Below are 288358 nucleotides of genomic sequence, written 5' to 3' on the forward strand. Positions count from 1 at the left end.
CATATCTGTCTCCTACACTAGACTCTATACTTTTCGAAGGCAGGATCCCTGTTCCAAAGCCTGAAACTGTAACTGACACGTGATTGTATATACTCAATAAACACTGATCAATAAAGAGATGAAGGAAAAGGAACACAAAAGTGTTATGAACTGGTGGGGAGATGTGTTCTCAGAAACAGCTGCTCTATCTCTGGCCACACTGATTTACCAAGAGCTTGTTGAGTGTCCAGGCACTGGCTTGGCTGTGATAGTCTGGGGAGCATTGTGTGTGTGTGTATGTGTGCGTATGTGCATGTGATGCTCTGATAGACTGAGGCTATGGAGTGTTGGTTGGATCTGTTTTAGTCCTCCACCAGGATGTTCTGGTGGGGGGAACAGAACGTGAACCATACCTCCTTTGCAGCCCCCACTGGGAGAGGCCAGCCACAGAAGAGCTTTTGGGCTGTGGGTACAAAGAAGAGGAAAGGAAAGGAAGGGATGTGGGTCAACAGAGTCAGAGGGGAGGGTGGGACATAGGTTAACAGAGTCAGAGTCAGAGGGGAGGATAGGACATGGGTTAACAGAGTCAGAGGGGAGGATGGGACACAGGTTAACATCAAAGTCAGAGGGGAGGATGGGACATGGGTTAACAGAGTCAGAGTCAGAGGGGAGGATGGGACACAGGTTAACAATTAGAGTCAGAGGAGAGGATGAGACACGGGTTAACAGTCAGAGTCAGAGGGGAGGATGGGACATGGGTTAACAGTCAGAGTCAGAGGGATGTTTGCAGCAAAAGGAAGCCATTGTAAGTTATGGAGCATCTATTCAATGAATTCATGTACATTCCCCCAAACCCATAGATCATTGTAGCTGGAGTGAGAAGACACTCGAAAAGTAGGCAGGGCCAAATCACACAGGCCTTTCCGTGTGGCTGTATAAAGGATTTTGGTCTTCATCAGAACCAACAGCAGTGGAGACCACTGCCAGGTTTTCAGCCAGAAAGAAATGACCAGACTCAAACGGGTAAAGATCAGCCTGGGCGGCAGAGCAGGTGAGGGACAGGTTCAAGACTAGAGGGCAGGAAGCTTCTGTGGAGAGTGCAGGGCAGGGATGGATGGAGAAGCGGGGGACTCTGGGGACATTCGGGAGAGGAAGTCCACAGGAACTGCTCAGAGAGTCATCGTGTGGGGCTGAAGGAGAGGGCAGTGGCCTCCGGGCCTCTGGAATAATGGAGAGGACACTGAAGGAGGACAAGATTCTGGGCGTTGGGGGTGGGGAGGAAGAAGAGTAAAATAAAAGCTATTTTGAAAGGACAGATAACTTTTATGAAAGGCAAAGAAGCAAGTGCAGCATACGACCACATTAATCTTTTAATCAGAGCCGTGTTTGTCATAAGGGCTCTTGGGCTAATTCGAGGGGCCTGTTACGAGAGCCAACTTGACGTCTTGCAGAAACTACTCAGTGAGTTAACTGCTCTGCACGCAGCCCCAGATCCTCAGCCAATTTTTAAAGATCTGCTTGGAAGCAACTTCTCCAGCATCGAGCAGCTACTTGGACCTGACTTGAAGTAAATTGTCCTCATGCCATTAAAACCTGACAGCTTCTTCAGCAGAGGTGGCATCATTTCTTTGGAGTGTAATGTTCTATTCCACTCTGTAGTTCAGGAAATCTAGAAAATAAATCACCAGTGAAAGCAGTAATTTCTGTAGATTTTTTTTTTCTTCGCCCACTTTATGGAGCCTGCTTGATTTGACGAGAAGCCTAATTTTCTATCAAGGGGCACATGCACTTACTATAGCGATAACCATTCATTCACCAAGCCCCCACCGTGTGCCAGGCCATTTATGAACGTGATATTGGTTCATCGACCTCAATGTGTCTGTAAGGCAGGTCAATACTTACAATTAAGGAAACTGAGGCTTATAGAAGTTAAGCCTGTGGTCTTGACTTCTCAGAAATGAAAATACCCTTCAATGATAGAAAAGAAAGAGAAGTTGTCACTTGTTTTTTTGTTTTTAAGGTCTTATTTATTTATTCATGAGAGACACAGAGGGAGAGAGAGAGAGGCAGAGACACAGGCAGAGGGAGAAGTAGGCTCCATGCAGGGAGCACAGTGTGGGACTCGATCCTGGGACTCCAGGACCACACCCTGAGCTGAAGGCAGGCACCTTTAACTGCTGAGCCACCCAGGGATCCCAAGTTGTTGCTTTTTTTTTTTTTTTAAGATTTTATTTATTTATTCATGAGAGACAGAGAGAGAGAGAGAGGCAGAGACAAGGAGAAGGAGAAGAGGCTCCATGCAAGGAGCACAATGTGGGTCTCGATTCCTGGGTCTCCAGGATCACGCCCTGGGCTGAGGGTGGTGCTAAACCACTGGGCCACAGGGGCTTGCCCCCAAGTTGTCGCTTGTTAAAGGAGTTGGCAGGTTGAGCTCCAAGGTCTGCACCCATGGTCTTCCCACCACGCCTCTGAGGTATGAGCCCAAAGCAAAACAGTCAGAGCAAAACCACACAGAGCCTTCGGATCAGAGCAGGCAAGGAGCTCCCCTGCGCAAGGCTTAGTTAAACAAACAAACCCTGCTGTGCGCTTGGCTTCAAATTTGTTCATGCTTGAGTAACTGAGCCTGTCTGTAAAATTCAGTCTCCCAAACTAGTTCTCTCCCAAACTTTTCTCATGGTTTGCAGACTTTCAAAGACAGAAGGTGGAAGGAAACCACTTGCATTCCCTGAGAAACTCCTGTGTGCTTGAAGGGATGTTTGACGCACAAGTTAGCGGCCCCATTTCACAGATGGGGCAATGGAGGCTCAGAGGAAGGCCGCAGATCTTGGCCACGTCACACATCCAAGCTAGTCAGGGAGGAGGTAGGAAGTCATTTCCAGTCCACTAAGTCCTTCGTTGGTGGTTGAGAATATTGGTAGAGCTTTGTTTTGTCCGTAAGACCCAAAAAAACAAACGAACAAACAAAAAACCCAGAAAGCCGAACAGTGGATCTCAGTGACTTTTATGCCAGTGGATGGACCTCTTGATTTTGCTGACTTGATCATTTTTTTTTCTTTTATTCCTGGACAGACAGACACAGTTTTGATTTGCTCTCAGCCCCTGAGGGAGAACAGGGTCTCAGGACCCGTACTGAACCCTGAGATCAATTAACCAAAACTTGTTTACAGAGCTGAGATGATTCTATTTAAAGAACGTTGATGATGTGCATAGTATGTGCCCGGTCCTGTTTTAAGCACATTCAAATATTCGCTAACTCCATCCTCTTAATACTCTGATGAGGTAGGCGCCACGGTAATCCCGTTTCTACGATGGAGAAAACAAGCACAAGACATCAGGCAGCTCAAGGTCACACAGCCAGAGAGAAGCTGGCTCTGTAGACCACGTCTGTAACCGCTACACCCAGCAGCCCTCTGCTTGAACCGAGCCCAAGTATTTCTTGCCAGAAGCGTGGGGCAGTGGCTTCTGTGCCACCCTTCCTTTTCCTCTGCGAGCCTTGCCATATACTTGGTTCACACTCAGATGCTCAAAACATTTGCTTCTACTGCATCCACCCTAAAGGGGTAAAGGAAGAGACATCCCTACCCTCTCTCTTCTTATTTTATTCCTTTAAGGATTCTTTGTGAAGGTTGGTAGTATTAGAGATGATAACGGCAGGTGTCGCCCCTGATGGGGGCCTCTCCAAAGTCCCCTGGTCCCTATTCCTTACTGAGGAACTCCACTTTTGTACGTGGGTAAAACACACTATATTTACCAGCTCGGTCCTGGGCAAATAAGGGCGGCTGTGTGTGAGACAGTTCTGGCCAAGGATACGTAAGCAAGGGCCATGACGTGGGGCTTCTAATGCAACTGAACAGCTAATGATCATATTGCTTTTTCCTCCCTGGAAGGAGGGCAGAAGTCCAGGGAGGGGTGGGGACATCCCATCCTGACACCCTAAGGTGGGTGATGCAGAAAAATGGAAGGGGCCCGGCACACTGATAATAGCTCCCAGCTGTCACATCAGTCTTGGGTGGCCGATCTCAGACTCCACGTGGGGAGAGACCAGGGCACATCTCTTTGGTTGAGCGCTGGCAGCTGGGCCTTCTGTTTTGTGCCCCTTAAACCTCTTCTAATCTGCGTCACCCAGGACCGTAGCCACTACCCACTTGGGGCTGATGAGCCCTTGATTTGGGGCTAGTATTTGTGAAGAACTGGTGCTAATGGTATTCCATTTTAAATGAATTTGAATCTTAAAAATGGAAGCGGCGCAAGGTCTTCTTCCACGAAATGCATCTTTATAGTTTTGGCAGGACGGCATCTTACTTTCACCCTTTTGCATCTGGATTGGGAAGGGCTGGAGGCGCAACGTATACACCAGATTTCAAAAACTTAGGAGAAAGGGATTGTAAAATACCTCGTTAATATTATAAATGTATTGGGGATCCCTGGGTGGCTCAGAGGTTTAGCGCCTGCCTTCGGCCCAAGGCGTGATCCTGGAGTCCCGGGATCGAGTCCCACGTTGGGCTCCCTGCAGGGAGCCTGCTTCTCCTTCTGCCTGTGTCTCTGCCTCTCTCTCTGTGTCTCTCATGAATAAATAAATAAAATCATAAAGGTATCGATAACATGCTGAAATAGTAATCTGGATTTAGGGGGTTAAATAAACTACCTTATGAAAATGAACTTTACAGATCTCCTTTCACCTTGTTAATGTGGCCGCTAGAAAATTTAAAATAGCCCATGTGGCCCTCCTTGTATTTCTGTGTAACTTTACGTCTACACCACCCATTGTCCTCATCAGGTGCCAGACGCTGTGTGGAGCACTTTATATACATTTACCTCACAGTGATCTTAAAGGAACGGTTTGTGGGGAGTGATGCTGTCTTTGTTTTATAAGTGGGTGGATAGAGGTCAAAAGAGGCAGCTTTATACAAAGCCCTCCGTTGTGTTTGCTCCCTCAACTGGTGGCCTCAACCATCACAGGCTCCAGGGCAACTTGCGGTGTAGACCTGTGCACAGGCCACTGTGGTTCGTACCTCTAAGCTGCTGTAGCTTTGCGGGGCTGCTACCAGCGAGTGTGGCTAGGAAACCTCAAGAGAACGGATTCTCAGGCTACGATTTGCCAGAGGAAGCTGGAACGTCCCCCCGGGCCCCCACATACCAGCTGCCATCCCAGGCTGGCTCCAGTGAATCGAGATTGCCCGCGTGTACCTGGCATCCTTCCCTGCTCTCCCATGAGCAGCAAGCAAAGGATTTTGAGGTGTATACCCAGCCGGTTCAAATCCACACGGTAGTGATGAAGGTTGCGTGTGGGGAAGCCAGGACCATGCTAGACAGAACCCAAAGAATAAAGTCCATAGAGCCACTTCGGGGGGAAGCCCACGGGTTCCGGATGACAGTTCACTTCTGTTTTGAGTTGTTTTCTCGTGCAATTCAGCAGACACGAGTACAGAACCTCAACTTCATGTCCCTTCTTCTTCCCACAGCCATTTTTTGTTAAGATCAGCTCTTCATTTTTTAAACTACAGAAAAGCCCAAGCAAATATGGGCATTTTACTTTTTTATTTTATTTTATTTTATTTTATTTTTATTTATTATTATTATTTTTTTTTGATACGGGCATTTTAAAGTGTGGCCTGGATGTGTTCGCTTTGCAGTGGCCTCGACAAATGTCATCACCCCCTTGAGGGGCTGACGGGACACTGACTTGACACTTCCAAAAATGCTTTGTTTGATCCCTGTGCCGAACCCAGACATGTGCGGGTTTATCGTAAAGTCTTCTGCCTAATGTGGCTCGAATTGTTTTGTGGGCAACTCTGTGCACGCTGACAAGAAAGAGTGGGTTAGGAGATGGACATGGATCTTTTTACTGCTGTGGCAATAATATTTTACATTTCAACGGCGGCTTTCAAATCACAGCATCTTACAGAGCACCAGAGGTTGTGATAATTTGATGCATTGTTGAAATATAGCAAGTGCGTTGGCAGCCCAACATCACATATCACCTTTTAGTCCAGAAAGCCTGGGATAGAAGGCTGCTGCCGCACAGAGGGAAACAATAAAACACACTTCTGTGATGGTTATGCCCCAGAACTCAGAGCACTTTTCAGGGTTTTTCTCTGCAAATCTTTATTGTTCTCATCAAATCTCAATAAAACAGGACGAGAACAACAACTAGCAGCTACTCCTTTACAAGCTCAGAAATAGAGACAGAGACAGAGTTGGATTTTTGGAAGGATTACAAAGCCAGGCAGCGATGGGGTCAATCAATTACAAAGCCAACCAGTGGTGGTGACCAGGCCCGTCTGTACCCCCTTGACTGGTCATGACGTGCTGACCCTGGACATGACAAGTCTTATTTTCCATGACTGTTGCCTCAAGTGCTTATCTTTGAAACGGAAGGAGGCCTAGCATAGAGAAACACCCCTCGTGTGAGCTTTCCTATTCCCTTGTGCTCTCCTCCCATATCCTATGTCCTTCCTTCCCCTTCCTTCCATCTTCTCCATTTCTCCCTTCCTTTTCCTCTGTTTCTTTACATTCTCTGTTTCAGTCTCTTTCACCTAAGGAAATGCTTCGCTCTCCTCTTTCCCGGGAAGGAGTTAAATCCTGTGTGTGATTCCCTTTTGGTGCCTCCAGCTCCGACCCCAGGGCTTAGGAGCCTGGTTCAACAGCAACTTTTAGGGGGATGCACTTCCGCACTTGGCCACCAGGGGGCGGGTGCGCGATGCTGTGGTTTTATCAGCGGCTGCAAGGCCCAGCCCGCAGGGCTCGCTGCCTGCGGAGGGGAGAGTGTGGACAAGGCCTGGGGTCTCCATATCCCCAACAGCCAGAGGAGGGAACTGACTTTGGGGGAACATGGGCACAGACACAGATAACTGTCCTCAGGATGCGAGCGACTGAGCTGAAAGGTCCCATTCCATTTATCCTTAGACATGGGTGGAGAGTGAGTGTGCATGGGCGTGTGTGTGCGTGTGCGTGTGTGTGCGTGTGTGTGTGTGTGTGTGTGTGTGTGTCCAGTTCTCCTCTTACTACCTTCGAGTCACTTAAATGTTCTGGGCAACTGTGTCTTCACCTCTAAAACCCTGTGACTGGTGGGCTAGCTGCTCCCTGTGGCTCCTGCCAGCTGAGTATTTCTGCACCCTGAAGGCAGGAGGGGGGCGCGGGTGGAGGGAGTACAGCAGGGGGGAGCCACCAGCGCACTCGCTGGTCCTCCTCCGGGAAGGCATTCCTGATTTATGGCTGGCCTTTGAACTTTGCGAGGCTCCCAACTTTGGGGACCTCCTCCCCCTGTCTTAAGCCTTTTTTAGTCTACTCAGGGTTTGAAAATGCATTTCCCGTCTGGAGCCAGGCATCAGAGCAAACATTCTTGGTGCCTTTCTCCCTGACACATAAATGACTGATTTCTAGGTAAGGCTGTGCCATCTTTTGGTGCTTGTCTTACATGACAAACTCATTTGTCTCAGGTAGCTGGCAAGTGGTGCTGTCAGAGGCTGTGTTTTGGGAGAATGGACTGGAGCAGGTGTCAAAGGCTTGCTGCTCACGGACCGCCCAGCCCGGCGCGAGGGCTGTGGAGGCAGAGGGGTCCGCAGACGACCGGCCCCCAGGGCGTGCTGTGTGCACAGGAGCTGCGACAGGGCTGGTGGGGTGGGGAGGAGGGAGAGTCAAAAGCTGTCAGCGCGGTCACTTAGTAGTCATGATGAGCCTTCTGCTTCTGCTTTGCCATTACGTTGGGAGGTTTGGATTTCTTCTCCCGGTGCCCAGAGACAGCAGGTACCTGACTCAAGATCACACAGCTCGTAAGCAGGAGAAACTGAGGCCTCTCTGGCTCTTGGTCCAGATTTCAACTTCCCCACCCATGGCACTGCAGATTCTTGGGGGATCTGGAATAGGGCTCACCTTTTTTAAACCAAAGGAATAGGATGCTTGCAGTAGGAACAGCCAACTGGTGACAAACATGACACCCCTCCGCTGTTGTGTATCCTCTGATGCATGTGGGTGCTGTGGCAATGTCTGAGAGGCTAGGAGGTACTTGTCTACACCAACAGGAGCGTGGGGGCAGGTGGGAGCTAGCTGGGGGTTCTGAGAGACAGCCATGGTGGTGGGTGGTGGGAACTAGCGGGGCTTGCTGTGGAACCGCAGGCAGGGCAGCTCCTGAGATGACGTGGGGATGGTGACACTTGATGAGGTCGGTTTTAGGAGTGCCCCTCTCTATCTCTGGGGCTGGGAGGTGAATCCCAGATGTACAAGCGCCAGGAGAAAAGGGGACCAGAGTTTCTTAGTACAGCTGAGGGCCTCCACTCCAGGTCAGATGCAAAGTATGCAGATGGAAGAGGTGGCCCCCAGTGCCCCAGCCTGGAGCGGCTTTGTGGAAGTCTGTTTTGTTCACGGCTCGTCCCCCGTACCCAGAGCGGTCCCTGCACTTGACGTGTCCTCAGCAAATACTGGTGTGTGCCTGTAGAGACCCCTGGCCTGAAAGTCAGAAGACCTGAGTTTGAGTACTATCTGCAACTGCTTGCAAAATAATCAGAACCTCTCCCAACATCAGACCCTCTTATCATCAAAGGGATCTGAGGGTTAGTGCCCTCAGGAGTGGCCGTCTCATGAAGGCCTACAGGGTCTGCGGCAAGGTGCAGAGCGGGCCCCACAGCCAGCAGCTCGGCCAGGTTGGTGGGTGGAAACAATTTCCTGAGCATCTCACAGAGACATTCGTCTCCTTCCTCCCTGGAGGAGCCCATGTAGGTACTCATGGTGCTGGGCACCTGCTTTCTTGGAAGGTTCTGAGAGAAGGAGGGTCCGGAGCAGAAGATTCAGTGCCTTGGCTGTCAGCTTCCTGGTGTACAGCCCTCCTCCCCAGCTGCCGGCGAGACTTCTCTGCCAACCCTGCTGCTGGAGGAGGGCTGGAGCCCGTCACCAGTGTCACACACTGATACCTGGGAGGGGAAAACTGGGGAGGGAGGGAGGACGCCCTAGGGTCTATGAGTCTAGGATGCCTTACCGACACCCGTGGGACTTAGGCAAAGTATCCAACTGCTCTGAGCCTCAGTTTCCTCATTTGCAAGTGGTGATTAATAGTATCCCAGCAACCTACAGGTTGCTGGGAAAACTGAAAACAGTGAATGAAAGAGCCTGGCACTTCATGCTTAATGAAAACAGCGATTACTCAAAGGGCGGCCTGTTACTGGGGCGAAGGGGCTGAGTGGAAAGGAGACTGTAAGACCAAGTGGGGAGAGAGCAGTGGAGTGTCCAGTATCTGGTCCCCTCACTCTCCTCCCCTGGGGCTCACTGACATCCCAGAACTCCCCTTCTCCCTTCCTCCTTCACATGTGGCCATCAGGGCCTCACGCCCTGGAATGTAGGCCCTGTGGTGCAGGAACATAAGCTAGAGGTGTGTGCCTTCCATTCCGATGCTATAGGAGAAAACACCGGCCCACGAATCCTTCCAACTGCCCTCCAGGGCTGCAGGCATGTGCCTGGTTTTGGAAATGTGGTCTCCGAAGCTCACATTAGTGAATTAGCCAAGGTCCCACAGAGTCAGAGGTGGGGGGGTAGGGAATGGGGGATGCCGCAATTATCCGTGTCGCTGCCCCAGGAGCCCCACTCTGGGCCCTGGGGGCAGAAACTGAGCCCTGGGGTCCCAGGTCCTTCACTCAGCGTGTCCTGCAGTGAGGATCCCACGGGGTGGTGTTTGCTAAGTGCTCTTGGGAGATGCAGCTGAGGGGAAGGAGAGATTTGGGAAGACCAGGAGAAGAGCCATAAGCACTCACCATGTGCTGGAGATGTTTGTGGGGACTTCATTATGAGCTGCCCTCATGGCTCTGTTATGAAATCGGTTGCATTCTCGTCTCTACTTTACAGACGGGGAGACTGAGGCACAGAAGCGTCATAGCTAGTGAGCAGCAGAGCCATAATTGCAAATCCAGGCCGTGGGGTCCCAGAGGCCACACACTTAACCTATCATTTGACTGCCTCTTGAGAGTTCAGACCGAAGAGAGCCATGAAGAAGATTCTTACTGGGAACTCTGGAATGGCACTTAGCTGGGAGCCTCAGCAGTCTGGGGCGGGGGAGGGAGATGGGGTGCTTGTGCTTGAGGGCAGTGGGTCCTGGGGGCTGGGACTTAGAGCCGGTTGGTGCTCCTTGGTTTCCACTCTCAGCATCTCTGGCTGTGGAGGACTTCCTGCGCTCCAGAGGAAGGGTCTGCTCCAGGCAGTTGGCCTTCCCCCGGTTTGTTCCTTCAAGAAACATCTCTGGTGCCCTCACACTTGTCCCAAAGTCACCAGGTCCCCCCAGCCCCTAGCTCTGCCCCTGAGATGCTCCTGGTGTCATGAACCTACAGAATTACACCTGTGAACCGGGAGGGACCTGGCGCAGGGGTGGGGAGGGGGAGCATGCTGCACTGACCACTGTGCAGGGGAAGTCTTGGAAAGCTGTGGGGGTGCGGTGGGGTGGGGTGGGGAAGGTGACACTGGGGCCAGGACAGCGAGGCAGGACAGGCTCAGAGTCCTTGGCCTGCTGGGGGATGGGGGCGGGGGGCTTGGGGGGCATTTACTCCACGCGCGCAGGGGAAGGGGGGTAAGGGGCAGAGGCTATGGCTCGCACGTGCCCCTGGGGGACTCTCCCCACGGGGGACTCTCCCCACGAGCTCGGGCCAGGCTGTCCTCCTCCCCGGGCGCGGCGGTTATGGGTTGTGGGAGGGGAGGGAGACCAGCAGGTGACGAAGCCGCCCTGAAGGGCACGCGCCGTCGCGCGACGGTCCCGCACCTGGGCGCGCCCCCCAGCTCGGTGCGCACAGCGGGGATGGGTTAGGGGGGTCCCGGGAGCCGCGTGGGGCGAGCCCCGGCCGCCCTCCCCGACCTCTCCCCGGGCACCCCCGCGGCTGACCTTGGGCGGGCCGCGCGCCCGCTCCCCCGGGCCTCAGTTTCCCGATCGCGCCCGGGGGGCCGGAGCGGGGCGCGCGCACCGCGGGAGGCGCCGGGACGCCCTTGCGGGGCCCCCCGAGGCGGGGGCGGGGGCGGGGGCGGGGGCGGGGGCGGGGCGGGGCGCGCAGGCGCAGGCGCGGCGGGCGGGGCGCGGGCCGGGCTCGGGGAGAGCGCGGGGCGGCGCGCGGCGAGCGGGTGGCGGCGGAGCGGGGCTCGCCCGGGAGCGCTGCAGGCTCGCCCAGGGCCCGCGCCGCTGCTGCTCGGCCCGCTGCGGGGCGGCGGGGGCCACCCGGGACCGGCCCCCACCCCTTGCCCGCGCGTCCCCCTGCCGCCGCCTCCGGGCCGACCTCCCGGCTTGGCTCCGCCGCGCCCCGGCCGCCGCGCCGGGCCCGGGTTGCGCGCCGCTGGGGCGCGGGCGGGGTCGGGGGGTGCGGGGGCCCGGCGGCCGGCGAGCATGGAGGAGAAGTACCTGCCGGAGCTGATGGCGGAGAAGGACTCCCTGGACCCCTCCTTCACGCACGCTCTGCGGCTGGTGAACCAAGGTGAGGGCGCACGCCGGCCGGCCCCAACCGTCGCCCGGGGCCGTTGGGGTGCGCGGGGGGCGGGGGCGGGGAGGGAAGCGCGGCGCTCGGGGGGCCGACCTGGGGCGGGCGGGGGCCCCGGGGGCGAGCTGGGGGCGGCTGGGTGGGGACCTGGGGCGACGTGGGGCGCCTGCGGGGGCGGGAGCCCATGCGCCCTTGGGGGGCCGGCGCGGGCGGGGGGCGCACAGGCTGGGGCGCTCGGATGCGGCTTGAAGCCCCCCGGGGACGCGAGGGGACCCGAGGGGCGCTTGCGGGTGCGCGTCGGCCCGCGTCCGAGGGCTTGGCCGGGGCGCGGGGCGCGGGGGGCGGGGGTTGAAGGATCTCATTGGAGGGGAGTTTGTGAGGGACTCGGGGACCCTATAGCGCGCTCGAGTTGTCCAGGGAACTGGAGAGGAAAGAGCTGGAGCAAAATGGAAGGATGTGAGGGGATGAAATGCACACGAGGTGAAGAAGGGAACAGGTGCTTGGATTGTTGGTGAAGTTTGAGGACCTTGTGGGGGAGGTTTGGGGTCAGGGCATCTCGGAGTAGAGGGACCCCGCGGTCCGCGTGGCCGAGCCCGGCTCCTCTGCTCTCCTCCTCCTCCTCCTCCTCCTCCTCCTCCTCCTCCCCCCACGCCGAGGCTGGAGCCACCCTGGCAGGTGGTCCGCCCTCCCCGGGGCCGGGCAGCTCCTGCCGAGGCTGGCAAGCTGGCCCTCGGAGGGGTTGGTGGGAGAGAAGAGGCCCACGCAGTTGCCCCCTTCTTGGCTTGCTTGGCTTCTCTTTGGGAGGCTCCGGGGGAGGGGGGTCGCCCTCCCTGGGGGCTGGCCGCTTAGGGATCGGGAAGACCGGGCAAGGAGTCTTTGCTGCCTGTGCCATTTCAGCGCTGCCCCCGCCGGTTCAGGGTGTGAACAGTCCTGCAAAGTACGGGGCGCCGGGGATCCAGGGACCTATGGAGGCGTGCCTGCCCGGGACAGGATTTCCTGGCTCGTTCTCTTCCTCCAGCCTCCTGAGTAATCTGGGATGGATGGTAAATCAAGCCTCCCTTCCCAGGAGCAGTCCTCACTTCCTTCTGTATCCGTTAATCCGTGTTTCGGATCAAGATGGGTTTGGGGGCCACTGGTCTGTTTTGTGTGTGTGTGTGTGTGTGTGTGTGTGTGTGTGTGTGTGTGTGTTTCCCCTCTCTGGGTGATGGCAGAAACATTATCTGGTCAGATCTGTTACCTTTTGCCTGAATCACTCAGTGCAGTGACAGTTTGTGGTTCCCGAGTTAAATCGGCTCTGCTGATCTCAATGCTGGCTCTGGCTCTTTTATTGTTGGAAGTGAAAGATGAGGCAGACATATTCTATCTGTATATAGATATCTATTTTTTAAAACAGCAGCCTCCAGCATTCGGCTGTTCCAGCCAGTTCTTCGGAGTAGGGTGTGTTGTCCGCTGATGGTGGTAGCGGAGAGGCTCGGTGTCTCCAAGAATTTGAAGCGTGCATGCTGTTTGAATGGTTGAGCAGAAATCTGTTTACAGAGCTTTCCCATTTCAATTGCAGGCTTTTTTTTTTTTTTTAATTTCTTTAATAAAGTGGGCTTGTGAAAAAGTAATGGGCTTACATTCTTAAATCAGAGAAAAAGAATTTTGAGCTTTGTTCCCATGCTCTTCTGAACAGTTCTGCAGTTAGGTTTGTACTCCTTGCTCTTCATGATTTACATATATCTTTTGTTGCCTGCTGGGCTGTCATTTCTGTGAAAGAAATTTCTTTGTACGTTGTGTGAGATCAGTGGCATTAGCAGTATTCTAGATTGTGGAATCAAGTGCGTTGTTTTTTAATAAAGAAGCTGACAAAGTTATGTTGTATTCAGTTAAGGAAACAGCTTAAAAGTGTGATGAGTTATCTTATTTTGAAACTTAGAATTTTTTTTTTTCCTCTGTGCCATATTGCCATAGTACTGTGTTGCTAACACGTTAAACATTCCTTTGGTTTCTATGTTTCTCCTAGCATTAATGGCCTCTAGTTACTTAGAACAGATATTGGACAATGTTGCCATTTAGTATTTTTTTTTTTAGATGTTAAATCTGATTACCTTACTTTTCCATAAAAAATGTGATTTGGGTAAGAAATGCATTTTTCACATTGAACAGTTCTATGAAAGAAGGAAAAGGTGCTAGGTGGATGCTCTCTTTACTGTTAATTTAGATTACTTCAGACTGAAATGTTTTGCCCTTAAATTATAAGCTGATATCCAGAATGCAAAGCCCTATCATTTAAAATACTAATCGTGCTCAATTATGTAACTTCAGAATTACAAGAGCATTTTTAAGTGTCTCAAGTCTGAATTTGAAGGGTTAATTAGAAAGCTTTGATTTTGAATCTGATTACCATCTTGTTATTGGCTATAGTAAAGCATTTTTAGTCTTATTTAGCTACAGTTTTGACTCTTTGCCTTGCAAAGAAACTCTTTTTTTTTCAGAGTTTATTCTGAACTTCAATGCATTAGCGTTCCGGCACTAACTTGTACAGTGGTGATGGTCCGCGGTGAATGCAATACCTTATGTTTTCGTGGAGTGTGTGCAAGTTTCCGAGGCTCCTTACGGTACATGATGCCCAGTTCCTGTCTAACACTTGCACTCTTATCAGATCGACACGATGTCTCCATTTTTCTGGGGAGGCAGCTGAGGAACCCAGCTACTCAGCTACTGGGCAACTGAGATTTAATTGGAACTCAGGTCTTGCAACTCCTAAGGCCAGTGTTCTTGTTACTTAAGCCTTCCTGCAAAGATAGAATAAAACACTTAGCACATGCTAATTTAAAACCCCGCAGAAATCAGTAGCATTAATATGCTTGTTTCTGGTCGACTTGTCTTGATTTTTCTAAAAAAGTTTCTTTCTATACTTGATTAGTGGTCTTTTTGAAGAAACAAGCATTGGTAGCAGATTTATCCTGCAGGATTTTAATGCTCCGGCCAAGAGGCACTTTTGAATTAAAGCCCTCCTGTGACCAGTTTATTACTTTTGTAATCAACACATTATGATAATGAAACAGTTTATAAATGAGGTGTTGCCGTTTTTTTTTTTTTTTTAAATTCAGTAGTTGTAAACATTGATCAACCCCCTAGCTGAATTATTTTGTTTCTAGTAATCTTTAAGTAAGAACTTGAGCTGGGATGACGTCAAGATATATGCTCCTGTGCTAATACAGGTCAGCTTTTATACTTTTTCCAGGCTTGTGTTTCACAACGGGCGTTAGTTGCTGACTTTTTATTTTCTCAGGCTAACCCCCCCCCCCCCCCAGCCTTCCAAATACTAAGTACTTTTGTTTCTCCACCAAATGTAATGATTAATGTTTGCTTGCTGTTAAAACTGAATCAAAGAAGGTAGGCCTTGGTATCAGCCCTTTCTCCCACTCCCATGCCTTCTCCCAGAGTGAATTGACGTTGCCGTTTCTTGCCAAGGAGGTTAATTGGAGATGAAAGTAGCGTCCCATGTTTTGTATTATATTTGCTAGGGGGGGATGTGCTGACTCTTACTAAAAACATCTTTAGAATTGTCTTATGCATTATAATTTAATCCAGCTCTCTGGTACTGCCTTTGGATGGTTTTCAATCCAAGCCAAGTAACCATTAAATAAGATTACATAACCCTGTATTTTTAATTATCTGATATAATATATGGATTGGTGGCTGGTTCACTGCCAAGTTATAGTTAGTGGTTGGTTGCAAGAGGAAGTGGAGCAAAGAGTTCAAGATTAAGGTGGTCTGTTTGTACCCAGATTGATAAAGTTCTCTGTTGGTATTTCAAAATAATAATTTTTCATCTTACATCAGTTTTTCTAATACCAGTACTCAGCATTACTCAGGATATATGTGAGGGGTAAAAATGTATAAAGGGAGCATCGTTACTTAGCCCCATGTGTGCTGCGTCTCTTTGTTCAACAAAACCTGACGGCTTAAAGTTTCATTTTTGGTGACTGCTTTTGGAAAACATTTGTGATTTGCTTGAATGTTGTCAGACGTGTAGAGTAAGAGAGACAAATGAGAATGGAAATTGCAGAATTATATTTAGATGTAGTGTGTGATTCTCTGTTCCATCCAAAGGAGGATGTGGCTTTTCAGTTTTTAATTGTTTTCTTAGGTTTTCCAGAGTTTTTGTTTGTTTTTCATAAGACAGCGGATGGGATGCCTCACATGTTTCGGTAAACCATTTCTGAGTTTCCTGCAGTGTGTTATGATTTGAAGTGATCCAGTGATTGTGGGTTACAGTGTTTTGGTATTTGGTCATCAGTGACATGTTTGTTTATAACCTGCCATGCCAGGTGATGGGGCTGGGTCCTGGAGGTTGTGGGGCCAGAACATAGGCTCTGCTTCTGAGAAGTGAGTGTTCTCATATATGGTCATTGGGGAATGAGTGTCAAGTTTATCAGTGCCCTCTTCTTTCCTAAGAATGTCTTCAACTATCCTTCAGGCTGTCCATTTGAAGTGCTGAGTGGCCAGATGGTTTAACTCAGCCAGCCTGGGTTCTACTCTGTGCTGGGTCTTGTCTGCAATCTGAATACTCTCACAGCCCAGAAATGTAGAGGTTATCGGCCCAATGTTTCAGTTGGAGAAACTGAGACTCCAGTAGCTAAAGTGACTTACCCAGGGTGACGTACTTGCCAAATGTCCCAGTGAAGGAAGGTGCAAGCTTTGCTCCTTCCCGAACCACCCTGGCCCACAGAGGGATCGGGTCCAGCTGGGATGCCAGTTAATGGCTGGAACTGAAAGGCAAGTTATATCACATCCCTTTTTGTACCTTGCCCTTGGAATTTCTGCTGTAAGGGATTTCCTGTGACCACATCATCCCCTCCAAATGGATTTAGATGGCTCATTTTTCCCCAGAGCAGCCAGTGTGAACCTCTCTGATGGTGTGATTGTCCTCACCCTACATTCTTTGGACCTCTGTCTTCCGTGGGAGAGTGTCAGCTTCTGGGCGGGCGCAGCCTGGGCTTCCATGTCTCTGTCTTGAGCACCTCGTGTAACTCTGGCCCGCACGTAGCTCTTGCACCTTCAACTCTGGTCTTCATTTCAGTGTTGTGTTGTAATTTTCACAGAGGTGGAAGACTCAGATAGTGCTGTGGCTGTAGGGCAGCTGACGTGGGCAGTGATGACACAGATGTAAGAGGCACTAAGTGAGATGCAGGGTGAGACCTGGAGCAGAAGGCTGCGGTGATCTTTACATGTGGTAGGACTGCGGGGGCCCTCCTCCGGGAGACAGATGTTAGCAGGTCTGCTTTGAATCAGATGTCTATTTACTTTTCTTCTTCCAAGGAACTGATTAAGCCAGGATGCTCTAATACAATTAGCTCTCCTTCCCTACATTCCTACTGACAGATTAAAACCAGAAATTTGAAGCCCTTGTTCTATGGCAAATAAGCCTTCTTACCCGAAGGAGTTAATCTGCAATCTCAGATGGCAGACAGACACCCAAAGGAGGTGGGTGCAACCAGAGGAGCAACTGGGATTGCAGACTGAATGAATGCCAGCAGAGGCTTTGATATCACAAGAGCCTTTTTTTTGCTTGTTGTCATCATTCTTACTGAGTGAAGATAGGATGGTTTATGTTTTTTTTTTTACCAAAAAATAGAAGTGTTCCTGAGCATTGGGGATAATGATTATGATAAAAGCTGCCAAATTGAGGGCCCCTTTGTGCCAGGTGCTTCCTATGCATTATCTCTAATCCTCACAAAGATCTTGCAAGGTAGGTGGTTTTATACCCTGCCTGCCTCTTTTGTTTTTTCAAATGACTCCTCTGAGACTCAAAAATGTAAAGCAACTTGCCCAGTCAAGGTGCACAACTTTAAATAGGCTGAAATTTTAAATTGAGCCTGTGGTGTTTTGATAGGATACTTTAAGAAAACAGACAAAAGGACAGAAGTCGACAGTGTTTCCGAATAAAAGTTTTATTATAGTAGAAGCCAATTAGGAATTTCCACTGGTGATGATGAAATTTTAAAAGAGGTCCCCCTAAAATGTGTTTTACCAGAAAAGGCAAGTTCACTTTTTTTCCTATGTTCTCCAGTAGCTTTTCAGTCTTCAGTAGGCATTCAAGGTAAAGTGTTTTTAATTATGTGTATTTCAGTGGTTAAGGAGAAAATAGGAAGACTTTGTGGACAGTCACTAAGACAAAAGCTCTGTGTGTCTTGAAGGAACCTCTCAGAGGCAAAGAGCTTTTTATAAATACTGTGTTTGATCATAGAAGCAGTTGGTTGAAAGGATGATATCAGGGATTTTTAGTCCATTTATTGTATGTTTAGAAATTCTCCATTTTCTAAAAATAGGCTCAAAAAGTGGGGGGAAATAGTGCCAAGAACATAAAAGAACATATTCCGAACAGACAATGGTTTTGGCTCTCTGATGGTAGTGGGCTTGGGATGGGGATGGGGGGTTGAATACCCTCACCTTGCATTTGCTAATAGTGATAGTTATCATTTATCAAGAGCTTTTCCTGGGTTAGATGCTTTATGTGCATTATTGCATTTAATTTTTCTCACAGGGTTAAAAGAGTAAATCATTTTACCTTATTTTACATGTGAAAAAAGTGAGGGCGTGAAGGACAAATTATTTGCCTAAGGTCAGCTAAATGGTAAACCAGGATTCAAATCCTCACCTGCCTACTTCCCAGACAGTAGATGCTTTACCTGTGAGCACCAGGTGGAGGTGGAAGCTTTCACTCTGGCTGGATTTTCATCTTTGACTTCGGAGAGAAATTCTCTGCCATGCAGCTCTTAAAGTTAATTGCTCGGTATTGGACAGGTGGTCTATGTAGGGCGGACTGTGCAGAGGTGTAGACAATGGCCCGACCAAAGGAGGGCAGGAACTCTGTGACCAGTGGCAGCATGGAAGGTGTGGTGGTGGCGTGGACATGGGGAATGGTGTTACCTCACAAGGGAAGAGCTGCTACAGGAGGAGCCATGTGATTATGGGAGGCGAAGACTTTGTAGTGTGAGCCTAGATAAATTACTCATTTCTGGGATTCTGGGTTTCCCATCTTTGAAATGGGAACATTTATACCTCCTTTGTAGGGCTGTTGTTTGAGGCATGAGATGAGTACAGTGTCTAACACCTGACGGATGCTTTGTAAACATCACCTGCTCTTTGTACACGATGGCCTCTGACCCGTGTGTGGTGGCATCACTCTCCAGACATAAAATGGACAGTAACTTTAATCCTCTGGCTTCAGTTCTCAGGGTGGGTTTTTTTTTTTTGTTATTAGAATGAGTTTAGTTTTCCATTCCAGGAAATACTTAAAGGGCAGACCCAGTGGTAGGAAGCCTCCGCAGTCAGACCCAGGCAGTGACTGTCACCGTGCTGCTCAAGGCTCAAGGTACCTCTCAGAGCATAGCTGGGCGCTCAGCAGCTCCTCTCCACAAGCACAAGATCTCTTGCTCTGAATTGGTAAGCTGTACATTTCCATAATTTTTCTACATTTCCATAATTTTTCACCAATCAGCCCCTGCTGCTATTTTAAGGACTTGAAAAGGTGTTGGTGGCGACTCACTGATGTTCTTCTTGTTACGATAAGGAGCTGAGGATGTGAGAGCAGCGCGTTTGGTGTCCCTGTTGGGCCGAGCCCCCCCAGATGGGTTGCAGGGAGATGGAGAGCAGGGAGATGGGGAGCAGGCCCCGGGAGGAGCCCGGCGCGTCCCTTGGTGGCCCGTGTGCTCTGCTCTGGCTCCACGAGGTGGCGCTGCGCACAGCTGGTTGCCCTCGGTCGCCGGAGCTGAAACCGCCCGCCTAGCATCTGGTGGAACCGCAGCGGCCTTTGGCATTTCTGATCCTAACAGGTGTAGTCCGTAGCTCTCCCCCGCATCCGCAGAGAGGCCTCACGTCCATCCGCAGGCACCGTCTCAGGGCTTCAGGTATGCCCGGTGCTGCTGCCAGGCGCTTGCTCCCCTTGCTGCCTCCGGCCTGGCGACCGCCGGTGACATTGGTCTGTTCTCACTGCAGAGAAGCCGGTGGAGGTAACAGGGTGGGCAGGCGTGTGCGAGGTCATGGTCTGGGGCTTACTGTCCCTAAAGAAAACATACCCCCAAAGCGTTGAACTGAGAACTGTCCTCAAGGTAAGTGTCAGGATAGTCTGATGGACGGCTGCTGGCCACAGATTTGTTCATTCCGTGGGGGAAAATTCTAGTCCTGTTGTTTGCATTGGAGCATAGGAGTCAAAATCTTGGATTTGTCCGAGGAGGCAAGCGATAGTAACCAGAGCTTTGTAGCTGGTGCAGGAGTTCCTGCTTCCTCCCGGGGCCAGGGGCCCCATCAGTACCACGTCCAAACCTGGGAGGAATTTTGGATAAAGCCACGATTGCATTTTTTAGTAATTTCAGTAGAGCAGGATATGGGATGGAGTCCATACACCTTCCAGGATGCATACCGAGGTTTCTCTCATTTTATTCATTTATCCAGCTCCGATTGGTGAAGTCCCTGCACTGCTCGGTGTAGCTGTGTGTTCTGTGTTTCTTTACCTGCCAAGGCAGTGATGCCTGCCTCAGAGGCCGTTAGGGGGGAATGGCCATGACTTTATATCTAGTTAGTTTTACTTTATGTTTTTAATGTATAAGACATAGTCCATCAAACGTGAGTTCACACTGTACTTATCTCGTGCCTAAAATAGCATCTTTTATTATTTATTTTTTTAAAAGCAAATTTTTTTTAAAGATTTTATTTATTCATGAGAGACACAGAGAGAGAGAGAGAGAGAGAGAGAGAGAGGCAGAGACACAGGCATAGGGAGAAGCAGGCCCCATGCAGGGAACCCGATGTGGGACTTGATCCCAGGTCTCTAGGATCAGGCCCTGGGCTGAAGGCGGGCGCTAAACCGCTGAGCCACCTGGGCTGCCCAAATGGCATCTTTTATATTGGAATTTCCTACCTCAGCCCTTCTTCTCTACCTGCGAGATTATCTGCTGGCAGTTGTTTTAGGGCTGGCTTTCTTCTTCTACCTTGCGCCTCGTCCGCTCCTTGCTCTGAGTTTGGGAGTGCTCAGCAAACGTGGACAAAGTACTTAGAGAAACCCCTTTCACCGTTTGTTTGCCTCCCAACTGCAGGCCACTGCTAACTACAAACGCTGGAATGAGGTGCAGACAGTGTGGTCCAAGGGAGAGCTTAGGGACGGGTTTTTTTTTTTTTTTTTTAAGATTTTATTTATTTATTCATGAGAGACACAGAGAGAGAGAGAGAGAGAGAGGAGAGAGAGAGAGAGAGAGAGGCAGAGACACAGGCAGAGGGAGAAGCAGGCTCAAGGCAGGGAGCCTGATGCGGGAATTGATCCTGGGACTCCAGGATCACACCCTGAGCCAAAGGCAGGTCAGCCACCCAGGGACCCCTTAGGGACGGTTTTTAATGAGACATGTTTAAGTCCCCATCTCAACTCTCCCGTTCCGTGTGGTGACCTTGATACAGGAACCCTGCTCAGCATCAGTTTCCATGACTGTAAAATTGTTATTTAAAAAATTTAAAAAATGAAGCCCAGTTGGAATCTTTGGCTGTGTCGGTCATGGGGGGTGTGTCGTAAGCACAGGCCTAGTGGCTGCTGCCACCCTCATCACTATCTTCATTTCACATTTTTTATCCAGCAACCTGCGATCCAGGGAGGGAGATAAACATGTAGAGGGGATGATTCTGGAGTGTGTGAGCGCTGTGGTGGGAGGAGGAGTGAGGGAGGTTCTGGGGCTCAGAGAGTGGCCAGCTTATGGGTGCTCCTTGGAGAGGACTTGGAGGGACGCAGAACTCCCCCTGCCCCCACAGGAGGGAAGAGGACTTGGGTGGGGACACAGGCTCTCCTGACACCCCGATGATGCCCGACCCCCTGACCCCCGTCGTGCCCCTCGTATCCTCATCCCGTTGTGGTTCTCTGCTTCTCTTTCCTTCCCCTTCCCCCTGTGAGGACCTTTGTTTCTTATTCCTGGGATTAAAAACTTGTATTTGGAGCCGATTTTAAAAGAGTTGAAAGAGTAGTGCTGCGACCCCACAGGCCCATTTGTCTGGACTCACCAGTGGTTCGTATTTTCCCACGCTGGCTTTATCCTCTCTTGTATTTATGTATGTTCCTGACACTTTGGGGGGTAAGGTGCCTGTGTCACCCCCGGGCCTCTCAGAACATAAAACACCGTGCTGTGTATTTTCTCAGAATAAGGACCTTTTCTTACATAACTGCAGTCATAGATAACAGCGATCAAATTTAGGAAGTTAATTGTTGTTTCCTACTGTTATCCCATCTACAGTCCATGAGCTCAGCTTGCCATTTGCTCCCGCTTTGTCTCTTAGAGTCTCCAGCTCAGGATCCCGCAGCGCATGCAGCTTGGGGGCCTTGGGGGTCTTGGGGGCCTTGGAGGCTCAGTCTGGAAGGGCTCCTCTGCCTTCCTCTACCTTTTATGTTGTGCTGTTTCGGTGACCACAGGGACCAGTTGTTTTGGTAGAAGGTCCCTCCATTCGGGTTCTCTGTTTCCTTAATATTGGAGTCACATGTGTGCCCTTTTGGCAGGTGTGCCACAGAGGTGACAGTGTGTCCTCTTCAGGACCTCGGAGGAGGAGGTGCGCCGTATCAGTGTTGCTCTGTCCTGTTCCCGATGAGGTCGAGTTTGGGTGCTTGGTTAAGTCCCGCCGGTGGCTCCACTGCCAAGAGACTCTTCCTCGTGCAAGTCATTTGTACTTTGGTGGGGAGGCTACTACCTTAAGGGCCTTGTAAGTGCTCTGCTCCTCATTATAAACTCTCCCTCACGGACTTTAGCACCCATTAATGTTTCTTAGCTGAATTATTACTGTGTTGGCTGTAAAATGGTGATCTTCTTGTTGACTGCGTCTACACTGATTGCTTGACGTTCTCCTGGAGGGTATGTGTTCATCGTTCTGTCCTTCCTCCTCCCTCTCCCCTCCCTCCAGCTGTCATCTGTCCGTGTAAGTTCTTGATTCAACTGGTGATGATGCTCTACTGTCACAGTATATAAATTGACAAATTGCCTCAGATTTGGCCACTGGGGAGCTCTTTATCCTGACTCCTGGGTCTTGTTGACAGGGCCTCCCATATGTCTTTTGAGTCTTTTTTTTTTTTTTTTTTTTAAACTTCCTAACAGCATTTTGTTTTAGGCACATCTTGTACTTACTCTGTCATGGCTCTGAAACCAGCCATTTCTTCCAAGGCACAGGGTTTCTCACAGTGTGGAATGATCTTTCGGCATCGAGATCTGGGCTGCTGGTTTATCATTGCCCCTGGGCCCTTTCACTGGACAGAGTGGGAGGTGGGTGTGTGTCCGCGGGGTATTACCCTTGTCCTCATGTGCAGCTCCTTGTGGGCCAGCAGACTTCCTTAGGAGGCCAGGAGTGGATATTTTGTGGGCTGTGCATTCTACTCGACTCACCATGGAGCCAAAAAGCAGCCAGAGACCGTGTGGAGACAAACGTATATGGTTGTGTCCTGACAACACTTCAGTTAGAGAAACTAGAGCACCTAGTCTGCTTGCCCTTCCCTGCTGTCAGCTACCAGGGGGCAGGGACCAGGCCTTGTCTCTGTTTTCCGAAGCCATCCACATGAGGGCACAGAGTTGTCCCCTTTGGATGAGTGGATTAATGATAATTGTTAGTTGTTTCTGTTGCAGACCACTCATTCCTCTTATGTGGATCTTTTGGATACCCGTTTCTTATGCCTTGTCGATGTGTTGAGGACCTAATTTGCAAGATGTGAGTCTTTTAAAAGCATAATATGCACAAGATGCAAAGTAGTGGAAAAATAATTTCATAAATGTCTCGAGGGTGCTTATCTCACTGTTGTAAAATGGTTACCTTTTTCTTAATGTAGATGTAGCTCAAGACAGAGCCGTAATGTGCAGGCGTCACGTGGGGCCTGTGCTCTGGTTTAGCGTAGCCCCTGTTCCGTGTAGTCTTCCCTGAAAGCAGAACTCAGCACCAGTCGATTGGGTGAGAAACCTCAAAATTATACTCCTTTCATTGTCTCAAAATAGGTTTGTTTCTTCACAATTTTCTTTATGTAATTTATTGCTCTAATTTATTCGAAAGAGGGACTTCATTATGGCAGTGACGAATGGATTTTATGAGGGAGTGAACCTATTCTCAGGGAAAAGCGTGTCATTAGGAAGGGCTGCCTGTTGTCAATGCACACTGACAGCAATCCAGGTAATGTGCAGCACCAGAGTATTGCAGATAGCAAAAGCGTGAGCATAAAGATGCAAATTAAATCAATTTAGAGTGTCTCTGAAGACTCTAAAATAAATCAGACTTTTAGTTATTGCTTACATTTTTTTTTTAATTCCCCGAATTCAAAAGTCAATTGTCAGCGTGTTGGTAAGCAGTTGTTCTGTTTGTTGGCAAGCTGCTTGTCAGAAAAGCATGAGGTTGCCCTCAGTCCTTTCTCAAGACTTCAGAAAGGTGGCTTTAACCTTCTGTGTCCCAGACACCTCATGGTTCTGTGGAAAGTCCTGGTCTGGTGGGAAAAGGGAAGCTGCGCGGGTCTCCTGCCCCCCACCTGGCTCTTGTCTCCCATGTCCTGAGCTGCCTTCTAAGATTTTGATTTGGTTAATGAGCGTTATTGCTTTTTACTGTTTTGTTGTTTTTACGTAGGGGAAGTACTGTCGTGAGGAAGCTATAACCTCGGTGTCTGTGCGTCTCTCACGCACTCAGACACATAGGAGGAAAGCACTGTCTGTGGACACGTTGCCCATCATGAAGTGTACCATCAGCTCAGAACAGATGGAAACCCAAGCTCCCTGCCCTGCAGCTGTTTGGTCTACAAGGACTTAGAAGACCACAGGGACAAGAAAAAAGTCATGTGTCTTTTAACAGTCAATTGCCTGTATTCTATATTGTACTTTCTTTCAGTTTCCTTTGACCTGCCAGGGTTTTGCTTATCAGTGGTAACTAGGGGGTTTTACTCTTGGTGATAATAAGCTCTGTGAGCCTCAGTTTCTCTATCTGTAAAATGATTATGAGAAACTCTGTAAAGTGCTGGCATCTTGTGACCTCCCCGCACAGCTACCGGGGACAGCCTCGATACCCAGCTCTGGAAGCAGTCAGTTAGAAGGCTGCATGTCAGTTCTTCCCCAGTCTTTGTTAGAGCGCCACGTCACTTCCAGTAAAGGAGTCATAGCAGAAAATAGGGTTTGGGCTTGGACAATCGGTGAGATGTCACAGGAGCAGCAAACTCTGCTAATGAGACTTCAGACTTTTACTCTTTTGGGAAATCTCAATTTTCAGAGACGCTTTGGGAGAGAACTGGCAGCCTGTGTGTTTCTCCGCTGCCTTTCCTCCTGGACTGGAGGGTGATCAGTTCTTACCCTGAAAGGATCGTGCTCCTCAGTGGGGCTAAGTGATGAGACACAGGGCTGGATCATGCTCTTTTCCTGCTGAAGGAATTGTTTCAGCTCAGTGGGGAAGCGGTCAAATTCAAAGACATTTATTTATACTGCAGATGGTAAGCGCTGCAGCAAAGACAAGTGCAGGGTCCTGTGGCACTGACTTGGGGAGGGAAGAGGGACTGACCTGGGCCTGGGGGAGCAGGAGAGACATTCTGGGCTGCAAAGGGTGACATACCTGTGACATGAGTCAGTTGACTTCTCGGAGTCTGTTTCCTCAGCATTGACTGTGGGCATTTATGTGGGTGCAGGACCTCTTACTAGGCATGTGGGGTGCTTGGAGTGGGCTCCTGCTCTCTTCCCCTGGTGTGTCCCCAGCACCTGCTGGAGAGCCCTCCCTCCTCTTTGCAGCCAACCTTGCATTTATGGCACTCTATATGACAATGATTTGTTGGGAGTTATTTCTCCCATGAGAATCCAAGTTCCTTTAGGCGGGAAATGTGACTCATTGTCTTTGATTCCTTCCCTGGTGCCCAGCACGGTGCCTGGGTGATCGTGGGTTCTCTCAGTAATGTTTGTAGAATGAGGAGTCAGTTAGTCTCATATTCTTCTATGCATTAGGGCAATGAATTCATGATCTCTGGTTGGATAGAAGAAACATGGAAAAACAGTGTTTTCATTTTATTTGAGTTTCCAGCTACTGATTTTGAGAGACTCCCCATTTCTCAGGCCATTGTGGGGGGTGTGTGCACCCTGGTAGTATAGGCATGATCCTTGAGTCTGGGACTCAGGCTTTGTCTTTTAAGAATTACCGGACATATACCTTCACCTCTCTAAACCCAGCTCCTTGTACGTTCAAGGAGGCGCAGTACTGCCGACCTCCCAAACTTATTGTGAGGATTTAGTGACTGACCTCCCTTAAGATGGTATAGAACAGACGCTCCAGGCTGTCGAATCTCCAGTGCTCAGAATAGTGCCTCACACGCAGTAGGCGCTCAATTGTTGTTGAATGAACCATACATGTGAAAGCGCCTTCTATTAGCTTGTCTGGAGTATAAAGTGGAAGCAGGAATGTATTGAGAAGTGGGGTTGGGCCATAGGCAGGGACTAGAATGTGCAGGGCCTGTAAACAGCTGGCAGTATGAATGTACTTTAAAATTTGGAGCACAGTTGACAGATAGAAGGCAGGGGAAGGACATGGTCAGTCAACTATGTGTTTCGGTAAAGATCATTTGGGATGTTGCACAATACAGGTTGAAAAGTGAAGTACGTGAGTTCAGAATTATACGTGATATTCCTAGACGTCTGATTGCGCTAGGGCTGCATCGGCGTGTATTTGAAGCCACGGTGGAGGAGGAGATCCCTCGGGGACAGTGCAGATTCAAAGGAGAAAAGGACAAAGAGACCTTGTGGCCGCATGGACCCTGGAGTCCTGGGCAAAGGAGAAGAGCCCTTCCAGTGTTTCCTTTTCTGACTTCGTAAAGGGGGTGTGAGTCCATCAGTATAAATTACACATGAAGCTGTGTGCTTTGAAAGCTTTTTGTGTGTGCATGTCATGCATTTCTTTTCAAGTAGGAATCTTAAAAAGTTTGTCACTGCGAGTAACGCTTAAGCAAAACCGGATCTGGGTAGGCTTCTTGAACCCTGAGCTGGTAATAGTTTGAAGTGGTTGGTGGACCCATCAGGTTAGCCCAGGCTTGTTTGTGTGCAGAGCTGCCTGGCTCCTCGTTGCTCTCTTGTTCACAACCACACGTCTTCCAGATTGACTGGAAGGTCCAGGTTCATGCTTTCCCAGTAGAGCTTAAATTTAAGTGAAATGCTTTGTGGCTTTTAATTCTCACCACCAAACACATGCTGAAATGGCTGCTTTCTTTGTGTATGTTTGATTAGTGTTGGTACAATCCGCAGTAAGGGTGGGTCTGCAGTCCATCCAGAAGATGAATCCTGCTGCGTCCGGGAGAGCTGTGGCTCACAGGTTCCCTGGGGATGTATGTGTGCAGCAGGGGGAGACCCCCTCACTGTTAGAGAACCGGGGCCACAGACCTGTGACACAGGAACTTGCTGCTCCTCCTTTCCTTAGGGCTTAGGGAGGAGCAGACTCGTCATCTGCTTCATGCTACCGCCCCTTACGTTGGACCCTAGTTCTTGTTTGGTCTTCAGAATGGGTTGGCAGGGGCCTCATATCCCGATGAGTAGAGCTGTGTGGTTTTCTTAATGCAATAGGCAGGTGGTAAAAATGGGCAAAAAAGGCAAATTCCAGGAGAAAAGCCTTTTAAGGTCCTCTCATCCAATGCTATATTCTTATCCTCTACCTGTCCTGGAAGTGTCGCCTCCTAGTGCTTGGGCCACTGTGGAGGCCCAGAGGAGTTCATGGACGGTCTTTTTCACTGGTGGTGACATTACAGTTTTTGGGGGGACAGCGAGGATCCTTGGCGTCCTCCAGAGATTTGGGTGTGTCACTGAATCTTTGCATATTAGCTCTTTTGTCTGCAGAACATACTAGGAATTCATGAAGCACCAGGTCTTAATTTACAATCTCAGGTTGTCACTTTCTACTTGAGTGACCCTTGAAAGCCCTTTTCCAGAATGGTTTTGCCATCGGTTTGAAAAATGTCAATAATAAGCTTTTCTAAGTACCTTGATTTGGGGGTCCTTGTTTGGAGTGAAAGAATATTGGCCTCCGCTGTTAGTACATCTAAGTCAGAGAAGCAGTATTTCTTCTGATTAAACAAAACCACAACATGCAAAATAGGTTTCAAACCATAAACTTGCCTTGAAACTTAACATATGGTATACTTGAAGCTAGTATGCCCGAGGGAAATATGTACCATGTCTTGCCTTAGTTTTGAATAATAAAGGCTTCTCTTGAGTTGGCTGCTTCTTTAACACCATACTTCTAGGGAATGGGTTATATCTTAATTATTTTATTAACACCATTGTTCTGAAATTGTAATGAATCCGTTTATATTGATTAATATCTTAAGTTCTTTATGGCAAAGTCCACGAATCAAGCACCGTTTAGATCGCACATCAGTATAGTTCAGAAAGAAGTGATTTTCCTAAGAGATTTAAGATGAGGTTCATCTGTGTAGAGAAAACAAAAACCGTTTGCTTTTTCCTTTTTTAGTTTTCGGATTCAGATGTTGTTTGTGACTTATTTACAATAAAACTGAAAATCTGGAAGGGAGAGAGGCTATCTGTGTTCTAGGGCTACTGTAACAGTTGGCAGGAATTCAGTGGCTTTATTATCTTACGGTTCTGAAAGGCAGGGGTCTGGAATGGTTCTCACTGGGCTGAAGTCAGGCTGTCAGTCAGTAGGGCTGTGCCCCTTTCTGGAGACTCCAGGGGAGAAATGGTTCCCTAACCTTTCCTGCTGCAGGAGGCTGCCCACAGCCCTGGGTGCCTGGCCCCTTCCTCTCACCCCGAAGCCAGTAGCGTCAGGCTGGGTCCTTTCCATGCTGCCGTCCCCTGTAGGCCTTTCTCTCCTGCTTGTCTCATCTGTTTGTGAGATTCCTTGTAGTTATCTTGGGTTTACCTGGACAATCCAGAATAATCTCCCTATTTTACGATTTGATGATTAACAACCTTAGTTCTATCTGCGACTATGTAGTTTACCGTTCCCGTGCAAGTTAACATTCACAGGTTCTGGAGGTGAGGATGTGTGGATGTCTTTGAGGGAGATGTTTCTTTCTGCCACGGAGGGATTCAAGGAGATCTCAGAACACTGATGTTTAACCAGGTACCAAGTACATCTGCAGCCTAGTTTTAGGGATTTTCATGTTTTAGGATAGTATCTCGAATTATACATCAGGGGTTCTGGAGTTATTAAGTAACTTGTCGGTGTCACATAATTGTTAATAATAATGAGCTGTTATTTATTGAGTTCTTGCTATGTGCCAGCAGATTTACAGACAATATTTTTCCTCAATTCTTAGTACAAGTCTCTGAGATAAAAGACATAAATTCACTTTACAGGGAGAAAAAGTACCTGGCTAGCTTGTAACTGAGTGCTTTGGATTTTGTCAGTCTGCTTCCCAGTTACAGTGGATTAAGATGTAAGAATCTTACGGAGCTCATCATCATACTGAAGTTGTTACTGGGTAGTACTCAGAGTACCTGTCAGGGTATTTGTCAAAGATTGTTTGGGTCATGTGTCGGAATGACCAGGTAGTTAATTGACTGACTTGACAACTTCTCTTCCCTCCCCTCTACCCTTCTACTACTTATCTGTCTATGGACCATTCCAGCCTTAGCGAGTGTTTATTAAGCTCCTCCTTAGTCACTGCTTCCCATATGTTTTCCATGTTGTTTCATGCATCACTTTATTTATAATCTCTGCAACAGCCTTTTACAGATAGATATTAACGCCCCCATTTTATAACAAAACTGGGCCTGACAAAGGTGAAGGGCAGGATTGGAACCAAACTCTGTTTTGACTCAAGACCTGTGCTCTTTTTGCTTTGCCATAAAAGGTGTATGTTATTGACAGATTTTTGCTTCAGTCCTGCATTTTCAGCATGATCACTTGAAATAATTCCATAAAATATGAGGAAAATATGGAGAAAAGAAACTAAACATAACTGATGTAGTAATTAAACTGTTAAAGAATGCCCAAAGAACACAAGATTATATATTCAAAGGTGGGGCTAAGAGGTGCTTGGTTTATACTGACCCTGGTGAGCTCAGGGACATGGAGCACACTAGAACTTGATTTAGCAATTTGTTTCAATTAATGTTTGTGTTGAGCTGAACAGTGTTCTCCAAATATGTGTACATCCTAAGCCCCAGAACTTGCAAATGCTTCCTTGTGTGGCAAAAGGGACGTTGCAAATATTATTAAGGATCTTGAGGTAGAGAGATTATTATGGATGTTCTCAGTGGGCCCCAGTGAATCTCACTGGTCCTTATAAAACAGATGTGGAGGAGGACTCAGAGTCCAAGAGGAGGCACGTGGCAGGGGAAGCAGCGATCGTAGTGATGTGGCCACAAGCCATGGAATGCTGGCAGCCTCTAGAAGACAGTGGGACAGAACTCTCCCTTGGAGCCTCTATAAGACGTGCTTCCTTACAGACCCATTTTAGACTTTTAAGTTCCAGAATTATAAGCTAATGTGTTCATGTTGTTTCAAGCAAATAAATTTGTGATAATTTGTTACAGTGACAATAGGAAACTAATAGAATGTTCTTAAATAATTATGATTTCCTTAACAATAATAGCTGGAGACTTCAATACACTTGTACAGTAATGGATACAACTAGATAAAAGATCAGTAAGTAAAGACCTAAACAGCATTATAGGCTGACTGGACTTAGCAGACACCTGTAGAACACGTTCCCTTGACAACCGCAGAAACAATTTTCTTAAGTCAGATGGAACATTCTCCAGGACAGATCATATGTAGGTCCATAAAGCAAGCCTTAGTCAATTCTAAAGGATTGAAATTATGCAAAGGATGCTTTCCTTTTTCTGATGAGAGTAGAAATAACAAAGAAATTTGGAGAATTCACAAATATGTGGAAATTAGTAGACACCCTGTAACGAGCCACACAAAAAATCACAAGAAGAATTAGAAAATACTTTGAGATGAAGGAAGACACAACATAGCAGAATTTATGGGGTACAGTTAAAGCAGCACTTAGAGGCAAATTTATAGCTGTAAATACCTATACTAAAAATGAAGATAAATCTCAAATAAGTTTCCTAACCTTCATCTTAACACTCTGTGGAAAGAAGCAAATTACATCTAAAATAAGGAGAATAGGGGTGCCTGAGTGGCTCAGCTCAGGTCATGATCCTAGAATCCTGTGATCGAGCCCTGGGCCAGGCTCCCTATTCAATGAGGAGTCTACTTCTCCCTTTGCCCTTCCTCTGTTCATGTACATATGCTTTTCTCACTCTCTGTCTCACATGCTTATTCTCTCAAATAATGTCTTTTAAAATTTTTGAAAAAAATAAGTAGGAGGAAGGAAATAATACAGATTGATTTGTACTTGAGATGTTCCATGTGGCTTAAGAAAAATCTAATTTCTGCTACTGTCAAGGGAACGTGTTCTATAGATGTCTGCTAATAATACACATTGGAATGGAAATTATCAAAAAGAAAATAAATAATAGAGAAAATCCACAGACCAGAAGATGATTTTCTGAAAAGTTCACCAAAATCTAACTTTAGCTACATTGTCTAGAAGAAGAGGGAGGAGATTCAAATGACTAAAATCAGGAATGAAAAAGGGGTCATTCTACTGAATTTACAGAAACCATAGGGATTGTAAGGACGCACTGTTAGCAACTGTATGTCCATGAGTTAGAGGACTTGGCTGAAATGGGCAAATTCCTAGAAGCACCTGAACCACCAACACTGACTCAAGAAGAAGTAGAAAATATTAATAGAATGGTGAAGAAATGAATTAGAAAATAAAAATTACTCACTGAAAAAAGCCCAGGTCCAGATGGCTTTACTGGCAAATCCTACTAAACATTTAAAAGATAATTCATACAAATTCCTGACAAACTCTTCCAAAAAAATAGTTACTTTCCAATTCGTTCTGAGACCAGTATTACCTTTATTCTAAAATCAGACCAAAACATCACAAGAAAACTCAGGCAGTATCTGTTATGAATATAGACACAAAAATCCTTAAAATACCAGCAAACCAAATCCAGCAACATATAAAAAGCATAATACACCATAATCAGATAGGATTTCTCCTAGGAATGCAAGGTTGGTTTAGCATTGAAAAATCAGTTAATATACCATCAATGGGATACAGGACAAAAAAACACACAAAATCATCTTAATAGACACAGGAAAAGCATTTGATAAATTCTAACCTTTTCATGATAAAAGCAAACTAGGAATAGAAGGGAACTTCCAACTCTGATAATAAAGAACATGTATGAAAAACCCACAGGTGATATGATACTTGTGAAAGGCTTTTCCCTTAATACTAGGAAGAAGCAAAGCTGTCTGCTTTCACTCCTACTATTCAACCATTATTCTGGAGGTGCTAGCCAGGGTAGCTAGGCAAGAAAATGAAATAAAAGGCATTGGCATCCAGATTGGAAAGGAAGAAGTATGATTAACTATATTTTATAGATGACATTATCTTTTATAGAAGATGATAAGCAATCTACCAAAAGTCTATTAAAACTGATAAATGAGTTCAGGACACTCCGTTCTTCCTCTGCTTTTGCATTTAAATTTAAAATTGAATAATTTTATGTTAATAAATAGGGTCTGTACTGGACTATAAGTTTCATGTTGCCAGGGATCATGTGTGTTTTACAGACCACTGCATACATAACTAGCTCCCGCACATGTGCCTTGTGAATGGAAAGTTCTCTTTACGCGTCTGATAAATGATTGCTTATTTTGGAAAGAATAGTAGAAAGTATAAAAATTTTCTTTAAAAAGTTGCCCTCTGTGGGATGCCCAAGTGGCTTGGGTGTGGAGCATCTGCCTTTGACTCAGGTCATGATCCTGGGGTCCTGGGATCGAGTTCCTCATCAGGCTCCCTGCAGGGAGCCTGCTTCTCCCTCTGCCTGTGTCTCTGCCTCTCTCTGTGTGTGTCTGTCATGAATAAATAAATAAAATCTTAAAAAAAAAATTGTTGCACTCCGTGAAAGCATTTAGTCATTGTCAATATTTTAGATAGCTTCCTTCTCCATTTGGAATTTTAGATTTTAGTCTTTGGTTTGCTGTTCTACCGTAATCATTTTCTTAGGTCGTTGCAGAGTTGGAAACGCTGTTTTTCATGGCTATGTATTCCCTATACTTAGCTGATTCTTCACTAGTGAGCATTTCCAGTTTTGGGAATTATAATTTGGAATTGTCTGTCCTATTGCCTTGTCCGTTTCTCTTGTTGCCTAGATTACCGTGATAGCCCGAATCTGCTTCCTTACCACTAGTGGTGTTCTCTTATTAAGATTTGCATCTTAAAAGGAAGCAGTGAAAAATGCAAATCTTTTTAAACAGTCATTCCTTTGTTTAAAAGTTTTCACTGGTACTTAATATCTTCAGATAAAATCTTAATTTCTTCTTTATCCATTCATCTTTCAATGGGCACCGAGGCTCCTTCCACAGTTTGGCTATTGTGGACATTGCTGCTGTAAACATTGGGGTGTAGGTGTTTCGGCTTTTCACTGCAGAAGATGCGGTCTACTTATACAGTGGAATATTCCTCAGCCATTAGAAACGACAAATGCCCACTATTTGCTTTGACGTGGATGGAACTGAGGGTATTATGCCGAGTGAAATAAGTCAGTCGGGGAAGGACAAACATTATATGGTCTCATTCATTTGGGGAATATAGAAAATAGTGAAAGGGAATAAAGGGGAAAGGAGAGAAAATGAGTGAAAATATCAGTGAGGGAGACAGAACATGAGAAACTCTTAACTCTGGGAAATGAACAAAGCCTGGTGGAAAGGGAGGTGGGCGGGGGGTTGGGGTGACTGGGTGATGGGCACTGAGGAGGGCACTTGACGGGATGAGCACTGGGTGATATGCTATATGTTGGCAAATTGAACTCCAATAAAAAAATTCATAAAGAAAAAAAATCTTAATTTCTCAGGATGGTATTGACCCTCACTTTGGTCTCCAGTCTCCTTTCTTGTTCCGTCCTCCCCTCTTGGGTCCTGAGGTTGCTAGTGCACTGGATTTCTTGTCTGATTCATGAAAGCCACATGCTCTTTTGAAGGCCTTCTTGTGTGCTGTGTTTTATTTAACAGAAATGCCCTTTTCCCTTTTATGTGCTTATTATCAACTCATTTCTATTCTTAGGGATTCAGCTGAGGTGTTCCCACCGAGGGGAAACCTGTTTGCCCCCCACTCTTACCTCTGGCTTGGGTTCTCTGGCTTGGGTTCTCTGGCTGTCCCTTCCTGCCTCCCTCTGCTAGTCTTTCCCAGTGGACTGGGATTTCCTTCCTACGTGTGTAGGATAAGCTCCTTGAAGGCAAGGTCTGTGTACCCACCCTATCTGGAACGTAGTAGGTCTTCAATGAACCCCCTCAGTGCCTTCTCTGCACATAAGTCTGCATTGGCCATTCAGATAATTTCTTGAGGACATTTTCCCAGAAGTTAGATCAGTAGGTCAGACTTTATCAACATTGTAAAGTAAAGGTCTTGACCCACATCATCAAATTGATTCATAGATGAGTTGTACCATTTAAACTTTCTGCCAGTGAGTAGTATGTGTTACATATGTGTAGATGAGGCCCTCTGAATCATATTTTTTAAATCGTTCATTCTTAATAGATTTCTTTTTAAAAAATTAGTTAAGTTTTCAACTCTAGTATAATTAACATACAGTATTGTACAAGTTTCGGGTGTGCAATATAGTGATTCAACTGCCAGGAAAATTTATATGGTCTGCCTTGGTCCTGGTTATATAGGGAAGATGCTAAGTAGAAAGCATTTTTGGAGGCTCCTGGCCTGTTACCTTTTGTGATTACTTGATCTTGGGAGCATACTTTACTAAACTAAAAAGCTGAGTATTGACATTGTATTACATTAACATAGAAGTTCAGGGTGACCTGTTGGGCTGATGAACTTATAGTAGCTAAAGTTGTCCATAGGACGTAGAGAAAGATAGTTAGCAATGGTGTATGTAGTGTTTGGATTTGCATCTGATAAAACCTGCAGTAGAGTTATAAAGAGTGTTAGAGTGTTTCCCTGGGAAATAGGAAATAGTTTGATTTATAAGGCTTAATACTGATGAAGAGGGAAGGCAAAACTGAGCTCTTGCTTCCTGGACCGGTTTCTGGGAGAAACCTCGTATTCCTCTGAGATGTTTCTCTATCCCTTATGTTCCCAGTTGTCCTTACACACCCATGGTGTGCCCCATCCTTCCCCCCACTTTTCTCCGTCTCTCCGTTTTTTTTTTTTTTGTTTTTTTTTTTTTAGTTTGTGTGTGTGTGTGAGTTTGTGTGTGTTGTGCTTTGAGATAGGGGAGGAGCAGCTTTAGAAAGCTTGTTATATAAAAAAAGAAAGCTTGTTATTTGAGATTCTGATTTCATTGTTAGGGCAAGTGCTAGTCTGGGAGAGAAGATATCAAATGTGCTCTGGTCCAGCTGCAGCTCTGAGGGTGCGTGCAAGTTATTTCACCCCTGCAGAGCGGGAAAGCACTGCTCACTAGTGGCGCTGTCGGGAGATGAGAAGGTCAGGGTGGCAAATGAAATATTTATCGAGAGTCTGACTAGTGCCTGGCAGGTAGCAGGTACTTAGCCAGTGTTTATACTTTCTTTCTCATAAAGCTCTTTCCATCCAATCATTTAGAAAAGAAAGTGCATTAAGTCATGGGGTTGCTTTGTTGCTCTTCCTGTGCTTGTTCCTGGGACAAGATCCTTTTTCCTGTTCCCTAGCATGTCTAGATTCTCCATCCTCCCTGCCTCTCTCCCTCCCTCTCTGTACTCCTTTTCCAGTGAAAAGAAAGGTCAGAACCGATGGTCTTCTCTATTAAAATGTTGTATTTACTAATCCAGTCCTCTTCTCACCTGGCTTATGTTTGAAAGTTGCTGATCATATCTTATGGACCCTTTTCGCTCTTTTAAACATGTGGCACGATGGTCAGACCTGTCGGAAAACGTCTTCTCAAACCGGTCGTTACTATAGTTGCATCGCTGTGCGGCAGCGGCCCCGAAGCGTGAGGGACCGTGGCAGGTAAAGGCAGTCAGCTGCCCCAGTGCACTTGCACGGCCTCCGCTGCCCTCTGGCCTGCAGCCGCCGTCGCACTGTGGGCCGCCGAGGAAAGCACTGCCATCGTGGCTGTGCGGCGGGGTGGAGGCCGCTTTCTGTGCTTGAGAATCTTGGAAGCGAATTCTTTTTTGAAACTAAATAGTATGCAGTCTATGAAGCAGATTCATGCTCTGAATTTAAATGATTTCATGAATGCGCTGTGCTGGAAAGGTATGATGTTCAGGTGCCGGGATTCCTGCTGTCTCTCGCAGGAGAGCTTGGCGTGTGTGTCCTGCTCGTTCTCGCTCCCTGTCCAGGGCTGTTAGACTGTGTGTTCGGGGGCCAGGACAAGCCATTTCTAGGTGTGTAGTAGGGCACAAATGCACATTTGCCATTTGTTTTGATGTAAGATGACTTCGCGTGTCCAGTATTTGGGAAGACGGTACTGGATTGTGACTAAGAAGGAGGCCTCTGGGGTCAGATTGCTTCCATTCAAACCTGCCTTGTCGCTCCTGCTTGCTGACTGTGTGTCCTGGGCCAGTACTGTCAGCCCTCACTGCCTGGATGTCCTCCGCTGGGGTATAACGTGGCATATAGCTCCGCGGGTGATGGTGACAAAGAAACCTGCCGACCTGGGAAGCTCTCCTTGCCTGGTAGGTGGTAGCTGCCACTCTTGTGTTACTTTTTCACAATTAGTGTTGGCAGAGGGCTGTGGGCTCGTGGGCTGTAGAACTGTCTACACTGTGGGGAATGCTGCACGGACAGTGACTTCTCCCCCACTCGGTTATCCTCCTTGCTCAGGTCTCCTTTTTTTGAGCACCCCTTTCCCACCTGACTTGTCACCCATTTGTCATCTTTCCCTCTGTGTTGGGATAGAAAGTGCATGTGGACAGTGTGTCTCCTCATTGCTGTGGCTCCAACACCTCCAACAGGGACAGACACATAGTAGGTATTCAGTAAGAGACACTGAATGAATGAATGCCGACCAGAAAACCCCAAATTAGCCTGGATGGGATGAGAAAAACCACAGAGGTGCTGCTTTTTACGTTGGACCTGGAAGAATGAGTAAGAGTTTGCCAGCTGTGTGCTGGGTTGGAGGAGAGCATGCCCGCCAGGAGAGCAGGTTAGGAGGTGTGAATGAGGGGAATGGGTCACAGCTGGGGTCGCCTCACCCGATGGCCAGTTTGTGTGGAGATTGTAGGGGTTTGTTTTCTTTTTTTTTTTTTTTAAGGTATTTATTTATTTGTGATAGTCACAGAGAGAGAGAGAGGCAGAGACACAGGCAGAGGGAGAAGCAGGCTCCATGCACCGGGAGCCCGACGTGGGATTCGATCCCGGGTCTCCAGGATCGCGCCCTGGGCCAAAGGCAGGCGCCAAACCGCTGCGCCATCCAGGGATTTTTTAAATTTTTTTTTTTTTTTTTTTTTTTTAAGGTAGGGGTTTGTTTTCTATTTGGTCACTTGCTTAGTTGCCAGTACCATTTCCATCCAAACTCTTGCTCTGCTTCTTGCAGGAAGTGTTTTCATGTAAGGTTCCATGCGGTAACTTAATCTTTTTGGTAGAAGTTAATTTCTAGAATATTAGCCGTTCCCCAATGATATAATCAAACATAAATTGGACCAGATGATAATGATAAAGATGATGACGATGATGGCATATGAAAGCATTTTACAGGGCTTTTACCAAAGATTTTCATCTGTTACTTCACTTGGGATTCTTAATAGACTGTAAGGTGTACAGGATTGGTGGGCATCCCTGGTTTGTGTATACATTTTTTTCATTTGCCTAGGCACTCAAAATATATAGCTTACAAAGATATGCCAGGATCCTTGCATCACCACCAGAGGCCTGAGCTCCTGAGTTCTTCATGGGATCTTTGTTACTGACCTTTGCCAGGCACTAAACCACCCTGGACCCTGGGCCCAGAGAGTAAAGGGCAGCATCCCTGAGAAATGTGGTTCATGCATTCATTCCACTTAGCCGTCTGTCTCACTGTCCACAGGCTGTCCTGGCTCACGGTCAGCACGTCAACCTCATGGTTTGAGAAGCGAATGAAGAAGTCGGTGAAAGTCAAGTCCCTGTCCAGTACCATGTATGATGCTTTATTTTTCTCTCTAAAGGCATCACCCCTTGCAGGTCATAAGCTCCATGAGGCAGGGCTTTGTGTTATTTGCTGCTGATGCCACATAGTCAAAACAGTGCTTGGCATGCAGAAAATGGTCAGTGAACATTCTGGGTGAAGGACTAGTAAAGGAAGTGGTAGGCTCATTTGTCTACAAGAAGGCCACTTGCCCTAGGTTCTTGTCTGAGCTCCTCTTTGTGGTGATGGGGAGATCAGAGGTGTGGACTCCTCCCAGGAAGCAGAGGTTTGCTCATAGGCAAGGAACATGTCCTTCCTCTGTTTCCTAAGTGAGAAGAGTTAAGTGATCTGTGCACAACTGAATGAGTTTCTCAGCTCCCTCAGAAAGGCATGTTAATAGTTGTTTATAGGTAATCTGTGCATACTTAGGAACGTATGTCTTGTGTTTCATCTACCAGATGTTTTCAGTATATGAAGTTTGAATAGTAACGGTGATGTTTACCTATATGTAGCAAACTCCATTCTTACATGGTATATATTTATTATAAGTTAACATGATTAATTGTGACAGAAAGAGATTTGCAGAAATACTGTTAACCAGATCTGATCTAACCTGAATCATACTGCACACAAATACTTATTTTCAGAAGTATCTCTGATGAAAGAAAAGCAAGTTAGTTCTCTTTTATTCCCTCTTTTTCTAGAAGAGGATGGTTTAAGCTAATTTGTATAAAAAGATTTTTCTTTTCTATCTGGTGTTTTGATCTCAAACTTTTAGATCTTTGTAAAACAGATTTTCTTCCTATATTCTTTTATGTTTTTCTTTAATTTTCTCAACATTTTAAATCATTTAAATACTTTACCATGTAATATCTAAGGATAATTAACATTTGACATCTTTTGTCAGCAGTGGTTAATATATTTAACATTTGAGATTCAAGAAGATAAGTGTGTCTTTCTTTGCTCAGTGTTGATTTCCCAGCACATAGTAGGCTTTAAATGTTTGTGGAATAAGTGAATTTGTTAAATACCTGTTGTATTAGATGCTGCAGGAGCTGGATGGAGGTGGGAAGGTCCTGAAAGGAGTGTGGCCCAGCTGCTGGGGGAGCCCTGGGGGCTGTAACTCACGGGTATGTTTGGAAGGAGACTTCACAGAAATGGCATATTTGGGATTGAACTGACGGGCAAGAGGGGGCAATGGATAACACCATGGACTCAGGGATCCCAGAGAGACCACAGTAGGTCTAGGGTGGTGAGAAATTCTGGGTGGATGGCTGCCCTAAGGAAGGGAGAGAAGGATCAGCGTGCCTGAATTCCATTTTAGTATCTGTACGAACAGATGGAACATGGACAGTGCCCTAAAAGTAACTAGAGGAGTCTTTATAATTTTTAGGTTTAAAGGATTGTTTTAACATTGTTGAACTTTGTCACATAGAAGTGCTTCAAAAATGGTAGCTTTTAAAAAATCAATGCTAAAAAATTGTGCCTTATTTTCAGAAATGGTTACTTTGTGTGCACATGAATAGCTGGCGTGTGTATGTGTGTAAATATGTATTTAATCTTGAGAAGAATACCTATAGTATATAAATACATATATAGAAAATAGCATATGTAGTTCTACAGAAAGTTGTGTATTTAGTTTTACGTATTTAATTTTAACTCATACATTTGTTCATACCGATCATGCTTCGCTAAGGAGAGATTATTACCATATTGATCTCAGAAAAGAACTAAGAGGGAAGTACATTGATGGATCTTTTCATTGTTATTGCCAAACTATTGAATAATCAGCTTTATTAGGTATACATATTGTGTTTCAGGAGACATCATGTTTCTCTCCATGATTAGGCTATGAAAATACTTTTCTTATTGTGACTTGATCCTGAAGCCCGGCAAAGATAAGAAGTCCAGAGACCTATTCCAAATTCAACCTATTAAGGAAGAAAAAAAAAAAAAAACTTAAAAAAAAAACTATTTAATTATGCTCCCCTCTGTCCTTTTTAAACTGCTATTTAGATTCAGCATCTAGAGATTAGAGAAGGTTAAGGATAGCAAGTGTCAGCCTAGTGCTAGGCATCTTTTCAAAAAATTATACCATCCCCAACAATAGAGAGAGTTGAGGGGCACCTGGGTGGCTTAGTCGGTTAAGTGTCTGCCTTCAGCTCAGGGTCCTGGGATCAAGCCTTCCATCGGCCTCCCTGCTCAGCGAGGAGTCTGCTTCTCCCTCTGTCCCTCCCCACCCTGCTCATGTTCTCTCTTTCTCAAATAAATGAAAATCTTAAAAAAATAAAAAGAAAAAGAAAGAAAAGAAAAACAGTAAGGTTGAGAAATAGAGCAAGACGAGGACCAGGACTATTGTTGTTCACGGTGTGAATTTCATATCTGATTGGGAGTCTGGAAGGAGCCCATGTTCAGCGAGAGGCTCCAATCAGCATCGTGACTTGAATTGTGTAGCAGTGTAACTTCTACGGACAGAGGACGTGTCTTGATTATTACTGGGGACTCAGTGTATGGTTAGTTCCTGATCATACCTGGTGCTTAATCAATGTTTCTGAGTGGAAGTTAACTGTGCTCAGCTAACTGTGGGTTCAGGTCCCAGCAATGCTGATTGTTATTGTGCATTAGATAAGGTAACGTTTTTGAGTGTTCTCTATTCTGAAAATGAGAGGAGATGTCATGTGCAGAGGCCGGTCGTGGATGGCCAGCCAGAACACGGAGCAGCTATTCTAACTTGTTATCATCACCACATCACAGCTAGTAATATACTCACAGGACTTCTTCTTTGTTAATTCCATCCAGCCCCTTCTCTCCTGCTTGACGAAGTCCGCCCCCCTTACCAGGCAGTAGTCCCCCACAGGATCAGGGCCTGTTTCTGTTCCATTTCCCTCTGTCTCATGCTGGGCAGAGAGCAGGATTCGGGTCCACTTGGTGACCGAGGGACACGCTGCCTATCTGTCACAGTGACCTGTTGCCCTGCTGTGTGGTCCCGACATGTGTGCCTTTCCTGGCTCTGGACTACCCACTGCTCTCTTTCCCGTGACGTGCTGCCTGTATACAGGTCTCAGCTGTGATCTGAGGTAGATGCAGAAGTAGCTTAACATTTCACGGTTGTAGAGCACTTAGCAAGGCTCCAACCCTTCCCTGTGCATCATGACTTGTATTTGTATCTGGGGAAGATTGGGGTTCTTACTTGGGACGGGAGAAGCTAATGACTTCTTTCTGTGCATGGAGAAGTGCCTTACAGTCCCCGGACAGTGACTTCGGTTTTGATGACCTCTCCAGCTCTGAAAAAACAACATGTCTTGTTATTTTTGACATGTTGGCTATAATTTGGGTTTGTAGCTTTTCACTGTAGGGAATTGGCTAGTCTTTGTTAAGTGCAGTGTTGTGGTTACAGAGATGTTACATGCAAGAAAGTACCTGCCCTCCCTGCCTCCACGCCTGCATACATGTGTGAGTCACCACGGGCTTTGGACGTGGCATATGTAGTTTTTGACCATCCTGTGACTCACTAGCTTTGTGGGCGTAGAGCCCATCTTTGAACCTGTGACTCAGGTAAATTACTTCTCCCCTCTACCCTCTGCTTCCTCACCTCTAAAGTGAAGATAATGGTTGCTAAGATGGAAGAATGAGAAAGACTTTCAGTTTGTAAACTGTAACACAAAGCCAAAGTGCTTCAGCATCACCAAGTACACCAGGGCTATTGATACACAGGTGTGGGATTCCACATATTTTATAATTAGCTTTGAAAAGTTGAATGATATAAAAGTATGTGACTAAGGTATTGTGTAATCAGGTGTTAGGAGGAAAGCCAGGGAGCAGACTGAGGGCACATTATTGAGAAAAGCCAAGTGTCCCTGGGGGTAGAAATTCTGAATTTCCGTGTCTGCCAACATTAATAGTGAATAATGGATAAATGTTCTCTGGTTTTTTGTGTGTTTGTGTTGGAATTTTTAAAACTACTTCTTTGTGAAAAAAAAAAAAAACTACTTCTTTGTGTAATACCTTCAAACACAAATCATTAAAATAGGCGATGACAGTAATGGTATTAGAAACAAATGGCACTTAGCATAGGATTTTATTTGTGTATCTAATATTTATGTAATATATGCTATGTGCACATGGTAGGTATACTTATTTTATTTTATTTTAAATGATCTTTATTTGTTTATTCATGAGAGACACAGAGAGAGAGAGAGAGAGAGAGAGAGAGAGAGGCAGAGACACAGGCAGAGGGAGAAGCAGGCTCCATGCAGGGAGCCCGACATGGGACTCGATCCCGGGTCTCCAGGATCACACTTGGGGTTGGAGGCGGCTGCCCGGTATACTTATTTTAAATGGTATTTTAGAACAAAACAAATATTTTTTAACATTTTATCTTCATCAGTTCTCAAAAAGAACCCATAGTGTACAGTACCGCCACTTTCAAAGTTGAGGAATGCAGGCAGGTGAGGGGGACAGGGAAGTGAGTCAAGGTGAGTGCAGGGCAGACCTCTGGTAGCTGGGCAGGGCAGTACGTATCTATGGGATCAAAGCTCAGCTCAGCTCGGCTGTAGACCCCCTCTTACGGTGGGAATGTCTGGACTTCCCTCTGGGTTGTTGCAAAGATTAAATAATTATGGTTAAGTGTCTTAGGCACAGGAAGTACTCAGTCCATGTTGGGTCTGGTGCCACGAAAGAGGTCTGACCCAGTGAAGATGGTGTGAGGTCACTAGCACTGAAGTGGCAGGTAGTGTTGTGAGAGTAGATGGAATCCAAAACCAAATCATAGAGGCCCAGGTGAGAAAGCACTTATCTGGCAAAAAATCAGAGTGGCCACATTTAAACTTCTAATAGAACAATATAAATATAATTGAGATAAAGTAATTATTGAGAAAATTTAACATAATTTGATAATTTGCAGGAGCCACAATGTCTTCTTATTTTCTCAAGCTTCGTTCAAATTAAGAAAGAATTGTTTAAAAATAAGAATTTTTACTAGGAGCCTGGCTGGTGGCTTGTACAGGAGGTCCTCATGTTGACTACTATGAAAAAGTCCTTAAATATCAAGCTGTAGGACCCTGTGTGTGCCTGTGTAGTATTCAGGGTTTGAAAATGTCAGTGGTTGACGATATTTTGTAATCAAAAAGGAAGACAATTTGGGAATGCCCATTTATTCACTTAACTTCCTGCCTTCCACATACTGGCCTTGTTCTTGGCATGAGGTCCCCTGTAATGTGGCCAAGACCCTCCTCTGGCAGAACTTGACTTACAGCAGGAGGATTGACACAGTGAAGAAAACAAAGGGCAGATATCCAGCGAACGGTCAGTTCCTTGAGGTCCAAACTAGGGCATTTCCGGGTGAGTGGGGTCAAAGGGACTGCCCCCTGTAGCAGGGACCTCAGCAGAGGGCTTCCTTGGAGCACAGAGACACACGGAACCCAGAGCAGATATAAGAGACGGCTTTCCAGGAGCTGGTGATGCCTGAGCTAGGTGTAAGCAGGGTGGGGATGGGGATGAGGAAGGCCTCCCTGCTGTGGGATGGCCTGGTAGCAGGGACAGGAGAGAAAGGATCAACAGCCTAGAAAACCAGGCCTACTTGGAGGATTTTCCCAGCCTCCTCTGATCCTTGGAGCTTGCTCTCCTGCTCCCCCAACCAGAAAGCGAAGGTTGTTCTTGGAGCTTTCTCTGTCCATCACTGGTGCGGAATTCCAAATTTTGGGCTGCCTTTAAGTCCAGGATGGGAGAAATAGGAAAACAAAAAAGGCATTAATCACTGGGTGGATTGTCCTTTGCTTCTGGTTTCTTTCCCCTGTTCTCCTGCCATTTGCTTTGAAAGTCCTTTAGATGACTGCTTTATGCACTCTGTCCAGGTTTTGGTCACATTTCTGGGAGATACCTGGTATAATGTGCTGAGTTCCACTCTAATTGAAGCCAGAATCAGAACCTTCTTTTAAAATGTAAAATTTTGCTTTTTTTCTTAAATTTTTTAAAAGCTCTATAATTCATTTTGTAGATACTTAGTAGTGTACCGAATATTTCATTTCACAGAAATGATTTCCAGTTTTCCCTGTTGTTATAAATAACACTGCAATGAACTTCTTAATGTATCAAAAAAATTGAACCTAGTTCAATTCCTTTAGAATGTTGCCTTTGATTTTGCTGTTTTGTAAGCACAATATCAGATAATATTCATTAAATATATGCTGTGTGCTAGTACTGTCCTTAGTTCATTAACTCATGTTAATTCTTATAATTCTTATAATAACTCAGTGGAGTAAATACTCCTCTTGATTGTTCAAGAGTTTCTGATTGGGAGTTTTTCAATCAAGTGACTAAAAAGTTGGCATCCCAAAACTGAAGAATGGATTGTATGCTTTTGCAAATATTTTAAAACATTTGTTCAATTTCATTTTTTAAAATATAAACATGTAATGTAAGTATTCTTCTGAGCAGAAACTGATCACAATAGTGAATACAGTGAATAGATTTAATACAAAAGTATCTTCTTGTTAAATAAGTCATCGCAACTAGAAATAAAGTTCATTTTTTTTTCTGGCTTCTGATACTTTTATATATCTATCATTAGCTTAAAATATGAGGAAAGCTAAAAAAATGTTTTGAAGACATGAAGAATGTGTAAGTAATATATTTGAATTTTATAAAATACTTAACAGCAGACTCCATCCTGTGAATAGGATATATTCTAAATCAGGATTGGCAGTCTTCAGCCTGTCAGCCAGATCTGGCTTTTTTAAGACTCACTAGCTAAGAATGGTTGAAAAATATATTTCTTAACGTGTAAAAGTTACATGAAATTCAAATTTCAGTGTCCATAAATAGCCTTATTAGAATACAGTCATATTTGTGCATTTATCCATTGCCTATAATTTCACTGTAGGTTTTGTGCTATGATGGAATTGAAGAGGTCTAACAGACTTAATTATGACTTGCAAAACCTAAAATATCTACCTTCTGACCTTTCACAGAAAGTTTTCTAACCCTGTTCTAAATAAAATTATTACTGGGAATTTGACACATCTTTCCATACAAAAATCTTATTTCTAAAAGTGTGAGTCACCATGGGCTTTGGACGTGGCATATGCAGTTGTGTTTGACCGGCCTGTGACTCACTAGCTTTGTGAAATACAGTCATGAGCTTTAAATGCCATCATGAAACCACAATGGGCGAGTCCCAGTAAGTGTTCAGTACATGCTAATGTATTCATATATGTTGAGTTTCTTCCCTACTTTTCCTTAGTTTCCAAGCTGACCTCTGGATTTCTAGTTAACCCAATAATGTAAATGAACTAATGTTATCTGCATGGACTTACCTTACCACCCTCCCCCTTTGGAATGAGCCCCTTTCTTTCCATGTTGCCCTAGGAGTGAGAAGTGCTTTCTCCCCAGCCCTTGGGTAGTTTGAGAGCCTCCCTACCTTCTCCCATGCAGGGACAGGCTCATTACATTGTCTCCAACCACTGTTACTTACCTAGAGAGAATTCTTTGAGTTTTAGAAAAAACGAGAACGTTTCCCTTTCCAAAAAAAAAAAAAAAAAAAAAAAAGGCAAGATGAGGAAAATGAACTGGAATTCATACATTCAGTTAGCTAAGCTTTATTTTCATGCAGGTAAATATTTAGTCTGGGTAAAGGTACATGGGGTGTGTGTGTATGTGTGTGTGTGTATTTCAGTTTCAACTTATAAGAAAATTGATTTGGTTATAAAGCTAAGGACCAGAGAGCCCCAAGAGATAAAAGTCAGTGGTCCTGTTGGCTGGAGACCCTAGGGAGAGTTGATTTAGTTTCATCAGTAGATTAGTATGATAGTTCTCAAAAGTGTGGTCCAGGGAATCCCTGAAAGGGGGTCTGTGAGGTCAAAAGAATTTTTCCCAAGAAAGGGGTATTTTTGCCTTTTTCACTGTTAACATTTTCACTGGTAATGCAAAAGTAATGCAGGTACAGTTCGTGGCCCCTTAGCACAAGTATCAAGACAGTGGCACCAAACTGTACTTAAAGTAATTTTATCTTTCACCACAACCAGGTGCTGGCATGAAAAAAAAAAAAAAAAAGTCAGTTTCACTTAAGAATGCTCTTATTAGAGCAGTAGAAATTGTTAATGCTCTCAAATGTCACCCTTGGGATACATTTATTTTTAATATTCCTTCTCACAAAAAGGGAAGCCCATGTATGATACTTCTTATGGATACTGTAGTAGTAAATAGTTGTCTCGAGGAAAGACACTTGTGTGGTTGTTTGAGTTGTTAGCTGAACTAGCCACTTTTTCATAAAAATCCATTTTTCCTCAGAAGAAAGATTGACATTAACAGGTAAGTAAAGGTTATTCAAATTGGAGTACTTTACAGACTTTTTCTCAAAAATGAATGAAATGAGCCTTTACTTCAAATTAAGTAGCTCATAATATTTGTTGTCAGTGACAAAATTTGAGCTTTCAAATGAAAATTAGATTTTGGACATTTCAAGCACAGGCTTAACTGCTTTCTAATACTTAAAGAATCTGGTGAGAGTAGTGATATAAACAAATGTGCTTCTTAAATATTGTAAATGAAATGTGTTTGCATTTGGAAGATCTACATAAAAAGCCAGTATTTTTCAAATGATCATGTATGATATTACAGAGTCACGCATGAGTAAGGATTTGTTCCAGGACAGGATAGACCAAATGGGTTATAATTTAACAGAGTACAGAAACTTCATTGATACAGTTTCAGATTCCTTATTGCAACTCACCTTTAAGAAATTAGTGCTAATTGAGTTGTAGTGTACAGAGAATATCCACCATTGTCTGGAAAGACATCTCCTTTTTCCAGATGCATGCCTGTGTGGAATTTTTTCAGAAGCTCTCACAACATGTAATAGCTGAAACATAGAAGAGACAAGAGAATTCAGCTGTCTTTTTATGAGATGGACATGAAAGAAATGTTCAGAAGTAAAATGGTGCCATTTTTCTTGCTGATTTTCTCTTTTTCTGGAAACTGCAGTTATTTCCATGAAAATACATTTTTATGTTCAAGTGTAACTTATTTCTGTTATTTTTAAATTAATAAATATTTTAAAGTTTCTCAGTTTTAATTTAGAATAAGGTAGATATTAATAGATTATGACATGTAAACAGAAAGCTCTCTGAGGTTCTTAAATATTTGTATGAGTCTAAGTCTAAAGGGGGCCTTAGACGAAAAAGGTGGGAAACTTGGATTTGTGAGACCTTGTTTCACATCTAGGATAATGCTTAATACATTTGCAGGGACTCTAGAATGTCTTATTCCGTGAATAGATTTAAGTTTCTTCGCCAATAGCTATTCACACATTGCTAGGTGTTGTTCTAGCTGTTTATTTTAGTAATTGTTTACTCTATAAACTACTATCATAATGTAATAAATTGGGCTGTTTTGTAATTAATTCATACATTTAAGAATATTTTGGTAATAGGAAAAGTCACACTAATTTTACAAGGACAGGTTTTAATATTTATATTTTCCCTAAATTATTTGACAAACATATAGATTAGTGATCTGATAAATAAATCTCAAGACTGGAAGTACCAGTGAAGTGCTGATGACCAATTGTTGAAAACCAAGGATGCTATGATACAGTAATATGATGTAGTACATACAAAAACATTTTGAGTAGGGGATTTTGCTGAATAAATATACAGGATTGTTAGCACAAGACCTGTGAGTTGCAGTACTTTGCCCTATATTTTTTTACTACTGAACTTTGTATATGTTAAATTTGTAAAAATACATTTTTCATTTACTTTTTAACCATAATTAAAAGTATTTGTATATCTATTGAATTAATGCACTTAGAGAAAGCTCTGTGTATGGAGAAAGAGTTAAGATGTATCAGTGGAAGTAGAAATAGAATATATAGTTTTCTGTTCTGTATCCAGTTATTTTTTGTATATGGCAAGCATGAGATTAGTTGGTTTGCTTATGTATATCTAAATTGTTCTAGCACAATTTGTTGAAATGACAATCTTTCTCTACTGAACTGCCTTTAAATCTTTGTCAAAAATCATGCCATATACATTTTTAAATGAGCTTATCATTCTACAGAAAAATTACTGGGATTTTGATAGGGAATTGGATTAAATTCATAAATCAAATTTGGGAGAATTGGCATCTTAACAATGTGAGTCTTCTGACCTGTGGATGTAATATATATCTTCATTTATTTGGATCTTTAAAAATTTCTAACAGCGTGTTGTATTTTAAAGATTTTATTTATTTGAGGGGGAGGGAAGGTGAGAGAGGGAGTGGACACAAGTAAGGGGAGGGGCAGAGAGAGAGAGAGAGAAGCAGACTCCCCATTGATCAGGGAACCAGATGTGAGACTGGATCCCAGGAGCGTGAGCTCGTGACATGAGCTGAAGGCAGATGCTTGATCTCTTGAGCTGAAGGCAGATGCTTAACTGACTGAGCCACCCACATACCCCTATTAATGATGTATCAGTCTTCCATACATTTTGTTAAAAATCTTTATTTCATTTTTTTGATGCTATTAAAATGTTATTTTTGTGTGTTTGTGTGTGTCCATGCATGCTTGTACCTAGAATTATAGTTGTTTTATAGTGCCCTATATCCACCAATTTAGCTAAACTTACTTAGTAGTTCTAATTGCTTTGTTGTAGAACCCTTGGGATTTTCTGGATCACTTTGTGAATAAAGGAAGTTTCACTTTTCCCTTTCCAGTCTGAATTATTTTTATTCTTCTTCTTATCTTATTGGACTACCAAGGATTATTTCTTGTCCCCACTACCCCCAAATAAGTGAGCAGATGTGATGAAAGAGGACATTATTTTGTTCCTGATCTTGGGAATAATCAGTCTTGCACCATCAATTGTGATGTTATCTGTAGATTTTTTTTTAAATTTTTATTTATTTATGATAGTCACAGAGAGAGAGAGAGAAAGGCAGAGACATAGGCAGAGGGAGAAGCAGGCTCCATGCACCGGGAGCCTGATGTGGGATTCGATCCCGGGTCTCCAGGATCGCGCCCTGGGCCAAAGGCAGGCGCTAAACTGCTGCGCCACCCAGGGATCCCTCTGTAGATTCTTAATAGATGTTATTTACCAGATTGAGGCAGTTTTCTTCTCATTTTACGTAGAATATTTATCATAATGAAGGTTTAATATTTTAAAATGCTTCTTCTAGGGGCACCTAGGTGGCTTGATTGGTTAAACTCCAGCTCTTGATCTCAGCTCGGCTCTTGATCTCAGGGTTGTGAGTTCAAGCCCCAGGTTGGGTTCCATGTTAGGTGTGCAGCCTACTTAAAAACAAAAAATAAAAATAAAATTAAAAAAATATTTCTTCTAAATCTATTTCGATATTCATATGACTTTTTCTTTTTCCAGTTCGTTGATATAGTGAATAACACTAAATTATTTTCCAGTGTTAAGGCTTTATCTTCTTGAAATGATCCACATTTGGTGATCCTGTATTCTAGTATTTAGCTATTGCTAAATTCAACTTGTCAATATTTTGTTAAGGACTTTTTCATTCTTCATTAGAGAGATCGATACGTAGTTTTCTTCTAAAATCTTTGTCTGATATTTGTTTTAGGCTAATGAAATGAGTTTGGAAGTGTCCACACTTCCTCTATACTTTGGAAGAGTATGTGTACATTTGGTATTATTTTTGCCTTATGTGTTTAGTAGAATTTACCAGTGAAACTATTTGGGCCTAGAATTTTATCTGTGAGACATTTTTAAGCTATGAATTCAGTTTCTTTAATAGGTAGAAATTTATTCATGTTATCTTTTTCTTCTTGAGTGATCTTTGGTATTTATGTCTTAAGGAAATTGTCCATTTCACTGAAATTATAAAATTTATCGATGTAAAACTATTTACAATATTTTCTTATCCTTTTAATGAATATATCATCTTTGGTGATGTCATTCTTATTCCTGATATTGGTACTTAGTCTTCACTTTTTTTTCTTGATCAGTCTGGCTAAAGGCTTACTATTTTTATTATGATAAATAAATTATAACATATCAATATTGAGCTTCTTAAATAATTAGCTTTTGGTTTCATTGATTTAGTTTTGTAATTTCATTGATATTTGCTCTTTATTATTTCCTTCCTTTGCTTGCCTAGGCTTAGTTTGCTCTTCATTTTCTGATTTCTTCAAATGGAAGCTTAGGTCATTGAATTGAGACATTTTTCTTTCAAATACAAGCTTTAGTAGTCTTGTTTCAGTGCACGATCTTCGTCAATCTTGTTTCCTGTCCTTCCTCTGGTAGCAGATGCATATTTGCCTGCTGTCAATATAGTACCTGTGTTGGGGCAGGTTTTGTTTATTTGCATATTTTGTTTTGTTTGTTTTAAAACAGATTTTTAATATCTTCTGCAGTGGGTTCTGCTCACCCCCACCCTCTCTAGTGAGCTATGATCTTGCTTCTAACCCTTCAACTGCATTGTGAGGGTTATTTACCCTGCCTTAGTGGTAGATGACTTTGCCCTTTGTGAGAGAAGGGTCTGGAATACAGCAGGGTTTTTATATTTTCTGCCTCCCACTGGCATGTAGTCATTGCTTGTCCCACCCAGAAACCATCCTTGAAGTCTCCTGCTCTGCCCTGGTCTCGAGCACCCAGTGGAGGCCTGTGGGGGTAGCTGGTGAGTGGGTGTGTTTTCCCATGCATTTTAAACTATCATGCTAGTTCATAGTCAGCCTCTATAATTTGTTGAAATTTCAAGTGTTATCTTAATACTTTTATTTATGGCTGCCACTTATATGCTTTGTCAAGGATAAAGCATTTCTTGGGTCCCATCTCTCCTTGGAGGAGCTTGCCACCGTTTAGAATTCAGTTCACCTAATTTTGTACCTTAGCTTTCTGATTGGCTCAAAAATTATTTTGTGGTCTTCCAACTTTTGTCCATGTTAAGTAGGAAGCCATGTTATCCTAATGCTGTCTACAGCTTGGGTGTCAGCTGTGCCTCAGCCTGCTAGGCTTTGAAATTTAAGCAGGGAATTACCTTTAGCACCCCAGGAAATACTGGAGCTCCAACTGGAGGAAGTACAGTATGAGTTTAGTCTTGGTTAGTGTGTTGTATCAGTCAGAAAGGTGACCTTGCCTCCTTACTGAATTTGTGCCAACAGACAGCAGTTACACCACCATAGTATTTGTTGGTCCTTTGTGATTTCATATATCCCTTATCAGGTTGTATCATGATTTTGTCTTTATCAGTCTGTTCTGACCAAGGCAGAGTGCCTTCAGGTCTAAGGCTTTTCCCAGTGGATGCACAGTCCATGGCACCTGGGCGAGATGAAGATGCTCATAACCGGATGAGTGAGGGTTGGGACAAGAGCAGTGTGTAGACAGCCTATTTTTGCCTCAGAAAGGTGATTAGAGAACTTCAGAATTGAATCACTGCAGTATATAGATGATGCATTTAAGCCTAGATGCCTGGTATTTTAAATATTTTACGAAGCATAGTTTAAGCAAGTAAATATTCCTTTTGAAATGTAAATAGGAGCTGCAGAGACATTCCTTTCCAGGGAAGGCAGGGTAGACCCTGCAGATGAGCTAGGGCCAGGTTGGGGATGGAGCTGAGGGCACGTTAACTGTAGACACCCACAGACGTGAGCGTGGAAGCTGAAATGGGAGGAAGAGAACTGGCTCGAACAGAAAGGTCATGGTAACAGAGAGAAAGCTTATCTAGAAGACAAATCAGAAAACCCTTCACAAGTCATTTTTTCTTTTAAACAAGTACCAGGGTTTTTTGTGGGTTTGTTGTTGTTGTTCTTGTTTTAAATCTGCCAAATTGGACATGGAGGAGGCTGGTTAATACTTAGGCAGGTGGCTCCCTTAGCTTGGAAGCTGCACAGCCTGGCATATTCGTGCTGTTGCCCCCCAGCCTTATGGGGGCTCGAGGGGGTGCGCTGGTAGTGCACATGGTTCTGGGGGGCGACCGGATTCAGCGGGGGTGGCTCTCGCTTAGGAGCTCCCCTGGGGTGGCGGTGAGACGGCGGCCAGGGTGGCAGGAGCAGAGGGCCTGAGCGGGGCGGCGGGGGCCGCTGGGTGCTGGTGGCCGAGCTCGGCCTGGGGTGGGGGTGACCCCCAGCCTACCCACAGCCTGGTCCCAGCAGGGCTGCTTAGCCCCCGCAGCGGGGTTCCCAGAGGGAGTGTCCCTGAGCGGTGCCTCCTGCCCAGGCCCCTGTGACCCAGCCCTGGAAGTCCCAGAGGGCCACCTCTGCCACCTGCTTTTGGTTAAGTCCCTAAGATGAGCACTGGTGGAAGGGGGATTTAGCCTAAGCCCAGGAAATGCCACCGTCTGTATGAGCCAGAAGTGCTCCGGGAGTCCTAAAGGGAGCTTTCTCAGGGTATTTCTGAAAAGGGTGGGTGGGGCTCTCAGGATCCCAGCGGAGCACCCCCCCCCCCCCCCCCCCCCCCCCCGTGCCCTTCTTTCCTCTTTATGCTTCATCTGAATGGCTGTTTTGCAGGCTTCCAACATGTGTACATGTTTCCTTTCTGCGTGAAGTCAGCCCCGTTACCCCTAACGTCAGCATCTCTGTGGCCTGCTAAAGCCCGCAGCATCCCCGAAAGCGCCTCTCTCGGGCTGGGGTGCGGAGGGGAAGGTGGGTGATTTCTGAGGGTATCAGGCCACGTCTGTACCAGTGAAGAAATTGATGATAGGCTTTCATGTAAGTGTATCTAAAGGCAGCATTTATTCATGTCTCCTCTGTGTCAAGTACTGTGGGTAGTAGGTTTTTTTTTTTTAAAGATTTTTATTTATTCATTCATGAGAGACACAGGGAGAGAGAGAGAGAGAGAGAGAGAGAGGCAGAGACACAGGCAGAGGGAGAAGCAGGCTCCATGCAGGTAGCCTGACATGGGGCTCAATGTGGGGTTCAATGTGGAGCTCAATGTGGGGCTCGACGTGGGACTCGATCCCAGGTCTCCAGGATCAGGCCCTGGGCTGAAGGCGGCGCTAAACCGCTGAGCCCCCCCAGGCTGCCCTAATAGGTTTTCTTTATGCACTAAACTTAGGTTTTTTAACAACCCATGAAAAGTACAAGTGAAGATCGTTGTAACCGAGTAGATAAGTAACTTATCTGAGGTCATAAGGCTAGAGATTAGCTGTTTTTGGGGTGCTATTCCATCTGACTTCTCAAAAATATATTATTCTGTGAATAATTAGGTCACTATCAGATAATTTATATGTGATGGTAAAATAGGAAGCAGCCCTGTCCTTTGGCACTAAATCACTGTGGCACCCAACACCCTTTTCTTTGTTTTGCCCTGTGGTTTGTGGTCCAACTCTTAGGCTAATGTGCTCATTTAAGGATATTGCATGGCTCTATATGAACGGAATGAGGGGGCTTCAAGATGTTCACAAACCCAAAGATGAAAAAAACCTGGTTATGGTCTATCCATATTGCATTATTTGGAGGGATTAAAGCCTTAGTACATAAAATATACTTTCTCTGGGGATTTTGGAGTTGATGCGTGTCCTGAGTGGACCACCGCCTTGCTGGGTGTCCCTCAACCTAGCCGACCATCTTCCTTCAGGCAGCCAGCTTGTAACAGAGCAGAGCACATAATTCTCGTGTTGAAAATCTTTCAACAAGTCTTCACTTCCACGTGCCTCCTCTGACCCTGAAGTAGACTGGATTGAGCTCTTCTGCTAACGTCTTTCTTAGCCTGTGCATGCACCTGTCAGGATGCCCAGCACCCTTTGCTGTCATTATCCCCCTAATGTCTGCCTTTGTTGCTCTTTCAGTGTTTTGATCACTGGAACTCTGTCTGTCTTGTTTCTGGAAGAGCTCTGCAGCCAGCGTGACCTCAGACATGTGAAAGGCATTCAGTAAATAGATGAGTGAAATGATTTTGAACTAATGAGTGAAGATTGGTTTTCTTCTTCTTTTTTGAATATAATAAGTACACATATGTTCATCACTGATTCATTTAGTCATCTGAAATATATTGAGCACTTACTCTGTGATATAAAGGCTGCAGAAGAAAGAAAAGTGTTCATCTCCTGTGAGCTCACCTTCTGGAGTGGGGAGGGGACGTGTACTGGTACCCGTGGTGGCTGCTGTCAGCGAAGCGCACTCTTACCTCCCTGTCCTCCTCTGTCCTGATCAAGACTGGGTATCATCCTTTGAAAGAATCCTCATTATTGCAAATTTGGGTTAGATCTAGGTCAGACTGGGTCAGTTTGTTGTTACTCCTTTTAGAATCGACTGACTTTTCCTATTTCTCTCACCATACAGCCACAGGTCAGTTTTGGTGCCTTAGATTTTAGTGGCACAGGTGAGAGATGTGCAGGAGAACAAAGAGCATTGCAGATTTCATTTGGGAAAAGTAGGTATTTTCAGTGTGGGTTTTTTCTTTCTTTTTTTTTTTTGTGGGGGAGTGGCTATCACTTAAAAGTGTAAAAATATAACAGTAGGTAATAGTGTCTACTGGCTGTCAGGCATCATTTGTATTTATTTTCTTTTAGTTGCTTCTAACAGTACTGCATAGTGGGCATCATTGTCTACATTTTGCCAATAAAGAAATAACATATCAGATTAATCATTTTGACCAATGTCACAGAGCTAAGTGTTGGGGATGTTGCTTAAATCTACTTCCACCTATTTTTGACTCAGCCTTTCTACAAATCTCCCTTGATGCTATTAAACCTCCTAATGCACTTGGCTGTATATGTCTGTGTCCCATTATACAAAATGGAAATTGCCACTCTTATCTGTAACTTTGTCTTTCTTTATAATTTCCTCTTTTTGAAGATATAAAATCTTAGATATGGTACATAGCCGGCAGGTCATGTTTTTGTTATGGCACGGTATCTATGCATCTTAGCTTTTACTTTCATTGCATTTTTAAACACTATTAATTTTTACTCTAGAAACACATCAGAGTGTCTTAAGCTCATTTATCTTACTTCTTCTTCCTGAGTTTTTAGCCTTGCCTGGTGGAGGAGATTTACTTGGATTTTTATTTGATCAAAGACACTTTTTTGTATTAGGTGGCAATAAAAATTTTTAAATCAGCTTCCTTTTATCTGGCATTCTTCCTTCCTAGAGTCCTTATCCTACTTACACTTCCACAAAGTTAACATGAAATAGAAGATATTTGTTACATTTAACGTAAAGTTTACCTTCGTTAGTTTTATGATGGAGTTAAATCTGTTATATATTGGCTACAATTACCTTCAGGATTTTTTTTCACAGAAAATCAGATTTTTGTTGTATTTAATGATACTGCATCCCTTAACTAAAGAGAGTTTATCACTGATCTCAGAAAATCACTGCAGCTGCTGAGGTAGGTCAGACTTAGCCCTAAAAACACGAATAAAAGGATTTCAAGAAGAGATAAAAGTTCAGTCGAAAGTGGTACAGATCCTAGTGAGAGAAATGAGGTTCATTGTGAGGTATGATAAGCCAGGATCCTATAGAAGTTTGGTTTTAATCTGCTTTTTTTCAATTGATTAGATAAAAAGAAGTGATATTATTGGAGACTTTTCTACGTGGAGGACACTGTGCTTCACGTGGTGTCACTCACAGTCCTCTTATTTCCAAAGAATGGAAACTGACCCTGACTAACCAACAGAACTTGAACGTCAGAGCTCATAGGGCCAGTGGAGGATGATAAGAGTAGGTTTCAGAATGGACAAGAACAGAGCCCCTCAGAAGAGGAATTGTCTGGAAAGGAAGCAAATGTCACCCTGCCCCTATCTCAAGGGCTGTTAGTCCCAATCATAGGTAGTGGTTGGCTGCAGTGGGGTCGGAAGAGGTAGAGAGTTCAGAAAATATTTCCCGGAAGAAATGGAAAAGAAATCTCAGAAAACTTGTAGTTTGCTAAGGGTCAGTTAACTTGGTGGCAAAAATCAACAGCGAACTCATATCTTAGAGTCATTGAGGCCAATGTATTCATTTATTTGTCTAGTACTTGATACATCCAAGGCACTGTCCTGAGTGGTGGAAGTTAGCCATGATTAAGACAGAGCTAAACAATTGTGATAAATTCTGCAAAGTAGCATGGCATGAGTGCTTTGGGAAGATGAGTAAAATGATTTAACAAGGAATTAGTAGAAGCTTATATTAAGTATATTGAACTTGGATTAAATATTCTCATTGAAGGGACACCTGGGTGGCTCAGTGGTTGAGTGCCTGCCTTTGGTTTAGGGCGTGATCCCGGGGGTCCTAGGATCAAGTTCCACATCGGGCTCCCTGCAGGGAGCCTGCTTCTCCCTCTTGCCCCTGTCTCTGCCTCTCTCTCTCTCTCTCTCTCTCTGTGTCTCTCATGAATAAATAAATAATTATCTTAAAAAAAATCTTATTGAAGAATGTAATGCTATTGCTATAGCTGAAAACATGGATCATTAATCTGATGTAGATTCAGTACCTGTTACCTCCACTTACTGCCTTGATAGGCAAGAAAAGACCCTCCTGTGTTTGTTACCTCCCTCAAAGATTAATTAAGACAAGTTATTTAAAAATGCCTAAAATATTCTTGTCTGATATTCAGGAGCCTCTCAATAAAGCTGGCCTTCATATCTTTCTCTGCTTGCACCATATGCAGTGTAGTGTATGGCTGAACAAACATTTATTTATGTCTATAAAATAGACATAAACAGCATTGGCTGATTTTTGGAGCCCTGCCCCCTTTATTTTGCATTATTTTCCTTCTTAGAATTTCGGGCCTTTGAATATATCTGATTGATGACTCATGAGCATTTAAAAGGTGTGATGCCTGGCATTTAAGAGTTTTAAAAGTCCACATGAAATATCAGTCATGACGTGGTTCTTGTCTCGGGCAAAAAATGTCCCCTGTTAACATATTATTTCTGTGAGTGGTAAAAGCCATTTTGAGAAGAACCACATGTAGCTGTTGAGCAAGAAACTGAAACAGTATCAGAAAATGTTTAAAAGATCTGAATGCATTTGGGGGAGGTAGAATGAATTCAAGAGATTTGAGCTACAAGTAGATTAGAGGACCAGAAGTTTGAAATCGTACATTTCTCCCCATCCTTCAGTAAGATTTATACCTGTTTACTAGATGTCTGAAAGTGTGGTTTATCATTTCATCCTGTCTTGTAGGAAATTGTATGGATTTCTTTTAGTTTGTTTCTTCTTTTGTAGTTACTGTATGACAGAATTTTCCTTCGTGTTTTTAGTCTCAGAGTAAAATGACTTTATAGTCACAAGAAGCCATTTTGGGGTGCTGCTGTTTGGGGACACTCACTTTCTGCAGTCTTCAACCTCTGGCCTTAGGTTTAACATAGATATGTGAGTTTTTTTCATTAAAGTGCATACCAGCACACCTTGTACTTTTTGCCTGAATTGTTGACATTTTTAATTTGCTCCCCTATTCTGATGTGGGTAGTTACCAGATAGAGGCCTACAGAGGTCTCAGAACCCACTCTTTCTTTATCACACCTTTTCATTCCTGTACAGCCTTTTTGAGGCATCTTTGTTTATTAAAGTAGTTTGGCCTTAACGCAGACTCATCAGAACAGAACAGCCATCGGGCACTGCTGCAGGATGCAGTTTCTCTCCTGAACCACAGAAGGTCTCGCTGCTCCCACCCAGCGTGAGTGCCCCAGGCTTCCTAGGAGCTGCTGCTTAGTGTAGCGCTGCACGCCCTTGCTGACCTGCCTGCACTCTGCCTGCCTTTTCGTTTTCAGCTCTGTCACCAGACACCCCCCTCCCTTCTTTGCACCTTATGCTTTTGTGACTCTGTTGCCTCATAGCCTTTGCAGACATTACCATAGATATACCCACAAAGTTTTGCTCGTGCGGCTCCCCATGCATGCGTAGGATACCCCTGCACACACCCAGGGCCATTCCTTTAGGCTCTGCTAACATACTGCTTATGCTGAAGTTCCTCTTGATCTTGGACCTAGAAATGTTTATCACCTCCTTTAAATTTTGTAATATTTCATTTGTACTTTTCGTGAAGTGCTTACAGTTTATACTTTGCACTGTGAGTATCCACACGTGTACTTTTTGAGAATAGGGTCAACATCATGACGCTGTACAGTAACATAGACACCATTTATTGAGCTGCCTGTCCCCAGAGTCCTTTCTATCTAGGTATTTTCTGGGAGTCTTTGCAGTGTGTTGTAAGGGCTCAGTAAATTGTTGTTAAATAAAAAAAAATAAAGGGGATCCCTGGGTGGCTCAGTGGTTTAGCGCCTGCCTTTGGCCCAGGGCGCAATCCTGGAGTCCCGGGATCGAGTCCCACGTCGGGCTCCCGGCATGGAGCCTGCTTCTCCCTCCTCCTGTGTCTCTGCCTCTCTCTCTCTCTCTCTCATAAATAAATAAATAAATCTTAAATAATAATAATAATAAATTAATTAATAAATCAATTAATTAAATAAATATTTGGACATCATGCCATCCCTTTCTGCGGATCACATGCCCTTTCACTTACTTTTTTAGTTTTTAGCTGTATTCTAGATCCGTGCTGTGGGAACTTCTAGCCACTTGAAGCTGTTAAAGTTTTAATCAATTAAAATGAAATAAGATGAAAAATTCAGTCAGACTAGGCACATTTCAAGTGCCTCAGTAGCCACATGTGGCCTGTGACCACTGTGTTGTACCCTGTGGATGTTCATTTTCCTCGTCACAGGAAGTTCTCTTGGTCAGTACTTGTCTGTGTGGTTCTGCCTGCCTTCTAGATAGTCCCTGTGTACATGTGGCATGAGTGTGTGACATGCTTCTAGGCGAGGAATGACGTAGTAGGCAGTCAGTGTTGTGTGGAGATACACCTGTCTATACTGTTACAGAACACTTCCCTTGTTAGATCACCCCAGAGGCACAGTTTTCTGTAGATACTGTGCCAATCCTCTGTTCTCTTCGCTGTTCTTGGGAACCGTTCCTCTGCCCGGCATACCACCTCCACTGCTCTTTGGAGGGAAGCAGATGTGTTTTTCCTCCGTCCGAGCTTAGAGAGCTGGCCACACCACAATAGGACAGAGAAGGCTAACCCGGCAGCCTCATGTACGTGCAGTTGGAAAGGCCGCCCTTGGGACCTGTGGTCTGCAGCTGCCTTCTGCCCTGCGAGGTAGCCTCCTGGACAGGGCTTGCCATGGTCCTTGCCTCCATTCCCATGATGCTTGAGCAGCTCTTGCAGGTTGTCTGAGTGTCATCTTCTACGTGGCCTCATTTAATGTCCACCTCTGCCAAGTGAGATAATAGGTGGCCCCTGTGCTACAGGTAGAGTTTCAGGGAGGGTAAGACACTCACCCAAGTAGACCATTTGTCCCAGTTGAGTCCAGGCAGCAGCGTTTAGGCATCTCCAGCTTCACGTTGAAACTGCCCCCGTTTTACCCTGTCCAGGTCCTTCCCAGTGGTGGCATCTGTACCAGCTGCTTGGTTTGCTGACTGCAGAATAATCAGGAGGAGTCAGGACTTATTATGACTCTAATCTCTCTGGAAATGTTTATCTCTAGTTCTAATTATATTAATACTTAAACTTGTCATTGAAGTTTTATTAGCCTTCTCTTCATATATACCTCTGCTCACATTAACATGCAGAAATATAGAATGTGTGGGAGGCTAGAATTGGCTATGTGCAGTGTTGAGGCATGGCACGTGATGTCTATGATTAGTCCTCATGACCTCAGGAGTAGGTGTCAATATTCCTAATTGATAATTAAGGGGACCGAGAGCCCTCTGACTTTTTTTTTTCTTTTTTCTTTTTTTTCCAATGTCATACTGTATGTAAGTGCTGGTCTGCGATTTGATCCCGTGTTTTTATTAGTTTTTTATCACTTCAGGTCTCACTATATTAAGCTCTTCTTTCTGTATCATCATTAATTTATACTCTCTTATTGCAGGTGTCAAAAAACTAGACAGTTGTGCTTGTCTGGAGGCTGTAGGTTAATATGCTGTTCTGGGAGTGCCATAAGCAAAAACAGGTGACAAATAACTCGATTAAGCATTCACTTAGGGCTATTTTTGAATTTTCCTCTAAGCAACTTAATTTTACATTCATTTTATGCTCATACTTTGGCTTTATTTGTTCGCAAACTTGAGATCATGGAATTTAAAGGACTTGGCTGGTTGTAGCATTTGTATGTAATACCTGTGATACAGTTTCTTTGTCAGAGGCATAATTAACAATATGATTTGTACATCTACTGCCTTCTGGTATTCACAACACAGTTTGTAAACTTAATTAGTTCTTGGAATAGCAAATGTTTTGAAGATGATAAACACTTTCCCTCTGAATAATGTGTTGAATGGTTATATATTCATAGAAATTTACTCTATGTTACTCAAATTAGAATGCTGATAGGTATGCTTCTCAAGGTAAACATCACCTGCAGTTGCATATTCCCAGATTATATTGTGTTTTTGTGCTTTTCACAGGGGAAATCAGAAATTTAGCTCAGATAATTCAGCCTCCAGGATATTCATTATGGTTCCATTGTACAGAGAACATCTATGCTAATGTCATTACATAGATGCCATTTTTCCCAACTTTGATGTGATCATTATGGTATAGATGGGGTGGGGGGTGGGTGAGAACAAATAAGCTGTGCTTGTGCTTTGCTTGCCGCTGCTCTGCGCTGTCAACGACCTCTTTGAGGCCAAGGAAGTAAGATTGCGCTCTCCGCAGTTAAAAGAGATGCTACGTAAGTACGCTGTATGCCCAGGAAAGCTGTCTGGCCTTTGCTTTAGGGCCTTATTACCATTAATAAATCACTGGTCTAAAATTTAATTGAGTTTTCAAGCACTGTGGAAATAGAAGAATCAAATTAGAAGAGGCTCAGTGCCATTAGATTAGTGACTCCCAATCCCAGGTGTTGGGGACAGGTCTGAAAAGCCTAGGTTTCTCCCCCATTCTTATACATGAAGAAATGAGGGTTCAGTGAGGCTAAGGGACTTACCAGAAATGCTCTGGTGGTCCAGTGCAGGCCGCCCCTCCAGCACCTGTGCTCCCTGCCATTCTCTGCCTGGCTTGTGCTCCACTGGGACCCCTGAGGACCTAGCATGGGACCTGGCACAGAGCACTTAAGATTCCCAGCCTGCTAATTCTTGGGTACTTTCCACTGCACTTCCAAGAATTTGCCATAAGGGGCTATCAGTCAGGTAAACAGAAATCACATCCGCTATTTTCATAGAGAGGATTTGCTGTAAAGAATTGGTTAGGCAGGTGCCTGGTGGCTGGCAAAGCAAGTGTGGATACAGAAGTGACACAGACTAATACAGGTACTGCCATGGACCCTCACCCTTAGGGCACGGGGAACAGAGGAAGAACCTGGGAGGAAGCACTCCATGGAGCAGGAGTGGGGGGAATGGGGGGAGGCCCAGTCAGTGTGGTTATTCAGGGAGCTTGAAAAGGGAGCTCCGGAGCCAGGACCCAGACATCTGAGCAGAGGGTCCTGGCTTGCTGAGGAAGTGTGGTGAGTGTGGCTCTGGGAAGGTGAGGGAGTCACGTCACTGCTGGAATTTGGAAATGGCATGGGGCATGCTGCCGGAAACTGGAGGCAAAATGGGAAGATTGACGCCCCCACAGGCTCTCCTCCTCTGGAACATCCCCTTGCAGACCAAGAGACCACACCTTACAAAGCAGTTTGTTTATATAAGTGAGAGTATAGGCGCCTTTCACTTGGTTCATTCACACCTGTGGGCATTCTTAAAAGTTCATCAAGTCTTACATGAAGAATACCATCGTTCTCTATCATTCACTCAATAAATATATTTTGAATGCATGTTGAATTTATGATGTGGAACTAGGTACTGGGGCCATTATGATGATTAATGTGATTTTGCGTGTGTAAGGACTAGTCAGGCAGACAGATAATAAGATTTTAAGTTCACCTACAGAGTCCTGACCAGCACAGACTGGGCCCACCCAGTTAAATCTTAAGATCACTAGTTCACCTTGGATGCTGTTATTAGCATCTTCATCTCTCTAACTGTGCCACTGCCCTTCTGACTGACCAAATCTAATCCCTCTTATATGATATATAGAAATATTTATACATATGTTTTTATTTTTCATGAATCATTTATCCTTTAGGATAAGCATTTTAAGTTACTTTGGCTGGTTTTCCTAGATAGCACTTTTCTACTTTTTCCCATTATTTCTTGCTTTACACAGTATTCTTAGACTTTCTTCCCCTAATCATTCCTCCTCCCTCTCCCATGAATTACTGTTATTTCAGATCCACTGTGTATCTATTGATGTACTGTGGCCCACAGTTGCTATACAAATTGGTTAAATTCTTGAAAATGGGGCAGGGGAACACTTCTCTGGATTGCTGGCCATGCTGTTCTCCTTAGTGTTCTCATTTTAGATTGTTAACTCATTTGTAGACTAGAACAACAAATTTTCCCACCTCCAGTGTTGAAGACAAGAGAATAGAAGCCTGTCAGACATCAGCGTAAGATACTAATTGCTAGCTTTAGTCAAAGTAAAGCCCTGTATGCCATCCTTTGATTCTGTCTCATTTGCCCAGACAGGCCATGTGGGTCAGTCCTGTAAAGTAACAAGTAATCTGTATATTCAGCCTTAAAATAAATCAGTCGATTGTTAGGAGATTTGACAAGTAGAACTCACTAGCCTGCATAATTGTTTAACTAAATTCTTTATGGTTGAAGGATAGAATGAAAACGAATGAAGCTGACTAGCCTTAGCATCTTTGGGGTTTTTTTGTAAGATCCCTAGATGATTTTAACATACATCTTGGTTTAGAATGTGAAGTTCTATACCCAGCTTGACAAATACCCTAAAGAAAATCCCCAGTGGGAATGTCCACTGTGAAAAGACAGCATCTGACTTACAAGGAGGAGCCATGCACAAAATGTAGCTGGAGAATGACCTCGTGTGGGTAACTCTTTCCAGCTTTACGTTGGTGTGGAAAGCTTGTTCTCATTTTCAGTGAACTGTATGTATCTGTGTTGGCGTGTTCCTGTCCTCAGAGGCTGGGACTGTAAAGTGTTTCCAAATTGATTTTTTTTTTATCAGTGTCTTAACTTCTATGATGATTGAATCTGGGTGACAAAATTTTTGTCTCTGCCATTATTGTATTTTGTTTTAAAAAAGTGTTTTATGCCTGTTTGCCACTTTCCAGGTAGCTTAGAAAAACATGGAGTTATGAGGGAAGTATAGTATTTTTAGGCACCTTGTATGTTTGTATTCATATTAAGCTATGTTTGTGCTTTTTCTTTTAAGCTGTCTTCATTTTACTAGCATATCTAATGGTTTTGTTGACACATGTTTTGTATAGTATCGGAGTAGATGTATTCTTTGGGATCTAGTTGCAGTCCTTGGTTGTGCTATTTGTTTTTAGTGTTCTTTTTATAAAAGTGACCCTGTATCAGCTTATGAAAAATATGATTTAACATCTTAAGGATCTTTCCCCCCCAATTACTCTTTTTGCTGTATAAATAGGGAGTGATTATGATTATGAAACTGGCCTAAAAATGTCTGTCTAGCCATCACATGATTATATCCTGCTTTGAATTTATTTTGAATAGTCCATCATAGCTGTGGAGTTTGTATTTTGTACATCTAACCAATAGAAAATATTCATTGGTAATCTTATTAGATATGAAAGTAATAGAGAGTAAAATGCTTGCATTATATGGTTGTTATAGGATATCATTAGTACAGTCATATTTCTATCTCCAAGTGTGGTAATGCCAGCAGGATAAATGAGAAAGACACTGAATCTTCACACAAAGGAAATGGGTTTTATAATGAGTACAGTCGGAACAGAACTAATCTCTTTCTTGGATCATTACTTCACCTAATCATAAAACCTTTTTTAATTCAAATCCTTGCAGGGTTCTAATTGGTGACCTCTGGAGCCTGATAATTGTTTAAGATAGCTGGTCTTTTGCAGTATACTTAATGATGTTTGCAATTAAAAGTGAGAAATGTGGTGTAACCCTCAGGCAGGTATAACTAAAAAAGCAGATTTTCCTTTTTTCAGTCTTTAGTAGTTATTCCCATCCCTCCTTTCAGTAGTTACCAACTTAAATCATTATTGACTTGAATTAACCTTTTGCAATGTTGTCTGCATTTAATCTGTGGGTTTACTGAATCTTCATTGGACAAATGTAAATGGGTTCTATCCAGAATAATACTGAAGCATTTGGAACTGCCTTGGATTGGCCTGTTTGGGAAGGCAAGAACTCCTAGCCAAATTTCATCACTTTCTCGGTCCATCTTCTTGTTACAGGTCTTGTTTGCGTGATTTAAGTAGAAGGTGAACCATTCTTTGCAGCCAATGCCAGTAAATACTTCTGAACTTTCTTTACTACCAGATGAAAATAGGTCAATAGAAGAGAATTTGCCAACATTCACCATTAGAACTGGTAGAGCCATGGGTGAACCTGCGCACCCTGGTCATTTGTTGTCTTCATCAGTCTACATAACAGCATGCTGGAAATGAGTTTGAACCTGTTGTACATTTATTATGTTATTAACTCCCTCTGTTGCTTCTGTTATATTTCTCAGTAAATAGTGTGCATTCCAAAAATGCAGTCGATGGACCATTCCTGTAAAAGTCTATTGATTTATTGGAGGTGGAATTTAATCTGTTGTGCTCACCTGTTGGCTCAAAGGTTCAGTTTTGAATTCAAAGTTGTATGGTAATTTGGAGATGAAGCAAAGCCTTTGAGAGTCCCTAATCCTGCAGTCCAGCGTCAGCTCTGCCACTGAGCAGATATAAGAGAAAAGAGGATGATAATTTCTGCGCCATCATCTGAGAAGTCGTGAGGACTAATTGTAGGTAGAGCCCCAGTAGAGTGTCCCGTGTATAGGAACTGTTCAACTTGTTAGGTACCTCCTGCAAGTTTTAGGGAGCTTCTCAGCTCTGATTCATATGCTTTGGTCTTTATTGTTTTAAAATTTGGGGCAGGGAGCGGAAACCTTTTGCAATTAGAAGTTATTTTGAAAATTGATAGAATTTTGTATCCAGATCCAGTAACCTACTTATTTCTGAAGGTCTTTGAGTCTTTCTCCTTGAGGCATTGAGTGATCATGCTAGGTATCTTTGTATTGCTCTTTTTTTCTGCCATGATGCCCTTTGTTTGGTGAACGACTGCATATATTTAAAGGGAAATTAAGGTGCAGTAAATTGGAAGCATTTTTTTTTCCATAAAAAGAATTTGACAAAATGTTTATAATAATTCTGAGTAGTGCTCAGAATTTTTTAGTTATCTGGATTTGATCCTTTAGAATCATATAGCTTTTCTTTAGAATTATATAGCTTTAAAGAAAAAAGTATTATATAGCTTTCACAAATTCTTTTTGAAATCCATTCTATAATGAGATACTTGTAAGTAAATCATTGCAAATTAAGTACTATATGAGGTAATACTGGCCTATATTCTATGCATTATAATTTTTAAAGCAATGTGATAAACATGGTTTCTTTTGATACTTTCAATAGCTTGGTGACTTTCTGCAAAAATGAAATAATCCAAAACTCTTTTTCTCACCAAAATAAGATCCCTGTACTACAGTAGTACCAAGAAACCAGAGGGAGCGTTACTTTAGGAAGAGATGAACCATGGTTGGGGTCCTGAATCGAGGGTGACTGTGGGACCTCAGCTGAGTTCCTGGATGCCTCCAAGCAACTGTTCCCTTTCTGTACAACAGCTACTTCGCTACAATGTTATAAAGATTAAGTACCTAGAAGATAGTAAATAAATTCTGGCAACCTATATTATTGCTATATTTTTGTTAATTATCTATGATGGATAGAATTAATTCTTCCCTTCCTCTTTATCAATCTTTCTTCCTTCCTGGAGAAGTTCGACTTTCTTTCTTTGTGTGTATGTTTTTGTCTTATGTGTTGTATGTATATTTAAGGATATTTGTGCCTAAATATTTGCTGTCTTTATAAAAAATAGTTTACTTCCAAGCATCCTTAATATTTAGAGTATCGACTGTGTCCCGCTTCCTGGATGGTATATGTGTGTGTATTTATGGTGAGTCTGTTCATCCTTATTAGACAGTGATATGCATCTCTACTCTGCTGTGCCATTTATTTCTGTTTATGGAAGATTATTTGCAAGATCATGAGCTGTATGAATCAATCTAGTCTGGGCAGGTTTTAGTGTATTCAGCTCTGGTTTGAATCTAATAGGTATTCAGTTAGGTTTGGATTGCTTAAATAAAGTAATTCCTTAGTGAAAACATTTGTCATGTTGGAGGTTAAAAATTTCTTTTCAGACCAGCAGCCACAGTAACATTTTAGTAATCTGTCAAATAGAATTTATAGTGGCTTTGAACACTATTTATATATCTTTTAAGATCAGTTTAAATTTTCCAACTGGGCTGTTGTATTATTTTGAAATAGATTTCTGAATATTGAGCATGTGATTATTCTCCTCCTTATCTGGGCTTCTTGTTACTGTAGATCCCGGCTGAGCCCTGTCCTCTCTGATCAGTTATAGAGGGTTAAGGTGCTTGGAAAGGGGGTCTACTGACTAGATTTCTGTCCCCACTCAGACTTAATTTTGCTAATTGGTGGTACTTACCTACATTTTTATGACCCTTTTAAGTGAATTTTTACTAAGTGTCATGCATGCATGTATTTATTTATTTATTTAGAGAGAAAGAGTGAGTGGGGAAGGACCAGAGGGAGAGGGAGAGAGAGAATCTCAAGCAGACTCCACACACAGTGCAGAGCCCAAGGCAGTCCCAATGCCATGACCTTGAGATCATGACTCTGAGCCAAAATCAAGAGTTGGATGCCTAACCAACTGAGCCACCCAGGTGCCCCCAAAGTAGCTTTTAAACAGCTAGTAAGATGGGCTTTGACATTAGATATACCTTGATGTCAATCCTGACTTGAGTCCTTGTTACCTAACTTACCAAACTTGTTAAACATTTGAATCCTCTGGTCTTATTCTGTGAAATGGACATGATAGATCATAGATTTGGTAGGATAAAGAGAGACTATAAGTCCAACACAGAGCCCTGTACCTGGTGAATCACTAGGTAATGACAGTAATTACCTAGTCAGTACTGGTATGAGTGACCTCTGAAACAATTATCATTACTTTTCAGTATTTTGCTGTGTGATCCATGTGGTAAGCTCACAGATGGAAAGTTCTGTGTGTAAAGGAGGTATCAGAAATTCTTTGAAGACTCCTTTGGTTTACCAGAGATGGAGGCCTAGGGAGCTGCTTTTTGCCTTCCCAGGTCCTCTGTCTACCCTCTCTGCTCTGCTCTGCACCCAGGAGGCTGATGTGGATGCATGAGGCTGTCTTAGCAGACACTTCTGCCTCTGCCTTGTAGTTGCATCTGAACTGCCTAGTGGGAGGCCCCAGCAGAGGATCCTCGGGAGGATCCTCCGGAGGGAGAAGTGAGATCTGAGGGCATGTTCTCTCTGGCTTCTTCCCTGTTAGGTTACAGGGAATGTAACCTAATATAATGAGTTGTCTGCTTCCTTCCACGGGAGTCTAAGACCCTGTCAGGCCACCCTCACTACACGCAGCCTCTTTCTTTGCCTTGTCTTGTTCCTTTGGGCTCATGTCTTGGGGCAGTAACACCTCCCTTCCTGGCTAACCTGAGAGTGCTACATCATTCTTTGTTGCTATGAACCTAGCTTCTCTGCACCTTTGATATGCAGGCCCTTAATTACATCCTCTTCAGATTACGGAGTTTGAATGCCATTGTCTACTTCTGGAGTCCTGTTTGTTGGATCATTCAAACCCAGGGGAAGAACAGAGGCTGTAGGCATAAGCAGAGTTGCAGAATATCAGGGTTTCTCACTAACAGTTTTTGACCTAAAAGATAAATTCCATGTGGGCTCAGCATAGGAACGTGTTGGTTCATTAATGCATTCTTTCATTGACCTGTTTTGTTAAAGAATGTGTTTTTCTCCTTTATGGAAACGCTGTGCTACAAGCCTGATTGGCTGTTAGCTAGACAAAATGTTTTAACGACCTGTGGATGGAACGTGTTGGCAAAGTGTGCTGTATTCAGAGTCCTGAGTTTGAGTCTCTGTAATATTGCTTGCAATCTCTGTGACTTTTAGAAACACATTTTCCAACTTCTCTCATGTGTGCAATGTGAATAATACTCACTGATCCTGGAATATTGTCAGGATCGTGTGAGATAAAGCAGCAAAAAGACTGAATAAAAGGTAAGGCTATAAGCATGTGTGTTTGTAATGAGTTTTCACCATCCAGCCTCTCACAGCATGTCCCTGGGAGCCCTCACCACATGCCAGGCACCATGAAAGGGGTAGCTGACAGTCTGTGGGAGAAATCAGACAGTAGGAGGTTAGCCCTGTGGTAAGCATAGGTGCTGTGTTCTTTTGGTTAACTCATCTGGAAATTTAAGGACAGCCCTTCCGGGAGTAGAATTTAGTTGGAGACACCAAAGAGAAGACACCTCAAGGCCAAAAGCCCATATTCCAGTCTTAGAGAACAAGTTCAAAAGCCTACATATGGCATGGTGGACGTTGTGCTTTAGAACCTGTGGACAAAGGTGGGTGTTGTGGGCTAGAGAATAGGATGGTGACAGGAGGACAGGTGTGTCCTGTGTTCTCTCTGATTGGATACTCAGTAGGCTTGATGCTTGCTCTAAATATGAAGGCTTTGCCTCTGACGGCTTCCTCATTTGTCTTCTGTCCACATCAACTATAAACAAGCTGTCTGGTGCCGTCTCACAGTTGTTGTTTATCCCGACAGACTGTTTTATTATCTAGCTGTGTTTTAACTTGCCCCAGCCCCCAACCCCCCACATCCCATCCGTGTTACTTACACCTTAGCTGCCAGATTGCCTTTCCTTAAGGATGTCTCCCATCACAGCACACCCCAGCTAACCACCTTTAGTAGCTCCCTGTTGTTACTCAACTGTTAGGATCTCAGTTTTGATCTTAAGAACCTGGCTTGCCTCTTTATGTTTTTGTCCTCACTTCTTCTCTGTGGTGGCCCAAGAGAACTACCCCTCCTCTCACCCTGAACCTGTTCCATCTTTCTTCAGGAGCCCAAGACACAGTCAGGAAATTGAGTTCATGCCTAAGCTTGTTCCCTAACGGGCTCTGTGATGGCAGGATCTTGTCGTCATTACTTGTCTCATCTATTCCATTTTGTACTGTTTGAAGAGAAAAGGGAAAAATAGATTATGCTATCTTAGTAAAACTCCATCTATCAACTGCACAGTCTGACTAATCGAATGAGCGAATGTGAACTGGTGTTACACGAGGCTACTTACCTTCAGTGAAGAATTCATCATTTCTCTGCCTGACAAACTCCATTCCTTACCCTGTAGCACATACTTTCTAGCTTTTCAAATAATTGTCCAAATTCCAGAGCTGTTAGTCCCTTTCCTGCAGCACTGTGTGCGTTATAATATTTGTCTGTTTCCGTGCACACATTCCCTATATTCTGTTCCCAGCACCTTATATATTTCCTCAACATATCAAAACCCAGTCAGCACTTTTGGGTTGGTGCCAATCCTCACTGCTCATCCAAGTGAACCTCACTGCGTTTAAAATATTACCAGATTCTCAAATTAAAATGTTTTACATGTCATTTTCAGAAACCTATCTGTTGCTTCAAGTAAGATAAGCAGCCTAGGTAAATTTCCCATTGCAGTTTCAGTAAAATAGTACATTGAATGAAGAACTTAAAATGAATGATCAAGAGACATTAAAGCTCTGGATTACTAGCCAAGATGCATAATATAAGCATGTATAAATTTCTGTATAAATTTTTATTCTATTCTGTCTCCATATTTTCAAAAATTGTATAAAGTGCTTAAAATTTAATTTTATGTAATTTAAATGGATAAGATATTCATGTTTCAAAAATTTAAAACAACATAAAAGATTCAGTCCTGCTTATTGTCTACTGATTCCCTCATGTCTGCTAGTTACCACTGTTACTAGTTTTTTATATATAAGTAGAGAGAAATTTTCTGTGCATATACAAGTGAATATGAACATATATTGTTCACTGTTTGACACAGTGTGTGTGTGTGTGTGCGTGTGTGTGTGTGTGTGTGTGTGTGTAAACAGTGATTCTGGTGGAGATCGTTTTCTATCAGAAGATAAAGAGTTCTTGATCTTATAAAGTAGCTGTGTGCTGTTTCATAGTGCAGGTGTGCCCTAGCTTCTGTAAACAGGTTCCTGTTAATAGACATTTAGATGATTTTCAGTGTTTTGCTATTAAAGACAGTGCTATAAATGGATAACTTTGTACATAATATTTTATACTTAAGTCTGTGTGTAGGGTAAATTTATAGAAATGGAGTTGCTCAGCAAAAGGAAAATATCAGTTTCGATGTACTTGATTCTATGAGAGAATATAAGCATTTTTAAAAAGATTATTTATTTGAGAGAGAGAGAGAGAGAGCGAGCAGGGGGATGGCAGAGGGAGAAGGAGAGAAATCATCAAGCTGACTCCCCCCTGAGCATAGAACCTGATGTGAGGCTTGATTCCACAGCCCTGAGATCATGACCTGAGCCAAAATCAAGAGTCTGCTTAACCGAACAAGCCCCCAGGCACACTGATCTTAAGCATCTTTAATGAAAATTTACAGTACTCAAATTATTTAATATGTTAAATAAATACTGAAAATTTAACTCGGTGTAAATCCAAAGGTGATTTGTCTGGTTTTTAGAGGATTAGTGGATTTTACTATGTTTGATGGGCTAAAATACAAAGGTAAGTGGCCATTGCTTAGGAAGCTCTGTACATGCCCAAGTCAAAAACAAAAAAGAAATGGACAAATAAAAAAGACATTGTAATTGACACTAGTTTCTGGGCTGACAGAAATTTGATGTCCATGGTTTGCAAATATAACGTTCTAATCCCCTGCATTATCTAAACCCTAATCACACATTTGCTTATTATTTCTGAGCTGGGAGATGGCATTGGTACATTGAACTGTGTGGTAACAAAATGTAATCTGGGGATTAGTCAAAGTCAAATCCCTCATGCATTCGACCTCAGAAACCTGATTGGATTTTCTCTGTGGTTGGCCTTCACTGGCTGCAGTTAACTAAGAGGTTACATCCACCTTGGTGGTGTCAAGCATCTTCCCTTCCCTAGAGAAGATCAGAGAGGTGGTCACGTGGGTTTTGGAAATGAAATGCCCAGTTAGGGACAGGCATAAATGCCAGAAAGCTGTTTCATGAATTCGTACATCTCTTGTGCAGTCCCCCTGCTTTTTTGCATTGTATTTTGTGGGACTTCATGAAAACATCAAACTTCTTATGATCCTCAATCAAGTGGAAAGTACAAAGTTGTTGATTGAATGAATAGTGTCTAAAAAACATCCACAAAAGTTTTGACCAGTTTTGAATTTTGTAGCTGGAAGGCCTGGGAAAAGTCTAGTAGCCATGATTTAAGCTGGATGTGTTTGACCTCAGGCATGGGATCGGGGCTTCCTCTTATTGCTGTGTAGTGTGTTAGGTTCAGTACATGCAAACCAACACACTTGTAGCGTGGCATCAGGCTTTCACAATTTTCAAATAGATCTTAAACAGTGATATATTATATCTGAACATAATTCAAAGCTTACTTAAGGCAACAAGATATTTTAGCAACGTAAGATTTTCACAGTTGACTGTCTAGAGATGAAATGAGGTATCATATTTTTTTAATTTTTATTTTCCTTTTCCAAATCATAGGTATAATCTCAAACTTTAATGTAATATATTGTAACATACATAATTTTCTTCTAATTTTTTGATCTTTATGATTTTATATGTTACTTAAAATGCTTACTGTCACTGATTCAAGGAATAACATTTGAATGCTGATTATGGAGTTATATATTGTGCATATGTGATGAGTGCTCAAAAATCATAAAAATGCAGTGTTATTTGAAAATAGGTAATTACACTTATTTTAACAAATACTTCTGTGCATTAAAAGTTCTTTTTTTTCATTCTACAAAGTTTCAGTATATCTAATTTTGTTGAATTCTGTATGCTAAAGGCATTTCCAATTAGAGCATAAATGCATAAATAAAAATGTGGAATTAATTTTCTTCTAATTAAAGCTGAAGTCATGAATTGTCATACTTGATGGAGCAGATGAGATGTGACTTATTGTTCTTTACTAAGGAAAACAAAACTAGTTTAGCTCATTTACACCATTAGTTCCAGTTTTTAAATCCTGTGTGTGTGTGTGTGTGTGTGCGCGCGCGCATGCGAACATGCACTTGTGTATTCATGGATAACTTCTGAAAGAGTATATGATATTGTAATAATCATTGCCTCTGGAGAGTATGGGGGTAGGAGAAACCTTTTAAAAAATTTTATATCCTGTTATACTGTTTTAAATTTTTACCATGTATATATTTCACTTTTATAGGAAAAAATCAAAATTAAAAAGACTCTTAAAAGATTTTTCAACAATAACGAGAATTATCTAAGTAAAATTTTGCATTTCACATCCTTCAATTTTAATGTACATTTTAATGTCCTATACAGATCCTATTTAGAATCTGTTTTCTGGATCTGAAACTAGGATAATACAAGAAAGCAGATGGAATTATCAATTAGTTTATTTGGAAGTTTAGTACTATCTTCAGGACCTCTCCTGCTTGCCTTCATCTTCCTCCTCGTCACTTGTAATGCCTTTTGTGTAGTGTCTCCTGACACCAACCAGTTCTCCAGCACCAACTGGGTGTCCAGAAGTTTGAGCTAGTTCAGTTCTGACTGCGACTCCTGCAGGTAGGGTAGACCCCACAGAAAGAGGGCTGTGCCCCACAAGACTGCCCTCACTTCAGGCATCAGCTGCAGATGGGGTGTCCGGGCTGCTCACACTGCTGTCCGATGAGCTGCGAGTTTGGGGGTTCCACAACTCATTCCTCAGGTTTGATAATTTGCTAGAGTGACTCACCGGACTCAGGAAAGCACTCTGCTTACCATGGTTAGTTATAAAGGATGTAAGTCAGTAACAGTCAAACAGAAGAGGGATGCAAAGGCAAGGTGTTGGAAGGATGTGGAGCTTCCATGCCCTCTCTAGGCACACTACCCTCCCAGCACTTGGATGTGATCACCAGCCCAGAAGCTCTCCAGACTCTTGTTGAGGGGGTTTTGTGGGGTCTTCATTATGTGGGCACAATTGATTACCAACAATCATTGGTTGTTGATGACTGAACTCAGTTTCGAGCTCCTCTTCTCTCCCCACAGGTGGGAGTGCTGAATGTGCCAGCTTGGCACTTGCTTGATTTTTCACATGGTTGGTTTTTCTGGCAACCAGCTCCCTCTTCCTCTAAGAGTCATCTCATTAGCATGAAGGCCAGTATGGTTGAAAGGGGTTGTTAGGAATGATAAAGTGCACTCCTATCTCTCAGGAAACTTGTAGGGTAGGGTAGGGTTTTAGGAGGTCCATGCCAGGAGTCTGGAACAAAGACCAAATATATATTTTTCATTACACCCCACATAGATACTGACTTTTTTTTTTTTTAACCATGCATTGTTAAAGAAAAAAGTTATTCTGACACTTGTTAAAATGGTAAGGAAGACTTTATTCAGGACTATCATGATAGGTGTCAAGGCTGTCACTGTGGAGGAGAGAGATCAGGTTCAACTTGAATACATGCAAGATAGTTGAGGTTTTAGTGCTCAAGAGTGGAATGAAGGGGTAGGTGGATGGAGGAGGGAAGGCATCAATGCCACCAGGCTCTTTAGTGGTAACTGAAGCCTCCACGTTAAGTCACCTTATCCTAAGGTGCCATGAAAATCTTATTTCCTGTCTTACATGGCATAAAAAAAAAATGGTGGGAGAGACTTGCAGTGGCACACTGTCTTTACAGTCAGACAAGCCTGGAGGTAAATCCTACCTCTGTTATTTATTAGCAAAGTAACCTATTTGGACTTCTTGTTTGCCGTCTCTTGTGAGGATTGAATTATGTTGTGACTGTGGCATATATTAAATTCTTAGGTATTCCTAGCCCAACAAGCAAAACAAATGAGTACGTGTGCCCCTTTATACAAGTGACATCACCTTTGGGTTCTCTCCATGCTGGGGCTCCCTTCCTTGAACGTGCGTACCCCGTGGTCCGTCCGTGGAAGGAGCAGTGCACATACACATTTGTTCAGCACTCATCCGAGCGCCTGTTTGTGTACCTCTTACACAGCCAAATGCTACAGGCAACTGTGTGAGGAAACAGCATCTGAAATTTTCTGAGATTGGGAAGGTGTACCCAGTGTGTGCTTCGTGGTACCTGTTTGTTGAAGGAAGAAACAGCTTTTTACCTAAGAGAAATTTACATTCTGGTGGGAGAGTATCTTGATCCACTTGGGCTGCTGTAGCAGAATAGCACAGACTGGGATCCTTATGAACAACAGAAATTTATTTCTACACTTTTGGAGCCTAGAAATTGAAGATTAACGTGCCTATACGAGGCATGTGGTGTCACACGAGGGCCCGTGTGGTTCATGGTTCTGGTTCATAGGTGGCAGTCTTCTTGCTGTGTCCTCATATGGCAGAAGGGATGAAAGGGCTCCGTGGGGTCTTTTCTATAAGGCACTAATCCTTTTCATGAGGGCTGCACTGTCATGACCTAATCACCTCCTTAGAGCCCCCACCTCCTAAGACCATCACATTGGGAATTAGGATTAGAGTTGTACAGAAAGTGTTTTCAGAGTGAATATCAAGGTGAAAGTGATTGATTCCTTCCTTCCTGCCCCATTGGCGAGAGGGATAGTCACACATAAAAAATAGTATTTGATGTGGTTCTTGAAGGAGATGTATAAAATTGAAATAATAACATTACAAGCAGAGAAGAGAACATTCGCGAAGACGTGAGTGTGTAGTTGATCCGTGTCACCTGTGGGGAGGGTAGATTTGGTTGGGGAGGTCAACTGACAGAACATTGTCTAGGGCTTTTAATGCCATCTCAAAGAATCAATTCCTGCAGATGTAAGCCTCAGAGAGCCCAGCAGAGCTGATGGATAGGGATGTCAGGACTTTGTTACACTGAACAGAGAATACTTTCGGGCTTTTCTTAGCGGTTTGAGCAGCCTTTTCCTGGGATTCCAGAAGGCCCCAAGAAACTTATTTTTGTTGGTGTCTGTTTTTCAGCTGGCTCACTGTTCCCTCCAGTAGCATGGGCTGTTGAGACTTGACTTTGCAGAGCCATAGCACCTGCCTTTTTTCCTACTGTACTGGCGAAGAATGATTGATAAAATGGGAAATACGTCTTTACTCAAAAAACTCATGTTGATCTCATAGTCCCCATTTCTGTATTTGATTTCGTGCCTCAGTAGAGCCAAGCAAGAACTCCCAGCCTCTGGGGTTCTAAGTCATGCACTTCACGGTTATCTTTTTTCCTCCACAGAAATAGAAAAGTTTCAAAAAGGAGAAGGCAAGGATGAAGAAAAGTACATCGATGTGGTGATTAATAAGAACATGAAGCTGGGACAGAAAGTGTTAATCCCTGTAAAGCAGTTCCCTAAGGTAAGACAGTGAGGTCTGCAGGCTTGGCAAACCCCATCACAAGGGAGCAGAGGTGGAATTTATATTCTGTTTGATATTGTCTCGAGGTGTTTTCCCATAGCATAGCCCTCCCACACCTCACACCAACACAGATATACTTTCACAGTTAATTAAAACTTAAAAACTTATTTCGTGATCCTCTCTTTTCTGATTGACTTTAGTGTTAGGGAGTCCTAAAGAATTATACTTCTGAGTCATCCTAGTGATGGGGCTTTGGACAACCTATGTGACTTCTTTCTACTTTAATTTCTTCATCAGATGAGGTTGGATTGTTAAGAATTAAATAAGGTTATCCATATTAAATGCTTAGCATAGGGCGTAGGCACATAAATGTTCAAAATATTACCTGTTCCAGAAAAATATTCTATTTATTCAAGTGTGATATCATTGAGCAGGATGACAATAGGTGCTTTAAGGTCTCCATCTAGTTCTAAAATCTTGGTCATTTTAGATTTGACATGATGATACATTGATACTCTTTTTATCCCATTTTTCTTTCTTCTGAGTGCTTATGTACATGATTTATGCATACTGCTGTATATACATCGGCAGTTTGTTTCTTTTGAATGCTGACTAGTAGTCCATTGCTCGAGTATACCACAATTTATTTATTCATTTCTAGGGCAATTTTCAGTTTGGAGTTACTATACATTAAATTGCTGTGAACATTTTCATACAGGTTTTCACGCATTTTCATACATTTTTTGGAGTTATGTTTTTCTTTTCAATGAGTACTTAAGATTTAACTTGCTGTGTATTTAATTTTACAAGAAATTGCCATACTTTCTCCCAAAGTGATTGTACCTTGTTGCATTTCCAGGAACAGTGCAAGCCAGTTGTAGTGGCTCTCTATCTTCATCAGTGTCTGATGTTCTCAATCTGTTGAATTTTAACCATTGTGATCATATATTGGTATTTTCCTGTGGTGTTCATTAGCATTTCTCTGATGAGAAGTGATGTGTTCATTTCATGTACTGACTGGCCACTCCTGTATCTTCTGTTTTGAAGTGTCTTTTTAGGTCCTTTGCCTATTTGTAAATGGGCTGTATGGCTTCTCATCATAGATGTAGGAGCTGTTTTACATATCTCAGCTATAAGTCTTTTGTTAGATGTGTTTTGTGAATATTTGGCTCAGTCTGTGGCTTTTCTGTTATTTTCTTCATAGCGTCGTGTGATCTGCAGAAGTTTTTAATTTCATGATGTCTGTCTAACATATCAGGTTTCTCTTTCCTTTTACTATTATTACCTTCTGTCAACTAACAAATCCTTGCCAGCTTCAAAGAAATGCTAGAGTTGCTTATAAGTTATAAAGCTAGTCTCCTGTGTTCCTCTAAAAGCTTTGCCAGTATAGCTTTTACTTTTAGGCCCGTGATACATATCAAATTGCTTTTTTTTGTGTATGTTGTGATGCAGAGGGTCAAAATTTATTTTCTCTCCATGCGGATATCCAGTTTTTCCAGTACCATTTGTTGAAAGATGTTTTCCTCTCATTGATGTTATTGGTACCTTTGATGAAAATTACATGACTGTGTAAGCAAAGGTCTGTTGTTTGGATGTTCGTTTTTGTTTCATTCTTCTAATTCTGGATCCTTATGCTACTACATACTATCTTCATTACTGGAGCTTTTTATAATAAGACATGAAGTTAAGTGATGTAGTCCCTTCAACTTTGTCCTTTTTCAAGATTGTTTGGATAGATATCCTTTTTAATTCCGTGTCAATTTAAGAATTATTTTATTAATTTTCACAAAACATTGTACTGAGATGATTGCAGCTGCTTTGTGTTGATTAATTTATTGAGATATGGCATCTTGACAACATTGAATCTTCTCTTCCTTGACGTGATATAGCTTTCCATTTAGAGATTTTTAATTTCTATCATCAGCATTTTATCCTTTTCAGGGTAAAAGTCTTACTTGTTTGTGTTAAATTCATCCTTAAATATTCTATTTTGTGATAGTATTGTACAATGGATATCTAAAATTTTTATTTTCTAATTTTTTCCTTCTAATATAAAATTTTATATATTGACCTTGTATTCTGTTGCTTTGTTAAATTCACTTGTTTTCTTGAGTGGTTCTATAGATTACTTAGAATATGCTATGTACATAGTCTTATCACCTATATAAACAGTTTACTTCTTTCCAGTTTTTATGCTTCTTAATTTATTTAGCTTGCATTATTGTTTTGGATAGTATCTCTGTGCAATATTTGAGTACAAGTGGTGAGATTAGGCCTTTTTTCCTTGTTCCCAGAGTGGAAAGCATTAACAAACCTCTCTTTGTTAGATGGCGAAGTCTCCTTTACCTCAGTTTTGCTGAGACATTTGATCCTGACTGGGTGGTGAATTCTGTTGAATGCCTTTTCTGCATCTATTTAAATTAATACAGAAGGTTACTTCTTTACACTGTTAATATAGTAAATTTTATTGATTGATTTGTCTAAATTAAACCAGCTTTCCATTCCTGGTTTAAACCGTACTGATTATCATCTCTATTATATTGTTGGATTCAAATGCATCTATGTTCATGGACAATAATTTTTTTTTCACATATAACATCTTTGTCATATTTTGATATTAGTGCTATGCTAGATTCATAAAGTAAGAATTGTTCCTTTCCTTTTTTTTTAACCGTAAGGAATGTATGTTATTTTGGTGCTGTTCTGTCTTCAGTATTTGATAGAATTCACCAGTGAAGCCCTCTGGGCCTTAAGTTTGCTGATGAGTTCAAAGTCTCTAATTGACATGGCACTAATCAGATTTCCTGTTTGATCTTTTGTAGTTCCCCACACACCCCCCATAAGGGATTTGTCTTGTTTCATCGTAGCATTTTACCTATTACTTTTCCTAATACTTTTTATGACCCTTTCTCTCCCCACCTTTGGAGACCAGTTACACATATGTTCAACTTTTTGATATTCTCAGAATGGTTCCTGTATCTCTTTTCTTATTAGGTTACCCTCTTCCAGCCGCAATCTTCAGATCGGATTTCTATTTCTGTATCTTCAATTCATGGATTATCTCTTATGTTATCTTTATTTTTCTGTTAAGCCTATCAGATAATTTTTTTATATCAGATATTGTAATGCTCTGTTCAGAATTTATTATTTGATTCATATGTAAATATGTGTATGTGAAAAAAAAATTTCCCTGCTGGAATTTTCTACTTTTCAGTCATTACAGGTGTTAAATTATTTTGTCATTGAGTGCAGTTAAAATAGGTGCTTTAAAATCTCTACTTCTAAAATCCCAGTCAACTTGGATTTGACTTGAACTGATTAACTTGTGTCTTGATAATGAGTCATAGTGTTCCACTTTTTGCTTGTTGAGTAATTTTGGATTGTATCCTGGGCGTAGTGAGCATTGTAATGTCAGGAGTCTGAATTCTGTTCTGCTTTTTGAGGAATGTTGGCGATTTTGGATTCAGACTACAGACTCCTAGAGTAGTCTCAGTTCAGTTCTTTTCTTAGTTTGACTTTTGCATTTGTTTTTGACAGACAGGGTCCTGGGGTCAGCCAGATATTTGGGTGGATTTTTTACACAAACTGGAGGCTCCTGTCTCTGACTGTCTTTCCTAGTATCCCTCCCTCATGTGTCGGCACTTTGGTTGCCTCAGGCTCTGCCACTCAGGCTAAAAACTCTAAAAGCAGTGAAGTTTGCCCAGGCTCAGTCTTCCAAGTCTTTTTTTTTTTTTTTTCCAAGTCTTAACTCACTTCCAGAATCTCCTTGTTTTTGAACATTCTCCAAAGGCTTCAGACAATTGATTTTTGTAATTTGTTTAGAGTTTAAGAGTTTATAGTTGTTATCTGTAGATGGCCATCCTGTTAGAAGCCTACTCAGCCATGCTTGCAGAACTGAAAATACACAGTTTTAGTAAAGAGAAAACTATGTTGTGAACATTTCATAGACTCATTACTAAATAAAGCATGGCTTATGGAAACCTTTGTAAATCGTTCACTAGGCTCAATACACTTATATGCACAATATGCAGTAGATAGAAAGATGAACACTCTACTCTCCCTGTCTTTAAATAGTTTACAGTCTAGTAGATGATTATTTGGGATTAATACTTTGTATATATGAGTGATTATATGAAATAAAGTATATGAATAAAAGTACATGAGATAAAATCTCAAATATTGTTTTTCACTGTCAGCTTTGATGAGAGTAGGGGAAGACAAATTATAATTTCTGTGTCTAACAGAGAGCAGAGTCTATTTCAAGTACTTATAATATCTGAAGTAGGCTTCTTAGAAGTCCACTGCTTTCAGAATTCTAAAAAAGATATTTCTGCTTAGCATAACTGAGCATGGGAGTTTCAAGCCAGACTTTTGTAAAGGCTAATCCAGCACTTGTACCAGTTCTAAGAACAAGCTTTCACTTTGGTGTTAGTAGAACAAACTGGAGGGAGCTGGTGATGTGGCCCTCTGGAGTGGCAGTGGGTGGAGGGCAGCTTGATGTGTCAGGGACTATATACCTTCAGCTTCTGGGGCAAGAGAGAAATGCTGTTTGTGAAACTCCATCCAATAATAAGATTTCTATTAACTGAATATTTTCTCTTAATGAACCACTTCTAACACTGTTTCAGTGGACAGCACTGAACATGGGTTTTTTAGTTTTTAGAGCTAAGGCACATTCACGCTCTTGAGTTATATGTCAGAACTTGTAAAGTGTGAAACTCAAAGTAAACACTGTTTTATGGGGTGTTTTTTAAGACTTAAAGCTGTAGAAGTTGTTATCTAGAGTTTTCCTTTGGATAAACTCTTACTCTTGGTTCTGAGCCGTGGCTGGATACAATGTAAGTGCCAAGTCAACATTGGAACTGATAGATCCTTTGTGGTTTAGGTTTTATATTCACTTTTTTTTTTACTGTTTCATACATCATTGAATCCATCCACCTATTCATATACCTCATATTTACTGAGAAAACAGAAGTGATTAAGACATGTTCCTTTGTCACAGGAAGATCTGTTTTGTGGGGAGTGCAGATGAACACCTTAACCTCTATATTATAGCATGAGAAGTTCAAGGTTAGGGTGCTCTAGGAAGACAGAAGGATCATATTGACATTCTGAAAGAAGCCTTCTCCAAGGTGGCTGTCTCTGAAGGAGCTCACTGGGCTCAGGTCAGAAGTCAGGGTGAGGCTAAAGGATGGCCATGACAGGGAGACACAGGGCTGAGGGCAGTTGAGAAATGACAAGCCATTTTATTTGGCTAAACAGGGTAAATTCAAAAGTTTGTGCAGATTGTTACAGAGTAGTGATAGATAAAGTGATAGGGGAGCAGAGTGTGGGGTAGGGTTGGCTGGTGAGGGCCGCAGAGGTGGAGCAGGAGGTGATGTGAGGGCTGTGTTGGAGGATGAGGCGGGCTTCCCCAGGTGTGTGAGTGTTGGAAACTGTTTCAGAAGGAGGGCTCAGCTGCATGCACCATCCTGCTGGGGGGAAGACTTGTGTGTGCCATTTGGAAAAGCAGGCTGAGAGATGAAATGAAATACATTACATCTCTGTGTAGCGTTACACAGTTACACACGTCTGCTACAGTGTTAAGTAAAAAAGGAAAAAGCAACATATAAAGCAGATAATATCCTAGTTGGACAATTATGTGGGGGGAAAACAACTTGACTCAAGAGTAGTTACTCTCTGGAGGGTAGGATTATGTGCCTCTTTCTGCTTTACCTGTTCTGGTACTTTAATGTTCAAGAATTTGGTGCAACTTTTATAATTGGGATAAAAAAAGATTTCCATTTAGGGGAAAAATGGTCCCGACATTGTTAATTTGGGAGAAACCTCTGTGCTATGATCGTTAAGATTTAGTGTATGGGTTAAATTCTGTCCGTTTCAGTTAGGAGTTTAAGTTAGATTTTTTAATTTTCTTAATTTGGTAGTTGTTAGTTAATCCCCAAGCATTCTAATACATGCACACTATTTTCAAGTAACATCATGTTAATCAACATGATTTGTTACATTGAATGTTTTCCTATTAGGTACATATTTTAAATTTGTTGTATTTGCTATTTCACAGAAGGTCTTAGGTTAAGGGTGTTTGAGAGGGAGAAGAGAGAAATACTTAAAGAAACATGTTCCCTCCTGGAGTTGAAATGAAAGGTCAGGGAAATTTTCTTTTTAAAAATTGGTTTGCATTTTTCCCTTGTCGCATGTTGCAGAGAAGTAAAAATCCGAATTTACTATGGGGTAGAAACTTATTCTATAGAAATCTTGTTGCGTTTTAAAATTTCCCACAGTAGTAAATATTTTGACAGTTATATTGGGATGTAAACACTTGCCTTTTCTGTGACTCCTAATTGATTTTCAGAGGCATATAATATTTTTTCCAGAGGCTTTATGTGAAAATGTTTATTTTTGGTGTCGAGTTGATAGTTTTCCTATAGAAAAAAAAGTGATAATATACTTATATGTTAGTTCTTGATATGTAAGTGCCATTACCAAAATCAATGTTGGTGGCTAGTGGCGATTTTGGAATTTGTTGGTATCAAGGAACCCTGATACTAAAAATAGTCACTTTAAAACACATGAGTTTGTGGTAGGTTGCTATCAGTGTCCCTCCTGGCATGCATTAACTTTTGGGACCCCATGATGAAGTTGGAAGGCCACTCTGGACTCTGGAACCTCAAGGGACATAATGACCTGTGAGGCCATTGTTTGACCTTGTACCATCCAGGTCAGCTGTCTCCCGGGGCCTCTACAGCCCACTTGTCACAGGGAACCGAGGGCCATGTGATTGTAAGTAGAGATGGAAGGACAAGTCTGCAGAGGCTCTTTTCCCTCTATTGTGATCTTCTGACATATGCTGGTGTCATGACAATTAAAAAATTGGTATTTATAAATATAACTTTCAAAAAAATTTTTTTTACTTTCAAAAATTTTATGAAGGAATTTTATTTTATTTTTTAAAGATTATTCATTCATTCATTCATTCATGAGAGACACACAGAAGGCCGGGACATAGGCAGAGGGATAAGCAGGCTCTCTGCAGGAAGCCCAATGCGGGACTTGATCACAGGACCCTGGGATTACAGTCTGAGCCAAAGGCGGATGCTCAACTGCTGAGCCACCGAGGTGCCTGTATGAAGGAATTTTATTTTATTTTATTTTATTTTATTTTATTTTATTTTATTTTATTTTATTTATTTATTTTTTCGTATGAAGGAATTTTAAATCATATGTTGTGACTTTTCCCTTATTCTCTCTAAAATTCTTGATTATTGACCCAGAAAGTAGCACTTAAACCTAGTTTTAGATTTGTTAAGTGGACTCCCAAAACAGCCAGGCATAAAATGAGGGGTTCCTGAAAAAATTCATGTTTCTGGAGAATTTATTTATGTTCCTGAAACAGATATAACCAAATTTTAAGACCTTCATTCCTCCTCTTCTTGGCAAACTTAGACCTTTTTCTGTGTTTCGTATTTCACTGAATGACAGGACATGTACCTAAGTGCCCATGCCTGAAATCAGAGTGTGATTTTTGTCTACTAGCTTCTCCTTCATTCTTGAGATACTGAGACTTACACATTTATTATTTCTACTGCCTCAGTTAATTACCATTTATCTCTGTGTCTGCATCCCATTACCACTCCTTAATTTATAGTGTCACCCCTCACCTATCTTCTGCAACAGGCTCTTGTCTAGATCAATTTCTTGCCTTCAGTTTCCTACCCTCCCAGCCAGACTGTTGTAGTCTAGGAGTTTCAAACTCATTATTGCATAGTTTGCTTTTTAAATTTGTTTTGTCATCTACCCACCCAAAGAATAGATTCCAGCCTTGAGCAAATAGAGGTAGAAAATGTAGATTGTTTCACATTATACATTATTTGTGTATGCCTGCATGTATGGATTTTGCCCATATCATCTTCTGGAGAAGTTCTTTATACACTCCATTGATTTTTAGAGTTGCTGATGTCTAAATAAGTTGAGCTGTTTGCCATTTGGAAGTAGATACTATTTAAAATTACAATCGATGTGGCAACACCAAATAATCTCCACTACTACCAATAATGCTTAGTGATTCGTGGTTGGCAAATTAATAAACTTAAATAATTATATTTATCTGTAGCTTTAATAGGTCACAATAATTTGTGCAGCAAAGAAAATCAATAAAAACTGTGTTGACTGGGATCCCTGGGTGGCGCAGTGGTTTAGCGCCTGCCTTTGGCCCAGGGCGCGATCCTGGAGACCCGGGATCGAATCCCACGTCAGGCTCCCGGTGCATGGAGCCTGCTTCTCCCTCTGCCTGTGTCTCTGCCTCTCTCTCTCTCTCTCTCTCTGTGACTATCATAAATAAATAAAAATTAAAAAAAAAAAACTGTGTTGACTACTGCCATTTCATTTGGCATAAAATAAACTTTAATTCCACAAATATTTCTTGAGAATCTGTTATGTAGGAAAAATGATGAATCAAATATGGATCCCAATTACTCTCAAAGGATTGCTCCTCTACTAGGAGAAACAAAGTACATTTCAGTAAATAATGCAGGGTATATACTGAATTACCATAAGAGAGATAGACAGACGCTACAAGAATTTAAAGAGAGAAATTTGGAGAAAGAATTACAGATGGAATTAAATTTAGTCCTTAAGCGTAAGTTCAAAATGTTAACAAGTAGAGATCAGAGGGCTGGGCAGAGTAACTATTGGGCCAGAATGATTTAATTATGGGGAAGAGTAGGTTGTAGCAGTCACTGGAATGGTGACAACTAGTCTGGAAAGCCTCTAGTGTTATACTTGGGCATCAGAATTTTATATGAGGGAGGGAGCCCTGGCGTGGAGATGATCAAACAACTAGAATATATACTGGAAGGTGCCCTGTGGACGGTCTCCTTTTCTAAAATTCCTCTTAAAATTTAGGAATGATTGATTTAAACCCAAGTTTGAAATTACTTATTCTTAGGAAATTTATCTATGTGGAGGTGATTATCAGAACCATGAAAGTTATTGTCAGTAACCCAAAGCTTGACTCAGTTGATAGCTCTGCCAGGAAACAAGCATAGTTCTGAAGCACCCACTCCATTTCATGTGGATGCCATGGTCCTGAGTCTGTTATTAGGTTTACTGTTGTTTCGAGTTTGGCATTTATGACATTGGTTTACTTCAAATAAGATCAGTATTCTGAATACCAACTAAAATGTGGATTTATTTAACTACTGGGATAGTGGTTAAGTTATTAGAATCTAAAAAGGCCCATGGAGCTAAAAAAAAAAGTGATGATCTGGTCTTTTCCTTTCAAGTGAAGGCCGGTAAGACAGATCTCATTTACTCTTTCCATTCCATTCTTGCCCTTGGGCAGGGATCACAGTGTGGAGATCATGAACAAAATGTGTTCTCTGAGGGTTTAATTCTCTTTCCCTGGTAAGGTGAAGGCAAATGGTTGGGTGATGTTTTCCAAAGAGGGATGTATGCACAACAGTATATTTGGTGTTAGAAACGCTTGGTAGAAGTTCTGTTACAAAGTATATACATAGCTTGTGGTTTTCCTTGTGTCAGAATCTTACATGTACTAATTTAATCTTTACAGCTGTAGGAGGCAATGATTATCTCTTGTTCACATATGAAAAAACTAAAGAATAGAGAAGTAACTTGCTAAGGGTTACATAGTTACTAAGTAACAGGAGTTTGAATCCCAGAAATCTGGCTCCAGAATCCATGCTGTTAATTCAAGAAATTAGACTTAGTATTAAGTACCTAGATGAATGCTGGTTCCATTACAGGGTTCTTGTCAGTGCCGTACAGGTCTTCACGCTGAGACCATATCTTCTGGTAAAGGGGTGGATTCCACAGTGCAGAAGGTCTCAATTTGCTTTCAGTATATTAGGGCATATAGCTGCGATACGTGCCTGGTATGGATTCGTGGGCTACATCAGCTAGTTTTACTTAAACTTACCTTTAAATGGACACAGATTATTGCAAAAGAAACTGTGAATTAAAGTTCTACACATACACTCAAAATGAACGAGGAAAATGGAGGTGCTGATCCTTCCCCTGTGCCTTGTCCAAAGTAAAAGCTGTGATCCAGTTAGATCTGACAAGAAGAATCTTCTCAAACTGGAACTATATTTCCCTATGTCCAGTATCATTAATGATGAATCTTTTGCCCTAAGTATTGAAATATTACCCCATGATAGATACAGAATTTAAAATAAATGAGTTTATCCCTACATGTAAAAATACACATACTTACATACACCATTTTACGTGTGTGTGTATTTATATGTCTGTGAGAAGTGTAGGAGCCAGTGGTGGGGTAATTCTTTGCTGCCTAATGGAAAGTCTTGGCACACTTGAGTCAGTGACCCAAGGGTGCATTTGCGTTTGTCTTCACTGGTGAACAACTCCCTTTGGCTTCCTTCCCCTGTTACATCTTCTTAACTTTTAAATTAATGAGATATATACTTCATACTGTATCCAAGCATTAAAAAATTCTCTATATCCTCTCTTTTGTATCTTGTATCCTTCTTCAGACCCATCTCTGTATTACTAAACTACCCTGTGGGTAGTTTAGTAATAACAGTATCCTGTAAAAAAAAAACAAAAAACAAAAACAAAAAAACAGTATCCTGTTATTTTGTAGTTTTTCTCGGATGTCTTTTTAAGCATTTTAATGAACATTTAGATTTTATAGACACTCAGTTACAAGATGCTGTTGGCCAGTTAGGACCCATATACCAGAAATGTGCTGCCTTCCATCTGTATGTGTGTGGTATACTCTAGGTTTTCTTTAAGTTAATTAAACTATATTAAACCCTTGGGTAGTGATGGTATACTCTGGACATTAATTTTGATTGACATTCATCATTCTCTTTGAATGCATGAGATACTGCTTGCCTGTTGTTAGAGGCTAAGTGCTGTTGTAGGCAGCTGTTGAGTTGTTGAACAGATGAATGAGACAGGGTCTCTGGCCTCAGAGAGTCACAACCCGTGTCCCCCTTAAGGAAAATACGCAGGCAGGTACACTGCTAGGCCTAGAAAAGGCTCTGATGTTTGAGACTATGAATACTTAACTTTTGCCAAATGACTGCTTAGTCCTTGTTATTTGGCTGGTGCTCTGCCCCCAGCGATCACTCCCTGCCCGACCCTTGAGTCTGTCCTGGCCTTGTGGCTCCCATCCACTAAATGCTTACAGCAGAGCTGATGGCTTCTGGGCATGTGCTTTAAGGGGACCAGGCAGCTTCTGGTTTTCTGATCTTGGAAGCCACGTGCCAGGAAAAAGCTCTGCCACCTTGAGGCCACCATGATAAGTGGAAGCCCCGGATACCCAGGTGGGGGACACTCGATGAAACCAAGAACCGAGGACCCCAGCTATCAGCCACATCAGTGTAAGAGACGTGGGAACAAGCCATCTTGGGAGTGGGTCTCCCTGCAGTGCTCAGATTGCTGGATTGTGAGCAAATAAATCAATGGTTATTGTTTAAAGCCGTCAGGTTTTGGGTTAGTTTGTTATATATAGTCATGGATAGATAACCAGGATAGCATTATGGCATAACTGTTGAGTGCTGCTTTTCTCACTGCCGGGTCAGGCAGGGCATGTGAAATGACCTCCGCGTGCAGGTGTGGGCTGCAGGCCAGGGTTTTAGGGTCAGAGTGGCAGGTCTGTGAGGAGGAGAAGGGCCGTTGTGGACCAAAGGGGTTGCTTTTAGCAACTGTCAGGTTTATCCCAGGATTTCATTTGGTGACAAAATAGTAAAGTGCATTTAAGAAAAACAGCGGAGGTGTAGTGAGCATTAGAAAGTTAAGTTATGGTCAGGGAAGATCTTATAACACTGGTGCGCATGTTTGTCACAGTGAGTGGAAGGGACTCCACCACGGACAGGACTTCACACTTTGGAATTATTTTCATCTTGTGCCAAAGAATGCTATATATTTGGGGTACAGCTGATACAGCTATGGCTTTCTCAGAATAAAGTGACAACAGCCAGGAGGCTAGAGGCCTAGACCCATGAGCTTATTCTTTCCCTTCTGTTGATTCAGTACTTTGCTGTTGTTGTTGTTAAGCATTACTGCGTGTGTAGCAGTGTGTTAAGAGTGGAGATGAGGGGACTCCTGGGTGGCTCAGTGGTTGAGCATCTACCTTCTGCTTAGGGCATGATCCCAGGGTCCTGTGATGGAGTCCCACATCGGGCTCTCTGCAGGGAGCTTGCTTCTCCCTCTATGTCTCTGCCTCTTTCTCTCTGTGTCTCTCATGAATAAATACATAAAATCTTAAAAAAAAAAAAAAAGAGTAGAGATGGGAATTAAGATGTTGAGCTCAGAGTTGAGGAAAACATATTCTCAGGAATCAAGCCTAAAAGGCATCTTAAAGTATCTTAAGATATGGCTTGGTGTCACCTGAAAGGCAGGAGGAGAAAGGGTGAGCATGGCTCAGGCTGCTGGGAGGCACCAGGAACAAGCTGTGAGCAGGGCCTTGGCACCCTGGAGCTCACTCTTCTTTCAGTGTGAAGATTTGCCATTGTTGAAGGAGTGAGTTCACATCAACAGGGAACAGTTAAGCAGTGACCACAATACAAAGGGAAAAGGAAACCATCCAGATTACATCTATATTTTAAACTCAGAATGAAATCCAGATTCTTGACTGTGGCCTAGGAGGCCCACTGGGTTTCTGTCTTTTATTGTCTTCCTTCCCAGCCCTGACTCACTCTGCTGCCCTCAGGCTGCCAGCTTCTGGTTTCTCAGAAGCTACTTTGTGCTCAGGGCTTTTGCACTTGCTCTTTAGGACAGGAAATACTCTGTCCCCACACCCTTGCACAGGATATGGTTGCTTTTGTCCACCTCCACGGGTGCTCACTGCAGGTTAGTCAGCATGGTGCTGGTCACCTGGCTCTCACCACTGGAACGTGAAACTCCGTTGGGGCAGGGGCATCATCTCTTTCTGTTTTCCCCTCAGCACCCAGAGCAAGCTCACTGCTTCGCCAGTGTTGGAGTAGTAAGAACACTACCGAGGGCTAGAACCTGATCTGACTACATGTTTTGTTGACCTTGTCAGTACTTTAAAAGACAAAGAAGCAAAGTGGTTTTTTCGTCCTTGCTCCTGCAGATGAAGCTTTTGTTCAGGTGGGTGATGAGGGCATGGACATGAGCCATCTCAGCAGTGGCTTCCCAGGGAAGTGGCCTCAGGAGTCCTCCTGTTCCTGATCTTCCCTGTGAGCATATGGGGGTCAGGGGCGGGAGTGTTGAATTCCTGCACGGAAGACCTCTAAAAGGGGCAGCCCGGGTGGCTCAGTGGTTTAGCACCGCCTTCAGCCCAGGGTGTGATCCTGGAGACCTGGGATCGAGTCCCACGTCGGGCTCCCCTCAGGGAGCCTGCTTCTCCCTCTGCCTGTGTCTCTTCTCTAACGCTGTGGCTTTTAGGGCTTAGTGCTCTCCTGTGAGCCCACCCCAGATAAGCAAATGCTCTTTAACTCTCCTGGCTCCCTGCAGGTGCTTGAACTCTGCCCGCTGTGGTTGCTGTTTGCCCTGGGACTTGGGCTTTAGCCTGCCTTCTGCCCAGCTCTCTTCTTGCCTTAAAGGGCTAGAATAATGTTCTTCTCAGTTCTACATCTGAGCTGAAATGGGTAGTTCTTGGAACATGGCAGTTTTGAGAAACTGCAGCAAGTCCGATGACTGAAGTCAAAAGCAGGAGAACAGTGAAGGCAGAGATGTGGGCAAAAGCCAGGGCAGGAGGGGCCTCCTGCAAGAGTGTCAGGACATCGGCACTTCATTCTGAAGGTAGTTGGGACTTATATTTTAATCAGAGATGTACCAAAGTGACCTTTGTGTGAAGAGCTCTGTGCTGATTGAGGAGATAGAGGTCGATTGGGTGAAAGAATTCTGTGGTGGGCGAGGTGAGCAAGGATGGTGGCTGGGGCTTGTGATGTGACTGCAGAGAAATAGACTGTGTGAGAGACACTGAGGAAGTGAAATCGAGAAGACACAGTAAGGCCGCTGAGCATTCATTAAACACTGTCTTGGGGATACCTGGTGGCTCAGCCGCTTAAAGATCTGCCTTCAACTCAAGTCATGATTGCAGGGTCCTGGGACTGAGCCCCGCATCTGGCTCCCTGCTCAGTGGGGGGCCTGCTTCTCCCTCTCCTCCCTACTTTACTCTCGCTATCTCTGTTTCTCTCTCTCTGATAAATAAATAACGTCTTTTTAAAAAATGCTCTCCTTGCACAGGTGTTGAAATAGTGAACTCAAAAGTCCTCGTCACTACCCTCATGGAGTGACTGTCAGATTTCTGGCTCGAGTCAGGGCACCACCTTCAGGGCCGCTCACTGAAATGAGGAGCTCTGGAGGTAACGCTTGTAGCTGCACTGGCACAGGGAGTTCAGTTTTAGGGTTGAGTTGGAATTCAATAAAACATCCCTTTGTTGACTAACCAACTTTTTGGTGAACACCCAATTAAGGGGACCTTTTAGTGGAGACAGTGACATGTTCTTGAGATTCCATTGTTTATGCAATGAACAAGCCTAAGTGTAGTTGTTGCCGGAGGAACAGGGTCTTGTCATAAATATAGTTTAAATCAAAGCCAGTCCAGGAAAGCATTTGGTCTTTACCAACACAGAACATCATTATGGGATCTTATACATTATGCAGTGAAAACTCTATGTTGGTTTACCAGCTTTGTAAAGTTTCCTATTTGCAATTGTAACATTTGTAATATGATAATATATTTGTAATATAATAATTGACATCTGGAAAAATATCATTCGTCTTTAAAATAACACTTTCACCTTTTCTTCAAATCTATGCACAAATGAAATACTAATAAAAATGAAAGTTAAAATGTATTACATTCTTATTTTATGAATAGAGTTGTCCATCAAAAAAACAGATCCTGACTTAGGTTAAGGAAAATCTTTATTTGAAAGTGTCATTACAAGAGCAGGAAGGGGGACGTATAATAAGGAATAGTTCTGAGCCTGGTGAGACCAGTCAGACGGCAAAGGCTTTGCTTTTACTGGGAGCAGGCAGGGCCAGGAACGTGGGTTGGGGACGTGGGAGGAGCGAGGAGCTGGACGGGGCGACATCATGGGGTAGTGGATGAGCGAACACTGGCCCTGAAGCTGGCGCCTGAAGTGGAAGGCCCTTGGAGGATTGCCCAGGTTGCTAGTGGGTCACAGTCACGGGCCTGAGAAAAGAGAGAACTTGCTTGAAGTGTGATCAGCTCAGGTTAGTGGACATTTTGTGTTTGATCAGTGGGGACAAACACATCAGCTAATGTTTCTTGGGACAAAGAATGCAGACTTAGGGGGTCTGTGTCTGGCCTTGTCATAGGTGAACAGAGGGTCATCCACAGCTCTAAGTCACGTGGGGAGGAGTAGTTCTTTGTAGTGAGCCATTCCCAGGAATGGAAAGGGCCTGAGGTTGTCACCATCACTGTTTTTCAGGAGCATGGGCTTGGGGTAAATTCAGCATGTCCCAGTGCTAAGCACTTACCTGGTGTGCCTTAACCTTCTGATAACCCTTCAGTGTGAGGGCTCTGGTAAGCCACGACTTGGCCTCCTGAGGACTGGGAAGGCTAAGGAATAGCCCTGGTCACACTGCCAGTTATGGAGAAGGTGGATTGTTGGGCAGAACTGAAGAAAAGGAGACCTGGGTCAATGTTTGTATGAGAAAGTGGTTAGACTACTGGAGGCTCTTCCTGGCTGATAAAACCAGGCATCTGCCCTCTCAACCTATAGCAGGCTAGAGATTTCCTGAAGGGGTTGAACAGAGAAGCTTTGGGCTCTAAGACCCAGATAGATACAACTGAGGGCCAGAGATGCCACACGGACAATGAGGGTATTTTTTCCCTTAAATAAAGGTGCGCATACCTACCAGTGGGAATCCCAGCATTCCAACAGCCAGGCTGATACCTCCTGCTGGGAGATTGGGGAATTCCTATTCAGGGTAATGCTTACCTATTCAGGGTAATGCTTACCTAGGCCAAGGGAAGAGAAACAGATACTGATATTTGACTAACATTATGTTGAAAAAAACTGGCCTGCCATCTTAAAGTGAATTGTCAAGTCCAGTTGTCAAATCCCATGGAGGAAAGCAGTACTTCCAGGTAATGTTTTGGAGCCTCAACCTTAAATTTTTAAAAGCAGGAAGCAAGGGATTACTGGTCACTGGAGGAAAGCCCATAATGTAGAAAGAGACAGAGACCAATTCACAAAACGTGAATCTGTTGGAAGAAGTAGATATTATAAACTCCAAGTTGGGGCAGGGTTGGGAGGGCACTTCCATGGATATCCTCAGAGATATAAGAATTTATATCACCTCCATAAAATATTTTTAAAGTGCTATAAGAAAGAACAAATATAAGAAAATACTATTAGTAGTTAAACATTTGATAGCAGAAGTAAAAAAAAAATCAATAGATATGTAGGAAATATACTTAAATCTCCCAGAAAGTAAAATAGAGTGAGAAGGTGAAAGAGAAAGAAGAAAAGTAAGAGAAATTTAGAGTTCCAACTCAGGAGGTCCCAATAGCCAAATAATAGAATTTCCAGGAAGATAAAGCAGAGATGGGTAGGAGGAAACACTGATTTTTTTTCCTATGTTGTATTATTTGCTATTGTTAACTCTATACGTATCATTTCTATATTTTTAAAAAGTAATCAACTTAACATTAAATCTTAAAAACAAAAAATACATGTGAAGGTTAAAAATACTATAGATATTTGAGTTTTCGTTGAAGACAAAAGTAGGCAAGGAAAAAATACCATTTTGATTTTTAAAAAGTTCATATTTTAAGAAAATTTCTTCAATTACCATGGAGAAATTGAGGAACAGTTTTCTCTTAAAAACAGCAACAGCACAGCAGTAGCATAGATCATGGAGGATTGCTGATACCAAAAGAGCAGCTGTATAAGTTTGTAATCAGGAATTTTGCCAAGGAGAACAGTGTTTCTCCTGGTCAATAGGGCTGACTTTCTTTCTGTGAACAAAAAGTATTTGTGACTTACCTTAATTATTATAAGGCTTTTAAAAGTTGTGTGAAATTCATAATAATAATCCTTTCATTCAAGATATATTTATTGTCTATTCTGTGCTAAGCATTGTTCTGATTTATTTACATGGACCCATTTAATCCCCCTCACAGCCTTATGGGGGTATGTAGTTGTCTTTCGCCGTTCTCATTTTACAGACAAGCCCATGGTACAGAGAGGTCAGGTAATCCAGTTACAAGCTGGGTTACTGGGTTACTCAGTTGGTAAGTGGAAAAGCCAGGTTTTAAAATCATGGCAATGTCGCCTCAGAGTCCCATACCCTTTATGAATTCATTTCTGCTCTGCTTGTTAAATAAAGAACCCTAAGAATTAAGACTAAATAATTTGTCAACATTTCCATACCTAGTTATTTTAGAAGAGATAGATATTTTAGAAGAGATGCTTGAGAAGTCATCTAGGCCAGTGTGCTTCCTGGTTGACTCACTAAGGCTTGAGTGCTGACCTAGGTGGAAGGACCCAGATGTTCCATAATGACCAGCCTAGAGCACATTACATCTTTCCCACCAGTATCCTCGTCCTAACTCTGTTCAGGGTTGATGTCGAATGTGTGTTAAAATTGTCAGGATAGCAACCTATGCATTCTGGGAATAAGCTTAATTTATAATTTGTGAAATCTAGCTGTCATTGAAATGATTGGTTTTTACTTTATAATGTTTAGCCCTGTTTTATGTGATTTGTGGAAAACTGTACTGTGTGATACATATAGCAGGAATTTAAGTTTTTGCCATTAACCAGTGATGTGTAGCATACTATAGTGTTTACTGGCATTCAAGATTGATAAATTCCTTTCAGATATGAATGTTACAAATTTGGTTTGTTTGTTTTTTCCCTAGTTCAACTTTGTGGGGAAACTTTTGGGTCCCCGTGGCAATTCTCTGAAGCGTTTACAAGAAGAAACCTTGACAAAAATGTCCATCCTTGGGAAAGGTTCCATGCGAGACAAAGCAAAGGTAACATTCATCATAGACAATGGCTACTTTGGAGACAAGTTATCTAATGTACTCTTAGATTATCCATTGTATTAATATAAATTATGTAAGAGCTAGCTAGGATCGCAAATGACATTATATGATAATATTATATAAGGCAATGAGTTTGTAGTCCTGTGTGGAAAAGTGAGTCACTTGGGCCAGTTTCAGATTATATGATGTCATACACTGTACGTCTGTAACTATTGCCTTCATTTGTAAAATGAAATAGCAGTGCCTGTGGTTTCAACTGTAGAAGCAATACCTTATAGCAAGTACAGCGATACCAAAATTACCACAAAGAGAAATAAAAGTTATCCGCAGTCTCATTGACACTGTTTGCATCTTAGATGAGTTCCTGGGGGCCTTTTTTCTATGCCTTTATTTCAAATAGTTGAGTTTATATAATATACACTCTGATTTGCTCTTTTTGCCCTTCATTTGATACCCTTTACATTTTGTCAAGTGAAAATTGATTTGAAATGTTTTAATAATGGCTTAGGATTCTAACACACAGTTGTTCTACTTGGCTGTATTCCCTCCAACTGCCTCTTTTTTTTTTTTTTAATAAGCTAAAATTACTGTTATTTTTATTGATCACTTTCTTAAATATACCACTTCTGAAAGAGATTTTCACATTTCATAATGTGCTATCACTCACATTGTTCTCCATTGTCATTTTGTTGCTCTGTCACCGTGAAAAGATTGATGTTACTAGAAACCAAACCCACATTCAGTGGTCACTTTCCATGAAATGTTGAACAATGATTGTGTCAGACAAGAAAGTTATTTAGACAAAATCTAGCCTCCTCTCAAAAAAGTCCATCTAAACAAAGGCTTTTATAATAAAAAATGGCTGCCGTTTGTCAAACAGCCACTGTGAGTGCATTACTCTGTGTTATTCTTGGAAAAATGATGAAAGATACATAATATTTTCCATGTAAAAAAATGAGATTTAGAGAACCTGAGTATATTATCTGGGTTAATCAGGGAAGTTAAATTATTTGATTAGAACAGGGCTACGTATCACTCTCATAGGGAAGGCTGTTTAAAAATATAGATTCCCATACAACATTTTTAGGATAGAATCTCAAAATGTATTTTCAGTGGGTGTGAAATGATTCTAATGCATGGCCAGGTTAGGTTAGCAAGCATTGCTGTCTCAAATGGTGTTACTTTTGATTCTCTGACTCATCTCTTCTGGAAGTTGGAGGAAATGGAATCATATATTGTTCAGTTGGTCAGAAATTTTGTGTATCTTCTAGGAAAATGACCCATCCTTCCTGATAGCTTAATAAGGTCTTCAGTAAGGTCATCTGGTCACCAGGCACATGATATGACCAGTGAAATTCATCAACATACTATTTATTTTGTTTGTTATTTTGTTGTTAAGGGAGTTTCTTTGGTTAGAAGCAACATTTCATGGCATATAGTGGCAGGGATGAGGGCATCCACAGATAGAGGAAGCAGGGAAGGCAAGTCTTTAGCTAGATTGTATGTCCAAGTAATAGCAAGTGCCTAGCTATCCCTTTAATGAAAAGGATTCTAAATATTATCACTTTGTTCTTAGCGCTTGGTGTTTTTTCCAGATTATGTTGTCATTTTTTTAAAGATTTTTATTTATTTATTCATGAGAGACAGAGAGAGAGAGAGAGAGAGGCAGAGACACAGGCAGAGGGAGAAGCAGGCCCCACGCAGGGAGCCTGACATAGTACTTGATCCCGTGTCTCCAGGATCATGCCCTGGGCTGAAGGCGGGGCTAAACTGCTGAGCCACCCAGGCTGCCCTTGTTGTCATTTTTAAGGGCTGTCCCTGCGTTGACATATTGGGCATTGAGCAGTTCAGTAGCCGAGAATCCTTTTTGAGGGGAGTCTGACGTGAAGTAATATATGACCTCTCTGCCTGTCACCATAGACGCTTTGTTCGAGTTCCTTGAGTTAGCACTGAGGTGGCTGGGGAATGAGGTGCTTTGACATCTGCTCAAATGAGTCCCTTTGTCTACCTGGTCACCGAGCGCCTGCTTCTCATGGAGCGGGGCATCCCCCTTGTCTTAGGCACTCCATAGGCTGCTTTCTTAGGCCACTTACCAGCCCTTTATTAATCCTCTCGTTCTCTGCCCTTGACCATGTGGGTCTGAGAATCAATACAGGGACTCTGTAAGTAGATGATCATTTCCATTCCATCAAGACACCCAGAAACTGGGGAAGTAGCATACATTTTGGGGTTATAGTCTGTTGAGCCTGCTGTGAAGGGATAGGATCAGAAGTCTTTTATCTCTTGACTCTGTAGACCCCCTGTCATCAGTGGCCCTCAGTAGAGCAGCATTTGCTCAGAGTCAAGTTTGCTCAACCTCAGGCTTTCTGGGCATTTCTTCTTCTCAGTGTATAGTCGCTCCAGTAAAAGGCCCCAGATCCTTGTTGGGAGGGCAAGGCGGAAGTGTTACATGGACACAAGGAGGTGTTCACAGTTATCCCTAGCTTCCTTACTCTCTGCATCCATAGGGCAAGCTAGGGTCTGGTCCTAGGCCAGGAGGTGATCTGGAGAATCAGTAAGAAAGCATGAGAATTGGGGCACCTGGGGGGCTCAGTTGATTAAGTGTCTGCCTTTGGCTTAGGTCATGGTCCCAGGGTCCTGGGATCAAGTTCCAAGTCAGACCCCCTCCTCCATGGGGAGCCTACTTCTCCCTCTCCCTCTGCCCCTCCCCACCCACTTGTGCATACACACATGCTTGTTCTCTCTGCTCTCTCGCTCTCTCAAATAAATAAAATCTTAAAAAAATAAAAATAAATATAATATAAATATATAATAATAATAATAATAAATATAAATTTAAAAAATAGCCTGAGAATTGTCACCTCCTTTCAAGGAACTACCTTGGCTATTCAAAACATGGTGGGAAAAGCCTTACCAAACAGGCTTCTGCCAATGTGGATGTCCCAGTAGGGCTTACTAAGGGTTATTTGAATCCTCCCAGGTATTGCCAATCCATTCTCAGAACTTCACTGTTCTTCAGACATTTTCCTAAATCTCACAGCAGTGGTGGTGGGCAGTCCGTATTGTCATTCAGCAGCACATAGGCTTCAACTCTGCATCTGTTGGCTCCATCAGCCTGTGGCCATAAGCAGTAAACTTTTTAGGCTACTTCTGGCTCTTTGAGATTTAACCTCATAATGTCAGGTCTTGAGTCTGTCATTGAGTTTTTAAAACTCTTCAGTACAGTAAGCAATAACTCTACCTGCCTTGTTTTCCTCTGGCCCATCATACTGGGTGCTGGCCTCTGCCACACATAGCCATCATTTCCACCTTCAGAAGCATTTCACTGATGTCACCACAGGTGGTAATTCAAGCAACAGGTTTGCTACATAAATGGGTGCCACTGGTAGACATCCCTACTGCAGATGGGTCCTCACCGCCCGAACTCTTGAATGCTGATTTCTGTCAATCCTTGCAGTCTGCAGATATTCTCAGTTAATAATGTTTATTTCTAAAGAGATTTCCATTACTTAGTATTAAAATCTCATCTTTTAGCTTTTCAAAGTGTTCACTATCTAAATTCTAATGAGACCATATTTCATTTTATTCTTGTATTTTCTGCATTGATGAAATTATGGGAGTCATTACTGACTTGTATCAGCTGGTTATGTAGCATAATAATCACTATAATGCTATGGTCTGTTAAGCCTTCAGTTTGTGCCAAGCATGCTAGCTGTTTTGTTCTTATCTTCTATATTATGGGATAGTAGAATAATTAATGCTGTATTCATTATTTATTGAGTGTTTATTATGTACTATGCATAATTCTGAAGACTTTTTGTGTCTTTAAACATGAAACTTCGTTTTTACTACAACTCCTTTATATTACTAATAACTTCTAATTACTATTCTGATAACTCCTTTATTATTACAACAACCCTAAGAACAGTAGATACTATACTGTTATTCTGCTCTTAAAATCACCTTCAAGATGATAAAGTGACCTGTCTGAAATTATACAGTAAATGTTGATTTGGGGATTTGAAAGTGGAACAAAGTCTGTGTTCTTCCCCAAACACCACGTTGCCTGTCCCCATTAGCCCAGGACACAAGCTAGGGAAGCACCTCGCTCTGTGGAAGTGTGTGGCAGCAGGCTGGGATGAGAAAGCCTCTATTCTTTTTTTTTAAGATTTTTACAAAAAATATTCATGAGAGACAGAGAGAGAGCAGAGACACAGGCAGAGGGAGAAGCAGGCTCCATGCAGGGAGCCCAATATGGGACTCGATCCTAGGACTCCAGGACCATGCCCTGGGCTGAAGGCAGGTGTTAAACCGCTGAGCCACCCAGGGATCCCAGAAAGCCTCTATTCTATTTCCATCTGGGGTAGCAGTGGCAGGGCTGCGCTGTGAGTCATGGTTACGGACTCTCATTAGTGTCGTTACTGTGATACTGTAGTAGGATAAGGTGCAATGTTTATGTCAGTAATTCATACTTTCAAAAGTGAACTGTTGAACATGAAATTCGGTGTTTAAAACTTCAGCTATGAAAGGCAGAGTATCAGACCAAGTGATGGAAAGTGTTCTGATTAGAACAAATTGTCTACAGTTGGCCTGAAAGAATCATGCTTCATATATGTGAAGGAAATACAGAGGATGTTGTGGAGGTTTATATTTGCTCTCCTTGCTTCAAACATTTTCCTCCTTTCCCTACAGTTTCTGACCTACTTTCTGTAAATGGGAAGGGAACGAGCACTTACTGAGTCCTGCCACATGTCAGGCAGTGCGCTGGGCAGTATGTACACGACCTCCTTTGCCAGCCATTTACATAACGTTGGTCCTTTTACTCTTCTCAATGTTCCTGCATTAATATACTTAAGTTAACACCAAATTGATTTTGCAGATTAAGGGTTGGATTACATTTTATCTGTCTAAACACACACACCTCGTGCTGGCATGACTAATATTTGGGTATATCTACTCAGAACCCCATGTCCTTGTCATGCTCTAAATGGAGATCTCTCTTTTCTTTATAAGAAATCAAAGCAGTGAAGTAACAGAAGTTGAAGTCTTAAACGCTGGAGTCAAGAGTGCTTGTGCCTCTTTGACCTCTTGGCTTGTGGTGGAATTAAAGTGTTGCTGCCAGGAGTTCAAGGGGTTGGTATTTTGGAGAGGCTTGGAAGGTGTCCCCCATTTTGGAAATCACTCTACTCATCTTAACCTGTCTGATTTGAATGTTGGAAAAAAAAAAAAAAGACTTTAAAAGACGCAGGTTCTATCATTTGCCACTATAATGAATGCTAGTTAGGAAAAGATAATGGACCAAACTTATTTGTGTCTTGTTGACTGAGCTAGGTTTTTTCCTCCTATTTTTCCCCCAAATTTTATTCTGTAAACAAACAAAAAAAGTTTTTAATGTGTATCATAATTATGTAAAGTCATATCATAAAATCTTTCATTTATTTTATTCAGTTATTCCTCAGATACTGTGCCTGACATGTAGAAATGTTTTTTTTTGAATCAGTAGATGAATGAGCAAATGAACATAGAAATAAGTAAATAACGTTTACCTGTTCACTCAAAGGTATTTTGTTGAGCATCAACTGTATACCAAGCACTTTTCTAGACAAGAAGAATGAGCACCAAAGAAGACAGTTGTGGTTTTTGTTCCATTGTGATCACTTCCAGTGAGGGAAATTAGATACTAGTCAAGTGAGGAATAGGTATTTTAGATAATTGGATGGTGAAAATACTTTGTGGCAGCATCACAGATACTCAGCGTAACCAGTGTAGAGGGAGCTTAGGAGATGAGTCAGTCTGACCAAGGGTCTGAACGGCACCTGGCAGGGGTCGAGCTGCAGGGGACAGGGGAGACAGAGCAGTGAGAGCATCCAGCAGAGCATCTCCTACTAGGCCAGAGGCAGGAGTTGAGACTTACTCCAACAGCAGCATGAAGCCTTCAGAGTTTTCATAGAAGGTGGGAATGGTAGGATCAGAGTCCTCAGAGTGGTGCCTGCCATTGGTTGGGTGAACCTTCTGTGACAACTGCATGCCGGCTCAGCTCTGTGTAGTGTTTCTGTTTCTTTTCTCTATAAAGACACACTTCTAAGTGTGTTTTTTCTTTCTTCAGGAAGAAGAGTTGAGGAAAAGTGGAGAAGCAAAGTACTTCCACCTCAACGATGACCTCCATGTTCTCATTGAAGTCTTCGCTCCGCCAGCAGAAGCATATGCCCGGATGGGACATGCACTGGAAGAAATCAAAAAGTTCCTCATTCCTGTTAGTACAATTTTCCTTGATAGTTAATTTTTACTTCAAAGTCCTTCCTTTATGTTAATCCTTATTAATTCTTATCAGTAATTATTATTTGCACAGCACTTTCTTAAAAGTGTCCCTGTGAGTTGGCATTTTTCTTTCATTATATATGAGGCAAGAGAGTTTTAGAGACATTAGTACTGGTAAGGCTACATGGCCAAGAAAGTTGAGGGGCACAATCACTAGTTCAAGTTTTGGGACTCACAAGTCCTAAGTTTTTTGTAACACTAAAATCATCTACAAATCCATTGTTCTCCAATATAAACACGTTCGTGCCTTCCATGCAGCAAGCATTGTGTGTGGTGTTGGACCAGCAGACATGCATAAAAGCAGTCCCTACCCTTGAGGAGTGTATGTAGTGTAGGGGAATAGAAAAGCATAAGCCAATGATTTCAGTATAGCATGGTAACTATGATGACAGACACAAGCATGAGGAGCACAGGGAAGAAGGACACTGGGCAGATAGTTAGCTGGTTTCTACCAGGTGTTTTATGCTTTGTTAATGTAACAATTGCTATTCTATTTTAACCCTTTGCAGACACTTTGACATTATAAAGAATGTGATAATTTAAAGAGAGTGTATCCCTACCTCCATTATGAAAGTTAATTTAGGTCTTTTATATAATTTGCATATACTAGATTAAAAAAAAAACTAAAACATTGAACACTTTGGCTCTTTAGACAATTTATTTAGAGAAACTGTCACAACTGCCAAATAGCTGCCTGAGGTCAGATTGTCTTTAGCAATCTGGGTTTGGTCTAGTAGATTGACTTACATATTGCAGCACATGTATCATGACTATATTATCGGGGAGGAAAACTGAATTTCCAGGGAAACTTGAATTTGAATTTCCAGGGAAAGGATATTTTAAATCATGATTGCCTTAGAAAAACCAAGACATGGGATTGTATTAAGACATTTTACTTGAGAGCTGAAAATGGTTAAACTTCCTTAATTCCCTCAAGCCAACATGTTGATCCATTTATTTAGTTAGTTTTTTGTTTTGTTTTGTTTTACTTTTTAGAGAGAAGAGAGAGGGGCTGGGGGGTCAGAAGGAGAGGGAGTGAGAGAATCTTAAGCAGGTTCCACACCAGCACAGAGCCTGATGAGGGTTTCGATATCACAACCCTGAGATCATGACCCGAGCTGAAATCAAGAGTTGGACACCCAACCAACTGAGCCACCCAGGTGCCCCTACTCATTTAGTTTAGAAACAAAGTATTTGAGTGCTTTCTATGTGATAGATACATGGGAACTAATAAAAGACATTCTTTTTTCTGCCCGTATTGAGTCTGTATAATGGGAGAGACAGATAAGAATCAGATATTCATACAAATGATTATAAAATTGCCATTCTGACGAGACTAAGGAGAGGTTTAATGTCTGAATGGTCATTCAGTGTGGACTAGGGAGTGCTGACCTAGCCATGTAGGCTGCCACAGGACCTCCCACCCCATTCCCTTTACACTCCTCCAAGACATGCTGACTTCTCTTGTTTTGAGTCTGGCTGGCCAGAACTCCATTGCTTAACCCAGGGTCACAGAGATTTTCTGCTCTGTTTTCTTTATATTTTTTATAGTATTAGTTCTGTCATTTAAATCTGTGATCAATTTTTTTTTAAGATTTTATTTATTTATTCATGAGAGGCAGAGAGAAAGACAGAGACAGGAGAAGCAGGCTCCATGCAAGGAGCCTGATCTGGGACTTGGTCCCGGGATTGCAGGATCACGCCCCAAGCCGAAGGCAGACGTTCAACCACTGAGCCACCCAGGCGTCCCAATGTGTGATCGATTTTAAGTTAATTTTTATATATGGTGTGAAGTTAGTATCTGGATTTATCTTTTCCTATACAGATATGTAGCCAGTTGTCCCAGCACCGTATGTTGACAAGTCTGTCCTTCTATTGAACTGCAGCACCACTGTTAAAAATCAACGGAACATAAATGTGTAGATTTGTTTCTGGCTTCTCGGTTCTGTTCCATTGATTTATATACCTGTTCTCCTGCCAGTGTCATGCTCTTAATTGCTTTAGCGTTCTAGCAATTTGGTTTGAAATCCAGGTTATTGATTCTTTTTCAAAGAAAAAGTTCTATTTCAAAATTGTTTTGGCTATTCTGGCTCCTATGCACTTCTACATAGATTTCAGATCAGCTTGCCAATTTCTACCAAAAAGCCTCTGAGGATTTGACAGAGGATTTAATCTGTAGCTCAATTTGGGCATAATTTCCATCTTAACAATATTTAGTTTTCCAGTCCATGAATACAAAGTGTCTTTACTTAACAGATACTTTTTGTTTCTTTCAGCAGTGTTTTTTAGTTTTTGGGGTGCCAATCTTATACTTCTTTTGTTAAATTTCTAAATTTTATACATTTTTTGATACTATTGTGAATGGAACTTTTAAAATTTCATTTTCAGGGGTGAATGGCCTAGTCAGTTGAGCATCTGACTCTTGGTTTCAGCTCAGGCGGTGAGCTCAGGATTGTGAGAGCAAGCCTTTTATGGGCTCTGCACTCAGCATGGACTCTGCTTGAGATTCTCTCTCCCTTGCCCTGTACCTATCCCACTCATGCTCTTTCTCTCTCTCTTTCCCTCTTAAATAAATAAATAAATCTTCAAAAAACACTTCATTTCAGATGGTTTTACCAGAGTAGGGAAATTAAGTTGATTTTTTTTTATGCTGATCTTGTATCTTGTGACCTGTTGAGCCATTAGTTCTAGTGTGTTGTTTTGGCTTTTATCGACTTACCTGGGTTTATCACATACAGTCTCATGTTATCTGTGAATTAAGTAAGTTTTACTTCTTCATTTCAAATTTTACTGTGTTTAATTTTTTATTTTATTGTTCCCTTATACACTGCCCAGAACTTTGAATGCATTGCTGATCTGGAGTGGTGAAGATGGAATGTCTTTGCTTGTTGCTTTTAGTCTTTCACCATTAAGTATGATGTCAGCTGTAAGATTTTCCTTGCTACCCTTTACCTTGTGGAAGGAGTTCTTTTCTATTCCTGGGTGTTGAGAGTTTTATCGTGAAGCAGTATTTTGGATTTTGCCTCTTTTCTTTTTTTTGGTCCATTGAAATAATCAAGCGATTTGGCTCCTTTTTTCTTTCTCCCCTTTGGTGAATAATAGTGTATTGCATTAGTTGATTTTCAGATGTTAAGCCAACCTTGCATTCCTATGTGAAATCCCTATTACATGTTGCTAGATTTGATTTACTAATAGTTTGTTGAGGATCTTGACGTCTTTAATCATGAGGGATTCTGGCTTGTAGTTCAATATTTTTATATTTTTTGTGTTAATCTGCATATTTACCATTTCTGGTGCCCTTCGTCTCTCTGTGGATAGAGTTGCCGTATGATGCTACCTCATTTCAGCCCAAAGGACTACTAAAAAAAAATAATAATAATTTTGTTTTTCTCAGATTGTCTTTATTTCACTTACATTCTAAAAGATAGTTTATATAATTCCTGGTTGTCAGTCTTTTTTTCAGGTGGTAGAAGGCCAGTCTGCTGCTTTCTGGCCTTCATTGTTTTTGATGACAAGAGTCATTACTGATTTTATTGTTCTGTACATGCTCTGTTGCTTTTATCTTGCTGCTGCCAGGACTTTGTCTTTCATTTTCATTAATTTGACTATGATGTCGTATGCTTATCCTCCTTGCTCACTATGCTTTGTGGGTCCATAGGTATACATTTTTCTTAAAAAACATATGTGGGGGGATCCCTGGGTGGCGCAGCGGTTTGGCGCCTGCCTTTGGCCCAGGGCGCAATCCTGGAGACCCGGGATCGAATCCCACATCGGGCTCCCTGCATGGAGCCCGCTTCTCTCTCTGCCTGTGTCTCTGCCTCTCTCTCTCTCTCTCTCTGTGACTATCATGAATAAATAAATAAAATCTTTAAAAAAAAAAAAAACATATGTGGGATGTTTTCAGCCATTGTTTCTTTAAGATTTTTTTTTTTTTTTTTTTTTGCCATTTTCTTTCTCCTCTCTCCCATCAGTCCTGGATTCCCATGATTCATATGTTGGTACACCTGATGGTGCCCTACACATCGCTGAGGCTCCTTTCTCTTCATCCTTTCTTCTCTGTTCCTGACTGGGTAATTTTAATCAGCTTATCCTTAAGTTTGCAGACTCATTCTTTTGCCATCTCAAATCTGTTGTTGAGCTCCTTTGGTTAATTTTCATTGTAGTTGCTTTGCTTTCTTTTCTTTTTTTCTAAGTCTCTTTTTATGTCAGTCCAGTATCTGGGCCCTCTCCAAGACAGTTTATTCTTACTGCTTGCTTGTTCATTTTCTTTCTTTTCTTTTCTTTTCTTTTCTTTTCTTTTCTTTTCTTTTCTTTTCTTTTCTTTTCTTTCTTTTCTTTTCTTTTTTCTTTTCTTTTTTCTTTTCTTTTCTTTTCTTTCTTTTCTTTCTTCCTTTCCTTTCTTCCTTTCTTTTCTTCCTTCCCTTTCATTCCCTTTCCTTTCTTTTCTCTGTATATGGGTCATATTTCCTTGTTTCTTTGCATGTCTCTTCTGAAGACTTGTTTTTGAAAACTCCACACTTCAGATAACATAGCACATTTGCATTCTGATTCATTTTAGTCTCCAAGTGTTGTTGTTGCAGGTTTTTTTTTTTTTCTCTTCGTTTCTTTAGTAATTTAGTTGGACTAAATCTGCAAAGTCTGTCTATTTCATGATTTCCAGCTTTTTAATTTTTTTCCTTCTCACTTTTATTTTAAGCGTGGCCTGATGGGTGTGCCCTCTGTGTCAGGATTGCTCAGACATCACCAGCGATTAGTCAAGCTGTGCTCACACACCTGTGTTAATAAGGCTTCTGCCCTCTGCTAATGGAATTGTGGGGGAGTACCCACAGGCTAGTTAGTTGTCAATCTGTCCTGGCCTTTACTTGTGACCTAGGTCTTAATCCCTTCATCTCCTTTGCACATGTAGAGTCACTGTCAGGGAAGGACATGTGGAAAGCTTTAAGCTCTCCAGTTTTTGCTGTCTGTGTGCATAGCCCTCCAAGCAGCAGAGATGTGCAGAGAGTGTACCAAGGCATACTCCATGGCAGTGAGGCTTCTGGGTAGTGTGCCAGACTGTTCCTTGCCCCACCCAAAACTTGAATGTTAGGCTTGCTGATTCTCTGGACTTCTATTTATTTGCTACCAAAATTGTTACTGATAGTGACAGTGCTGCTGGGCATGGGGGCTTTTCATACTGTATTCCAGATTAAGTGAACTTCCCTCCTGCTGCAGACTCTGAGTTTTCTTGGCTTTCCTTGTAGTGGAACTGACACATCATCAGGCTGGGGAGTTGGGAGAGCAGCACCCCCACACAAAATGCCCAGACTCCCACTTTTCCTACCTAACATGAATAAATTTACTGTATTTTCAATTTATTATATAACTCAGTCAGTTCTGAGAGTCCCAACATAGTTAACTATGTGGACAACTTTTATTGTTGCTTTATATGGAAAGGCTTTGCTAAGCTCCTTGTTTAGCTGAACTACACATCCCATATTCTCTCATTACATTACTTTTTTTTTTTTAAGATTTTATTTATTTATTTATGAGAGACACAGAGAGAGAGGCAGAGACACATGCAGAGGGAGAAGCAGGTTCCATGCAGGGAGCCCGATGTGGGACTCGAATCCTGGGTCTCCAGGATCAGGCCCTGGGCTGAAGGCAGCACTAAACCGCTGAGCCACCCAGGCTGGCCTACATTACTTTTCTTTCTTCTTCTTCTTTTTTTTTTTTTCTACATTACTTTTCTTAAAATCTTTTTTTTTTTTTTAATTTTATTTATTTATTCATAGAGACACAGCTAGAGAGAGAGAGAGGCAGAGACACAGGCAGAGGGAGAAGCAGGCACCATGCAGGGAGCCTGATGTGGGACTCAATCCCGGGTCTCCAGGATCACACCCCGGGCTGCAGGCGGCGCCAAACTGCTGCGCCACTGGGGCTGCCCATCTTAAAATCTTATATTATTTTGTACCTCTGACCATATGAGCATGTGCAAAATTTCCCTTCATTCTTTTCAGTGCCTGCATAATATTTCATTATATGCATGTTTTAGAATTTATGTAATCAGTCTTCAAATAATGAACATTTATATTATTTCCTATAGACAGTAGTATAAACATTGATCCCAGGGTTAACCTTTGACAAAATCATTGGCATATTTGGGCAGATATATCTGAACAGGACATTCTTGGCAGAGAATCCACTAAATTTCAATGAATTATTTTTAATGATTTCATTTGAAAACTTTTTTCTCATTCTCTAGCTAAGACATTTAAATATGTACTAAAGTTACTGGACAGAAGAATCCCATGTGTACCTGTGTAATTAGAATTCTGATCACTTTTCCGCTCTTCACAATTGAAGAATTAATGTGATAATAGTTTCACTTTTCTGATAGGAGTTAAAATTATAATTTACTAATAACTAGTTTAAAGTATAGAATTATCATTTAGTGTATGCTAGCATACATAACTTACTTTCCCTCTTGATTTAAAATAATCATATTAAAGACCCAAGAAAATTATAACTATGGTGATTTATATCAATAGTTCTACCTGACTGCAACAGTCACTTAATGGTTTACAAAATTGTCTAACATCACAAAGCTGATAAGTCTAATTAATTGGTTAAATCCAGGCTTAACCGAGATGTGTTGACTAAGATTCCATAATTTATTTCTAACTACACAATTCATCTTCTTGAAAGTGTAGTTTTACAAAGATGATGTTTAAAATGTACTTTCATTCTAATTTTTGTGATACCATTGTAACAAGAGCAGTTTCTTTCTCCTTTTAAAATTTTTTTTCCTTTTAAAATTTTTAATGGTATTTTTGGATGCTGTGTTCTTTTTCCATGAATCTATTTTTGAACCACATGCAATTTTGTGTCACACCTCCTAGCACTTCTCAACAGGGCAAATATGTAGCACATTTTATTTAGCATGTGCTTTACAAATAATTTATTAATCTTCACACATTTTTAGTAAAATGGTAAGGAACATATTAATAGGCTTGTTTTAGAGAGGTTGAAATAATGATAGATTCCGATGATTCTTTTGAGACTGTAATACCCTAAATAAGTTAGAGAAAGCACCTCTATATGCAGGAAAATCTAGACTCCTGGTCCTGTGCCTTTCCCACTAATCTCATGGCTGGTTAAATTTGTCTTTATTTTCCTTCCCTTCCCCTTCCTCTGCAAGTGTTTGCTTATTATGGTTTCCAGCTTCCTTTTGACTTCCTTTTCAGCTGGTGTTCATGCTACTTTTCTTATTCATTCCACAGTGCCTTCCACTGCAGGCTTCAAATCCTTCTTTACATTTGGCTTTCGAAAAGTAAGGAAGAGATAGCAGATTTTTTTTTTTTATAAATGTACTAAGTATATTTCATATTTTTAACTCTAAATAATTAAGAAAACTATTGCCCCTGAACCTTTATTCACACTCAGGGGGCTTGTTTCTTCTATCCTAAGAGCATCCTTCCCACTCAGGCATCTGTCCTCCTCTTCCTCTTGGCAGAGCCTCACAGCTGGAAGACCCGCCTGCCTGTGCTGTATCTGTGACTTAACCCCACTCCCTCTCCATTCCCTCGAGATGGATGCCAGCTGCACCCTTGCCAGAACTACTGTTCCCCAAGTCAGGATTGGCTTTACTGTTGAGTCCCACGGGACTAGTACCTGGCTGCCTGACGGAATGTGAAGGTAGCACCGGCTCCTGGTGGCTTTCACAGGAGGATGACCTTTGTGTCCTTCCCAGCTGCTTGCCACCCATTTCCTGTCTCCCCCATGTGGCTTTTCTTCTGTGACTTTATGTCGATACCCAGAGCCCTTCTCTAGCTCCAGAATCTGCCCCAAGCAACCCATTTGTGTACGGAGGAATTCTTGCTAGAGGTCTGTCCACATAACCACCGTCAGGCTCAGTAATTCTCCCGAAGGACCCACAGGACTCAGAAAATCTGTTATACACTGTGATATGGTTTATTTCAACAAAAGGTTATAGATCAAAATCATCAAGAACAAGAACACAGGGCAAAGACCAAGTAAAGTCTGGCCTAGGCTTTCAGATGTCCATTCCTGGGGGAGTTACACAAGGGCACATTTAATTCTCCTAGCAGTGATGTGTGACAACACATGAGAGGTTGCTACCCAGTGAGGCTCACCTGTGCCGCAGTGCACAGCATTTTTACTGGGGAGCAGTCATGTACACATATGGCACCTGTGGACCTGACCTCAGCTTCTCACAGTCCACCACACCACCCCATTTCTTGAGCCAAAACAAAGGTTCCCCACTAATCCCCTCAGTAGGTTTAGAGGTAATCACCCAGGGGCCAGTCTTGACTCCAGGCCCTGCTCCGTGCTGTGTAGGGCCAACAGAACCTTTTCCTTGTCCACTTCTGTTTACGTATTTTTAACTTCTAAATTTCCAATTATTATGTGTCATTGCTATGAGATACCTCAATTCTAATATGTCATAGACCATCATGGATTCAACCTCAACAAAACTGATTACAACACAACTGTACAAAACTGATTACAACACAGTATCACTGTTACTGATCCTTCTTATTTTCCAGATGCCCACTGACTTTCTTGACTTTGCCAATATACCCTCCCCCTGCTGATCTAGGATATCACCACTTCTAATAAAATTAAACATTTTAAACAGTGCCAAGTCTACCTTTCCTCATACTTCCTGCCACTTCCCTACTCCAGGTCATCTTTACCATATACAGGAATTACAAGCTTCCATCTGGAATTTCTGCCTTGAGTGTGTTTTTTTTTTTCCATTTAATATATTTATGGAGATATAAATCACATAACAAAATTCACTCCTATGAAGTATACAATTCAGGAGCTTTTTGTGTATTCATAGAATTCTGCAGCTGTCACCATAACCTAGGACCATTTTTATTACTCCCCAAGTAAACCTCTTAATGAACATGACTCCCCATTCATCTTTCTCCCTATTCAACCACTAATTTATTTATTTATTTATTTATTTGCTTTTTACACATCCTTTATGGAGATATAATTCACATACCCTACAGTTCACCCATTTAAGGTATATAGTTCACTGACTAATTATGCATTTACAGTTATGCAGCCATCACCATAATCTGTTTTAGACTTTCATCATCCCCCAGAGCAGCCCTGTATCTGTAAGCAAGTACATTCCATTCCAGTCCCCTACTGTCCCTCACTTTTCTGTCTCATGCCACCAGTAATCTCTCTCTATGGACTTGCCTGTTTTTGACATTTTGTATAAATCAGAACAATATGTATAGTCTTTTGTCCTGCCTTCTTTCTGTTAGCATACTGTTTTCAGGGTTCATTCAAGTTGTTTTTCATTGCTGGATGATATTCTATTGTATGGATATACCATGTCTTATTTGTCCTTTCATTATTAGTTGAGGACTTTGGTTGGGTCATTTCCATTTTTTGGCTGTTATAAAGAATGCTGCTGTGAACGTTCATGTACAGATTTTTGGGTGGACGTATGTTCTCGCTTTCTTGGGTATGACCGAGGAGTGGAAATACTAGGTTATATGGTAGCTCTCTTTAACTTTTTGTTTGTTTGTTTGTTTAACATTTTTGAGGCAGTGCTAACTGGTTTTCCCAAGTGGCTAGACCATTTTTCATTGCCACCAGCACAGTATAAAGCTTCCATTATCTTCAGTGTTCTCCTTGTTATTATAGTACCACTTGTTAGAGAGACTGTTAGAACATCCATCTATAGTAACTATGCCTGGGCTCCCAATTCTATTTTATGGATCTTTATGTCTACTCTTTAAGCCAGTACTACACAGTCTTTGTTACTATGGCTTTGTGGTAAGTTTTGAAGTGGCAATATATTAGTCCTCCAACTTTGTTCTTTCTTAAAATTGTTCTGGATATATAAATCACTTGGGTTTTCAGATGATTTTAGCAAAAAAGCCCGCTGGAATTTTGATAGAGATTTCCTTGACTCTAGATCAGTCTGGGAGGTGGGAGAGTAGGGCAGGGATATTGTCATCATAACAATATTAGGTCCTTCTGCCCTTGAATATTGGATATCTTTCCATTTACCTAGATTTTGAAAAATTCCTTCCAACACTATTTTGTAGTTTTTAGCGTACAAATCTTGCTCTTATTTTGTTAATTATTTCTAAGTATGCTGTTCTTTATGATGCTACTCTAAGTGGAATTATTTTCCTAATTTTATTTTTGTATTGTTCATTATTAGTATAAAGAAATAAAATTGATTTTGGTGTATTTTTTTAAGATTTTATTTATTTATGAGAGACATAGAGAGAAAGAGAGAGAGAGGCAGAGACACAGACAGAGGGAGAAGCAGGCGCCATGCAGGGAGCCCGACGTGGGACTCGATCCTGGGTCTCCAGGATCAGGCCCTGGGCCGAGGGCAGCACTAAAACGCTGAGCCACCAGGGCTGCCCTGATTTTGGTGTATTGATATCATTATATTGTGCAGCCTTGTGTAATGTGATTATTAACTCTATTGATGTTTTTGTGGATTCTTTGTGATTTTATATATACAGGATTATGTCATCTATGAATAAAGATTATTTGGTGCTTCCCTTCTAACCTGAAGACCATTTATTTCTTTTTCTTACATAATTGTCCTGACTAGAACCTCAAGTAAGTGTTGGGTAGAAGCGGTGAGAGTAGACATCCTTGTCTTGTTAACCTTATCTTAGGATGATTCTTTTACTTTTTTTACTATTAAATATGATGTTAACTATGGGTTTTCCTAGTTTGTTGAGTGTTTCTATCATTAAAATATATTGGATTCATCTCACAAGTGGTTTTTTTTCTGTATTAAAATGATCATGTTTTGTTCTTTATTTTTATGGTATTACATTAATTGACATTTGATTTTAAACCAATTTAGCAATTCTGATATGTTTTACTTTCTTTGTGTGTATATTTCCCCCTTTTATTTTGTTTATGCTCTTGGGTTTGGCTTCCTAATTTTTTTGAGAGCTTTTGTATCTGTCCTCACAGAGATATTTATCTAAAGGTTTCTTTTCTTGTAATGTTTTTGTCTGTTGTGGTACCCAGACCTACTGGCTTTATAGAAAGAATGAGAAAATGCTCCCTCTTCATTCATTTTTTTGGAAGTTTGTGAAGGATTATCACTAATTCTTCATTAATTGTAGAAATCACCGTTAAAGTCTTGTGGGCCTACACTTTTCTTTGCAGGACATTTATAAAGTACTAATTTAGTCTCTTGGTTTATCTGTCAAATTTTCTGTTTCTTCTTGAGTCAGTATTGGTAGTTTGTGTCTTTTTAGGAATTCATACATGTCATTCTATCATCTTAGTTACCTAATTTGATGGCATACAATTGTTTATAATATTTCTAAAACACAAACCTAGATATGCAACTCTCCTCCTTAAAGCTATTGAGTGCTTTTTAGTACCCTTAATTCTAAACCTTTAAAGTTATATTTAAAATGACTTAAGGCTTTGTTTACAAATTTGGTTTCTGCTACCCACTCCACTTTGAGACCATCCCCCCTACTATCTCCCCACCCGCTCACCACACACACACACACACACACACACACACACACACAGAGGTCCTTCTTATAATTCAGCCACATAGCACTTCTTCCAGTTCCCTAGGTCCCGTTTCTTTGGGTCTTAAAAAATGCTTTTTTTCTCTATCTAGAGTACTCTACTGCCCCTCTTCTGGTAACTAGTTCACACCCATCCTTAGATGACACTTGTAGAGAATCTGCTCTATAGCAGCTGCCCACAGCTAAGTTAGATGACATTCCTTTTTGCCATTTAGACCTGAACTTTCCTTTTATTGTGAAACAGATCACACTTTTATTTTTTACATTCCTTTCTTGATGACTATTGAATGGGGTTGGAGATATTCAGGAAAGGATCAATCAAGGAGAATCAAGGATGACTCCCAGGGTTTCTCAGTTGAATATTTAAACAATAATGTAACATAAAAAAGAGCAAGTTTCCAAGAATAAGATGTATTCAGTTTTGAAAATGGTGCATGTTTCTAGTATAATAACCAAATGGAAATGTACAAGAAAAATGTGTACATTTGGTTTTTAATTTCAGTTAAGCTATCATGTTATATGTATGTCTTTCTCCTATGCTTGATTGTGAGCTCCTTGGCTGCAGGGATCCTGGCTTGCTCCTTTGGTTCTGTTAGTTGGCATTTCACAGATGCTCAGTAATTACTAGTTGAATTGAGTTGTAAATAACAATGCCATGTCTGTATATGGTATTTTAATTTTATTATAAATATCTCACTTGGAAAGTATGCCCAGCAGAAGGAGTAATGGCTGATTGTAGAAAATTTTAGTTTGGGGGAAAATACTGTTTTTCCCCCCTTTTTAATAACAATCTGTTGATGCATTTTCATTTCAACAAACTCAAATCTTACTTTATTAATTCAACTGTTTTCCTTGCCCTTTCTATTAAAAATTGTTTTATTCTTGTCCTAAATACTTTTGTATTTTTCACATGAGGTGAATTATGCTATCTTCTGTCTTTTATGTAGGACTATAATGATGAAATCAGGCAAGCACAGCTCCAGGAATTAACATATTTGAATGGTGGTTCAGAAAATGCTGATGTACCAGTTGTTCGAGGGAAACCCACCTTGCGTACAAGAGGTGTACCAACCCCAGCAATAACCAGGTAGGTGTAATTAATTGACTTACTTTTTTAGTTGTTAGAATAGGCAACAGTCTTAATGTCATCAGTTTTAATGTCTCCTTTATTAATAATCAAGCAGCTCTATCAGTGTATCAATATCAATATAAAGCCTGTAAGAATATATTCAGACATTAAGATGTCGTAATTAAGGGGATTCACTTTGTTTGAACAGAGATATTCCTGGGTTTAACTAGAACCTGTACCACTTATTGGCTAATGACTATAGACAAGTTTATTTTTTACTCTAACATTAATTTTTTAATTGTTTAAATAGCTTCTTTTAAAGTAATAGCATTGATATGCAGTTGAGGTCTTGGTGGCATGTGCCTTCCCCTTAGAGGACCAGATTAGGCTAGTTCTTTGCCACATCTCCAGTGTTAAGTGCAATGTCAGGCACCAAGTGAGTATCCAAAAGCCTGTTGTCATTTTATTTACTGTGAATGCTCTATTCTATCTGAGAACCCAGCTGGTCCAGGTACATAGAACTTTTTTTTCTGTTTTTGGATTGACGACTACTTTTAAGATGAAAAATGTTTTAATGAGTTCATAAGACAATTTAAGCAAACCCATATATTGAGATATGACTCTCTCAGATTCATTTGAAAATTATTTTTAATTTTTTAATCTTTGCATCCCACAGAATTTAGTAGAAAAAAGTAACAGATTTTTCACTGGTGACTATATATATTTCTTCAGATAGAATTTTGCATGAAATTATTTAAAATAGCAGTCTTTTATATCTCCAAGTTCATTTGAGGGAGTAAAAAGTCAGTTTTCTCATTGAGTGTTGCTGACCAGTGCATTGTCAATGAGAGCAATTACAGGTAGGTGATATTGTAATATAAAATAAATAGGTCCGGTCATGGTACCAAGTGGGTTTTCTCTATTAAAAAAAAAAAAGGCTAAGAATAATGGGGTTGCTGTTGATGGTTTAATGAAATAATTTATTTAGGTATTCATTAAATGGTAAATCCCTTTCCTTTTCATTTCTTCTACCATTATATTTACTTTAAATCATAAGAAATTACAGTTGACCCTTAATCATTGTGGTGGGTGGGGTACTGACCCATGTATAACTTTTGGCTCCCCCAAAACTTAACTACTCATAGCCTACTGTTGACTAGAAGCCTTACTGGTAATACCACTGATTAACACCTATTTTTATGTTGTGTGTATTAAATGCTGTATTATTACAATAAGATAAGGTAGATAAAAGAAAATGTTATTAAGAAATTCACGAGGAGGAGAAAATACATTTACACTACTGTACTGTATTTACTGAAAAAAATCCACATGAAAGTGGACCCATGCAGTTCAAACTTGTGTTGTTCAAGGGTCAATCGCGCTTACTTGCTGCGTTAGCATGCTATGGCTGCTGGGATGAATTACTACAAATTTGTGACTTTAAACAATATTTATCAATTCTGGGGGCTAGATGTCCAAAATCAGTATCGGCCAGGGCATGATCAAGGTGTTCATGGTGTTCCCCTTGTAGAGGAGAATCCTTCCTGGCCCCTTGCAGCTCCAGGTGCCAGCCCGCCTTGACCTGTGGCCGTACCTCTCTGGTCTCCCTATCCGTCTGCATGTTGATTTCTGTCACGTCTATCTTTAATCTCAGTTCACTTTCCTCTCACATGGGGCAGTATTTAGGGCCCACCTGGATGATCCAGGGCACTCTCCCCACCTCAAGATGCTTACCTGATACATCTGCAAAGGCCCTTTTTCTAAAGAAGGCAGCATTCACGGAATGGATATCCTGGATGGACAGCGTAGAGAAGGGAGTGCACCCGGTGCTGCTGCTCAGGGCACTTTTTAGGGGATGCTCTGTTCCTTAAACCAGATCTGCCATTTTGACTGAAGACTATGTCTCATTTCATTGTCAAGTTTTAAATTAAGTGGAAAATGTTAGGCTATGACCAGATGAGGAAGGCAGAAGCTTTCTGGTTTTTAGAGAATCTGGAGAAACACCTCAGTCCATCCAGGTGAAAAATTATTCCTCTTAATGACAGTGTGTACATTGCTTGCCCTTGAAAGCCTTTCCACTGCCTTGACAGGTGACATTCTGTGAGGCAACCGTGTCTCGGCTTGTGGTGGAGTGTGGCTGGTTAGTGCTCAGCACTGGGTAGAGCACTTGACACCCACCCCACCTCAGGACGCTTTGTTTGGGCGTCACGTCATAGGCAGACACAGGCACCATGTCCGGCGAGCCTTCCTGGTCCCCTCGTGGAGAGTGATCATCCCCGAGTCCCAAAGCTGGGGTACAGCATTTATCATGCTGAAGTCTACCTTTTTTATTTGTTCACATTTTTTAAAATTTTTTATTTATTTATTATAGTCACAGAGAGAGAAAGAGAGAGGCAGAGACATAGGCAGAGGGAGAAGCAGGCTCCATGCACCGGGAGCCCGACATGGGATTCGATCCAGGGTCGCCAGGATCACGCCCTGGGCCAAAGCAGGCGCCAAACCGCTGCTTCACCCAGGGATCCCATTTGTTCACATTTTCATTGGCTACTCCTCATTATAATGTAAACCCCTAAGGGCTCTTGTGTCTCTAGGATCTGGCATAAAGGAATCACTCAGTAAATCATTGTTAAGCGAATATGGTACAATGGCAAATCTGTCAGGCTCTTTCTGATCACGTGTCGATCACTTATAACATTTTGTGTTAATGTAGTTCGAAGTGGACTGACTGAATGTCCTAGGGCATTAGCTTTGTGGCAATAGTCACATGATTATCAGCATTTGGGAATTTCAGAGTGGAACAGGTTATTACTGGAGTCTTCAAGAATGTCCCCCACCATTACCACTTCAGGATACTTTCTGCTAAAAGATGTAAATGACCTAAAATTAAATCCTGCAGTGGAAGTAATATGTGTTTTAATAAAACCTTTCATTTCAGTTTCAAGTGAGAGAACTAAACTTAGACCTTTTTTAGCACAGGAGGTAAGGAATTTCCTGACTTGTAGTCTGTCCTGTGTGGTGCCTCCAGAAACGCTGCCTTGAAACAGCCTCCCTGGCCCTTCGCATAGACCCCAGGAGAGAAGGGATCGTAGAGTTGAGGCCCCTCCAGGCAGCACGCTTCGGGCAGGTCCTCTCCACCCTGCCCTGCTGTCTAGCACTCTGGGCTAGGCTGTCTTGAACCTGCGAAGATGCTCCCCTCCATCCCTTCTTCAGAACAGCTGGCTTGTTCCCTGTTGCCTTCCTGCTTGTCCCCCTTTCCTCTGGCCATTCCCCCTTGCTCCCAGGAAGCGGGCAGTCTTACCTCCCTGCATTTGAGACCAGAAGCAGCAGGAGGAGGAATGGACCCAGCAAATGAAGCCAGTCTTTCTGAGTACTGAATGCATGTTCATCGGTACTGGGTGCTGGATGTGGTGGTTTTGACCAAGGACACGAAGCTGACACAGTCACTCAAGGCTTCTTATAAGCTTTCGTTAAATTGGGGAAATTTTCACCTCTGATTTCTGTAAATATTTTACCTCTCCTTTTCTCTCTTCTCTTTTGTGGACTGAAATTCCACATTAAATCTTACGGTGACATTTCCCAAACTACATGCCAAGGTGCTGGGGTGCTGCAGCATTTCCCAGGACCCCCACAGTCCTCAGCATCTTGTAGATGCCGCTCGAGCTCTCCACTTAAGGTAATTGTTTGTAGTTTCAATATTAGATTGTGCTCCACTGACTTATCTTTGTAAAACTGCTATTTTAGCAGTTGCTCTATTAAACAATAAGTAGCCACAATTCCTTTGCCTACAGGGCACTACAAAACTTCTCAAACATGGGGTCACAGGACACTGCCATTTACATGTCCTCATCCACATTGATCTTCACATGATTTCACTTACTCTTTTTTTAAAGTTGATCATAAGTGATATCACAGATGCTAATGATTGTTGTAGTGATTGAAAATAATATATTTTCCCCATAATGTATGAGGTTATGAGAAATGTTGTCAGGAAAACTGAATAGTTAATAGAAGGGTCATAAATATTTCACCAGTATATAATATGATTTGTATTAACCTACCAATCTATATTTAAAAAGTGTTCTTTTTTTAATATTAAGGAAAGGGTGGATATAGGAAAATGACAAGATATTTCTTTTTCTACTAGTCCACGTCATAGACATTTTCAACTAAAAAATAACAACAACCCTGTCTTGGGATGTAACTTAAATTATTTGATTCCCTATTGGACTTACCTTCTCAGGACATTGTACCACCAAACTATTAGAACAGAGGTCATACTCCTCCCTTCTGATTTAATAAAAACCTAAGCGTGGTACATGACATGTGTGCCCCACTTCCCAGGCAGAGTGTAGTAGAGGACTTTCCTAGGAAATGAGTTTCTCTGCTTTTCTTGCCATAAGGCACACTGGATTCCTTCCGCCAAGCTCCTGCCTCCTTCCTCAGGATCCACTGGCTCTCTGAACCAGGGCTCCCTGATGGCTATCAGTGAGTGGCCATCCTAGAGTGAATTAGGGGAAACGAGGAGAAAATGTGTCATTTCTTTTAAGATCATTTTAATAGGCTTTGGGAAGACAAAAACCAAGGCAAATAATGTTGCAAGTAGTGTAAGAACTTCCGACAAACCCTTGTGATTCAGAAGCAGCCAGGGACAGGCAGGTAAGAAGGGCAGCTGAGCGTGGTTCTCCTGGTTACAGCTTGGCCAACTATGCACACGTCAAGTGCAGCATAAGGCCAGATGAATATTCTCGGCCCTCCTGCAAGCCTCAGTACCAATGGGTGGAAGATTTTGACAATTGATTTTTCCCAACAATAACGTTAAACAAGATCTATTGATGAGCTGAGACAGTTTGGGGCAGATGGAATCCAACGAGTGTGTTCATGTGCAGTGGGAATCTCCTCCCACCACACCCTGGTTTTCAGAAGCTTTAACATATTTCTTCCTCTTTGAAAATCAGTCAGTCTGTTCCTGCTGTTAGGTCATTTAATGTCACAGAGTTTCTTTGAGCTCTTTCTGTGACAGGGATTGAAGTTACAGAGATGGCTAAGTCATCATTTTGACATCAGGGAGTTTAAGAAGTGAAAGAGAAACAAGTAATTATGGCAGAATGGCATAAATAGGGGCTGGGGGATGTGAAGACAAGTGGAATGGAAATAGAAATGAGGGTGAAAATCATTTTGAATGGGGCACGTGGGTATCAGGCAGGATAGTGTTGGAGGGAAGTTATCCCGAGCAGAGGGGCAGAGACTGGAAAGCAGAAAAGACAGGAAGTCTTTGCTTGGAATTAGCATGTGGCTGTGTGGAGAAATCAGTCCCCTGGCTCTTTTCAGCTGTAGGGCCTCTGGGAGTTTCTCTCAGTGCTAAGCCTTGGTTTCCTCGACTGTAAAATGGAAATAGGACAGTGGGCATATGCTAATCTGAACCCAGCCTTATTTTTATCATGTCCCATTCAGGCCCAACTGTTCCATGATTCCTTTACCCATTACTCAAAATGATCCCACACCACAACTTGAATTCTTATGGAGGACCCTGGGCAAAGTATACATCTCTCTTAAAGTCCTTTACTACAGCGACCTTGTTATGAGAGAGGGAGGCTAGTCCTGTGTAGTTGCAAAGGCTGCAATAGAGCTGTTAGTTAGAAATAATAAAGACTTTTGCGACTTTTATTTTTAAATGAAGAAGAAAGGTAAAAGCATGCTAATGATCAGAATTGGGAGACAGTGACAGGCTTCATAGTAAGGAGTGAGGTCGCTGTCATCGGGGGGTACATCGCTGGCAGGACAGTGACAATTCGTACATTTCTTGCACTTTATAAGAGGTTGTGCTTCTCACACACTGTCCTACACTGTCAGTAATTTTACCAATAACTAGTTGGCAGCTTCTTAGAGAAGAAACAAATTGCCTTGGATTTATTTTATGCTCTCTACAATGTAGGATAATGAAACAGTTGCTCATGAAATTTTTTTTTTAATTGTGTTGGAGACCGGATGGATCACAGAATGAAGAAAAGTAGTAGCAACTGGGTTTCATAACACGTCTGCTAAATTCTGGGTCAAAACAGGGGCAGCAGCACTCGAGAGGTTGTTGGAAATATAGGATGGCAGTCCCCACCCCAGACCTGCCAATTCCCGGCTCTGCCCTGACACAGGGCCTGGGTGATGAGGATGCAGAACTGGGGACGTGCTGCGCTAGAACCACATTTCAGATCATCTCTAAAGGTGCTAAGAGTAAGGGCTTTCTTTGGTCCTCATTGTCTCTGATGATTTCTTTTGCACGTTCTGAGGGGTTATTACTGAGGCTGCGTTCACGTTTGCTTGCATTGAGCCTCTCATTCACTTGTCAATCCCTGGCAAGAAGGAAAGGTCTCTGAGTGATTAAGCTTCTGTCACAGAAAACCACAGAGATGAAGCAAAGTTGCCCATGACTTTGTTAGGGAGTCTGTAGGAGAGATAATTGCCCCTCAGGTGGTGAGTGCACCAGGGCGTGGGCCTCAGCTCTCTGGAAGCTGTGCTTCCCGCTGTGCTACTGGTGGTACCACGCTAAGACCCTGCCACCGGCTCCCTCCGGTACCCAGTGATCAGCTGTGGGTCTCACTCAGTTAATGATGCCAGGCTGGCTCGAGCATTCAGGGCTTCTGCCACCAAATTCATTGTTTCACCCTATGCTATTTGCTCCTCATAATATTTATACACAAAAGCCAAACAGTGTAGTCGTATATGTTTATGCTCTTTCTCTCCCAATCTGCATTATTGCTGCCAAATGTATGGAGTGTACAGAAAGGTGCTTTTGCTAACTGTGATGAGAACTGACATGAGCTGTACCTTCCATCTCTTCTTTCTTTCGTTCTCCAATAAGCAGCCCAAGGAAGGTGTCAGGACAGATTCCAAATGGAGGACTGTGTAATAATACCGCTTGCAAAGTGCCTGTGTTGGGGTAGGCACTTTATACTGCCATGTGTAACCTTCACGGCCGTCTTGCAAGAGCTGGGTATTATTGAGGCCATTTTACAGGTAGAAAACTGAGTCTCAGCAACCAAGTGACAGAGCAGATCTGAATATGGGAATGTTGGAACTCAAAGCCTGTACTTTTTCATCACATCCTAAATCCTCTGTCAGTCTGTAAATAATTGGTTCTTGATTAATCAGTAACTTTGTATTCAGTCACTTAAAGCATTATTCCCATGAAAGTGCCTGTTCACAGACCTTTCTAGATTATTTCCATATCTGAGTTTCAAACCAGGAATCAGGGTCTCGCTGCTGAAGAATGCAAACAGAACTGTGACCGTCACACCTATTCATCTGCTTATGGAGCTTAATATTCATGTGTGTGATCTTCCTGCTTTCCCATTAGCCTCATTCTCAACAGTGTGGCAACCTAATTTTATTAATTTGAATCAATTTTTGAAGTAAAAAGAATAATGAATTCCCACTGATTATCATCATCTCATCTAACAGACATTTTTTTTTCTCTACTTGTCCCCATGTTTTCAGTCTAGCTGTTAAATTTTACCCTGAACTTCGTTCGTAGCACTCAGTGGATACTTGGCAGGATGATCGGATTTTTATGTTAGCCTGCTACTTGCCCCCATGTCTTCCTCTCACCAGAGTGTCCTTTAAAGTAACTGCTGTTTCACACAATTCTCATGGAATTTCAAACACTTAAAAAGGAATCTTTAAAGGATCTTTCATAGATAAGTATCTAGAGCTACATATATCAGAATACTTGTCTGAAATTCTGTAACAGACACTTTAGTATGATTCCATATACCCAGAGGGCACATAACCAAACAGTGTTGATGATGCTGGGAAAGAATTGTGAGCTTCTTGAGTATACAAATTTATGTCTTTCAATTTTTTGGAAGACTTAAATTTATAGATTCAGAAAACACGCTAAATATTCTGTGGTCTATATAGTGCCTTGGATGGCGGGGATGGGGTATTAGATGAGGAAGCAGGAGCTTTAGTTTGAATAAACACAGATTAACTGAAATATCACATAGGAATAGGTTGTACTGTAAGGAGAAACTACTCTCTTCTCTAATCATGTTGAAGATGTTTCTAGATATATCCCGGAGATAAAAAGAGGAGTAAGACTAGAAATTACAGTGTCTGTCATTGCAATTCAGAATGATTGAAATTTGCATGAATTGTTAGGTACTTTCTGTGTCCTGTGTCATTTTTCCTACACAGTACCGCTAAGAAACAGTTTGTATAACCCACTTCACTCTGGAGGAACTGGTTTGGAAAGTTCAGACTTGATTAGCTTGAGTGTTAACTGGAAGGCAGAAGTTAAGACAAGTGTAGTGAATAACTGAATTCAGGTCTGACTCCAGTGTCCTTTCTCTTGACCAGCATGTTCACTAAACCAATTTTTATGGCCTACGATGAACAAAAACAGACCTAATTTACAATTCTTATAAAAGGAATAATACAAGTTACCTAAGGGTGGAAGTCTTAGAACTTGCATCTTTTCGATGGCCTTAAAGTTTGGAGAAGTACTGGTCAGGTTTTTTGTAAGATGTCCCCCATTTGGGATGGGTCTAATGTTTTTCTCAAGATTAGCCTGGGGTTAAAGGTTTGGGGAACAAACCCCACAAAGGTGAAGTGTCATTTTCATCACATTGTGTCAAGGATCCATATTGTCCACAGGACTCAGTGCAGCTGATCTTGCCTTGGTAACCTGGCTGAAGTCATATTTGTCAGGTTTCCTCACTTTTTTCCCCCCACGAAGGATCGAATACCTGCATAAATTATTGGAATATTTTTTCTCTTCTCTCCAACTTATTATTTCAATCATTTGTTTATGTTAGTGTGGACTTATGGGTGTTTATTCATTGTATACAGTGAGTTAAAATTCAGTAATGCTTATTCTTTTTACTCAAGTTGTTTTAGCTTTGGTTACTGGGTGTTCTTTGAGTTGGCTCCCCTGCTCCTTCTACATACCCTCAAAAAATTTTTATTGGTTATTTTACATTCATTTCTTTATCTATTTTTGAGCACTTCCTTACTTGCTGCTCTATAAGTTGCCCTAGCATCATCTTGCACACTTCCTGCTCTAGTCCTGGACACTGCCATTTCTCCGAGGAGCCTTGGTTCCTTTCATTGGAGGGTGGGAGAGACCAAGATCTGAATGCGGGTTCTGCTCCTTGCTGCTGGTATGTCCTCGCTTCTAGGCCCTGTCAGCTAACAGAGTGAGGAAGCATATGTATGCTGCTAAGCCATATCTGCACATGTTTCTATGTGTGACCACCTGTACCCAGAGTAAATGGATCAAGAGTTCATACTGATGTCTCCGATTCCAATCCATGACCATAGTGTTCATTCTAGCCTCTTCCCCTCGCTTATCTGTAACCGTCACTCCAACACCATCCATTTAATTGCTTGATTCCAGGGTACGTATAGAGTGTATCAGAATCATTACATGTACCTGCATCCCTCCTCATGAGAAGTAAGCGTATCACCTAGAGCAGTGCTTATATGCCATTCTTTTGCCTTTAGCCTTATAAGCTGCACTCTTTTCTAAATTTATTTTACCTCTCAACTTCATAAAGGTGTTGTATATGTTTTTCATACAGGTAAAATGCTTTGTCAGATTTAGCATTCCATCTTAGAAGCCCTCAATTTCCTAAATAATATATATATATATATTTTTAGTTTGCATACATTAAAGTTCACTCTTTGTGCTGTTGGGTGTTGACAAATGCTTTGTGTCACATATCCACCATTTCAGCACCCTGCAGAATAGTTTTGTTCCCCTCCCGTGTTCCCATGGCTTTATCGGTTCACTCCTCCCCTCAACCTGTGTCAACCATGCGTTCTTTTTTTTTTTTTTTAAACTCATCACTAGTTTTTTTCTTTCCCAGTACGTCCTATAATTAGAGTCATACAGTGTGTAGCCTTTTGAGATTGGCTTCTTTCACTTAGAAACATACATTTAGGTTCATCCATGTCTTTTCCTGGTTTATGAGCTCATTTCTCTTCATTGCCAAATATTATTCCATTATATGCATGCACCCCAGCCTGCTTACCCATTCATCCCTTAAAGATATCGATATATTGGTGGTTTTAGGCACGGTGCATAAAGCTTCAACAAACTTTCATGTGCAAGTAAGTTTTCGAATCATGTGAGTAAATACCTAGGAATACAGTTGCTGGGTTGGATGATAATATCGTGGTTGGCTTTGTAAGAAAGTGCCAAACTATCCTTCTAAGGGACTGTACTCTTTTGCATGCCCACCGGCAACGAATGAGAGCACCTTGTTCTTCACATCCTTGCCATCAGTTGGTATATTCAGTTTCTTTTGATTTTAGTTATTCTAATAGATTATAATTTGCAATTTCTTTTGATTTAGTTATTCTAATATAATTTAATTTGCAATTCCCTAATGACAAATGATATAGAACATTTTTTCCTTTGGTTATTTGCCATTCTGTATAGCTTCTCCAGTGAGCGGTGTGTTCCTTTGCCCATTTTTAAATTGGATTTTCTTATTGTTGAGTTTTAAAAGTTCTTTGTATATTTTGGATACAAGTTTTTTTTTTTTTTAAATCAGATATATGTTTTGCAAGTATTTTCTCCTTTTCTGTGACCTGTCTCTTCATCTTTTAACAGTGTCCTTCTCAGAGAAGTCTTTAAGAAAGTCCCGCTTACCAATTTTTAGCTCATGGATTACGTTTTATATGTTGTATCTAAAACTCATCATCAGGGCAGCCCAGGTGGCTCAGCGGTTTAGCGCTGCCTTCAGCCCAGGGCCTGATCCTGGAGACCCTGGATCAAGTCCCACATTGACCTCCCTGCAGGGAGCCTGCTACTCCCTCTGCCTGTGTCTCTGCCTCTCTCTCTCTCTCTCTCTCTCATGAATAAATAAATAAAATCTTAAAAAAAAAAAAAAAAAACCTCATCATCAAACCAAAGTCACACTGATTTCTTGATTTCTTCTGAATTTTCTTCTATAAGTCTTATATTTTATATTAAGTCTAAAATCCATTTTGAGTTAACTTTTGTGAAAGATATGTCTAGGTTCTTTTCTGTTTCTTTTTTTTTTTCTTTTTGTGGCACACATAGAAGTCTGTTTGTTCCAGCACTATTTCATTGAATTGTCTTTGCTTCTTTGTCAGTAGTCCCTTGACTACATTTCTATGAATCAATTTCAGGGCTCTCTCTTTTGTTCTACTGTTCTGTGTGTATATTTTTTCCATCAATACTTATTACCTTGATTACTGTAGCTTCATAATAAGTCAGATGCTGTGAGTCATCTAGAATTTTCTTCTTCAGTATTAAGTTGTCTGTTGTGGCTCTTTTGCATTTCTATATACGCTCTAGAATATGTTCGTCAGTCTACAAAGTATTTCTCTGGGATTTTGATTGGGATTATATTGAGTCTGTAGGTCAAGATGAGAAGAATTGACAACTGAACAGTATTGACTGTAATAATCGTTAAGCATGGGATATTTCTCCTTTGATTTATTTCATCAGAGTTTTATGGTTTTCTACATAGAATAGTTAGTTGTACAGTTAGATTTTGTTAGATTTGTACCAAAACATTTCATTTATTTCCTTGCTTTAATAAATGTTATCATTACTTTGTATTTTTAATTTTTTTATTGTGTATTTTTTTAAAGACTTTTTTTTTTCTACAGCAATTTTAGGTTCACAACAAAATGGAGAGGAAGGTACAGAGATTTCCCAAAGGCCCCTTGCCCCTCCACCCCCGCCGACATGCATAGGGAAATATGAAATACTTCACAAATTGATATGTTGTCCTTGAGCAGAGACTCTGCTAATCTTCTCGGTATTATTACAATTTTAGTATATATCTTGCCAAAACAAATACTGTTAAATTATCTTTTAATTTCAAATTTTAGTTGTCCATTGCTGTTGTATGATATATATTGTTGAGTTATTGTCTGTATTCTGAGACCTTGGTTTGTGCAATAAGATCTAGGAGTTTTTATTTGTTTGCTTGCTTTGTTTTATTTTGTTCTGATTAATTCTTTGGGAATTTTTACATGGAAATGATGTCACCTGTAAATAAAATTTTATTTTTTCTTCCACAATCTTACAAGTTTTATTCCCTTTTCTTACTGAATTAGGACTTCCAGTAAAATTTGAATAGGAGTAGTAAGAATGGCCATCCTTACCTTATTCCCAGTCATAAGGGGGAAGCATCCAGTTTCTTACCTTTCAGTATGATAGTAGTTGTAGGTTTTTGTAGATCTTTGTTTCAACTTGGAGATATTTTCCTCTATTCCTGCTTTGTCGAGAATTTTTATCATGAATGATGTTGTATTTTGTTAGATGTTTTTTTCTGCTCTTTATGATTATATGATTTTTTTTCCCCCTAAGCCTGTTGATGTAGTAGGTCACATTTGTTTGCTAATGTTGAACCAGCCTTACATACCTGGAATAAATCCCACTTGGTCATGGTATATACCTTTTAAATATATTGTTGGATTTAATTCGCTACTATTATTGAGGAATTGTGCACCTTTGTTCTTGGAAAGATGTGGATTTTGTTTTGTTTTGTTTTGTTTCATTTCATAATGTCTTTGGTTATTAGGAGGCCTCATCCTTTTTCCCCTTTGGATGACATGTCCCTTCCTGGGGAGGTCAGATATCAGCTAGGCCAGTCCCTTGGCATCTTCCCTAGACTAATATATAAAAGAATTGACCAGTGAAACCATCTGGGCTTGGTGCTTTTCTTTTCTTTTCTTTTTTTTTTCTTTTATTTTCTTTTCTTTTTTTTTTTTTTTTTTTTTTTAATAGAGGGGTGGAGGGGGGCAGAGTGGGAGGCAGAACCTTAAGCAGGCTCCATGGCCAGTATGGAGCCTAATGTGGGGCTCGATCTTACAACCCCAATATCATGACCTGAGCTGAAATCAAGAGTCGGGTTCATAACTGACTGAGCTACCCAGGGACCCTGGTGCTTTTTTGTTTTGAAAGGTTAGTAATTACTTTTTCACTGAAGTTCTTTAATAGAACTTTATTCCAGTTGCTTAATTCCCCATTTGTGGGGTTTGGATTTGGTCATTTGTATATTTCAAGGAATTAGTGAAATTCATCTAAGTTAACAAATTTATAGGCCTTGAGTTTGTAATCTTCTTTATATCCTTTAATGCCCTTTCAGTCAGTAGTGAGGACCCCAATTTCATTTCTGATATTGTTTATTTTTCTTGTTTAGCATACCGAGATGTTTATCAATTATATTGATCCGTTCAAAGAAACAGCTTTTGGTTTTGATAATTTTCTCTGTTTTTAGCTAGGTATTTGTTATCCCAATCAAACTGAAGAAGACATGTAGGCATCCACATTATCTGTGACAGTTCTCCTTATTTGGGGGATGTTGTGGCAGGTGGATCACGCCAAATCTTTATTCTGTGGTGTAGCTGCATTTTTCCATCTTCATTTCTTCATAAGCCTTGCACATTTTCTCAAGTTTTTGCTTATGTTGAGCTCTTCTTGATACAGCTCCTTTCTTCCTTCCTCTCTGACTTGAAATCTTATATTTTATGTTAGAAATACATAAATATGCTGAATTCTACTTCAGAAAGTATCTGTGTTTATTTAACTTAAGAATGGTATTTTAAATTACTAAATGTTCAGTACATTATTTGGGAAGGTACATTTAATTTTCTCTTTCATGGAACTCTGATGTATGCTTTGGTCCCTAGCTTTGCTAGTGGTGTGTCCTCGGTTTGAAGATCTCTGTAGCCTCGGTTTCCTTGTCCACAGACAAGCAGATACAGCCCACTTCATAGTGCTGGCATGAAGGTTGGTTGTGAGCCTGACCTGGCATCACAGAGAGATCCTCAGTAGGTGCTGCAGCCTTCCCACGTGTCATAGCTTCCTACTCTCTCTTAGCCAGAAATTGAGTCTTGGGGTTTCTTTGTTGTTATTTTATTTATTGCTGCTGGATAAGCCACCGAAATGACTTAAATTCCTTTTGCTATGTAGTTGTTTCTCACTTGTTTTAGTTTTCACTTTGCATATGATTTCCTTATTTCTCTTTACAGAAATATGGAACGTTGATTTTTCTGAAATATAAATTCATGTGAACCATGGAATGGTAGAGAATATGATGAATATTGCTAACTTGACCTTCTTGCTTGCAGGGGAAGGGGAGGAGTCACCACCCGGCCAGTTGGAGTTGGTGTACCACGAGGGACGCCAGCTTCCAGGGGAGTCCTTTCCACCCGAGGGCCAGTGAGTCGGGGAAGAGGACTTCTCACTCCCAGAGCAAGAGGAGTTCCCCCAACTGGGTACAGACCTCCACCACCACCCCCAACACAAGAGACCTATGGAGATTATGTAAGTCAAGTCAGGTCACACAGCAGCTGTGCTGATCTGATCGAGCCAGTCCATATATACATAGCATTGGATGTTGTAACCAAGTACCTGCCCTTACTTGCTGTTATTCTCAAATATTCCACCTTAGTTCAGCAAACATTTATTGAGTGCTAAATAAGGTGTGATATGAGAAGCATAAAAAATGAGAAAGAAATAGCCTCTTTCATCAAGTAGCTTACATCTAAGATAGGGAAGATGCATTTGGGTGGTGGGAGGTTCGAGCCCAGGATCAAGGAGACATATTATCAAGCTCTAACAGGTTTTAATGTAACATTCGTTCATGTTCCACTCCAGGTTGCCTCTGAGTAATTCAGTCATTTAAAAAAGAATCACCTACAGATGCCAAGTTGTTTTTACCCTGAAGTGTTTTCCTCTTAAGTGCTGCTGCTGAATGTGGATTCTTAGTTGAATTTTTTTTCAGTGAAGAAAACAAAAGTTCCCAGTTTTTTATGTTAATGCAAATCAGTCAGTGTTTCCATTTACCATTCAATAAGTCTTTGATACGGTTCATAGACTTAACTGAACGTAAGAGAAAGAAAATATATCCGTGGAAACTGGGTGGAGGGAAAGGGCAGAGGAGTTCTTGAACAAGCATACAAGCGCCCTGGGATTCTTCCTGTGACTTTTGAATTTAACATAAATAAAGAAAATAAGTGCAGGGTAGATGTTTCATATTAGTAATTGAAAGTCTTCAAGAAACTGTACATGAACTGTTGTCAGAGGGAAGCAGTGATGGGCTGAAGTGCAAGTTCCGATGGGTTTTCATGTTTCACGTTGGGGAGATCTCTTGCTGAGTGCTTGGTGCCTCTCTGCCTGGTGTCTGGAAGGCTGCCTTCATTCTCTGGACCGCAGAGAACGTTGTCTTCAGCAGCAGCCACTGGAAAGATCAAAGTTTTTGTACTGGACCTTGTGTAATTCCCTGAGTATGCTGTGTCCTCTCGGGCTTCCAGACCTTTGTTTTTGCTGCTCTCTCTGCCCAGAGTCTCACCTCATACACTTCCTGTTTGTCCTTGTCCACCTAGGTCAGCTATCCCCAGGGAAACTCAGAGGAGGTAGAGCTGCCATATTGAGCACTGCTGTTGGAGTCCCATGTCTCTCTCCCACCTACACTGGGACTCCTGGAGGGACAAGGATGGCTAGCTTCCCTCTCTCAATGAATGGCAGAGAATGGATCCCGGGAACCAAGTAAATAACTAAATCCCATAATACTTTCACATTTTGCTATTCAGCTGAGGAAAGATGTGGCCTCTATCCCTTCTCCTTGTTTTTCATACGGTCTGACATGTTCCTATGTCCTAATATTTTGACCAAGCTGACAATAATAATCATGCCTCACGCTCTTCCACAAATGCAGAGTCTCTTGAGGATAGCAGAGGCTGCAAAGGGAAGAAAGAGCTGTTCAGTTTCTTCCAGGTAGGCCCCATGCCTGCTGTTTTCCAGCTGGGCTTACTTTGAGTTCTCTTAGGTTTGGATTAATGTAGGTCTGGCTAGATGGCATTGCCGTAACTGTCAAGCAGAGTGTGCGGAAAAGCCGGATCCTCAGCCCTACTACACCATCAGTATGGTACGAGTCACATGAAGTGCTTGTCTGGCTTCACTGTCACATTTCAGAAAGAGCAGTTACCTTCTCTCCATACATTAATTCACCTTTCCATTCAACAAGATGGATTGAATTCCCACTGTGTGAACAATACACACGTGTCCTCTCTTGCTAGGTGTATACTAGTGAGTCTAGGATGAAATTAGGTAAATACAAATAACCATTTCCTGGAAGGTTCAAGTCCAGGGGAGGAAAGAGGGGAGAAATTTAAGATGTTGTTGTTGTTGTTGTTGTTTTAATCTATTTGTAGCTCTGCTTTTTATTGATAAATGATGGGAAAGGCATTAAAGCAATTGATTTGGAAAGAATTCTGTTGAGTTAATTTACTTGCCCTTCCACCGTCTACCATGGAAAATGGGCAGCAGCCATGCAGCAGAATCCGTGTGTCCTTTCAGGAGCAGGCAGGGTTTGAGACCTTCAGAGAGAATGTAGCCTTCCCTGTTTGGGTCCCACACTTACCTGGCACTCTTCCAGGCACTGTCACTGTCACTGTGGCCACAATTCCAACATGGGGTCCTCTTCCTGCCACCCTGCAGTGTTGCCTTCAAGTAACCAACGGCCGTGTTTGCCATCCTCATTTGAGACCCCACTGTCCCCCTCCTGTGATTCCGTCCTGTTTCACACCTGAACACCTTTGAGGCAGGGAAGTCTCTCACAGGAGCAGGTCTCTAAAAGTCCTGATTTTTCCACTCTAGGGCTGGATCACTTTTCTGCATTGGCCTGCAGAGGCTCCCTCTCCCTCAGTTACTCTTCCCATATATCCCCTCTGCTTCTCTTCTCCATTCTCCTGCCTTGCAAAAAATGGTCACTTTTCTATTAGTAGAGTTCCAGCCATTCTTTCTTTACATATTAGAATGAATTCATAGGTGTTCAGGATAGTTTGATAGTTATCTAGCTAAATTTGGGGGACCAGATGAAATGAGGACCCCAGGTCTTCCACCATCTTACCTCTCCCTCCTGCTATCCTTATTTGAATTCATCTGATGTGCAACATTGGCAATTTTGTCACATTCATATAACAACTCCTACACACATGACTGCTTTCTGAGTGTGCTCTAGGTGGTAGAGTAGGACACAAAAGGAATATGGTTGACTCTTGAACTACACGAATTCAAACTGCATGGGTCCACCTGTATGGATTTTTTCTGATAATAGTACAGTACTATACATGTATTTTATCTTCCTTAGGATTGTCTTAAGATTTTTTCTTTTTTTTTTTAAGATTTTATTTTATTTATTCATGAGAAACACAGAGAGGAGAGAGAGAGAGAGATAGAGAGAGAGAGGCAGAGACACAGGCAGAGGGAGAAGCAGGCTCCATGCAGGAAGCTCGACATGGGACTCGATCCCGGGTCCCCAGGATCATGCCCTGGGCCAAAGGCAGGCGCTAAACTGCTGAGCCACCCGGACTGCCCAAGATTTTCTTTTTTCTGGGTTATCTTATTATAAGAGGATAGTATATAATACATATAACATATAAAACGTGTTAATCAACTATGTTATTGGTAAGACTTCTGGTTAGCAGGAGGCCATTTATTAGTAGTTAGGCTTTTGGGTAGTCAAATGTTATATGCAGATTTTCAACTGCATGGGATTGACTGCTCCTACTCCTGCACTGTTCAGTGGTCACTCTTCCCCAAGTTAAATTATTGTCACAAAGCGTTTGGATTATGTGCTATACCTTTCCCTCTTGATTTGTATCTGTTACACCTAGAAAGATTGATTAAAACTAATAGCCAAGGGATCCCTGGGTGGCGCAGCGGTTTAGCGCCTGCCTTTGGCCCAGGGCGCAATCCTGGAGACCCGGGATTGAATCCCACATCGGGCTCCCGGTGCGTGGAGCCTGCTTCTCCCTCTGCCTGTGTCTCTGCCTCTCGCTCTCTCTCTCTCTCTCTCTCTCTGTGATTATCATAAATAAATAAAAATTAAAAAAAAATAAAATAAAACTAATAGCCAAGAACAAGGCTTTTCCCCACTTCACCTAGCATTTTGCAAGCCCTCTACAGTGTTATAGCGAACGCTTCATGTAGCTGAACACTGTATATAGCAAACAGTGTTGGGAACTAGTGTGAGGAGGAGACACAGTCTCCCCCCCCCCCCCAACTTGCCTCAGTAGCTCTGCCTCACAGGTGTGCTCTTTTGACCTCACCTTCATTTCCTGACCCAATTTGAATTTAATTTTTTACTTCCAGCCCTTCTAAATATAACTTTGCAGTGTCTGGCATATTTCCAGACATTGGTCATTAGTCCTAACTGTTTGAAATCCTGAAGATTATTCACACAAGCTGCTTAGCTTTGGAGCACGGGAAGGGGAAAACCCAAACTTAAAAGAAACTTTTAAAAATGTGTTGTGTGTTTGTAGGACATTAGATTAGGTGGGTGTACTGAAAGATTTCCAACTTAGAAAGCCTGGGATCTTGTAACCCCTACAAAATAGTTATCTATTCATGTGGCAAGTGAGAAAGTGGAAGTTGATCTTTAAAATAATTATCCCATTGAACCAGAACGATCATATAGTAGTTTCTAAACTCCTTGAGGATATTGATCGCTTGCTTGCCATCTACCTCTATATTCCCGGCACCTACTATAACATCTGGCACATAGAAGGTTTTTAATAAGTGTTTGGTGAATGAATGAATGAATGAATGCTCTCAATACTGAGTTTGGAAAAACTGCCATGTGTGGAGAACCCACCCCAGATGTCTCCCGTGTGGTTTTCATTTTTACTCATTTAGCAGTTTATGTATAAGTTAATTATGAGCATATAACTGTATAGTGCAATCATTAATATACATCTGTTTCTCACAAGATTATAAACTTCTAGGGAAAAACACTGTATCTCTAGCCAGTAGCATCATTTCTGGCACATTATATGCATTTAGTAAATCTTCACTGGATTAGAGACCTGGTAAGTTTTCCTAATGAAAACGTCCCAAGTCATTACTGTAATCATCCGGTGGGAAGCAGTATGATAGTTGGCATTTGAAAAAAACATCTTGTCTTAGTTATCCTTGTCTTCTCATGTTCAAAGGGCAGTTACAGGTTATAAAGAGATCAGACTAATTCTGTGTAGCTCCTGAAAGTAGTAGAGCAATGTAAATCTCATCTCAGTATAAGAACGAACTTTCCAGAATGATGTACTATTTAATGAGAAACTACTCTCCATGAGGCAGTTTGATATATGTTCTCTCATGTTCTTCTCATAGCCACTCAGTGAGATGTTATGATCCTATCATACAAATGAGAATTGAAGGCTGGGACAGTTAAGTGTCTTGCCTAAAGTCACGTGGCTGATGAAGAAGGAGCAGATGTGGGATTCAGAATTCAAGGCCTGTATTCTATCTTGAGCAGTCAGGGCTTTATTAAAAACTGTGCTCTAGTGGCTGAGATTATAGGCTCTTCTCATGTTTGGAGAAAAATGCAGTGGGTACCGCATGTTGCCCTCCTCAGGAGCATGAAAGGGGTGACCGGAGATTGCATTAGATGACCCCTGTGATCCCTTGTCCTGTAATCATCCGCTGGTTTTAAGCTAGATAAATGGAAATTGAGAATAATCAGGAAGAACAGAATGGGGTTTGGACTTTTAAAAGTAATAAATGGCAATTTGTTATATTTATTAGCAAAAAGAAAAACTATTTCTTTAAGAGTTTCAGAGCATCTGTAACTCTAAAAAAGACTTGTCATTCCTTGGAACTCAGAAGTGTAATTTTTAAAGATCCTCCGTGAAATACATTCATAGTGATAAATGCTTTATTTCTATGAACTTGTTTGGTTGTATCTAACCAATTCAATTTACCTTTCATTTTAACTGCCATTTAACATTTATTATCTGAAGACATTATTTCCAGAATAAAAGACAAAAATTGTATCAGTTGCTTATTTAAACAAAAAAGAGAGTAACATCCTATTCCTTCAGATCCTGCCACAGCTGCGAACGTACACGTTTTAAGCCTTAAAATACTCCATATGCTTCAGAGCATGTGCACTAACCTGAAGGTATTCCAGCATAGCGTTAGGCTCAAAAACTCAATGAGTGGTTTGTGTTACAATTGTTGGTAAGCAGTTACAGTATGCCCGTTATAAGAATATGCTTGATTAGCCCCAGTGAGAAAGCCTGATAATTTGAAGGTATTTCCTTGTCAAAATGTGCCTATTGAAATTTGACTGATTTTTCTCAAGGTGTGTTTGTGAAGATATTTGATCATTTATAATGTCATCTGAGCCAACTGTTCTTCATCACAGTCACTGTCACAAAATACTCCCTGAGCATGTGTCCTTGAGAAGAACATCTGTTAGCAAATAAATCTGTTGGTCCGTGAGATGAGTGTTAGGAGAGGACAGGTGACACACAGTAGCCGTGTGCGTGCAACAGGCTTGCCGTCGGGGAGAACAGATCCTCCCGTCACTGAATGCTTGTCTTGTAAGAATAACTCTAAGGAAACAAGACAATTCAACATGATTAGCTTTTTTTCCAGGAAAGAAGAAAACAGATAATGGATATGTTTTCAACCATTTGCGTATAAATTGGGACCTTCTGCTCCACTTTTAACTTCGTAAAATTAGACATAATTACTGTAACTTCTCATCTCTTTTTTGAGAACAAGAAGTACCTCTTCCCCAAAATGACATTGATTCATTACTTGTGTCCAAATAATTAAATAACTGACAAAGTAATTAGCATAACCCAGAATACATTCAATGAGAGCACTTTAACAATTCAAAATGTTGGTGTAATTACACAGAAAGACATGTTTGATGCTTCCTGGCAGAGCCCAATTTACATATGAATTTCTAAAATGAAACCATTTTTGATAAATCCCTTTAGGCTCGACATGCAGAAAAAAACCAACCAAAATAGATGCATGGTCTCCAAGCACTATCTTTTACTGTCTCTGAAAAACGTTGTCCGTTCTCATGATTTTGTTCATAACGACTAGACCTAACTCCCTAACTCCGGCCTCTCCGCTGCGTGCCCTCCAGTACCCGCTTCCGTGTCCTTCTGTCCCTGGCACCCCAGGCACCGTCCGAGCCGCTCGCAGAGGCGGGGACCGTGGTCTGTGATCACAAGCCCACCAAGCCCTGGCACGTCTGCGAGGCTATTTGGCCTCCAGCTCCTCAGGCCAGCCCAGCCTGGGGGAAGGCGCTTGTCATCCTCGTCCTCGGAGCCACCCAGGTCTCCCTCGCTGCGTCCAGCCCGTGGGTGTGACCGTGTCCTCCCTGCCCTTCTCCCCGGCTGCACCTGTCTGCGATGTTTGTCCCCACGTCTCAGCTGTCACCCGCTTTCCATCTGGTTGGCTCGACTGTTCCTACCACCCGACATACAACAGTGTTTCAGTAAATACTGGTTGTTGAGATGGACGGACGGACGGATGGATGGATGGATGTGCAGACAGACATGTGGGTGATTGCCGTGGCCTACTGACTCACGCCCTTGCTCACAGCCCTGTCCTGGCTCTGCGTCCTTCCCTTCACACTACTTCTAGAGCACTTTCTAGTGTTTCAATTCCAGCTCCAGAACAGAAGAACTAGTTTAGAATTCTAGAAGGAAAGCTTGAGATTCTTCTGAGTGACATCTGAAGGCCTGAAGTCCTGTCTGACTGTTCAGCCTCCTAACCCTCTGCTGTCCCCCAGTGATCGTTTCACATCCTGTTGACCTGTCGTTCCTTCAACACAGCAGGGACCTGAATGCCCTGTCGCCTAAAATGTGCTATCCGCTCTCTTGGAGCACCTTTCTTGTTTTGTCCATGCCAGCTCTTCTGCTCCTCTCTTCTCTCCCCTCTCCTCCCCTTACATCCCCTCCCCTCCCTTCCATTCCCCATCCTCTCCCTTCCCCTTTCCCCTCACCTCCTCTCATCTCTGTTTGCCCAGAGCCTATCACAGGGCCTGACCTTTTAGAGACAATAAACATGTGCTTCAACGTGGATGGAACTGGAGGGTATTATGCTGAGTGAAATAAGTCAATCGGAGAAGGACAAACATTATATGGTCTCATTCATTTGGGGAACATAAAAAATAGTGAAAGGGAATAAAGGGGAAAGGAGAAAAAATGAGTGGGAAATATCAGAAAGGGAGACAGAACATGGAAGACTCCTAACTCTGGGAAATGAACTAGGGGTGGTGGAAGGGGAGGTGGGTGGGGGTGGGGGTGACTGGGTGACAGGCACTGAGGGGGCACTTGACGGGATGAGCACTGGGTGTTATTCTATATGTTGGCAAATTGAACACCAATAAAAAATAAATTTAAATAAATAAATAAATAAATAAATAAATAAATAAATTAAATAAACGTGGAGGGTAGCCTTTCTTACCAGCTAATTGTGTCGTTCCATGTGTCTCGTGCATGTTGAATATACTTACTGAAGTGAAATTGAGTCTCTAGCACCAATTTTAGCAACATAACATGGCTCATTTAGTGAACTAATAAATGTGAAAGACAATACAATTTAATAAAGAAATGTTATTCTGAGAGGTGAAATGGCTGGTTTTTTATTCCCCTTCTTGTCAATATCACCTTTCTTTCTTATGCAAATTATTTAACCCTTTTGGACTTTGGTTGCTGTGAGGTGCTGATGGTACTTCACCTAGTGAAGGAGCAGGTTAGGCCAGGGTCCTAACTTCTCTTCCAACTTGAGAATTCTCTGATTGTTTTCTGAAGCTGTCTTGGTTCTCACTGTCACCCTAGAGATGTTTTTTTTTCTAATAAGGAACTACATTTCATCAGATAGAAATCTTGATACTGAAAAGAAACTTACAGAATAAACAAAGCAAACTAAATTTTAATGAGAGAAACAAACTAGAAGTGAAAGTGAGCGTGTGGCTCTGAGTCTGTTGAATTCTAGAACAGAAGTTTTGAAAAATGTTTTAAAAATGAGATTTCTTGGGCAGCCCTGGTGGCCCAGAGGTTTAGCGCTGCCTTCAGCCTGGGGTGTGATCCTGGAGACCAGGGATCGAGTCCCGCATCAGGCTCCCTGCATGGAGCCTGCTTCTCCCTCTGCCTATGTCTCTGTCTCTCTCTGTCTCTCATAAATAAATAAATAAAATCTTTTAAAAAAATGAGGTTTCTTTTCAAATGCATACTTACCATTCAAGATATATAAACTCGAGTTGCCTTGGAAATTTTAATCATACTATTTTCTAACTCATTTAATTATGACCGTGCTGCGCATCTCTTTCTTCATAGGGAGTACGTGCCACTCGGGGAGGTCCCCTGATAACTTCGTGTGTAATCACTGTAAGCTTTCGAGGCCAAGCAGATGGGTTGATCCCCTTTAAACATAAATATGGTAGGACATTCTAGAAGTGGTATACCTTCATCAGAATGTGGAAGCTCTGCAGGTACTTGGTATGCCCTGAGGATCCAGCTGAGATGTGTAGTGAGGGGAAAGTGGGATCATCCTGCCTCATCCACGTGGTGCAGTGCTGCCCACTTGCCAGAGGCGAGGGACTGCCAGGTGGATGAGGGCTCTCCTGGAGCCCTGCTCTGCCCCCGGTGCACGGTGTCAGGTGTGGAGATGGAGCGTCTCAAGACACTCCCACTACAGCCCCAAGGGCTGTTTCCTCCTAGGACATCTGCCATTTGTTAACTTATTCTGTGTTTTAAAATGTCACAGCCAGGGGATGCCCGGGTGGCTCAGTGGTTGAGCACCTGCCTTTGCCTTGGGGTCCTGGGATCGAGTCCCGCATGGGGCTCCCTGCAGGGAGCCTGCTTCTCCCTCTGCCTGTGTCTGTGCCTCTCTCTCTCTGCATCTCTCATGAATGAATAAATAAAATCTTTAGAAAAAATAAAAAGTCACAGCCAGTTTTGAATGGGAGCGGAAATCTAAACCTTGGGTTTCACAAGCAGACAGGCCTCTCCTGTCTCTTCTCCGGCACCATGGCTCCTTCTCTGTGGAAGATGAAATGTGCTTTAAGAACAACACTGCTCCTCCTGTTCTCAGTGTCCTCCTCCAAAACATGCCCCTACAGGGACTGCCGTTGACTCCTTTGCCAGAAGAACCAACTCTTCCAAATTTTCAGTGACTGGAAACATCCATGAAGGCCTTTAGGGAAATCCAAATATATTTCGTAAATGTACATGTAATTCTATAATGTAGATTTTGTTTAGAAGACTCAGTGAAGTCATGATCCTCTTTCTTTTGTGAGCTCACCTGGTTTTGATTATATAGTGAATTTGGGGACTTTAATTACAGAAGGGGGTTGTACCGATGGCAAATTTTCCCAATGCAGTGACTACTGGCATAATTTTTTTGACAGTTAACTAATCTCTAAATTGTTTCAATTATCTTGTTTTCCATAGTGAGAAATTTAATTAAAACAGAGTACAGATTGTAAAAAGGTTATTTATGAAAATGCATTTTAAATGGGAATTGAAAAGCCTAGGGACACCTTTTTATTTTAGATAAAAAGATGAAGGTTCTATAATTTTTTACATCCATTTTACTAGAAGCAAGAATAAGAGCCACATGCAATTTACTTGAAATGTCTATCAGGACTGTCACAAGTTGATCTCTTTCCTAAATTGCTTGAAAGGTTGACCTATTTTGGAAACGTAGAACTTTAAGAAATGATTTCAGGTTTTAAATTTATGTATTTAGAGGTTGTTTTTTCTTCTCTGTACTTTAAACAGAACAACCAGAAAAGTGTTTTGTTTAAGAGCATGGAGCCCTATGGAATGACAGTGTTGTCTCTAGGACATGGAGAACATGCCCTAGAACATTGTTTCTGTAATGAGGCTTGCCCGTTGCAGGGAGTGAGCGATGACGGTTGTGTCTGAGCTACCGTGATAGAGGTGTCATGTCCCTCAGGTGAAATAAGGCTGAGGCAGGGAGAGGACTTGAGAACCATTGGAATAGCCCTCTAGTGGATCCCCTACAAGAACCTGCCATCTTAGTTTTATCTCCTTGGACATTAACTAGTGTTCTTGGAGCTCAGTCCTTGCCATCAAGCAGATCAGGGTCTAGGAAGAAACACTGCTATCATCCTCACTTTGAATCCTTCCATAATGACCTGTCTGTTTCAGGTGGTTGTTCTCTGTTGGATCCATGAATATACACCCTACTTAAGATACTTTTCTTAGAAGAGTGTGGTCACTCCCTTTATTTATAGAATTATTTCCCTTACATTTTAAGTTATTGGTAAAAGGTACCATGCCTTTTTATCCACAGGGCCTAGCATATAGTAAGTAATTAATATTTGATTTCTTGATACAGAAAAAAAAACACAATTTAGCATAAGAACACCTGTAATTGACTTACACACAGAATATTTCAGGAGGATCAATGAAGGAAGATTAGCTGCTTGACACAATGTGGAAAGACCTAGAGGAGACAGCAAACCAAGCAGGGAAAGGTGCTAGCAGCTTAGGCAGGAAGAGCTGGAAGGCTTTCCCTGAGGTCCCAACATGCTGCTCTTCACAGGCATAGACCTCTGGGAGGGGCTGGCGTATGTGGGCATAGCCCTTAGAGGTGTGACACTACTGTTGTATTGACAAGGTTCATTATCATCTTTATGCTTTTGCTTTTCTAGTTAGCAGAGTGTAAGGTATGTAAGAGGATGTGGAACCTTGAAAGATATTTCAGGGCTAAAGCAGTTTAAAATAAAACCACATTGTCAGATTGGGTAACACAAGAGGAAGGCCAGCTGGCCATCCAGATATGTCCTCCAAGACCGGCATTGTCTGTCTCCTGGGGAGTTGATTACAGGATAGGGTTTGACCCTCTGTTTTTTAGGGGATAAGCAATATATTTATCACCATAGTTACAAGCAAAGGGAGGAATCAGACTGACTAGATTCAGATCTTTGCTGTGTCTTTAATTGCTGTGTAATTTTGGGTGAATTGCTTATCTGCTTTATGCCTCAGTCCTCAATTCTTAAATGGAGATATTAGTACTTATTTAACACATAGTGTTATGAAGATTAAACAAATTAACATACGGAAAGTATTTAGGGGTGCCTGGGTGGCTCAGTTGGTTAAACACCTGGCTCTTGGTTTCGCCTCAGGTCATGTTCTTCAGGTTGTAGGATGGAGCCTGGATCAAGCCCCCCACCCCCACCCCTACCACCACCAAGTTGAGGGCTCCATGCTCAGCAGGGAGCCTGCTTGAGGAGTCTCTCTCTTCCCCCCTGCCCCTCTCCCCACTCACACACTCTCTTTCAAATAACTAAATCTTAAAAAAAAAAAAAAAAGAAAGTATTTAAAATACTGCCTGACATGTAAAAAGTGGTATATAAGTAATTTTGGTTTTGGCTCAGAAATCTAATTCTTCAGTTTACCGAGTAGCTTTGTCTCTCATGGCAGACCCTTGTAAAATGAGCCCTAGACATTAATACAGTAGCCCCTCTTTGTCTGAGCAGATCTGTTCCAGAACCTCCAGGGCATGCCTGAAACCTCAGGTAGTGCTCAACAATATAGTCACTATGTGTTTTTCCTATACACACATACTCATGATAAAGTTTAATGTAGGAATGAGGCACAGGAAGAGGTTAGCAACAACAATAAGAAAATAGAACAGTTATTGCGATGTATTATAATAAAATTTATGTGAATGTGGTCATTCTTTATCTCAAAATATCTTACTGTGCTGTGTTCACCCTTCTTCTTGTGAGGATGTGAGGTGATGGAAGGTCCATGTGACCAGATGGAGTGAGGGGAATGATGCCGGCATGTGGCGTAGCAGTTAAGCTACCGTTGACCTTCTGACAAGGGGTCACCAGGAAGGCCATCTGCTTCTGGGCTGTGGTGGACTGTAGGCAACTACAAGCACAGAGAGCTAAATCTTGGCCAAGTGGGGATTACTTTATATGAAGAGCAAATATCCAGGACTGTCCACACCCATGAAAACAGTTAAAATTAAAAAGATAATTTCCAGTTTTAACTAGAATGGGGTACAATAGGAATTCTCATCTGCTGCTGTTGGAACACAGACTGATAGAATGACTTCAGAAAAATACTTGATACCCCCTGTTAAAACTGAACACATGCTTCCCAAAGGCCCAGTAATGCTACTCCTGGGAACTGCTCAACAGAGGAGCATACATAGGTGCATCACAAGACTGGTATGAGAGCCAAGTGGGCAAAAACTAGAAAAAAAGCAAAATATCCATCAAAACAGGGGTGGATAAACAAGTTGCAATATGAAGATACAGACCAGTGCTTTCAGGCAGCAAAAGGGAACCAGCTGTTGCTACACAGGACAAGATGGACAGATTGCACAAGCACTGTGCTGGCACAGAGTAGTGGTTACCCTGATTCCATTTATGTGAAGCTCAACAGCAAGTTGATGGTGTTGAGAGTGAGGATAGTGGTTATTTCTGGGGGGTGGTAGTAGCTGAGGACAGGTCCCAGGGATGCCTCCAATGTGTGTGTGTGGGGGTGTTCTGGAGCTTGATCTGAGCACTGGTTACATAGCTCTGCTTACTTGGTGAACATTTGCTGAGCAGCACACTCAGGGCTGTACCATTTTGTGCCTTCTTTTGTACTTGGATAAAGGGTTTTGAAATATGGCCAGTTTATTTATGAAGAAGGCCATACTAGACAGACCCGATACTCTTGTTTCTCACAGAACAGTCCCATCTTCCTGCGAGCATGCCTGCCCTTAGACCAGGTGATGATCTGAAGCTTTCTTAGTCTAAAAGCTAAGCAAGGAGTAATCTTAGTCTTAACAGTATAACTCTGATAATCTGGGCTTATGTTTTACTTGTAGAGAAACCTGTGCACTGTGTGTCTGGTGTGCGTTTTTGTGGGGCAGGGGTCCCTTCTTCCTGGTGACACAGAGTCACTTGGTGCCTCCCTCCTGCTGTCATTCACTGAGGGGCCGTCTTCTCATGGGAAGAGTGACCGAATGAATCCATAACTGTTGATCATTCATTATTCATCCATTCATCCAGAAAGGACTTATTGAATGCTTCCTTCCTGCCAGGGACTGGAGGACAAGGGTAGCAGAAAAGACAGGTGAAGCCCCTGTTCTCAGGGAGACTCCATTGATGAGAATCTGCCCCACATCTTCGAGCAGAGAGCAACTAGGAGAGGTGAAACAAAAACAACAAAGAAAACATCTTTAAAAAAAAAAAGATTTTTATTTTATGTATTTATTTGAGAGAGAGAGTGCAGGAGCAGGCATGATGGGGGAGGGGCAGAGGCAGAGGGTGAAGCAGACTCCTCATTGGGCAGGGAGTCCACTGTGGGGCTCGACCCCGGGACCCCGGGATCATGACCTGAGCTGAAGGCAGGCGCTTCACTGACTGAGCCACCCAGGCGTCCCAAGAAAACATATTTGAAAGTGTAAGAGGTAACAAAGCACAACCAAAACAAAACAAATACTGTCCAGCATCTTAAAGAAAAGGGGAGCCAAAGAGGTTAAGCTCAGCATTTCTCACTGGTTTTTCCCTTGGGGCAGCCTTCCTCAACTGGGCTTCCTCATCTGATTCATGGAATATAGAAAATGTGATGCTATGAAAGTACCGCCTTTGTAGATGCTTAGGAGAGAAGTGAATTCACTTTGTACAGAGGGGGTGCCGTAGGGCATCGGGCTTCATTCTCTGGTGGAACCCTGTGAGGGCTTTTGCCAGTTCCTGAAGAAATAGCAGAGAAGGTAGTTGAGCATTAAAAAAATCTGGAGTTTGGAAAAGTTAAAAAAAAAAAAAAAAGGTGAAGTTTAAAGCTCCCAGATTTGGTTGCAGAGGGTTGATAACCCCCCTAGGCTTTGCATTGGAGCTCAGAAAAGCACTCACCCAGGAAGTCCCTGTCCCTCGTGGGCCAAGGCTAAGCTGGAGTTGCTCATTGTCCTAGCCTCCCACCCAAAGCAAATATAGATTCTCTCTGGAGAAATAACTCAGTGTAGGCTTTAAATTCTTTCTGTAATTTTTCATATGTAAGTACAAGTTGAAGCCACCATAAGAAAAAACTAAGAAAAAACTAGAGACAGTAGATTCAAATAGCAGATACAAACTTTATATGTTCTTTATGATCCGAAACTAAAAGATGAGTTCAAGCAGAGAACTAGGAAATATAGAAAATATAGGAAAATAGGAAATATAGAAATACAGAAAACAGATAAAATACAAAATAGAACTATAAAATACAAAAAAGAACTGAGTAAATGGTTTTCAGCAGATTAGATGCCGATGAAGGAAGAAACAGTGTCGCAGTCAAGTTAAATGAAGCAGGAAGACAAATCCTAGACAATACAGAAACTTTCATGAGGCACTGAATTTTCTAGGGACCACTTCTTTCACTTCAAGCCTGGCAGGCCCCAGATGACCTGGCACCTGTCCTCCCTCTGGCTCACTCCACTCCATCTTGCTGTCTCTACCTCAGGACCTTTGTGCTTGCTGCTCCTTCTGCCTGAAATATCCCCCTTCCCCTTAAACAAATCTGCATAAATGGCTCCTTCATTCACTTTTTGTTTTTGTTTTCTTTTTCTTTTATTTTTTTATTTTCATTTTTTTAATAATAAATTTATTTTTTATTGGTGTTCAATTTGCCAACATACAGAATAACACCCAGTGCTCATCCCGTCAAGTGCCCCCCTCAGTGCCCGTCACCCATTCACCCCTACCCCCCGCCCTCCTCCCCTTCCACCACCCCTAGTTCGTTTCCCAGAGTTAGGAGTCTTTATGTTCTGTCTCCCTTTCTGATATTTCCTACCCATTTCTTCTCCCTTCATTCACTTTTGTATGTAGAGTCCTTGCTTAAGGCTTCTCCGCTGCCTCCCCACCTCTTCTGTGTTCATGTGGTACTGTCTTTGTGATGCTTGGTTTTCTCTGTCTGCTTTCCCAACAGAATGTCAGCCTCACGGGAAGAAGGATGTGGTTTGGTTGTTCAGGACAATATCCCCAGTGCTTAGAGCAGTGCCTGGCAAGTAGTAGGCATTCAACAAATGCCCACCTCCTTTGGAAATTGGAAAAATTGATGTAAAAATCTTTCGCATGATGTGCATAATGTGACCTGAATACAATTTAGTAATTCGAATCCCTTTCTTCCATCTTCATGGGATTTCTGGTTGAATTTGGTTTTCTTTAATTTTCTGTATACAGTTTTTCCTTCTCTTGTTTGTGAAATTTCTGGGTTAACCCCTTTGTTATCTGATTTTTGTTTATTGTATTTCTGAGCACCTTGTCAGATTCAAACGAATCTAATTCTGTCTCAGGTACGAACTGAGAGGAGAGAAGTCATTCTGTGAATAACTGACATGACTGTGTTTCACAAGCTGTGTTCACTTGTGGATAGAATCACAGCTGATGGGGGCAGCCACTTTTTCATCCGAAACCACGAAACCACGGCAGTTCGTACTAGCAGTGGCTGAATGGACATGCGGACCTTGCAATTTTAGACAGTTTTAAGAATGTATCACATTTTATAAAAGACAAATACCTGGATAGCTCTGATATTTCTCTGGCCTAATAATTTGAGAGTGTTAAAAGGGATAGATCTTTAAATAAATCCCCCTTTATTGGGCAGGTGTTGTGTCAAGCAGCTTTCATACATACTTTTTGGTTAATCCATACACAACCATTGATGATTTATGGATTATGCTTCCCATTTGGCAAATTATAAAATTGAGCTTTGAGGAGGTTAGGTTGATTTTCCCAAAGCCACACAGCTAGTAAGAAGCAGAGCTGGAATTTGAACACAGGCCTCAGACTCCAAAGACTGATAGAAAGAATTTGTAGGAGTCTAGAAGCTGCCTAATACATTCCTTATAGCTTATAAACAAACACCTAGGGATGTGATTTAATTGTCTAATTAATATTTTATTTAAATGATTATGGAAAATGTTCTTATTTAGAATTATTATTAATATTGTGATTTTTATCCTTAATTATAAAACAACTTGGTTATATGATATATTCATGGTCATTGGTGATACTTGACAAGGATATTATTTAAAACCGAGGGAAAATATATTTCTCAAAAGACTGTTTTTAGCTTAATGTTTGTTTTATAAACTCAAAATAATCATTATAAGAGTATAGACTTTTTAAAAAGATATTATTTATTAGTGAGAGCGAGCCTGCTAGCATGAGTAGGGGGAGGGGCTTCAGGGGAAGGAGAAGCAGACTCCCTGTGAGCAGAGAGCAGATGAAGGCTCAGTCCCAGGACCCTGAGATCATGACCTGACCCTTAATAGACTAAACCACCAGACACCCCAAGACTATAGATTTTAATAAATTTTAGTGTTATATTATAAATGGAAACTTTTTGTATTTCAAAATGACCAAATATCACCATAATTAAAGTGAGATGTTATAGAGGGTAATTGTTTCCTTTTAAAAGGACTTAAAACTGATACATTATTTTTAAAATAACTGTCTTTTGTAAATTCTTCTGTTTAAAATGGCTTTTCCCAGCTCAAATGTTATGCTTGATTTTACTTATGACAGAAATAGAATTAAAAATAGGTCATGCTATTTCCTTTATCCTGGAAAATCTCTTCTTTTCAAAGCAAGATTTCTTTGGTATTTGGCCATGTGTCAGTTGGAGTTTTATAGGTCGGGAATGGCAAATGAACACTGTACCTGTGTGAGAACATGTTTCTCTTTCTGTAGCTGTAGAGTCTACCAAGTGTCCAAATCACCCTCTCATTTAAATTCCACATAGACAACTTCACTGTCAAAGATAAAAACTCCGAGGTGTAGCCTGTTGAATAAGTAAGTCTTTGTTACTGAGGCAAGAATTTATATCAGTACACATTTATTTCCTGTCTTTGTTTGTTCACTGTTGTTCATAATATTCTGAGTCTAAGAGACAGAATACAGAATTTTAAAAGAGAATTTTTTGCTGAGGACAGGCAACGTTGGTAATGTTTGACAGAAGAATTTAGGTGAGGTCTTAGTAGCAACATTTATAGTATTTTAATAAATATTACATCTGATCCTATAGTATCTCCTCAATTTGCATTCATCTTAAAGAAGCTTTGCTGTATTTCCTGCCACTTGGTCTGTACTTAGTTCTTGTTGTCATTTGTTCATTCAGCAAGGTCACTGTGAGCCTCCGATGTGCCAGCCGTTGAGCATACGTACAAAAAAACAGGCAAGGCCAGGGCCTTCCCCTGAGGACCTTACCGACTCAAGGGTGAGATGGGAGGCAGGAGGGTAATGCCAGGTCTCTTGTATAGGCAGGTCATCAGGTATCATGGAAGCACAAATGAGGGAGTGAAATTTCAGCCTGAGGTCTTCTGGTGGAAAACCTAAAAGGTGGTATCAGAGGGAACAGCAGGTACAGAGAATTTATAGCATGAAACGGTGAAGCTTCTCGAGGGTCTGCAGCGAGGTGCTACAGCTTCCCCTGCACGGTGTCTGGGTGGGATGCTGAGGCAGGCCCGCGAGAGGTTTGGCAATATGTGCTTTATTTGTTTTTACTTATTTAAATTCAATTAGCCAACATATAGTACATTTTAGTTTCAGATGTAGAGTTTGGTAATTCATCAGCTGCATATAACCCCAGGTGCTCATCACATCCCGTGCCCTCCTTAATGCCCGTCACCTAGCTACCCCATCCCCCCACCCCTCTCCCCTCCAGCCACCCTCAGTATGTTTCCCAGAGTTAAGAATCTCACATGGCTTTATTTTGTAGGAACAGGAGCAGTGGGTAGTGGAGGTTTATAAACAGGGAAGCAACAGGTTCCAACTCACATTTTAGTGGATAATTGTGGAGGAAGGTTTAGATAAGGGAGCACCAGCACTTCCAGGGAGATGAGTTAGAGTATTGTACTAGTCCAGCTGAGAACTTCTGGATGATTGTAGCACAGCCACCATGGGAATGCAGAGATTACAAGGAGGTAACTAAAGATTTGCTGCCAGGTGGAATGGTAGTGGGGTGGGAAAGCGAGAAGCACTGATTCTACCCAGACGAGGGTGCCTTCAGAGCTTTGTGTAGACTCGTGGTTTCTTAGCATTTTATTAGGGATGTGTATCATCTGTACTGCCCTACTCACAGGTACAGGACCCTATTTTAAAAGTGCAGCAAAGGAGATAAAACATCTTTTTGCACTGCATTTTAATAATGTTAGGGAGCTCTCCTAAGCATCTTCCAGAGGAAATCCATTAGGTTCTTAGAGCAAACAATTCATAATGCCCACTTTCTTCACTTTGGGTCACCTGAGGCATGGCTCTGGGGAATGCACTGACATGCAAAGGTATGCTCAGGGCAGGAGACAGGACCAGGTGGGGGTGGATCTGGCATGCTTTTTCCTCTGCAGACACTCAGTCCAGCAGTGGAGTGAGCATCCATGTATCGAGCAGCGCTTCCTATACCCCAGGCACTGTTCTTATTCTGTGTGAAACAATAAACAAGACACAATCTGTGTTTGTGGTGGTGGGAGAGGCCAAGAGTCATTTCCATGCAGTAATGGAGATGTGTATATCTGATCCATCGTTGGCATCACATGGATGTGGTAGACTCTGGTCTCATGGAACTGGGAGGATACAGGAGGAGAGGAGAGTCCTTTGAGCCTTACAGTGAAATATTCCCCTGGCAGAGAGGCGAGCACAGAGGCTTGTCGGGAGCAGCCCGTAGACTGGAAATAATTTTTGCCCTTGAGGCTCAGGACACATGTCAAAAAAATGAGGCTGACATGTTGACTGGGCCGTGTCACAAAGGAGAATTTTCTCTAGGAGAAAATACAGAAATGTGAGAAATTACACAAAGGTTTCAAGTGTAAAGAAAATCGTTCAACATGTCTGAGCACTGCCAACAGGGACATAGTGAGTTCCCCACCCCAGGTTCTGGAAGGCTTTTTAGAGTAGATTCTCTGCTTAGCTGTGTGATTGAACTAAGTCTGTGACATCTCCTCCCTACTAGATTTATGATTCTACTCAATTATTTGTTAACGTACAACAAATAATGCATTCACTATTAAAATTCCTGCTCTGGCCTCAGGAAAAAAAAATCCAAAGAGGAATTTCTCAAAATCAAATTAAATACATAAGAAAACAAGCAACCAGTAGTTGGGAACATTAAGAGCATTCAAGAAGAAAAAAGAGAGAGAGTGAGAGAGAGCTGCTGATTCCCAGATCTCAGTCCTCCAACAAAGAAGCCTCCTGTTGAGGGGCTCTTACACTGCCCTTCATCATGGAAACTAATGTTGAGTCCTTTCTGATTAAACCCCCCAGTTGTTGTCTGCAATGACCTCCTCTCCTGCCTTGCAAAAGAGTAGCAAGTGATCAACAAGAATTCCCTCCACTCCCTCCTAGAAACTTACAAATGTACTTGCACCTACACTGAGCTTTTCCTCCTTCTCTCCTGTCACACTCTTCTTCACATTTCCTGGTATTTTTCAAGTGTCCATCGAACAGACAATTTTTGTAATGGGAGGAGGTGTGCCCCCATGGCCAAGGCCACCTGTGAAATCATCATGAAAGAAATTATGTGAGAATTGCAATTTTAATCTTTTAAAATTTTCCGTGTAAGAATATGGAAGTCAATAATTCAATGACCTAAACAATTTGAAAATTCAAGTAAATTTCTAGCATTGTCGTATCTGTCAGAATAATTGAACAAGGAATGAATGACCTAACTGTAGGGTTAAAATAGTATAGCACTTAATGTTTTAGTTCTTCTTTTTTTTAAAGATTTTATTTATTTATTCATGAGAGGCGCACAGAGAGAGAGAGAGAGACACACACACACAGGCAGAGAGACACAGGCAGAGGGAGAAGCAGGCTCCACGCAGGGAGCCCAACGTGGGACTCGATCCCTGGTCTCCAGGATCACACCCCGGGCTGAAGGCGGCGCTAAACCGCTGAGCCACCAGGGCTGCCCAACGTTTTAGTTCTTTAAGAAAGTTCCACTCATTTACAATCTTGATTCTTTAGGCCTAGAAGTAGACTTCTCCACTTGGTGAAGCCACACTCTTTTCAGGCTCCTAACAAATTACTGAAGAACCACAAGCTCCGCATTGCCACACTGCGCAGCAGGACGACCTCGTTGCAGGTCTGGCCCTCCAGATTCACCCTTGGTCTTCTCTGAAATTGAAGAATTTGAAACCACGAGGTGGATCTTGTCATTCAGAATCTGAGTCCATGCTCCTTAACGTGGCCGTTCATGATCTGGTTCATGGGATTACTCAGTTTACTCAGTCTCCTCACTCTCTGCTCCTCCGCTTGCATCCTACAGTGTACCCACAACAAGCTGCTTGCTTCCCTGGATGGGAAGGCTGCTCAGATGTCTGTACCTCTACTGTTTTGCACCTGCTGTTCATTCTGCCTGATTTTTATTTTTAATGCATTTCAACAGCTGCTTTTGCTTTTCTCGGCTTTTGAAACTAAGTGCTAGCATTGGCACTTCTGGGAGGCTTCCCTCTCCATTCCCGCTTCCCTTTGGGCAAGTTTGTGCCACGTCAGCGCTCACCATTGCCATGGCATTTGCCATATCGCGTTACCATTATCTCTTTAATGATCTGTCATCTCTCCTGTGCCATCTCACACCAGAGTAGACGATGATGGTCCTTTTCCATTCATCATGTCTAACAGAGTGCCAGGAACAGGGTAGGTGGCAAGTGGAAGTGTTTTGTGTTTGTATTTTTTTTTTAATTTAACTTAACATTATTCTTTCCACTAGGAACACCAGCTTCTTTTAGTTTATTAGTTCACCAGAATTATCGGTAATACCTGCATTATAGGACTTATTATTCAAATCACATCAATTTTATTGTTGTTTTGAATGTATCCTATCCGACAGCTTTCTCCTTCTTGCATTGGTCATTGGAAATCACCACATTAGTCACCTGCCTGTGGTGACTGGGAGGAACACTGGGGTTTATATACTGTGTGCTAATTGTATTCTTACATTCTTTTATTCTCCCTCTGTCCCTATTTATTGAGTATTCTTTTTATATGCTGTTCTGTCTTGTGCTCAAAGTACTGGACATGTAGCTCTTCAACAAATATTAAGTTCCTCCTTTGTGAAAGAACATTTTTTAAAAAATTAGGTGATCATGTACAAAATGTATAAGCCTTTTCCTACAGAAACAGTACCATCTCTTGGTATTGATATTTGCTTTACAAAATGAAAATCATTATAATATAACTTCCTATTTAGGTATTTGTGTTTTCCTAAGCCACATAAATCGAGGTCTAATGTTTCATAGATGCTTTGTAAAAGAGAACAAACTAAGGTAATCACTTTAAAACCAGTTAGTTATTTGGCTCATACCCTTGCAGGCAGTAGCTTCTGATATTCTTCATCTGTTAGTTGTATTATTTTAGAAATCCATGTCTTCGTGGGTAATGCTTTAGGATAATAGTTATATGAGCTATCCTTCATAAAGTTCTTAATACATGTCAGGCATTTTATGGAATGTGTACATATGTGTGTGTACACAATTTCTCATCCCTTCAAAAAACTTAAGGGATTCACAATTCACAAGTAAAGAAACAGATTCTGATATATGAATGACCCTTACTAATGAAATCATTGTTAGTAAATTATGGAAGCCCATCTAACTTCAGAACCGTTATCTTAGCCCTTGACTAAGATCTGGTGTTAATCAGTACACTGATTAACATTGGTAATACCAATGTTTCAAAATACCTAGGTGTTATATTTAGGCTCATTTAAATATTAAGTAAATACCAATCAATCCAAAGTCACTATGTAATTGACTAACACCAGAAACTTGGTAATCAGTTTTAGGGTAGGATTCATACTTTCATGGCATAAATGTCATTGCAATATCTTTAATTTAGTCTTATAAAATGATCATTTCTTTGGACCTTTTTGAATTCCACAATGCTTTTAAAATAACTGTAGTTGGGCAGCCCCAGTGGCTCAGTGTTTTAGCGCCACCTTCAGCCCGGGCATGATCCTGGAGAAATGGTATTGAGTCCCACATCAGGCTCCCTGCATGGAACCTGCTTCTCCCTCTGCCTGTGTCTCTGCTTCTCTCTCTCTCTCTCTCTCTCTCATGAATAAATAAATCTTTAAAAAAATAAAATAACTGTAGTGCACTTGTTATTACATCTGCAGAATGTCCTTGGTTTGAAGCCTATCTCCAGTAGCACCAGGAGGATGGCTTTTGCTCTTGTTGGAGTTTTTTGTTGTTGAGATGTAAGAGCTCTTCATATATTCTGAATATGACCATTATCACCATATGTGATTGGGAAATATTTTCTTCCATCCTATGGATAGTCTTTTCACTGTCTTGATAATGTACTTTGATGCATAAGTTTTTAATTTTGATGAAGTCTATTTTGCCCTTATTTTCTTTGGCTGTTTGTGCTTTTGCTGGTATATCTAAGAAACTACTGACTAATCCAAAATCACAAAGATTTACACCTGTGTTGTCTTCGAAGTGTTGTGTAATTTTAGCTTGGATACATAGATGTATGATGCGTTTTGTATTAATTTTTGTATATGGTGTAAGCTTCATTCTTTTTTATGTGGGTATCCAGTTATTCCCACACCATCTATGGAAAAGACTATTTTGTTCACCACCAAATTGTCTTGGTGCCCTGTTGGAAATGAATTAACCATAAACATAAGGGTTTATTTCTGTTCTCTTGTGTTGATCTGCATCTCTACTGTTTTGATTACTTAGCTTTGTAGTAAATTTTGAATTGAGAAGATATATGATCTATCCAGGAGGAAGTTCCATGTATAATTGAGAAGGATGTGTTTTCCAACCTTACTGGGTAGAGTGTCTCTTAGGTATAATTGGTTTCTTTTGTTGAAATCTTCTGTTTCTTTTTTTAGTTTTTAAATAATTTTTTTAGGTGTTCTTTTTATTATTGGAAGTGTGATATTGAAGTTCCCAACTATTCTTGAATTGTCTATTTCTTCCTGTAATTCTGTCAGTTTTTGCTGCATGTATTTTGAGGTCTGTTGTTATGTATGTGTACATGTATACATACATTTTTATAATTTCATCTTGATGGACTTTTTTTAATCATTATATGTGCTTTTACTCTGGTAATAAGTTTTGTCTTAAACTCTGTCTTGTCTGATATTGATGTAACTATGGTAGTTCTCTTTGGATATATATTTCCATGGTGTCTTATGTCTTTTTTGTACCTTCTATTTCCTTTTGTTGTTAGATACTTTTTATTGCATCACTTTAACTCCATTGTCATTTCTTTTTCTTTTTTTTTTTTTTTAAGATTTCATTTATTTATTTTAGAGAGAGTACATATGCATGAGTGGGTGAGGGGTACAGGGGAAAAGAGAGGGAGAGAAAATCTCAAGCAGAGCCTGATGCAGGTTCAGCCTCACAACCCTGCAATCCTGACTTGAGCTGAAACCAAGACTTGGATGCTCAACTAAGCCATCCAGGCGCCTCTCTTTTCCTGTTTTTTTTTTTTTTTTTTAATTATTTTCTTAGTCTGCCATACAGATTACAATTTACTTTTTAACTTAGGTCAGTCTTTTTCATAACTTATATCAACTTAATTTTAATAGTACACAAAAACTTTGTTCCTCTTTAGCTCTGTTCTTACCTGCCCATCTTTGTGTTGTTACTGTCATGCAAGTTGCAGCTTCATACATTGTGTGAAGCCTATCAGCATACAATTGCATGCAGTTGTTTTTTAAATCAAATAAGGGAAAAAAGGAATTACAGCAAAAACGTATTTATAGTTTTGTATTTCCCTAAGTAGCTGTGTCAGTGTTATTTACTTTTTCATGTTTCACGGATTCAAGTTACTTTTTAATGACCTTTCACTTTACCTCAAGGACTCCTTTTAGTATTTCGTGTAGAACATTTCTGCTACTGATGAATTCTCGGTTTTGTTTACCCAAGGATATATTAATTTTTCCATTTTGAAGGATAATTTTGCTGGTTATACAATTCTTAGTTGACAGTCTTTTTCTTTTAGTACTTGGAATGTGGAATCTCATTGTCTTTGGCCTCCATGGTTTTTTCTTGAGAAATTAGTTTTTGATCTTACTGAGGATCTATTGCACATGATGAGCCACTACTCTCTTGCTGCCTTAAGATCCTCTCTTTGTCTTTCAACATTTTGATGATGTTGTATGTACATGTGGGTCTCTTTGAGCTTACCCTACATGAAATTGGTTAAGCTTCTTGGATGTGGAGATTAAAGGTTTTCATCAAATTTAGGAATTTTTTAGCCATTATTTCTCTATTTAATCTTTTTTTCTCCTTACTTTCCTCTCCTTCTGGGTATCTCATTATGTGTATGTTCATGTTTGATGGTATCCCACAGGTCTCTGAGACACTATTCATTTTTCCTTATCATTTTTCCTTTTGTATCTTCTTCCTCAAACTGGATAACCTCAATTGATCTACCTTCAGGTTCACTTATTCTCTCTTCTGCCTAGTTGTATCTGCTGTTAAACCTCTCTGGTGTATTTTTCATTTCAGTTATTATACTTTAAAACTCAAGAATTTATTTGGATTCTTTATTATCTTCTATATATTCTCTATTTGGTGAGGCATTATTCTCATATTTTAGTTCTTTAGACACAGAATATCCCTTTAGTTTCTTGAATATATTTCAAATAATTGATTTAAAGTCTTTGCTTAGTAAGTCCAGTGTCTCAGCTTCCTTGGGGACAGTTTCTGTTGATTACTTTTTTCTTGTGTATGAATCATATTTCATGTTTCTTTGTATATCACTTAATTTTTAATTTTTTTTTATTCATGAGACAGAGAGAGAGAGAGGCAGAGACACAAGCAGAGGGAGAAACAGGCCCCATGCAGGGAGCCTGATGTGGGACTCGATCCTGGGTCTCCAGGATCAGGCCCTGGGTGGAAGGTGGCGCTAAACCGCTGAGCCACCCGGGCTGCCCTATCACTTAATTGTTTTAACTGGAGATATTTAATTTAATGTAGCAACTGTAGAAGTCAAATTCTCCTTCCTACTAGTATTTTTTGTTTTTCTTTCATATTTAGTGACTTTTCCAAACTAATATTGTAAAGTTTATTATGTGTTGTCACAGACATGTGTCTCCTCTTACCTTAGTGGTCAGCTAATGATTGGGCAGAGATTTTATTGAATGCCTGGAAACTAAGTCCTTATCATATTGGAACAAGTCATTAAGACTCAGCCAGTTGATTTACAACTCTTTCCTTGGCCTTGCCTTTCCTTCTTGTGTTGTACTTACAGGTCATCCTGAGGAGAGAGTTCAAGGCCTTCCCAGGTTTGCCCTGGGCATCTACCTGGTACGGTGCAGGCACACAGCCTTCTAGATTCCCAGGAGTATGTCAGAGCTATTTAAAGGGCAAATGGATATCTCATCCTCCCACTTCTCTTACTGGCTTTTGATTAGACTGTTGTTTGCTCTACTGCCTCAAGCAGCTGAAATCTTATATAATTGCCTCTGATTATTTTCTTTGAATACCCCCAGGGAAAAGGCTTTTTGCACTGAATGAGCTCCAAGTCACGTCAAATGCAATCCTCTAAGAATGAGGTTTTGAAAGAGCTCCACCCTTCTCTGCTTCCTCCAGTGGCTCCCAGCCTACTGAGGTCCACTATGGTTACAGCTGTTGGTGGTCAGGGCTCCTGCAGAGCTGGGAGTGGTGGGTGGGAAAAGGACTCATTAAAACATCCCAGAGCTCACCCAAGATTCAGACAAGCTTTTAAAAATGAGTGCTCTTTAGATCTCTGCAAACCTTTTGTTAATTTTCAGAGTTTTGAAAATGTTGATTCTGACAATATTTGCCAGTTTCTTTTTGCTGTAGTAGAGAAAATTTTGAAGGTTCTTACTCATCATTTTCACTGACATCAGTTTTATATTTTTCTTTACGCTATACCTAGATATATATTTAAATGTTAGCTGGATTAATAAACAGTCAGTAAAAGAAGAGTGGTCCTTTTTTTCCAGAAACTTTTCTGACCTTTCTTTGTACTTCTCCTGTTTTACTTTAGGACTATGATGATGGATATGGCACTGCTTATGATGAACAGAGTTATGATTCCTATGATAACAGCTATAGCACCCCTGCCCAAAGGTAAGAGTTGATCTCTGATTACCCTGTTAACCACTTTTGCCCATCCACATATGTGTACTCTGGGAAATGGGGATAACCAGGCAGCAAGGGTAATGTGACTTGGTTTGCATTGTTTTTTGTTTTTTTAATTGGAGAAGCACTCTCTGTCTTAACCAACTAGTACATATTATTCCCCCCAAATTTATCATAGTATTAAAATAATGAGACTTGAAAAATAAAATTGAATTTTTTTTTTACCCTAAAAATTTAACTTAGTGTTCAATATATTCTAAGGAGGAACAGTGTCTACAAAGTCTGTGGCCATCCAAGTCCTAAGGCCCAAAATCACATCAGCAATATGTAAATATCCTACATTGTCAGTGCCTGAGGTGGAAAGCCCCAGAAGTTTTGTTTGGCATTCAGATAAGGTTTCTGTTTCTTAGCAGCAGTGATCCTGTTTTCTAACAATTTCAAATTCCTATTTGTGAATAATGAGTTAGCTCCAATTCATTTTCTAAAGAGGTGTTTACCCAGAAATAAGTGTTATCAGAGGCAAAACAGAGCTTGATAGTTACCTCTTGTGGTAATATACCTTGATGTTCACTGATATATGAAATCAGTGTTTATTCCTGTTCAGAATGTTTTCCTAAATGCCTAGAAACCTCTTCCTTTATGTTCAAAATTCTAAGTGGAAGACAAAGACATATATACAAAACAAAATATTGTCTTTATTAAGCATAAAAAATATGGACTGTATGGTTGTTTTGATGAAGTATAAATTCACCTCTGAACTCATATGGTGCCAGGCAACTTTGAATCAGTAGCTACCATTATGCAGTTCTAGTACCAAGATTGACACGGTTCTTTTTGGCTCATGTCAGAATTTTTCTCATATAACTTGTAACAATTAAGAACCTTCAGACTTGGACTCTCAATTGGTCTTTCGGAATGGAAGCCTGGCACATTGTGTTTGTATCCTTGACAGTCTTGGGACACCCTATGAGGACTGGTACTAGCTGGTGCTAGCCAGGACTTCACATACAGTATCGCATGTAAGTGTCCAGGCCACTTTATCAGGCATGTGGCACTGTTACCCCTGTGGAGATGAAGAAAAGGAACCCAGAGCACAGGATGAAGTATTTGCCAGAAATCCCACATGGAACCTTTACTCACATGTCTAATTTGAATGGTAACAGCAGGGGTTAATGTATCTCTATTTTACAGTTGATGAGATGAGGGCCCAGAGAAGTCAATGACCAATCCAGAATGTGAGCTCAGACTTAGAAAGCTTATAGCCTTTCCACTTTAAGCTGTGATCATGATAATAATAATGATGGTTGGTACCATTATTAATATGCTAGATCACAAGCATTCACTCCTTCAATCATTTATTCAGCCTGCACTACTAAATGTCCACCTGTGTTGGGCTCCATGCTTGATGTTTGGAATACAAAGATTATTGAGACAGAGACCCTTTCTTTGAAAAACTCATAGGCTAGAAGGAAACATTCGCTCAAAAAGCAGTGTGATGTTATCATTGAGAGGTCTGAGGAACAATTCAGTATTTCCAGAAGAAGCCAGTGCTAAAGTCTGGCTGAGAATCCTGAGGACATTTCACTGAGTAAAGCAAAAGGGGAGTGGGAGTCACTAGGGGGACGAACAGGGAAGGGCATTTCACAGAGCTGGAATGGCAGGGTACGGGCCGTGCTGGTGGAACTGCACTTCATCTGTAGAGCTGGGAAGGGTGCTGCACGGGAGGGAGATAAGGTGAGAGGTGGCACAGTCCCTATGGGGCACTGAGGCTCGGGGCTGCAGGCAGCACGCAGGAGCACTACGGAGCCCGGAAGGGCTACAGGCCAGGGCTGCTACGTTTCCGCTTGGATTCAGAGTCATTTCTTGGCAGTGGAGGGGCTGGACAGGCAGGTGGTAAGCCGAGAGGCAGAGGCCAATTAAGAGGCTGGTACATTATAAGGCCTTTAAATGTCAGGGAAGACTCACTTAAAGAGACATCTTGTCTGACAGCCAGTCTGCCTTCTTTGAAGTGATCTTTTCAGTGTTGAAACCCGTCACACCTGAAGGAGGACAGAGAATCACATGAGAATTGCCCACGTTGACAAATGTAGAAGCCACTCTTTGTTAGGTATGCTGAGTATTCGTTTAATCCTCATGACCTGTGACATAAACATCAGTCTTTTCACAGAAGAAGGAAACTGTGATTTATAAGAATTAGGGAACTTGCCTAGGATCACGCCACTTATGAGCAGAGGAGCAGGCTTTGCACCCAGGTCTGTGGCTGCACATGTCCTAACTCACCCCTACCAAGCGTCACAGGTGCCATGAAGCAGCCGGTCCACTGTAAACCCAAGGGAAGTGGCTGTACTGTGGGGCAGGCTGAAAAGATGGTTCTGTGCACTGTATGAGTTTGCGAGAGTTACTGTAACAAATTACCACAGCCCAGGTGGCTTAAGCAACGGAATTTTATTTCCTCACAGTTACAGAGGCTAGTAGAAGTCCAAAGTCTAGGTATTCGTGGATTTGGTGTTTTCTGAGGCTTCTTCCTGTGGCCTGTGAATGGCACCTCCTCTGTGTGGCCTCATGTGGTCCTTCCCCTGTGCATGTGCATCCCTGGTACCTCCACATGTGTCTACGTTTCCTCTCTTCTGATGGTGCCAGTCAGATTGGATTAGGACCCACATGCAGCCTCACTTTAACTGAATCACCTCTTTAAGGGCTCTGTCTCCAAATACAATCCCATTTGGAGGTCCTGGAGGCAAGTGGGGCTTCAACATATGCTCTGAGTGGGGGACCCAATCCAGCCCATAACATGCACATATTAGAACACTGGTTTAAACACAACACTCTGTGTCTCAGAATTAGAAATCCACTCTACACCAGTTAGGGTAGCAAACTTTCAAATTCTCTCTAGGAACAGATAATATTAACATGGAAATCACCACCACCACCACCTTCAGCTGTTGTACATTTACTGTGTGCCTGCTGCTCTCATCCTGTCTCCCCTCTTGACATGCCCTGAAATGTTGCAGAATTCAAGTCTAAACATGTCATCCCCTTATATACAGGTTCAGAGAAGTTAAGTGGGTCATCCACACTCAAAAGACAGAGCAGTGGTCCAGACTCAGCTTGGCCCCACATTCTTTTTGTCCTTTGTCCCATTGTCTCTCCACTCTCGTCTCGTCGTGGCTTTGATTTCAGTGGCTGGAATGAATTCCTATTAGTATTTCCCATATACAGTATTCAAAAATCTGATACTTTGTGATGCTTTAGAAGCCCATAGGAATTAGGCCTCCATCTGAACTGGAAAGGTTGCCTTATCAGACTTGGACTACCTTAATCAAACCTAAAATTTCATTTGTGCTGTGTATTGATGTTGTAAACCAGGACTAATGAAATTAGGAGCCTTATTTTTCCCATTTTACATTAGATCTTTTCAGCATATAGCTGAACTGCCACACTCTCAAGGAGCCTGCAGCCTTAATATTCACTAATAGATAATGCCTTGTAGCACTCAATGATCTGTAATCTACAATTCCTTGATTTTGACACTTCAGTTTCTGTAAAATTAATTTCGTACTTCAATAATTCTCTCAATCAGAACTTGAAAGCCCATTCTGTGCTATAGTTGTAAGGTTCAGTATTACTGCAGAATTCTTTACCTGGTCTGCTTTGAGAGTATAGAGCTATTCTGAAAATATTCTTTGACACATCATGGTGTGGAAGAAAGAGCATGAGCAGAGGTTCAGCTGCACTGTCCACCGTGGTAGCCACTAGCTCATGTGGCTGTTGAACCTTGAAATGTGGCTCATGCAGATTGGGATGAGCCGGACGTGCAGGATACACACCAGGGTCCAAGACTGAGCATGATATAAAGAATATAAAATAACCCTATTACTAAAATTAGTTTTACCTCTTTCTTTCTTTCTTTCTCTCTTTCTCTCTTTCTTTCTCTCTTCCTTCCTTCCTTCCTTCCTTTCTTTTTCTTTCTTTCTTTGTTTCTTTCTTTCTTTCTTTCTTTCTTTCTTTCTTCCTTTCTTTGGCTACTAGAGAATGTCAAATTACAAATCTCTCTTGGATAATGCAGAGTTAAAGACTCTGGCTCACTCTCTGGCACAGCAGCACAGTGTAGTATCTCCTGATTAAGGCACCCCCTTACCCCTTGGGGTAAGCAAGTCAACTCACCAGGTGCAGAAAGAAAATTAGGGAGGGTCAACCCATATTCATCTTTTAAAATTTCTATTTCCATGTTTTGTGTTGTATATAAATATAATCTGTTAATGCTCTAGTGCATGTGTTACATATAAACAGTTGCAGTAATAAGATCAAAAATGGTTTTCTTTCTGATACAGATGTGTTATCAAAAACTTTTGGATATCTTCTGGCCAACCTATATTTAGACCCCAGTTTAATTTTTGCTGGTTATGTGGCTTTGGGCAAGTTATTTGACCTCTCTAAGCCTCACTTTCTAAAATGTAGACCTCTATTTCTTCTTTAGATGGTCAGCCTGAAAGTTGAATGAGACAGGAAAGCCCACAGTCTCTGGGAACGTTTGCAGGATGTGGGGAGCATGTCCTCCATAGTGTCTTTTCCGTGAGAGAATTAATAGGGTAATTTGTGTAAGGCAGTTAGGACAGTGTGTAAGGAAGGGCAGTGTGTAAGGCAGTTAGGGTGGTGTATAAGGCAGTTAGGATGGTGTGTAAGGCAGGGTGGTGTGTAAGGCAGTTAGGGCAGTGTGTAAGGCAGTTAGGGCGGTGTGTAAGGCAGGGCGGTGTGTAAGGCAGTTAGGGTGTTGTGTAAGGCAGTTAGGGCAGTGTGTAAGGCAGGACAGTGTGTAAGGCAGTGAGGGTGGTATATAAGGCAGTTAGGGTGGTGTATAAGGCAGTTAGGGTGGTGTATAAGACAGGGCAGTGTCTAAGGCAGTTAGGGTGGTGTATAAGCAGTTAGGGCAGTGTGTAAGGCAGGGCGGTGTATAAGGCAGTTAGGGCAGTGTGTAAGGTAGCATAGTGTGTAAGGCAGGGCAGTGTGTAAGGCAGTTAGGGCAGTGCGTAAGGCAGTTACACACAGGGCAGTGTGTAAGGTAGCATAGTGTGTAAGGCAGGTCAGTGTGTAAGGCAGTTAGGGCAGTGTGTAAGGCAGTTAGGGCAGTGTGTAAGGTAGCATAGTGTGCTAAGGAAGGCAGTGTGTAAGGCAGTTAGGGCAGTGTGTAAGGCAGGGCAGTGTGTAAGGCAGGGTGATGTGTAAGGCAGGGCAGTGTGTAAGGCAGTTAGGGCGGTGTGTAAGGTAGCAGAGTGTGTAAGGCAGGGCAGTGTGTAAGGCAGTTAGCACATTGTACTAGTAAATCCTAGTTCCTGCCCTCCTTCCCCAGTTCTAAATCACTCTGCTTCTCATTCACGTAGGGAAGGCACTAGAAGATCTGGAAGGATGTGTGAGTAAGTGATTTACAGGGAGAATGAGAAGCGAGAGGGGACCCTGTGGAGGCTGCGTCCCCTGGGATGGCCTGGGATTAGCAAACTGAGCAGCGGTAACCCACTTGAAAACAAAATAGGGCAAGACAGCAGGCCCATATATGGCTGGCCGTTGGGCATTGTTACCTGCTGTGTGCACGGGTCCCTTTCAGTAATGACATTTAAACTTTATAAGCTGTAATCATTTTATGGCACCGTTTTGTAGCAGAAACAGCAGTTTCTCTCAGGAGGTTTTACAAATTAGGAATTTTTTCTCCCAATTTTCAAATACCTTGTATTTAAATTAGAGTACAAATGAGAATCCCTGCAGAGTGATAGAAGATTCGGTAGAGTTCAGCTACATTTCCCCATTGATTTTTGTAATGACCTTGATAGTGCTAATATTGTAGTATAAAACAAAGCATTGTTTCTCTAACTTCACACATTTAATGAGTAGCAAGCTGTCAACACAATTGCTGTGAAAAGAAATACGAACTATTCTTTATAATATTGGGATTGTTCAAATATACATTGGCTCAGAAATAGTTATTGATTGATTTCTTTAGACACCCCTCCTGAGTCACTATGGTGAATAAAATGAGCAGGTGATAAATGGCCTCAGCCTTCAGAAACCTGCCCCTGCCCTGACATGACTTGAGACTTCACAGAAGTCCTAATTTCAACTCTCAGAAACCATTTGTAAATATATCCATTTTGTTGTAAATTAAATAGAATTCAGTCTTTATTGGATGTTTTATTTATAATCCTACAATAGTTGCAGCTGGGTAGCATGATGACCACAGGTAATGACACTATATTGGATTTGGGAAGTTTGCTGGGAGACTGGATTCCAAGTGCTCTTACACACAAAAAGGTAACTATGTGAGGAGAAAATACATTAAGAGGTTTAATGTAATCATCATTTTTCTATCATCATGTTTACAACCTTATAATTTTCCTTAAAAAATCACAGTATCTTAGTATGTGTGTCTAATAATTGTAAATTCTCAAAGGAATATTTGTTTCCTACTGTGAACACAAAGAAAGTAGAACAAAAAGCGTTTCAAAAAAGTGTTAATACCCCTGAGCATAAGTGGATGGCTGTGCGGTGAGGATAGTGAGTTTCTAGATGAGTTTAATACGACCTATCAGTTTCCCAAGAGCTTTGTGGTTTGACTGTACTTTCAAGTACATATTTCATTCCATCTTCCAAAATCTCTGTGAAAGCACTTAAAATTTCTGAAGAAAAAAAAAAAGGAATTAGGAATAATAGCTGCTGGTTTTGGAGTATCTGTTGAGTTTAGCACTCAGCATCTATGTTCTTTCTATACAGTTATCTCCAATTTTTGCAGCGCCCAACAACACGGTGAGTTTCCCGCCCACAGAAGTTGAAGGATTGCAATGTAAAACAACACCTCACCCCTTTATCCAGATAGGCAGGGTGATGAACGCAGCCAGAAGCTATTCCAAGGAAAGCAATGAGACACGATTTAACCTTGCCATATGCCTGCCACCTCGCTGCTGTTGCTTCTGTTGGCAGCTTTAGGATTGTATGTCCTGCAATGCCTTCTCAAGAGCCGACTGCAGAGGTTGGAAGAGGATTTGGAATTTCCATTTTGGAAACGGTGACCTGTTGTTTAACTTAAGTTGTCACCGTTTAAACATCAGTAAAACTGTTTTTCAGAAGACATTTGCCATGTGGTGTCATTGTTGCCTGTCTTGGACTTTGAAAATCAGTGATGGTTTGGCATGGATTAAGAGATTGTTAATTCTGCCTCGTAAAATTTCTGTCAAGTATACTTTTACCTAGTCTGCTCCTCTGGGATTTTGTCTGCTTGCTGCACAACCACTGATGATGCCTCTTAGCACCAACTGAGCCGTGTAAGCTGGCAACAAACAAACACATCCAGCCTGTATTGTGTAGACATTGGTGAAAAGCAGAGATACCAGCCCAAATTATACTGTAAACCCATAGCTTCCGTAATTCTCAGCCAAGGACTCTGAGGTAAGAAAGAAAGGAGGGAGGACTGTCGTGAAAAGGTGAAGCCAGTGCCTAGAAGGGGAAGGGGAAGGGAGGAGCAGGCAGGAGTGTTGGCAGGTACAAGAATTGCACTGAGGATCGTCATTACACACTGACCCTCCAGTGCAGAGTATTGGTTACACTAAGACAGATGCATGTGTGTGTGATGTCTGTCTCCTCAGATACTAACTTTAACCTCAACAGGTGGAAATGGTCATCCCCATTTTATTCTTGAGGACACTGACACCCAGAGAAAGATTTAATAAGTGGCCCAAGTCTACCCACTTGGTGACTATTGATTTCAGTCCATTTTCTTTCTGTTATAGGAGTGTCTTTCCAGGAGTCACACACCTACCACTGATGTCTCACAGCATGGTTTCAGATGGCACACAGGCAGACCTTTTTTTTTTTTTTTACAGTTCTAATGATAGATTTTAAAGTTACTAGGAAAATATACTTAGTGTGTCAAGCACATGATTTTTTTATTTATTGCTATAATTCAATTATGATGCATTGAAATGGAAATAAAGTCAATACAGAGAGTAATGTTAAGTCCTGGTAGGCTGAGTGGTGCAGAGGGGTGACAAGTGCTGCCAGCGGTCCAGGAGGGACTGCAGTGTGGCCAACGCTGCACTCTGCCTTTGTTGACTGGGTAACTGCCAGCCGTTAGTGTGCCACTGCCGAAATGGGAAGGGTGGTCAGTGAATCTGAGCCATGATCAGGCCTCCCTTGGAGTTCCTAAATTTGAACCTTGACCGTACTGAAAGCAAGCCAAGAAGTTTTATAGCTTCAGCAGAAAATTCCTTAGAATTAAATTAATAAAAAATGAAGAAAGAATTTCCAGATTCATTAAGTTATTAGCACAGTTTGAAGAAATCAAATATCAGTTGAGTACTTAGGAAGTGTTCACTACTGTATCAGATGTCCGTATGCCTGCCGTTTTGTTTTATCCCCCAGAACCTCTCAGATGGTCAGGCCTTACTTTAACAAATAAGGAAAGTGAGACTCAGAGAATGTGAGCCTGTCCAAAGTCAAGCCTCATACCCAGTCCTCTTAGAGCTCAAGCCCATGCTCTTCTGCTCAACTTGGAGGCAACAATTAAAAAAAAAAAAACCTGTCCCTATAAATGTGGAGAATACCCACCTCTTGCATTCACCATGTGGAATCTTCATGCATGATCTTTACGGGTGCGTAGGAACACAGGAGTGGGGCAGACACAGGCTAGTGGCAATAAATCAGTTGCCACTGTCAGTTCACTCTTTCATGTTCTTGAGAATACATGAGATTTATCACTGAGGAATTGCAGAATAATGGCAGTATGTGAAAACAAAGTCCACCAGGGAGATGTACTACATCATTTGGATTTAGCGCTGCCATCTGCTTAATAGCGTTGAGAAGACTAAAGCGGTGCTTATGATCAGCCATTCAGAGCAGCGACAGATGCTGCAGAGCGCACGCACAGGGAAGGAGGGTCACTGCTGAAATGTAGAGTATGCGACAGGGTTCCCCAAAAGTTGGGGTGTTGCTTAAAACCCAGATTTTAAGCCTTCACTATAAAATTTTAAGGCCTGTTAGATAAAGCGATCTGCACAGTGCCCCCACACACACACCGTGTTTCCTTTTGCCATGTCTCACACATCCTTAAAATGTATTTTTATTGGGGCAGCCCCGATGGCCCAGCGGTTTAGCACCACCTTCAGCCCAGGGCCTGATCCTGGAGACCCAGGATCGAGTCCCACGTCGGGCTCCCAGTGTGGAGCCTGCTTCTCCCTCTGCCTGTGTCTCTGCCTCTCTCTCTCTCTCTCTCTCAATCTCTCTCTCTCATGAATAAATAAATAAAAGATCTTTAAAAAATTATTTTTATTAATTTTTAAGAGAATTTTCCTAACCCTGTATGGTTTAAAATTGTGATAAGATTTAGTTTAAAACACCATGGGCTATAAAACCAGGCAAACTTGGATTTGAATCCCAGCTCCATCACTTCCTTAGCTGCATGATTTTGGCTGCATTACTTGTTCCAGTCTTTTCTCATCTGTGCAATGATGACAACATTTGATTTATTAAGACTGTGATTCAGTGGAATGGCAGATGTGATGTAAAGAGCAAAAATTCAGTAAACTCACTAACGCAGCACAGATTGGGCACCACACACGGTGTACTTTACAGCCTTATGGCAGTGGGTTGCTGTTATTATCCCATTTTATAGATGAGGAAACTGAGGCACAGACATTGTGGGATGTGGAAAATGAATGCTGGAGCTGGCATGTGAGCCCAGACAGTCTGAGCACTCTGCTCTCCTGCCTGTCTGTGCACCTGTTGCTGTTAGGAGTATTGTCACTGCATTGAGAAACTTGTAGTCTTTTTCTGAGGAAGACTCCAGTCAGTAAAATCCCAACAAATAATCTGAATAAAATTATACATGCCGTTTTGATTCCCCATTTGTGAAATAGGTATTGAAGGCTTCATTTAACTTATATTGTTTAGAGTCATAACATGTTTGGAAGCACAAACTTGAGGTCAAAGCTTGAAGTTACTTGTGAAGAATGATTTATAATAGAGAATGTCAGGGTGCTTGAATTTCTCAGCATCTAGTCAAACCTCATTTACTGGACTTATAACTTTAGAGGCTGAAATGATTCAGATATGGTATAGATTGTATTTTCCTCCTCTATTTGTCATCAGGAAGGGATATGTTCCTTCCAGAGAGTAATTTACAAGTGTTCATCAAGAATCTTAAAAGTGCGGGATGCCTGGGTGGCTCAGCGGTTGGGCACCTGCCTTTGGTTCAGGTCTAATCCCAGGATGCGGGGTCGAGTCCCACATCGGACTCCCTGTGAGGAGCCTGCTTCTCCCTCTGCCTGTCTCTGCCTCTCTTTCTCAGTCTGTGTCTATCATGAATAAATAAATAAATCTTTAAAAAAAAAAAAAAGAATCTCAAAAGTGCTTGTAACCTTTGACTCAATATTAGCAAACAAGTGCCTGAACTTACTATACAGTGAGTGCCTAGCAGTAGAGGTATGTTTAAAGGCTTTTTAAAAAGAAAAAAACAGTTTGTGGCAAAGTTCAGGGAGAGAGATATGACATTTTTCAGTATGGGAGGAAACCTATCTATATCACTGTGGCCAAAATAAGACATGAAACAGTGCCTGAATGAAGGCCGAGTCAAGACTTGGTCCATGAGGATGGAGGGCCATTCTCCTCGATTGGAATCATGGCTCTGCATTGGCCAGCAGGGCAGCTGGGGTCCCATCACTGAACTTGCGCTTCCAGTTCTGCATCTGTAAAACGTGGGTGGTGGTAACAGTAGGCACCTCATAGGATTGTTATAGTTAAATGAGTTAATATATGAAAGGCACTTTGAACAGTTCTGGCACATTGTAAATGCTATCATTAGCTATCATTACTGTAATTATCTAAAACCCTTGGGGCTAAGAGTCTTAGATTTAGAATTTTTGAATTTGGAAAGATAATACAGTTACGTACCATATGTTATACAACTCCAGGGGAGTCTGCTTGCGCTTCTCTGGGGTAGCGATTACCCCTGGTATTTTCTGAAGTTTATGATCAAGGAAAGTATGATTACAGAGAGATGAAAAACATATATGGTGAATTGAAAAACAAGATTTCTCAAGAGGGGCATGGTGATCAGCCTTGGCAGTTTGTAATCTTACCAATATAGCAACATTTGTTAGTGCTAGCAATTAATTTTAAAAAAGGATAGACTAAAGGATTGGGAGAGGACCATCCTGTTCAGTAGAAGCCATTATGGTAGCCAGGCTTCTCTTGATTTGGCCCTGATTTTGTCTGTAGCCTCATGTCAGGTCACCCGTGGATACAGTCTAACCTTATATTGAATTGTGGGTAATTCGCTCAATAACACATGAAGTAGGTGTCAAAGCATGAAGTATGAGAGTAAATTTAATTCCTTCGTGGCTCCTTCAACTATTTTCCTCACTCACACCTTTTAAAGACATTGTGGCTAGGCTATGTATTTCTATAAAAATTGCATGGAATTTTATTTAGACTTTTCCAAAATGGCACAAACAGGATGATTTGCTTTCTTTATATTTCATCCTTACCTCATTGCTTGCAGCAGAGCAGCAGTTCCTTGAATCAGTTGTTTTCCTATCTAGCAAGCTTCCCTGACCCACTCTTCATGCCCCATCCCTTCCACGTTCTATCAAGCACTAAGCCAGCCTTCTGTTTTCAAAATACTCTTACTGCCTCCACTCTCCAGCAGTACCCTACTAGACTACTGAGAGTCTGTTTCCTTTTAATACAGAGAAGCTCTCAGTACCAGGACCCTTTGTATTTGTCCTTCCTCCCCATACCTAGTGCAATACTGGTCAGAGAACTGACCTATCTGTGGTTTTCAGTTAAATGGATACCATTGAAGAAGTCTGTATCTGTTTTCTTTACTGGAAACACAGTAAGAGGCCTGATAGCATTAAAAAGTCTATGAAAATGCATGTTGTTCTTACCCTGGCTGTGTAGCAGTGTCACTGATACAGTCTTAAAAAAAATAGGTGCCCAAACCGATCTTCTATTTAATATTTTTAATCTAGATTTTGGTGTAGCTCAGCTATCTGAAAGTTTTTAAACTCGACAGATAATTTCAGTGGGCAGCCAATATTGAGAACCATTCTTCTTGTCTAGTAAGCGTTATATAATGAGGTGTTATATATAAAGCACTTTTCACAGTGCCTAGCAGATAGTTGCTAAGTAAATGTTTGTTTCCCAAAGAAATGCAATATTGGAATTTCTGTTATTCTTCCATTCATTCATTCAGCACACAACTATTGAGTACCTACTGTGTTCCAAGAAGTATCCCAGGACTTGATAAGCATCGGTGAATAAAAAGGGTAAAGATCGTGCCCTTGTAGAGCTTAAAGTCCAGTGGTGCTCATGTTTAAGTATGGCAGTCGTGCTCAGCTTCCTGAAGGAGGTGATGGAAGACTTGAAGGAAGTAACAGCCTTTGCCTGAGGGGCATCTGTGGGAGCAGTGGTCTGTGCAAAAGACCTCTGATGGGAGTCTGTCTCGTGTCTTCCGGCACTCTTAAAGTCCCTCTTCTTCCATTTGAATTTGTGATTTTAAATTGCCTAGTAGGAAACTTCAAATTTCCCTTTGGAATAAGGTATGTTTGAATAACTTGGAGCAAAATGTCTTACCTGTCCAAGAATGTGTTATAATAATTCTTCCTGGTAGTCTCCGTATGATTGAAGGAGCTTGCAAACTTAAAACTGTGAAGACACAGGTGACTGTTGCCGGTGCACACTGATACCTTGGCCTGTGATAGCTTTAGTTTTCAGGATAATGGCTCTAAAAACTATCCACATCCTCATCCAATAACCTATGGTTACGTTCCCTTACGTGGCAGAAGGGACTTTGCAGATGTGATTAAAGATCTTGAGATGGGGAGATTATCCCTCATGATCATACTTGCAAATGCCTTTACCAAAATATATAGCAAATCAAAAATCGGATACTTTATCATGACCAAATAGAGTCTATCTCAGCAATGCAAGATTTATATAATACATGAAAGCGAATCCGTGTAATCCACCACACTAAGTAATGGAAAACAATCATGTGATCCTTTCCATAAATGCAGGGAGAATGTTTGACAACATTTAACCTACATTGATGGTTAATAACAAATAGAATTCTGGGCAAACGAGAAATATGGGGCAGTTTTCCCCAACTGGATAGAAGATACCTACCAGAACACACACACACATAGACCCTCAAGCTAACATCATTCTTCACTGGAACATTCCAGGCCTTCCTGCCAAGACTTGGGACAAAGCAGGGTTGCTCACACTCCACTTGCACTCTGCCTTGGGCTGAGCAGCCTGACCTGTGCAGGAAGGCGAGTGAAAAGGAACAATAGGCGTGCGGATTGAAAAAGGAAGAAGTAAACTGTTTTATTCACTGATATCATGATCAGGTGGTTGAAAACCCTAAGGGACCCACTAAAAAACTACCCAAACTAATCAACTTGTCAGTTGTAAAGCAGTCAGTACACAAGTCCTGTATCTGCACAGACTAGTAGTTAGCAAGTGGTAGACAACCCCCCAGAGACCGTGCGCAATAGCGTCAAAAAACATAAACTACTTAGGGATCCTTTTTAAACAGTCTTATGGGGCAGCCCTGATGGCCCAGCGGTTTGGCACCGCCTTCAGCCCAGGGTATGATCCTGGAGACCTGGGATCGAGTTCCACATTGGGCTCCCTGCAGGGAGCCTGCTTCTCCCTCTGCCTGTGTCTCTGCCTCTGTGTGTGTGTGTGTGTGTGTGTGTGTGTGTGTATGTGTGTGTGTGTCATGAATAAATAAATAAAATCTTAAAAAAAAACAGCTTTATGGATATATATTTTACATGCTGGAAAATTCACCATTTAAATTGAAATTTTAATTACTTTTTGTAAGTTTACAGAGTCGTGTGACTGTCACCACAATCCCATTTGGGAACTTTTTTTTTTTTTTTGATCCATTTTCATCACTCCAGTAAATTCCCTAATCCCTGTTACAAATAAACCCTTTCCTAACCCCAGCCCCAGATCACCATTAATCTCGTTTATGTTTTTATAGATTTTCTGGGCATTTCATTTAGATGTAATCAAAATATATTATCTTTTATATCAGTGTTTTTCACTTAGCACTATGTTTTTGAGGCTCATCCCCATCATAGCATCTATTGGTATTTTATTCCTGTTTTATTACTGTTTTATCCACTTATGGGTACACTGCATTTTGTTTATACTTTTACTAGGTGACTCATACTGTTGTTTTCATTGCTTAGCTCTTACGAATGATGCTACTGTGAACATTTATGTGTAAGTCTGTGGAGCTTGTGTTTTCATTTCCCTTGAGTAGATATCTAGGAGTGGAATTGCTGACTCAAGTGATAATTTTATGTTTGACTTTTTAAGAAACTGCCCGACTGTTTTTTCAAAGTGATTCTACCATTTTAAATTTCCACCAGTGATGTGTGAGGATTCTTAAGGATAATTATAACAAAAATGTGTAAGATCTCTGTAATGACAACTGTTACTAAAATGTTGCTTACAGAAAGCAATGAAGGCCAACCAAATGGAGATACATAGCCCATGTTTTTGCATTTGGAAGACTCAATATTGATAAAGATGTTGACTCTCCCTGAAATTAACTGCAAATTCAGTACAATTCCAATCAAAACCTCTACAGTTTTTTGTTTGTTTGGTTTGGTTTGGTTTGGTTTCTCTTTGTTCTTTTTGGTACAAAATGACAAGGTGGTTCTAAAATATATAGAAATGCAGAGGACCTAGAATAGCCAAAGCAGTCATAATAATGAAGAACAAGTTTGGAATATTGACTTTTCTGACTTATAAAAGCCCCGTAGTGAAGCCATTCTGGTACTGTACAAGGGTGGGTAGTAGGCCAGTGAAAATCCAGAAATGGACCCACACATAATTGCTTTTAGGAGCACCAAAGCAATTCAGTGGGTAAAGAACTGTCTTCAGTAAGTAATCTAGTAACCATTAGATATTTGTATAAATAAAGGTAGCTTTGATCACACATACACACCTCACACCATTTACGAATATTAATTTGAGATGGTTCATAATTTCAGGTTAAAGTTAAATTTGTAAAGCATGTAGAGGAAAATATTGAAAAAAATAGAAATCAAGAAAAGATTTAGAAATTTGACTTCATCAAAACTTCAAACATCTCCTAATCAGAGGACATCATTAGAAAATAAATAAATAAGCCAGTCAGGAAAACATGTTTGCAACACATACATCTGACAAAAGACTTTTGTCTAACCTATATAAACTGTACAATTCATTAAAAAAAGACATAACCCAATTTTTATAATATGCGAGAACCTAGACCAGAAATTTCACAAAAGTATAATATTCAAATGGCCATGAAGAACACGCCAAAGTACTCAGAGTCATGGCTCATCAAGGAAATGCAAATGCAGATTAAGACCTCGGTGGGAAGACCTCAGTGGGATGCCACTAGGCTCCCACTAGAGTGGCTAAAACAAAAATCATTGACAGCACCAAATGTTGGTAAGGCTATAGAGCAACTAGAACTCCTACATGTATAAAATGGCACAACAATGAGAAGTTTGGCAGTTTCTTTAAAAATGTTGAACATTTACCTACCCTGTAAAACCAGTAATAGTTTTATCCCAGAGAAATGAGAGTATGTATCCAGAAAAAGCTTTATTTAACAATGTTCAAAGTAACTTTCTTTATGACAACCAGAACCTGGAAACCACCCAAACGCCCTTACACAGAGGAATAAACTGTAATGTATTCAGTCTGCAACCACGGTGGCTCCAGTAACATCAGTGTAAAAAGTACTGGCTACAAAGCTGCCAGTCTGAGTGGGTGTTTAGTGGTCATGTACTTAACTGTGACTGGTGATAGATGGCCGTTTTACTGGGCATCTGGCAAACCAGCTGGGGGAGGAGGGAGGAAGCCTGTGAGTGGTCCCCTGAAGGGCACTGAAATGGCCTGCGCTGCTAATAAGCAGTCCTTGGAGGGGCTCAGGCCGCTGGAGGGTGCAGAAGTGTCCAGAGAAAGATCAATAGAGGCCAGTTGGTGGTGGACCCCAATACCAGGCTCTTAGACCAAGCTGTTCTGCATACCTGCCACGCCGGTCCAAGTTCACCATGTCTTGCTTACTTCTAGAATACCTGTAGCCTCCTTGCTGTTTGCCCTCCCCCTACCTGCAACCGCTTTCCTGTCATTTCTCCGTACTGCAGCTGAATGCTTTTTTTTCAAATGTGCTATGATTATATTTTCTTATGATATTAAGCAATTTTCCTTCATGACTGCAATTTTATATTGAAGTAATTTCTCTGATCAATGTCTGTCTGCTTGAAGTTTTTTCACTGTCATGCCCCCACCCCCATTGCCTGGCACAGCACCTAACACAGAAAATGGTCAATAAATGTTTATTGACTAAAAAGGGGAGGTAGAGAATTTTACTTACGTCAGTAATTTTAAAACAGAGTAGGTATTCCAACGTGAATTTCTTAATACAATTTTAATGGGTAGTGTACTTGAAATTATCTTAATTCTCCATATTTGAAGAGCGAGACTGAATAATTTGTTATGCACATTGATGCAAGTTAGTGTCTACCAGATTCTCCAGAAACACAGAAAACCATTTGCTAATCATACATCATCTCACAAGGATGCTGACAGTCCCATAAAAAGTTCCTTCCACATTCACACACATAATATTTCACATGCATCGGTATTGCTAATCACAATCAAATTTCTCTGGGAGTAATAGATAATGGCTTTGATACCCCACTATCAAATGTATCAGAAATCTCTTCCAAAAGATACCTCCATATAACAGATGGAAGGACTGGCTGCAAAAACAAATTCAAGATCCCATGAACAATTCCATTAACAAATGATGCCACGAAATACTGTAAACTGCTCATAAAATGTTGATAGACCATTTTGAATGCAATGGAAAGAGCCAGAGGAACCAGTACTGGAAGATTATGTGCCTTGGCTCGCAGTGTAGTTGGATTTGGGTCTTTACAGATACAAGTAAATAGGCTCATAAACCCAACCTTCATTTTGTTTGCTGTCCAAAAAAATCTTATATTTTTTAAACTTGTAGGTACATACTTCATTCTTTTGAAAATACTTCTCAGCAACCTTCCCAATATCCTTGTGACTTGGGGACTCATGCCCCCGACCCTTTGCCTTTGCAGGGCTTCCCTCAAAACTCCAGTCCTTGGTGACAGTTATGTTCTATCACATTCTAATACACAATCTTGATGCTTCATACAGAGAATTTTCATTAAAATTTCTTGGGATGTCTAGTGCTGACGTACGTAATTGGTAACAATTTTTATATCCTCTTTTGCCCAAGAAAGTTATAAAAAGAGTCTGTTTTCTTGTGTTCATTCATAAGAAATCTTAGTTCTAAACGTTGATGTTTCTGAAAAAGTAATTCATTGTTGCAATTAATAGCTATAATACAAATATTGAAGCTTGAGTCAAAAAAAAAAGGTCTAACTTTGAATCTCAGCTCTGTCATCTGTTGTGTGAATTTTAGCAAGCCAACAGTAAACCTTATGAAACCTTATATTTAATTAATAAAGGGAGTGGGCAAAATAGTACTTACCTTCTGGAAAGTTAAATAAGGTTATGAAATTGTGGAGTGCTGTGCAAACAGAAGGAAACTATTAGCTATTGGGTTTTGGGTTTTTGTTGTAGTTGTTGTTGTTAGAGTTGTATCACTGAAGGTGACATCCTCTCTAAGCAAAAATGAATCATGTAACATCAAAATAAGAACTCTGAGAAAATTATTACTGGTTTAGAAAGAACCTCTGCTCTAATGATATTAATAGCGACTGTCCTTAGGTATGTATGAACTCCATGATCTTATATGAACCTCATAACAATCTTATGAAAGGTTTAGTTTAGTTTTTTTTTTTTTAAAGATCGTATTTATTTATTTGAGAGAGACAGACAGATACAAGCAGGAGGAAAGGCAGAGGGACAACCAGACTCCCCCTAAGCAGGGAGCCCAAAGTGGAGGACCCAGGACCCTGGGATCATGAGCTGAGCCAAAGTCAGACACTTGACCAACTGAGCCATTGAAAGATTTAGTTTTAAAACCTGTCTCCTAGGCAGCTCCAGTGGCTTAGTGGTTTAGCGCTGCCTTCAGCCTGGGGTGTAATCCTGGAGACCCAGGATCGAGTCCCACGTCAGGCTCCCTGCATGGAGCCTGCTTCTCTCTCTGCCTGTGTCTCTGCCTCTGTGTTTGTGTGTGTGTGTGTGTGTGTGTGTGTGTCTCTCTCATGAATAAATAAATAAAATCTTAAAAAAAAAAAAAAAAACCTGTCTCCAAATGAGAAAATTGGATTAACTGTGCCTCAGTTTACACACACAGTAAATACTGGAGCCTGGCTTCTGATAATACTTTTGTTCGACTCCAAAGCCTGGTTCTTAACTATTAATTCTAGACACTCTTCCAAAATGATGACAGTAAGATAAGATACCTGCTTGAAGGTGAAGGTACACATCGCTAAAGAAAGTAACGTTAGCAGTGCGTGGACATCACAGCATCAGCATTAGTGTATGCTGCTGCGAAACATGCACACAGCATCACAGACCTGTTCGCAGGCACAGCTCAGAGGTGTTGGAGGAAGAGAAAAGGCACAATGTGAACCAGATATAACTCCTGTAAACAAATTCTTTGCTTTTTACTTTTTCCTCTTTCTTGGAATCTAATCAGAATTCGAAGTTGTTGCTTTTTTTTTAATTATGGAGAACCATCTGCAACCTTTTAAGCAGGTTTTTGATAAAGAAGTGGCACAGCAGACGGTTTTGATGTTCAAATAAGAAAGCATAGTTGAATATCTCTGCATCAGAAAAAGAGATATTCAACATCCCTTATTTCAGAATGCAGAGCTCTATCTTTTAGGACTGGGATGAGCTCTGAATTACCCATAAACTCAAACAAATGAGAGGTTTATTTTCTCTTATGTAAGAACATAAGCAGCTGCAGACTTCTGGGATACATCTTTACAGTTACTAAGTACCCAGGCCTCTTCCTTCCTTTTCCCCCACCCTGTGTCCTGAGGCTCCTCCCCATCTCGAGATGCCTGTTTTAGTGCCAACCATCCTACTGGGGTTTGTACAGAAAGGAGGAAGAAGAAGAGGAGAATGCTGTACCTCCTGGCTGAGTCAGCCTTCTGGTAGGAGACTTCCCAGAAGCATCACTCTGGAAGTTTGCTTCTATGCCACCTGCAGAAGTGTCTGAGAAAGAAGTTTTGGGGGCTGATGCCTTATCACTAGCACCTCACCCCCGGTCTTACAAGGAGTCTTGATAGGAAAGAATGGAAAAATGTGTGAGCTACACAGACGACAAATGCCTAACGACTCTTACCTTTTAGCAAATAGTTTTTTGTTCTTTAGGATTTTTCTCTTTCTCCTGAGACATAATGTCTATATAGCAAAGCACATAAATTCACACCTACCTGAAGTATATGATTTCTTTGAATGCTTACCTGTGTGTACACCCATGCAACTGGGAGGACCCATGTCCAGCACCCCCAGAGGCTCTCTGGCTTTTGCTTTTGGCTCTGGGAGAGCTAAAATCCATCATCTCTTGGTCTCTCAGAATTACATGGCTTTTTTTTTTTTTTAAAGTACCCAAATATATTTCCTATCTTTCTGAGAATATGGGAGACAAATAGTGGTGATAAGCCAGTGGTGTGGAGTCTATCTGGGAGGTGACAGTAACTAGATTCAATCCTGACTCTGTGGTGCTGTAGGAGCCGGACTTCAGAGCAGTCATTTCCTGTCTCTGATTGGCTGCTTTCTCATTACCAAGCCAGATAGAATGTCTTTGTTCTGCTTGGAATGCTTTTCTCCTTGTCTGGCTCTTCTCCTAGGTGTCAGCTTAGATCTTTCTTCTTCTGGGAAGCATGCCTGTGTCCCCCAAAACTGACTCAGGCACCCAGCCTCTAAGTTCCTTTAGAGCTCTGGGTGTCTCATTTATCACCTTATCTCTTTGCCCACTTACGCTGTCTGATTTGCACACCAGACAAACGGATTTTATCACAAAAACCAAATCTGTTTCACTGCTGCATCCCCAATGTCTGGGGCATAGATGATGTTCCATAAATATCTGCTGAACAAATGTTCAATGAGGGTGGTAGCTGAATCTCATGAATTTCTACTGAGATCATCTTTCTCAAGAGACAGCGTAACGAGAGTTTCTCTCATCTGAAATGGTGGAAAAGTGGTACTGCTTTGAACCTAAACTTTGAAAGTAGAGATAATATCCAATGGCTAATTCATTTTAAAGATGAAAGGTCATTTGTGGGGAGTACCTTGCACACTCTGTGGCTCACAATAGACATTGGGTGGGTGTGGCCCGTTATTACTGTTACGTGCAACCTCTGGTGTCTGGCTGCCCAAAGGCAAGCTGCAGATAGTCGTGGTTGTTGAAGTAGGTCCTCCCTTAACTTAGGCTTGCTTCAGGGGTTCCTGGCCACTTTGTCTACAGATCCATCTTCCTGAGCCTTCTTACACAGAAGGTGGTACTTTCCAGCTCTGTGGAGCACAGAATGAAAGAAAAAAGAACCTGAGTGTCTCACGCGAGATTAAGGTTAAACATAAAACAAGCACTTTCTGGCAGGCCTGTTCAAGTGTGTTACTGTGGCAAGTTATTCAGGCTTCATTTCTGGAAGTCTTTGAAAAGTTGAGAGGGAATCATTTCTCTCAGATGATTAAGACAATTTAGCCCGAAGGCAGGGGATGGGCCACATGATCTCTCAAGGTCGATTTCTTCCCTTTGATTCGGTGAAGTACCTCTGAGTTCCTGGACTTTCTAGTGAGGGCCAATTTAGAAGCGTTTCACGGTGGAGAAGTGGAAGATCAGCTACAGATGACAAACTCAGTCTCTGGTTTCTGTGGCGAACCTGTGTGAGCATTTAAAATCTTTTCATTTGACAAAGCAATTGTTACGTCTGAAATGAGGCTTTGCAAACGTAATTACAACAATAGGGTTAGGAATAATAGTCACCGTTTATTTCACCGTTTATTTCACTTGACGAAGTGACAAGCCAGTGAGAAGTGTTGTGTGGACGTGAACTCCCTTAATTATTACTCATCCATTGCCACCTCTCCTCAGACACCCGGCTGCCCCGTGCCTTCCTGAGCAGCAGCTGCGAGCCGGACACTTCACTCATTCTTCCCTCCTTTGGTGTTTGCATGGGGCACCCTTTGTTTTCAGACACTTCTAGAAGCTGGAACTCAGTAAGCTACCTGCCCAAGGATTCTTTTTAATCCCAAAACTGCACTCCCTGCATTCGCATGTAGTCCCTGAGTGAGCTCTTCATCTCAGGGTTGCAAGTACCTTTTATGTGGTGACGTGTCCGGTGCAGCCGTGTCTCCTGACCTGGGGCTTTCCCTTCCCAGAGGTCAGAGAAGCCGCTCAAATCTGGCGTGTCCCCGGCCTGCTGCCTTACCACACCTGCCCCATCTCAGTTAATGGCGGTGCCAGTTCTCCTTGACGCCAGGGAAACTTCCAGTAAGTTTCCATCTCACTTGAGGTATAAACAGAAACAAAGGCTCTCTGTGGCCTGTGACCCTATGTGACCTTCCTTCTCCCTGGCCTCCCCGCCCAGGCCCTCTGCGCCTCCGCCCCGCCCTGCAGGCCCCTAGGTGTCCCAGAGTGCACCCACCTTCTGCACCTGCTCCTGACAGTCCCCCTCCGGGGATCCTGCTCCCCCAGGTGGTGTCTGTCCCTCCTTCATTGCCTTCAAGATGCTTCTCCCGGAACTACATGGCAAAGAGGGTTCTCTGAGCAGGGTGTCAAGAAACAGCTGTAGTCCAGGCGTTTCTGTCTTCCTGTTGCTCTTCTCCCCGTGTCTGGAGTGTTTATATACAAACTGTCTATTGTCTCTCCCGCCCGTTAGAATATAAGCTTTTTGAAGGTAGTGATTTTTTCCTCTTTTTAATTGAATCCATGAGTGACTAAAGGAATGCAGGCCCGGAGTGCTTGGCTCAGAGCATTTGCTTCAAAGCAGCTGCACATGGCAGAGCCAAGACCCTGAGAACCGGAAGTTGCCTGCCCTGGGAGGGGGGCTGCCCTGTGCAGGGCTGGCCCTCCCCCCCTCCCTGCCTGCCTGTGCTCTTGGGCCTGCAGCGGGCAGGCCTCGGTTTGCCTACGAGGGAGAGCAGAACAAGGACAAGACTTGCGCCAAGTTCAGTGAATGTGTTCTTCTTACTGAATTTACAGAAACATAAGCTACTATTCATGTCACAGTAAAATTCAGATTGTAATAGCCTGTTTCACAAAATAAGATGACTAATGCAGACTACAGTATAACCAGTTTTGTTGATTTTTTAAAAATTATTAATCTATTAGTGAAGAAGAAAAACCTCGGTTTTCTCATCTGTCATTTTTAAATCCTGTTTTGTCTCTAAGGGCTGACTGGGTGGCTTGGTCAGTTTAGCGTTGGACTCCTGGTTTCTTTCTTTTTTTTTTTTTTTTTTAAATTTATTTATGATAGTCACACAGAGAGAGAGAGAGAGAAAGAGAGAGGCAGAGACATAGGCAGAGGGAGAAGCAGGGTCCCTGCACTGGGAGCCCCATGGGGGATTCGATCCCGGGCCTCCAGAATCGAGCCCCGGGCCAAAGGCAGGCGCTAAACCGCTGCGCCACCCAGGGATCCCCCGGACTCCTGGTTTCACCTCAGGTCATGATCTCAAGGTTGTGGGATCGTGTCCCCTGTGGGGCTTCACACTCAGTGGGGAGTCTGCTGGGGATTCTCTCTCCTTCCCCCTCTGCTCCTCCCTCTGTTCAGTTGCTCTCAAATAAATAAATAAATCTTTAAAATCCTATTTTTAAAATATTTTTTTTTAATTTTAAAAATTTTTTAAATTTTCAGTTACAATTTAAAAAATATATTTATGGTGTATGTATTTGGTATCAACCCATTTTTAAAATAGGATTTTAAATAGGATTCCATTGTAAACTGAAATTTATGTTAATTCTTAGTTGTTTTTGGGCAGCCCGGGTGGCTCAGCAGTTTAGCGCTGCCTTCAGCCCAGGGCCTGATCCTGGAGACCTGGGATCGAGTCCCACATCAGGCTCCCTGCATGGGGCCTGCTTCTCCCTCTGTCTGTGTCTCTGCCTCTCTCTCTCTCTCTCATGAATAAATAAATAAAATATTTTAAAAAAAAATTCTTAGTTGTTTGAATAGGGGGCAGGAATAACTCCCCCCCCCCCATCGTTTTAAGCCCCATTTTCCACTTACTTTTTTTGCCAAATCTAATTTCTGAGCTAAAGAAACGCAGTAAAATTATTTTTAAAGGTTTATTTATTTAAGAGAGAGAGAGAGCGTGTGCGTGCACATGTGCAAATGGGGTGAGGAGCAGAGGGAGAGAACCACAGCAGACGCCCTGCTGAGCACAGAGCCAGAGACCCTGGGATGATGACCTGAGCCAAAACCAAGATTCTAGGGCTTAACCAACTGTATCACCCGGGCACCTTGCAAAATCATTTTTTAAGTCTGCTTTTGTTTTCCCTCCCCTGCAGGCCTTGTGATGGGTCTTCTGAGCAGTGGAATATCTGATGGTCAGGTTAATGATGTTAGCTGTGAAAGGTCTACGAGTTCCAAAAATCAGACCTTAAGTTTTTGTGCTAATAGAATTACTGAACCTTCCTCTCAGAAAAAGAGGGATTCCCTGATGAAACTGTAAATTATATCTGGCCATTTAAATTGAATATTTAAATATTCCAATTATTGGCAAATGTATGTAATTTTTAATTCCTAAAGAGAATAATTTATTTCAGACCTCAGCGTCTGTCTCTGTTTTCTTAGATTCTAGGCAATAGAAAGTGACATGTACCAGTGAGGGGATTGAAACTGCCCTCATGTTAAAACCATGCCAATGGGTCTGGGGGGATCTACGTATCTGCCCTGCTCATAAGAAGCTTAAGTCTCCCCTGACTTTTTGCCAAATGCCCGGAAGACCTGGTTTATTAATCCTGGTATGTGTGAGATCTGGGGCTGCAGTTGTGACATTGAGCTCTGTCCCCCAGGCTAGCTCTGGGAGTGAGCCTTCCTCCCCCATAGTTACATGCACAGTGAGACATTTTTCCAGATAAAAGAATTATTCTTCCAGCAAGTGTATAATAGTAACTCTGCCTTCCTCATACTTCCTACAGGCAAGTATCCTATGCCTGTGGTTAAAGGTTTTGGGCTCCAGACTCCTTTATACTTTATACTCTCAAAAATTAGTAAGGGCTGCAGGTGGCTTGGTATGTATGGCTCATATCTTTTAACATTTATCATATGTAAAATTAAAACAGAAACATTCAAAAACCTTTATTAATCATGAAATATATAACAGTTGCAATCCATTACTTAATGTTAACATTAAGTAATCTATTTTTATGGAAAATCACTGTTTTCCAAGACAAAAATTAGTAAGAATTGTGGCATTGTTTTATACTTTTGCAAATATCTTCAGTATTTGGTTTAACAGAAGCTAGCTAGGTTCTTATATCTACCTCTGTATTCAGTCTGATGTAACATGTTGTTTTGGTTGAAGTAGTTGGAACAGCAAATATGTAGCTGGAAAAGAGAAAAAAAAGTATTTTGACAGCTTTCCATGTAACTATGGATATTCTTTGATACTACACCAAAGCTTGGCAGGTGGTAGTTTCCTAAGGTTAGTTATAATGTGGATTCTGAAACCATGTCAATAAACTTTTCATACTCAGTTACATTAAAATACCTTTGTTCATTTTATGCTTGGTGGATTTGGAAACATCACATGTGGGTCATTTAAGAAATACTGGTTCACTGAGTTGTGCATATTTTCAGAACGCTGGAACACATTTCCTTGTGTAATAGAAAAAAATCATATTCATTATTACCACCCGCAGTCTCAACAGAGAATGTCCTTAAGTCCTGGCTTCCTATCCACCCCTATTTATAGGGGTAAATACTAATGTTTCAGAATTGTAGTGTATACCTGAAACCTTGAATTCTATCATTGGTAACAAATACTGTCAGTTTTTCTTGAGAACAAATCTGCCACATACGTACATCTGCATAACCACGGTCTGTCCGCGCTTCCTTCTTGCAAATAGACGAGGTGCTGTGCGCAGAGCCTAAGCTCAGTCCACGCTGCAGCCAGCGGAACTCCCCCATAAGCACACTCGTGTCATCATGCAGAGTCATCAAAAGGTGTGGACTTAACAGTTGAGATTCATTAAAATTAGTCATTTGTACTGCTTCATCAAGACATTTTCCAATGAAAGTACTTTTCTTAATTTAACTGCTAGTATATTTTGGTGCGGCTGCCTTGTTCTTGCCAAAGCACTGACAGTTTTACCCACCACACTGCTTGAAATGTGAGCACAGTGAAAAAGAAGAATAGCATCGGCTTATTTTTGTCAAAATAGTTTGACTTGGTGGGCCCGCTGTAGGATGGCAGGGGCTCTTAGGAGTGCACAGGCCATACTTTGAACACCGCTGCTCTAGGCCATTTTGCAGACGCAAATTCTATTGCTGCTCTGGGAGAGCGTTAGCTTAGAGATGGATCCAGCAGCAAGAGAAGAATGAAGGAAGTTCCCTAAAGCAGTTTAACCCTGTACAGCCTTCCCATCCAATGAATTGTCCTCACACCATAAGCTCCCTGAGGGCAGAAGGGTCATCACCCTGTGTCTGTCCCACAGTGGGATGCTGTGAGCTCCAAGTGTGCGTGGGGAGAGGGCCTGGCACGTGCCTCCCTCCCACATCAAGGCTGCCTTGTCCAAATTTGCAGTCCTCAGGGGAAGAGGGCAACAGATTAACAGCCTTGCATTTAGATCTGCAACACACTTGGCAGAACATAGAAGATGGGAATGGAGTCACGTTACCGCCATCTCTCCCATCGTAGAGGACAGCAGTGCAGTTCAGAGAGCGGCCCCCTGTAGGAGCTGGAATGACCAAGCACCAGGGAAGGGCCCAATGTAGCAGAGCGGTTGGTAGTAACGAGAAGTCTTCCCTCTGGCTCGTGCAGCCCAGTTCAGAAACATTTATTCAGCACCTTCCTGGGGAAATATTATTAAATGTTATGAAAGGACTGAGACGTAGGGCCCTCATTGAGAGCAGATTGGAGGGTTTTTTAGCCACTTATCCTGAAGGATTTCAGATATTTCAGTTATCTGTGATAATGGGAAAACAAGAGTACTCCCAGAATTTCATTTTGAGTATTACTTTTCATTTATTCTGCTTTATCTGTAAAAATTCCTAATAGTTACATGAGGATGACAGGCTCTGAGTACCTTGGAGGCGCTAGACTGGGGGCAGCTGGTCTGGAGCTGTTACCTGGGCCACATGTGCCCAGTCCCGTAGTTCGTCCTGCCAGGTAATGAATGTGGGCCAGACTAGATGTCTGCTAAAATATTAATTTTTATCAAAAGGATTATAGATAAAATTTTATCTCAAAGGAATGGGCCAAAATAATCCAGAAAAACACCAAGCCTTTTATGTTAAGTTTGAACAGCACAGAAATTACTAATGTAACTTTGGAAGAGAATCACTAAAGATGAATTCTGGGATGAATTCCAGATTCACCTCCCACCCGAGAAAATTGTCACAACCATCGCAAGAACATACCCTTATTACAGACTCTTGATTGAGACATGGACAGTGCTGTGTCTTAGTGTTGATATTAGTCTTTCTCTGCTCTTTGATTTGGGGATGCTGCTGCATGCTAGGAGTCAGCACGACAGAGGACACACAGTTCCCATCTTCTAACCTCATTTTTCTCACCTGTAGAACTAAATATCATGTCTGCTTCAGACAGGGGCTTTGAGGATTAAGGGATAATCTATAATGCATTATAAACCAAAAAGGACTTTAAAAGAGCGAGGAAGATTGAATCAAGAGGATGGACTAAGAACACCTACCTGTTCCACTCACTCTCCCCTTTCAGAATCCCAGGAAGTGACAGATTCCTGAGGAAGGGAAAGCAAATGGATGGAGATCTATGGGATAGCAAAACGAAACAAAGCCCCGTCCGTGGAAGAGATATGTGTTGCAGTGATGGGGAGGTCCAATGACTGTGAAGAAGGGGCACCAGGAGAATTGATTGGAGAGCTGCACTTGGAGCAGCCAGGCTCATTTGGCCCTGCCATGAGGGGTGCTCTGCGGTGCAGGGTAGTGGTATTTATTCCCAAATTACAGCTGGAGCCGGGCAAAGCCAGACCTTAGACAGTGCCACCCTGTAGGGCAACCAGGGGCTCCAGACACAGGAGACAAATGACTGCATATCCCACCCAATCATATATCCTGTCCCTTTTTCACAATCACCAGATGAAAGCTATTTTAAACAGGAGGTAACATCCCCAGACAAGCAAACTGAGAATCTCAAATCAAAAAAATGAAATATATCCAATATATACTAAACATTAAAAAAAAAAAAAAACTGGACTCAGCAAACTGAAAAACTAACATTTGGACAGAACAGAGCTCAAAGAATAGAAGGTGATTGTAAAATAAGTAATTAAACTTTCATGTGGGTAAAAAGACATGGAAGCCACAAAGGCCAAACCGGTTAGGTTAGCCGGGGATTAAATGTTAAAGAAGGCCATTGAGTATCACCAAAGGACAAAGTGCCAGCAAGTATGATAGATTGGGATGGAAGACAGAACCCAAAACTTCAGAGGTAACCTAAGTAGGGTGACCAGGATGGAAAAACTAAGAAGATTAAGGGGAAGAGAGAGAATTTTGTAAAAGAAAAAAATCAGAAGTTGAAGACACAAGTTGTTCATTTACATTGAAGGGCGTACCAAGTGCCCAGAGAGCTGTGAACATAACACGAGATGAGGAAAGGATTAGGGGCAAGAATAAACAGACCATCCTAACTTTGCTGCCCAAAGGATTCACACGGATTAACTCCAAACTCCTTGGCATCATAGAGGAGGAAGAGGCAGCTCCCATTGTACAAAGATCTGCTGTGGCTGCAGACAGACCTGACTTACAGCTTTGGGCCTTACTTGTTCATGTTCATCCTTGGATAGTTTAGGTAACTTTCAGAGCTTCAGATTTTATTATATATAAAAGAGATAGAATAATACCTACTTCAACAATTTGCCATGAGCTTCAATGAGAAAAAATACACAGGGGCGCACACTGTCAGAGACCTGTGTGTACCAGGTGAACCAGTAGAGTAATTCCCCCTTTTTTGAGAGTTCATGAACTACTTTGTAGTCTGACCCCCACTCACAATGTCACTTCCTCCCTCCTCGTTCAGCCCCTCAGCCAAGCATGTGTTACCTGCATGCCTTTCTCTCACCTCCCAATAAAATGACTCTGATTGATCCCAAGGTATTTTGAACGCACATCCATGCTCATCCACACCTATACCCTGTTCTGTGGAAGTGTACCTGTTCATCTTTGTTACCTTCTTGAGAGTAGAGAACACACCTTGTTTATTTCTTTATCTCCATTTTTCAGAATGGTGTCTTTCAGATAGTAAGTGCTCAAAAGTATTTCCTAAATATAGGACCACACTTGGGCTTAGTGCTTCCTCTTAATTGTACTTTTCAAGTCTATCCAACACCCGAAAAATATTAAGTCCTTTGAGTCCATCTTACACCTTTAGAATTAAGGCGAGAGGAGCCATGTCTCGTTCCCCTTTATTCACTGCAAATACTTTGTCTTTCTTGCATTGCCTTGCCACATAATTTTTCAGTAATTTTGTTGTAATTAAGTCCATGTATTTGACAAATTTTACTGAGCATCTACCTTGTACTAGGCATTGTTCTAAAGGAACTTGAGGTATGTTGTTGAATACAACAGCCTCGAGTGCCCTCCCTGTAGAGCATACATTCTCATTCTACTGAGAGAAAACAGTAAATATAATAACTAAGTAGATAGTATAATGGAAAGTGAAACATGCTGTAGAAAAAAATAAAGCAGAGTACTGTGGACGCGGGTTACCAGAGCCAGGGGGATTACAGTCGTGATCTTGAGTAGGCCTTGTTGAGATGGCATCATCTGAGCAAAGACTTGAGAAAGGTGATGCCACACAGATATCTGGAGACTAGAGCATTCCAGGCAAAGGGAATAGCCAGTGAAAAGAATGACTGCACAACCTTCTTTGCCCTGAGCAAACTAGAAACTCTGACTATATGGCGGGTTTTGCCAGTGGCGGGCCATGAATTTTAGGGGGCATGGTGAAAGGATTGCAGAGTTGGGTAGGAGATGTGGGTAGACAGCAGTGGGTGGGCAAGACGTTAGGAGTCCTAGTATTCTAGAACTTGCTGAGCTGACATAAATAAACAAGGGGGCTAATGAGATTGGTGTCAGTGACTTTAAAGTAGAAATTGGTGGAGAGTCTTGAAGAAATTGAAAGGACAGGGGACAGGCAGATGTCAGGTTGCCTTCTCAATCCCACGGGGACAGGGTTAGCTGGGGACTCAGAATTTCTGTCCTCCTCTTGGACCCCTGTCAATGGAGAGTAGAAGGTCTAACTAGTGCTTGACTTGATCCTAGGGCTACAGTTTGCTCCTTACTCCCTGTGTTGTCTCTCCGTGCAGAGGGCCATTTCTTGGTCCTGGTCGATGGAACCAAGAACCTTCAGGAAAGCCAGGAGTTAGACTGCATCCTTGCACTTCCTTCCACCACTGAGATGGGGTGGAGCGTGGAGGAAGAAAAGGCCCCGGCAGGTGTGGCCATAGTACCAATAAGAGCAGTCCCCTCTTGCTCTGTTCGGGGAGCAGCTTCCCTGGGTCCGTTTTGATGGAGTTGAGGCCTCTTTGGCCTACTGTGTTTTCTTACCTGTATTAATGTTACGTGTTGTATGCACAAGTGAAGAGATTTTTAGTGTCTTTTCCCTTTTGCCGTATGTTGGGTTTTTAGTTTATCCTTGGGAAATAGGACACATCTTTGGCTAATAGACATTTGAGGTGCACGAGATGAGGCGCTGGCAAAGCAATTCAGTGGAACTGACAGGTATGAGAATGGGGCTCAGCTGCTCCCAGCTTCCTGGCTTGATGACAGTCTTGCAATAAATAATCAGAAACTGGGTGAAATGATAGCAAATGTCAGTTTAAAGTTTTCACTTGTCAAAACTGAGATTGTCTTATCACCAGACCGTTGCTGGACCAAATTATGTTACCTCTTACCCTCCCACTCATTGGAAACATTCTTCGCCTCCGATTTTTTTATGCTGAACGGTTTTAGGGCACTTCACTGACAAATGCCCAGTCTATACTGATGTGCATTACTGTTCAGTCCGTTTAATAAAGACTTGGTTGGGTCAAAAAGCAATTGTTTGACCTCTCTGTTGGTTAACTTCAGTGCCTGCCATTTACAGCTTTGAGTTACACAGTGGGGACCTGTCTCCGTAAAGGAAATTCGTTTAGGCCCATGAAGACGTAACTCACTTTGTGGAACAGATAAAATTCTCAAGAACATCGGGGTTTTTATTTGTCTAAGGAGCCATTATGCTGTAACTTCTGACCTTTGGAAAGGGGACTGAGGGTCATTTAATTTAGTGCTGAGTTTCTGTGAAACATTAGCCACTTTATTTTCAACAAAATGAGAAGTCATTCTGACTACTTTGTGGCCAAATGCTGTGCACGAGCCATCAAGAATGTCAAAGGCGCCCAGGTCTGAGCAGCATCTAGAGCAGGCCCAGGGTTTGACGGCCGGAGCACAAAGACAGTGAGTGGGATTATTCTCCCAGGGAGCCCGGCAGGTGGGGGCCCGGTTCAGACTCCAGTGTCTTGACCAGTATTTGACACTGACATTTCATCAAGAGGTTAGTTGCTGAATTTCTGTCCTCAAGATGAAAAAAATGTTCTACTTGAAAGGCAGTTCTCACATTTAAAGCTATAAAGCCTTAGAAGGTAGGAAAGCAATATTATTTCTTATATTGATTGTTTTTGCTGATTTTAATTTTTTAATATGAGTGTTTCCGTGATCCTCTTTAGCTCGTCCCTCGTGTTTCCTTCTCACCACAGGTATGTTTGCTGCCTCGAGAGAGAATTAGGACTATTGAAAGGGAGAGAGGGAGCTTGAGAGCAGATAGCAAAGTAAGGCGGCGCTAATTGACCATGACCACACGACAGTGAGTTCATGTGGATCCTTAGACTTCTGAGCACGAGGAGGGATCCTGTAAGCCCCAGAGGGGGCACATAAGACATTCTGGAACAGTATTGGGGCAGGTCAGAGTGAACAGGAACCGCCTGTGTATGGTGGCCCCGCTGCAGTGAGCGGTCCGCTGCCAGCACAGGTCTTCAGCACCTGGGGGTGGTGGCATCCTGAGCTTTGAGCGTAGACACTGTCCCTTCTGGGCTGTGTGACTCTGGGCAGGTGGCTCAGCCTCACCGAGCCTCAACCGTTTCATCCCCACGGAGGGCAGTTTGAGGGAGATATTAAGGGTGACCATTCAGGCAGATATGCAGGGTCTCACTGAGCAGAGTGCCCTGCCTCTCATACTCCCTGCCCCTCTGCCACGTTCCCGAGGAGCGTCAGCTCTCAACCTGGAGACCTTTTTATAAAACCCCGTAGCTACAGGTGCCTCCTTAGGAAAATCGCACGTTTCCACGTGGTATATACTAGGTCAGCTTGTAGAAGTGGCTCTTCTCTTCCTGGGCAACATTTAAAAAGCCAAGGAGCTTAATGGCACATTCCAGAGAGCTTATGTTCTATCTCCGTGCCAGAGAGCTCCCATCGTAACCAGTATGTTACACGATGTTTAATTAACTAGTGAGGATGTGATTAAACCAGGATAACAAGATCTGACCTATATTTTGCACATGGAGGAAGCATTTTGTACCGAGGAATATTCTAGCCTCAGCGTTTTATCAGTGCTTATTAACTCTGTGTGATGGAAGTGCCTGTAGACACTCAAATTGTTCAGGCTGTCTGGTGCATCTGTGCCTCCTGTGTGCTGTACCCTCAGCCTGGAAGGCCCTTGCCGCCACCCCCCTGCCCCTTCTCTGCACCTCTACCTCAGCTTCACCCCCCTGGTTGGTTGCTCAGAACTGCTGGAGCATCACATTCTCCAGGAAGCCAGCGTGATGCGACTCCTCCGTGGACTCACTCAGTGCACGTAGAATGAGGGCCTGGCAGCCAGAGGAGGGCGAGAAGCAAGCAAGGTGTGCCGCCCCGGGAGCCAGCCTAACTCTGGGAAACTGGGAAGCATTTTGGCTACAGACTGAGTAGTGGGGAGCTTGGAAGGAGAGGAAAGAAGAACATTTCTGGCAGGAGGAGGAGCAGATGTGAAGAGTCACCCGCACATGCTTGAGGCAAAAAGGAACCTGCCCCCCTTGCTTACCGCTTCCTCCTAGGATCTCCGTGCTGTGCCACAGTCAGCAGAGGCCAGGAGTCTCTGGTACCGCTCACCTGACAAAGGAAGTGCGGCAGGAAAGCCAGGCGTGTTTGACCAACAAGGGTGACACCTGTGTGTTCTCCGTGAGGGTATAGGCTGGCGTCCTGGCTTTCCGATCTGCAGCAGCATCCTTGTCTCTAAAATGGGTATGACAGTTCCACTCACCCCAGGGGCTGCTGGGAGGACTCCGTGGGATCTCGGCAGCTGGCACACAGCACCACTCACGCCGTGGATTTTGTTATTCATCTTGCAACTTCCTAAGGTGTTAAGCAGCGAGCTGGATCATTTTCCATTTTGATTAGAACTTCTTACTTGATTGCATGAGGTTGGAATAATGAGAATGTTTATTTCCATGACAATCCAAGATAACACATTCAGGATGATTGTTTCCCTACAAAATTAAGCAGAGTGGGAAAGCGGAAAGCCTGAGAGGGTGAGTGGAAGCTCTTCCTTGGCTACTCAAAATAGCATCATAAACTAATTATGCCTGCCATGGTTTAGTAATCTAGATTTTCCCTAGGTTTGTTCCTACAAAAAATCACGGGTGGTTCACATGCACTGTGTGTGTGTGGCCTGTTGCCACATCCCCCGCAGCATGGCCGTGGTAACAGGCTCCCTCCAGCCCCCCCAGTATCTCAAGGATGCTGGACACAAGGACGTAGCTGTGCCTGTGCTCTGAAAAGATGCTCAGCCTCCATCCTCAGACGCGGCGAGGCCGGGAGCCTCCCTGCTGTCCGGCCACGACTCTGGCATCGCCCTGACCTCCTGACGCTAATGCCGTGGTGCCGGCCAAACGGAACAGCAGATCTCAGTCCCTGGTGTAAAGGGCCCAACGCCCGCAGGTCACACCGCAGCGGGTTTTCTGGGAGGCAGGGCCCGCAGGAGCTAAGGAGGAAGGGAGCCCTGGCCTCCCTTCCGTCGGGCAGACCCGTGGTTCTCCCTCCTCTCCCCTCCCAGGGTGCCGGGCCCCGGGCGTGAGGCTGTCCACCGCACACCCACCGTCTGTGCAGACCCTGCCCTTGCACGACACGCAGGCCTCGGATCCGTCACGCACAGGGGACACTCACTCTGTGCTCACCGGCCAGTTGCTGTGGCTAACGTGTCAGACGCATTTATTAGGTATTCGGGTGGGAAACCTTTGGTGATTCCTAAGGTCTGAGGTTTCTGGGGCGGATCTCAGCCATCAGCGGGAGTTCCTTCCTCCAGTGTGTAGCCCTGCCCTGGGGTAGCTGTCTCTTCTAAGTTTTAGGATACTTCACTGAATAGGATTTAAACTCACAGTCATGATATTGTGGCCTGTTTTCATCTTTTGTGTGTGTGTGTGTGTGTGTGTTTTGTTCACTGCAGTGGTGCTGATTACTATGATTACGGACATGGACTCAGCGAGGAGGCCTACGATTCCTACGGTGAGTAACTAGGCCGAGCGACGTGAGCCAGGAATGGAGCGGGTTAGTGGTCGTAGAAACGGCTTCGGGATCCTAACTGGGGAGACCTTCTGACTCTAACACCAGCCTCCTTCCGGCTCATCTGTGCATATCTTGCTATTTTCGGAAACTCCTCTAAGATTTAAATTTAATATTTAAAGAGGACTAAAAACTCTTAGAAGATTGCCTAGATTCACATCCTCAACTTAGATTCTCTGTTTGGGTTGATTGCCGTGTGCTGATTTTCTCATTTATAGAGTCGTTTGCCAGCCTGCAGACACTTGATAGCTCGGATCTTTTTGAAGTGTCTTTGCCTCTTGACAGTGGAGGGAAATGAAGCTGTCGAGACTGCAGCTCTCAAAGGACTGGCCCACCCCCATCTTCGTATTTTAATTCATCTCCAATCCCAAACCCTCCAAAAGCGTTACAGTGGGAGTCATTCCATAAAGGTTACAGAAGCACTGAGCCAGGAAAGGGATGTAAGGCGCTCTCCGGCTTCCGGGGAGACAGCTAAGCCCCCGCTTACTTCAGTGGGAGCTGGTAGAGATGCTGGGGAATCCATGTCCAAAGTCTCAATATGCAGAAGGAGGACAGGTTTAATTAAAAGAATTGGCGGCAGCAACATGATACTAAGAAGCTCCTTTGCCGGAGGGCAAAGAGATCAGAGAACAGGAAGCTTCAATCAGTTGCAAAGCTCTGATAAATGCCTAGTACCCAGTGCAAGTGAATCAGGATTCTGGTTAATGGATGTTCTGACATTTCTCTGAACATAACTGAAAAACCATTTTCCGGTGTTCCTTTTGAAGTGCATTTTGTTATATCACCTGCCCCAAGCCGTGATGACCTCACCTTGGATATTTTTGTTGTTGTTATTGTTGTTATTTGTAACAAACACTTAAGAGAACTACTCTGGTTTGTTGAATGCTGTCTACTTAAATGGATGCAAGTTAGCTTGAGGGAATGACGTTGATTGCATGTTTGTATCAAAAGACCAGGTCATTTTAAGTATTTTTCCTTCACAGCCTTTTTAAATTGGTCTCGGTGGACACCGGGCTTTTAAATTGCTGTATGTTGCAGCAGAGATGTTAACTCTTTGTTGTCAGACTTTGGATGGCTCATTGAAAGTGCTGAGATGGAACAGGTGTTGAATTTCAGGAGATCTAGATGACAGGGTGCCTTCTGCTGTTCGTACGCTTGTCCGGTACGGATTTAGTATGATGATAGTGAAACTTGACATCCTGTCATTATGTTTATGTGGTATTCAGGAAGTATTGTTGAGGCCACATTTCCCCTGACCATGACTTCCATTCTTCACTTTGGCTGTGGAAGGACCTGGGAGATGTGGTGACCAGGATTCTCCTCCACTCTGCCCATCCCCATGTCTCCTTTTGCCTGCACAAATCCTTTATCTGTGTTTTCTCTGTTTTTGCTGTTAAAAAAAATCTGAGTGATCCTTTTCCCATTCATAAATGTCTTACCGTTTAGCAAAAGGCAGTTCAGTTTGCTGTTTGAGCTTGTGAGCTTTTTTGTTAAACCAGTGACCAGAAGGAAAGTTCTTGCCAAGTCGGTTGCCATCTAAGATACAAAAGTCATTTTTTCCTCATACTGATAGGTTTTGTTAGTGGGATGACCATTTTCCATCACGTTTGTAATTGTTCTCTAAGTAAATACCCTTGGTTTCCCCCCACCCCAGTACATCAGGGATGTATATCTTCAATATAACCCTGGTTCAGGGTTAACTTAGATTCTGAAAAATGAAGCCAGTGGGATCCATGGCAATGATCTAATTGTGATTCATCTTCCTGATTTTAGGGCAAGAGGACTGGGCTAACTCGAGACACAAGGCACCTGCAGCGAGGACCGCGAAGGGCGTCTACAGAGACCAGCCCTACGGCAGATACTGATTGTACTGTCTGGTGTTGTGAAATAGCCAGTCTCCACCAGTCCTGTGTACTGTTCAAAGTAATGTTTTTCTATGAACAATCCCTTTTTAAATAAATCAAAATGCTTAAAATCTGAATGGATGGAACTTTAAAAACTACTTTGTGGAAACATCAACCTGGGCAGAAAAAAAAAAAAAAAAGACATGTAAAATTTTGTTATTTCCAGTCTGTATATGAAAAAATAGGTCATCAAAAGGAAAAAAAAATAACTTTGATTAACTAGTGTTAAACAAAAAACTAGGTTTACTAAATATGTTAATCCATCCTTTTAACATAAGCCTCACCTTTCATTTTAAAGGTTTCCATAGCAATTTAGTTATTTTATCTTTCAGCCATATGCTAGTTTTTTTCTCTTGCCAACATGCGTAAAAAGGGAAGCCAATTACAAGTGCAAATAATGTGGTATTCTTTTGTAACTCAAGTCTTGAAATGTTCTGTAGTGTTGAGCAAAGTCTTCTCTTGCTTGATACTAAATAAACTTTTGAAAGAAATTCCGTGTGTGTGAGCTAACAATTTCATGTTTCTCTTATTTAAAAAGGCCTTCATAAATAGTTGTAAACAGGGAAAGAGTTCATTTAACAACGCTTGTCATAAAAGGGTCACACTAAACATTGTACAACTGACTTAAAAGATGGTATAAAATTAAATGTACCATTCTCTACTCACCGTAGATTTAAATGCTGTTTAAAGAGTCCACATGGTGTCACGCTGCGTGAGTAGCACGTTAAAACGACGCAAAACCAAATCTTGTTTAAAAACTGGTTTTAAAATAATTACTGATTTTCTGAAAAAGATGTGATCAGTTTTCATCTTGTTGAGCGTTTTTTCACTAGTGCAACTTTGGATTTTTTATGAGAATTTTGGTACCTTAATGAACACCTCGCTCCATGCTGGAAGCACTAAGCACAAAGCTTTTAAAGACATTCTGACTTGACTATTTGAGGTCGCACTCGCCAAGGCTGAGGATGTGTAACCCTTAAACGGTCTTCATTGTCAAAGGTAAATAAATCAAATAAGATTTTAATCTCACTTAATTTATCTTAATATAACTAATAAAACCAGGGAGATTACAACTTGGCAAGTTTCATTATCCATTTTAGAGAGGTTTTAAGATCACCTAAATTCTCATTTTAAAAAGTTTAATTTGTTTTAGTAATCTAAAAAGCCTTAGTTCAGTCAGTTTAATTGGGGCCGATTCTTCCCTATTAAACAAATGTAAAACCTCATAACTAGTCGTTTGTAATACATTCTGTGGTTAGTAATTGAGGGCACTTCTTAAAACTGACAAATATTTAATAAAGTTATTCTTTAATCATTTGGCTTAAGGTTTTTTTTTTTAATTGTAGATTATGTAAAATGTGTAATTTTTGTGTCTTAAGAGATTTCCTTCTCTTTGAGTAAAAAGGTCTTTTCTTTTGTTAGGAAATGTCAGCCATCGTGGGAAGTCAGAGACACAGGTTGTGCCCGAGGAGCAAGCAGAGGTGAGCGCCTTTTGTTCCAATTACTGTGATGTGTTACGGGAGATGAAGACAATTTCATGCTTATCTAAAGTCACATGGCGGATATCCCACGCTGGTTCCGATTAGCAGCACCAGCAGCGACCCTGCGGAGGGCACAGGTGCAGGTCACCACCGCACTTAATACTCAGGATTCCTTTCTGCAACCCAGATAGAAGCCTCGTCAATAACGGGGGAAAATGTCCAAACTATTAAGGAGCAAAAGCAGTTTACCCAGCCTAATGCATAATATGACTCCAGTTTCTTGAAAACTGACTCTGTGTACTGTCTCTATATTTATAGGTGAAAAACTGCAGTGGTATGCTGCAGATTTCTGACAATAATTATCTTAGGCTTGTGAGAGCCTGGTTTTGTGCGTGTGCTTTGCTGTCCTTTCTGCATTTGGCAAACCAAATTATTACTTCTGTAAGACAAGTACTCTAACGTGTGTCTTATAAAATTATTTTCGTAAGTTTTTTTTTTTTTTTTTTAATTTAGGAATATGTGAAGGAAATGTATCATTAGTCTGGTCTCAAGGTATCCTTGTTGTTGTTTTTCGGTTTTTTGTTTTTCTAAACTATCAGAAACACTAGTTAGGCCCTCACATTCCAGAGAGTCTTGCTTTTTTGAAAGTATTTGTATCTGAGCTCTGCCCCTGACTGTGTGCCTTTGGCCATCACCACAGGGAGAGTGATGCTTATTAGCTCATGTAGTTGTTACTGCGAATTGAGTGAGCTAAGATTGTGAGTGTTTTGCAACCTGGAAAGTGAAACAGTAATGTGAAGTTTAATTGTCAAGATGAATATCCATATTTAATATGTATGGGGGGGTACCTGAGCTGTTTTCCCCTCCAATAGCCAAAATTAACCTGAAATAATTAACTTACTGTTAAGAAGAAAATGGTTCCCTTCTTTTCTCATGGCCCAAAATAAGATTTTTGGTTTTGAGTTTTTTTGGTGAGGCTCGGGGGCTTTCCATGCACAGAAAGAGAATGTGACACATCATGCATTTTTTTCAATATGTTGTATTACATTGAAAGTTTTCACTACTTCCATCCCTATTCAGTAGTTTTGGAGGGGAGTAGTAGCATATTGAATAATAATTTAGGTTTCTTAAGTAAGAGGTTATAGATAGGTCCCTAGAGGTTAAACCCTCAGATGGTCTTCAGAGCCCATTCATAGGAAATATTGTTCTATGTTATGTTTATTAAAAAAAAAATTTTACTTACTTATTTGAGAGGGAGAAAGCAAGAGAGCATGTACAAGCAGAGGGAGAGGGCAGGAGAGGGATAATCAGGTTCTCCGCTAAGCAGGGAGCCCAATGCAGGGCTCAGTCCTGGGACCCTGGGATCATGACCTGAGCTGAAGGCAGGTGTTTAACCAACTTAGCCACCCAGATGCCCCATGTTTATTTTCATTTTTTAAAGAATCCATAGCTCCATTGGACTATAAAAAGGGATTGTGAGCCAGAAAGGTCAGGAACCACCAGGAATACTATTAGACAAGAATCCTCCTGCTTGGCTTCCAGGGGCTTCCCATTTTTGGCACATAGCCTGCCAAGCCTTATTTCTTCCCATTTCAACAAGAAGACTCTGCTGTGGACGAGCCATCTTCTCCGGCCCCTCAGAGCACATTACGCAGTTCCCAGATCTTTCCCCTAACCTTTGTCTACCCCCTTGGGATTCGCTTCTTTTACAACATGTACTGAGCATGAGTCCTGTGCTAGACACAAAGGAGGCCCCGGGGGTGCTATTTAAGTGTGGGCCTTCCTTACACGGCAGTAATTCAGGATGGATTGGAAGCAGTAGACTGACAAATTACATGTGCTGGCCCCTGTTCCTTCACCCTCAGAAATCATTGCCCGCCCTGTAGGGCTTGGCCCAGTGCCCGCTCTTCCATGGCGTCCTCACCAGTTACACCAGGCCATGAGACGTCTGCCCTCTCTGAAGCCACATGCTTACTTTATACTTACTCGTTTTAGTATGGATGTCATATGACTTAGGTTGTTACAAGTTGCCATTATGACCAAGCATGAGCTCATCACTCTCAATAAATGATTTCACTGATTCCTCAGAACTACAAGAAGGTAAGTGTCGTCTCTACTTTACAAAGGAAGACACTTAAGCCTCAAAACGTGAGATCACTTTATGTAAAAAACTCACACACCCTGCAACCAGTAGAGCCAATTTTGAACCATCCACTTTAATCCAGAGTCGTCGTTAGCCGTGGTCTGGACTAGCACTGACTCCCTCTTAGGGTCAAAGGCTCTTTATGAGCAGGGGCTAATCTTCATGTTACCGGTCTCCCTGAAAGTAACTCCTGCAACACAGCATTATCAACACATTGCGATTGCGAAGTATTCCCTCCTCTGTCTGTTCCTCCCCAGGTCCAGATTCCTTCCTGGAGAGATTCTTTGACTGTATTTAGGTTCTGAATCGTCTTCTATCCAAGATATTCTGGGTTGAATCAGTACCAGTATCCATTCAGATACATTGATGTAACATCTGCTGTGCCGCAGACACTGAAAATACAATGCTGATGACAGAGTCCTGTCCTTGAAGACACAACAGCCTACCAGGGAGATGGGCAGGGAAGGAGTTGGTAGGACAGGTGCAGGCACGTGGAAGAGAGACCTGTCTGCCAGCGGGTGGCTGGAGGTGGGACAAGTGCCAGCAGGAGCATGAGCACCAGAGGGAGATAACCATCTAGGGGAAGGCATTCCAGGAAGCATTCGCATCCCAGCTCTGTCATTTACCAGCTTTATAACCTTGGTTAAGTAACTCAGCCTCTATGAACTGAGGTCAAGATGGCAGTTTTCCCCACCCCAAATGGCACGGTAATGCTAGCTACCTCAGGATTGCTGTAGGAGGAGTAGAAACACGTCCAGTACTAATGTAGGTACTCGCTCTTATTTGTTGCTTTATGTAGATAACATGGAATTATAAGAAAGTAGGATCATCTAGGAGACATCGGTTGTACTAAGGTAATCAGAGATAGCAACAGATGATGCCGTCTGGGAGGCACGGGGCACAGAATGACGGGTCTCACAGATCCTGCAAAGAAGCTCAAACACAGTGACCCTATTTCCAACTCTAACATCCTCCTCACCTCTTGGCTTGCCCTTCTCCATCCCCTTAGGCAGAGAAAGTGCCTTGTCGGTCTCCGCTCTGACAAGAACTTTGTACAAACCTCTGTTTGCACTGGCTATTGATCTGCTATCCAGACACAGAGTGTCTTAAAAACTAGGGCCCTAACCTTTTATCCTCTCAGCAGAGTAAGTGTTCAGCAAGTCAATGAATATGAGAGAGTGACATTGTCAGTGGATCAATAGGATTCCTAACACACAGTGTCAGGGATGGTTAGGAATAGTTAGCAGAGACCAAAAAAACCAACAAAAACAAAGCCCCCACTCCTGTTAATAGGATTGCAGTTCAGCTGGTCTGGCTCCATTGGTTTAACTCAAAATTAGACAGTGCCTCTGGTCACTGTGTACAGAGAAATGAATCCCAGAGTCTAAAACTAATAATTTGGAGAAAAAAATGTAATCAAAAGTCTAATTAACCAAAATATCAGCCACTTTATAGGGTTTGGGTAATGAATATTAATAATAAAGTTTGTTATTTTCTATGCAAATATCTACTATTTACATTGATACTCAGTGTCTTGTACAGATAGAAAGGAAAAAAGCCTATTATTATATTTAAAATAACAAAGTCTACTTTGCCTCGATTCTGTTTCCATCTTTCAGAAAGGCTGTAGAACGTTTTCAAATGTAAATTGCATCTTCCTTGTGTCTAATGGAAAATCCCATCCGATTGAAGCTGAGTCTCAACGGGATTCAGTTTCAGTGATGGGCCCACGTGGCTTTCGGGGTGGGGCTGGGGCTCCTTGGCTCTGCACACAAAGCCCCTGAGTGGCCTTGGTCCCACCTCCAGGCCCCTCCAGCCTTGCCACTGAGCATCCCTCTCTGTGCTTTCCTGTGTGTGTCGTCCCCTGCCTGAAATCATGCTTCCCTACCCCTCTCACCCAGCTCATGGCACAGCTAGGCGTTATGATCTGTCCAACCTCGAGCTGAACTCTGAAGCTTCCCCTTGTCCTGGAAGCCCATCCCCTTGTCGGGGACTGTGTCCACATCAGGCCTGGGTAGTGAGTCCCTGCCAAGAACCCTTGCAGCTGCCTGAATTCTGCAGAAACGGGCTTCATCGGGCTTTCCACCCACACCCTATAGACCTCTTTAGCGTGTGTCCCACGTCTGACACCCGGGAAGGGGTCCATGAACAAGCAGTCGAACACGCGAGGGAATAAATGAAGCAGGTGGCTCACGGTCTCCATAGTACAGGAAAGTGGATCAGGGCATCCTTGGCCTGACCAGGTGGAGTTAGAGGTGAAGTTGGAGAGAGTTTGACTGGTTCTTAAATGGTGTCATTCGGATGGAGAGAGAGAGACATAAAGATCTCATTTGACCCCACTCCCGGCAGGATCTGGGTCTTACTCACACCTCCGTGTCTGCTGCCTAACACCAGTTCCTCAAACCTGACAGGCCTGAAAATGCAGAAACAGAATAAATGAGCAGATGCCTTGGAAGTGAGCGGGGCTGGGGGGACCTTCCCCGAGCTAGATGCCCCCCCTCCTTGTTGAGGTGCCTTTCTCACCAACTGCAAGACGAGGTTCTCTAAACACGGAACCATGTCTTACTTGACTTGTGCATCCAGACGCCAGCATCGAGCCTGGCCCGCAGCAGCAGCTGAGAGGTGTTGCGTGTGCGACCAATGAGGGAGGCAGTGGGTGAAGGAGCAGGGGATGACCTGTAACTTGTAAAATCCCAGCATGGGGCACTTTGCACTATTAGTTTGGTTTCTCAGTGGAAAGGAGACAGTTACTTCTGCAACCACTGGCTTTTTCCTTGGGAAGAAATGTGAAGCTGGAAAGCCAAAATATGTCCTTTTTGAAATAGGTAGTGCACGTGCTCGGTACAAAATCCAAAACTGCAGCAGAGTATACAGTGAAAAGTCGGTCTTCATTCCCACCCCTGTGCCAAATCCGTAGGGCAGCTGTTTGCGTTGGGTTTGTGTGTGTGTATTTTGCCAGAGATCATCTGTGCAGATGCAAAGCATGTGTTTCTTTTCTAATTTTTTTTTACATACAAAACTGTACTGTTTTCTACTCCTGCCCCATTTCTTTTTCAAGTATATCTTGGCTCGATCCCGGGACCCTGGGATCATGATCTGAGCCATAGGCAGATGCTTAACCGACTGAGCCACCCAGGCGCCCCCTCAAGTATATCTTGGAATTCATTTTCTATCACGTTAAACTATAAAGCTACCGTTTTCTTTTCATTGGCTGAATAGTAGTTACATGATTTACAATTTAAACAAGTATTGACAGATGTGTAGTTCACTCCAGTATTTTACACTCATTAAAGAGTGCTAGAAAGCATAGCCCTACGCCTGTGTGACGGCACTCGTTGGTTTGGGTCATAGGAATGAATTTCGGAAGCAGGTTCATTGAGCCTTTCCATTTTTTATGAATATTACTGTATTGTTCCCCATAGAGGTATTGGGATCACTTAATATGCTCTTCTGAAGGAAACTTGAACTCTGCATGCTGCATGCGTTCAGTACCGTCAGCTCTTAGCACCTGTGCCACACCGAAAACTCTCCCAAGTGGGCTTGGAAGGGTCAAAGCACCCAGAGGGAGGTGGGTGGCACAGGGTGGGTCGGATCCCCGTGTGGATGCGGGGGCAGCCGGGGGCGCCGGGCCCAGTGGGAGCAGCTCCTGGGACATCTGAGGGGACAGGGACAGTTGACAGAGGTGGTCCCGGGGCCCTTCCTGAGACTGTCGGGGGTGAGGGGGCTTCCTCCGCTCCTGAGCCTGCACGCATCGGCTCCGAGGCGCCCGTGGTGTGACTTTACGGGGTCCTCATCCTCTTTTGCTGTGCTCTTGTGTCCCAGCTCCTGCCGGTTCCTCAGGACCTTCCCTCTCTTTTGCCAAAAGAACCCTTTCCTCTGCTCACTCTGGGAGCACGGGCTGCAGGCGCTCGATTGGCAAACACCTGACTTGGAACTGCCCGTAGGTGGCCCCAAGGTCCAGAACGAGCCCAGCACACTGTTCATGTCATCCGCGTCGATTAACCAGACAATACCCCCATTAGTAGATTTGCTACATTCACGTCTACCTTTTGCAGAATTAGCCTTTAAATTGTTTGTGCGGCTCGATCCTCGCACTCCGAAGCCTGGGCCAGTGGCCCACCTGGCCCCCTGGCCCTGGCCATTCCTTCTGTTGTGGTTGTGTTGGCTTTTTTCCCCTCTTGATTACCACTTGGTAATAACAGTTGTATTCTGGGTAGCACATCAAAATACACTCTTTGGTGTCAGTTAATAAAAACTTGTAAATATATCTGAAAGTTGAGTCTCATCTCAGGTGACAGGAAGGGAAGGACTAACCCATTTCACATTTTGATATTAGAGGCTCTGTGTAAAACAAAACATTGCCATTCCGAAATCAGACCCATAAATGCAATGGAAAGTGTCTTGATCCTCCTCATGCTGATCAACCGTTCATCTGCCTCGCTGAACACAAATATTTTATGTTCTTAAGTTTCTATAATTCTATTTTGCCTTGTTTTCCATAAATATCCTTATTTCAAGTTTCTGCTTGCCTCCTTCCTCTGCCTACGTCCTGCCATCCCCAACAGAGCATAAATAATTATTAGTTTCTTGATGTATACAAATATATTTCATTTTCCTCTCTTTCAGGGGCTTTCCTTCGAATTCTGGACGGCCTACGAATCGTCAACTCACCAACGTGCCTAGTCAGTACATGAATTCACTTGGGAGCTTGAAAATCACCTGAAATTTTTTTTCCCACAATTATATGTCCTGTGAAATGTTTTATAAAATGGTATGCTTTTTAATTTGGAAAGCCTGTTTTAAAAAAAAAGGAAAGAGAATCCATCTTATTTTGTGGTCTCCTAACAACAACAAACAGATGACTTGTGTGTTACTTAATAAAGGCTGCCCATTTCAATCTCCTGCACTTTACTATAAACCTAGAAAAACAAAGTCTTGTTATGTCAGCAAGCTCTAAATTTTGCACACTTGAGAACCGTGTACGGCTGCGACTCACTGTTAAGAAGCCCGGAGCCCATACATATTCCAGATTTGAAAGCGAGTTATCTGTGTCAGTTACGGAGTGGTAAATAGGGACGTGTTAGGCCAAAAGTCGTCTGTCACATAAAAGGTTAATTATAGGAAGCAGAGTGGCACTGCCAGGGAAGGAAGCCGATTTTCATGCCTCTGTAATTTGTTAGGGAGCATAAAGGTCATAATCCCCGTGGACAGTATTATTCGGTTCCTTCTCTTCGTACACTGGTGCATTGGGATTTTAATTCAATCTGCCCCAGGAGGATGTGCCATTCCTTCTGCTAGAAGCTCACACAACATGTTTCCTAGTCTTGGAATTTCGGGACAATGTCTTGTGCGGCGTGAAACTGTCACTGTCCCACGTCAGGAGACGCATTTCCTCCAGGCATTCCCCGTACCATGGGGGGAGCATTGTGTTAAGCACAGAATAACCTCCGAGAAAGCTCGCTTTTCCTCCTCCTCTCGTGATGCAGCCTCGAAGCCTTCTCTGCTCCAGCAGCCGCGCCCTCGTATTGGTCAGATGCACAGGGTGGGTCTCAGAAGTGCAGGGACCGAGAGCCCGGTGTTGGGGAGGGCCTTGGAGGTGGGCGCCCACGGGCAGTGACAGTCCGCTCCAGGGACCCTTTTGTGTGAAACTCACTGAACAATTAGGAACTTTAGGACAGAAGCCAGATTGTTGTAGATGGGGAAAAAAAAATTGAGCTCCCTCAGTTGCTTGCAGCCTTGGCCCACTGAGTCAGGGACACTAGCCCTAAACCTGCAAATAGAATCCCCGGGACACAGCTTCCCAAGTCCTGTCCTGTCTCACCCCCAGAACTTTGGCCCCTTACTGTGCTGCCTCCCGGACTTACACTCAAGGCCTTGTCAAGGCCGCTCCTCCACCGGGCACTGCCGAGCCATTGGGGAGCCGTCCTGCAGGCGCTCACTTTCCAGGGCAGGGGACAGGCCATTGGCCGCAGCACTGGTGAGGACCATGAGAGCCAAGTCACGGGTCAGGGGCGGGGGTCAGACGCTACCCTGTGCGGCAGAGGAAGGACCAGGTCACAGTCAGCGGGGACCTAGAGGAGCGGACAGAGGAGCCGCATCATCCCCCCCTCCATGCAGAGGTGGCAACGGGCTTGGAGGCCAAGGAGCAGCGGGGATGCCAGGGGCGAGCATGCACCGAGCAGGGGGCAGGGCGGGGAAGCCTCCAGTGAACTTGGGGTGGCGGCCACCTCCCAGCTTTACTTGATGGGGGCTTTGGGGGTGTTGAGCGGAAGAGCAGCGGGACCCAGTGCCTCTTCTGGCAGAGGGACAGTGGAGGACCCCCCCCCCCAGGCCACCGCAGAGGGGAGGCGGGAATGCCGCTAGCCCGGCCCGGGGTGAGCCCTGGGGACCCCGACTCCAGGTGGCCCTCGATGGTCCTCCCCCGGCGGGGCTGCTGGGGAGCGCAGACTCTGGCAGCGGAGCCCCTGAGAAACTTCCCCACACCCACCCCACCCCCACTCCACCCCCACCCCCACCCCCCACCCCACCCGGGGCCTGGACAGGGACGCAGGCCTCTGCGACCTGGAGAGACGGGAGCGGGGCCCAGAGGGATAGAGAAGAAGTGGGGTCACAGTGAGCAGGGCAGGCGGGCAGGGAGCTGCAGGGAGCCCTGGGGGGGCCAGCGGCGCGGGGCGCCCCGGGAGCAGGGGGGTGGAGAGGGGCTGCCCAGGAGTGGGGTGGGGGGGTGCCAGCGGCACGGGGCTTCCCAGGAGTGGAGCGGTGGGGAGGGTGGCAGCACAGAGCGCCCCAGGAGCAGGGGGTGGGGTGAGGGGTGCCGGCGGCACGGGGCTTCCCAAGAGTGGGGAGGGGGTGCCGGCGGCACGGGGCGCTCCTGGAGCACGGGTTGGGGGTGGGGACGGGGTCCCGGCGGCACGGGGCTCCCCGGGAGCAGGGTGGGGGTGGGGAGGGTGCCAGCGGCACAGAGCGCCCGGGCGCGAGGAGGCGGCGGGGGCTCCGTGGGCGCGGGTCTCCTGGCTCCGGGGCGGGCCGCCCACAGGACACACTGCCCTCGGGTGACCGGACCGGCCCGGGCCTGCGGTGTCCCCGCGGGGCCCCTCGGGCCGGGAGCAGCCAAGGGCGAGCGGCTCCCACCAACCGCCCAGGAAGCCTCGGGCTGGGGCGCCTGCTGGCCTGAGCTCCTCGTGGGGCTCCTGTCCCCAGCGGCGCCCCCAGCCCCGGCCGCTGCCCTCCAGGCTCGGGGTGACGATCCGGGGCTGGCTGGGTCCCGAAGCCAGCCTGGCCCAGGGCCACCTGCACCGAGGCCCCGCTCCTGCTGGTGACCCGCGGCCTTGGGCGCAGCGCCCCGGGCAGGTGCCGGGCATCGAGGGTCCGAAGCTCTGAGCAGAAGGAGCTCAGCCCCCCCTCCCCGTCCCTGCTCAGCGGTGACTTCTAGGGGTTGCCGTCCCCACGGCCTGTGTCCCGCCCCGGGTAGCCTGGCCACACGCTCATGTCCGGGGCCTGCCCTTGACCGAGCCGCCCTGGCTCCGGCCTTCCTGCTGCAGCGGCCTCGGGAGCGGGGTCCCCACCGCGGGGCCTCCCAGGCTCAGAAGTTTGGAGACCCCAACACTCAGCCTCTCCTGGGCCTGCACGCTGCGGGCTGGGGCCAGAGAGCCCCTCCCAGAGCCACTCGCGGCCTCCCCACGTGAGCAAGCGGCCCACGAGATGAAGCCACAGCTGTCTACACCCTAATCCCCGAAGTGGCAGGGCCTCACCTCCCCACAGGCCCCGGGGCAGACACGCCAGCCCTGCTGCGGTGGGAGGCGACGACACCCACGAGGGGGTGAACGCCAGGAGGCCGGGATGCTGGAAACCGGCCACCACCCTGCCCAGTCCCTGTGCCTCAGTGCCCCTACAACGCGGGGAAGGTAGCGTCTCCCTCCCAAGGGGCCGTCCAAGTGAGGCCCGCACCCTGTGAGTGCTTGATACGTATCAGCTGATGACTACCGTGGAAACACCCCAACACACAAGTACACACACACGTGCACACGCGGGCCCTTGTGGTGTAGACACCCTCCTCCCCATTCTGCAGGTGCGAAAGGCCTCAGCCATCACATCCACATCCCCTCCTGGGACAGTGACCTCCTGAGGGCCACGCTCCCCCCATCGCCCACGCTCAGCACACAAGCAGACGCCCGGTCAGGTGAAGGCCGAGGCCCCCACATCAGGCCGCCATCACAGCGCCTGCCCTGGCAGCAGCAAGGGGAGCCTGGAGCCCCCTGCCACCCATGCAGTGTCCCTGGCGTGCGGGGTTCAGCCTCTGCTGCCCGCCAGCCCCAACTTCACCCCCGAGGCCCTTCAGGGAGGCTTTGGCCTCTGTTTCCCCTGTGCATCCTCCATCTCCCACCTGCGATGCTTCCAGAGCCACAGCTCCCCCGCCCCCCAAGCCCTAGCTCTCCTCTTGGCTCTCTTCTCTCCAGGGACCCCCCCCCCCACCCGGAGCTGCTTGCCAGGCTCTGCCCCCCAACCATCTAGCCCACTAGAAGCAGGACGCTGGGCCAGTAGCTCCTCTGCCCATTTCTTCCAGGTCTGGCCGCTTGGGTTTCAGGCCCTGACGTCCCCTCCCCTGCCGGGCCTCCAGAGCCAGGCCGGCCTTCTCAGCCTTCTCTCCTTCCCCGTCGGGCTGCTGAGTCTTAGAGCTTTCATCTCTAAGGGCCCCGGACTGTTGTCGGGAGACTCTGAGAAGCGTGGGGTTGGTGGCCATACAGTTGGGCCCCGGGCAGGACGAAGGGACAGTGTTAACTGTGGCCCGCTGGTTCCCTCGTGCAGCGCGGGCTGCGCACCTGCTGCCGGGCAGCCGTGCTGGGTGCAGGCTCTAGGATGGGCCTCGCCTCAGCCGCTCAGGGACGGAGGGAGGAGAGGTGGCAGGAGGGTCACAGGTACATCTTCTAAAAACAGGAACCCAGAGAACCCCAGAGAATGTTTAGATTCTCTACCTACTGCAGTGTTTCTGGTGAACAAGATGCAGGATGAAGTCCCCCAAAACGAAGCGCTGTGATGTGCTAATTCATTCTCGAAAGCCAGCCCCCCAACCCCACTTCCCCACCCCCCACCCCCCACCCGGGGCAGCGGCCTGCAGCTTCAGCCCAAAGAGGACTCATCCCTGGAACAAAACCGCGTAGACACAGGGGCCTGGATCTGCTTCCCTTTGCAGGCGGGAGGCTCATGATTTCCAAAATGCCAAAAAGATGATCACAGAGCAAGATCCAAACTTTTCAAAAGAGGGAAGCCGAAGGCCAGCAAAGCTGGGGCAGCTGAGTCCCGAGCTACTTCTGGCCCCCGTGGCCTCAGCGCTGTCTGCGGAGCATCCTTGGGGGTGGTTTAAATCCAGAAGATTCCAGGATCGAGGAGCCGTGTAGGCCTCTGGGCCTGAACTCTCAGGACGGGGAGAGATACGAGCTCATAATGGGCAACATAAGCTATTTTCATAGTGAAAAACACTTGTTGCATTAATCATCCCTCAGACTGCGCAGCCTCGATTGGGGTGAGCTGTTCCTTCCACGACTTAATGTCTCCATCTTAAACCAAATGGTGCAATTGTATTACGGAATATTTATTTCCCTCAGATCTTTTTTTCCTGCAAATCTATAATACTGAATAATTGAGGTCAAACTGGAGATGCTCTTGAGAAATTCTTCTTTTCATTAAACAGTATTAAATGATACGCCTGGTCCTCTGCTTCTGCGCAGCCAACAAGGTTCCTTTGGCTCACGCGGTGCTTCGGCTTATTTTCATCTGTTACCAACCAACTCTCCCCTTAAATACCTGAATTCCTGGCTTTTCGTAATCGAGCAGATGATCCGCAGCGTCAGCCCGCTCTCTGCGTGACCCGCAGTCCGCCGGGGTCACAGAGCCGCTCGGCCCAGGCACGAGCCCTGGTGTGGCCCCAGCACCCCTTGCCCCGTCCCCTTGCACCCAGCACCCAGCCTGCCTTGGTCACGGGGGAGCTGGTAACTGTTGGCCTCTGACATCCATGGTCACCGCAGTGAGCATCCCCCCGACTCGCCATTGTGTGGCGTGAGGGAGACAAGGTAGCCAGAAAACGTGGCAACGCAACCCTCTGGCTGCACCAGGATACGATGGTTATTGGACCTCGCAGCCGCAAATAGTTTCCCTTGCGCCGGACTCCTGGGTCCCCGGCAGCTCTGGACTCGGAGGGGAGACGCCTGCCTTCCCCTCATTGACCGGCTGATGCCCCCCAAGCCTGTCCGGGGCACCTGGCCCCTGCAGCCTCTGCAGGTGAGAAAGGGGCGCCTCGCCACATTGGATCCTGCTTAGGGCCAGGAGAAACACCGCCACCGAAGTAAGGGCCTAATCTGACCCTCTGTCCCCAGGGCCACCCAGCACCCCACCTCCACCACTCTGGCACCCTGGAGGTCTCTGGTTCCTGTGCTTTGCTTGGCAGCTGTCCTGCCCGGTGCTGCAGCTGCGGAGGCAGGACCTCCCGGGGCTGGGGACGCTCCTTGCCCTTGCCCAGCACCGCCTCTGGCCCTCTCCATGGCTTCATGCTCAGAAGGCTTCAGAAGCAATTGCCCATCCGAGGGAGCTGGGCCTCCATCCACCGCTGAAGGGCTCCAGCAGGCACCGGGCAGGAGCTCACGGGGTGCTGGGCTTGGGGACATGGGGGGGTCGGAATCCAGGACAAGGAGCTCATCACGGAAAGGCTGGGCTGCAGGTCCCCACACAGCCTGGACCCCTGAAGGGGCGGCAGCCAGAGCGAGGGGCAGACACCCACGTGTGGCCCTTGGACCAGCCACTGCCCAGTGCGCTTGCCCGTGAGGCCTAGATCTGCAGCGGGATGTTTCCAGGACTCAGAGGGGAAAGGAGGGGAAGGGGCTGCGAGGAGGGGGAGCTGCAGAGGGAGGACTCGGGGTCAGGTCCTCAGCGTCTCCAGATTCCGCAGGGGCTGTGCCGGGCATGGTAGGAATGTGCGTCGGGGCGGCCCTCTCGCCCAGGGCTGCCCTCCCTGGGAGCGCCCGGGCCGCGGCTGCAGGGCGAGGGAGGCCGGTGCCTCTGGGACCAGCAGGTGTCGGGCAGGCTGTGTGGGGGGGTGGGGGTGTCGGGGGCGGGCAGAGCTCTGAGCGCAGCCTGGGAGCAACCTGGGGCCAAGCTCCCCGGGGTTGGCTCCCCAGGAAAGGGACCCCACCCTTCCTGGCGTCCCTTCAAGGTGCCAGGGCGCGTGGCATCTGTCCCCACAGTCGATGCCCCAGGGGACACGACGTGCTGTGTGCGGTGCGAGGGATGCTCCCCCTAAGACACACCCGCCACCACTCTCTGCTCTAAGGCCTCCGGGCTTCCTGCTTTGGGGACAGTCCTGCACCCAGACACCCCGTGTCCTTGGCTGACAAACTGGAGTGATGCCCCGACCCCGTGAGGTGATTTGAGAGCATCAAAGGCTAACGGGGTCCAACTGGCCCAGGTCCCCAGCCCTCCCGGGGGGTAGGGAGGTAGGAGGAGGGGGCCTAGCAGGGAAGCGGAGCAGCGCACAGAGAAGGCCACCGAGCTGTCCCAGCTGTCCCCAGTGGAGCACAGACCCTTGTCTGCTCATAATGACTTTCTATTTTTAGACAGCGCGCTCCCTGCGACCTGCTTTGTAAATACTCGCTCGGCAGCAGAGTCGAGGGGCCGGGGCGGGGGCGGCGGGGCGCCGGGCCGGCCCCCTCGGTGTCCACCCCAGGCCAGTCCCCAGGGCTACGAGCCGGGCCCCCTTCCCTGGGGCCACTTGGGGAGCCCTGGAGCCACGTGGGGCCTGTGCTGCTCGGCCCGGGGGGTAGGACGCCGCTCAGACCAAATCCAGGGGGGACCTCATGTCCGCGCCTCCCAGGTCCCCCAGCTCCGGGTGGGGCCACATGCCCCTGCTCCTGGCATCTGGCTCTTGCGTGTGGCAAGTGAGGGACAGTGACAGGTGCCCCCGCCAGCCCGGCACGTAAGGACAGATGTGCCTTGCCCTCCCTAGCTCCCCGGCCAGAGGGCTGAGGCCAAACCCGCACGTCCAGAAGGGCCTGGGCTGCCAGGAGCCTCTGCCGAGCCCCCGGGGCCCCAGGGTGAGCAGAGCCAAGGCCGGGGCTGGGGACCCAGAGGTCAGGGCCCCCCCCACCCATTGGGCTGCACTCCCAGTCTGTCTCCCCAGCGCGGCTCCGAGGTCTGCGCTCTCCCGACCGCCCTGGGCAGTTAGGGCTTCTACAAGGTTCTAGGTGAGCCATGCGCGTCGGAGCCCCGGGGGTGTCGCGTGGAAAGCCGCGATCGCCACACACCTGTCGCATCCAACTGCACTTCAGGCTCAAGCCCACAGACCGGCCAGCTTCCAGCCTGAAGGCCGGGGCATGGGGTTACAGTGTCGCCCGCACCCTGCAGTTCCTCCCCGGCTCCCAGGCTCTCAGGGTCCCAGGCTCCCCCCCGACCTCTGGGGCTCTGCTCCCCCTGCGGCGGGTCCCTGGACACGGAGGGTCCCTGGACACGTCCCCTTTCTCTCGCCGCACGGAGGCCCGATGGCAGAGGTTCCCGCAGCCAACACGGGACAGCACCCCTGCCTCAGGAGAAGCCTCAGCTGATGAGGCTGCTTCACCCCATTTCTTGGGGGTCCCAGGGGACGGAGCCCTACCACTCAGTAGCTCAGCCGTCCTGGGCCTCCTCTTGCTCTTCCTTCCTCTTCTCCCCCAGCGCTTCCCGGGTCACCTCCCAATCCACCATCGGCATCCGAGTCCCCTCCTGGGGCTGGCTTTGGGGCACAGGCCCCCTGCCCCCCAACACACCCACACTCCAGTCCCCAGGACTGTGACCATCACCCTGCGAGGCATGATTCCGCCAAGGGCCTTGAGATGGGGAGGCGATCCTGGGCTGCCCGGGGGACCCACGGTCAACCCAAGGGTCAGGGGGACAGAGCAGAGGCGACAGCGTGTCCGGGTCACAGGAAGGAGGGGAGGGGTGAGCATGAGGACAGATCAGAGGCTGGAGCCAGGAGCTTCGAAGGCAGGGGGCCTCCGGAGGCCGGAAGAGCAAGGCCACTGCTTCTCTGCCCGAGAACTTTCTCAGCAACTCTGGGGGCCCCGATGGTAGCCGGGGAGACTGGGGGACACCTCAGCCCGGGCTTTCGGGGCATCGGGCCTCGCAGCGACAAGCCACTAGGTTTGCGGAGATCTGCTAGGGCGGCAGCGGGAAGCCACCCCGCACCCCTGACACGGTCCCAGGCCCCCGAGTGTGGTCACAGGCACCCAGCTGTGACCCGGGCTGTGCGGGCCCCACTCACAAGCGGGGAGCTGTGGGCCGACTCAGGCCACCCCTTGGCGCGGACCTCCTGCTGGTGTCTAAGGCTGCTGCGGAGAGCGCCTGGCAGGGGGCGGGTGCACTGTAGGAAGGAGCCCGAGCAATTTGTTTTTCATTTCCCTTAAATACCACCGACCGTCTCCTCGCCTCTCAGGAGAAATGTATTGTCCCTATTAGGAATGTAATTGGATCCATAGAAGCAGGTGGATTTCTGTAATTTCTACGCACTTGTTGCTGGTGCCACTCCACCTAGAAGGGTTTGGGGACGGTTTCCTGCATGCAGGCTGCACAAGAGGAGAGAAGGAAGAGATGAGAAAGTAGGGGGGGCCCAGAGGGGAGCAAGTGGGCTCCAGATGATGAGATGCAGCCAGAGGACGGTGAGATTGGAGAGCAACACGCACCCCATGAAGCCCGGGATGGGCTCTTGAGCATCCCAGCAGCCAAGGCAAAAAGGGAGTAGGGCTACCTGCAAGGCTCAAGTGACCGCAGGGTAAGACCTTCAGGGGCCCCCCGGGTGACTCAGTGGTTGAGAACTTGCCTTGGGCTCAGGCGTGATCCTGGGGTCCCGGGATCAAGTCCCACATTGGGCTCCTTGCAGGGAGCCTGCTTCTCCCTCTGCCTGTGTCTCTGCCTCTCTCTCTGTGTGTGTCTCTCATGAATAAATAAATAACATCTTTAAAAAAAAAGAGAGAGAGAGAGAGAAGACCTTCGAGGAGAACACCCAGGAGCATCCCATCAGCCTGGCGGCAGGTGCAGAAAGCAGGAAGGCGGGACCAGGAAGCCTTCCTGGAAGAGGTAATGCTTGAGCTTCATCTCGTGGGTTGGGAGGCGTTGGCTGAGGCGGGAGAATGGAGGCCAAGCCAGGCACAGAGCAGCGTGAGCAGAGCATGATGTGGAGAGATGGGGAGTGCGCAGTGGATACGAGCGGGTCTGCATAGCAGGAGGAGGCCGTGAGGCTGGGCTGGGGTGGGGTAGGGGCCCATCTAGAAGCCCAGGGACACCTGGCTGCCTTGCCAGGGAGCTAGAACTTGACTCTGAAGCAGTGAAGGGCCCCTGGGGGTTTAGTCTGGGGGAGCAGCATCTAAGATCCACGTCTTAGTGGCAGCTGACCGCCCTGCGGAAGGGGATGAAGGGCCGCCTGGAGGCCGCCCAGGGCTCTAGCAAGAATCCTGGAGAGGAACACCTGTTTGAATGCAAAGCTTGCTCTCACCACCCCCCACTTCCAGGATCATCTAAGGGGCATGCAGGGAGAGATAAGCAAGGACCCCCACACATGGCCCTGCAGCCAAGGTCCCTCCTTCAACCCTCCTGGCTCAGCCTGGTTCCTGGAGACCAGTGTGGAGGGACATTTGTCCAGCAGTGGCCAGTTCAGAAAGCCCGGGCTGCCCAGGGACCCAGCCCCAGACACTCTTGCCACTTGCTGCCCGCGAGGCTCTGTCCACAGAGCGGGGGTCTCTGTGGCTAAAGGAGCATCTTCCCCCACCGCCTTGGTCTGCACGGGTGGCCAGTGCACCCCCCTAAGGTAGGCCAACCCACCCGTGTGCTCCCACACGGGCTCCTGCCCCGAGCTCAGGGCACCAGGGAGCAAGCACCATTCCTACCCCCTACCTGCCCTCCGCCTCCTCCCCATGCACCAAAGTTGCCAATCCAGGGAGACGGGTTTTCAGGCCCCTAGAGGGGAGAGGAGCGCACAGAGGTGAGGAGAGGGGGGCAGGTGGGCCTTTCTTGAGCGGAGAGGGCTGGGGCCCGGATCTAACTCCCCCCCCCAGGATTTCCAGAGCAGTGCTTTTTGCACACTCCTCGCCCGTGGCTTCCGTGACTGCTAGAGATGCCATCACAAGGACGTGTGTCCCTTGAGACGCAGAGCACAGGCTCTGGACCTAGACTGCCTGGGGAAACCCCATCCTCACCTCAGGTCTCTCGACGTTGCCGTGGGCAGGTGGGATCACATCTGTGAACCCCTGTCTCCCCCTCCGTCGAGTGGGCTACACGGAGAGCTCCACTCGGAGTCGCGGTGCCAAGTCGATGCTGGCGGCTCCATTATTACCATCTCCCTACCCCTGCGGTCTGACTCTCGGGGAGCTGTGAGGGGGCTAAGTGGGAGCCCCCCGGGAACCCCATGTAGGGTAAGGGCCCCCAAATCTTTGAGTGGCAGCAACATACCCAGCGTTTTGCATACGAGGATGGAGCAGGTGCTTTGGATTCTCACTTACACCGATTTTTGAGATGTGTATCAGGGGCCTTTTGTTTCGCACGTGTGTCTGGAAAATCCAGAACAAGCTTTCAGCCAAAAGGGAATTACGGATTCCGGTAAGCAGAAAAGTCCAGGCGGTGGAGCTGGCTTGTCCCTCGGGGCTGGGTCTGGACTGGCTGGTCCACGGGGTCTAGGATGCTCAGGGTCCTTGCAGGTAAGATGCGAGCCACCCTCACCCAGCAAAAGCTCGGTGACCCACTCTGCTTGGTCAGACTTGGGTCGCCTGCTGCCGGCCCCCCTCCACTCTCTGTAGCCTGGAGAACGAAGAGTCGCAGCTCTGCCCTCAGTCTGGCTGACCTTGAGGGGAGGCAAAATTGGGGTAAGGCTGCCACCAAAGGGGGGTGGCCAGGGGCGACCGTCCACTGTGGGGTTGGTGGAGCCTACAGGGGAGGCTCAGGTTTCTGAGCAAGGCCTGGTTGGCTTCAGCCGGGAGGAGCGTGGGCAGGGGGAGAGGACAGCAGTGCGGGGGGCGGGGTGGGGGAGCCACAGATAAGCTGCCTCTGCATTTTTCTTCACATGACATCCTTCCTCCAACCCTGGAGTGTGCCCATCTGAGGATCTGGAAATTTGGTGCCTCTAGGCTAGGGCTGCCCGATTTAGCAAATAAAAATACAGGAGGCCCCCTGTCCAATTTGAACTTCAGATAGGCAACAAATAGTGATTTAAGTATAAGCGTGTCCTCTGCAATATTTGAGATATAATTTACCAAAAAAAAAAAAATGTTCGTTGTTTCTCTGAGACTCCAATTCAGCTGATGTCCTATAGTTCATCTGGCAATGGTACGGTTTAGGTTCTCCATTTGTTCTGGAGCATCCCAGGCCCTTCCAGGAGAGATGAGGCGTGTCTGCGTGGATGCTGACAGAGTTTATCCCCAGCAGGCATCACCCCCTAGAAAGATTTCCCGGCTCAGTAGGATAAGGAAGCTTCTAGCAACCAGTTGTCCAGTGGCAGAATGATTCGGTTTCCCAAGAGGAAGGGAGGGCTGTGTCACGGTGGAACGTGTGTCCCCCTCCTTATGCCCCCATGAGAAGGAGCTCCCCTGGACTTTCCCGGCTGGGGGATCCTCTGTTAGAAGACTGTGCACATTGGGACATTCTCTCTTTTCTCCCATCTCTACGCGGGACTAGAGGGAGACGGACCATCTCGGGTTCTAGACTTGGATCATCAGGGAGGCAAAAGAGTTGGCAAGTCCGTTTGACCACATGTTCCAATAGTTAACCTTCCTCATTAGGAACCAATATTTAGTTGTATAGAATAGAAAATCCCAAATAACCGATTTTTAAAAAAATTTTATTTATTATTTGAAAGAGAGAGAGATAGCAAGAGAACAAGATAGTGAAAGAGAGAGAGAGAGAGAGAGAGCACAAGCAGGGGGAGGAGCAGAGGGAGAGGGAGAAGCAGATCCCCGCTGAGCAGGGACCTCCATCCCAGGACCCCAGGGTCATGACCGGAGCCGAAGGCAGATGCTTAACCTAACCTGCTGAGCCACCCAGGCCCCCCAAATAACTGATTTAAACATGATAAAAGTGTATTTCTTTCTCATAAAAGATGTCCTCAAAGAAGCTAGGCACGCGGGGCTGGTGTGACGACTGCAGGGCCGTGAGGCTCTCAACCTTCCCCTCCTCCACCCTCAGTAGGGACTTTCCATCTTGAGTCACCTCACAGGCCAACGTGGCTGCTAGAGTTCTAGCCATTGCGCCCACATTCCCGGTCGGCCGCGGAAGGCAGAGGAAGCACTCAGGGGCTACCTGTCCCAGCAAGGGCAGCTCCTCTCACACAACTGTCCTGGAAACCTGAGCTGGCATTTTGCTTCCGTTCTTCTTGTCCAGCACTTAGCAATTTGGTCCCTCCTGGCCATGAGAGACAGTCTCTTAACAGAGCGCCCGAAATAAGGCTCCGAAGGAAGGAGGAGAGGAAGAACCTGGCGACCTCCAGCCTCTGCGACAAGGTGCCATTTTAATATCTGCACTCGCCTTGCTTACGAGTTCCCGAAGTGGCTCTGCTCTGACCCGGGGAGGGGGTGGGTGGGTGATGGGGCTCTCCTACCTGGAGTTCAGACAGCTGCTCCCTGCGTCCTCCAGCCAGGGAAGCCGTTCCCGCGCTTCACAGCTGGTTGCACGTGGCCAGCTGTTCTAGAACCCTTCCTCCAAGCAGAATCGTACCCATGTGAGTGAGCACTGAAATCGGAGCTTCCCTGGTGAAGGCCCTGCTCTCCTGTGCTCACCCTGGACGAGCCCAGGCTGCGCGGCCACTGGACTAGACAACCCCGGAGGCCCCTTCCTACACGAGGCCCAGGGACCCTAAGCGTTGGTCACCACAGGGCTTTCTTTTTTTTTCTTTTTAAAGATTTTATTTATTCATTCATGAGAGACACACACAGAGAGGCAGAGACACGGGCAGAGGGAGAAGCAGGCTCCATGCAGGGAGCCTGATGTGGGACTCGATCCCGGGACCCTGGGATCACGCCCTGGGCCGAAGGCAGCGCTAAACCACTGAGCCCCCTCGGGATGCCCATCACAGGGTTTTCTTTGTCGGGAGCGACCTCAGGTAGAGGCCTCCTAGCTTCCTGGAAGGTTCTATCATGGGGTGCCCCGATGACAGTGAGAGGGTCTCTCGGGGCTCCGGCTTGCATTGGGGAATCCGCTATTGCCACAGTGGTGTCCCGAGGGGGAAGACTCCAGAGGAGGCCCAGGACTGCCCTCTTAGCTGGAGGCTGGGTCAAGGCCAAGGACACAGTGAGCCCAGCACGGAGGGTGGGTGGTATCGGAGGTGATGGGTCCCCTGCCCACAAGAAGGCAGGGCTTGGAGCCCAGCCCCTGCACCCCCACCCGGGCTTGGCGGCTCTGGGGCCCTTGGCCCGTCCAGCTGAGAGGGGGCCTCCTCATCCTGCCCCTCGGCCGACGGCCAGACAGGAGGAAGGGCAAGGCCTTCTCGCGGCCTGTGGCTGCCTCTCGGCCTCCACCTGCTGGAGCCTGGCTCCGGGCTCCGTGTCCCGCCGGGGCGAGTGGCCGGGGCCGGCTGTGTCGGTCTCCGTCTGGTGTCCCCGGGCCTTGGGCCTCCTGACGGGCAGGTGCAGGAGGTCTGGGGCCTCCCCGGCCTTGGGTGTCCCGGCTCCCAGACCCCTCCCCTGTCCTCCCCAGAGGGTCAGCTGGGAACAAGTGCCCTCCCAGCCCCCGCACACGTGCACACGCTCAGGGGGTGAGGGATGGAAGCCGTGGCCTTCCCGGGCCCGGGCAGTGAGCTCCGCGTACCCCGCGCCCCGCACCTGCCGCCGGAGCAAAGGCCCGCGACGTAAGTGGTCAGGGCACCGAGCCGCACGTTTGCCTCGAAGGGCGAACACCCACGGAGGGAGGCAACACTGGTTTGGGAAAACAAAAAACAAAAAAAATGCTTTGGAAAGGACGTTTGTGTCCTTTTTACTTATTTATGTGCTTATTCATTTATCATTTATAGTCTCTCTACCCCTTGGAAGGGACCCGAGGAGTCTTACAATATTCAAACACATATAAAAGAAGCCAAAAAAACAAAAAACAAAATCCACACTGCTACACAAAATATGGATCATTTAAAAGCAGCAGAGAGAAATCGATGCCCCGGGTACCTGGGCCGAAGTCGGCTCCTGTCACTGAGCTCCCCGGGGGCCTGGCAGGGACGTCGCCTTTCCCCACAGCACGGTGGGACCGGGGGCTCTGAGGCTGACCGAGGGGAATCAGAGGGGGACAGATGCCATACGACCTCACTCACGGGTGGAATCTAAAAAACCAAACAAAAAAATTAAAAATTAAAAATAAATAAATAAAAAACCAAACAAATGAACACACAAACATAAAGTAGAAACACTCAAAAATACAGAGAATAAGTTGGGCCTTTCCCATAGGCTGGTGGGGTGTCAGGGGATCGAAGAAGTGCGGACTTCCAGTTATAAGGTAAATATGGGGGATCCCCGGGTGGCTCAGTGGTTTAGTGCCTGCCTTCAGCCCAGGGTATGATCCCAGAGTCCCGGGATCGAGTCCCGCATCGGGCTCCCTGCATGGAGCCTGCTTCTCTCTCTGCCTGGGTCTCTGCCTCTCTTTCTCTCTGTGTCTCTCATGAATAAATAAAATCTTTAAAAAAAAAAAAAAAAGTAAATGTGTCCCAGGGATGGAAAGTACAGCCTAGGGGATGGGGTCAATGATATTGTCACCACCCCATGGGGTGACAGACGGCGGCTACACTTAGCACCGTGAGCGTGTCGTCCTGCGTAATGGTTTCATCACTTGCGCCTACACCTGTAACTAGTATCTGTAAACTATGTCTCAGTTAAAAAAAAAGAAAAACCATCCTGGCCGACAACCAGCGAAGGACAAAGAAAAGGAAGAGGGAGGGGCCGCCCATTCAGCCCCTGCTGCTTAGCTCAGAGCCGAGAGGTGATGACACGCATGAGCGGGTCACCCGCTCACGCCTGCAGCCAGGTCTTCGCGGGGCACGAGGGAGCACCATAGCGTTGCCCACTTGTGCTTTTACTTCTTGTCTTTGTTAGAATATCCGAGAATGGCCTTGGGATGTCGCCAGGTGACCAGAGGCAGGTGGAGGGCACTGGTTGGAGCAGGTGGTGACACTTGTCTGAGTGGGTGTGCGGTTTGGTGGCAGCTGGGGGACCGTCCCTCGGGGGGGGGCACTGCCTGCAGGAGGGTGAGGCCTGGCCTCTGTGCCCCCGGGTGCTGGTCCCTGGGGAGCTGTCACATGGCCTGCTCCCAAATGCACGGCTCTTGTGCCTCCTGCGCATCTGGGACAGGGCGTGGATGAGGAGAAAGTGTGGGGGTCAGGGTGTCCAGCTCCTCCTGCCAGCGGGACCGGAGCTCCACAGCCGAAGGGGGAGCGTGGGAACCATTAGGAACCAATGAAGACGGGGGTGGGGGTTTCCTACAGCAGCCGAGCGGCTCTCAAGGATGGGGAGGCCAGGTCTACTTGCCAGGCAGCTGTCATGGCCACAATGGGGACATGTGAAGGGGAAGGGAATGTCACCTTGGGAGTGATCATCCTGTCCCACCTTCACTGTAACACTGCCATCCCGCTCTCCCTCTCCTCTGGAAACAGCACTGACCGACTGTTCCGCCTTTGCTTGCATGCCCCCACTGACAGGGAGCTCACTCTCTACCAAGGCAGCTTGTTCCTTGCTGCACAGCTGGTACGGGAGCTAGAGGAACCCAGACGAGTGGGTGCTCCGTCGTCCTGGCTGGACGGTGGGCTCCCGGGGTGTAGGGGCTGTCTCTCCTCCCTAGGTACACCTCCGGCCATCAGCACCGGGTATGGCACGCAACACACACTCATCCCACATATGTGGGAAGAGAGCCAAGAGGCAGGGAATCAGAGGGGGAAATCAGTACTTCCTCCTACTGACCTAACACTCCCTTTCTTGCTGCTTCTACCCATCAACCTTTAGGCCCTGAAAACCCATCCAGCAATTCTCTGCCTGACGACCCTTCTCGAATGTGAAGGTGGCAATCATGTCCTGGGCCCTGAGACATGTCCCAGGGGAGTCCCTAGGCCTTTGCGGCCCCTCCCTGCTGGACTCCACACTGCCCGTCCCGGGCAAGGGCAGGGCCAGGCGCTTGGCTTGCTCCTTCATCGGTGTCTGGAGCCTCCTGATGCCTGCGGGGGAGCGGGAAACCCACATTTGGAAGGAGAGGACTGGAAGGTCTAAGGCCCCGAGACAGCAGCTGGGTAACAGATCAGAGACGCCTGCCCTCCCGGCCCAGGTCAAGGCCAGGGTTAAGCCACAGAACTCCCATCTGAGCCTCGAGCGTGGGGTCCTCGGTCCTGGCGCCACACAGCCACTGACAGTGTAGACCGTTCGGGTGCACACGCCTGGGCTCCACCTGGGAGGCTCTGCGTCGTAGGTCCCGGGTATTTTTCCCAAGTTCCCTAAGTGACTCCGACACACTGTCAGGCTGAGCATGGCTCCAGCCGGTGCTGAGAACCCCCGAGGGGGACTCTGGGGTGTTTGTCCTGTCTTGAAAACGGTGGTGATGCATCGCCTGATTCCTGAGCAGAGACAACAGGGAGACACAGGCCTCTCACCTACATGGGGCCCGACTTCGGGTTTTCTTAGATACACTTGTTCGGCCCTGGCTACGAGCCAGGCACTGGGCCGAGAGCTTTCCTTGTCTCAGGTAATCCTGAGAGGCCGAGGGCCCAGAGCTGGAAGTAGGGGGAAGCAGGCTCACCCCCAGGCCCCCGGCCCCAGCTCGATGCCCACTGTCCTGCCCTCCCTGGCCTGTCATGTACGGGGGGCTGGGAGGGGACAGGAGGACACCTGCCCTGTCCCCGGCACCCCTCGTCCAGGGCCCAGCCAGGAGGTCGGGGAGGGATGCGTGGACTGAGCCCCATGCCCTCCTCTGCGGCCCAGGCCCGGAAGCCTCATCACCCTGGCACCTCTCAGAAAGCCCCTTGCATCTTAAGAAGGGTGAGCTTGGCGTCATGCAGCATTTGTCTGATGAGAAGGAACAGCCAGGGCCTTAGGAGCAATCCAGGAATCCAGAGTCTGGCTCCTCTCAGAAGCTTCCAGGCCGGGGCTTCCGAGGGCAGGACGAGCAGGCTGTAACGATGAGGGATGACCCCGGGCGGCGGCACTGAGTCGGAGGCGGCTTCCAGGGTCCGGGGCGTCTTGCTGGCTGCAGAGCTCATCACAGGGCGTCTGGCACCAGGCGAGTGACCCCGGGCACGGCCAGGGTTTGGTCAAGCTCGAGAGCCAGGCCCCTGGCCACTTCTTGCTCGATGGCATCAGCTCCGTCAAAGGAGCACTGAACATTTTACTCGCCCAAGGAGAACGAAAGTGGGCATTAAAAAAGAAGAAATAAAAATAAATAAATAAATAAATAAATAAATAAATAAATAAATAAATAAATTAAAAATAAAAATAAAAATAAAAAAGAAGAAATAAGAAGCCAACTTGAATGCATGAAAGCCCATTGGTAGAGGCATGCTCCTCCCTCCGAGAATTTGCACGGGGGCCCCCTGGTGCCCCCCAGGCTTGCTGAGGGCCGGGGCTGAGGGGCCCTCTGAGACCTTCACAGTGGCTCATCTCTGCTGGAAATCTGCTCTGGAGCCCGAGCGGTCGCCATGGAGTCCCACTTGCTTATGTCAGCAACAGTTTCAATACATCATCATTAAATTGGCTGACGGTGGGCTGGGAGGGGCCGGGAGGGAGAGAGCCATCAAGTGCTGGGTGTCAGTAAATGTCAGGAAAAAGGTACATCAGCAGAAATAGCCCGGGCACATTTAGGGACTTATTTATTTTCTTTTGCTTAGCTCTGGTTTGAATTTCCAAGCTCACTCTTTCGATTTCAATCTCAGTGCTGGTTGCAACATCCAGGATGTACGGAATCAAGAGGAGAGAAAGTCGATGTTAAATCAGGTTTTTGTGTGTGCGTGCACTTTTATTTTAAAAAGTTACAAGTGCGCAAATGGACAGGAAAAACCCAAACAGGTAGAATTTTTGGTTCGATCTTTGGGCACATCCGTTTGTATTGGCTTATCACTCAATGCTGGAATAACAAGACATGGGGCTTTATCATGCTAATTTTTAGGTTGAACCCTATGAAAGTGCTGGCCTTATAAGTGGAAATGTCCTGAGGTTGGTTTCAAACTAACTGTTGGAGGAGGTTAGGTCATCGAGAAGACGGGACAGCTGGTTGACCCGTCAGCTGGACCCGGGCAGTCACAGGCTCCTCACCCCCGCCCCATCTTTGGAATGTGTGTGCTGCCCCCCATTTCCATAGTGGAAGCTGTTCCAAGGATTCAGCCCCCCAGAGAGTGAGGTGGTGTTGAGACCATTTGGATTGTAATGTGACTGAACTCCATGCAGGCCTCCCTGTAAACCTTTAAGGTTCTGGAAGGCAGGTGCAGAGATCGACGGATCTTGCCTCCGCTCAACACAAGCCTCAGGAGTAAGCACCAGCCCACCTCTTCCTTCCTAAACTCCATGTCCAAGGGCCAGTTTCAGGTTCCACCCAGGGCACTCCTGAGGCTTTGAACCGGTGCTGAGACCTTGATTTGTGTGATTACTTGATTAATATCTGTTTCTGGCGCTGATAAGAAAGTTCCACAGGGACGGGACCCATATTTGTTTGTTTTTTACTGAGACTAGGATGTTGGCTGGTAAATACTAAGTGCATGTTAAATACGTCCAAAAAAATGACAAAATGAGTATTGAAAAGGGAGTTACAGGCCTGTGGGAATCACCCACCTAGCTGGAATATGTGGGGAGCCCAAGATCAGGAGTCCGGGATTATTGTGACAACAGTCTGTGGGATAATCAGCCCATGGTAGGCAGGTATGTCTTTGGTATCAGCATCTCAGAGGCACAAATGGGGGGAATTTCATATCCCATGACCTCTGACACCAGAGGCGGATGGTTTCGTTGTGTTCCTGAAAAATCCCAAGTCCAGTGGGCTTCTCAGTCCCCGAAGAAAGAGCAGGGGCTGCGGCGCCCCCAAGGCTGGAGCTGAGGTGGTGATGGGTGGTTTCCGGGGGACATGGTGGTGGTATAGAGTACCTTAAATCTCACTGTTCCACCATGGAGCTGGGGGACCCAGACTGGGGGTTCCCGAGAGCTTGGGAGCAGAGGTGAGACCTCTCAAAGACAGAGAGACACACTCAAACAGAGACACAAATAAAGAGAAAGAGACACACACACATGCAGAGACATACAGAGAGACACTCGGGGGCGGGGGCCGGGGGTGGGGGAGAGAAAGGGAGCACCAAAGGGCTGACCTGGAGAAGCCAAACCGGTTATTAGTCCAAAAGGCCGGGCTCAGAAGATATAGACAGTAATTTGGGGGCTGAGCAAGTGTTGGAACGAGCCAGGGGGGGAGTGTAAGCACCGGGTGAGGGGTCCCTGGCTTGTTCTGTGCTGGAGGAGCAGCCCCTGTAGTGGCCTGGTCTGGGGGCATCTGACTCAGACTGTATCTGCTCCAGCGAGCCTGGAGGGGCGGCACTGGTGAGTCGTCCCTGAGAAGCCAGGGAAGGCTTCCTGGAGGAAGTGAGACTGCTTGCATGATCCTCAGGACTTCCCTGAGTTGGGTTGGCCCTGCTTTCCCCTCCGAACTCACCCACTCCCCTTTCGTTCTTCATCAGTGCTGCTTCTAAGGTCAGAAGACGGTGCAAAACGGTGCCACTGAGGGAGGTGCTGCCCTCACTGGGCTCTCACCCCTGGGTTCAACATACCCGTGACTTAATACTTCCAGGACCTTGTGATACTCGTATTAGTAAACCCATTTTATAGAAGAGAACACTGAGCCTCAGAATAGGAACTTGCCCAGGGCTACGCGGCCAGTAAGGGGCATGACGACAATTCAAAAGTCGGTCGTCCCGACCCCCAAGCTTGCACCTGCCCTGCCTCACTGCGCTGCCAGGGATCGGTGCATGGGGGTAAGACATGCAACTGGCAACTCTGTGACGACACACATCCTTGGGGACAGAATCTCGCCTCTCCCTCCGGGGCCCAGCACCCGGCTGTTATTGCTACAGGTAGTAGTGCTGCTCCTTAACCCTTGTCAAGAAGATCAATTAGCCAATCTCCATAGTTCCAGCTCTCTGCAAACTTTAATCATTTGGCAATTATCAGGTCTTTCAGCCCAGTAATTATTTTCCTTGCTGATCTCTTTAATTTCTCCTGTTCCCCTGGTGACCTTGCATGCGGTGGTGATGAGGTGACCCACAGTGATATTAAATTCTGTGTCGCGGGGGCTTTGGGGAGGTGGATCGGAACATGAAGGGAGCTCAACTGAGCTTTGTGCGCACTCCGTGGAGCCGGAAGGGCGGGCCAAGGTGTGCCAGAGGGTCCTGGGGGGCAGGCAGGGGGCCAGGTGAGAGGCCCTGCTCTGCTCCTTGGGCTCGGTGTGCACGTCCTCCCGTGTAAAACGGTGATGGCAGGCAGGCCTCTGCTCAGGAGGTTGGGAAGGTTCTAGGAGGTGACAGCTGGGAACAGCTGGGGAGGCAGCGGCAACTTCTCAAACTTCCATGTCTGCGAGCACACACATCAGCAGCGATCCTGTTAAAATGAGGCTTCCGAGCCAGTAGCTGTAGAGCCGGGCCTGCGGCAGGGCTGAGGATGGTCACTTGGTGAGACAAGGAGCCCTAAAGCACACAAGTTTACCAACAGAAAGCAAAAGCACAAAGTGGGGCCCAATGTGGTAAAGGTGAGAGAGGGGGCCGGGGGAGGGGGAGAGGAGGGAGGAGGTCCCAGGCTCAACACCATGAATGACAGGTACACAGGTCGGGGCTGGTGCTTGCACTTCTTAAGCTTCTCCCATGTTCCAGGGGTTGTCGGGTGATACATTGCACACCAGAGACAGAGATACGTGGGGTCCTGTTTCACCACTGACCAAGCTGGTATGAGAAAGACCCAGTCTCTTGCCCAAGGACGCACAGGAATAGGGGTTACGCTGGGACAGAGCCTGGGTTGTCAGGCCCTGAGCTCCTGGTGTTTCTTGGTTTGGAGAGAGGGACCGGGGGCGGGGGGGCATATGTGACAGGGCCACTGGCGCTCCCTGGGGATCTGGTGATGGGAGCCACTGTTCTTGACATAATGCTACCACCGGGCGTTGTCCTCTCACTCCCCAGATCCTGGAGACTCTGCCCATTTTCCCTGCCTAATCACAGACCCACCTGTCTGTTCCTTGGCGCCCCCAGACCTGGGGAAGCAGAGACTCCGTAGCAGGGCCAGAGGTCTGGGTCGGGGTAACCCTCTTCCTCTTCCTTCTGGAAACAACCCGCAACCAGACTCACAGGACAGGTGTGGGGCTAACTAACCCCCATCCTGCGTCTCATTTCCCGTGGGCCATGGGAAAAAGCTCCAGCCGATGGGGGAAAACGGAAGTGACCTGTACATACAGCCCCTGGGCCCAACCTCTGGGCCCAACCTCTGGGCAGGAACGGTCTGCCTCCCGCCACCTGAACCCCGCTTTCCTCCAGCTAGAACTCAGCTGTGGGGGTGGCTGGCTTCAGGCATGCGGGGGAGGGCAGGCACCGGCCCTGAAATCTCGTGTGGAGCCAAGCAGCCCCCCGCCAGGCCCACCCTGCCCAGGACCGAGGTGGAAACAGCAGCTCCCTTGGCTTCCGTGGCCTTGGGCCTATTTGTTACAGCAGCTCAGGCTGCCTGACTGACACACGTTGCCGGGCAGTGCAGAATCTTAACACAGAGTCTCCCTCAGTCATTCCGTCCTTCCTTCCGCAGGGCTTCTGTCTCCACCTTCCTGACCCAGCCAGTTCTCTTGGATTTCCACCTGCCTCAACATTAAAGCGCTGACAATTTTGCATTTATTGCTGCCATTCCACCGTCAACACCCCTGGGCCATGGAGGCAGGGAGTTCATCTTTCTTGTTTTTGCCCACCATCACCCGTCGCTCCATGCAGCGCTGGCATGACCATTTCTGTGAGTGAATGAGTGAATGAGCAAATGAATGATGAGTGACAAGAATGGATGGGAAGGAGGATGGGAGGAAGGAAGCCGCCGTCAGTCGCCCCCTCCCTGCCTCCATCACAGCCTCCTTACAATCCTTCACATGGCCCCACTGGTGCACTTTTTCTTCTGTTTTATTTCAGAAACTGCAAACTTAGAGAAGGTTGGAAGTATGGGGCACATTTCTGGAACCACTGAGAGTCTGTCCCTGACCTGCTACTGTCATCTGTGAGGCCTTCAGCGGGTATCTCTTGAAACAAGGCCAAAAATCCATGCATTGGCCCCGATGCCTCACTTCCACCTGGCCTTGGCCTCTCCCGGAATTCCCGGGTTGTCCCAGTAACATCCTGTGGGGCAAAAGGACTTTCTGTTGCTTTAAGCATCAGGTGCCCTTGGAATTCTTCTGTCCCTGAGCTTGATGGCCTTGACCCTTTTGAGAACCAAAGGCCAGCTCTCTTGTAGACGTCCCTCCGGGCCGGCTGAGGCTCCCTCCAGCGGATCCAGGGTGTGCACCTCTGGTGAGACTATCACAGAAGTGACGCTGTGTGCATGGCTTTGACTTGTCCTGTCGCTTTAATATTCCAGTAGGATGGGATGTCCAGAGCTGCTCCCGTGAACGAGTTCGCCCCTGCAAGTGATACGCATTTTGTGGGGAGGTTACACTCAAAATGTGTATTCATATTTTGTACGAATATGAATGTATTTGTGTATTCATTTATGTCACTATGGATTTGCGGCTTCCTGTTACCTTACTGGTTATAGTCTGTTACTCCCATCTTCACGCTCTGCTTCTGACTGGCCAGTGAGGGTCCCTCTGAGCTGGCTTCCCATGTTTCCATCATCTTTTTTTTTTTTTTTTTCTTCTAGGGAGAGAGAGAGCACACACACATATGTGCATGAGCAGGAGGGAGAAGGGGAGAGAGAATCTTAAGCAGACTCCATGCTCAGCACGAGCCGATGACGGGCTCAATCTCACCACCCGGAGATCATCTTTTTTTTTTTTTTTTTAAGGATTTTATTTATTCATGAGAGACACACACACACACACACACAGAGAGGGGCAGAGACACAGGCAGAGGAAGAAGCAGCTCCATGCAGGGAGCCCGATGTGGGACTCGATCCCGGGACTCCAGGTTCACATCCTGGGCCAAAGGGAGATGCTCAACTGCTCAGTCACCCAGGCATCCCCCTGAGATCATGACTTAAACCAAAATCAAGAGTCCAACATGGGACGACTGGGTGGCTCAGAGATTGAGCATATGCTCAATATGCTCCCGTGGGCGGGAGGCGCCCGGTCCTGGGCGGCGGGGAGCCCACAGCCCTCCCAGCCTGGGGGGCAGGCCGGCCTTGCATGGGGAGCGGCCTCCAGGGCCCAGCAGGTGCGCTGGGCGCCCAGAGGGGCTGGGACCACCCTCCAGCCGACTTTCCGCCCCGCTGTTCCTTCTGCAAATGGAAATGCAGCCTCTCTCAGATGTGGGGTTTTTGATGTTTTCATGTATAAATGCATAAAAAGGAGAGCTTTTTTCACACTTCATCTACCTTCTTGTGGGCCCCAATTCCCTACTTGGGCGTCCTCATTTCCTCCTTGATAGGCAGCTGGATTCCACCGTCATCGGCTCAAGGAAAGCACGTCCGGCTGGGGGTTCTGCTTTCTCTCTTGAGCCCCAGAAGCAGCAGGGGGACCGGCGAGGTGGCGGCGGGCAGGGAGGTGTCCTCCGGTCCGTGGGCCGCACGAGGAGGGGTGTCAGGCTTGGGAACTGTGTCTAGTTTATGTGACGTCGTGGGGAACATGCAGGGGGAGGGTGACACGAGGCTGGCTCTCTACCTGTGCAGCCCTGGGCAGGGCACCCCCGAGCATCCTGCTCCTCAAGACAAGCATGGGGTGATGACAGCCTGCCTTTCAGGGCTATTTAAGGATGTACAAAGGGGAGCTCTAGACGGTTCCCCCTGCGGAGTAGCCATTCAATAAGCAACAGTCATAATAATCGAAATAATTATTATTCCTTGTTCTTCGAAAGCTACCTTGCATTTAGCAGGTGTTCAATAAATTATTCTAATTGGTTTAATTTCCTTTGAGTCTCAAAAACACAGGAATGTCCTGACGACAGGTAAGGAGTCTTGCTCAATGAACTCCGTATTTTGAAGTACCAATAAGGGTAGGGAAAAGGCATTTCTTTGCTTCACATGTTTATGATCTCATCATGTGCTACGGCTTTTAGATGGGAACACGTGACCGTCAATTAAGAATCTGAAAAAGAATTCCCTTTATCAAAACACATACACACAATGTAAGCGCTATATTTTACGCTGAATCGGACCTGCTGCCGGCCAGCTGAGATTTACCGCCTCGTGTCCCCACAGAGAGAATTTGCAGCTGGATTAATGCCCCTTTCTCGGGGAGTAAATCAATTTCATACATATGGCCATATTTCCACCCAAGTGACAGGCAGCAATGGCTGCTATTTTGTAGTCACCATAGGAAAACCTGGGATAACTCCCAAGTTACTTGGAACCTCCTCTGTGAATAATGTAGAATTACAAATTTTTCCTGCAGAGAGGCATTTTAGAACGCTCAGCCTGGTCATTCCAATGATGGGATAACTGAGGTTGGGGCTTCGGTTACGCACGCTTCATGTCTCCGTCCAGCGACTTCCTTACCATGGCCTCTGAGGCCACGTGGGACCATCTAGAGAGCCTTCTGGGCCCCTGTCCACTTTCTTCCCCCAAGTCCTGGACTGCTTCCATCATGGTTGCATATACTCTTCCTCTGCTGGGCCTGTCTTCTACCCTCAGAGGCATCTTCAAGGTTGGGCCTCCCGTTGTGTGTTCTCATTACCTAGAACTTCTCCAGCAAAGCACTCACAGGGGTATCATTAATCACTGCATAATTAATTGATTACAGTTTAATACCTGCCCTCCCTCTCGAGTGTCTTCGTTGTGGAGACTCTAAGCTCCATGAAGATGTGCTCCCTAATCCTCGCACTGAGCCCAGAGCATTCATGCATCTTTATGGAAGGAATGGGTTAATGAGAGCTGAATGGATGAGAGGGCCATATGGGGAGATTGTGACAACAATATCTTGGGGATGATCGGTAACTCACTGTACTTGGAGTGGAAGGTTCTAGAGGTGAGTGGGGAAAGATGAGTCCGGAGAGGCGGGTGGGAAGGCCGAGAGGAAGGCATGTCTTTCAGGGTCTAGAGAGGTGCTGGTCCTGCAGAGACACCATGGTTGGGTGTGTAGTTAGCACAGTGCCTCTCACACCTTGCTTTAAGTCGGAGGCCCCCATTCATAGATCTGGGGCAGAGTCTGAAGGTCAACGTTTCTAACAAGCTCCCAGTGTGGCTAGACCCAGGATCTCACTTCTAGAAACTTCACTCCTGTAGTTCATGGAGGATGGCCTGGAGGTCAAGGAAGCCCGAGGCAGGGATCCCAGTCAGGAGGCAGTGGGGATGGTCCAGCGCCAAGGAGATGAGGGCCAGCCTGAGGCAGAGGAGTGGAGGACAGAAGGAGCCTCTCAGCTCCAAGGCTCAGAGGAGGGCTGGCCGGTAGGACTTGTGATTAGCTTATTTTAAGATTGCAGGAACTCAAGTATTTATTTTTTATTATTTTTATTTTTTTTAAGTATTTTGTTTTAAAGATTTAAAAAACGAAAAAAAAGTAAAATTTAAAAAACTCCGTTATAGTGAAGATAATGGATTCTAAATCCATGCTGCTCTCTTACCATGGCACCTGGACTCAGAGCTCACGCTTCCCCAGCCCTGACGATTCAGTCCTGCTTCCTGACCAGACCAAGTCCCCCAGCTGTGGGGCTGGAGCCCTGCCCCTGAACCCAGCTCCCCTGATTGGCACCTCGGCCTCCCAGACCCCTCCCCTTGGCCTCATGCTCTCTTCTCGCCCTTACTCCCCTACTCCCTATTCTAATAAGATGGGCCAGCCAGCTATCATCAGCCTGTGGTTCCGACCCTCCTGGAGTCCTCCCCGGCTCAGAGCAGCCTGGGTGCACACCCCTCTTACCACCCTGGCCCTGACTGTCCTGCATGCATCCCTTCCTTCCTTCCGGCCCACCACTCTGATCCTGGTCATCTTCACCACACCAGAGGCATGATGGCAAGAGCTACCTGGCAAGAGCCACCTGTGACAGGGTCTGCTGGTCACCTACCCATTTCTATTCTCCCCTTCTTCCCTACTTAAAAAAAAATAAGAAAATTCTCACTTTGGGGCACCTGGCTGGCTCACTTGGGGGAGCATGTGACTCTTGATCTCAGAGTTGTGCATTCGAGCCCCACATTGAGTGTAGAGATTACTTAAAAATAAATTTAAGAAAATCTTGCAACCTCCTCCCAAAAAAAGAATCTCCCCTTTTTTTTAGTGGGAGCAATGGCCTGCTGAGAAATTAGATTTCTCCTTGACCCTGTGGTTGGCTTTGGCCGTGTGACAGAAGTTGTTGGATAGGCTTTTAGAAATGCTCCTGCCTTTACCCATTTCCCATCGTGCTCCCTGGAATGAAGGTGTGGTGGCTGGAACCCTAGCATCCACACTGTGTGCAGCACATAAGTAATTTATGACCCACTACCGGTTGTAATGATTTTTCTTTATTTTTCGGCATCACGAGCTGCCCATGTGGGTCTCATATATTCAGCCTGGCAGCTTGTTACTTTTCTGGGGCTTCTTTCCCTGAGAGCGCCTCATGTCTCTGTCCATAGGATCCTTGGCTGGTTGCAAGCCTGCTTGAGAAACTCTGGCACTTTCCATCCCCTGCTTGTCCTTTGCTCTGAGAAACCCCCCGCTCTCCCCACTGCCCACAGATGCCTGCCTCCTGGCTCAATAGGAAGGCACTGTGCTAGGGGTTTTGCACATTTGGGGCCATTTAGGAACTCCTAGAGATAATAAGTCTGTTAGTTGCCTTTCTTTATAGGTGAGAAAGTGGCCTCCGAGAGATTATATGACTGCCCCAGGATCATTCACACGTTCTCTCACTCAATAAGTGTTCATTGAGCTTCTATTATGTGCCACACTGTTTCCATTGTTGGTGACACCTGTTGGTGACCACCTGTGGTGGTGTGCAGCTTTCTGAGTTGGGGGAGATGGCAGGCAGACTGGCTTGGTCACACTATGTCTGCGTCACATTAGGGTACCCAAGAGGGATGCTCACCATGCCACCGGGCATAGGAGCAGCATCAGGGCAGAGCCCAGCTCTCCTCCTTGGGGAGGTGCTTTGGAATCAGATGGGGTTACAGGGAAGATGAGTGAAGGACCCCCTCCTACCCCCAGATTGGGCTCAACTTGAAAATAAATAAGTTCCTAAGGGGCTAAAAGGCAAGAACTTTCCAACCATCTATGATGAAACATCCTAATCTAATTTCGTACCCTCCTGACAGCTGCGGTTACAGCTTCATTGGCGACCGCACTGTCCAACTTTAAAAGTTTTCTGTTCTCTTTTCAGAAAATGAAGGCGCCCCGGGCATTGTGAGTTCTTCGTGTGGAGCTGGGGCTGTTTCCACTGAGTGCTCTGTGCCTTAATGGCTCAGCATCGATCGGAGCTATCGACCTCTGGGTTTCAAATAACTGACACGGTTTCCAGTGGACCCAGATAATTAAGACTTCTCAAATGGCAACTAATAATTTGCATTTGCAGTGTAGGGAAGCCATGCTGGTGGGACATCAAAAGAAAAGCTCATCCTGGTGGTCGTCTGATCCTTGCTAATGGAGTCTTAGAAAAATCATTTCACCCTCCTGACCTACCTTGCAGAAGCTATTGAGTGACCTAGGGGAGCTATTTTCATTTATCGGAAAACACTTGGGACTGGCTCGCAGCATTAGGGAGTATGAGCTGCTTCTCGAATTCATCCCTGCTCTTCATCCCTCTGACGCTAACAAAGGTCAGGCTGGGAGCTCCCAGAGGGTGGACTGCAAGAGTTCTTTCTGCTTCTAGACCCTCCAGCCTGCAATCCCTCCTTTACCATGAAACTGGCATGATCTTTCTTCCTCTGCTTCCACATCTCCACTGTGTCCAGAAGGAATTAAAGTCCAGATTCCCGTAGGACATGGTGCCAATGGTTGGCACCCACACCCTCTACACCCACGCTCTGGCTCAGACCTCTGTGGATGCAGTGAGTGTACTTCCCTACACCCTGACGAGGGTTCAGCAGTGTGACTTTCTTTAATGGATTGGACGTTAGTGGCTGATTCCTGAGAGGAGGCTTTGAAGCGTGCTCACGCGGCTGGCCTCGCGTCTTGTACTGTGATCTGTCACGGAGAACAGTATGGCCTGGCCAGCTGCTGGTCCAAGGAGGATGGGAATGGTGCGGAGCAGACTGGGACCTGATCTGCAACCCGAAGCCAAGCCCAGCCACGCCCAGTGTAGACCAGCTAAACCATGGTCCACCCGCAGAGCAAGCGTTTATTGTTGTAAGCCGCCGGGTTTGGGTGGCTTGTTATAGCTGCCATGGAAGAGCAGTAGGCCAGAGATAGTGACTGCATTGTATCCGAGTTTTCTCAGGACTTTGTTTCTCCACTAAGAATGGGACAGTACGGGCAAAGACCATCCTCTTACCCATCTGAAATACAGCTGAGTCAGCTACGCAATAGGACTCAGAAATTGTTTGTAGAATAATGAGAAGCCACCGAAGACAGGAGAATGGGTTCGGGGAGCGGTGCATTGTTTGTATCAATGTGTGACAATGACCATAGCACTGGATCAGCACCAGCAGTGTGCCTGGCCCTGTTCTAATACTTTCCATCCTTCTCCTTTGCCCATCCTCACAGCCCCCTCGGGAAGCTGCCATTAGCATCCCTCCTTGATTTTTCAGGTGAGGGAACCGAGGCTGGGTGAGGCTAAGGAGTTGGTCCGAGGTGAGTGGCCATTAAGGGGGGAAGGAAGGCACCTTCCAGCCCCATACCCGCCTTTTATGCATGAAGGGGGCTGGCCTGCCCCACTTGCCAGGATGGAACCTCTTGTCCAGTTGGTGTCATAGTGGACAGATTAGAACATGGTGGAACCGGGATTTGAGCTGGTTTGTCTTTGCTTCCAAAACCCTTCTAAGATGGGAGTGGGGCCAAGGCATCTGGGAGCAGGACAAGGGAGAGAGGGGGCCAAGGAGAGCAGTGACAAGACGCGGGAACAGTAAGTGACCGGCCTGTGCGGGGGCCAAACTGTAGAGGGGCAGGGGGCTGATGGGGAGAGGCTTTATGGGCTGGGGTCGGGGAGGTAGTGGCCTCAGCTCTGTCCTGAGGCCCTGACCTGAGTCCCCAGACTTGCATCACAACTCCCTTACCCAGCTAAGGTCCATGTCATTTGTGAGCCTGGGATACACGGTCTCCGTCCCGTTAGCTCATGCGAGCCTCAGCCCGACAAAGAGCAGTGTTCTCATCTCACTTTAAAGAGAGGGAAACTGAGTCACAGAGCTTGGTACCTACAAGATCAATTAGTAGGTGGTAGAGCCAGGCTTTGGTCCTGGGCAGTCTGACCGCAGGGCCTGGGCTCTTAACCACTGAGGCATGTTTGGCAAGTGAATACAGGAGTCCCTGTCCGCTCCCCTGTGCTCTTCCCTCCCTTCCCCCCAGGCACCCAGCTACCCATAGGATGGCTTTTTGTGATTCAGGAGAAGGCGCCCTTTCTTTGGGGCAGAAGCAGCCCCTCCCAATGGTGCCTGGCTTGGTTTGTTTGGAACACAACCTGCCACACCTCCTCCATGGTAGCAAATGATGACTCTCTGGTTGCATCTCATGCATGGCTGTCCTCCACGCTCCACCCACATGGCTCCTGTTGTTCCCCCATCCCTACTGTGGTGGTGCGCAGGGAGGACCCAGACCTTTCTCCCAGCAATCCAGCCTGCTGCGCAGGGACCGCCTACCTGGGGACGGCTGAGGCAAGAAGGAGCGGGCAGCAAGGGCTTTGGTCTGTTTTAAGCTATTGAGAATCCACATCATTTAGTTTGGGAAAAGATCACAGTTTCTTTTTCAAATTTCAAGTCCACTGGAAGAACATGCATTTTGGAGTCAGAATTACAATGAACTCCCAACCAGCCCCTCGGCTGCACCTTTTTGATAAAAACAAAATGCTGCCTGTTTCTCAGCACTTCCCACCTCCCTCTGCTGAAGACGTGTCCCAAACGGCCATGATGACCAACATAATTGGCATCCTTAGAGCTGTGCAGTGCACAACATGTACAACCGTAGATGGCGGCCCCAATCCTGACAAGTCACAATATTTATGAACCTTGTTATCTTTACCCATAAAATGGAGTTTTATACTCTTTAGAGAAATGGGTTAGTAAATGTTACCTGCTATTTTATTATTATCGTTGCTGCTATCAGATTTCAATTCTGATATAAACAATTATATTGATGAAAACACCTGGTATTTACAGACAAGTTATATTTCTCCTATGAGGTTTCAAAAATTTATTTTCCAACTGTCTGGCACAGCCACAAAGCAGTCATTCTTGTTCACCTTTTACGGGCCAGAAAATGGATTTGTGCGTTTTCCCAGCGTTTGGACAGAACAAGACAATCAGGAAAATCAAGAGGAACATTCCAAGCTCCCTAATTCTCACTCCGCTTTCTTTCGCACCCCTCTGCCCTCCTGAGGCGGTGATGCTGGTGGTATTGAGGATAGTGGTAGGCGGCGGTGGCGGTGGAGATGCGTGCGCGAGCGCCTTTGTTCAGAATGTACCCTTGTTGGAAAGTCTTATTAAGTTGCCTTCTGTCATTGTTCCAGATTTATTGCTTTAATTTGTTTTGGCTTTTTATACACAGGAGCTGCACTTTCCTTTGTTCTACCTCAGTTTCAACCTGCCTGTAGGGTATAAAAATATATTTTTTATATTTTACCCTCTATAGTTTCCTTCTCTGGTGACCATTGTTAAGCAAGAAAATGATTTACTTTGGACTTGAGGGTCAGCAAAATAGGAAGTCATTTGTATCTGTAGCACTCTCGTATTTATGGGTAACAGCGTGTAGACGTGAGCCTGGACCACTGAAGACCCCTGGGAGCGTGCTGGATGAGCTGGGGCTTTCAGGGGACTCTCTCAGCCTCCAGGCCTCACTGCTGTGTCACCACAGATCAGCGAGCATAGGCGGGGGCTTCTCCCCAGGGTGGCACCTGCTCCCTAGGTGGGTCTCCTGGACCTCTGCAGACCCCTTAGTACCCTCATCCTGCACACGCTGCGCTGAGGCCCTGCGGGAGTTGGCCGTGCAGGGCCAAGTCCGAGTGTCTGTGTGTCCTTCCTTGCACACCCTCGTGGAGGCCACCCACCCATCGACCCCGTTGGTCTCCAGCATAAACGAACATAGGGCACAGCATGCCCTCCAAAACTTTTAGAAAACACCCAAGTGCTGATTTTCTATGGCAAAGCCACTGAAGGAAGGAAGGAAAGACAAGAAAGGAAGGAAGGAGGGAGGCAGGGAGGGAAAGCTTTGAGCTTTGAGACACAAAAGTCACATATGCCTGTTCTTTTATTTTTAATTAACTTATTTTTAAAGATTTTATTTATTTATTTATGTATTTATTTATTTATTTATTTATTTATTTATTTATTTATTTATTTGAGAGAGTGAGACAGAAATAGTGAGAGAGCACGAGCGGGGAGGAGAGGGAGAAGCAGGCTTCTTGCTGAGCAGGGAGCCCGAAGTGGGGCTTGATCCCAGGACCCTGGGATCACAACCTGAGCTCGTGGCAGGTGCTCAACGGACTGAGCCACTTGGGTGCTGCTCTTTCTTTTTTAAAAAATTTAATTTGATTTTTATTTATTTATGTATTGTTTATTGAAGTTCAATTTGTCAATATTTAGTATAACACCCAGTGCTCATCCCATTTAGTACCCTCCTCAGTGCCCATCACCCAGTTACCCCATCCCCCCCGCACCCCCCTTCTGCTCCTGTCAGTCCTCTACATAGATGTATCCATTTCTCCACCCTCTCTCCTCCCTTCCTTCCCCCTCTGTCTCTGTCTCTCTGACAAGGGACACCCCGGAGTCTAGCTCCTGCCTCCTGCAGGCCGCCTCCCATCCTGATTCTTTTGCCGCCTCTTCCCTGTCCTTCACACATGCCCCATCGCCCCTTCATCAGGCACCTGTTCCCTGATCCCCAGCTGGGGGGGCACCTCATCAGTCACCCTCTCTTGCTGTGTCCCATCTTTGCCTGCAGAGCACCTGCCATGACTCCTCAGGCCCATGTGATAACGTCCCCAGTCCCCGTGCATCTCTGAGTTCAGGGGCAGCCGGTTGACAGCCTGGGGAATCAGTGCCCCTTGGTGGCAGCCACCCAGGGCTCCTCCACTTTCCTCCAGGTTCAGCAAAGATCGGGCACAGCAGGGAAAGGTGATGGGCTTCATAACATGGATGTCCACACTGTGGGGTGCAGTGGGGATGATGCTCAGTCTCCCACCTGTTACCTGTGGCTGACTTTTCAGCCTGGGTTTCTGGCAACTGAGACCATTTTCTGCGACCTGTCTTCCAGGGTGGCGCTCTATGTAGCCTCCTCTCCTGTGGTCTCTGGTTACTTCTAGACTTTCTACTCTGTGGTGAATTATCACCTGGTGGACTGGGTTCTTTCTTCAAGGGGAAGCCTGGCCTGAGTTTTCTGACCTTGCAGGGACTAGGTCATGAGCAAACTTGTATCTTGCAGCAAAATGGGCTGTGTCCCATGGCCACCTACCTCTGCCCCAGTGAGGGGCATGTCTGTGCTTGGACAGCCCTCCCCATTAGCCCTCCTCCACTCTTGGTACCTGGTATCTCCTGTCACCTTGGCTCAGTTTCAGACCAAATCGCCTCCAGGGAACACTGCCTCCCCAGCTCCAAGAGCTCATGGTCTGCACTAAGTAGTCCCAACCCCTATATCCTCTGTCTCTCTGGCTCAGTCTTTGTCTGTCAGGGAGCCAGAAAGGAGAGCTGGAGTGGTTTAAGGATGGTTCAGGGATGGGGCCAATGATCCAAGTCAAGGCAGTGGTGATTGGCCAGGATTTTGTTCATGATCTACCTTCTCTCTTCCCTATCCCTTCAGTGGTCCTCCTCACCACTATCTTTTTGAACCTTGTTCCCATCCTTTGCTAACTTGCATCTCAAGGCTGCATGGCATATTAGTTGGGGTTCTCCACAGGAACAGCCAGCAGGCAATACACACACACACACACAGATTTATCATGAAGAACTGGCTCACTTGATTATGAGGGCTGAGGAGTCCCATGATCTGCCACCTGCAAGCTGGGGACCCAGTGAGCAAGTGGTATAATTTAGTCTCAGTCTGAAGTCCTGAGACTCAGGAGGCTGATGGTGTAAATCCCAGTCTGAGGATAGGAGACGATGAGATGAGATGTCCCAGCTGAGATCGTGAGGCAGAAAAGAGGGATGAATTCCTCCTTCCTCTGCCTTTTGTTCTGTGCTGGCCCTTGAGGGACCGGATGATGGTGGCCCATTCTGCTGCGGGGGAGCAATCTATGCTATGGATTCAACGGCTAATCTCCTCTGGAAACACCTTCCCAGACACACTTAGAAGTAATGTGTAATCTGGACACAGGGGCCCGTCAAGTAAGCCCAGAAAATTAACCATCACACCAAGGGTGTAGCAGGTGCAAGGGCCTGAGGGAGTGTGCGTAGCTTGGTGTTGCTCAAACCTTTCTGAGGAAGGGTAGAGCCGAGCTTCCCATCAGCCCCTTCGGATAATAGTGTGCTGCACCAAGTCCTGGCATGGGGTGTCCAAACATGCAAGAGAAACATCCAACCAAACTACTGAATAAAACCAACCACCTCCCTCCACCAGAGGGGGCGCAGAACGTCTTGCCTCACATGGGAGGGGACAAAATGCATGCTCCACGGCTGCAGTCATCCGCCTCCTGGGCTGGAACACCCCCGGGGACCTCGAGTTTGAGCCAGGCCAGGCCGGCGGTTGGAGGAATGAACGGGACAGGTGTTTGCTCTTACTCTAAACAGGCTTGCAAACCCTTTTAGGTAAAGGGCCAGGCAGTAAATCCTTCAGGCCTTGGGGGCCGGGGCATAAGATCTCGGCTGCAAGTACTCAGCTCCGCCGTTGGAGCAGGAATGTGGCCAGAGATACGAGGTAAGTGAAGGTGTCCGGCTGTGTCCCAATAAAACTTTATTTACAACTGAATGGATTTGGGCCATTGGCCTTAATGTGCCACCTTTTGCTCCACAGTCATCTCAGGGCTCCCACCCCCAGGCTTCTGATGGGCAGGTGGGTGTTACCTGCTGCCCCAGGACCCCTGCCCCTTCCCTGAGCTCAGGCAGCTGTCACGCCTCCAAGGAAGTCCCCTAACCTTGCCCAGAGCTGGGCTCCCCCCGGCTTCTCCTTCACCGGCACAGTGTGGGAACTGAGAGGGCAGGGCCCACCCCGGGCTGGGCCTTCCGGCCCTCGCCCTCCACTTTTGCCTGTGTGCCTCTGGCCCAGGCCGTGGGCCTTGCTGAGTGGGGCTCCTCCGCCTGCAGGAAGCAGGGAGAAGGGGCGCAGGAGCCAGGCTGGGGTGCGGGGAAAGGCAGGGGTGCTGAGTGACAGCTCCAGGGGGCCCTGCGGGAAGGGTGCCCTGGGCGGAGGGACGGCACCTGCTGGGGTCGGGGGGCAGCAGCTAAAGCACCTTCTCTGCAGAATGGACTTTCTCCCTGGAATAGGGAAAAGTCCCAAAGAAACACACACAAGATCATCTTCCATTGACGTTGGCCGATGATGGCTTGTCCGGCTCTCCAGATACTTAGGAGTGGCCAGGAGGAAAAGCATGTGTTGCTGGGACCCAGGATGGCGGAAGCTGGGCCAGGGTCTGGACACGGTTGTTGGATCCAGGAGCTCTCAAGCCTTTGGGCATTTGATTCAGCTGGAGCATATTTGCCTGGAGAAGTGGTTGGTTTGGGGGCAGGGAGGTTTGCACTGAAGGCTGAGCTGGGAGCCAAGCCCCCAGAGGTGTCTCCTCCCTGGGGGGGACCACAGCTGAGTCCATGTGGGGAGCGGGGGCCTGGTGGTTCCTCGTGGACTCCAGAGGGGCTGTGCAGACCTGGAGGGAGGCTCATAGCTCGGGGCCGGGGGGGGCTGCATGGCCAGGGGTGGCTCTCTCAACCGCAGCAAGGCCCCTGGCCCAGCCTGGGCCATTTGCCAACAGCACAGGTGGGCAGCGGGGGGGTAGGCGGGGGGAGTGACAGGGCTGGCTCCAGAGCCCCCGTGGACCACTGGCACAGCCCCCTGGATGTAACAGGGAGACGTGGGGGCTGTGCTCGCAGTTCTGAGGTGAAGCCACTGAGCAGCGACATTTATCACTAAAGGATCAAACAGCCTCATCATCTCGCCTGGTGGTGAGGGAATCAGACCTGTGGCAAACGGGGCATCCCCGTGGCTCTGGCCCTGGGGTGGGTTACTAGTTTCCTCTGCTGATGTAACAACCAGCACAAACCAGGAGGCTTCCAACAACAGAAATTCATTTTCTCACAGTTCCAGAAGCCAACTGTCCAGGATCAAGATGGCAGCCCAGGCCATTGTGACATGCCTCTCTGGCTTCTGGCAGCTTCTGGCAGTTCTCAGCCTTCTTCAGCGTGTCGATGAGAGGCCCTTAGCTCTGCCTCCAGCTCACGTGGTCTCCTCGCAGTGTCTCTCTGGGTCTCAAATCCCTCTCCTTTCTCCCCGAGGACAAGTCACGGGACACAAGACCCACCCTCAACCCAGGATGACCTCTCAAGATTCTTAACTCAACTACCTCTACAAAGATTTTATTTCCCAGTAAGGTGACTGCACAGTTACCTGGGATCAGGACGTGGACATACATCTGTTGGGGACACCGTTCAACCTACCAGAGTGGGTGTGTGCACCATGAGGGTGCCCTCTAGTCTCCATATCTCCCCCTGTACCCCCAGGTCTTCTTGGGGCATGTCCCTCTCTCCAGCTGGCACCCCAGTCCTGATCCAAATCCTTCACTCTTTCCTTTGGGGTCTTCCTATGGGGGTTTCCACCAGGAAAGACATTCTGTTAGCCTGGTGGTCATGGCACAGAGTCCTGGGGTGGGGCTGGGCTGGGAAACATTTGTATGAAGGCTTGGGGGATGAGAGGCCATCAGTGAGACCAGCCTGGGGAGCTGATGAGATCAGAATCCATTACTGCCTTGCAATTTTCTTGCTCCGAAGAAAGACTTCTCTCAGTGAGTGAGTTTTCCCAGAAAAGATTTCTAAAACAATGGCCTAAAAGCTCTCCTCAAAAACCACACCTAAAAACAGAAGCCTTCCCTCTAGCCATCTTGACTCCTTGGCAAAGGAAAAAGTGAAAAAGGCAAAAGAAAGTAGCATGAGCTGAGAAGGAAAGAGCTAAGGGAGAGAATTCTAGATGTGGGGTTTGTAGGGATAGGCTTCTCCCCTTTTCTTTCTTTCTTTCTTTCTTTCTTTCTTTCTTTCTTTCTTTCTTTCTTTCTTTCTTTCTTTAACTGGTTTGATTTTCTCGTCTACTTTTTTTTTTCAGTTTTTAAAATTTTATTTTAGAGAGAAAAAGAGTGAGAGCATGAGTGGGGTGGGATTGGCAGAGGGAGAGGGAGAGGGACAAGCAGACTCCACGCTTAGCGCAGAGCCTGATGCAGGGGTCGATCCCATGACACTGAGATCGTGACCTGAACTGAAATCAAGAGTCTGATACTTCACTGACTAAGCCACTGACTTCACTGACTGCGCCCCTCTACTCTACTTTTTTAAAGAGAAGGAGCCTGTTAGTTAACATTCGGGTCTAGACACCAGGCCATCTTGGGGAGATAGATGGCTGTACACACTCAGGGCCTTACTCTCCTTGCTGGAAAATGGGTACAATAAAGTCTGCCTCACAAGATGGTCTGGAGGGTAAATAAATAAATAAATAAATAAATTGGAAGAGGGTCCCACTCGATACCTGACACATGAGAAGTGCTCAGTGGTATTTGTAATTATGACTTCACTTAAGTCCATGAACACCTAATGACATGGGCATGATTTCCTCTTTTCCACAGATTTGGACACAGCCTCACAGAGGGGAGGTCACTTATTCAAACTCACCCAGCTGGGTGGGATGGACAGACCCCCACCCCAGTCCTCTTCCTCCCTTCTGTACTCTCTTCCCCTGCTTCCCCTCCTCTCCTCCACCCTTCCTTCTTTCTGTAAGGCCAAGGTTTATGATCAAGAGTGGGGTCAAGCTAGGGCAGAGGGAGTGTTGGGGGCAAAATGCTGGATTTGGAGTCGGGAGCCTGGAGTCTGAGGCTGGACCATGTGGGGTGGCACTTGGGCAGGGCTCTCTGTCAGGACCTCTTTTCCTTCCCTGTGTTGGGCTGTGACAGGAACACCTGCCATGACAGGAACCCTGCCCTCACCATCTGTGACAGCTGAGACCAGGTCCCTCAGGGGGTGATGGACTCCGCTCTGTGCAGGCATGGAACCCGACAGTTTGCAAGCCTCATTTCAAGGCCAGATGTCATCAATGCCCCTGCAACTGGCGGCTGCCCCCACCCCAGCCCATCCTCCCCATCGCATCCTACAGAGGTGCCTTGCAGACACAGTTGTCTAAACCCTCTCCTCTCCACACCTGCACTCTGGGCCCTCTAGGGAGGAGCTAGCAGCATCGACAGTTTTTCTGATCTGCTTCCTTCCTGTTTTTTCCCCAATATCAATGGAAGAGGCTGTTTTTAATTTTTTTATCATATATTTATTTAATGTTCCTAAAGGGAGACAATTCTGATAATTCCCAAAGGAGCATCCATTCATGCCACCTGACCTTTGCATGTGCTGCTCCCTCTGCCTGGGTCATCCTTCCTCCGTATTTCACTGAAGTGCCCACCAGCCCTCCAACGTGTAGCCCCGCCACGGTGTCCCTGTGCTCTGCAGCTGGTCTGGCTCGGGCCCTCGGCCCCACACTCTGCTGGCCGCATTCATTTCCTGCCACACAAGGCTCTGATCTCCACCTGTCTCTGTCCTTGTCCCGGACAAATGCCATCGGCAGGGCCCACATCTTCTCCCTCTCTGGATTCTCAGTCCCCACCGCCATGGGGAGCGTCACCCACCTGTCTCTGCCCCAGTCAGCCCTGAACACCAGCTGTGGAGGCTCCCGGACGCAAATCAAATGTGTCTGCTTCAAATGAAGCCCATATTCTGGTCTAGTGGGGGCAGAGCTGTTTCTTGGCCAATAAATATTAATAAGAAAAATAAACCAATCTTTTAGGCTTCTTCCCCCCAGCTGCCACCCCAGGGTTATAAATTATGTACTGCCTGAGTCTGTTTTGACAGTTGTGATAAAGTGGGTTTCAGATCCGGAGAGCGTTTCTCCTGAAAGATTGCAGCCTCGTGCAGTTTCCATACAGCAGCCCCCACCTCCCCGGTGCCCACCTTTTTTTCTGTCTGGGAGGACGATTTGACGAGAGCAGCTATTTTTCTACTCTGGGGCCTTTTCTGTCACCTTTTGCCAAACAGACACTGTGATTTTCTTTTCTTTTCTTTTTTTTTTTTTTTAAACTTTGGGTCCTTATCACAAAAACCTGGAAAGATTTTAACGGGCAAAATGGGTAGCCTCCCTGCAGTGGGTGTGACCGGGCCGCCCTGGCTCTCTCACGTGACCCTCTCCTTTCTCTGGACCGGTTCCCTCATGTGACCACAAATGGGCCCCAACAAAATCTGGGCCATCACTGTGGGCCTGATGAAGGTCCCGCTTCCTTTGGACTCTCTGAGTGTTTCCTGTCCTCTCCCTGCCCTCCTGCACACTCATAGTTGGGCTAAGAGATGCCTGTGCATCTCCCCTCCTCTTTGCTGCTTTCCATCTGCTGGGTGCTGGGCCCCACTTCTCCTGGGTCCCCAGCAGCCCTCATGAGTGCTCCCACGCACCCCACCCTGCCCCTTCGTGCTCCCCCCAGGCTCACCTGCACCTGCTTCCTCCATCACAGACGTATTACTTGCATGGAGTGCAAGGCACAGGCTCTGTGTGTCCCTCGATGAAGATGTATGTGTGACTACACCTGTGTAACCTCAAGGTCAAGGCCGAGATGTCCAGCACCTGGCAGCTCCCTGGTGCCATCTCGGATGGTGAGCAAAGGCACACTTATCCCAACCCCTGTCAAGATCACCTCCACCTGCCCTCAGATGCCTTATAAATGGAATTATACAGCATGCAGTTTCTGGGTCTAGATATTTTTTCTTCTCACCATGATGTCTGCGAGATAAATCGAGTTTGTTGTATTAGGCGGTAGATTCATTTTTCACTACTAAGAAGTATTCCACTCTCTTAGTTCCTTCTAGCTGCTGTAACAAAATACCACAGATGGGTGGCTGATGAACAACTGAAACTATTTCTCACTGTTCTGGAGGCTGGAGGTCTGAGATCAAGGCGCTGGCGGTTTCAGTGTCTGGGGAAGGACCGCGTCCTGGTTCATGGACAGCTGTCTTTTTGCTCTGTGCTCACAAGGTGGAAGCAGCAAGAGAACTCTCTGGGGTCTCTTTTATAAGGACACTAATCCCATTCATGGGAGCTCTACCCTCATCACCCAATTACCCCTAAAGATCTCACCTCCTGATACCATTTCACTGGGGATTAGATTTCATGAGATGAATTTCAGAGGGATGCTAACATTCAGCCTGTAGGATAGATAGATAGATAGATAGATAGATAGATAGATAGATAGATAGGTAGATAGATAGATATTATATATCTAATATATTTATATCTATTTCCACTATCTTCACTTGTTTTTATGAATAAAATTATGAGTAATTCTTTCACCTATCTTTTGGTGGAAACAGATTTTCATTTCTCTTAAGGACAAAGCTAGGAGTAAAATTTCTAGATCATAGAATATCTTCTAGATTTCTTTCTTTTTTTAAAAAAATTATTTGAGAGAGAGAGAGAGGGAGGGAGAGAGAGAGCACATGCACAAGCAGAGGGAGAGGGAGAAGCAGACTCCTGGCTGAGTCGGGCGTCCAATGTGGGGCTCGATCCCAGGACCCCAGGATCATGACCTGAGCCGAAGGCAGATGCTTAACTGACTGAGCCACCCAGGTGTCCCAGAATATTTGTTTCCAAAGTAATTGAACCAGTTGACATTCCTACCAACAATGGAGGAGAACTCTAGTTATTCCATATCTTCCCCAATACTTTCTAGTGCTAGACTTGTGTGTGTGTGTGTGTGTGTGTGTGTGTGTGTGTGTGTGTATTTGGTCCATTTTTTACATTGAATCCTCAGTCTTTGATTTGAAGGAGTTATTTGTATATTCCGGATAGGAGTCCTTTTCCACATTTAAGTAGTGCAAGTATCAACTCCCAGTCCCTGGCTTGTTTTATCACTCTCCTAATGGTGTCTTTTGATGAACAGAAGTTCTTTATTTTAATGAAGTCCCATTTATAAATCTTTTCTTTTATGGCTAGTGCTTTTTGTGGCATGTTTAAGAAAGCTTTGTCTACCCAAAGGTCATGAAGATATTCTCCCATGTTTTCTTCTAGAAGCTTCATTGCTTTACCTTTCACATTTAGGTTTATGAACCATGTCAAATTAATTTTTATGTACTGTGTGAGGTTCACCTTGACTTTTGAAATAGCCTCTTCCCTGGTACTGGCCTCAGCTTCCTATCTTGAATTAACCCAATTTTTGTTGCTAGCATGGATTTCCATTCTAAAGCCAGGTCTGATCACCTGACTTTTCTGCTTAAAACCATTTTGTATTTCTCTGACCATAAAGTCTAAAGTCCTTAGCATGCTGTCAGACAGATTCTTCCAAGATCAGATACTTAACTTTTTGCTTTATCTGTTAATCCTCTACATGGATATTATACTCCAGCCAAAAAAAAAAAAAAAAAAAAATCTCTACTGCTATGGGTTAAATTATTTCCCCTCTACACCCGAAGATATATTAGATATATTAAAGTCCTAACCTTCATTATCTCAGAATGTGACCTACTCCAGGCAAAAAGATAAGTAGTTTATCTTGGCAGCCTTTCTCAGATCTGCAACAACCAACATGGTTCTTGTTTTAGATTTCTACTACCAACATGAACTACCCTAACAGCTAGTGACTTAAAATGATAATTTGTTATCACCTCTCATGATTTTGTGAATCAGCAGGTCTCAACTAAATGGTTCTGGTCTGGTCTTTGGTATGGTTGAAGTCGGATGGCAGCTGGGGGTAGAGTCATTTGAAGACTCAAATGGGCTAAACATCCAAGGTGGCATCTCCACCCACATCTGGTTGGGATGGATAGAAGACCTGGCGGTGGATGGGCTTCTCTCTTCATGTAGAGACATGGGCTTCCTCACATCATGGCAGTATTATGGTCACCGAACTGCTTACACGGAATCCGGTTCTGTGAGAATGAGTGTTCCAAGCAACCAAAGAGGAAGTGGCAAGGTTTCTTCTGACCCAGCCTCAGAAGTCAGGCAGGATCACTTTCTCCCACATCCTATTGGCTGAAGTCACGGGACAAGCTTAAGTTCAAGGGCAAGGATTACGCAAGAGTTTGAATACTAGAGTCATGCCTGGTGACGCTAGGTGCATGGAGAGACTAGTCAAGAGAGCTCTTTCGTGCATCCTCCTTTTTCTGTGGACAGATGATCTTTTGTCCCCCAAAGGACATTTATTAGACCAGTAATTTATTCTGTAGTCAATTTCCTATTATAGAAGTCATGTCTATCCCTGGTATCTAGATTAAAAAGGACAGAGACAAGCCTAAAGGATGGCCTAAAACTCTTCCTTCAAATAGTGTAACCTCAGCAATGTAGGCATGTCTCCCAAACTACTGTACAACACACTACACTGTTAACTAATGGCCCGTGAGGAGGTATCCAGGATGATATCAGTGTGCGTTTTGAAATATAGAAAACAGAGCAGCTCCTAGATAGATATTACCTTGGAACTTCAGATTAATAAACAACAGAATAGATGATCGCATTCTAATCTCATTGAAATAATTAGCATTTTCATTATACTCAACAGAGCTAATCAAAACAGCCATGTAATGGAACTAAGATGCATTGCAGACATTTTATAGGAGGATGGATGGAGTTTCAGAGAAGTAGACTGATCTACGCAAGGAAATAGCTTTTCATAGCTGAAGAGCTCTTCAAATCTAGTGTAATTCAAAATCCACTGTTCCTTTGACTATAGTAGGTTTCTTCTGGCAGCAGGTTGGTGTCACGTATTACATTACCACCCCTCCCATGTCTGTGCAGACATCACTAATCAATCATGGGCGTCTCTCCTGTTGAATTCAGACATTGACCATAATCATTTTCAACCCAGATCTCGCCTGAGCACTTGAGGCTCAAGATAACATCTTCTTGCCACCCTGACACTCTTATGTGCTGTTTGTTGGGTGACCAAGACTCTAATGGGATCTTAGACTATGTTTTGGTGGCTTTCTCCACATTGGAAACATTGTCTCTTCTTTGATTTCAGTATTATTAACATGAGGGATATTTTCTGTTTACTCAATTCTAAGAAGCACATTCACACACACACACACACACACACACTCAGATTTTAACATTTCTGACTTGGGAGTGTATCTTATAGTGAATGTATGCTGTCTATTTCCCCTCCGGAAAATCACTGTTAGATTGATGGTATGAAGTTCAACTGGTAGCATCTTAGAACTGAGGAAATATATCCTCTAATTCGTTTATGTATGAATTTGCCTAATAAGTATTTATCTGTGGCTACTCCATATGAGGATGGGTACTGAGCAATTAGCCTGCAACAGTGAACATGGTTCAGACTCAGGGCTTGAGGACAGTTTTTCAACCTTGATATGATTGGCATTTGGAGCCAGATAATCTATTTTTTTTTTTTTTTGTAGTAGTTAGTGGATGATTATCCTGTGTGTGTTGTAAAATGATCAGCAAAATAATTGGTCTATACATATTAGACTCCAGGAATATTTCCACCCTCGTTGTGACAGCCAGAATGTTCCCAGATGTTGCCAAATACCCTTTTGGCTCTGGGGTGCAAAAATCACCCATCACCCCTAGGTAAGAACCATTGCTCCAGAAGTTAGCTCTCCGGGTCATCATAATCTTTGTCTTTGCTCTCATATCACTCATCTATGGATTGAGATTTCATCTAAGTTGAATTTAGGCAATTTTTTTCCACCATGTACCTTGGGACTTGGGAAATAACTACTATTTTTAGGATACCTACTATGTGCTGGACATAATCCATGATCTTTGCATACCTTAACTCTTTGAATCCTGATATAGAAGGCTGTGGTATATGAAGAAGGGTTAGTAGTGTGGGCTCTGGTACCTCTGGAGTATAACTCTTGGCTTTTGATGGACAGCTGCATGTTATCATGGGTAAGGTAACTATTCTCTGCTTCACTTTCTCCACCTGCAAAATGGGAGCTCTAAGAGTTGATATTACAAGAATTAAGCTGTTAAAACATTGAAAGTATTTAGAACAAAACAGGCACACACGAGGTGCTCATAAGCCAGAGCTTTAATTCTTAAGCCTAGTTATATTGGTGCTACTGTCTCCATTTATTCTAATAAGGAAATTGAGTCAGGGAGGTTAAATTGGTCAACTTCACACAGAGAGGTGGGTTGGCAGGGCTGAGATTCAAACACTGGCATACCTGCTTTCAAAGCTGATGGAAAAACCCCAGAGCCTGTGGTTCCCCTTGCACACAGGGCTCCAGTGAGGCTCACAGGCCAGCCACCTTACAGACCACAGCAATCACACACAGCTGGGGACTGAGGCTCACATGCACTGCCTTATTCAGCCAGTGTCACCGGGGGTCACGGGTTAGAGCACCCGGGCAGTGCTGTGAAACAAGGTAATAGGAAAACACCATGGACTGTGAAAAAAGTCAATGAGAAGCACACAGAGTGAAAGGTGGAAAATAACAGATGAGAACCAATATAGAAGACAGATGCCGGCACCTTGCTAGAGCTTAGAGGGTGACCAAGGTCAGCTTTCTTATCACAGGCTTCTGGGTGCACTTTGACCCTGCCCCATCTGAGGTTTTGGTGAATGCTTGTCTGCTGGACTCTGGTTGTGGCTCCCCTTCCTTGGAGCATGCTGTGTTTGTGGCTTACAGGTTTATCCCTCTCACCCCTACCAAGATGCTCCTGCCCCAGGCTTGGAGCCACTTAGTGCTGGGGGCCCTGCTTGTGATCCTTGATTGATGCTCATTCATTGGAGGAACCAATGATTACTTCTTTTTTTTTAAGATTTTATTTATTTACTTTGTGTGTGTGTGTATGTGTGTGTGTGGGGGGGAGAGAGAGAGAGAGAGAGACAGACAGAGAGAGAGAGAGAAAGAGAGAGAGAACAAAAGAACAAGCACGGGTAGGAAGAGGGCCAGAGGGAGAAGCAGACTTCCTGTTGAGCAGGGAACCCAATGCAAGACTCGAGACCAGGACCCTGGGATCATGACTTGAGCTGAAGGCAGACACTTAACCAACTGAGCCACCCAGGCACCCCGATGACCACTTCTGATTCTCATGGAAATCCTCCGACTTAAAGTCTACTTCATGGTGAGAAAACAGAGACAATGAGAATAAGGTGCTTGAGCCCACAGGCCTATGGTCAGGGAGAGGCAGGACTGGATCAGCAGACAGACAGACTGGCTGTTCACAGATGGATATATAGTACATATCCATCATATGTGATGCACACACTCCTTCATTCATTCGTCTTTGACCCCTTAGCACATGCCAACCACCTACTGAGTTTCCTGATCCTGTAACATCTGAACCACTGGATTAGCACTTGAATCTGTTGCCTTGTACCATTCATTCTTGGGGGAAATGTATAAGTGTCCTGCTCTGGTCTAGGCAGAGCTTAGTATTGGGGATCCATGGAGAAACTAGACGTGGTCCTGTCCTCATGGGTCTCCCAGTTTGGTGCTTGAAACAGACTGATAAGTAGATACTTTTTCATCTGACACCTGCTGATATGTGATAAAGACAGTATTGGGACAACTGCTTGTGGATTGTTTTCAGATGTGAATCATCTTTATTTGAGTGAATGGTGATCCCTTATAGGCCTGAAGTGCCCCTATGCTCTTTTCATGTCCCCTATTGATGGCAATTTAGGGTTTAGAATATCATATCATTACTTGGTCAGGGGCAACCAGTATCTGTACCAAGGTCTCATCTGGGAGCCTGGGAGAGAAAGTGAATGGTTTCAGGGCATGCTATGGTCCATGGTGAGGAAGGAAACTTTTCCAGATGTTCGATTAGGTTCAAAGTGGTGTGGAAACATCAGCCCAATCTGAGTGGCCCCAATGTGTCTGTGGGGGTTGGATCAGTTCACTACTAATGTATAACAAACTTCTCCCAAACTCAGCATCTTAAAGCCATATGTACTAATTGCTGTTGAGGGGTTTGGAGGTCAGCTGTACTTTTCTTCTGGTTTTAGCTGGGCTCATGCACACATCTGTGATCAGCTATGGCTCATGTAGGCAGCTCTACTAATGTCTTCTGGGATCACTCACAGGGATTTGGCTGCTATGGGCCAATGTAGAATGGCTTTGGCTTACCCAGGGCTCCCCTTCCCACATGGTCCCTCACCTCCCATCAGGATAGCCTTTTGAGGCCTGGGTAGGAACCTCACCTGACATTACTCTTGCTGCATTCCACTGACCAAAACAAGTCACAAGGCCATCCCAGGTTTGAGAGGTGGGACATAGAAACTTCACCTCTTGGTAGAAGATGCCAAACTGCATAGTAAACGGTGTAGACACAAGCAGACTCAGAGGGGTAGGGCTGTTCTTGCAATCAATCAGTTGGCCACAGTGCTGGAGTGAGATGAATCAGCTGGGGTGGCTGACCCTATTTCTGGAAAATTAACTTAACTTGGAACATGGTCCTAGCCAGGCATTGGGAGCATGAAGCCTAGGACTCAAGCCCTGTATGGAGGCTAGTGAGGGACTCTCGGGGGTTTCACCCAAGCAGGTGGGGCTGTAGGATAGAGCTCTAGTTTTAGTTAGAGATCAAGTAGGGCAGAAAGCCGTATGAGAGTGCACTTAATCCACTGGTCAAATGTGGCTCCATCAAGTCAGTGGCCCAGACCCATACTCTGCACAGTGGGCCAAGGAGCCTCACTAGCCTTCCAACCAGAGGTGGTGATACAGTGTCTGATGAGCCTCTCACCCTGCTTAGAATGGATTCTAGCAGTGGGAAAGTGCTGAATTCCCACCTAAGCTACCTCGCCATCTACTGCCAAGCAGGCCTGGGGAGAGGATTGTCCACTGGGGTTTGTGGGGTTTCTATACCTGCAAGGTCAGGTAGAAACAGACAGATGATCCTAGATCTCTCATTTGCCAGCTGTTGGCTTTGGTTGGGTGCCTTCGTCCCCCTGAATCTCACTTTCTTCCTCCTCAGAATGGCCATCCTGAGGAGTGGTCTTAGTTCATGATAGTGAAGACTTCAGTGAAACAGTACATAAATGTGTAACATGGTCTAGTAAGAACAAACATCTACAAATAGGATTTAATTTAAAAATCATGTAGCTTTTAAATCTTTAATCTGACATCCAAATTTTATACTAAAAACCCTGGGCTTTGGAGAAAGGTAAACCTGAATGAAAGACTGACTTTATTATCTGGCTGGGATTTGTGTAAATGAGCTCAGCATTTACCTTCTGTCTCTGGGGAATAACCACATTCTCATTCTAGCCAAATCTTGCTCAATCCACATGGCTTGTGTGGGATTAACGTCACTGAGCCCCTGCCCAGTCCCAAGGACCTAGTTAGGCTGTTCTCTGGCCACATTGCTTAGTTCAGGGCTATGCATGAGTCAAACTGGACTCAGGTTTCTCTGTGAGGTTTTGCCAGTGAAATCACGGAGTAGGCCTTCTCTTTCCGCAGTGTCTTGAGCTTTAAGGACCATGTAAATATGGAGCTTCTGGGGCCATCCTGCCCCTGTGGAGATAGACACTTTCTGAGAATAAAGCCAAGATAGGGCAAGTAATGCTTGCTGGGAATTGAGAAAGAGTCTTGATTCAGTGATTGGACTCCTGGATCTCGCTTTACCTGACCTTGACCCTACACTTCGACTTCCTAATTACATAGACTTTTTATTTTTTTATTTTTTAGTGTAAGTTTATTTGAGCTGATTTTTCTATCTTTTGGAATTAGATGATCCTTACTAATTTGTCATGTAATTTCTGAGTCTCAATGTTCTCATCAGTAAAATATGGAAAGAAGCACCTGTTTCTTACAGCTGTTTGTGGGTTAAATGCATGTCTTAATGGGTGCCTGAGTGGTGCAGTTGGACTCTTGGTTTTAGCTCGGATCATAATATAAGGGTCCTGAGACCGAACCTTGCATTGGGCTCTGTACTCAGTGCCAAGTCTGCTTGAGTTTCTCTACCCCTTCTGCTCAGACTTTCTCTCAAATAAATAAATAAATCACTTAAAAAATGCATGTCTCAAGAAACTAGCAGAGTGCCTAGTTCTGGAAAGGCTGGTATGGGCCAGACCAAATGGGATACTAGGCTCATGGGCTTGGACTTTTCATTATCAATGGGATACTAGAAAAGTCTTCCTCTCTTGCTCATTGTTGTAAATCCTCCAGTTTCTGTGACCATTGTTAGCCAAAAAAAGGCCAAGAGTGGTTCACCTATCTCACAGGTAGAGGATTTGGAGGCAAGAGGGCATTAAGTTTTAAGGAGGGAATAGAGAAGGGAATAGCCTCTGTAGACTACCAAGATGGCCATAATCTCCTGCTCATTTTCTACACACTTCTTGTTTATTAAACATTCTTATTGACTTGAGTTTCTCAGGACTCTGTAGCCGACAGTAGTGATTTATAGTAACTGAATATCCATTTGCTGAGTGGCCATTTGAGGGCTGATTGTGCTTAAAAAATCCTTTATCAAGCTTGCTCTCTGCAAAGCCTATTGCCAAATTCAGAGCCACAATTTGTCCAGGTAAGCATTTGCTATTGGGAAATACTTTCTATGTAGTTTCAATGCTTAATTTTTATTTGACTTTATTTGAACAGGTATTTGTCGTTGAACAGGTATTTGAACAAGTATACCAGGCCTTGTGTTTGGCATTGGGAAAAGAAAGAACAGCCCTGGATGGCTCAGAATTTCTAAAGCATTTAAAATATAATGGACTGAGAGAAAAATAGTAAATAACATATTTTCATAAAAAGTCACACTAAGAAGAGTTACCATTTATTGAGCAGCTACTGTGGGGCAAACCCTCCACAAGAGTCATCTCACAAAAACCATACAGCTACCTTGAAAGGGACTTGTTCCTGATGTACGTATGAGGGAATTTAGGATCAAAAAAGGTGAACTGACTGGTCCAAAATGTTGCAGAGACCCCAAGTTTCCTACTAAATATCCAGGTTCCTTTCATCTTTTATTGCAGAAGCCCTCTGTGTATTGCTGTGGGTGACAATGTACTCAGTTATGAAAGTGCATGTTCCATTCTCTTGTGGGTGAAAATGGTTGAGAAGACATATTGAAGACATTGTTGATTGAGGTTTTGGGGGAAAATCTTTAAAAGGAGATAATTGAGCTCAGAGAAACATCATTTTCCTGCTTCTTTACATCTTCCTTCTGGATTGGGACAAGAATGTGATAGTTGGAGTATTTAGAGGTGTCTTGGACCATGAGGTGAGCTTGAGAATGGAAATCACAAGCAAAGTGTGATGGAAGGAATGGTGGAAGCCTGAGCCCTTCTCTTTTTAAAATTTAGATTCAATTAGCCGACATATAGTACATCATTAGTTTCAGATGTAAAATTCAATAATCCATCAGTTGCATATAGTACCCAGTGCTCATCACATCATGCGTCCTTCATGCCCATCCTCCAGTTACCCCATCCCACTACCCACCTCCTCTCATGACCCTCAGTTTGTTTCTTAGAGTTAAGAGTCTCTCATGACTTGTCTCCCTCTCCGATTTCTTCCCATTCAGTTTTTTCTCCCTTTTCCTATGCTCCTCTGTGCTGTTTCTTATATTCCATATATGAGTGAAACGATGTAATTGTCTTTCTCTGATTGACTTATTTCACTCTACGTAATACCTTCCAGTTCCAACCATATCGACGTAAATGGTAAGTATTCATCTTTTCTGATGGCTGAGTAATATTCCATTGTATATTCTGTCTTCTTTATCCATTCATCTGTCAATGGACATCTCAGCTCTTTAAACGGTTTGGCTATCGTGGACATTGCTGCTATGAACATTGGGGTGCAGGTGCCCCTTCAGGTCACTATGTTTGTATCTTTGGCATAAATACAGTAGTACAATTGCTGGGTCTTAGGGTAGCTCTATTTTTAACTTCTTGAGGAACCTCCATACTATTTTCCAGAGTAGCTGCATTCCCACCAACAGTGTAAGAGGGTTCCCCTTTCTCCACATCCTTGCCAATGTTTCTTGTTTCCTGTCTTGTTAATTTTAGCCATTCTGACTGGTGTAGGGTGGTTTCTCCTTGTGGTCTTGATTTGTATTTCTCTGATGATAAGTGATGTTGAGTATTTTTTCCTGTGTCTGTTGGCTGTTTGTATGTCTTCTTTGGAGAAATGTCTGTTCAGGTCTCTGGCCATTTCTTGACTGGATTATCTGGTTTTTTTGGGTGTTGAATTTGATAAGTTCTTCATAGATCTTGGATACTCGCCCTTTGTCTGATATGTCATTTTCAAATATCTTCTACCATTCTGTAGGTTTCCTTTTAGTTTTATTGACTGTTTCTTTTGCTTTTATTGACTGTTTCTTTTGCTGAAGCTTTTTATCTTGAAGAAGTCCCAATAGTTCATTTTTGCTTTTGTTTCCCTTGCCTTTAGAGATGTTTCTAGCAAGAAGTTGCTGCAGCCAAGGTCGAAGACATTGCTGCCTGTGTTCTCCTCTAAGATATTGATGGATTTCTGTCTCACTTTTAGGTCTTTCATCCATTTTGAGTTTATTTTTGTGTGTGATGTAAGAGAATGGACCAGTTTCATTCTTCTGCATATGGCTGTCCAGTTTTCCCAGCATCATTTACTGAAGAGGTTATCCTTTTTCCATTGGATAGTCTTTCCTGCTTTGTCAAAGATTAGTTGACCATGAAAGTGAAGATCCATTTCTGGGTTCTCTATTCTGTTCTATTGATCTATGTATCTGTTTTTGTGTCAAGATCATACTGTTTTGATGATCACAGCTCTGTAATAGAGCTTGAAGTCAGGCATTGTGATGACCCCAGCTTTGGTTTTCTTTTTCAACATTCCTCTGGCTATTCAAGGTATTTTCTGGTTCCATACAAATTTTGGGATTATTGTTCCAGCTCTGTGAAAAATGTAGATGGTATTTTGATAGGGATTGCATTGTATATGTAGATTGCTCTGAGTAGCATAGATATTTTCACAATATTTATTCTTTCAATCCAAGAGCATGGAATGTTTTTCCATCTCTTTGTGTCTTCCCCAATTTCTTTCATAAGTGTTATGTAGTTTTTAGACTATAGATCCTTTACATCTTTGGTTAGGCTTATTCCTAGATATCTTAGTTTTTAATGCAATTGTAAATAGGATCGATTCCTTAATTTCTTTTCTTCAGTCTCATTGTTAGCACATGGAAGAGCAACTGATTTCTAGGCATTGATTTTGTATCCTGTCATGTTGCAGGATTCCTTTGTGAGTTCTAGCAATTTTAGGGTGGAGTCTTCTGGGTTTTCCACATAACGTATCATGTCATCTGTGAAGAGTGAGAGTTTGACTTCTTAGCCAATTTTTAAAAAAGATTTTATTTATTTATTCATGAGAAACACGCCCTGAACTGAAGGCAGATGCTCAACCACTGAGCCACCCAGGCTTCCCTTCTTTGCCAATTTGAATGCCTTTTATTCCTTTTTGTTGTCTGATTTCTGAGGCTAGGACTTCTAGTACTCTGCTGAGCAACAGTGGTGAAAGTGGACATTCCTGTCTGAGCCCTTTCTTACCGTGGAGCCACGAGCAGAGCCTGGGATGGCCCACTCAGACTTACTTTTGTGAGAGAAAACAGTCATCATCTCGTTTACTCCACCATTCTGGCTTCCTGTTCTACCCAGCCAAGTCTATTTGCTAAAGTCATAAAGCTAGTATGTAGTAAAGCTGGGATTTGAAATGAGGTCTTTCTTAGTTCTCATTTCACTAATTGCAGTGCTGTTTGTTCACTAAGAGCATTGCATGGCTGCCTCTGTGCTCGCTACTAAAGACACGAAGAAGAGCCAGACTGCATGATGGAGTTATATACTAGAAGCACTGGGAAAGAGAAATGCTAACTACCTTGTGTCACCAGAAGACATCACAGAGAAGGCAATATCAGCAGGGTTGAAATGTTTGAGATCACTAGCAGAGAGGAGGGAAAAAGGCATTCAAGACAGAGGACATGGCATGCTCAAAACCGCGATGTGGTTCAGGTTCACGGTCAGAGTTGGAAGAGGGCAGAGCTTCCTTACCCTTACAGCTAGGTGTCTTTTGAATAAGGAGCTTTGTGAGCAGATTTTGAGTCAGTCAGCTTTGGCTGTGTAACAAACCACCCCATAACATACTTATTTAAAATAATACACGTTTCATTTGCTTATAGTAATCCCATAGGCTAGCAATTGGGCTGCTCTCCTGGTCTCAGCAGGGCAGTTCTCCTGGACTTGCCAGATGTTTCAGAGTTGTGAATGATGAGCTAAAGATCTTGACATCACTCTACAATGCAGAGTTACCTGGTGGCCCTTGCTTAGAAAACATAGTTTGTCATGTCATTGTGTTTTGTTGTTAACCAGCTCTGAGAAGTCAATTTGTCTTTTTCCCGTTTTTCCATTGACCTACAGCTAGTATTTGTTACAGCATATATAGGTCAATGATTGCAAATTATTTAGGAAGGAGGGAGATTGTGAACAGTGGAGCAATGAGAAAAGTAGTTTGTGATGTATTAAAGTTTAAATAATGGCTCAACATTTTTACCCAAAAAACATGTCTTCACTGATGCTATCTTCAGATCTGTTGTTTTTATGTGTCAGATGTTATTACTGCTCTTAAAGTTTTGCGAGGCTGTGATTATGCAACTTTGGGTACTCTCTTTAAAGAACAGAATTGTGAGCAGAAAATCAGATTGAAACTGAATATTTAGTTAGAATGAGAAAACAAATTATATAGACTGAGAATCTATAAAATCCAAAATAATCTCAAAAAGCCCAGGAAAAAAAAAAAAAACCTCTACTTTTCGTGTTAACTTTTGGGCACACTTCTAGAACATGTTTTCCCTAAGATTTTGGGCTTACGCTCTTTTATTGCCTCTTCCCAGGACCAGAGTTTTCTAAGAATTTCTAATGAGACAGTAGAGAGATTATTCAGTCTATCTCCTAGCATGGGAATTAGAATAGTTTTGATTCATAGTTAAGAAAAGTTCTTTGTTAGCATCTCAACCTGTTGTTGCTCATGTCATATAGATTTTAGGATTGTTATCAGTTTGGGGGAAAAGTCTATCTAATTTCTACCATAGGTTCTCTGTAAGATTGCAGGGGATTTTAGGTTTTCTTCTGTACCACTTAAATCTTAAATCATCTTTGATTTCCTAACATTCATTAGCCAGCTTGTCAATAATTTGCTCTTGTGATTGTATATTTGGATTTGATTTAATTTGATTATGATATTTTATTTGACTCCACTGATGTCAGCACTTTGTTTCAAATCAGCCAGAAATTTGAATATCTTCTTAATATAGTCAGACAATTCACTCTCTTCCATTGATCAAAATATCAAACAATCCAAGAGCTTATGCATTATTTCTATGAGAAGAGTCACAATTACCACATTTAGTGTGATCTAAATGTTATTTTCATTATAATTTGCTTTTAAATGCCAGGTTAATTTCTAGTGCTTTTTCCCCCTCATATTTTCATTTAGTTTCCATTAATTTTTAATTGAATTTCCTCTCATTTCCTTAGCAAATAACTTTAAAGTTGATAAAAGAATGTACCTTTCATAAACATCCAATTCAGGAGCCTGTGATTTCTTATTTGTTTTATTGAAACATTCCAAAATGCCTTTATGCCTTTTAAAATTACAGTTGAAATTGTGTATTAAAGCTTTATCAACTTTTTGAATACAGTTTTTCCTTTCTTTCTTTTTCTTTCTTTCTTTCTTTCTTTCTTTCTTTCTTTCTTTCTTTCTTTCTTCTTTCTTTCTTTCTTTCTCTTTCTTTCTTCTTTCTTTCTTTCTTTCTTTCTTTCTTTCTTTCTTTCTTCTTTCTCTTTCTCTTCTTCTTCTTCTTCTTTCTTCTTCTTCTTCTTCTTCTTCTTCTTCTTCTTCTTCTTCTTCTTCTTTTTACATTTTCTTGGTGTTCAGATTTCTCTTCTATCTTCAGAAATGTATGTCAGAGTCCTTTAAATATCTTTTTGTTCATGTGCAAGGCTTGAAGAGCTTTACAATGACCAGGCCACCTTATCAACCTTAAATTCTTTAGAGAAAAATCTAAGTTGGCATGTGTATATAAAATAACACATCTACAATTCAAACCTGAAAGGAAAACATTTAATGGAGCAGAATACCAAAGCTGTCATCAGCTCAGCACAGTGGAGGCAGCTTTTCCTTCAACAGAATAAGGGAATGAAACGTCCATTGCACATTTCGTGCCATTTTTGAAATGTTTTTGAAGAGCATGTGGAGGCTTTTGTTCTCCATAACATAGCAGTGTTTTCATTATGACCAACTGTGAGTGTCATTTAAGGCAGGCTACAGTAGTCCAAAATTGGTTTCACTTTGTTGAATAAGGTCATAAATAGTTGTCAGTTGCCCAAAAAGTAAAAAAATTCTGATAGAATTTTCTGTTAAAAGAGTAGTACCCAGTATTTGCCATGCATTGACATTTATTATACTCAATGCAAAACCTCCAATCATGGAGTCCTTCCTATTTAGCGACTGGTTTATTTGATGTATCCCTTAATGACACAAGGTTTACGACCGCAACAGCACCTAGCCACATAGGGCATATGTGTATATATACAACATCTCACAGGACACCCAAGATCACAGCAGTTTGGCTCTTGATTTCTTTAAACACTAGTTTCAAAAGTATCTTTTATGTCCATTTTATGTTTTGGTTGATTCTTTGTATTCCTTTATAATATGATTCTTCCTATTACTATGAACATGCTATTGGAAAAGCAGTTGTATCTGCGCCCAACAGACATGAAGGAAAACACCGCTCATTGTCTCAGGCCATCAGAAGCGATGATATCAGGGACTGAGGTCCATGAGCTGAGCAAGGTCCACAAGCTTGCCACTGACCCCATGCTCATGTTGTCACTTGTACAGATGGTGTCCCCCCCTCATCCTTATTTGCATCCCTCTTCTTCTTGTGCTTCCCACTGGGGAGTGTCCTGATTCTCATACTTGGTGTTATCTCTTCAGTTGTCATGTCTTGTATATATTTTTGGCTCTCAGGGTTCTGTTCTATATCTTCATGACCTTGACTGTGAGTGTTGATTCCCATTGTGATGTAATCAGAGAGTTTGACATCATAAAGAGTCTGCCAGTCTTTGTCAAATTGTTATGTCATATGCCTGAAACTAAGGCCACATTGTGTATCAACTATACTTCAATTAAAAAGAAAATCAGAAAAAAAGAAGATCCTGTCAGTTTTGCTTTGTTCCATTTTTTTTTTTACTTCTACTAAGATACTTCCCAATGGGTCTGAATGTTGCTTTGATCATTAATTCTTAAAACATATAAAATGAATCTGAAATTAAGGTGTACACAAAACCAATTCAAATGCTTTTAAAAACTGCAACTACTCTGTACTGAGCTACTTAATAGTGTAATGCAATTATTTTTACTCTGCATCCATTGACTTCCTGATGAATGTGTGGGAGTTTGTCTCCTCTTTCTTTAGGCTGCTTTGCTGTGTCACTAACAAGTTTGTGTTCTCTTTCATCTGGAACCAGCAGACTTCATCAGGACAAGACGTGTTGGAAATGTGAGACGGTATCTGATATATTGTGATGCATAAGACACAACTTCTCACACAGAGACACCTGCCACTTAGAGTTCTGAAGGCTGGTTTCTACTCTATATGCACAGGGGTTCGGAGAAATTCATTTTTTTAAAAAATAATTCCTATCACAAAAGAAAAACATGTACAGTGCATTTATAATCATGCCTGCTGAGAATTTGAGCATAATGCTGGCAGGAGAGAAGTCTTGTTTTGACTAGACATCAAGAAGAACCAAACTTTTAATTGTACACAGTTGATTGGAAAAATTTTCCGCCATCAAACTTCCGACTGTGTACATTGATAATCTAGTTTTGCTACAGCTAGCTGCATATGCCTCATGCCAGGGACCAGAGGACACATTCCCATTATGAATAAACTCTACATCTTCAAGTTGCTGTGCAGGGTGAGTTAACACAGAGCATGAGTGAAGGCTTCCAGAAGCTATTCATATACCAGGAAGGCTAGCAATAAGTTATCTGTAAATGGCAGTGATAGCAAACCACATACATGTATCTCAAAAAATCCCTATTAAATACATCCCTAACTCAGTCTCCCTTAGGCCAGATACCAAAACATTAATGTAAGTTATTACAGCAAAATGACATAAGGCAAAATCAGCAAAGGGAAAAGGCACATGGGGAAAATCTGGAAGAGAACAGGAACAAGCTTTGAAGACTCCTTTCCAGTGGAGTAACACACAAGATGTGCTTAAATCCCCCAGCAATGAATTGTGACCCTATGTGATAATACAAAACCCTAAATAAAATTTTAAGAAATAATTCAATAGCACATTAGAAAAAAAAAAGCGTGGCATGACTATATGGCACTTACTCCAATAATCAAGATTGGTTCACTATAAGAAATATATTTAACCTATCATATTGATATATCTAAGGGAAACAATTGATAATAATCTTCTTAGATGCTGAATTAGGCAAAATTGAATATCCATTCCTAACTTTAAAAAACTTAATATAACTTAATAAACTGTTCCCAATTTAGTAAATGACATTGCTTTTGTCCCAAAGGCATTTTCAGTATGAATGAGGAAACACTTGAAACATTCTTCCTAAATTCAGGAAAAAGACAAGGATGCCATCACGACTATAATTTCTCATTATACCAGATGTGTTGTTAAGATAAAGAGGTTATATATATCTCAGAATTTGAAAAGAAGAGGTGAAACAATCACTACTTAAATATAATATGATGATATGCCTGGAAAATTCAAGGCAATTAACCTAAAATGAATTAAAAACAGTTAAATAATTCAATAAGATAGCATGATTCAAAATCAATAATAATGATTACATCGATTGGACACACACACACACACACACAAACACACACACACACACACAGATAGTACTCAGTAGAATAACTGCCACATTGTGATGTATGAAGGAAGATGATAATCTTCAAAATTCCACAGTCTAGTCCACTCCATGTTTTGGAGCACATTCCTTCTATGAGTTCCCCAGAACTCCCAAGGCATCAGGGAAACAAAGATTCTGATTCCAGGAGGCCAGTTTCCCTCAGATAAAACTCCACACCCTCATCCTTCCAGGCTGGAGATCTGTGAACTCACAGCCACAAAAATTCCAGAGCCATGAAGAAAGCTTCACCCTTGGGAGAGGAAGTGTGAAGGAAGGGGATGAAAATGGCCAGCTTGTGGAGGGAGTTGAATTTCATGATGGGGACCCCATAATAGGACAATGAAGCCCATGGTGGGCCCTGGCATGGGGACGGAAGACTAGCTCAGGGTCCCATGAAGAAACTGTGTAGCTGAGAGCTGAGGAGGGGTCAGCTCGAGCAGCAGTAATCTAGAAAGAGAGCAGATGAGTTAAATATATATTTTTAAAAGATTTTCTTTATTTATTTGAGAGAACACAAGCAGGGGGGAGGGTCAGAGGGAGAGGGAGAAGCAGGCTTCCTGCCCAGAGGGGAGCTCAATGAAGGGCTCGATCAATCCCAGGACCCTGAGATCATGACCTGAGCCGAAGGCAGATGCTTAACCTACTGAGCCACCCAGGAGCCCCTGGATTAAAACATATTTAAGAAGTGAAGTAAGTCAGATTTGTAGTTTGGCCCATGATGGTGGGGTGGGCTTGAAATCTCCATGATGCCGAGTCTTCAATATTTATCCTTCTAATACTGTTATGAACATTTAATTATTAGTAGTATGTTGGTAAATTGACAGAAGCAGAGGCTGATTATTAGAAAAATGCTTTACTCCTCCTCTCTGTGCCTGTTACTATATAGCATTTGCTACTTGCAATTCACAGTGAATGTCAGATATGGTCCTAATTCCTCTTCATGGGGTGTCTCGAGTTTAAGGTCGTTGATGCAATGGAAAAAAATGGGAGACAAAAATCAAGAGTGAACTCCTAGGTAGAAATCAAAGTGACAGGTCTGGAATGAAATGTGTACAAGTTGAGTAATTGCCATGAAGAGCCCCAGAGTATGTCTAGCTTGGTGTTATCAGTCCTTGCTTCACGGTGTGTTGGGGTGCTTTAAAGATATTGTGTGTTTTTTCCTGAGCATGGGACAACATAAGTTATTTCAAGAACTAAGAGAAAGGTGATAGGGGCACCCTCATGCTTTTTTGCACGAAAACAGAAGAATGCACTTTACATTTTTCATTGATGTTTTATGAGCAATTGCCTACTCGTTGACTTGTGAACTTATTTTTGCCAAATGAACCATTCAATATGGGGACCGCAATTTAGAAGCCCATAGACTGAAGTTATTCTTTAAAAAGTCTTCATACACTAGAACATTAAGAAAATATTCATTTGGGAAGCAGGCTTTCACAAAATTGGAAAATCTTAACTTTTCAAAGTCCTTTATAACCCAGAGATTTACTTTTTTTTTGACCCAAGTTTCACAGACAATCAACCCCAGGCTGTCGGTGTAGTTTATCACCAGTGAACTTTGCCACCTGGTTTAATTCCCCTTTCAGCTTGGCTTGGTCATAATATCCGCCTAATGGAATCCCATCTCCCAAATTTCTAGTCGTCCCTGCCTTGCACAATGGATGAAGCTAATCATGTTTTAAAGAGACCAAATATTACAGTGACATAAAAAGGCTCATTATGTCTTAGTCAGGAATATTAAACATCTGTGACCTGCGAGAGGAGAAAGGCAGAGATGAAGTTTGACGTTTGAGTCGAGAGTGGGTGATTAAAACAATTAGGGCATTAATAGAGGAAGATTCTGGACTTTTCAGTATCACTGACCTTTCTAAGCCCACTGCTTCTCTTTGCCACGTCTCTTTGGTTGCTATATCTCCTGAGAGGGGAAAGGGATCATTTAGGGGATTGGATGACAATTCTTTCAATCTCTTCATCCGAAGAGGGCTGCTGCTCCGCCCCATTACCTGGGGGTTGGGAGCTCTCTACAGTCTGGGTTCCTCATCAGCGAGCCACCAAGCCATCAGGACCTCCAAAGCTTGAAACCCTGAAGACAGCAGCGTCTGGAGGGCCAGGCTGATTTTTAACCCCCACTCACTCACCTGCAGGCGAGGCAGACCAAGCTGGAGGGGCAGAGGAAAGGGCTGGTGTCAGCAAGTCAGAGGGAGCAGGGTGTCAGTCCTTCTCCATAGCTGGCTGTGTGACCACCTGCAGGTGGCAGAGGCTCTTTGAGCCCCATTTCCTCATCTGTGAGAGGGAGGTAATGATATCAGGTGCTGTGAGATCAAAGGTGATACGTAAATGGGGCAACTGGTATAGCACTGGGCATGATGGAAATAGTCATCCCACTGTTTTCTCTCTTGATTTCCAGATTCCTGTGAAGACCTGTTTCTTTTTGTTTTTTCTTTAAATTTTTTTTTTGAAGACCTGTTTCTATAGGACGATGTGCATTCAGTTATTCTCACTCCCTGTGTTTACACATACTGCCCATGGGCCAGGCTCTGGGCTATATGTCAGAGATATGAGATCATCAAAAATGCATATTTTCTTTTCTTTTTTTTTTTTAAGATTTTACTTGTTTATTCATGAAAGACACACAGAGAGAGGTAGAGACATAGGCAGAGGGAGAAGCAGACTCCTTGGGGGGAGCCCAATGTGGGACTCAATCCCAGGACCCTGGGATCAGGCCCTGAGCCGAAGGCAGATGCTCAACCACTGAGCCACCCAGGCGTCCCAAATGCATATTTTCTTTCTTTCTTTTTTTATAATTTTCTACTATTTATTTATTTATTTATTTATTTATTTATTTATTTATTTGAGAGAGAGAGAGAGAGAGAGAGGAAGAGACAGAGGAGGAGGGAGAAGCAGGCTCCATGTCGGGAGCCTGACGTGGGACTCGATCCCGGGTCTCCAGGATCGCGCCCTGGGCCAAAGGCAGGTGCTCAACCACTGAGCCACCCAGGGATCCGCAAATGCCTATTTTCAACTTGGTCAGAGAATGGAGACAAGAGGATCAAATCTATAATTTTGGTCTGATGATGTCAGCTAATTTTGCTCTCTATTCTTGTTTTAAAGAATTTTAAATAGCTGACATTTAATGGGCACCCATGATAGTCGAGGCACTGTATTGTTTTAAATGTGATGTTTTTCATTTTCAAAACAGTATTTTTGATTTCAAAACAAGGTTCATTATGATTATTACAAAAGTATGCAAATAAAGTTAGGGATACATTTGTAAACAAAAATAGTGCCTTACAATTTTTCTTGAGAGAACCATTGCCAGAAGATATCCATTGTTAATATTTGGGTGTATAACTTTCCAGAACATTCTGAGAACTTCTCTTTGTAATTATATACCTAATTCTGTATCAGTTTGTGTGTGTGTGTGTGTGTGTGTGTGTGTGTTAGAAAATGCAAAATTTGGAAACAAAAATGGAATTACTTGGTACTGATTTATAGCATGCCTTTTCTGTCAATAGTATATTATGAATCCCTTTCATGTTCTATAGTTCTTAACTGTTTAGTTGTTTCCAGAGTTTATAATGCAGGCAATTCTAAAACAGACAGTTTTGCACATCCATCCTTGTGTCTTAGCCAGAACGCCTGGGGCAACTTTTGAAACAGGTGATTTTGTGGCTATTGCCAGATCCTCTCCAGAAACACTGTGCTACTTAGACGCCCACCAGCAATCCATAAGAGGACCTACTTCTCTTCACACACATTTTTATCATTTTTCTCATCCCTCCTACTTAATAGCTGAAGATATTTTCTTGTTTTTGCTTTTATCTCTTCGCTTACTGGCTAGATTGGTCATTTGTTGGCCATTTCTGGTATCTTTGCCAATTCTTAAAATAACTTAACTAAAGTTTGAACTCTTTTGCCCAGTTTTAAAGCAAGAAAGTTGGCATCAGAGCTGCTATCAGGAGTTAACTCAAGCTCTCAAGGCTGTCCTGTGCCAGGGCTGGATTCACACTTGGATCCATCTCTGGCTGGAGCTGCTTCTCTAGCTCGGGTCCTTCCATCTCCCAGGGCAGCTGGTGGATGATACCCACCAGTCAGACTAGAAGACGCAGTTGATGAATTTATTTGCTCCTTCATCGATAGTTAACAACAAGTGCCCCCTGCCTATAGAGCACTGGATGAGGCTCAGGATCATGGAAGTTCTTCTTAGGACTACTTTGTTATGGGAAATTTCTATAGAGACCATCAGAGCAATCCTGGAGTAAAAATGTTAAAGCAGACAGTAGGCTGGGGATTTACTATAAGGAAAGCATGATGGCAGGGGGCAGAATGGGGCGAAGCAATTATATGAAGCAGAAGCATATTTGGGACCAAAGCTAATGGGCTTTTGGGATTACTTTAACACCACCTACTAATGTGATGCATTCATTTATTATCTCTTTCCGTCTAGTAGATGACAACTAACCAGGCTAGAACTTTACTTTGGTCATTACTATATCCTCAGCACATACACCAGAACCAGGGACATGGCAATCATGGGGCTAATGGGATTAAACTTGAAACTCAAGATCCCTGGCCATCTGGGACAAGAAGGATAAAGTAGGCAATAATGAGAAAATGGCATCTTGGAACTCTTACTCTGTCATTTCTGGAGGACGTGTCTTCCTTAGCCCTACGTCCCCAGCTGCAACACAGTCTCCAGCATAGAGTCTGTGGCATTGAGCTATACGTGTTGGCTGGAGGAATGAGCCAGGTTGGCTTGTGTACCCGCCACTGCCAAACATACACACCACCTAGCATCTATTCCTGCCTCTGTAATGAAAGACCTGGTTCTCCTCTTGAAGGCCATTCCCTTGACCTGTGCTCTGCATGCCTCCATAGGGACCCTGTCCTATCACATGGCTTCTGTATTCCCCAGATCCTCTTCATCTTCCACCTGTTTCTTTCTACATGGACTTAAATGTGCTCAAGTCATTCCCAACTCCAAAAGAATGCTTACCTCCAACACAGCAGCTCAACTTCTGCTGAATTTCCTTCCTTTCTGACACACCCATGCTGTGAAAGGATAGAACGCCCTTGAGATCTCTGCTTCCTGCCTGTTCCCTATCTACAGTGGCGTCAGACTTCTACCTCCACCACCCAATGAAGCGACCCTTGTTGTGGTCATCAGTAGTCTTCTTATTGCTAAAGCCAATGGTCATTTCTCATTATGTATCTGACCTGACCTCAAGAATTCTTAAATCTGCATTCCTTCATTTATATCCACCCCCCCCCTTTTTTTTAATTCCTGAGCCCTGCACCATCCTGGTTTGGCTTCTACCTCTCCAGCTGTACTCTCCCTAAATCTTGCTGCTGCTGGCTGCCAGTTCTCTTCTCAGCCCACGGCTTCCTCACACCCGGGTCACTGTACCAGCCTGCACATCCAGTGGTCCCCCTGACTCTTTTTGGATGTTCTTATTTGCAGTCTGTTCTTCACACTGAAGGAAGAGTGATGGCTCAGCCATGCTCAAGTCTGTTATCATTGCCTTACTAATATAGTCTTCAATGGCTCTTAGTTAATTCAGTAATTAGTTATTGGATGATTGCCATGTCCCTGGTTCTGGTGTATGTGCTGAGGATATAGTAATGACCAAAGTAAAGTTCTAGCCTGGTTAGTTGTCATCTACTAAACGGAAAGAGATAATAAATGAATGCATCACATTAGTAGGTGGTGTTAAAGTAGGACAAGGAGAGAGAAGGGCACATCAGAGAATGGGAGTGCTGGGGAGGGACAGGTAATAGGCAGTTCAACTGTGTAGCATTGTTGGCCATGGGAAGTATTTGTTTTTTTTTTATGATTGAGTCAGATGGCAGGGTGGCAGCAGAGAAGTGATAGCATCTGATCTACATTAAAGGGACTCCTCTGGGTAGTGCATAGAAAATAGCCTGTATGGGGCAAGGTGAAGGAGCGCAACCTCAACATGGAGCTATTGGGATCATCTAGGTGCAAGACCCGTGTGCTAGGGGGTAGGTAGGATACCAGCCAAGTGTCTTGGATACTTCCCTTCATACTGGCCTGCTTTAAGCCAAGGTCCTGAGCAGCAAAGGCCTCCTGGGATCTCTCCTGAAAGTACAACAGGTGCCTACCAAAGAGCTGGTCTCATTACTGGTGCATTGTAGGTGCTTGTGGGAGTGCCCTAAATGCTTGTTGGATGAATAATGAGTAATTTTAAAAGAGCAATGTGAGATGATGCGGCCTTTGATTAAAGAAGAGCCCTCTGCTTGAAGGTGGAATGTAAGAGTCCATTACAACACCCATCAAAGAAACCCACTGCCTCCAAGAATACTTTGCAGCTTCCCTTCATCAGATGTGATTTTAAATAGTTAATTTTTATCAAATTAATACTTTTACCTACAAGAGCTTAAGAGTAGCATCATTATACGAAGATTATCACACACACACACACACAAAACAGCCGTCTTCATGCCCCATTTCTCTGAGACTACTCTCAATGCTTGCTTTCCAAGGGTAACTATGTTCTACTCTTGGCTGTTTTCTCTGGTCTCACTTCCCATATTTCTAAACAAAACACTTTTACTGTGATTTATTGACATTTCAGTTTTAGATATTATCTGTTGACTTTGTGACTATTGTAGATGAAGTTAAAGACTCTTGCAACTTCTCCACTCATATTTCCTTTTTCACCTTCTGAAAAGAGTTTGAGCACAATGTTAAATTATTCAGTATGGAGGACATCCTGACTATGGAAATATCGTTCAAGAATTATTCATTCAGAAGGGTACATTTACTATATTTTCTCTCTAATTTTCTAACGTTTCCTGGAGTTAATAAATGCTTTGTGTGTTTGCTTGCTTAGGTTTTTTTTTTAAGATTTATTTATTTTAGAGGGGGCAAGAGGGACAGAGGGAGAGGGAGAGAATCTCAAGGAAACTCTCTGCTGAGTGCAGAGCACGCATGGGGCTCAATCTCATGACTCTGAGACCATGACCTGACCCAGACACTTAAAGGACTGAGTCACCCAGGTGGCCCAGGTTGCTTAGTTTCTTATGTAACTACCACTGAGTCTTACCTGAAGTCTTTCAGAAAATGCCAAACCACTTCTGTGTCTGGTCAAGTGCTTTGGGTACTGTATTATTTCTCTTTTCCCCTTCACACCCTGCCCAGAGCCCTCCCATTCCAGATTCCTGTCTCCTCATCCCCTGCCTGGTCTGACAGCTCTGGGTCTGCTCCATGCTGTCATTCAGGGCCTTAATCCACTACCACAGCATTCCCTTTGCCTCTCTCTAGTACTGGAGGCCCTGCTTCCTCATCTTTTGAGTCAGCTAGGACTACATTCTATTTTAAGTAAGAGAAACATAAGGAGAGTGACTGAAACAAACATTTCCTCCCCCACATGCCAAGAGGTCTCATGTCAGCAGCTGCTGCTTTGGTTGAGTGATGCAGTGTCTCTGCGAGCTTTTCACTCTTTCCCTCAGGGTTGCACAATGGCTGTTGCAACTCCAGTCATCACAGCTACATTCTAGGCAGAAAGAAGGGGAGAGATGGTGTAGCTATGGATATCTCCCTTTTTAAAGATTTATTAATTTACTTTGAGAGAGAGAGAGAGAGAGAAGGGACAGAGGGAGAGGGAGAGAATCTCAAGCAGACTCCCTGCTGAGTGTGGAGCCTGACCTGGGGCTCTCTCCCAACCCCAAGATCATGACCTGAGCTGAAATCAAGAATTGGATGCTTAACCAACTGAGCAGCCAGGTGCCCCAATCCCCCTTTTGATAGAAAGCAGAGTTACCATCAGGACCAGCCCTGAAGGATTCTGCTTCAGCCTCAGGGGCCACAACAGGTTACATGGCCACACCTCTCTAGGAGAGAGGCCAGGAAACTAGAGACCACGAGTGTCGTGCTTGGCCGGGACGAATCACGATCTGCTCCCTGGGTTGGATGGGCTGGTGCTCCAAGCAAAACTGGCTGCTCTGTCAAGCAAGGAGGGGCTAGGTACTGGATCTCGGACAAGCAGTAGACTGTTTTTGTCAGCGTCCCCTCCAGGCATGCGTAGGCCCCAACACCTGCTCCAACAGGCCAGGCACCCTGTCTGCTGAACGTCACTTGCCCCGTGTCGTCTACTGCTGTTGCTCACCTTTCTTGTCTTGATGGGTTACATTTTATTCATTCCCTTACTGTCATCCTTGCAGAGTTTCAAGAAGTGGCTGCTTTAACTGGATTCAGATACATTCTTGACTGGTTCTGGACCATCAGAGGACTTCTTTTGTCCCCCATTTTAACAAGAACATTTCCCGAGACTGCTATTTGACACATTCCCTGAGGGCAGGAAGGCTCCCTGCTCATCCTCCCTTCCCTCCCGAGCTTGACCAAGGGCCCGGCTCACCCCACGTGCAGTTAACATATTTGCTGTATGGAGCTGCTCTCAGGAAATGAAACTTTACGTCTTATTCAGGTCTGCCGGGTGACAGTTTCAGCCAGTGTCTTCTCATTTCTGGCCTCTACAGAACTGTACAGTGGAAAATTCTATTTTCCAGGAGAAAGCCAGGAGAGTAATGGAAACTCCCCAGGGCAGAGTTTCAGAGTCCAGGGCCAGGCCGATGTGCATTTTCTGTGCTAGGCTTCTGAGATGGCAGATTGGAGCTGTGCCAGGAGGGGAAGGGAAGGGAGGCCCGTCCCTGTCTCTAGATCCTGAGATGCTGGCCCAGCCATAGAAGTTCTCCAAAGACCTGGCCCCCGGTGGAGTGGAGCCCAACTAACCTCAGAACTCCTGAGAACCTTTCCTGGGCAGGGCAGGGGCAAGAGAGTGACGAATGGCTCTTTGAACAGCTCAACCACTGGCTGCGTGAAGGGTGCTCTGGGTTCTGCAGGGACTGCCTCCTCTGCATTCATCCATTTGGGGCATCAGAATCTTGACTTGGACCATCAGGGAGCATCCAGCAACCTAGCCCCCACATATTAGAGTGTGTGGAGCTGCCTTTGTGAAGACAATAGGGTCAGTTGAGACAAGGTCCACACCGACACTCTGCAATGAGGTGGGTCTGTAGTTCATTTCACAAAGAAATGCAGGCTGGCACCTGATAGGTCTCCATACTATCCTCACGGAGAACCCGAGGCACTAGGCAGGAGTGCCAGGCAAATGAACACGCATCCCCCCCCCCACTGCCCTCGTCTCTCTCCTCTCTCTTTCTCTTCTTTTTTTCTTTCCTTAATTCCTGCATTCCCTCTTTTCTTTTATCTACTTATCTATCATCTATCTATCATCTACTACCTATTATCTATCTATCTATCTATCTATCTATCTATCTATCTATCTATCTTCTATCTCTCATCCATCATCATCATCTCTGTCTCTGCTCTCTCTCTTCCAGGTTTGTGGAAGTATAACTAACATATCCTAAGCTGTAGGTATTAGCAGTTTATAAATTCTGTTATATGCATACACCTGGGAACCCATCACCACAACAATGTAGTGAACAAATCCATCACCCCCATGAGTATCTTCATGCTCCTTTGTCATTGCTCATGTACAACCTTCCCACCCATTCACAATCACCGATCTGCTTTAAGTCACTATAGATTAGTTGGCATGTTCTAGTATTTTCTGTAAATCATACAATACAGATGCATTCTTTTCGGCCTGGCTTCTTTAGCTCAGCATAGTTATTTTGAGATTCATTAATGTCTTAGTGTGTATCGGTAGATGATTCTTTTTTATTGCTGAGTAGTATTCCATTGTATGATATTCCAGAATTTGTTTGGCCACTTACCTGTTGATAGATATTTGGGTTGGTTCCTGTTTTTCTGGCCATTACAAATAAAGCTGCAGGAGCATTCATGAATAAGTCTTTGTACAGACTGGACTATTCTTGTGGCTCTCACACTACTCTACTCCCGCAGTGGTGGTGGGTGACCATGTCCTGTTTCACGACATTTGTTTTCAGGTCTCAGTCTTCTGTTACAACATTTTTTACATTTTAGACTTTACATTCTGAGTCTTTACTAATGAATTGTTCTGGAAGCTTCTACATCCCTCAGGTACAATCTGCAACATCCTGGATAGGGTTGAGCAAAGCTGAAGCTCTCTGTGTAACATGAGCTCCTGGGGCGTGAACCTGGGCATTCTTAACAGCTCTATTCTCTCTGGGAGTGGAACTTCATCAGTTTGCTGCAGCATTGGGAGGGGACATTTATTTTTTATTTTTATTTTTTAGATTTTATTTATTTATTCATGAGAGACAGGGAGAGAGAGAGAGAGAGAGAGAGAGAGAGAGAGGCAGAGACACAGGCAGAAGGAGAAGCAGGCTCCATGCAGGGAGCCTGATGTGGGACTCAATCCCGGGTCTCCAGGATTAGGCCCTGGGCTGAAGGCAGCGCCAAACCACTGAGCCACCTAGGCTGCCCTGGGAGGGGACATTTAAAAACACCATTGGCAAAAAAAATAAAAAAAAAATAAAAAAAAATAAAAACACCATTGGCAAGAGTCATATCCTGTTGGAAGTCCACACCAAAAAGTGGTCCTTTCTGGGCAGTGACATAGATGCCAAGACACTTTCTGTGCAATCCAATTGAAAAACCTTCCAGCAGCAACTGAGTAGGAGTGGCTTCAGGCCCTATAATAAATCCAGGAAGGAAGATCATGCAGGCTGCACCATGATGTCATGTCAAAGCCTCTCATGCTTCCTTTTTTGAACCGTGACACGGACTCAGGTAAAGTTTCTGAGTACCAGCTTGCCAAACTCATAATCAGTGGTGCAATTTCCATTACTGTCTTTTGCAACCTTCCAATTCCTGTTCCTAAGAAGCACTTGTTTGCCTTTTCCACTCTTCATCAGCATGGTGCTGTGTTATTATTTTTATTATTGACTATCTGCTTGCACATGTCTCTTTCCTCATAAGCCATTGGATCTATCTTCAAGTTGGCTGATTCATTTAGGATCCCAAATCTATTGATGAGCTGCTCTAGTGAAGTCTTCATTCCGGTTATTTCCTTGTTCACTTCCAACATTTCACTTTTTAAAAATAATTTCTATGTAAAAAAAAATAAAAATTTCTATGTCTTTACTACTACTCTCTATTTGATGAGACACTGTTCTCATACTTTCACTTAGTGCTTTGAACATATGTATAGTGACTGATTTAAGTAGTGTTTTGAAGTCTTTATCTAGTAAACCTGGTATCCCTGCTTCCTCAGGGATGGTTTCCTTTGGCTGCTCTGTGTTCTGGGTGGGCGACCTCCTTTCCTGTCCTATGTGTGTGTGCCACAATTTTGCTGTTGTCCAAAACTGCTACATCATTTTAAATAAGATGATGTAGCTACCCTGGAAATACCTTGTTTACGGGGTTTATTGTTGTTACTCTTGTTGGCTGTTCTCGATGCTATTTCTTTAGTGTCTTGACTGGACTAATTGTCTAAAGTCTGTATTCTCAGGGCACCAGGGTGGTGCAGTCAGTTGAGAGCGTGACTCTTGATTTTGGCTCAGGTCATGATGTCAGGGTCATGAGATTGAGCCCCATGTAGGGGGAGGTGTCCATGCTCGGTGGGAAGTCTACTTAAGGAATTTCTCCCCTTCTCCCTCTACCCCTCCCCCCTCTCCATCTCTCTCTCTGTCTCTCTCTCTCCATCTTTCTCTCAAAAAAATAAATAAAATCTTAAAAAAAAAATTTAAGTCGGTATTCTCTAACATGTGCAGCCACTGAGGTCTGTGGCCAGTTAGCTTAGTGGTCAGGTGAAGATTAGACAGAAATTTTCCTTAAATGCCTTGAAACAACAAGTGTCTCATGCTTTGCTGAAGAGCTCAATTTGTGTGTTTGGACATGCTGTCAGGACTGGAGCACTTGACACCTCTGCCTTCATCCCTGTCTCGTGCTTGCACAGAGCCTCCAGAGAGCCCGCAGTGATACACCAGGGGCTTCTCGGATATTTCCTGGCACCGTGCACACCACCGCACATGGTTCTGGCCTCCTAGATCTCAGAAATACGTTGGAGCTTCTCAAAGTGTCCTATGAATACCTCACTCCCCAGATCTTCCAATTTTTGTGGCTTAAATAATCTTCCCTTTTCTTGCCTTAAATAGTCTCATCACCTCAGGCTGCTGCATTACAATATTAACCAGTTGCCACTTGCTTTTAAATAAACTTATTTTTTTAGAGCAGGGTTAGGTTCACAGAGAAATTGAGTGAAAAATACAGATAATTCCCATATATCCCCTGCCCTTTGTCAACAGCCCAGGACAAACTAGTACATTTGTTACAATCCACACATCGACATGAACATCCCTATCACCCAAAGTGCATGGCTCGCTCTTAGTTCTGCACATTCTATGGGGACTCATAAATGTGTTATGATTATAGTATCATACAGAATAGATTCACTGCCCTAAAAATCAGTGTGCTCTATTCATCCCTTCTTCTCCCTTCTCTGGCAACCACTAATCTTTTTACTGTCTCTATAGTTTTATCTTTTCCAAAGTGTCATATAGTTGGAATCATACCATTTGTAGCCTTTGCAGATTCCCTTCTTTCACTTAGGGATATGCATGTTACGTCCCTCTATGTCTTTTCACGGCTTGATAGCTCATTCCCTTCAGTGCTGAGTAATATTCCATGGTCTGGGTGGACCACAGTGTCTTGATCCATTCACCTGCTTAAGGACATTTTGATCACTTCCAAGTTCTAGCTATTTATTGATTTCTATTTGATGTCATTTTTATCATTTTATTTTATTTTTTTTATCATGATAAGTGCATTCCCTTAATCTTCATCTTCTATTTCCCCCACCCCCCACCCACTTCTCCTCTAGTGACCATCAGCTTGTTCTCTAGAATTAGGAGTCTGTTTGTTGCTTTGTCTCTCTCTTTTGTTTTCCTTGCTTCTTTGTTTTGTTTCTTAAATTCCACATATGAATGAAATCATATGGTATTCGTCTTTCTCTGACTGACTTATTTCATTTAGCATAATACTCCTTTATGGTGGAGTAGTATTCCTGTGTGTGCATATCCCACCTCTTCTTTGTCCATTCCTCTGTGAATGGACACTTGGGCTGCTTCCATGGTTTGGCTATTGTGTATAATGCTGCTATAAATATAGAGGCTCATGTGTCCCTTTGGATACGTGATTTTGTATTTTTGGGGTAAATACCCAGGTCACTTCCCAGGTTTGGCGATTTTGAATACATCTGCTGTAATGTGCACAGGTGTTTATGTGGATGTAGGTGTACAACTCCTTTGGGTGAATACCAGGGAGCACGGTCACTGAATCGAATGGTAAGAGTGTGCTTAGTTTTATAAGAAACCACCAAACTGTCCTCCAAAGCATCCATCTCATTTTGCATTCTCGTCAGCAATGAATGAGAGTTCCTGTTGCTCCACATCCTTGCCAGTGGTTGGTGTTTTGGATTTTGTTGATGTTTTGGTATTTTGAACTTTTGTCATTCTGTTAAGTGTGTAGTGATATCTCATTGTTTTGATTTGTAACTCCCCCAAAATATATGATGTCAAGCATCTTTTCATTAGCTTATTTTCCACTGTATATCCTCTTTGATCAGGGGTCCGTTTATATTTTTTTCTCATTTTAAAATCAGATTATTCACTTTTTATTGTTGAGTTTTAAGAGTTCTGTGTGCATTTTGGATAACAGTCTTTATAAGATGTGTCTTTGGCAAATATTTTTCTCTCAGTCTGCGGCTTCTCTTCTCATCCTCTTGACCACCGATTGGCTTTGACAAACACCCTGGGGATAGGACTTTTCTCATTGTGTGGGCCCTGAATCAGATCAAATAATGAGCAGCGCTGTGATGGGGCTTTTCAGGGAGTTGCCAGACAAGTGAAATATTGCAACGTGATGGGGATGGGCCTTTTGGACGGATCCAAACCTCATCTGTCCCCTCCAGTGTCTGCTAGGCTCTTTGCTTTCACAGTGATGGAGATTACAAGGTAGCAGTTTTGCAAGGTTCTTGTAGAACTGGGGAAGAAAATGGGATGAAAATAGAGTAAAAACATCACAAAGTACCCTGTTCTTACCAAGATTCAGATCATTTTTTAAAATATACTTAATTTATTTATTAATGAGAGAGAGAGAGAGAGAGAGAGAAAGAGAGACAGAGGCAGAGACACGGCAGAAGGAGAAGCAGGCTCCATGCAGGGAGCCCGATGTGGGACTCCATCCCAGGACTCCAGGATCATGCCCTGGGCCGAAGGCAGGAGCTCAACCGCTGAGCCACCCAGGGACCCCGCCCCCCCCCCCGCCCCCCCCCCCCACCCCGGCCACGAGATCAGTTTTTCTTGAATAAACACTCCTTGGATTATTGCAAGAAATTTGTTGACTTCTAGAGTTCTGAAATTTTTGATTTGACATTTATTTTTATTTTTATTTTTATTTTTATTTTTTTGGCCAGTGTTACTACTGTTGCCTCTGTGCAGTTATAGGCTTTACAGGGGTCCTTTTTCTGCCATTCTGAAGTCTGTCTCTTATTGGCCCTTTCCTGCATACTGGTCTAACAGAGTGGTTTTCAAAATGTGTGTGATGTTAAAAGGTGTTTCATACAACAGATTTTTAAAATACATCTCCTGTGTCACATTCTCTTTCCTACCTTTGATTTCAAAACACCCTTGGTGAATGATTCCCTACCTGCTGGAGGTCCTATCTCCTGTCCCTGCAGCTGTATCTCATGCTGCTTCTCTGCTTTATTGACTCGTGGCTTCTCTCTAAACCCCCCAAAGTCTCTTGACCTGTATGAAGGTGCATTGGGGTGCGAAGTATTAAAGCTTTTGGGGTAAACCATCAACCCATAGTGGAGCAAAGGTGGTAGATATATGCTAGCTTCCTGTACTTGGAGAGACAATGTGAGGGTCATTGCACACTATTCCTTATAGGATCCCTTTGGAGCTCAATCTACACAGGACTGTAGTAGAAACTAGCTCAGTGATGTACAATTTATGGACTTTTTCTCCTTCCCTGTCTTACCATTCCTTCTTTCCTACTTCCTGTGATCACCTTTCAAACTCTTTGTGAAAATTATGTCTCAGATTTTGTCTGTAGGGAAATCCAAAGACACCATGGCTTTAGGAAAAGCTAAACATCTCCTCTTTACTACAGTTCTTAGAGTTTTTTTAAAGATTTTATTTATTTATTCATGAAAGACACACACACACACACACACACAGAGAGAGAGAGAGAGGCAGAGACACAGGCAGAGGGAGAAGCAGGATCCATGCAGGGGGCCCGATGTGAGACTCGATCCCAGGACTCCGGGATCACACCCTGAGCCAAAGGCAGATGCTCAACTGCTGAGCCACCCAGGCCTCCTGAGTTCTTTTATCTGCTGTTTCAGATTATCATTATCTAAGGGAATGTTATGGTATGCTTTTAGCCTTAGCCATTGAACCTTTTTAAATTTATCATCTTGAGAGCGTGTGTCCCACAGAATATGAAAATGCTTTCAGAAGTGTTGGTTTACGATGTACAGATATCTATTGGAGCTTAGGATATCCTTTTAGATGCTAATTAATGAGAAGTAAGTATATTTAGCATTAAAGACTTTAGTCTTCTGAGGACAAAGTAGCCAAAGTACTTTGGGAGATTGGACAAAAATATCATAACATCATGACCCCTTAATAGTATACATACATTATAATATTCCAACCCACATGACAAACCACTGTATCATGACTGGCAAGGCTCTATATGATATAGAGATGATAGACTTTTCCATGAGACCGAGTTAATAGTTCATATTTGATGAAAAATTTGTGATGTCTATTCTACAGCAGAATAATACAATTGTGATTTTATGTACTAAAATGATCCATGTTTTATCCCTTGTAATATCCAATTTGGGGGCACCTAGGTGGATCAGTCAGTTGAGTGGCCTACTCTTGATTTCAGTTCAGGTCATGATCTCGGGGTCTCCTGGGATCGAGCCTCCCTTCTGGCTGTGTGCTCAGTGCAGAGTCTGCTTGCTTCTCTTCCTTAGCTCCTCCCCACTGCTTGCACTCTTTCTCTTTCTCTCAAATAAGTAAATAAAATCTCAAGAAATTTCAATTTGGAGGATGTTAGAATTTTGTGATACTGTTGGCTTGTATGCATGTGGATATTAGGGATGTAATGACACTTCTTGTCCAAGTCTCATGGTTTGGGGTACACCTTGCCCCTTCCATGTGCTTTGGTGATGTCCCACACTTCCAGGTGACTGGAAGAGTCCAGTGATTTTCAGCCACTTGGATACCATGTCTGAACCTTTCCATATTGGCAATAGATGAGAAGCTGTCTTCTTTTGAATCAAGGACTGTAAGCATGCAAGTCTGAGGCTGGTGGTGGCTGTTTTGCCTGTCATAGGGAGAAAACTGGATTATAGTAAGAAAATAAAGCCAGTTAACAAAGGGAACCAGAGATGAACATAAGTGGACAGAAAGATGGAGTACTTCTGTCTTTATTTGAGCCCTTATGTATAGCTATGCCTGAGGCAGCTTTGTTCTAGGACTTGCCAGTGGTGTGACTCAATAAATTCTCTCTATTGCAACTTGCTGAGCTAGTTGATCTTGAAATTCGTTCACTTGTGACCAAAATTCCTGACTTAGAGTAGGTTATAATCCAAAGTGCATGTTAAATATTGTGTTTGGTTCTGGCTCCATTCCTGCCCCCCCCACCTCACCTCCTATGACCCTGCTCCTTATAGTGGATTTGCTATGGAGTCAGGCAGGTCTGGGTTTACAGTCTGATTTTACTGTTATTGTCATGGACAATTTGAAACAGAAGTATCACAGCATCAGTATAAGAAGATATGTCTTAAACCAATCAAATCTGGGGTTAAAAATCCTGGTTATGTCACTTTCTATCTTTGTTACTAAGCAAATTTCATAATCTCTTTGAACTGAATTTTCTGAATGTACTGTGTGAATTACAGCTCTTAACTTTTGTAGTTACTTTGATGATCAGAAATGATTTGATTTGCAAGCTTGATAAATAATTGTTATATGTTTTGAATACCTCATTAGTTTTTCTTATTCCATAAAAACAGTCTCTTAATAAAAGCAGGGGAAGAAACAAATGGAACAAAAACAACAGCAGTCAACCTCAGACTCTGCTTTCTCTGATGATTGCAAGTCTGTGCAAACAAAGGTTACAGGACATCTTGCCTTCAAGAAACATGATAGTTTCCATTTTTGCTCTCTCAACAGAAGAACTAAATAGTGAATGTTTACATTCACTGACCTATACATTTGTGATCTTAACAAATATAATAATTTGCTTCATTTGCAAGACTTTTGTGGGACACTGTTCCTTTCCCCTCCTCAAATTACAGAAGAGAAAACGATTCTCCTATGCTCCTCTCATCCCCACATGCCCCATAGTATTAAGGGCAGATCTGATTACTGGTTGAGAAAGGGATACGAGATTGTGTCAGCTATTTTATATCTCTTTTCTCTTTTTTTTTTTTATTTTAAAAAAAAAATTTTTTTTTTAATTTTTATTTATTTATGATAGTCACAGAGAGAGAGAGAGAGAGAGAGAGGCAGAGACACAGGCAGAGGGAGAAGCAGGCTCCATACACCGGGAGCCCGATGTGGGATTCGATCCCGGGTCTCCAGGATCGCGACCTGGGCCAAAGGCAGGCGCCAAACCGCTGCGCCACCCAGGGATCCCTCTCTTTTCTCTTTTAACTCACCTTTGACATCCCTTCCAGGTGGTGGGGACCCCACCTTGCTGTAGGAACCTCCTGAGTATTTAATTCCTCTTGCAAGGTCTCTTCAGTGTCTTCTATTGGCAAAGCCAACAATGGAAAAAATATTTAAAGGGCCCAGCTTCCTTTTTTTGCAGAGCTGGTATTGAAAGATTAACTTGCAGCAGAGAGGTAATAAATTGATCATGGGCACACAAAACATCCCAGGACACACTCAATAAGAGAGAACACATGGTATCAAGAAACCTGAAGGGAATTTACTTTTAAAAGAAGAAAATGTCATATTAAGTGGTTTAGAAAAAGAGTTTGAATGGGACTTTAATTTAGAATCACAAAATTATAATTTTTTTAAATTAGAAAATTTGAAAGTCACTGCATTTTACTGGCAACAAATCATACTTAGGTTATAATTAGAACTTCCTGCCCCTTAGTTACCTCATCTGAAAAAAAAAAAAGGTTTTAATAATGGAGCTTCCTTGTCAATTCTTGTGAGAAACTTAATGGCATTTACACATAATGGATTTAAAACAGTAGTTGGTATATATTAAATGATCAATAAACATTAGCTATCATTTTTAATTTTTAGAATGCACAAAGTGGTTGAGTATTTATTTTGCTTTTCAAAATCGTATTATAATAAATGCATTCAATAATTTCATTGACTATATATTTATTGATCATCTGCATGCATTCCTCTATACATTTAAAGTATATCAGTGACAAAAAAGGGGAAAAATCCCTAGGGGGATACTATTCTGGTATAGACTGTACAAGCATTAATAATACATGAGGTCTCTGTCTTTCTTCTCTCTTCCCTTTTTACCTCTGAACAGAGAGAAGGACAAAGCTTTAGAATGAAATCAGCAAATCACAGCCAGTAGGACACAACTGGCCCACCACTTATTTTTGTAAATGTAATTTTGTTGGAAAATGGCCATGCCTATCCATTTCTGTGTTGTCTAAGGCTGCCTTCATGCTGCAATGGCAGAGCGAAGTAGTTGTGACAGGGACCAGGTAACATGCACGTTGAAAATACTTACTATCTGGTCCTTTACAGGAAAAGATTGCCAACCCCTGATCTAGAAGAAAGCAGAGCTACAGGGATGGAAAGAGCCTAAGTGGAGAACTTCCCTTCCACCCCATTGCACCTTCTCCCACCCCAACACACCCACATTAGACCATGTCTTGAGTGGGAAATACACTTGTATTTGTGTTAAGGCTCTGAGATTTGGGGGACATTTGTTACAATACTTAGCTGATCCTCACTAATTTAAATTGTCACATTTCCTAAAGGATTTATCAATTTTACCAATGGTGGTTCTTAATCTTTAATACTTATATAGTTTATCTTATAAATACTTGGTACAGAATTTATCTTTTTCACCTGATAACTGTTGACCTCAGTGAAATTCTAGTATGTCAATGGACATACATCCTATTTTTTGAGAACTTCTCCAGCATCACTTTTACTGAGTCCATTGAATTCTATATTTTTGTAAGAGTCCCAATTTCATTTTGCAAACAGTTTTTGTAGCATTTGTTTAATATTTGAACTGTTTAGCATGCACTGAACAATCAACAAGAATGTAGAGGTGCTGATAGGCATGAAGTCTGTGTTACAACAAGGACTCTCTTTTTAAATAGTCGGTTTATTCATGATTATTTTTGCATTAATATCATTTTGTTTTCCTGTTCAACTTTGTAGCTGGGGAATAGATATCAAGTACTCAGATGAAGCTCCATCTTATATGGAGAGGAAACCTCTAACCTTTGCTTGGAGAGTCAAGAAATGATTGACAAAGGACAAGACACTTGAGATGGATGTTATGGGAAGAAAATGGGGTTAGACTTTGTAGGGTGGGTGCATGTAAGCAGATGTTAATGACACGCATCTGAGCACATACTTGTAGTAGAATTGACTGTGGAAGCACAAAGTGTCTACATAAGGCATGGCCACAGGTTGAGAAGGTGACAAAATAAAACAAAGATTGGTAAGGCCTTGAGTACTCTTCAATGAGCTCTTTGCTTTTTCTTTAAGCAATAAGACCCTGGACTTAAAACTGTAGACCTGTCATGTCAGGTTTCATATCTCTGCTGTAACTTCCATCCTACCCCCTCAACAAAGTCATTCATGGGCTGAAGAATTCCAAACACTTATTTGAAAACTATCATAGGGATGCCATGGAGGGCTTCAAAATGGCAGAGCCACATGAGGAAATCTGAGTTTCAGCAGGATCTCGGTGGCTTTGCCTAAGGATGGACAGTAGGAAGGATAAATTGAAACCAGAAGAGCGTTTAGGAGGATTGCATCTTTGTTCACTGCAGCTAGATTCAGAACCAAGAATTATACAGGTACTTTGTGAATATACATGGGTTGAAAGGAATCCATGGCCATCTTAGGAGTGGGGGAAGCACTTGTTAACATATCTGATGTGAAGAGTAACACAGGCCTGCATCACTGTTGGGTAACCAAAGATCATCAAGATGAAAGTTCAAGGTGTATCTTGTGTCTTGTTTGAGAAGCCAGAGCATTTGGTTGAAAAGAGAAATGCCTGCCCCTCTTGGGACCATCCTGATGGGAGGATGAAACTCTGAGCTGACTCTTGGCCATAAAGAGTAGGCTACAAGCATAAACAATGAGTTTGCCAATTTAACCGAGTTCCAGGAATTAATGTCAAGCCTAAGGCTGAGCAAACCAGGAGCTCAATATCCTCCATGCCTGTCTGTTCAAAAGCTGGTAATATAATGATTTTGTTATTGGAAAGATGTAGCAATTTCATACTCATATGGCTAGAGACTCTAGTATTGGGACAGTAAAAGTATAAAAGAAATAAAACGAAAGCACTAATAATTGATACGTGTATTTGAGACCAGCCAGAGTATTTTTTATTGTTATTAGCTGCTATTTATTTAGCTCTCACTATGGACTTACTGTTTTGCTAACATTAACTTTAATTCTTACAGGTGCCCTGCTTGGTTTAGTTGGTTCAGTCCCCAGACATCCTTCAAGGTCCATTTCACAGGCTACTTCCTCCATGAAACTTCCTTTGAGTCCCTAGCAGTCACTACCCTCCAGTGTCTGCTTCTAAAGGCTTTCTCTTCACATTTATCACTTTGCATAGAATTTTTGTTAATTTTGTACTGTTACTACTCCCCCTTTAGCCTTTTTATTGATGGCAGAATCTGTGTTTGACTCAGCCCTTACCTGCCCATGGATTCTTCAAGAAGTACCTATCACTCATCTACCATTTCAAGGAATTCAGTAGGTGCAGGCCTAGTGTTTTGGTGGAGCTCCTGTTATCATGGAGGAAGCAGCTAATTAATCATAATTTCAGGGTGCCCAGACTGATCCCAGATATTGAGGCTGCGTGTTGAAGAACAAGAGGGTAAAAATGCAGACAAAGATTTGGAGATGTTATGACCAAGGTTATGTTTGCACTTAAACTGCAGATTGCAGTTTGGATGGTTGGAGGATAGGGCAGATGGCAGGAAACAATGGGGGATGAGTCTAGAAAGGTAGTTTTGAAAGTCACACATTCAGTCTCTGCTGGTGTGACACCTGTGACACAATAGGTGTCAAATGTCTGTTGACTGTCTTACTTTCCTTTACAACATGGCATTTCTAATAAAGCCCTTTAATATCTTCCATGTAATAGTTCAACTCAAAATTTCATGGAGTGTGGAGATAGAATAAGAAAGTGAGGTTTTGAAAACCCGGGCTTGAGATTCAATTTCCTAGCCCTCTTTTGGCCTCTCCTGCTTTTGTTCTAACTGAGAAACCCTTCTTGAAGTCAGTAGAAAGTTTGGGTTCTTGGCACGACATAGGTTCAGGCCCTTAGACATTCTATTTTTAATAGACAGACATGGTTGAGTTTTTGTAAATGAAAAAAAAAATCAATAAGGCTTTGATATGAAGACTTTGCTTTTCTTTTTTTTTTTTTTCTTTTTATTTTGGGTACTTTTTTTTTCTGGTCAGGAGTGAAAGTCACTCTGTACCAAAGAAAAATGATGTCCACAGCTGAAATATGTTTTCACTGATGTTTTTTGATCAGCTCAATGCATACCAAGTGCTTTCAGGGACTTGGGATCCTGCTGGCGCTGGGGCAGGCATGTGGAAACTAAATTTGTGCATCTCTTGGCATTTTTGTGGACTCTGTCATCATTTTAAGGTGTCCATTGGAAGTCAAAGTTTTCATGGTTTATTAAATTTAGAAATAGAACTCACCAGATAAATGGAGGCTCTTATGTGAAAAGCAGGGACTCTTTTCCTCATCCTAGTCTTTTTCAATTATTACAAACACTTGGTGTCAAACCCCAATGGGTGATTCATCATGTTGCTTCTTGAAATCCTTTGATAGGTCTCCATTGTCTACAGGACAAAACCCAGATTCCTTAGACTCCTTTTCATGGTACACTACAATTCGGCATGAACCAAAACCTCTTGGCTAGAAATGGAAAGATCCAGGTTGATGGTACAGTGAGACTACAGATTGGTCATATTGCTCTCAATGGGTATTCACACCTTCTGGGGATCAGAGCCTCCACAAGGAAATTTTGTTGGGCAAGATGACATCTGACATGTCTTTGGATTCTTTGTTTTTGTTTGAACATTCTTTATCGCTGCTTGAAATCTTCAAACTTATCTCCCATCAGTATTTACCAGATGTCTACTATCTTCCAGGAAATTACAATGTATTATGCCTTTGGGTCTTTACATAATCATAAGAAATATTTGCATGTTTGATGTTGGAGGAAAGCAAACAGAGATCCAAGGTCACAGAGCTGGGACGCAGCAGAATTGTGACAGATAAGAGTGAGGGTTCAGATGATATTGGTGCCTTCTTTTGCTGTGCCCAATGTCCAATATTATGAACTTACTAAGTTGATACCACTTAAGCACATGAAGGCTGAATGTTCTCAATGCCATAATGAGGGGAACATTGATTCTAGTCTTCATTTAAAAAGCCCAATAAATATTTTCGTTTTATTATTTTTTAGAGACATTAAATTAAATATATAAGGACAGTCTGGTCTAGTAGAAGACATCTTTTATTAGCCCTGAGGACAGAGATTTTGTCTGAGTTTTGTATGCTCAATACATGTTGAATGAGTGAATGGAGTATTTTTAAACTAAGATTCAGAAGCCTTGGGCATTATTTTTATCTCCATAACTAATTTATTATAATATTTATCAACACTTTAGTGAAGTGGAATAACATTCTAGGATGCCAATTTTCTCAGTAAAATAAGATGGTTAGACACCAGATGATTCTTTCTAATTCCCAGATTCTGTGAAACAATAGGGGAATACTATATTATGAAAAGTTACAAATATGGAATCTGAAAATCTGAGAGATAATACTTGATTATCTAGAATAACTCCTTTTTTGGAATAGGGAAGCAGAGGAAACTATCAATCTGAACTTCCAAAGCAAAGATCATCCAACTTCTCCCCCTCAGAGAGTTTTTTATACTTTCAGTTAGAGACTACTCTTACATTTTCAAATTCTCCTTCCACTGGCTTCTTCCCCTCAGCCTATTAATATAAGTCTTTGCACCTTTAAAATAGATTATTTATATGAGCCCATGCTTCCTCCAGCTACCTCTCTTTCCATTGTCTATCTAAATAAACCATTCCTTTCTTTTTTCACCTTTTGTTCACTGTGAACCTTGGGGTACATGGATGGGAGGCCTTACTGCTCCACTGACATTGCATTTCTCAATGTCTCAAACTTTCTTTCTTGGTAATCCCAGTGTATTCTTTCTGGACTTCTTCTTGGCAGTCAGCAGTGTTGCCTGCTTCTTGAAATGTTCTGTCCCCTAGACTCCGTTGTCTGCCCTCATGATCTCCTGGTATACCTTACTCTACTTTCTCACATCTTCTCTGTAGGCTCTACTTTTTCTGCCCATTTAAATACTAATATTCTGCAGTTTTCTATCTTCAGTCTTCTCCTTTATATATGCTATCTCTGGGTGATTTCACGTTTCCCCAAAGCTTCAGTTGATGACACTGTCTGAATCTCTGAATTTCAGACTTCTATATAACAGTTTCCTAAATATAAGTATCTTACACATCACATGACCGACACTGCCATCATTCCACGGCCTTTACATTTCTTCTTTCTCTTTTCCCTATCTTGGTGAATGGACCTTCATTCACCCAATTATCTGAACCAAAATTGAGGCATCATCTTGGATGATAATGGTAATAGTTAACATTGTTTATTCCCAGCACTAGGTTAAATCTTTACATGAAGATTCTATTTAAAAGTTACAACACTCTAATCATGAGATTCCTATTACTTCTAGTTGATGTAAAATGCTCTTTTGTTCATTCACTGCTACATTTTCCCTGTGTTTCACTCTTTGGCATTTATGTGTCTGCCCAAAAAATGAAGGGATTTGGCTAAATTACTTCTACTGTCACTTTTTGATCTCATTTCTAAATTATATTTTTTAAAGATTTAATTTATGTATTTATTCAAGAGAGAGAGTGTATGTGAAAGAGCATGAATGGAGAGGAGGGGCAGAAGGAGAGGGGTAAGCAGACTCTCCACTGAACAGGGAAGCCTGATAGGGCTTGATACCCATTGAGGCCCTGAGATCATGACCTGAGCTGAAGGCAGAAATTCAACTGACTGAACAACTCAGGTGCTCCTCATTTCTGACTTCTAAGTTTGAACTAGAGGCCCTAACTCTCTGATTTTGGAGTAGTCTGATGTTTTCTGCTTTCCATAAATGTTTGTTACACAAATAACCACTTTCTTATTTTGAGATTTCTTATCCATTTATGGCTGACTTTAACTCAGCCTACCCACATTGGAGAACAATTAATCATTAACTAGTAAATTTAAACATGCTCATTCTCTGCAGTCTTGTAATTGCACTTCTAGATACACACTGAAGAGAAACTAGTAGATGTGTATCAGGGGACATATATAAGAATGCAAAAGCAGCCCTTTCATACACAATTAGGAACCATTCTAATGCACACTAAGGGAGGTAGATGAAGATAGGGTATAGTTATGCAACAGAATATTATATAGCAGTGAAAACAAGTGTTTGTGTCACAAAACAGAGATAAATCTTATACATAATTTTTAGTTAAAAAGCAAGACATGGAAGACTACTTGTATTATCATAGCCTTTTTGTAAAGTTAAGACATAAGCAAAGCTAAGTAATATATAGTTCAGACATATGTGATGTGTGCCTAGTGTGAGTTCATGATGAAACTTTTTTTTAAACCAAGTTTGTAAAACAAAATATTTAAAGTAATTTTTATCTCTGGATTTGGCTCAGTGGTGAAGGCAAGCAAATGGAAGGAGAAGAATCCTCGATTCAGTAAATGGTAATGTTCTTATTTATGGGCTGGGTGCTGGATGTATAGATACTCTTTACCTGATAAAATCATAATATATAAAGTAAAAGAAAATATAGATTATGGGTGATAGTGTTTTTTTTTTTAAGATTTAATTTATTTATTCATGGCAGACAGAGAAAGAGAGAGAGAGAGAGAGAGGGAGAGGCAGAGACAGAGGCAGAGGGAGAAGCAGGCTCCATGCAGGGAGCCTGACATGGGGACTCGATCCGGGTCTCCAGGATCAGGCCCCGGGCTGAAGGCGGCGCTAAACCGCTGGGCCACTGGGGCTGCCCCGGTGATAGTGTTTCTTGAGCCAAGAATTATAAATTACAATTAATCTATTTTTGTGTGGTTTATGTCCATAAAATAAACCACACAAAAATAAAATTCCTGTAACCCACGTGACAGTATATTGAATTTCCCCCTTATTCACATCAGGATGATGCTAGGATTTGGAAGGAGATGTAAAGAATTAAAATGATATATAGAATATTTCACAAGTAAAATACAAATATCTTTCTGTCCTTCCATCCATCCATATACCCATCCATCTCTTCATCTTTCCATCCATCTATCCATCTTTCCATCCATCCATCCATCATCCAACAAACCTCTCCGGCTTTAGCTCTTAGGTAACTGATGGATTTAAAACTTGTTTATAAACTTTTGGAAGTCAAGGACCACACTTTCATCTTTGCACTCTGCACAGTGTCTTGCCTTGTTACAGCTACCAAAATGTTAGTTACATAAAAATAACACAAACTTACCAAGTATGAAACTTTAACTATTTTCTCTCTAAACAGGATATTATTCATGGCTCACATCCCACAGATGAAGAAACTGAAATCTGGAGAAGGTAATAAGCTTACCTGCATTCACATAATGAAGTAAGGGCAGATCTTGGAAATAGCACATGTTTAGCCAGCCCAGCAGTTCTCGAACCTGGTTTGCACATCGTAATCACAGGGGACCTCTGAAAACACACATGCCTGGGCCCCACCGCCAGACAGTATGATTTAATTGGTCCAGAGAGGGGCTTAGAGATGAGTGTATTTAACGAGCTTCCCAGATGATTTGAATGTGTGTAACTACTGACTCTCCAGCCCATGTTTTCTCTGTTAGGTCTCCTGTGGATTGGATTATCCACTGATGTAACAGCCAAAGTAGGGTTGTTTCAGGCTTCGATATGAGTCCCTAGAGTGGAATCTGCCTAGCTTCCCAAGACATGGCAGTAACCAGAAGAGGCTAAATAGTTACTGAAAGTGCAGAGGAAGAGAATGGATTTAACAGATCCAGAAGAGAAGCTGTAGTCTTTCTTGCACATCATGGCGTTTTGAAGAATGTAACTCACTCCTGACCTTTATTCTGTGCTCTGGATAATTTAAAAAGAGAGATTCTTCATAAATCTTCCATGCTTCATTCAAGGGAACTTCCTGTGATGAGAAATTCTAAAAAGTATGGTGCTTGAAGAATAAACCAAGTTATTTCTTCCTTTTGCCCTTCCTTCCTCCCTCCTTCCTTCCTGTTTCCTTCCTTTCTGCCTTCTTTCCTATCTTCCTTCCTCTGCCCCTCCCTACTCTTCTCCCTCCCTCCTTTCCTGACTTCCTGCCTACTGTCCTTCCTGTCTACTGTCCTTTCAGTTCATCATCAATGAGCCATTGATTGAGCATCTACTGCATGCTGGGGTGTTGCTCAGATAAAAAAAGGCAGTGACTGAGGAAAGAAGTGAGTACAGAGATCTAACGACACATGGTCCTTACCTCAAGATGCTCACAAACCTGAGTAAATTGTGAGCAATTTGGTGGGAATGTCTTGCCAGAGGACACAGCGATGGTCAAGCAGCTTGGGCATGATTCTAAAGCAAGTCACATTTTATGTATTCATGCAATCATATATTTTTGTAAAATTTACAAATTAATATCTTTCCATATTATTTTTAAAAGGAGTCTCCCAAATTGTGTAAGCTTTTGGATTTGCAAAGTGTGCACTGTTAGATAGTCCGTTCCCACACTATCTGTTTTCCACCATTTTATTTTCTTTTTTTTTTTTTTTTTTTTTTTTTTTTTTTTTTTTTTTTTTTTTATTGGTGTTCAATTTACTAACATACAGAATAACACCCAGTGCCCGTCACCCATTCACTCCCACCCCCCGCCCTCCTCCCCTTCTACCACCCCTAGTTCGTTTCCCAGAGTTAGCAGTCTTTATGTTCTGTCTCCCTTTCTGATATTTCCCACACATTTCTTCTCCCTTCCCTTATTTTCCCTTTCACTATTATTTATATTCCCCAAATGAATGAGAACATATAATGTTTGTCCTTCTCCGACTGACTTACTTCACTCAGCATAATACCCTCCAGTTCCATCCACGTTGAAGCAAATGGTGGGTATTTGTCATTTCTAATAGCTGAGTAATATTCCATTGTATACATAAACCACATCTTCTTTATCCATTCATCTTTCGTTGGACACCGAGGCTCCTTCCACAGTTTGGCTATCGTGGCCATTGCTGCTAGAAACATCGGGGTGCAGGTGTCCCAGCGTTTCATTGCATTTGTATCTTTGGGGTAAATCCCCAACAGTGCAATTGCTGGGTCGTAGGGCAGGTCTATTTTTAACTCTTTGAGGAACCTCCACACAGTTTTCCAGAGTGGCTGCACCAGTTCACATTCCCACCAACAGTGTAAGAGGGTTCCCTTTTCTCCACATCCTCTCCAACATTTGTTGTTTCCTGCCTTGTTAATTTTTCCCATTCTCACTGGTGTGAGGTGGTATCTCATTGTGGTTTTGATTTGTATTTCCCTGATGGCAAGTGATGCAGAGCATTTTCTCATGTGCATGTTGGCCATGTCTATGTCTTCTTCTGTGAGATTTCTGTTCATGTCTTTTGCCCATTTCATGATTGGATTGTTTGTTTCTTTGGTGTTGAGTTTAATAAGTTCTTTATAGATCTTGGAAACTAGCCCTTTATCTGATATGTCATTTGCAAATATCTTCTCCCATTCTGTAGGTTGTCTTTGAGTTTTGTTGACTGTATCCTTTGCTGTGCAAAAGCTTCTTATCTTGATGAAGTCCCAATAGTTCATTTTTGCTTTTGTTTCTTTTGCCTTCGTGGATGTATCTTGCAAGAAGTTACTATGGCCGAGTTCAAAAAGGGTGTTGCCTGTGTTCTTCTCTAGGATTTTGATGGAATCTTGTCTCACATTTAGATCTTTCATCCATTTTGAGTTTATCTTTGTGTATGGTGAAAGAGAGTGGTCTAGTTTCATTCTTCTGCATGTGGATGTCCAATTTTCCCAGCACCATTTATTGAAGAGACTGTCTTTCTTCCAATGGATAGTCTTTCCTCCTTTATCGAATATTAGTTGCCCATAAAGTTCAGGGTCCACTTCTGGATTCTCTATTCTGTTCCACTGATCTATGCGTCTGTTTTTGTGCCAGTACCACACTGTCTTGATGACCACAGCTTTGTAGTACAACCTGAAATCTGGCATTGTGATGCCCCCAGATATGGTTTTCTTTTTTAAAATTCCCCTGGCTATTCGGGGTCTTTTCTGATTCCACACAAATCTTAAAATAATTTGTTCTAACTCTCTGAAGAAAGTCCATGGTATTTTGATAGGGATTGCATTAAACGTGTATATTGCCCTGGGTAACATTGACATTTTCACAATATTAATTCTGCCAATCCATGAGCATGGAATATTTTTCCATCTCTTTGTGTCTTCCTCAATTTCTTTCAGAAGTGTTCTATAGTTTTGAGGGTATAGATCCTTTACATGTTTGGTGAGGTTTATTCCTAGGTATCTTATGCTTTTGGGTGCAATTGTAAATGGGATTGACTCCTTAATTTCTCTTTCTTCAGTCTCATTGTTAGTGTATAGAAATGCCACTGACTTCTGGGCATTGATTTTGTATCCTGCCACGCTACCGAATTGCTGTATGAGTTCTAGCAATCTTGGGGTGGAGACTTTTGGGTTTTCTATGTAGAGTATCATGTCATCGGCGAAGAGGGAGAGTTTGACTTCTTCTTTGCCAATTTGAATGCCTTTAATGTCTTTTTGTTGTCTGATTGCTGAGGCTAGGACTTCCAGTACTATGTTGAATAGCAGTGGTGAGAGTGGACATCCCTGTCTTGTTCCTGATCTTAGGGGAAAGGCTCCCAGTGCTTCCCCATTGAGAATGATATTTGCTGTGGGCTTTTCATAGATGGCTTTTAAGATGTCGAGGAATGTTCCCTCTATCCCTACACTCTGAAGAGTTTTGATCAGGAATGGATGCTGTATTTTGTCAAATGCTTTCTCTGCATCCAATGAGAGGATCATATGGTTCTTGGTTTTTCTCTTGCTGATATGATGAATCACATTGATTGTTTTACGGGTGTTGAACCAGCCTTGTGTCCCAGGGATAAATCCTACTTGGTCATGGTGAATAATTTTCTTAATGTACTGTTGGATCCTATTGGCCAGTATCTTGTTGAGAATTTTTGCATCCATGTTCATCAGGGATATTGGTCTGTAATTCTCCTTTTTGGCGGGGTCTTTGTCTGGCTTTGGAATTAAGGTGATGCTGGCTTCATAGAACGAATTTGGAAGTACTCCATCTCTTTCTATCTTTCCAAACAGCTTTAGGAGAATAGGTATGATTTCTTCTTTAAACGTTTGATAAAATTCTCCTGGGAAGCCATCTGGCCCTGGACTCTTGTGTCTTGGGAGGTTTTTGATGACTGCTTCAATTTCCTCCCTGGTTATTGGCCTGTTCAGGTTTTCTATTTCTTCCTGTTCCAGTTTTGGTAGTTTGTGGCTTTCCAGGAATGCGTCCATTTCTTCTAGTTTGCCTAATTTATTGGCGTATAGCTGTTCATAATATGTTTTTAAAATCGTTTGTATTTCCTTGGTGTTGGTAGTGATCTCTCCTTTCTCATTCATGATTTTATTAATTTGAGTCTTCTCTCTCTTCTTTTTAATAAGGCTGGCTAATGGTTTATCTATCTTATTAATTCTTTCAAAGAACCAACTCCTGGTTCTGTTGATCTGTTCCACAGTTCTTCTGGTCTCGATTTCGTTGAGTTCTGCTCGAATCTTTATTAGCTCCCTTCTTCTCTTGGGTGTAGGATCTATTTGCTGTTTTTTCTCTAGCTCCTTTATGTGTAAGGTTAGCTTTGTATTTGAGTTCTTTCCAGTTTTTGAATGGATGCTTGTATTGCGATGTATTTCCCCCTTAGGACTGCTTTTGCTGCATCCCAAAGATTTTGAACGGTTGTATCTTCATTCTCATTAGTTTCCATGAATCTTTTTAATTCTTCCTTAATTTCCTGGTTGACCCTTTTATCTTTTAGCAGGATGGTCCTTAACCTCCATGTGTTTGAGGTCCTTCCAAACTTCTTGTTGTGATTTAGTTCTAATTTCAAGGCATTATGGTCCGAGAATATGCAGGGGACAATCCCAATCTTTTGGTATCGGTTCAGACCCGATTTGTGACCCAATATGTGGTCTATTCTGGAGAAAGTTCCATGTGCGCTTGAGAAGAATGTGTATTCAGTTGAGTTTGGATGTAAAGTTCTGTAGATATCTGTGAAATCCATCTGGTCCAGTGTATCATTTAAAGCTCTCGTTTCTTTGGAGATGTTTTGCTTAGAAGACCTATCAAGTATAGAAAGAGCTAGATTGAAGTCACCAAGTATAAGTGTATTATTATCTAAGTATTTCTTCACTTTGGTTAATAATTGATTTATATATTTGGCAGCTCCCACATTCGGAGCATATATATTGAGGATTGTTAAGTCCTCTTGTTGAATAGATCCTTTAAGTATGATATAGTGTCCCTCTTCATCTCTCACTACAGTCTTTGGGGTAAATTTTAGTTTATCTGATATAAGGATGGCTACCCCTGCTTTCTTTTGAGGACCATTCGAATGGTAAATGGTTCTCCAACCTTTTATTTTCAGGCTGTAGGTGTCCTTCTGTCTAAAATGAGTCTCTTGTAGACAGCAAATAGATGGGTCCTGCTTTTTTATCCAGTCTGAAACCCTGCGCCTTTTGATGGGGTCATTAAGCCCGTTCACATTCAGAGTTACTATTGAGAGATATGAGTTTAGTGTCATCATGATATCTATTCAGTCTTTGTTTTTGTGGACTGTTCCACTGAACTTCTTCTTAAAGGGGAATTTTAAGAGGCCCCCTTAAAATTTCTTGCAGAGCTTGTTTGGAGGTCACATATTCTTTTAGTTGCTGCCTGTCTTGGAAGCTCTTTATCTCTCCTTCCATTTTGAATGAGAGCCTTGCTGGATAAAGTATTCTTGGTTGCATGTTCTTTTCATTTAGGACCCTGAATATATCCTGCCAGCCCTTTCTGGCCTGCCAGGTCTCTGTGGAGAGGTCTGCTGTTACCCTAATACTCCTCCCCATAAAAGTCAGGGATTTCTTGTCTCTTGCTGCTTTAAGGATCTTCTCCTTATCTTTGGAATTTGCAAGCTTCACAATTAAATGTCGAGGTGTTGAACGGTTTTTATTGATTTTAGGGGGGGATCTCTCTATTTCCTGGATCTGAATGCCTGTTTCCCTTCCCAGATTAGGAAAGTTTTCAGCTAGAATTTGTTCAAATACATATTCTGGCCCTCTGTCCCTTTCGGCGCCCTCGGGAACCCCAATTAAACGTAGGTTTTTCTTCCTCAGGCTGTCGTTTATTTCCCTTAATCTATCTTCATGGTCTTTTAATTGTTTGTCTCTTTTTTCCTCAGTTTCCCTCTTTGCTGTCAACTTGTCTTCTAGGTCACTCACTCGTTCTTCCACCTCGTTAACCCTCGTCGTTAGGACTTCTAGTTTGGATTGCATCTCATTCAATTGGTTTTTAATTTCTGCCTGATTAGCTCTAAATTCTGCAGTCATGAAGTCTCTTGAGTCCTTTATACTTTTTTCTAGAGCCACCAGTAGCTGTATAATAGTGCTTCTGAATTGGCTTTCTGACATTGAATTGTAATCCAGATTTTGTAACTCTGTGGGAGAGAGGACTGTTTCTGATTCTTTCTTTTGAGGTGAGGTTTTCCTTCTAGTCATTTTGCTCAGTGCAGAGTGGCCAAAAGCAAGTTGTATTGGGAAAAAGAGAAAAAGAGAGGAGAGAAAGAAGGAAAGAAAAGAGAAAGAGAAAAAAAAGGGAAGAAAAAGAAAAAAAAAAACGAAAAAAAAAAAAAAAAGAAGAAGAAAAAGAGAAAGAAAAAGAAAGGAGAAAAAAAAGGGGGTGGGGGAAGGAAACAAATCAAAAAGCAAAACAAAACAAAAACAAAAACAAACAAACAAAAAAAGAACCACCGGGGAGTATCTTCTGATTCTGTGTTCTTTAAGTCCCTTGGCTTCTCCTGGAAGTTGTCCGTCTAGCTGGTGTTCTGGGGGAGGGGCCTGTTGTGCTGATTTTCAGGTGTTAGCAGTTGGGGGAGCTGCTGTGCCCCTGCCTGGTGCAGGGCTCGGTGGGGGTTGTTTACCCCCTGAGGCCGCAGGAGGAACAGCCCCAGTGGCGGGGCAGCTCTGGAAACCTGGATTCAGCTCCGGCAGGAACTCAGTCTGCAGGGCCTGGAGGCTCCGGGGCGGGGCCGCTGATGTGCTCAGCTGGGGCAGGAGCGTCCTCGCTGTCCTGGGCCCTCCCGGCCTCTGCCTGTCCCGGGGGAGGCCGGATCCTGGGCTGTGTCCCGGCGCCCTGTGCTCCGGAGCCTGCGCTGGTGGATTCGCGCTCCCGGGCCGCGCAGCCCCCTCCGCGGAGCCGCCCCCGAGCCCCTCCGAGCTGCTCCTGGAACCGCGCAGCCCCCTCCGCACGGAGCCTCTTCCTCTGCCCGAGCCCCTCCGAGCTGCTCCCGGGGCCGCGCAGCCCCCTCCGCGGAGCCGCCGCCCGAGCCCCTTCAGCTGCTCCGGGTCCCGCCGGGTCCCGCCGCCCGCGCTGCAGCCCTTAGGGAGCTCGGCGCACTCTCCCCCGGGGGCAGTTCTTCTGTTAGTGTCCCTGGGAGCCCGCGGGCATCCCCACCCTCCTGGGTCCTGCTCCAACTCCTTGGAGCCCCTTTCCCCCGGGAAGGTCGGTGCAGCTCCTGCTCCTCCGGGACGGGGCTCTCCTGTCCTGGGGACACTCGCCCCGGCCTCAGCCCGGCTCCTCGCGGGGCCCCTCCCCCTTGGAGGCCTTTGTTCCTTTATTTCTTTTTCCCCGTCTTCCTACCTTGATAGATGCGCGAACTCTTCTCACTGTAGCATTCCAGCTGGTCTCTCTTTAAATCTCAGGCCGAATTCATAGATTTTCAGGATAATTTGAAGGTTTTCTAGGTAGTTTGGTGGAGACAGGTGATTTGGAGACCCTACTCCTCCGCCATCTTGCTCCTCCCCCCCCCACCATTTTATTTTCCTTCAGCACTTATGAATACATATTTCCTGCCTGGACTGTGCTAGATTCTTTTTTTTTATTTCATAAAAGCATTTACTTCATACATGACAGAATGCTTTGAGAACAACAATTATGTATTCATAGTCTCCCATAATTTTGTTTTACAAAATATGTCCTCAAATGTCTAGGGAGATTACAACAGGGTTAAAAGTTGTCTTGAGATCAAAGATCAAATGAAGGAAAAAACCCTGTAATACTCTGTGGCATCTCATTGATCTTTCCCATCTGCTATGCTGATCTAGATTCTTTGACGTAAGTACTAAAACTGCATGGGCTAGCACACAGGGGAAGCAGCATGGAGCTCCTGGGGCCAGAGAAGACAGCCTGGGGCATTTTTCTTAGTGGATTCCCATCTTCAATGTCACCACACCCATTAGTATTTTAAGTGCTCCAAGAAATGAAGAAACCTGGACAATTTTTATTAAAACCTGAACTTCTGGGCTTATTTAATCCAGATACAGGAAACATATTTTTCTCCTGGTCTAAAACCTGGAGCTAGTGTTTGAGGAGCCCTGAGTGAGGAATGTATCTGGATGGGCTCAGCAGTCCACCCTGGTGTTGGATAAAATAGTAGTGTATCCATTAATTATGCAATGATCATTATTGATCCCCTCTTACTGGGCAGACACTGAACTAGATGCTGGGATTCAATGGTGAGCAGAAACAGATATGGTTCCAGTTTTCCAGGAGCTCATAGAAAAAATAGACATGTCAAATAGATGCATAGTTATCAATGCCATAAATGACATAAAATAAAAGCAGAGAACTAGGGAATCCCTTATAAAGACAGATAAAGAATTACAGAGAATTATAAATAATTTGGTCTTGCAAGTTTAGGAGAACATCCTTGAGAGAATTACAAAAGATTTGAGATCTGAAGAATGAATAGGAAATTAGGAGATTAGCTTGAGGAGCAGCAAAGAGAAGCCCGGGCAGTAGGAATAGCAATCATATAGTTCCCTCATGGTGGAGAAAGCATGTCACAGTTAAGGACCTAATGAAGCAGGTTGAGAACCATCCTCATTCTACCCTTTGTTTAGTTCTAGAGTCTTCTGGGTCTTTTATTGTTCCAGCACCATAAGGATTATGTGTTGACTCTGAATCAACTCTATGGAGTGCTGGATAATATCCTCATGTTATTGACCTGAAGACATTTTAGAACTTTAGGGATATGTTGTTTCCATTCCAATGGCACTGGGTTCACAAGGCAAGTGTCATATGTTCCTTTGGGAGGCCTAGGAGCATGCTCTGCTCTTTACACCTTATCCAAGGAAGAGCTCTCTCTTAGTTTATTACCTGTATTTCATTGAAAGGGTGTAAAGAGTGTCTTTTCTTTTTTTTTTTTTTTACTATTTAAAATATATATATGATATTACATTAAAAAAAAGATGATAGTAGGAAGTTCCATACAGAAGGAATGTCGTATATGACAATGTAGCTAGTGCCACCCCTGACGTATGGAAGGTATGCGTGAAATATTTATAGAATTACTACCTGTAGGGCATTTGAGTTTGAGGTGTCAGTGATGCATCCTTCTTTATCCCCAGTAGGTGTTAATGCTGTAGTTACTATGTGCACCTCAATTTGATTTGGCATTTCCATATGTCACTCTTTTGTAGATGGTCCCCTTCCTCAGCTCCACACTCTGTGCCTCATGGCAAGAGAAACCATCCTGTGCATAGATTAAGT

The 288358-nt window shown here is 43.8% G+C and overlaps 1 protein-coding gene, 3 long non-coding RNA genes and 1 other non-coding gene across 23 annotated transcripts; 1 reads left to right on the forward strand and 4 right to left on the reverse strand.

Moving 5' to 3' along the window:
* Positions 1-1331: 1331 nt before the first annotated feature.
* Positions 1332-11479, reverse strand: LOC102154586. The gene is made up of 3 exons (XR_005368770.1): positions 11342-11479; positions 1882-1947; positions 1332-1648 (listed from the first exon to the last, which is right to left on the reverse strand). It is a non-coding gene; the product is annotated as an uncharacterized LOC102154586 (long non-coding RNA).
* On the forward strand, positions 11277-196873 carry KHDRBS3 (KH RNA binding domain containing, signal transduction associated 3). Of its 18 annotated transcripts, none has more exons than XR_005368760.1 (13): positions 11277-11414; positions 74749-74867; positions 92722-92838; positions 98957-99103; positions 111668-111807; positions 125899-126094; positions 141514-141588; positions 152559-152641; positions 185939-186100; positions 186329-186387; positions 188218-188367; positions 189771-189829; positions 196599-196873. XR_005368760.1 is itself a non-coding variant. In XM_038555587.1 (11 exons), the coding sequence occupies exons 1-11, from the start codon at positions 11327-11329 to the stop codon at positions 188307-188309; spliced, it is 1278 nt and encodes a 425-aa protein (XP_038411515.1). In that variant the 5' UTR covers positions 11277-11326; the 3' UTR covers positions 188310-188839. The 18 variants fall into 18 exon arrangements, 8 of the variants coding, with proteins under 8 accessions (XP_038411515.1, XP_038411518.1, XP_038411517.1 ...); XR_005368762.1 differs by lacking the exon at positions 11277-11414 and adding an exon at positions 12332-12460; XR_005368763.1 differs by lacking the exon at positions 11277-11414 and adding an exon at positions 18831-18854.
* On the reverse strand, positions 123514-123618 carry LOC119865525. The gene has a single exon (XR_005369126.1). It is a non-coding gene; the product is annotated as a U6 spliceosomal RNA (small nuclear RNA).
* LOC111098565 lies at positions 131090-133245 on the reverse strand. Its single transcript, XR_005368773.1, has 3 exons — positions 132973-133245; positions 131724-132165; positions 131090-131262 (listed from the first exon to the last, which is right to left on the reverse strand). It is a non-coding gene; the product is annotated as an uncharacterized LOC111098565 (long non-coding RNA).
* On the reverse strand, positions 135619-153265 carry LOC102154211. 2 transcript variants are annotated; one of them, XR_005368772.1, is made up of 6 exons: positions 153196-153265; positions 145952-146073; positions 144366-145342; positions 143796-143920; positions 143250-143370; positions 135619-135772 (listed from the first exon to the last, which is right to left on the reverse strand). It is a non-coding gene; the product is annotated as an uncharacterized LOC102154211 (long non-coding RNA). The 2 variants fall into 2 exon arrangements; XR_005368771.1 differs by lacking the exon at positions 135619-135772 and adding an exon at positions 139841-140303.
* Positions 196874-288358: the final 91485 nt, after the last annotated feature.

The sequence above is a fragment of the Canis lupus genome, chromosome 13, assembly GCF_011100685.1.
Source record: "Canis lupus familiaris isolate Mischka breed German Shepherd chromosome 13, alternate assembly UU_Cfam_GSD_1.0, whole genome shotgun sequence".
Classification (NCBI taxonomy): Eukaryota; Metazoa; Chordata; class Mammalia; order Carnivora; family Canidae; genus Canis; species Canis lupus.

Excerpts from the sequence above, each read along its gene's own strand:
- KHDRBS3 (XM_038555587.1), top strand. The coding sequence starts at position 11,327 with ATGGAGGAGAAGTACCTGCCGGAGCTGATGGCGGAGAAGGACTCCCTG. Across the intron at positions 126,095-141,513 it reads AAGAGACCTATGGAGATTAT|AATGTCAGCCTCACGGGAAG; the intron begins GTAAGTCAAGTC and ends CTTTCCCAACAG. Across the intron at positions 186,101-186,328 it reads GTGTCAGACGCATTTATTAG|TGGTGCTGATTACTATGATT; the intron begins GTATTCGGGTGG and ends TGTTCACTGCAG.